The following is a 262,445-nucleotide window of genomic DNA, read 5'->3' on the forward strand; positions in this document are numbered from 1 at the left end:
CATTGTACTACCAGAGGACCCAGCTATACCACTCCTGGGCATATACCCAAATGATGCTCCACATATAACAAGGACACGTGCTCCACTATGTTCATAGCAGCCTTATTTATAATAGCCAGAAAGTGGAAAATACCCAGATGTCCTTCAACAGAGGAATGGATACAGAAAATGTGGTACATCTACACAATGGAGTACTACTCAGCTATCAAAAACAATGACCTCATGAAATTCATAAGCATATGGATGGAACTAGAAAATATCATCCTGAGTGAGGTAACCCAATCACAGAAACACACACATGGTATGTACTCATTAATAAGTGGATATTAGCCCCAAAGCTCAAATCCCCCAAGATACAGTCCTCAGACCACATGAAGCTCAAGAAGGATGACCTAAGTGCTGATGATTCCGTCCTTCTTAGAAGGGGGAACACAAATATTAATGAAGTTTGGAGCAGAGACTGAAGGAATGGCTATTCAGAGCCTACCCCACCTGGGGATCCAGCGGCTAACAAAACTAGACAATATTGATGAAGCCAAGAAGTGCATGCTGACAGGAGCCTGATATAGCTGTCTCCTTAGAGGCTCAGCCAGAGCATGATCAATACAGAGGGAGATGCTCACAGGAACTGAGAATGGGGTCCCCACTGGAGGAGTTTGAGAAAGGATTGAAGGAGCTGAAGGGGTTTGCAACCCCATAAGAACAACAATACCAACCAACCAGAGCTCCCAGAGACTAAACCACTACCCAAAGACTACACATGAACAGACCCATTGCTCCATCTGCATATGTAGCAGAGGATGGCCTTATTGGGAACCGATGGAAGGAGACGCCCTTGGTCCTGCCAAGGCTGGACACCCCCAGCCCCAGTGTAATGGAATGTCAGGGCAGAAAGGCAAGAAGTGGGGGTGGTTGAGGAGTAGGAACACCCTTATAGAAGAAGGGAGAGGGAAATCAGATAGGGGGCTTATAGACGGGAAACCAGGAAAGGAAATAACATTTGAAATGTAAATAAAAAATATCCAAAGAAAATAAAAGAAATTGAATACAATACACCTGTGTTCATAGCATGTAGTTTCTGGAATTTTATGTCTTCTTCATGGGTTGTTCGCGAATTAGCATCCTTAGCTTTCCTCACTGTTAGGTTGTTTCCCAGTCCACTTGCTTGGGATGCTCATTTTCCACTCTTTCCCTTAAGGTGGTGCCTGTCTGCTGCATGTTTCTTGGAGGCAGCAAATACATGATTCCCACATTTGATCTAGTCTGTGTCTTGATTGGGGAATGGAGGCCAGTAATATTCAAAGTTATTGTTGAAAGGTATGTTGATTCCTGTCATTGGCTGATTTTTGCAGTGGTCTTTTCTTGTATAGCTGTTATTCTAGTATCATTTCATAGATGGATATATTTTTCAGTTTGAAGAACCCTTCAAGTATTTTCTGTAGATCTGGTTTGGGGCCATAAACCCCTTTAGTCTCATTTTATCATGGAAACTATATTTCTCCTTCAATTGTAACAAATATCTTTATTAAATGTAGTAATCTGGATTGGCAGACGTTGTCTTTCAGAAAGGTTCAGAGATTCAGTCAGTATCACCAGGGTGGGAGCATGGCAGCACCCAGGCAAACATGGTGCAGAAGGAGCTGAGAATTCTATACCTTCAGCAGAAGGCTGCCAGTGGAAGACTTTCCCAGGCAGCTAGGATGAAGGGCTTATGTGTGACTGAAGTCTTAAGACCATTCTTTCTATTCTGTATTCATAAATGAGCATAGACCATTTGAAAATTAAGCAACACCCAACTTCCTTCGTACCTTGCAACTCCATCCTGATTTTATAGGATGGACACTCTTAAGAATCCTGCATCAGTTATTCATGGAGCTATGAGACTGTATTTTAAGTATATAATTCAAATAATATACTTCCTCCCCTGAACTCACAGTGGGATATATATATATATATATATGTATATATGTATATATGTATATATGTATATATATATATATATATATATATATATATATATATAGCTACCATGCTAGAATGTATATGTGGTCTTGATAGCACTACCCTGTCTGTGGTCAGAGGATAAAATAACTTAGGTAAAGACTATTGTTCTTCCACCTGAGCAAAGCTCACATGCCCTTCCAGGTCTCTCTCTACCCATCTATCTTCCACCAAGCCTCTCACTAGACTCCAAATGCAGCTGGCCCACTTACCTGCTTTCTGAGGCCTATACTACCCACAGGATATGAGCAATTTGGCACCAACTGTAACTGAGTTCCATATTGATGCTATAGGAATTGTGATGTGAAAACTTCTACTTATTCAGTTTATGCTGTGTGCCAGCCCCTCTGGTTTATGTTTCCCACATGTTGCTTCCAAAATTGCCCGTATTTACCTCATAGATGTCAAGTCTTGACTCCCAATTGCTAATTATCATTTAGTTTCAAAGCAAATACTATTTTTTAATTGTAACATCTACTCCTGATAGACTACTTTGTACACTTCTTTTATGCTTGTTCTCTTTCTTAAATTTTATTTCCTTTTCCTTTGACAGTTTCATACATGAACGCACTGAGTTTGGGCCACTTCATATTGTTTCCCTCTCTCATCCTTTCCTTCCACTGAAACGCTTCTCTTTTTTTCAATAAGCACCCTCCTATTTTGATCTCTTTTTTGACCCAGTGAACTTAATTAGGGTTGCTTGCAGGAATGTGATGAGGGGTTATTTACTGGAACATTCAAAATTTATCAGTGGCTATATCATCGAAGAAGGTGTTCTACTCCTCTACCACCCAGTAACTTCCCACAGTCCTACAGTGAGGGGTGTGTCCTCCTGAGCCCCTCGCCCATTCATGGTGAAATGGTGCCAGCCCATCTTGCACAGATCTCACACAGGTAACCACAGCTGCAGTGAGTTCATGGGTGTGAGGGAAGTGTCATGTTCAAGAGACAGTGTTATCATACTTGTCCCCAGCCTCTGGTTCCTACATTTTTCCCATCCCCTCTTTCCATCCCCATGATGTTTCCATCCCCATGACCACCTCATGGGGTGACACAGATGTCCTGCTTAGGATTCAGCATGTCATAGTCATTTAATCTTTACACTTTGGCCAACTTAGTCTCTGCATTAATCTGTACATTGCCGTTAAAAGGTCTCTGATGAAGGCGGAGACCAGCGCTAATCTATGGATATAGATGGAATTATTTAGAAGGCAGTATGATGTCATGTCTATTTAGAAAGGAACAGTAATATGATATCCCAGGCCAAAGAATTTTGAACAGACGCACACTACAAGGCAGAGTTCGGTCCTGTGAAGTAGGCCTTTAATTTGGTAAGAAAACAATTGGTTACCTTCATCGCGGTCATTCCACTACCTCACGGCGGAATAGACCTTGTAAGGTGTGCCATTTTTGTAGTTTGTTGGGTCCACATCTGGGTCCCCCTAATGACTTTCCTCCCAGAAGCTTGCACACCCCCTTCTAACACTATGAAAACTGGGCAGCAGAAAGGAAGCTTCTATCCAAGATCCAGCTTGATTTCTCAATGTCCTACAATCCAAGTGTATCACGACCTCAGCAAAAGGTTCTTAACATCTACTTGTTTTGGACAATCAAGAACATTGGCAATAACTTATATCTGCTTGAAGGCCTCTGGGGCTTCCGTAACCAACAGCTTATAAGGATTATTGGTTAATAATCTTAGGCTTCTGGAGAAGCATTATTTACTCATATGGCTACCCCCACTCAAACTTTAGAAATACTTACTTTTTAAAAAGACACATCAGCTAGGCAATAATAGTGCACACCTATAATCCCAGCACTTGGAGGTAGAGCCTGTCAGATCTCTGAGTTTGAGGCCAGCCTGGTCTATAGAATGAGTTCCAGGTCAGCAAAGACTACACTAAGAAACCCTGACTCAAAAACACAAAGAAGAAGGAGGAGGAGGAGGAAGAGGAGGAGGAGGAGGAGGAGGAGGAGGAGGAGGAGGAGGAGGAGGAGGAGGAGGAGGAGAAGAAGAAGAAGAAGAAGAAGAAGAAGAAGAAGAAGAAGAAGAAGAAGAAGAAGAAGAAGAAGAAGAAAGAAGAAGGAGAAGGAGAAGGAGAAGGAGGAGAAGGAGGAGGAGGAGGAGGAGGAGGAGGAGAAGGAGAAGGAGAAGGAGAAGAAGAAAATACATCAAATTGGGAGGAAAATGATAGAGGAGATAAGAAGGAAAGGAATTAGAGGAGGAGATGGGTGAATTTGGTTAAAAGCATTTATATGTATGAAATTCTGAAATATTTATTTGATTTGGAAGGAACAATCCATGGTTATGTCTTTGGGTAAAATAAAGAACAGAAATGAACTATATTTAATTTATTGTGGTTATGGCATTGTAGGGATGCTCCAAGGGAGAAAATTATCATTTCTTAATAGATTAACAAACTATTAGATTTCCACCTGGTCTTCTCTTTTATTCTTAACTTTTGTTAACCCTTCCCTCCCCTTCTCATTTATTCTATTCCCCAGATACATCACCACTTCTTAATTGAGAGAGAGAGAGAGAGAGAGAGAGAGAGAGAGAGAGAGAGAGAGAGAGTGTGTCCATACATGCATGTCAGTATCCACAGTGGCCAGAAGTGAGTACTGAATCAAAGAATTGGAGTTATAGGAAATTGTTTGCTACCTAACATGGATGCTGAGAATTGGACATCCATCCTTTGCAAGAACATCAAGGGCTCTTGACCACTGCACCATTTGTACAACCCTGAGTCTTTGTTCTATTTCATTGATACATCTGCCTGTTTTTGTGCCAATGACATGGTTTCCTAGTATGGCTCTGTGATACACCTTAAAATCAGGAATGATGCTCACTCCTGATATTCTGTTTACTGAGGACTGATTCAGCTACCATTGTTTTTGTGTGTGCTTCTATACACATTTCAAGATTACTTTTCTGTTTCTGTGAATATAATAGCACTAGAATTTTTACTGCGGTGAACCTGTGGAATTGGTAGAGTATTGATTCTTCCAATCCACGAGAATGGAATGTCTTCCCAGCCTCTACTGTCACCATCAATTTCTTCTTTGGTGTTTTACTGTGCTCACTGTAGAGGTCCTGCACTCCTTCCTTATGTTAGAGTCTACAGTGTTTCTGCTGCTGCTACTGCTGCTGCTGCTATTGACATTGAGGCTGTTGTGAATGGGGTAGTTTCTCAAGTTCCCTTCCTGGTATGTCTGCCATGGATATATTGAAGAAAGCTACTGATCTTTGTATGTTAATTTTGTATCCTGCCACTTTTTGTTGTTGTTGAGCCAGAATCTTACTGTGTTGCCCTGGCTGGCCTAGAACTCATGATATAGACAAGAGTAGCCTCAAACTCATAGAGCCCCACCTACCTTTGTTTCCTGAGTTCTGGGATTAAAGGAGTGCATCACTATGCCAGCTTTCCAGGAGTTTCATTTTATTTTGTTTGTTTGTTTTGGTGAAGTGTTTGATGTAAAGAGCCATGTCATCTGAAATAGAAATCCTTTAATTCTCCCTTTCCAATTTACATCCCTTATATTTTCTTCTCTTTTTTCTTTGGTAAGTCTCCAAACACTACATTATTAAGAGTGGGGAGGCTTCAAGTGTTTGTCATCAGTTATGATGTTGACTGTGTTTGGCACATAGAGCCCTTACTGTGTTGAATTAGGGTTTTTCCATTTTTTGCCTCTCCAGGACTTTTATCGTGAAAGGATGTTAGGTTTTGTCAAGAGCATCTTCTGTATCTACTGAGACAACATGTGGTGTCTGTTCTTGAGTCAGTTATGTGAGGAATTATATTAGTGATTCACATATATTGACGTATCTGTGCATCTCTAGGATGAGGATTATTAATACTGTTACTATTATTACTATTGCAAGCCCCATTATCCACTCTAGTTGACAAGGCAAGGAATTATGTCCAGAAAAAATAAGTCAAATATTCAAGATCCAGTACCCTACTAATGGACCTAAGCATTCTGCCTGAGCCAGACTATAGGGCCACTTCCACTGTTCAAAAATATCATGCACTATAATCTGTTCCTTCCTGAACACCAAATCTTGATACTACTCCTGGCCATCTTACTGGTCTCAGTTATGCATTCTGCTCCTTCATTCATTAAACATTTTAAGAATCTAGTACTTTGTGGCGACCCACCCTGGTTCCACAGTCCTGTAATACAGAGCTCAGCGATTCTTTGGGAATTAGAAAGGGCATCTGAGTATGCCTGGCTGTGTTTGGTCATTGCTGGTTTTTGTTTTGTTTGTGCCATGGTTAAGTTATTGTTTAGGGAATGGGGGCAGGCACAAGAAATGATACAGGCACAGTCTTTAAGGGAATGATTCCCAGCTGTTTATATGAATTAACAAAAGCAATAGTGAATGGGGCGACCTGTCTATGACCATAGATGGACTGATAGACACCAGTGGGGAAGGAGAGATACTCTACACACCTCCCCTCAGAGCCTCCAATCTTTTTGACATAGCAATGTCTTTCATGTAGCTATGCCCCACATCATTTTCCAAAGTAATTAAAGAGACTTTGAGGAGCACGAGTGCATAGAATAACAGTGCTAAAATATAAACAATGAAGTCAACCAAGGCTCGGGAAAATATAAATATAAAAGCCATTTCCACGGAAAAGTCCTCTATAATCCAGAAAGGAAAAACTGTCTAAATCCCTAAAGGCTGAAACACATTTAAAATAGACATTCCACACACGGCAAAACAAGCCTTCTATGCATGTAGTTTAGTCAGTGAGATATTTTAAGGGCTCGGTTACTGCTGTGGGGTTTTCTCCCACATGACAGTTATACACAGAAAATGGTTGAATCAACAGAGCTATAGAATTTATCCTCAGGATGTGGTCAGCACAAAATATTTCCACATTCTTGGTTAATTTTCATATGGGTTTTCCAAGTCTAACATTGCCAGAAAGACCACGTCAAGGCCTCTTATTTCAACAATAAGCCTGAATCATAATCATTCCTTCATTTAACAAGTATTCTGACAATAAGTTTTATGCCAGAAACTATGCAATATACAGAAAATGCAAAGGCAAATGAGGCATTGGCCTTTTCCTATAGGTCTTTCTTCTTTACAAGAGAACACAGGCTTAAAAATGGGTGAGTAGTCTATGTGTAAGAACTGAAGCTAGGGCAGAAGCACAGACAAAGGTTGGCAAATGTACCTTAATTCTTGTCAGCATACATTTGGTGACAGAATCACAGGGATTGCTTGAAGACACCTTTCTTATTCAAATAATACCCAGGGAGTCAGAGAATACTTTATGACTTTCTAAATATGCTCATATTTCTGGTTTGGTTATATAGAGAAATAAGGAAGGGAGAAAGGAGTAACAACAGGTTACATCATTGGTCAGAATAAGCAGGATAGAAAAATGTGGAGAAATTCTATAGTAAATGACTTGCAATACCAAGGTTATATGACTATGGCTTGGGTCAAATTGACATAAAACTATCCAGCACACATATCTATAATGAAATTCAAAAATAAATTAGGTACAGTAAGAGATCAATAATAAATAATAACAATAAACATATAATAAAATAGATGGTTTAAAAAATAAACTGGAGAGATGACTCAGCAGTTAAGAGCACTGACTACTCTTCCAGAGTTCCTGAGTTCAATTCCCAGCAACCACATGGTGGCTTACAACCATCTGTAATGGGATCCGATGCCCTCTTCTGGTGTCTGAAGACAGCTACAGTGTACTTACAGGCATAAAATAAATAAATGAAATCTAAAAAATAAATAAATAAAAAATAAATTGGAGTAACGTTATATGACCATGGTAACTCTCTCAATTGCTAAGGCCAGGTAGCATATACACAGCATATATACACAGATACACCGAGAGAAAGAACGGTGGACAAGAAAGATCAACACCAGATTAGAATTTCTATACATTACTTCTGATGGTTGACCATGAGTATCTGGGACATGGAATATGAAACTGCAAAGAATAGGTTAGTCTTGGGACTACAGGGGAGTGAATGCTGAAGAATTTACAACCTGCTATGTAGAAGGGCAACCAGCAGAGCGCAGGTCATTTGCTGGACTCCCTTTCTGTGTCTGTAGGAACCCCAAAGCTCAGGACTTCACTGACAATGGCAACTTGTCCAGTGTTATGCCAAGGCAAGAGCTGTATTTCTTTTGCAGAAATAAAAGTAAATACAATAATGTTTGAAGAAAATAATCCAGTTTCTTCATTTTGCTGGATCAAGAGCCTTCAAGAGACATATGTATATTTGTGCCCCCAAACTAATGTGCTAGGAACTAAAACGACTACGTTTGTGCCCTAAAGGTCTATGAGAGATGGTATTCATTTGAAAGTACTTGCCACAAGAAAAGGCACATGCCAAGATTTGAAGCCCAGCATTTTCACCATATGCTCTGAGCAGGCTACTTACCTTGTAGAGAGTTTGTCTCACCAGAAAATTGGGGGAATGGTGCTATTTACCTCACTGGGTTGTTAGGATTGTATGTAAAAGTACTCTGCACTGAGTGATGCTCATCCTTGGCCAATGACTGTCCATCAAGCCCTGGCAAATAGGTTGGAGAGAGCATCCTGGCCTTTGAGTCCTTCAGGTGAGCTAAGGGCCTTCCAAGTATCAGCCACAGCCTGGTTCTCTCCTCCTCCAAGGACCCCAGTGGATCTACATCCATTTCTTTCCTACAATTCTGTTTTCTTCGTGACTCTCACATTGATTTCCCTTTTAAAAATTTCTGATGATCAATTAAAAACAAAAACTTCCCATCATCCTCAATCTCTTCCTCTTGTCCTAAATGCCAAAGCATGTTTTGTTTTGTTGATGGCATCTTTATGTGAACTCTTTTATTCCAAAAACATTGGGGATCACACACGATACTGTTTCCTATTTAAATTCCAGTTTCCTTGGATTTGGAAACTATTCTTCAACCACCATCTTTTTCCTTGGTTTCTCTTATTTCCATTGTTTGTTATCCTTAAGGAACTTCCTCCCAAACCATGCTGGAATCTCCAAGAAAGACTAGAACATTTTCCAGGTTAGGAACTATTCCAACAGAGAGACTACTTTAGACATTACAGGGAGTCAATAAAAGTAAGACTTACTGTCTTTTCTCATAGGCAGAAGCAGGGAGGGCATCACTGTACACCTTATCTGTACAATAACAACTTCAAGCCTCTGAAGAAAGAAATTGAAGAAGTCCTCAGAAGATGGAAAGATCTCCCATGCTCATGGATTGGCAGGATTAATATAGTAAAAATGGCCATTTTACCAAAAGCGATCTACAGATTCAATGCAATCCCCATCAAAATACCAATCCAATTCTTCAAAGAGTTAGACAGAACAATTTGCAAATTCATCTGGAATAACAAAAAACCCAGGATAGCTAAAACTATCCTCAACAATAAAAGGACTTCAGGGGGAATCACTATCCCTGAACTCAAGCAGTATTACAGAGCAATAGTGATAAAAACTGCATGGTATTGGTACAGAGACAGACAGATAGACCAATGGAATAAAATTGAAGACCCAGAAATGAACCCACACACCTATGGGCACTTGATTTTTGACAAAGGAGCCAAAACCATCAAATGGAAAAAAGATAGCATTTTCAGCAAATGGTGCTGGTTCAACTGGAGGTCAACATGTAGAAGAATGCAAATCGATCCATGCTTATCACCCTGTAGAAGAAAAAGTGGGGAAACATCTCAAACACATGGGCATTGGAGAAAATTTCCTGAACAAAACACCAATGGCTTATGCTCTAAGATCAAGAATCGACAAATGGGATCTCATAAAACTGCAAAGCTTCTGTAAGGCAAAGGACACTGTGGTTAGGACAAAACGGCAACCAACAGATTGGGAAAAGATCTTTACCAATCCTACAACAGATAGAGGCCTTATATCCAAAATATACAAAGAACTCAAGAAGTTAGACCACAGGAGACAAATAACCCTATTAAAAATGGGGTTCAGAGCTAAACAAAGAATTCACAGCTGAAGAATGCCGAATGGCTGAGAAACACCTAAAGAAATGTTCAGCATCTTTAGTCATAAGGGAAATGCAAATCAAAACAACCCTGAGATTTCACCTCACACCAGTGAGAATGGCTAAGATCAAAAACTCAGGTGACAGCAAATGCTGGCGAGGATGTGGAGAAAGAGGAACACTCCCCCATTGTTGGTGGGATTGCAGACTGGTACAACCATTCTGGAAATCAGTCTGGAGGTTCCTCAGAAAATTGGACATTGAACTACCTGAGGATCCAGCTATACCTCTCTTGGGCATATACCCAAAAGATGCCCCAACATATAACAAAGTCACGTGCTCCACTATGTTCATAGCAGCCTTATTTATAATAGCCAGAAGCTGGAAAGAACCCATATGCCTTTCAACAGAGGAATGGATACAGAAAATGTGGTACATCTACACAATGGAATATTACTCAGCTATTAAAAACAATGACTTTATGAAAATCATAGGCAAATGGAGGGAACTGGAAAATATCATCCTGAGTGAGGTAACCCAATCCCAGAAAAACACACATGGTATGCACTCATTGATAAGTGGCTATTAGCCCAAATGCTTGAATTACCCTAGATGCCTAGAACAAATGAAACTCAAGACGGATGATCAAAATGTGAATGCTTCACTCCTTCTTTAAAAGGTGAACAAAAATACCCTTGGCAGGGAATAGGGAGGCAAAGATTAAAACAGAGGCAGAAGGAACACCCATTCCGAACCTTCCCCACATGTGGCCCATACATATACAGCCACCCAATTAGAAAAGATAGATGAAGCAAAGAAGTGCAGGCCGACAGGAGCCGGATGTAGATCGCTCCTGAGAGACACAGCCAGAATACAGCAAATACAGAGGCGAATGCCAGCAGCAAACCACTGAACTGAGAATAGGACCCCCGTTGAAGGAGTCAGAGAAAGGACTGGAAGAGCTTGAAGGGGCTCGAGACCCCATATGAACAACAATGCCAGGCAACCAGAGCTTCCAGGGACTAAGCCACTACCCAAAGACTATACATGGACTGACCCTGGACTCTAACCTCATAGGTAGCAATGAATATCCTAGTAAGAGCACCAGTGGAAGGGGAAGCCCTTGGTCCTGCTAAGACTGAACCCCCAGTGAACGTGATTGTTGGGGGGAGGGCGGTAATGGGGGGAGGATGGGGAGGGGAAGCCCATATAGAAGGGGAAGGGAAGGGGTTAGGGGGATGTTGGCCCGGAAACCGGGAAAGGGAATAACATTCAAAATGTAAATAAGAAATACTCAAGTTAATAAAGAAAAAATGGAAAAAAAACTAGAACTGATAAACACTTTCAGCAAGATGGCAGACTATAACGTGAATGTAAAAAAGAAGTCAATAGCCTCCCGATATACCAATAGCAAGCATTGTTTCTTCTGAGGAAGAGATCAGAGAAATAATCTCACTGTAAATTTCTTCAGAAAATATGTTGGAATAAACCTAAGCAAGGAAGTGAATGACTTCTACAATGAAAACTTAAAAACACTGAAGAAAGAAATTAAAGAATTTGCTAGAAGTTGGGAAGAGAGTCTATCCTCTTGTACTAGAAGAATCAATACTTTGGGAATGGCCATCTTAGCAAAAATGACCTACAGAGTCAAAGTAGTCTCCATCAAAATATACACTCCATTTTGAAGGACACAGAATAAATGATTTTAAAATTCATTTGGGAGCACAAAAGATTTCAGCTCATGAAAGCAAAAATAGGTACTTGTCCCTTCATGTCTATGATGCTCTGTTCACAACAGCAAGGAATGGAATGACCCTGGACGTCCATCTACAGAGTAGTGGATAATGAAAGCGTGGCACGCCTAGACACAGTGGAATGTTTTATTCTGCCATAAGAAATAAAATTATGCAATTTTCAGGAAAATGAATGGAATTTGGAAATATTATATTAAGTGATGTAACCCAGGCTCAGAAAGACGAAGAGCATGTGTTCTCTCTCATATGAGGATCTGAACTTCTAAACTTTTATGTATGTGTATCTATGTGGGAGTGAGGAAGGGCAGACTTTAGGAAATAGACAGGGACCCATGTGAGGGAAAAGATTACTTCCAACAGAGAATTACTCTGTAATTAAGCCTTATTTGATGTTTTCTATGTATTTATAACCAAAAGGGTGTGCGTGGTGAGGCTAACATCTGACTATATATGAGCTGTTTTAAATTCCCAATTATGTTCTGTCAAGTATTGATGTTCAAAGTTTATTTCCATTTGTATCGTGAGAGAGGTTCCTCCATCTTCTATTCTTGCTGAGGCCATTTCAGATTTAACTAGAATCCTATCTCCTTGATGGAAAATCCCATGGAAAATTACCAAATTCTATTTTAGGAGCCAAGAGGTCAAGATGTCCCAGCTAATTTATGTTAGCCTCTGTTAAACTGTGTGGAACCAACCCCCTCAGCCAACAGCTTATCTTAGCTTCTGTTAAACTGCATGCTTGTGCAGAAACCCCTCCAACTGTTTATCTTACTTTCTGTTAGACTTCTTGCTTCTGTGAAACTCCCTGTAGCTACCAAGAAAGATGCCAGGATGTGGTTTTTGCCTTCAAAACCCCATGCTCTGGACACTTGGGGCCATACTTAAGACCCGAAAAACTGAGTGTAGTCCCTGCTGGCAGGAGTAAAGACTTTCAACTGGCTCTAAACTGTGTCTGATTGGTCATCTTTGGTGGGCACCCTGTATTTCCTCTTCTAATTAGTAATCCTTATCAAAACGTTGTGGAAGCCTTCTTTTTTAGTCTTCTTTTTTTACACATCTGCACATTTAACTGTTCCAATTGAGCTTGACTTTCATTTTGATCTTGATCTTTCGTCTTTCATCAGTTTGTATCATGTACATTTCAATTTTCTAATAAACATTTGGTTAAATAAATTCTTTCTGGGGCTGCTCTATATGTAGTCAGTATAATTTCTGTCAGTGTTTTGTGTTCTGTCTTATGTTTAAATATCTGTACAATGCTGCCTTCTATACAGAGATGACCACAACAGGAGCCAGAATAAACCATCAGCCACCAAATGTCACCATTAGTGCTTGCCTAAAACACTGGGAATAAGGACATACAGGCGACAAAACTGAGAACAACCAGACAGATGGTTACTTTATTTCCAAACTAAGGGTCAGCCTGTATGCTGATCCAATAAGATTTTTCTGTATATTTCTGGGGCTGTAATTCATTAAAAATTTAAACTTGTCTTTATGGAGGTCAAATTGAGATATCCAGAGACTTCAGGCCAACTCATCGGTTTCTGTACTCTGGGATTTTACGCATGCATCTCAAAGCGGGTTTACAATTCGACATTGATTTCAGAATAGATCTCCCAGGGAGTTTTGAAATTTCAGGGCAGATAAGTCTCCTTCTTGGTTAAATCTTAACTGTAAACCTCGAGTTTCGCCCAGCAAGCCTCCAAGTCTGTTGAAATGAGCACTTGGAAATACGAGGGCCAAGTATCCCTGGCTACCAGACAGTTCTGCAGAAGGCTTGGCTTCGACAATTGCAAAAGTCTGTGATTTCCTGGTGAGGAATTATATGTGACGCAGTAGAGTGAACTGCAGACCTCTAGCCAGATGTTAGTACAAAACTGGAAATCATAGCTCCTCACGGTTATCTAACACACGGCCCGCAAAACCCACCGAACGCCACAAGTCGCTGCTTCTGGATCCTCCCTTCCTCCTCTAGTCACGAAGACAAAAATCATTCCAAGACATAATCAACAATTATGACCAGTTTAACCAATCTTAGGGACCCTGGTTAGATAGATACAAAGTGATCCAATTGATTGGGGTAAAACAGTAGGCAAGGCTTTCTGATTCATTCTAAAGTTTGCCCCCACCTTGAGACATGTTTGCCTCTCTTGTCTGTGCAATCTAGTGTCTGACTGGAGAGCAGGCCTTTCTGTGAAGTATCAAAGGGAGTTCAGCACTTCATCAAACCATACCTCGGTTTGCTAGAAACAGCCTGAGCATAGGTGTGCTGGACACTACTGGCTCTGTGGACCAACATGTCTGAAGGCATGTGCACACTGCCTTAGTGCTCTGTGATCGTGAAGAATGTCCCTCAGGTGCTGTTTTCAACCCGACTCCAGGCAAGGCAGTGATATTTTAAATGGCCTTCCTCTCACTTACCAGGAGGATCTGACCTTCTGGTCTGTATATGTTTGATATTAAAATGGTAGCAAAGAAAGGAGAGAGAGAGAGAGAGAGAGAGAGAGAGAGAGAGAGAGAGAGAGAGAGAGAGATTGATTTGTATCCAGCAAAATCTGGGAGAAACACCACCATAGAGGCAGCACCTCTGTCAAGAGCCAAGAAAGGCACTGTTGTAGATGAACATAAATAGTACAGGAGACAGGTCCCGCCCTTAAAAGAGCATCATCCAGCTTGATTCCACTTGCTTACCCCCTTTCTCCTTTCTTCCTCAGGCTCCCAACCATCAAAGCCAACTGCACGGAGCAGTGTAGAGGACCAGGATGGGTCACAGAACAGACAAATGGGAAAAGACCTTGGAGTCCAATCTGTCCAGCTTCCCAGATGATGAATGGAGATACAAACTCCTTAGGTGTCAGCAGCAAGACGCTGATATGGAAGCCAGAATTCCCGGCTCTGTTCCAGATTTTCCCTGAGCACACACAGGATGTGGAGATGTTTTGTTATTTAAGTCTCTACTCCTGTGGTTTCTTTTCTTTCGAAGCATTGATCATATTTGCTTAGAATCAAGCCATCTCAAGAAACATAAAACTAGCAATGCCTGTCCCCCCCCCCTTTCCTCCCCTTCCCTCTCTTCACCTTCTCTCTCTCTCTCCTTTCCTTCCTCGGTATAAATCCTTGAGGGCAGCAAATATAGCACACCCACTCTGGGGTAATGCAATTTGCTCTCACTTATAATAGTTCAAACTCAGCCTCCTGGTGTTTCCAAAATCAAAGTTAGCAACACAAGTTCTAAGTATATTTTTTTAAAGGGAGATTTCCCAAATAATCTGATACATTTATATACAATCACATCTTCACCCAGCACCCTGACTTTCATCTTCAGCTTTAAAATGATCCCCTATAGTTCAGTATCTTAAAGTAGGCTGTGTGTGTTTGGTTTTCCTAAGACCAAAATAAAACTAATAAAATGTTTCTCCCACAATTCTCACGAACTATCTGTTTATAAATGACCTTTTAAAATTTGAACTGAACTTGCCAAATTGACCGTTTCTAGTATTGCACATGAATCCAATTGGTTCATCTAATTCTTGACTCCAGTGCTAAAAAGGACATATATTTTACCCAGGCATATTAAGGACAGGGGTAAGTGGAGGAGAAGATGGGGGGAGGGGGGGAGAGAGAGAGAGAGAGAGAGGGAGAGAGAGAGAGAGAGAGAGAGAGAGAGAGAATATTCAAGCAAGAGAGCTAGCACACTATAGCAAACGTTTCCCAGTGAGCTCCCAATAAGAAAGAAAGAAAACATCAAACACCAATGATGGCAACAGATTTATTGGAAATTTTCAAAGTTTTCAAAATTGTTATAAAACATAAGCACACTGAAGCTGATTTTTAGACATGAAAATCTCACCTTTTTTTCCTAGGTAGATATGTATAGAAAAAGGAAGAGCTACAAGCATTTGCTCTGGGTAAAGGCTTCAGGTATTAGGCTACTGCCTACAGATTATATATTAGGAAAAATTAGGCTTAGAAATCAAAAGGAACTGGGCAGGGGACACTGACCTATTAACACCATCTCAGCACATCATCTATCAAGATGGCACAAGATTAAAAGCTCTTTGTGGAAAGTAGTTTTGGTTGATCAGCAATTGACTGGGAACCAGAGAAAGAAGGCTAGAGTGCTAAAGGCTGATGTTTGGAAACCATGAGTGTTTGTTTGCCGTTTTCGATTTGGTTTGCTTTACCTCCTTGAGGATAAATCTATTCCCCAGGCTACAGTTTTATTCGCTTTCTATCCTTCTTAGCAGCCTCATTTCTTTGACAGCCCCACTCTCGACGGGTGTCCCAGGTCCTGATGTCTCTCCAGTTGCTCTGCGGCTCTGATGATGAGCTAGCTAAACCCTAACTTCTACAGCACTTGTGAGAACTATGTTTCTAATGATTCGAATATTTGTGCTTGATGGTCATCAACCATGTGAGGTAGGTAGTGCATCCTCATTTTGTAGAGGAGGAAACTGAGTCTCGGGAAAGGCACATCACCTCCCCATCACAGAGGTAAGTGGGCGTCAGCAGCGATTTGAACACAGAACCTTATAAAGGAAATATGCTAGTGACTCGCCTATCAATCCCCAAATTGGGCTGCAATGTCTGTTGTAAAAATCAGCTTCATCTATGCATCTATGCATTTAGATGTATGTTTGAGTCATAAACAGGACAGCTAGTTGCTAAAAGGAACTGAGTCTCAATGGTCTACTCCTGAGTGGACTATTTAACAGTAGAGACTGCCCATTGACTCGCTTCCTTTTAATTCTCAAGTTTTAAAATGGAATCTGTCAGCAGCATTTGCCCACGGGCTGCATGGAACACTGTCAATAAAGGGCAGTGTTCTATCCCTCTGACAGTTCTGCGTGCAGCAGATTGCTACTGACATTGTCACACAAGTCATTGAAACATTAGGGACGTTAGAGGAGCCACTCTGGGATTGTGTCCCCATGGGGAACAGTCTGAACACTCTATAAATCAGACCGTGTTTGCAGTCCCTCTCCAGGGACATTCAGTTGCTTTATTTTGCCCCTGTTTGTATAACAGACAGACGTTTTAATGCATTGTTCGGGCATGGAAGGCGTTGTTGTCCTGGAAAGGGGAGCTCAAGTCTAGAGAAAGGCTGACTCTCAATCTGAGAGCACCACACTGCATGCTTTAAATTCTGTAATTGCATTTGGAAAAGTAGCTCTTCACATACATGGCATATCTGTCGACATGCGTTTTTTGGTTGAAACACACCATTGGAACGTACCCTTTTACATACCTAAGGACCATCTAACATAGATGCTAATTTACAAGTCTCTTTTCCATAAATAAGATTCAAAGTTTGTATGGATTGGTGTTTAAGTTAATAAAAATCTGTACTTGTCCCATGAGGCCTTGGTCCACAGAATCACAGATTGGACAGTGCCCATCTGGCAAGGAATCCTGCAGAAAACATCACTATCTGACAGGCGTTGGCAGCTGGAGGCCACGGATTTAAGTTAAGCAATGTGATCTGCCCTGCTCTTGGCCCCCGAGCAGCCTAAGCTCAGCCCCAGATGAGGTGAAAAGACGGCTTGTGGTCAAGTTCCCTCTCGACTCACAGTTTCACTGTCTTATCATGACTAAAGCCGCTCACCACGTCTGTGGTTTTCTTACATAAATTTCCAATCCAGCTTGTGTTACTATAAAGCATCTTTTCCAGCCCTGATGTTGGGGCTGGACTTTTAGCTCGCATATTTTTTCCAGATGTGATGAGCTCTCCGTATCCCTCTTGGTGAGCAAACGCGTATCCGGATCTTCTGGAGCTTGACCTGCGGGTCTGAGGCCTTCGGCTTCGCAGGGGCCTTTCCTTTCTCTGAGCCTTCTGCCACCGGCGGATCTGGGGAGGAAGAGAGCCACAGCACAACCATGAACCCAAACATTAGACCCCAGACACTCAGCCACCGAGTAAAACAAAAGCCATTTGTGTTACTTAATTGAACATCTACAACAAGAAAATCTTTGCCTTTACTCCAAAAGGAAGCTTTAAGCCTAAAGTCCTAAAATTCTCCATCCCAAAGATGACACTAGGCACTAATCAATTTTTCCCTACCAAAAAATTCTCATGTAAACAAGAAATAGTCCAATAAAATTCACTACTGACTCAATTTCATGGGCTGTATGGTGAGTTGGGGGAGGGGGTTGCTTTTCTTCAGTAACAGTGTTGAGAACAGAGCCTGGGGTCTTAAGCATAGTTTTGTATAGAAATGGAATGTCTATAGTCCCAATACTCAGTCTTTCACCTCTCTTTCCCTTTCAGAGGTTTTCTGGATCCTGTGTCATTAATAACTAACTGGATTAGGAGAAAATTTTCAGAAATTAGAGTCAGAATTTTCTTCCTCTTATGGAAGGTCAACTTGTCCTGAGACTTTTGGGGTTTTCATTTATTCTGGTTTGACATGCACACACATGCCCGTGTGTGTGTGTGTGTGTGTGTGTGTGTGATTTACAAATATGAAGGTGTTGCCTTTTAAAGAACATCTACAACACAGCCCCTACCTCAGAGGCTCAGGAAACATTGTCAAAAAGGGGACAGAACAACCCAGAGGGACAGATTCCTGACAATGTCCCTGAGACCTGACAGGGTGAATGCACCCATCAACTCTCATGAATAATTCTCAAAAAAATATTTAAGGCCTAAATATCATTTGGGTGGGTTTCAACGTGCCTTCCATCTCCCTAGGAAAGGGAGTGAAGATGACCAGAGATTTTGCATAAGTGATTAATTCTAATTTTCAGGTCTGAGGGTACTCATTAAGAAAAACATGACAATCATCCTTAACACAAGAAAAATGGGCAACTTCAGATTACCCATGCTTTTATGGGTTGGATTCAGCTCAGAACCAACACAAAAGGACAGACACAAAGGATTCTGTGACTTATTTCATACTCTGCCCCAGAGTGTAAGAAACATCACAGTAAGAGAAGCTCAGACCTCTGGGCCTTACTGGTCTGGCCTCACTCCCTCTAGAAACATGTCATCTTTCTTTGTGGGATGATAAAGTATGTCTTCCTCTCCTCCTCTTCAGTGTCCTGAGCCTCAGCCTAGCCCAGCACTGCTTTAGTTGTATCGTTTCCTATGAGCCATTGAGATCTACTCCAATGTCTGGTCCAGGCTTCTTTCTTCACCATATTCTTTCTGGTGTCTTTCTGGCTCCGTATTCCCAGTCCACCAGAATGCTGCTGTGCGCTTTTAAAACCTGCTTAGCAGGTAACAGGTCTTACTTAGTTCCCAAAGTCAATACTCTATTTCTATCCAAATGGTGAGACCCCTTCACATGACCTGTTCGGGCTTTCCCTGTTGCTTGCCCTTCTCTTAAAATAATACTTCAAAATGATTCCAGTGAGTCAGGGGTAAAAGTACTTCTAACCTATCACTCCATACCCACCGATAGCCCAATATACCCCTCTTCACTGACATTCAGGACTAGTATGTTCAAGAAACATGTGGAGGAGATTATCATCTACTCTGTTATGAAGCCATGGACCTATGAAAATTTCCTTAGTCATTCCTGTGCATCTGTTTGGACAAAGAAGGACATCATTCATGAAGGCCACCAACCATCCTTCAAGTACTCACGGTGTCTCGGACATACCTGATCACTCAAGCTTGGGTATAAATGCATCTTCAGAAATCTGAACACCACAACTGGCATGACTGATGTCACTGCTGTCAAGAGAACCACGAGCCAAACAAATTTCTGGCTCAGGGAGCGCCGTGCATTTCCTGCCATTAAAGAGACATAGACAGCCTGGCTATAAAACACCAAATTGCTATAAAATCTCTATAATTATATAAATTAATTTATAGTTAGTTGTTATGAATTAAACTGACACCTATAAGCATCTAAAGAAAAAACTTTGGCGTTATTATGAAAGCCTGGGGAAGTGCTAGCCTGATGAAGCGTTCTCTCACCCAGGCTCCTTCCAACTTCTATTCCTTCCTTTCGACCTCATGATCTATGACCAGTTTAAAATTTCCAGTTAATGATTTGATGCAGGCCTATTCCCAAACAATGGCCTCACTGACTGTCTGTGTCATAAGGAAACACCACATCTAGCACAAGGGTAGCCTTCAAACTTCTAGGCAACAGCTCAGAAAAGCTGCCTCAAAAGGAACTTGCTATTTCTTTGATGCTCCCTTGATTCTGAGCTGAAGATCTGGGGAGATCCTGGAGGTTCCCGGTTTGATGAGGAGAGTTCCCCTATGCCCACTGAGTCAACTACCCAACATAAGAAATGGCAGGCCAGAGAAACTCACTGCCAAGCCTGGAGACAGCTCCCAGACTTTACCCTCATTTCTCACATAGTTATTGTTTGTCTAATCAAGGCAGCAATGAGGGCAGGCAGATTTTGTGGGACTACACCATCCCTGCCCCTGCTCATTCTCTAGAGAGTCATCATGATACCTCCAACCAGCCAGGTCCTCATCCCAGTGCGCCATGTTAACACCATTCGAATGAGCTTTGGGTATGAGAGTTTGGCAACTGATTGGTATGTCTGTTTTTCCTGGCTTTGGGAAGTAAATCTGTCTACCAAAGAGCAGCCAACTCCAGTTGTTGCAAGCCAAGGGCAGAAACAAACTTGATTCAATCAATTAAATGTCTTTTTGAGCTCCTTGAAGCTCATTACCCACAGACAACGTGGAGAAAAACAAGCTTCACTTTAAAGCCACGCCCCTCCCTTCTGCTGGTTACTAAGGAAAAAAACTTCACTTTTCTTCTTTTTTCCTTTCTTTCTTTCTTTCTTTCTTTTGTTTTGCTTTTAGAAAACCCCAATGTTGATCTAACTTTTGTAAACTTTCATTGGATTCCAGTAATTAATTCATGGAATAGCCTGTGCTTAAGTTAAAAGGATTAGTCCGCACACAAACTACATTCCCCAGGGGAAGCAGTCTCATTTTGCATGTTAGAGTGGTCTTTCGGATTGGAAAGGCACCAAACATTCAAGATTCGGTAACACAGAAATAAGTAAATAAGCAGAAATTTAAAAACAGTTCATGAGCCTTCCTTTCCTGACTGGCATGTTCTGATGACTAACCAACGTGCCTCTACACGGTTGGAATCTTTTGGTAAACAAAGTATTAATGTGGTGTACTGAGCAAGACTGTTAGGATTTGAAGTGGTTACTGTATATTTAAGAATGGGCAAATCTGAAGAACAGTGTCCCCTCACTTACTCACATGACTGGATGGAAACAGAGCCCAAGCCTTGGTGCAGACCACCACTTTCAAACCAAGCCTGTGACCATTCTGACACAGCCTTTTCTAGGCTGAGGTAATCAGAGAATGGACTCAGAGTGCTGTGCTAACTGCTTGAGCTCAAAGGATTGTCACTGAGTGTCATCATCTAACTTGTTGAGATGAAGTCAGAAAATCTCTGTTCCTTACTTATTCACCTGCTATAGAGATTTCCAAACTTTTTGGAAGGTGTATTAATGGTTCCTGTGTAAAAGTCAGTGATCTTGGCAGAATTATTTTGAAGTGTGGACCTTAACATAGGAACACTGGATGTATCCTCTTTATTAAATAATGTAACTTCAAGGCTTGAAGGAATTTTAGGGGTTCCTTGATAGCTCATCAGACATCCAAATTCTCCCATGATGCCCTCAAATATATTCAACTCACAATTTCTTGCATAATAATACTATGGGTGGCTAGTGTTATGTAAACTTGACACAAGCTAGAGTTATTTGGGAAGGAAGACTCTCTATAAGCTTGGCTGTGGGCAAGTTTATAGTCTATTTTCTTAATTAGATTGATATGTGAGGACCCCGCCCATTGTGGGTGGGACCACCGCTAGGTTAGTCATCTGGGGTGCTATAAAAAAGCAGATTGAGCAAGCCATGGAGAGCAAGTCAATAAGTTACGTTCCTTTGTGGCCTCTACAACAGTTCCTGCTTCTAGGTTCCTGACTTTGAGTCTCTGCCCCTGACCTCCCTTCATGATGGACAGAAGTCAGGAAAGGAAAGATGAAATAAACCCTTTCTTCCCTCAGTTGCTTTTTGACATGGGTGTTTTGTCCCGGCAGTAGGAACCCTAACCAAGACAAACACTCAACTATCATCAGAATCACTATTTATTTAACCAGGGTCCATCCTAATGCTTTATGTGTAGTAACTCATTTGTAGTAACTTACTTTCTATATTAAAAATAGGAACCATTAATAGTCCAGTTATAGATAAATATTAAATCATGGAAAGGAAAGAAAATTTGTTCAACATCACACAATTTATTAAGCTGGTCTTCAATCCCTTACACCTATCCAGCCTTCTCTTCTGGCCACTTCTGGAAGGATGTTCAGAAATTTATAGAGGGCTCTAATTTATCAATCACTTCTCTTTCATCTAAAAGCAGATGATGTCTGTGGGAGAACTCTGACAGATATGATGGTGGTAGCCTGATACAAGAAGAGCTGGCTATTTCCCCCTCCTTCCTGTTTTGTAATAAAGAAACTTTTCACAGGCTGTAAATACACATGTTATGCCCCTTGTCTTCTAGGACACAGCCTACTACATCTCGGCCATGGGAACCTATAAGTTCTATCTGGCAAGAAAAAAAAAAAGCAGTCTCTAGGAACCTCTTTCATGTCTGGAAGGCTTCAGGTACACCAGTCAATTCCTAGAAGAAAGAGTACTGGCCATTTCTAGCGCCCACACAACACAAAAACAAGTCATAAAGACAAAGGACTTTAAGTATGCGGCAGGCCTTACAACAGGTAGGATTACTTACCAACAAAGGGGAACTGACGAGGGAAGATTCCAAAGACACCATCACTGTGCATAGCAAGTAAAATGGAGAAATAGGTAGCAACGCTGCCCCAGATGAAGACGTGATTAACCACGGTCCAATAACTCGTGTCCAAAGCTATCTGCAAATAAAGTCAAATGCAAAAAGATAAGCCTTTTAGGCATAAAAATCGTGTACACAGATGTTTGCCTCCAGGGGTATGCTGGAACATGAAGATTACTGGACCTCTGCTTCTATGCACACACAAGAGAGTGGCAAGTGCTAGACAAGTGTCTAGAGCTCAGGTATATGGGCAACTGTATCTGCCAAGGCCAAAATGGCCTCAGGAAGTGAAATGCCAAGAGTTTTATTTTTACTAATTTTATAAAATGGTGTGACATTTTTATATGACGATCCCAACTCATTCCAATGACCCCATTCTTACATTCCTCAAATTACAGAAAAGAAGAATCTCTGACTTTTTGTCATAGACTTTGTGTGGTCTGGGAATGGGTCCCTTCTTCCCTTCCTGTATCTTGTGTGGCAGCAGCAATACTATTTACACAGCAGAAGCCTCAGGAGACATGGAGGTAAAGGACTATAGACTCCTACTCTGTCTGAAGGGACTCTATCCATAGCATAAACACATCCCTCTCTAGACACAGGAAAATGTTCCTCTCCCATTGCACTTTGCTGCCCTCTGAAGCATAGTAGCACTAAAGACACTAGAAGCAGAAGATTATGAACTATAGGATCATTACAACTGAAGAGAGCTCTGCAATCCATCCTGGTCAAGACCTGCTAATTATCTGGTGTATTGGGCTACCATAACAGTAAACCAAAACCTGCAATTTGTTCTTCCACCACTTGTCATTTCATCACCAGCAAATGAAAATAACCTGGTCCATGTTATAAGAAGAATCACTGTATATACATTTCTCTGTACACAGATCCTGCTAGGAGAAAGCCTGTCTCTAGGAGTGCTGACACACAGGCTTGCAGGAGGGTCAGAGACAGCAAGACCAGCTAATGCCAGAGATAATCAGATGCCTAGAGGCAAGGGCAAGAACCTAAGCAACAGAAACCAAGGGCACTTGGCAATATCAGAATCCAGTTCCTCCACCACAGGAAGCCCTGGATACCCCAACAAACTGGAAGAGCAAGAATTTGATTTAAAATCACAACTAATAATGTTAGAGGTCTTTAAGAAAGACATAAATAACTTCCTTAAAGAAATACAGGACAACACGGGTAAACAGGTAGAAGCTCTTAAAGAGAAAACACAAAATTCCCTTAAATAATTACAGGAAAACACAACCAAACAGATGAAGGAATTGAATAAAACCATCCAGGATTTAAAAATGGAAATAGAAACAATAAAGAAATCCTAAAGGGAGACAACCCTGGAGATAGATAACCTAGGAAAGAGATCAGGAGGCCTAGACACAAGCATCACCAACAGAATACAAGAGATAGAAGAGAGAACCTCAAGAGCAGAAGATTCCATAGAAAACATTGACACAACTGTCAAAGAAAATGCAAAGGGCCAAAAGCTCCCTACAGAAAACATCCAGAAAAACTAGGACACAATGAGAAGATCAAACCTAAGGATAATAGGTACAAAAGAGAGCAAAGACTCCCAACTTAAAGAGCCAGTAAATATCTTCAACAAAATTATAGAAGAAAACTTCCTTAACCTAAAGAAAGAGATGCGCATAAACATACAAGAAACCTACAGAATTCCAAATACATTGGACTGGAAAAGAAATTCCTCCTGTCACATAATAATCAAAACACCAAATGCACAAAATAAAGAAAGAATATTAAAAGCAGTAAGGGAAAAAGGTCAAGTGACATATAAAGGTAGACCTATCAGAATCACACCAGACTTCTCACCAGAGACTATGAAAGCCAGAAGATCCTGGACAGATGTCATACACATCCTAAGAGAAAACAAATGCCAGCCCAGGTTACTATCTCCAGAAAAACTCTCAATTAACATAGATGGAAAAACCGAGATATTCCATGACAAAAACAAATTTACACACTATCTTTCCACAAATCCAGCCCAACAAAGGATAATAGATGGAAAACTCCAACAGAAGGAGGGAAACTATGCCATAGAAAAGGGAAAAAGTAATCTAATTTCAACTAACCCAAACATAATTTCAACAAACATAATTCCGCCTCTAACAACAAAAATAACAGGAAGCAACAATCATTGGTCCCTAATATTCTCAACATCTATGGACTCAATTGCCCAATAAAAAGACATAGACTAACAGACTGGATACATAAAAAGGACCCAGCATTTTGGTGGATACAGCAAACACACCTAAGTGAAAAAGACAGACACTACCTCAGAAAAAAGGCTGGAAAAAAATTCCAAGCAAATGGTCTGAAGAAACAAGCTGGAGTAGCCATTCTAATATGGTATAAAATCAACTTTCAACCAAAAGTTATCAAAAAAAAGATAAGGACACTTCATATTCATCAAAGGAAAAATCCTGAATATCTATGCTCCAAATGCAAGGACACCTACATTCATAAAAGAAACCTTACCAACGCTCAAAGAATACACTGAATTCACATAATAATAGTGGGAGACTTCAACACCCCACCCTCAGCAATGCACAGCTCATGGAAACAGAAACTTAACAAAGACACAGAGAATCTAAGAGAAGAACCAAATGGATTTAACAAATATCTATAGAACATTTCATCCTAAAACAAAAGGATATACCTTCTTCTCAGCACCTCATGGTACCTTCTCCAAAATTGATCAGATCACAAAACAGGCCTCAACAGATACAAGAAGATTGAAATGATCCCATGCAGCTGATCAGATCACCACACCGTAAGGCTCGTCTTCAATAACAACAAAAATGACAGAAAACCCACATACATGCGGAAGCTGAACAATGTTCTACTCAATGATAACATGGTCAAGGAAGAAATAAAGAAATAAAGAAAAAATTAAAGACTTTTTAGAATTTAATGAAAATAAAGGTACAACATTCCGAAACTTATGGGACACAATGAAAGCAGTGCTCTGAGTGCCTCCAAAAAGAAACTGGGGAGAGCATACACTAGTAGCTTGACAGCACACCTAAAAGCTCTAGAACAAAAAAAAAAGCAAATATACCCAAGAGGAGTAGATGTCAGGAAATAATCAAACTCAGGGCTGAAATCAACCAAATAGAAAAAAAAAGAACTATATAAAGAATCAACAAAAACAGGAGCTGGTTCTTTGAGAAAATCAACAAGATAGATAAACACTTAGCCAGTCTAATAAGAGGGCACAGAGATATTATCCAAATTAAAATCAGGAATGAAAAGGGAGACATAGCAACAGATTCTGAAGAAATTCAAAAAAAATCATCAGATCCTACTACAAAAGCCTATATTCAATAAAACTGGAAAATCTGAATGAAATGGATAATTTTCTAGACGGATACCAGTACCAAAGTTAAATCAGGATGAGATTAACCATCTAAACAGTCCCATAACTCCTAAAGAAATAGAAGCACTTATTAAAAGCCTCCTAACCAAAAAAGGCCAGGACCAGACGGGTTTAGTAGAGAATTCTATCAGACCTTCACAGAAGACCTATTATCAATACTGTACAAGCTATTCAACAAAATAGAAACAGAAAGAACACTACCCAATTCCTTCTATGAAGCCACATAGAATTATGCTTCTCCTTAAACCATACAAAAACCCAACAAAGAAAGAGAAATTAAGACCAATTTCCCTTATGAATATCGATGCAAAAATACTCAATAAAATTCTTGCAAATCGAATCCAAAAACACATCATCCATCATGATCAAGTAGGCTTCATCCCAAGGATGTAGAGATGGTTCAATATACAGAAATCATCGATGTAATCCACTATATAAACAAACTCAAAGAAAAAAAACCTACATGATCATCTCATTAGATGCTGAGAAAGCATTTGACAAAAATCAACACCCTTTCACGTTAAAAATCTTGGAAAGATCAGAAATTTAAAGCCCATACCTAAACATAGTAAAAGTTATATACAGCAAACCAGTAGCCAACATCAGATTAAATGTAGAGAAACTTGAAGCAATATCACTAAAATCAGGGACTAAAAAGGCTGCCTATTCTCTCCTTACTTATTCAATATAGTACTTGAAGTCCCAGCCAGAGCAATTAGACAACTAAAGATCAAAGGGATACAAATTGGAAAGGAAGAAGTCAAAAAATCACTATTTGCAGATGATATGTATACTTAGTGACCCCAAAAATTCCACCAGAGAACTCCTAAACCTGAAAAACAACTTCAGCAAAGTGGCTGTGTATTAAATTAGCTCAAATCAGTAGCCTTTCTCTACTCAAAGGCTAAACAGGCTGAGAAAAAAATTAGGGAAATGACACCCTCACTATAGACACAAATAATATAAAATACCTCAACAAAGCAAGTGACTCTAACAAAGCAAGTGAAAGATCTGTATGACATGAACTTCAAGTTTCTGAAGAAAGAAATCAAAAAAGATCTCAGAAGATGAAAAGATCTCCCATGCTCATGGATTGGCAGGATTAATATTGTAAAAATGGCCATTTTGCCAAAAGCAATCTATATATTCAATGCTATCCCCATCAGAATTCCAACTCAATTTCTCATAGAGTTAGATAGAGCAATCTGCAAATTCATTTGTAATAACAAATAGCCCACGATAGCAAAATCTATCCTCAACAATCAAAGAACTTCTAGGGGAATCAGCATCCCTGACTTCAAGCAGTATTACAAAGCAATAGTGATAAAAACTGCATGGCGTTGGTACAGAGACAGGCAGGTAGATCAGTGGAATAGAATTGAATTCAAGAAATGAACCCTCAAATGCAAATCAAAACAACCCTGAGATTTCACCTCACACCAGTGAGAATGGCTAAGATCAAAAACTCTGGTGACAGCAGATGCTGGCGAGGATGTGGAGAAAGAGGAACACTCCTCCATTGTTGGTGGGATTGCAGACTGGTAAAACCATTCTGGAAATCAGTCTGGAGGTTCCTCAGAAAATTGGACATTGAACTGCCTGAGGATCCAGCTATACCTCTCTTGGGCATATACCCAAAAGATGCCTCAACATATAAAAGAGACACGTGCTCCACTATGTTCATCGCAGCCTTATTTATAATAGCCAGAAGCTGGAAAGAACCCAGATGCCCTTCAACAGAGGAATGGATACAGAAAATGTGGTACATCTACACAATGGAATATTACTCAGCTATCAAAAACAACGAGTTTATGAAATTTGTAGGCAAATGGTTGGAACTGGAAAATATCATCCTGAGTGAGCTAACCCAATCACAGAAAGACATACATGGTATGCACTCATTGATAAGTGGCTATTAGCCCAAATGCTTGAATTACCCTAGATCCCTAGAACAAACGAAACTCAAGACGGATGATCAAAATGTGAATGCTTCACTCCTTCTTTAAATGAGGAAAAAGAATACCCTTGGCAGGGAAGGGAGAGGCAAAGATTAAAACAGAGACTGAAGGAACACCCATTCAGAGCCTGCCCCACATGTGGCCCATACATATACAGCCACCCAATTAGACAAGATGGATGAAGCAAAGAAGTGCAGACCGACAGGAGCCGGATGTAGATCGCTCCTGAGAGACACAGCCAGAATACAGCAAATACAGAGGCGAATGCCAGCAGCAAACCACTGAACTGAGAATAGGTCCCCTGTTGAAGGAATCAGAGAAAGAACTGGAAGAGCTTGAAGGGGCTCGAGACCCCAAAAGTACAACAATGCCAAGCAACCAGAGCTTCCAGGGACTAAGCCACTACCTAAAGACTATACATGGACTGACCCTGGACTCTGACCCCATAGGTAGCAATGAATATCCTAGTAAGAGCACCAGTGGAAGGGGAAGCCCTGGGTCCTGCTAAGACTGAACCCCCAGTGAACTAGTCTATGGGGGGAGGGCGGCAATGGGGGGAGGGTTGGGAGGGGAACACCCATAAGGAAGGGGAGGGGGGAGGGGGATGTTTGCCCGGAAACCGGGAAAGGGAATAACACTCGAAATGTATATAAGAAATACTCAAGTTAATAAAAAAAAAAGAAAAGAAAAAAAATAAAATGCTAATAAGCAATATAAAAAAAATTACATTATATCTACAGACCTCAATGTTCAGGACAGGTAGAGTAAATAAATAGAACTCTAAAAGAGACCCTGAAAAAAAAAAAAGAAATGAACCCTCACACCTATGGTCACTTGATCTTCGACAAAGGATCTAAACCATCCAGTGGGAAAAAAAACAGCATTTTTAACAAATGGTGTTGTGTCAACTGGAGGTCAGAATGTAGAAGAAATCAAATCCATCCATTCTTATCGCCATGTACAAAGCACAAGTCCAAGTGGATCAAGGACCTCCAACTCAAACTAATAGAAGAAAAAGTGGGGAAGATCCTCGAACACATGGGCACTGGAGAAAATTTCCTGAACTGAATACCAATGGCTTATACTCTAAGATCAAGAATCAACATGTGGGATATCATAAAACTGCAAAGCTTCTGTAAGGCAAAGGACACTGACAAAATGGCAAACAACAGATTGGGAAAAGATCTTTACCAATCCTTCATCCGATAGAGAGCTAATATCTAATGTATACAAAGAACTCAAGAAGTTAGACTACAGAGAATTAAGTAACCCTATTAAAAATGGGGTGCAGAGCTAAAAAAAGAATTCTCAGCTGAGGAATATCTAATGGCTGAGAAGCATCTAGAGAAGTGTTCAACATCCTTACTCATCATGGAAATGTAAACCAAAACAAGTCTGAGATTTCACCTCATACCAGTTAGAATGGCTAAGATCAAAAACTCAGGGGACAACAGGTGCAGGCGAGGATGTGGAGAAAGAGGAACACTCATTGTTGGTGGGATTGCAGACTGGTACAACCACTCTGGAAATCAGTCTGGAGATTCCTCAGAAATTTGGACATAGTACTACCTGAAGACCCAACTATACCAATCCTGGGCATATACCTAAAAGATACTCCAATGTATAAGTAGGACACGTGCTCCACTATGTTCATAGCAGCCTTATTTATAATAGGCAGAAGCTGGAAAGAACCCAGATACCCTTCAACAAGGAATGGATACAGAAAATGTGGTACATCTACACAATGGAGTACTACTCAGCTTTTAAAAACAATGACTTCATGAAATTCACAGGCAAATGGATGGAACTAGAAAGTATCATCCTGTGTGAGGTAACCCAATCACAAAAAACACACATGGTATGCACTCATTGGTAAGTAGATATTAGCCCAAAAGGTCGGATTACCCAAGATACAATTCACAGACCACATGAAGCTCAAGAAGAAGGATGACCAAAGTGCAGATGCTTCAGTCCTTCTTATAAGAGGGAACAAAAATATTAATAGGAGAAAATACAGAGGCAAAGTTTGGAGCAGAGACTGAAGGAAAGGTCATCCAGAGACTGCCCCACCTGGGGATCCAACCCATACACATACAGCCATCAAACCAAGACAATATTGCTGATGCCAAGAAGTGCATGCTGACAGGAACCTGATATAGCTAACTCCTGAGAGAATCAGCCAGATCATGATCAATACAGAGGCGAATGCTTGCAGACACACACTGAACTGAGAACAGGGTCCCCATTTGAGGAGTTAGAGAAAGGACTGAAGGAGTTGAAGGGGTTTGCAACCCCATAAGAACAACATAACCAGTCAACCAGAGCTCCCAGGGACTAAACCACCATTCAAAGGATACACATGGAGGGACCCATGGCTCCATCGTCATATGTAGCAGAGGATTGCCTTGTTGGGCACTAATGGTAGGAACTGCCCTTGGTCCTGCCAAGGCTTGACACTCCAGTCTAAAGGAATGTCAGGGCATAGGCGGGAGAGTGTGGGTGGATGGATGAGGGAACACCCTCATAAAAGGAGGAGGAGGGATGGGATAGGGGGGTTATTTACTGGAAACCAGGAAACAGGATAACATTTGAAATGTAAATTAAAAAATATGCAATAGAAAAAAAAGAGTAAAGACAGAGGAAGGGAAAAATTAAAAGTCTCAAACCATAGCCCAGCCACATACCCTATAACGGTGTCATGCAAGAAGATATGCTAATGCAATGATGACCAAGAGCTTGTGGGGACAACCAACCAATATCTGCTTTGGCTTCATGCCCACTCCACAAGATGGAACCCACACCTGACACTGCTTGAGTGGCCAAGAGCCTGAGACTTGAAAGCACTGGGACCTGGAGTAAAAGCAAAGACCATTATTATAGAAAAACTAAAAGTAGCAGTAACGCAACATTCTGCTACACCCCTGGAGCAGCACCTTGCTCAGCCCGCCTCACAGAAGCTTCTTCCTGCAGTAGATGAAAACAAATACAGAGACCCACAGGCAGACATGCATGTGAAAGACCTTGGAACACGAAGACCTACATGGAATGATTCATCAGATCCTTTCCGTCAGGGTTCAGGGAGCCCTTGGAAAGGGAGGCAGAAAGAGTGTAAGGCTCAGAGGGGCTGGAGGACACCAAGGGAACAGGGTTCTTCTAAATCAGCGTGATTGACACACATGTGAATGCAGTTCTGATCCATTAGTCTTTGTTTTAGCACATGGTATGATGATATGATATGATATTCTCTTAAAAGTCTGTTTTCTAATGACAGCCACAAAGGGGGTGGGTCCAGACGGAAGGAGAGACAGGAGCGACTGGGAGGAGTTGGACAGGGAAACTGTAATTGGGATATGTTTTGTGAGGAAAAAATCTATTTCAATACAAAAAAAAAAGTTAAAAAGCTAGAGGAAAAAAGCTCCAAACTTGTTTCATTCAAGGTGGATGAAGAAAGATCTAGAACAAGATTGGTTATAATTAGAAATACATCCAGATTCCACCTCACCCCATTGAGAATAGCTAAGATCAATAAAGCTGATGTCGACAAATGCTAATGAGGTTCTCAGGAAAGGGGACACCTTATTTAGTGTTAGTAGGAGTGTACACTGCTATAGCTACTATGGAAATCAGTGTGGTAGTTGTGCAAGAAAACGAAAAGTGAAGCTATTTGATCTGTATGTACTACTCCTAGGCACACACCCAAAGACTCTACACTCTACCTCAGGCGGGGACGCTTGTACAACCTTGAACGTTGCTGCTTTATTCCCACAGGCAGGGCGTGTTCACCATCAACCGGTGAACAAATAATGAAAACGTGGTACATATAAACCATGGAATTAAACTAAGTTGTAAAGAAAAGTAGAATTATAAAATCTGTGCAAAGATAGACATATGGGGAAACGTTAGACCAGGTGAGAATCCGGACCCAGAAAGACCGTGGCTGCTCGCGTCTTCAACTGTGAATCCTAGCTTTGCATTTTTAGATTTGTATGCTTTACTCAGGGTGTCTGTGAACATCAAAAGGTCAGAAACTTTTCATGAAAGAGGGAAGAGAATGTATGTGGTAAGAAAGGAGATGGGATGACAGCTTAAAGGGGAGTTTGGCTGGGGGTTCCCTGGATGGGTAGATAGTGTTGTTTCCAAAAGACATGGATTAGGCAGAAATCTCAGCATCATACATGGAACACCACCCTATGAGGTGTTAGCTAAGGTGTCTTCAGAGGTCTCCCCAGACAACCAGACTGTCACCACTGCTCTGGTTGACCACCATCACTAGACGGTAAAGCCCTGTTGTTGAAAACAACACACACGCTTTGATGGCAGGACGTACAGAAGTCAATTTCTAACTGTCTGGGGACCTTCCTCACTGCCAGCTAGCTTCTATAGTGACACTCTATAGACTTCTGGGTGAGAACACGGCCTTACCCAGTGCTTAGACCCTGCAGGCTACAATACAACTTGCCAGGCTGAAAACGGAATCAGCCTAGATGTCCGTCAACTGACAGACAACGAGGATGTGGTATGTACACAGGACACGCCCAGATACAGAGTGCCTGTGCTCTAAGAGGAAGAAACATGAAGGACATAACATCTTATTCTGATTCTCCCTGTAAGTCCGTAGCCTATCTCCTCTCAGGGAAACATCAGACAATGCAAACCACGGTGCATTTACAAACGATCTGACCACTATCCTTCAAAGTGATTAGAGGTGAAGGATGATTACAAAGTCATCAGAGGTCAGAGGCTATGGAGACATGATAGCACAGTACCCTGTGGAATCCCGTGTTGAACATTGGAATAGAGAAATTTATTAACAGATTAGCTACAGAAGTCTGAGCCACACCTATCGTTTAGGGAGTAATTCTGTATCCATGGTAATTTCTTGTAACCATCACAGGTCATGTGTGGTCCCAACAAGTCACGCTGAGCAGATACAGGCACTGTTCCTGCAATGTCAACACTTCTGAAAATCTACAATTATTTCAAAAGATAACATTCTTTTTTAGTTAATCCTGTTTAAATCGTGAATGTGACTTTTTTTAGTGCACATAAATTATTTCCCAGACAACCAAAGGCTGTGGATTTATTGTGAACTAATTCAGAGTAATGATCTGTTATCCACGAAGACCTGCCTAAGAAGGGTATTTTATACCCTTCAGCTAAAAATCATCCATTTGGGAAGATGTTTTGCAATGAGTTAAAAAGAATGTCAAACCTCCATTCATCCTTGGACTCAGAATTCTCCTTGTAAGAATACAGCCTGGCCAGGTATGGTGGCACAGCACACACTTTTAATTCAAGCACTTGAGAGTCAGAGGCAGGTGGATCTCCGTGAGTTGTGAGCCAGTCTGGTCTATATAGTGAATTCCAAGAGAGTGAGACCTTGTCTCAAACAAACCAACCAACAAACGAAACACCAATAAAGAACACACTTTAAGGTAATAAAGAAGCATTGAGAATTAGACCTTATGAAAGTTTGATACTGTGTTGTTTTTCATAGTAGAAAGAAGAGAAGCGATCTAACAGGGACCTGGTTGATGAATTATAGTATGTTCTATGCTAAAGCATTACAGCTGAAATGGGACATTTCAGAGAATAATACAAAAGCAAGATACATAGACAAAGGTAAGTGAGAAACAAAGTTATAGAACTACACAAAATTGACTTCTAAATTATTTTTGCCACATTAACATCAAGATGGGACTGTGGGGGAATATTCATTTTTCTCTATACTTTTCTGCTCTTTCCAAACTTCCTATATGTGCACTTATGACCTGAGTTCTGTGTGAGGCTCCACTATAGAGCCTTGCTTTTGAAGACTTCTAAACTTCAAGAGAGATCACAGCCCACAGCTAAATCAGTTGTTGTCCTAGGCTCAGCATGGGGAACTGCTTCTGGGACTATTTGAAAACTGCTCATGGCTGTGTCTGAAGACTGCAGATATAATCTGAAAAGGCACGTCAGTTTTAATTATTCTTTTCCTAATGGTTGGACACACCCTGACAAACTCTTTTTTATAATAGGATCAGTAGAGAGAAAAATCCCTTTTATCATCTCCCTCATTTACCCAATGCTCAAGAAATGCCAGGGATGACTGTAACTTTCGACAAAGATGCTGTCTGATTCTTAACTGTTTGCTCGACAATCAAAAACAAAATAACACAGAGGTCGGTTGCCCACCACATCAGTCAGGTGCTGCAGGTGTTAATGGACCAGATGTTTGCATGATCCCTAACTCACCGGCATCTAACAGAGCTGCACTAGAAAACAAGTCAAAGCCCAGCCCAGAACACTGAGGACTCCCCGCTCAGAAGTGTCTTCTTAATGTGCCAGTTGAGCCTCTCAAATGATTTTTTTTAAATGTATTGCCAAATAAGTTCTAGTTGTCACTTTAAAACCTGGGACTTATTAAGTCTGAAATTATAGGAAACTTTTGTTATTCTTGGAAATGCTTCTTCAAACACAAGAAGGGAATAGAAGTATGGCTTTTTAAATACACACACACACACACACACACACACACACACACACACACACACACACATTGTGAGACAAGGCCTTACACAGTAGCCCAGCCTTGACCATTCCTCCTGCTTTGATCTCTCAGTGCTGGGATAACAGGTATTTGTCACTTTAATAAATAACATTTATCTTGTTATTTATTAAAGATTGTTGACTTCATTTCAAAATGTGTAGTTAAAAAGAAAATCCTGGGGCTGGAGCAGTGGCCTGGTGGATAAAGTACTTGCTGTGTGTGCAAGAGCATCTGAGTGTAGCTCCCGAGCACTCGTGTAAAAGCCCAGACGTGGTATCACACACCTGTATCCCCAGGGCAGATCACAGGGGCTCAGCAGATAGCTAACACAGTTGAAATGGGGGCTCCAGGTTTGGTGAGATACCCTGTCCCCCAAAATAAGGTAAAGAAATGATTGCAGAACACATCCTGACATCAGCCTCTGGCGTCCTCCTGCATGGACAAAGGCAGACACACACACACACACACACACACACACACACACGGATTTCTCCCTGTCCCATACCTTAAGAAGCAGAATCAGCTGACAGTGAACTTCTACTTATGCAAACCTGACACACCAAAGCAGAAGTGTTAAGGAACAGGGTTACCTGGACGCTGACCACAATGACCAAAGATGTGGCCACAGTAACTGCAAAGGACTGGTAGTCAGCAATGTGTTGCCCATCTTCTGCAGCCACATTGTAAAAGGCGCCGTAGGGAATGAAGAAAAGGATTAATGAGGTGTAAATTCCATGTGCCACACAGATGAAAAATCTTCGCTTGTTAAAAAGGAGATTCAGTTGTCCAGGTTCGTAGAGCTGAGGGCAGTCCATGCTGTTCTGCTCACTTACGTCCTGGAAAGAGAAGGAGCATTGGGGAAAAGTCAGAGAAGCCTTGTAGTCCCTATCCCCAGAAATAGACAAGGTCATTGTATACACACTCTATTGCCTACTAGTCCCTGGGCAGGAACAAGATGTTATCCTGTTTTTATTCCCAGAAGAACCTACCCGATTATAAATGATCCCCAATTTGCTATGCAGAGACTTCCAACCCCAGGAAAGACAAAGAAGAGGTCACACACAGATCTTATATAGCAGAGCTAGGCCTTCACTGAACTTGAATGCACATATTTAAACTCAAATCAAAATCAGTTTTCCACACCCTTCACCGGCTACTGTGGCTGATGCCGTCTCGGAAAGATTTCAAGCTCTACGATTCCAGCACATTTATGTATAGCCATGGGCCAGAAGGAAATTGCTAATGCGGTGTGTGTTAGTGATCCAGAGGTGGATGCAGAGAGCTGAGGAGTTAGGGTTGGCAGTCTGGGAATGAGGTGTTTGAAGTGGGAAGGGGCTGAGACTAAATGCTTGGTATCTGAGTGATTTACCCAGAGAGAATTCAGTAGTAAATGGCAACAGCCCAGGAAAACAGAACCAGACAGAAAAGCATCTCCATATTCAGTAGCCACAAAGATCTAGAAAAAAACCTATTGAGTTGACTAAAGTTTAATGGACGTATGATTCTATGAAGCAGAGTCTGCATTTCTGGCTATCTGCAAAGTGATGTTGATGACCACACTTCGAGCATCAAAACCAAGGGTCACTACCAAAAGGATGACCAGCACAGGAGACTGGACAAAAACAGAGGACCAGCCAGGCACACACCTTTAATTGCAACACTCACAGGCAGAGGCAGTGGATCTCTTTGGGTTCAAGGCCAGCTTGGTTCCAGGACAGCCTAGGCTATGCAAAGAAACTATCTCAAAACACCAAAATGAAACAACACAAAACAAACAAACACAGAGGACCATAGGTGGAGAAGAGGCAGCGTAGATGGGGAATGTGGGGGGAGGTCCATTTCTCCTCCACCCTTGTAGGATGTTCCAGACTGCATAGAATCCTGACACATTCTCTGAGAAGTCTTGCCCAGAGAAGCTGTTGGATATGAGTGTGCCTTCTCCTGCCCTGATGACTGTCGTCGTTATCTGCACAGGCTTTAAAACCACACGGTGCTGAGCTGAAGGTCTGGCAACAGATTTGGCAGTGTAATATTGTTACTCAACCTGAGTCTTGGTTTCTTCATCTGCCAAAATACAAGCAGTAATGCCTCCCTCACAGAGACCACTGTCATGACAGATGGTCAGGAGATGTTTCTGCCACATTCTTTCCCCATATTAAACAGTCAGTAATCTATGCTAACATAAAACATTAATAAAATGATGATAATAAAAAAGAATGATAATAAACTGTAGTGAGCTTGTGGTGGCCTCAGTTCTGCCACAGATTGGTTGGCTGGCTGGCTGTTCTGGAACTAGAACCTCCCAGGGCTTGCTTTCCCACAGACAAAATGAGTGACACCATAGATAGTCCCTGGGGCCCTCTAGCCCGACACTCTGCCATCAGCTTAAAGGCCAACACAGACAAACCAAGAAAAGAGTGGAACAGCCATTCAACTTGATGGCAGTAAGGAGGCTTCCTGTGTTTTATTTTGCTTTGCTTTTTTTTCAAATTGCACAATAACTGGGTTTTTTTTCCCAGAAGTGCTTTATTTTTACTATTTGATTCCACATTGTGGGCAGCTACAAAGCACCAAGAAAAGAAACACTTGTAAACATCAGCACTGGGAATAGCATGTGCTTAATCCTTTACATCTAAGGTCTTTTGAAGTTCAGTGCTTTGTGCCCACGCCCCTCTTTACATATGGGCCAGAGACTCAGAACCAAGGACAAAGTAGAGAGAAAGGCGAAGGGAGTGACCTTGCAGTAGGAGGGTGGGTATTGTGCAACACATTGCTTTGGGCCAAAAGACGAAGCCTAGTAAACAGCTCTAATAACAGATCGGAGAAAATCTGGTCTCAAAAATACTTTAAAAAAAAACAAAAAAACTTTCAAAATGTAGTACACTTTAGTTGTGCCATGGAAACTCTGTTGGCTAGGCCTCTACTTCCCCACAGGCAGCCAGACTTCCCCCTTTGCTGGGAAGTACATTCCAAACCAGAGTGGGCCCAAGCACCATTCTTGTAACTGAACTCTCCCCCTTCTCCTGTCTGATACACATAAACATTAGACTGAGGGTTTGTGTGTGTGCTTGCCTGGCGTAGATGGGCCACTCAGTTTCCTTCTGCTCTGCGCTGGCCCAGGAGGCTCCACTGTATGCACTGCTATTTTCCTTAACCCTGCATAGTTCTCTCCACCTGCCAGAGAATAACATGGCACTTCCCCACTCGGTGCATGAACTCAGGAGTTTTGATGTTTGAAGCTATAGCAACAGCTTCATGAAAGGACCGGACAAGGAGCACCCTTCAGAATAAACTTCACTCAAAGAAAGCCTTGTTATCTACGCAGGAACGGGAAGGACAAAGCTTGAATTGGGAGAGCATTCTCACGCTGCCCCTACCTTCAATTTCTCCAGCCCAAGAGCTTCGCTTCCTTTCCCCCAGCTTCTCATTCCTATACAAACCTGGCATTTCAGCCATGTGCTCTCTTGGTCCATTTGCCTCCCCCGACTTGCTTTCCCTCACCCCCCAACCCCATGGCCCAGTTCAGTCTGGAGTCTTCCGGATGCCTCTGCTGGTCTCTCCCTCATGTCTACAATAAAATCCTTCTCCCCAACCATACCTTGGAGTGGCCATGCTCTTGTTTCTATTCTAGCACAATGTGAAGCTAAAAGAGAAGCCTAAAAGTCTCCCGAACAAAGGGTTTGCTTGTTTGTTTGTTGTTTTGTTTTGTTTCACTGCTATGGACTCTCAAGGGTCTGGCAGGAATTTCCATACTGCATTATTTGGGAAGCAGACATAGTTCGAAGTTGTCCTTGTCCTGGGCAGCAGAAGAGGAGAGCTACCCCCTGCCAAGTGTGTGCTCTAAGAATCACAGAAGTGGCCTGTCAACAGGTCACAGCAGGCTTACTATGACCTCATTAGAGCTGGGAAAAGCTAGAGAATCTATGCTCTAACATTGAATGGGGTGGGCGGGGGGGGGGCCAGTGAAGATATAGTTACATAAGGAAGTGAAAGACCTGTGGATCCTAGCATTGACGCTTCAGATTTGTGTGTTTAGCCTGCAGTAACTGTTGAAGGCTGGAAACTGGAGAGGGGCCCTTGGTCGGGGAAGAAAGACCTTAAGGAGGGAGGATAATGAAATACAAGTAATGTGAAGGGAGAAAGAGGGACGATGGAGAGGAAGGCCTAAGATGGGAAGGGATGCGGGGGTGGACAGAGGAGAGGGTGGGAAGAGGGATGCCTGACGCTAGGACAGTTTTAAAGGCCATATAGAAACCTACTACTTTACAAGCTTTCTGCACACACACACACACACACACACACACACACACACACACACACACCATGGAGGGAGAAGGAGGGAGGTGGGGAGGAGAGGCACACAAATACACACACTTAGAATTACCCTTCTTAGAGAATAATGCTTCTCCCAAAAGCCATTAGTTGGCAAATAAAACTCCAAGTACTAGGTGTGGAATACCTCTCATTGAACTGCTGGTCAGGAGTATCCTGGAGAAGCCCAGAATAGTAATAAAATATTTCCATTGTTCTTGGTTGCCTCTCCTCCAACCTTGTTGGTGAGATTCTATGGCTAAAGACACCATACACTTTGGTCATTGAACATAGAAAAATCAAGCTGGTTCTGACCAGGACAATTCCTTCCTGCATGCTAACACTCACATTTCCAGAGGATTCTATGCAGGCCACCAAAGGAGAAAAGTCGTCAACAGTCTTACCTGGTTACAAAACCCTCAAGCTGCAACAGCAGCCTGACAAGATACATTCATGGGTGCAACAGGGGCACATAAGCAATAAAAGTAACTAAATGCTTCCTGATTGGATAAGGTCTGTTCCACGGGAGGCGACTCATGCTGGAACAGTATGTCTGCTTGATAACCCACGACTGGTACGCTCATCAGTTCTTGGAGTGAACCCACTAACTTTATTTTGATAAATGGACACAGTACCAAACTGATCTCTAAATATGCACTTCTACACCCATGTATTAATACAGTTCCCAGTTCCCAGTCCCCCGTGCCCCCATCCCCCCAAGAGAGGCTTCTTCGTGGAGTGGACAATGTTTAATACGGAAAGTTACAACTGGTCAAAGCACAAAGAATAATGTCTATAGTATGCTCAGTCATAAATGACATCTCAGGGTCACATGCCTCACTTTAAGGTTCAGGGAATAGCCCAAAAAAAGGGGGTGGAAATACCCCCAGAGTTCAGGGCGGGGGGGGGGGTGGAGAAAACAGCTCTTGCATGAGACATGGTCACTGCCCTAGTGAACTCACAGTGACTGCAGTTTTCTGTACAAGATCAAGCCAGCCACCTTTCCAGATTGGATAGGATAGGGGCTCAGTAGCAGCTGATAGCTACTAGGGGAGGGAGAGTCACTGTTTAATAATGCTGTCCATGGTAGGTCAACCCAGCTCCACTGGGTGGTCTCACATCCATATGAACATAGATGGGACAATTTGGATTCTGTGGGTCATTAAAAAACCGAGAGAGGGGATATGGAATTAAGAGGGCTTGTTGGAATAGATCTGGAAAGACTTAGGAGTAGGAGCTGGGAGCAGTAAATGTGAACATAATACATTGTATGTGTTTATGGAATTCTCAAAAAATTAATTTAAGCTATTATACTTTTGAAAAGATACAATCACAGAAATTTGAGAGACACTGGACTCAAATGAAAGGAGAAAACTTCGTGCACGACTTCCCAGGGCCTTCAATCCACACAGCAAGTTGTAAGTCCCTCAGAACAGACGAGGCAAACTTGGATGAAGTACCTTTCTGAAGAAACAGCAGGCAGGGGAAGGACCCAGGGGGCCTTGTGACCCATGTCACACTCCTTTTAAAAACTGCATTCCTAGGGATCTTCCCATGAACCAGCCTTCTATGTAAAAGCTAGCTAGGCACAGCTAGGAGAGTCAGCAGAGACAGACAGCAACAAAGACAGCAAACCCCACATACCTGATCAAAAACTCCCATGGCTAAAACGGGGAGCGATGTGTAAACGATGTTAAAAAGAGTGATGAACCACTGGTCGTAGACAGTCTGAAAAGAAGGGGTAAAGAAATGTCCATGAGAAACACCGTCCACAGAAGTGCAAACATTCATTGTCAGGGCTAAGTAACTCAGAGGTCAATGGCAGAGACATGAACCCTCCCCACATTCTGCCCCTGATCTGGGGCTGTTGGCTTCTCTAACTTCTATCTCCTTATCTCTAGGTATTTTTTTTTTTTTTTGCTTAATTTGTTTTTTACTGTTTTTAGGACAGGTAGCCCAGGCTGGCCTCAAACTTGAAGCCATGTTCCTGACTCTGGCTCTCACGTGCTGAAATTAAAGGCATGCCTCACCATGCTCAACTCTATCCCGTCTCTGCAGGGGCATCATACCCTCCTCACTGTGTGTCAGTCCGGGGGAGATGAGGTAGTGCACGCAGCGTACCAGAGCAACACACAATACCAGACACATGAGAGACACCAGCCTCTTGTAGTGGGTTATCATTGCATTCTCCAGGTTTGTAATGGCTTATCACAATTCCAAACACATGATCTTAGTGATATGCAAAGTATTTCCAGAAAACACAAAATTGAGCCTCTTACCCCTATATCATATTCAAATCTTTCCTACAAGGGACCTATAGCAAAGGGAGCAGAGATCTCAGTGCTTGCTTTCCACTCCAGGAAATCACAGACTGAGGACCACCCGTTCCGGACTCTCTCAGCCTCCCCTGAGCAGTATGGCGACAGCAGGAGGAGCCTGACCAGCTGAGCGGGAGAGACACTCAGACCATTCATGCTCCCTGCAAGCTATGCGAGTGCTCTAGGGCCACAGCTCTCATGGGTGTCGCCGTGTAGCTTTGTGCTGACACACACACAGCCACCTGTATGTCATTTCTGATCCTGTAAGTAATCCCTTACCCACACTCCTATAAGTGACCCCAAGGAAAATTGATTGGTTACCCAGGATGGACACTACTGCGATTGTTTTCATTCGTCCATTGTGGGTTCCATTTCTGGTGTGAGTGAACAAGTATGCTGTATCTACCCAGGAAAGTTCTCACACACAAGGAGGAGGAAAACTTTTCTCAGTGTATCTGTGCTGGTTAGTTTTATATCAACCTGACACAAGCTAGAGTCATTTGAGAAGAAGAACTTGGAGATTCCTCCCTGTCTGCAACAGCCTTCAATCACCAAATCATTCTTCAAATTTATGAAGTCATCCTGTTCAATGGCTTGTCCCTCCCCAGCCAGTACTCACTCCTCCACCCACTTCCTGCAGCCCCTCAGCTGTGGTGCCCTTCCTCTGACTCCAGCCTGCTCAGCCTTGATTGATCCTGAGCTTGGGGTAGGTGGCCAGTCTTTTAGGATGCCTGTCCGAGCTAGCCCACTCTCCTCCCTTGTAGTGAGTTCCACCATTCACCTCAGGACCCTCTTGCACAGCTTGAAGCAGTTTGTAAGAGCATCCACAGGCTGAAACGCCACAACAGCCTTTCTCCCACAGGCACATTCCAGGGTTGGATTCCAGGCCCCTTGTTAGTACCTTGAATCACTACATCTCAGTGCTTCATAACATTGACCTGTAATTACTTACATCCAGGTTCCCGGCCCCATCCTATCAACCCGTCAGCTCCTGGAGTCATTCTCATGCAGGAGCCCAAGAAATGAACTCAGAGTCTAGCAGGTGAACAGTTACAAGTAATGTCATAAAGGGGTTTGTTTGGGGGACATGGCGCTTTCCTAGTATTAACCAGCTACCAGAACTGCTGATTGATAAATAAATAAATAAATAAATAAATAAATAAATAAATAATAGAAGAAAACAAACAACACATAAAATGCCTCTTTGTAAATGTACATCCTCAAGTTTGCTGTGAGTTGCAGAAAAGAAAGGCTATATAGCTTCCTTCATTTCTCAAAAACATTTTTCTGCTAAGGAAAACACATTGGGAGATAAATCTGAGGTGTGCCGCTTTGGCTCTTCAGTTGTTGGTCTGCATAATTAGCAAAGACTCACTAGTAGGAGGGCAGAGGGGCCAAGGCTGAGCATTAGCCAGTCCCTGGGGTTTCCACTGGGCACATCTGGGAGGCAAAGGCAGAGGAACTCTCCTGCCTTGTGGAAACAGGCCTCAGGTATCAAAACCCGTGACGCCATCGGGCCTCAAGATTAGCCTCAGTCTTTCCCATCGCTTTCTAAAGTCTCCATGGATATTTTCTTATATTACTTGACAAACCTCTTCCAGCCTTGACAAGATAATTGCTTCCATATTACTCAGAACGTTTTTAAGATACATATCTCTGTATCTCCCTGACAATGATAAATTGTCATCAGATACTATCATCTCAAGCGCTCCGTGCCAATACTTACACAGTTTCAAATGTGAATTTCCTAAACTGGGCCTCAGCGATTTTTGGAGGGACAACTCATCTTTATTAAAACCCCACAAGGACTGAATGCTTTTAAAATAAGTTACAGCTATTAACAATAACACACATGTACCCCCCCCCCTCTCTCTCTCTCTCACACACACACACACACACACACACACACACACACACACACACACTCTAAACTCAAGGAAAACCATGTAAGTTGCTACCGTGAACAGTGAATCAGGGTAAAGCATGCCCTGCAGGATGAGCCATGATCCAACCTTTACCTAAGCTCTGTTAAATGAGTAGTCCAGATGGAAATCTCACCAAGCCAGGTTACATTTGTCCCTTGGTGGCAGTTAAGTTGTAGTATTTGTTGACAGAAGGTAGACTCAAGCTTCCAGATGATTCTAGAAGGCAGGACTCCTAGGGAAGCTTGTTCAAGCTGAGTAGTCAGGGAGCTAAAAGGGCAAGGGTTGCGCTCCTGACCTTGTCACCACTGACTCCCATTCTTGAGGAACTCGAGGTCTTCCTTTACAAAATAAAGGTGTATACTCCCTACCTCTACACTCTCTAAACTGCTCTCTCTCTCTGACACAGCAAAGGTTCTACCTCAACCTGCACTTTGGGGGCCATCCAGATGGCTCAGTGGGTACAGGTGCTTGCCCCTAAGCCTGCTGACCTGAGTTTGATTCCAGTACCAATACAGAGGAAGGAGAGAACAGACTCCTGAAAGTTGTTCTCTCACCTGCACATGTGTTCCATGGTCCTTGGGCCCCCCTCCCAGACACACACAGATAAATTCTTTAAATATACTACATGTTTTCTCTCATATGTGGAAAACAATATTTAAACCTTTAATGTTTGCTACCATATGAATAAACAGAGAGGTTAGGTACCTAGTGATGGATAGGTGGTGGAGGGTGGGGATTCTTCCAAGGAAGAGGAAATCAAATATGGGCTTAAGGAGAGATAAAGGGAAAAGCAGAATATGAGGCTCAAATAGGGGGAAGGGAGAGAAGGGTCAAAGAGGGAATATAGGAGAAGGACAACTAACACTAAACCTTATAAAAAAACCGTATGGAAACCTATTACTGTAGAAGCTTTGTAGTGGTTTGAATAGGACTGGCTCATCTACTTGAATTCTTGGTCATCGGGGAGTGGCACTACTTGAAAGGAATTAGTAGATGTGGTCTTGTTGAAGGAAATGTATTCTGGGGATGAGAATTAAGGTTTCAAGGTCTATAACCAGGTCCAGTGGCTTTCTCTTCCTGCTGCCTGCAGAGTTGGATGTAGAACTCTCAGCTCCTTTCCAGCACCATGTCTGCCTGCTTGCTGCCTTGCTACCTACCATGCTGATGATAGGCTAAACCTCTGAAACTGTAAGCAAGCCCCAGTTAAATGATTTCCTTTATAAGAGTTGTCTTGGTCATGGTGTTTCTTCCCAACAATAGAATGCTGACTAAGACAAGTTTCCAAAAACATACATATATGAAAAGAATTTAAATGCCATCACCATATAATAGAAAAAAAACATTTTATGCCACTAAGTAAAACCTCTAGTGCCAAGAAGGGGTTACATCCTGCTTAGTCATTGATCAAAAGGATGCCACAGACCACTCCCAACCCCAAACATTATAGGCTGTTGCCAAGGCTATTGGTTGCTCTCCACAACCTGGTGGTAAGGCCCTATTGCTCAAAGCACCACTTACATACAGTCAAACAAAAAGTCAAGCTGGTGCCCAACTAGAAACTTCATCCTACCACCATTCACAGTGCCACAACATACTCTGCATGCCTCTGGAGGAGGAAGGGAATCATCACTATCACCCAACTACAAAATCTGACACCCACACAAACAACCTGTGTGCAAGATAATAGTGATGCAGATATTAGAGGGATAAACAACTTAGTTTAAAATTGGATTTAAGGCCCACTTCATGAGATGGATAGAACCCATACCTGACACAACAAAAGTGGCCAAGAACGTCAGACTAGGATAGGTTAGGACCTATAGGAAAAGCTACTATTATTATTCTGCTGAGGGCATGGAACAATAAGAAGACTCCTAGTGTCACATTTCTATATCCATAGGTCAGTACACCACTCAATTCTCATCAGAGAAGCTGCTTCTTAGACTAGCTGGGAATTAACACAGACACACACCAGACAATGCACAGAGAGTGAGAGACCTGGCAGCATGCGGTCCTAAATGGGATGCTCTCATCTAACTTCTCTCATCAAGGCTCAGGACTTGATGCGGAAGAGGAGGTAGAAAGGCTGTAAGAGTCAAAGCTGGTGGGTGACTGGAAAGAAACAGTGTCTTCCAGACAGAACAGGAGTGATACGCATGTGAACTTCCAGAAACGGTGGCAGTGTGCCCAAGTTTTGTACATATTCAAGCCAGATAACAATATCAAGACAGAAAAGGGGAAGGGGACAGAATGTCCCACACTAAGCAAGAAGCTACTTGCAATTGATACCTACTGGGAGAGGAAGTCAGTTTTCTTCAGTGGAGTATCACTGGGCATATCAACCTTACTCTAGAACAGGCTCCCTGCCCAAGAGTAGTTGGCCAACCCTTCATGTCTGTTTATTGTGGAATTTTTATTTCATTCTGTGTTTTGGGGGGTAGGCATTTTGTCTTACTATGTTTTGGGTTTTTTATTTTATTTTTTGTTTTGGTTCTTTTCTGGGAGGAGTTGTCTAGAGTCTTTTGTTTGTTGTTTATTTGTTTTGAGAAAAAAAAGAACATGAAGTTGAATGGGTAAGGAGTCAAGATCTGAGAGGAATTGGGAGAGGAGAAAGTAAAATAGCAAAATAAAATTTATGAAAAAAATTTAATCAAAAAAAGTTGGTCGAACAAATAAGAGAAATGTGACAGTGGAGTGATTTAACATCCGTTTCACATTTCTACAAATAAAATCATTCCCAGACTGTGAGTTCTCTGTCAGTGGGAATTACCTCCCTCCATGTCACGCAGTGGCCCAGCAGGCCAACAGAGCACCTGCTCTAAACGGCAGCGAAGCCAACTGCAGCGAGCAAACATTCAAAGACGCAGGAGAATGTGTGTAAGTCTCACCCCTGCCAGGACTGAACAGAGAAGGAACCTTGAAGGGTAGGCCACTCAGGAGAAGACCAGTTGGAAATGAAAGCATCTCAGTCATCTCTCTTCAAAAGAGGTGGGTTTTAGGAGCTGAGGAAATCTCCATGATTGGCACATGGAGATGGAGACCAAAGCCACCTAAATGGTTTCAATGGTGGGAAGAATGTTCTCCCTACATAAGTTCTCAACCTGCATAGACTGGTTGGTGTCTCTTCCAAACATGCTGTTTTCCTTCTATTTGCCTCATTATAACATATTGTCCTTAGAAGAACAGGACTCGGAGGGGAAGCCAAAACATGCTAATGCTTGGTGCTAATCAAGCTCTTCAAGTGAAAAACAGGGAGAAGAGACAGCAAGCCTGGCCAATTCCAGCCCTGCCTCCCAGTAACCCTCACAGCCAGTTCTCAGTACCCCTGAAACAGAGGCCACACACAAGGACTCCAGCCTCCATTTTTAGAGTGGTTAAGTGCAAGCTCTAGAATGGGTTTGTTGCTCTATACAGCCTCATTGGGGAGAAAAAAATCCATTTCTGTGTTCTGCCAATTTTAGAAAATATTTCTTCATGCGTTTGTATGAAACGGAATCTAACAAAAATCCTAGTGCATAGGAAGCCTCCACTATAGTTGTGGGCCAGGTAAGTCAAAGAGACTTTCAAAATAACATAAGCAGTTGCCATTACCCTTGGTTGCCTCCCAGAACCTGAAGACCCTACTGCTGGAGACGGCGCACACTTCCGAAACAGGACTTGAAAGAATCAAGCTAGAACTGACCTTGAAGCCTTCCCCCTGAGTATTAGCTCTCACATATCTGAAGGTTTTACAAGCACTGCCAAGGGAGCAGAGCATGCAATCGTCTTCCCCATCGAGTTAATGAGCCACAACAGCCAGCATGGCAAGGTCAAAGGATGCACAATGGTGCTTACGTGATATCAGCACTCTCCATAGATGAAGTTTAGCTGGCATGATGATATCCAGATGGCTCCAGTGCCTGGGCATCAACCACTTCTCCTTGGGGTGAAATCTCATATTGCCCTCTGATCCCTATCTCCATACCCATCAGTTAGTGCAGCTTTCAGAAAACATCAAAGATATTTCTCTGTGCAGTGGGTGACGCTTAATACAGAAACTCACGACTGATCAAAATGTAGAGCGTCTGCAGAGCGCCCAGCCATAAATAGGGCACATCTATCTATATTATACCATTTCCCTAAGGAACCACAGAGGAAGAAGGGGCAGAAAGACCATAGGAGCCAGAGGTCAGGACAAGGAGGAAGACGCCAGTGAGAAACCAGTCTCCTCAGGACACAAGGCCCCGCACTCATGAACACACAGCAGTTATGGCTACCTGCACGACACCTGCAAAGATCAGGCCAGTCACCATTCCGGCCTGGATAGAAGAGGTGCTCATGGCCCATCAACTTGGCTGAGGAGCTTTTAGTAGTTGATAGCTGTGAGTGAAGGGAAACTCAGTTTTCTTTAAGTCTGTCGGCCCCGGTAGGTCGACCATGTGCCAATGAATGGCTCCACACCCATGAGTTTATGGGCAGCACAAATTGGATTTGGCAAGTGATAAGTTTTTAAGACACAAATTTGGGAGGTGGAGTGGAAAGGGATCTGGAAGAAGTTGGGATGAGGTGGGTGTACTATGACCCCGTGAGATTTTTAAAGAATAAAAATATATTTTAAAAACTCCTCAAAAGGCTTACCTGCTATCGTACCAACACATTTCATAAAAAGCTAAAAGATACGCAAAAAGCAGTAATTAGTTATTCTATACATCAGAAAAATTCCAGCTACCCATTTATTTTTATGGGGGTTGAATTCAAAGTTCATTAACACTCAATTGCCAAATGGTTATACTGTCCTGGATCAGGCGTTAAAGTGTCTTTTCTTTATCAGTAAGACAGTGTGAAGAGAGAGTGTCATTCACGGGAGGATATTCAAGGAGAAATACTCACCTGGGCCGAGAAACCACAGTAGAAGGCGAACCAGAAATGCACGAGGGTGAACGCAAAGTTCTTGTAGAAGAAATAGCATAAAAACTTGCACATCCTGTAATAGGACCACCTTCCGTGAACAAGAAGCAGCCGCTGGAGATATCTAAACTGAGCCAACGCATAGTCGCTGGCTAAGACCGCTTGCAGTCCTTCCTGGCCACTGATGCCAATACCAATGTGGGCACCTAGGAGGGAATAGACGACGAAAAAGGGTTTATCCCCAAACAGAATCACAGCATCTTTAAGAAACTATTTCTTTTCTTATATCAGCTATATTTTGTAATTGTATAGCTATAATAATTTTATAGTTTTTCACATATATCATGGACTAGTCACATAGTTAAGCATTGACTCCAGTTTTACCTAAGGGAAAACTGGGCTGGGAAAAGGTTGGAAATTTGTGATCTACACTGGTAACAAAGATGGGACCAACCCAGCGGCTAGGAATGCAGCCCTGACTACTTTCACCTGCCCTGAGTGGATTCTTCCTCTCAAATTGTAGAAGGCAAGCAATGTCATTTTCTAAACTAGGAAATATGCGGGTGGTTTAACTGAAGAAAAAATGTCTTATAGGTACTAATAGGTTTGTAAGTGCTGGTCCCAAAAAGTATAATTTATAAAAGAACCATGGTAAAATTAAATTAATGCACATTTTTATTACATCATATCACATGCTAAAAGCAGGACTCCATGTGTGCAGTGTCCCTCATTGAGAGAATATTCTCTTACTTTTAATCATGCTGACATCGTTGGCCCCATCGCCGATGGCCAATGTCACAGCATTTCTGTGCTTTTTTACCAACTCCACTACTTGAGCTTTCTGGAGTGGAGTGACCCTGCAGCAGACCACCGTCTTACACACGCAGGCGAGCTCCAAAAGATCTTTCTCGACATCGCTTTCTAGGGCATGGGCCTGTGCCGTCAAAACAAACAGAACACATGACGATTGTAAGTTACAAAGCAAATATCACGGTTCGTGACGGACTTCATTTCAGAACCATTTCATTACTTCATCAATTCAGGGTTACAAAAGCAGTAACAAGAGTGAAGACATGAATATTGAGCTGTTGGTCAAGTTTCAAGGGAATTTAACGTAAAAATAAGAGACGTGTCCCCTCTGTGCCACCTTGACATGTTGTGATGCCATCTTGGCAAGGTACTGTTATGATAGATATTGGGAGAGTTCTACTAGGAACTACTAGAATCAGTGGAAGCCACAACTAGAAACTACTGATATCTCAGTAGTTCCAGATGAACTGCCAATGGTGATCTGCTAGTGTCCTTTGCACCGTTTTGTACAGTTAGTGTTCATGAATGCCAATGCACAGGCAAGACGAAAAGGACATGAGCAGAGGCTGTCCCTAGAAAAGCACAGTGGCTGGAATCAGGAGTTTGAACAAGAGAGTGACAGGCAACCTATGTCTCAGTCTGGGTTCCACGACCAATGTCTACCCTTGTTCCACATTCCAAGAGCCTTCCTATACCCTAAGCAATTACTGGAAAGAGAACACAATTCTCTCTGAGTAACTGGACAATTAACTTTCTAGAAACATCTCACATTGCACTCTGTATTAGACACATTCAAAGAACACTAGTGAATCTACTTTTGAGTAATAGGAGTCCTAGAGTGAGTCCTTAGCCACTCACAGACCAGTACGGTTTGGCCTGCCTATCTTCAGGGGCTGTGTTCAGTAGCACCTTTAGGTGCTCTTGTAATCCCCCTCAGGCCTTATCGCTGTTTCCCAGACTGCCTTTCTACCTTTGTATTTGCTATCAGTTTTACTCAATAACATCCATACTGCCAGAAAGTCTCCTCTGTTCATACTTTAAACAGATAATTAAATGTGTCTATTTCTGTGCTCTAGAAGCATTGTATTAATTCGCCTTTTGTGGTACCTGTCATACGACTATCAGAATTATACTGTCCCAAACAAGGACTATGCTCCATTCATATCTGAGTTCTGTGCCACTCTAGCACTGTGACCTGGTCGGTCAGTCTAGACAATGGTGGCAGTATGAGCCAGTAGATGGGTAAATGAGTCCAAAACTGTGACTCTGGTACAGAAAAAAAATTCATACGAAACCTATATGCCTCAGAAAAACTGCACCATCATTCTCAAATATCTCACATGCTCTGGAAGACAAGGCATATAACTGGCTCTTTTGCTCAGAATGGCCCCTTTTTTTTCTCTGTTCATTTTTCTATATTGTCAGCAAGTAGAACGTAGACTTGGGTTTAATGAAGACAGGCCTGATTGCATTGAGAAAAGCTTCAGAATTTGAGAAAACTGGAGCTATGATTTAAAGAGAAAACAAACTAAAACCTCACTGCACTATCAAAAATATGGTCAGTCCTCTATAACTGGAGAGGACATCTCATGGTTTCATGAGCACGGGGCTTTGAGGCAAACAGGACTCCTGAAGAACGTCTAGCTTAGAGCTTTCTTTCAACAGAGAGTAACACAGGGTAGGTGATTATCACCGGAAAGCCCACGCCACCCCCCACACTGGCCTCTTCAAGCCCAAGGGATGGTCAAAGCATAACCCCTAAGGGATCCTATCCTACGCTGCTGAGGCCACTCAACTCCAGACCTCGGCAGGCAGACGTAGCTTTCAGTTGGTGTTCATCTGTGCAAGGGAAAAGTTCATGTCATCTGGACCAACTTTCGACTGAGCTTGGCCTGCAGCTGAGCTCTGTAACTTTCCACGGTGTGGAAGCAGCACTTTGCTGCGTCTGGGATCCAGCTGGACAGTGCTTAGAGCGTTAGGAGCTAACAGGCGGTCGGTCACAAGGGGGAATCTAATAGACTCAGATCCAACTGCTTTTGTCCACTTAAGAAACGGTCTTCAAGAACAAACGTTCATTTTCCAAACTCCACAGTGAAAAGCGAGCATCAAAGCCAACGAGAGATGTGAGATTAAGTTCTTTGTACGAATAAATGATAATTTCACGAGACTGCAGTCAGGGCTTTTGTATTCTAATTAGGGACTCGGGAGGAGCGGTTTGAGTTTTGTTCAGTGCTTGGAACCTGAACTGCGTTAGAAGTCCACTGCAAGTTTATTCTATTATGACAAGAACCAGATTTCCTAATCAAATCAAATTGTTTGGCTTTGCTGCAGAATGTTGCTATTTAGAAAAACCACCAGAGGTATCTTAATGGCAATAATTTGGCGTGGTAATTCTATGAAGGTCAGGTTATGACTTGCAAATCACAAGCATTAGCGAGAGCAGACACTGAGAGAAAGCGGTGCCATCCCCCCCCCCCCCCCCCCGCCCCTTACAAACGCACTTAAAGCATCCTGCTAAGTGACTGTTTAGGCAAAACTCATGGATTCCCTGCGAATTGTTTCCCCAGAGCCTCACATCCAGTGTGATCCTTCAAACAATGATGTCTGAGAGGCACACTGGAAGTCTTTCCTTTTGTAAACAGGAAATCCTGTGCACGCCCTATCTCTTGCAGCCTCGTTTGTTTGAAAAACACAAAGGGGGCTCTCATTACAGCAGCACAAAAGAGATGATTATTGGAGTAAAGAAAAAGGGAAGAATAGCCTCGGGCAAACTCACCAAACTGTGGCCGTTTATGACTAAGGCATATTCTCCTGTCACAGTCTCCCCTGCACCCGAGTCCAACTCCAACCGTTGCTTGTTTTCATAAACCGCATGTCCATTGGAAAAACTCGTGTTTTGTCCAAGCAAATTTTCCTTTGCTTTCCTTAAAGAATAAAAGAATTAAAAAGGCATAACAAAGCACTCAAGAGTTTATCTATAACCAAACCAAGAGGCCAGCCTAGAATAGAGTTCATTCCATCACTATTCAGAGCAAGGCCCAGGAATTAGGTCCATCAAGCAAACCCATGGACAGACAGCAGTACCTGTCAAAGCTCCATGGGGTCAGGGGTGGGGGCGGGGGTGTGTGAAGGAAATAGGCCAGTAAACATAGTGAAAACAGAGTCATCTCAAACATCTTAAGCTACCTAAAAAACTGGTTTTAACTAAGGAATCTTGCTAGCTTTGGTGTATAAAGGCTGAAGAGCTACTCTCTGGGAAAAAAATGGTGTTTTTCAATATGCTAAACAAAATCTAAAGGCAATGAATGAAACCTTCTCATTGCACAGTGCTCCCTTCCTTCCCTCTCTATCTCCTTTTTCCCATTTTCCCTCTCCCTTTCTTCCTAGTGTGTGTGTGTGAGTGTGTGTGTGTGTGTGTGTGTGTGTCTGTGTGTGTGTCTGCATGTGTCCGCGCACGTTCATCAATTTTATATACAATATTATATAACCTGGCTAAAAACGACTGTCTACTTATAAACACATTTTTTAACTTGAAAGAGAGACATGATGTCATTTATTATTATACAATAATAGAATACTTTAAGTTAAAAAAAAAAATCCCCATCCGTTTAAATGATAACAATGATCTTGTAAGAAACTACAAACACCAAACATGGGGTTGTTACAAATTCCCCCGCAATGCCTGAGAACTAATCAGTATCTTATATGACGAAATAACCCCATTAGAAATGGCATTTTACTGTTCTCCTAAAAAATGTGATCATCTTTAAAAGGAAGATAAATTCCCTCCCAGAAGACCTGTGGGTGACCGGGTTATAAACAGCAGGTCTGTCGGCGTGACCAAGTAACCTCCATCACAGGAATATCAGTATATGTCCCCACAGAAGGATGCCCAAGCCAGCCACTGCACATGAGAATACCACTACATGTGTGGATGAATTCCAGAAGAAAACAGAAAGTGAAGAATAGATTAGCAGATGTTTTGACTTGTGGCAAAATGAACTGTCTCCCTGAAGTCCTACCCAGTATGGAAAACACTTTCTACAATGAGTTTATGATGAAGCTCCCCTGAGAGGAGAGAATGGTCATATTAAAACAAATGTTCTGCCTTCAGCTTTTGAATTATTTAAAATAGAGTGATGCATATAGAAATGCATCACCAAAAGTTTATGTACAAACTACAAAAGCAGACCTAGAAGCCCAGGCAGGCCACCTTGTTTCCTGGCTCAACACTGCCGTCTGCTGTCTGGGACCAAAATCGCGCCTGCACTTTTAAAAGCCTTTCACTCACCCTTGGTTCCAAGGATGGTATCAGACAGTTAATAGGCAGTTTGCAGGAACAAACAAAAGGATGTGTAAAGTTAGGAGGCTGTGTGAAGCGCACTGTGAGGAAGGAGACAGAGCAGGCACAAAGAATTACTGTTGCGAGCAGAAGGCTCCGACGTCCTCAGTAGATAAGCAATCCAAGGAACGCTTGTCATGGTCATGGAAACTGGCAGCGCCAAAGATGAATGGGAGAAAGGATACGAGACATGAGTGTGCCGTGCTGCACATCCCAGAAACTGGGCTCGGAGAAGGCACTGAAGCAAAAAACATCTCCCAGGGGTTCCTGTTTGATGAGGCTCCCATTTGCCATGTAAATGACTCAACCTCTATTTCCCCCTTGGAAAACGAAAACATTCCAAAGAAGGGTTAAGTTCATGAACACATTGGCTGAAATCCCACTTATTTAGGAGCTTTTCCCCAGCAACATCTTCCTAACATGTGACACAAGCCCCTTTCCAGGCAGAAGAGGGACAATTTTTATGCTCTGCTAAAATTGCTAATGCTCTCTCCTCGAAGGCCTTCACTCCCCTGCCAGACTGGAATGCTCGCACACTGTAAGACCTGGGTGGGTGTTCATAGCTGTCCTTTCCCTTGCTTCCTGGTACTCAGCTCTCCAAACTCAAGCTGGTTCTTGCAAATGCAATTCACTAGGAGGGAAGACAGCTATGCATAGTACCTTTCACTGAAAACGAACTGTACAATGTGTTAGGGTTTAAATCTCGGCCTGTGCCCGGACAGAACACATCCAGACAACGTGGTTCCACGTGGAGAGGTTTAATGAGAGAAGAGTAGGGGAGAGGAAAGGTAGTCGGCCATGGGCACATGGTGGGAGTGGGAAGGAGGCAAGAACAGAGAAGAACAAAGAGTAAGAAGGGGTAAGAGGGAGAGAAGGAGGCAAGCAGCCCCCTTTGTAGTCAGACACAGCTGGCTGTTGCTAGGCAACTGTAGGGCGGAGCATACCTGGCTGTTTCCAGATAGCTGTGGGGGTGGAGCTTAGACAGAATACCAACACAGTGTGCAGACATCACACATACTATGGGACCTCAGAATACAAACAGATGCTAAAAAGAAAAAAAGGATGCCACCTAGAGGATGCCACCTAGGCTTTGTATGAGGGGCAGTTTAGTACAATGCTGTAATGCGGAACCACACGAAGGGTTGAGTTAATGGTAGCACTTATAGCCCATACTGTGAGAAGCACACTAAAGCAGAGGGAGGCCTGTGCTCGGCCATGCATTCAACCAACAAAGGAGAAAGAAGGTGGGAAGAACAAGTTGTTTTCTCAGTCCTTTCCTGGCACTCTAGATCCAGAATTTAAAATGATCTGTTAGGAAATAGATTTAAATGATGACATTATGTTTAAAGGAAAATAATTTGGACTTTGGTTAAAAAAAAAAAAGGCTAGTACTTTGAGCTTGCTTGCTCCTTGGAAACTTGGGTCTGCCTTTGACAGATTAGCTATCTGACTTTTAGCCACTTGATTAGTCCAGGGTAGACCCAGGACTTCGAATTCCTAGTTCTTGGTTACCAAAACAAATGGCTTTCCATATACAGCCAGCCACAGGCTATCTCTAGGTTGGAGTAAGATACAACAGAGGGCAATAAAGGAGACAGCGCCACCCTCCCGACAGTGAGGAAGGAAGAAAGCGAATGAACTTTTTAGTTCAAGCTTTCAGTTCAGCATCCCTCACTGCTCCCATAGACTGTTAAAGACAGAAATTGGGGACCGGCCTAGATGGAGATCAACCCCCTGAAAACAGGCAACTGCGTGCACCAGTATGCTCATCAGAGTCAAAATGTAGTGCTCTAGAGTGTTGCAATTTATGAGAAGAAACTTGACCTGCTAAAACAGTTTACCCAGAAGAACAGAACTTGGGAATTCAAATCAAGATGTCGCCTGTTTGGTCGGTACTGTCATTAAAGACTCTATGATATCATAGTCAGTATTATGTTTTGCTCCACGAAAGGACTCCTGACTGGCCAATACCTTATAAACAGCCTACATCACACAATTATTTTCAGTACCTACCCCAGGAAATATTTGCATTTGCAAAAGGTCCTCATGATTAAGGATTCTACTGATTAAAGAGGTGGTACGGAATCCTAGTGTCTTCATGGGGGTGCTTGGAGGTAGTGGGGTCACAGTTTAATGAATTTTTCTGAGAAGAAAACATGTGACCGGTGCCTCAGAAATGAAACACTGAATGAGTTTTCTTGTCTGACCGAACCTCATTGTCCATTTTCCTTGGACAGAAGATACATGCCCTGTTAAAATGAGGCAATCCATGAAATAATCTCAGAAACTGACAGGGCTGAACTGTAGACAGTGAGCATGTGGCTAACACAGGGCTTATTTGTAGACCTGTGGACATGAGGCTAACACAGGACTGAACTGTAGACCAGGGACATGTGGCTATCACAGGACTGAACTGTAAACCATGGGCATGTGGCTAACACAGGACTGAACTGTAAACTGTGGGCATGTGGCTAACACAGGACTGAACTCTAGACCATGGGCATGTGCTAACACAGGACTGAACTGTAGACCATGGGCATGTGGCTATCACAGGACTGAACTGTAAACCATAGACATATGGTTGACACAAGACTGAACTGTTTACCATGGGCATGTGGCTAGCACAAGGCTTATTTGTAGACCTGTGGGCATGTGGTTAACACAGGAATGAACTGTAGACCATGGGCATGTGGCTAACAGAGGGCTGAACTGTAGACCGTGGGCATGTGGCTAACAGAGGGCTGAACTGTAGACTTGTGGGCATAATGCTAACACTAAAGAACCAATGGGAACCAACTCAATTGCAGTTCCATGTGTCCAAAACTGGCTAACAACCCTAAGCAAGCCATGTGCATAAAAATCACTCATTCATGTTGACGACATCCAATCGAATTTGACAGATTTAACTGTAAGCATGTGAGTATTGTCCATGCAACGGCTACTCCCTCAGATCCTGCTCTTTCAATACACTTTTTTTTTTGCATGAACTCAAAAACATAGCACAAGAACATGGAGGGCACAAATTTATGATTTTAATCCCCAAGGCTATGGGCTTAGATATAAATCACCAAGGCTTGGAATGTAATGGGAACCCCCCCCCCAACAATAGCTCTCCTTAGGAATTCTCTCCCCTCAATTTTCATAGAAAGCATATTCATTCTGGAAAGGTGTTCATTCTCCCAGCAGAATTTTCTATCACACATTGTTTCCGTGGTAGACGCAAAGCATGCTGGGCCTCCCAGTCAGGGTTAAAATAAGCCAACCAGTCAGCTGAGCTAGGCAGCCCGAGGAATGTGAGATGCTACACTTAGATGTAAATAACTTCCTTCGAATAGTTTTCTTCTCATTAAAATTCTACACAAATATTACTACTCAGTAATGATGCAGCCAAAAAGAAGAAAAGAAACTAGTTCTTAGAAGAACTTAGAAGTTATTACTTAAAAACAACCATGGTTTACACTTTCCAGGGCTTAAAGGGTACTTAGGAGGATACATGTACAGTGCCATGTATGCCTGTGCATGCATGCATGAGTGTGTATTGGCAAAACATTTCATTCTGTGCATATTTTATAATCTTATTTTTAACTAAATATGTCATCCATCTTCTAAAGTTAATAAAAGTCGGTTTTATTGACTATTTTGTATTTCATTGCTTACTAATATGATGGTATTTTAACAAAATTCTTCCTGACTAACACAGGACTGAACTGTAGACCATGGACATGTGGCTATCACAGGACTGAACTGTAGACCAGGGACATGTGGCTATCACAGGACTGAACTGTAAACCATGGGCATGTGGCTATCACAGGACTGAACTGTAGACCAGGGACATGTGGCTATCACAGGACTGAACAGGGTATATGAGCTATTCCAGTGCAGGAATAAATATTTCCTCAACTACATATTCATGCAGTTGCTCATTTATATCCTTAGAAGTAATCCCTAGAACAGGTGTTTGGGTAAAAGCATGTATGTCTATATTTTTAAAATACATTGCTAAGTTCGCCTTATGGAAAATTCTAACATTTAAAGGTACCAACAAGAGTACATAAATAACACACATTCCCCCACATTTCTTCTGTGAAATGACAGCTGTGACATCTGTGTAGCCAACCAGTTGTAGCTGGATGAAATCGTGAAGTATTAGCTCAACTATTCCTTCTCCAGATGTTCCTATGAAGTCAGGGGCCGTCTCTTTACTCAGAGACATCCCTTGCTTGGGAAGGGAACCAGACACAGAACGAAGAAGTTAAACTCTTTGTTTTGAACTCCAAATTAGACTCTTGAAAAGCATAGCATCAATATCACTCTAAATCCTAGCAATTGGGAATTTTACTAATGAGTATTTTAAGAGAAAAAATAAAGTTTCCTCAAGTCTCAAAGGATGAGTTAAAGTTGTCTTAGGGAGCAGAACAGGAACACGGAGCTCCTCTAATGAGTGTCTAAGTGATTATCTTGGCCATGTCTGTGAGGGGGTGTCTCTGCTGATGATTAATGTGGGAAGGCCGTGTTCACTGTAGGGCTGGCCTATGTATGAAAGTTCGCTGAGGTGAGCCATGGAGCAAGCCAGGAAACAGCATTCCTCTCTGGTTTCCTCACAGGTTCCTGCTTTCAGATTTCTCCTTTGAGTTCCTGCCCTGACTTCCCCTTCTGATGGATCCTTTCCTCCTCAAGCTGTTTTTGGAGAGATCCACCTTCAGTGAAATATGACTTCTTCGAAGGCATTGTTTGCTACTTCAAGCATTGCCTAACATAAAATGAGCAGGGTCCTGTGCTTAGCCACAGCTGAAACTGCCTGCTGCCTCTATCCCTGGGCATTCACACTGATGCTGCCTCCATCCCTGGGCGTTCACACAGATGCTGCCTCCATCCCTGGGTGTTCACACTGATGCTGCCTCCATCCCTGGGCGTTCACACTGCTGCTGCCTCTATCCCTGGGCGTTCACACTGATGCTAATGTTTTCTTTGGGAGGTTTTTGTTGCCTGTTTGTAATTTTTAGACTTCCAAAAGTACTGGGGAAACCATCATTAAACACTGCTCTGGGTTTGTTTTTTGTTTTTGTTTCTCTCAGCCTCTGGACAAATTCAATGCATATGTCATAAGATTTATTGTTGTTTTAAAAAGGGATCTCATGATTCATTTTCCCTAAAATAAATACACACATTTAAAACCTGTGTGTCTAACAATGAGGCCTGGGAATGCTACTTTTGAAATCTCTGATTTATTTGTGTAGGCTAGTTGAGGGGAAAAGCTGTTTAAATTTTAATCATTAAAATGCAAATTAACTAATTATACCAGAAAATAAATAGGGGAAAAGACTTTTGATTTATTGGTCTTTTAATCTGTATAGAAATTCCAGAATTCTATATATGCTCATGTATATGTATGAACATAAATGACAATTTCCCTTTAAAAATAATATTTTAATTAAGTATCAAAGTATTGCTATTTCCCCCAAAGGCCCCATGAATTCTATTGTAAAAATGACACAAAATTTATCTGAAAATCATTAACTCCAATAAAAACATGGTCAGTGTGCTGTTAATGAATAAATAATACTTTTCTTAAAATTATACAAATAATTAAAATATATACCAGTAATAATGAATGAAGTTTCCTTTTTTTTTTTTTTTTGACAAAGACATACATGTTCTCCTATCAGAGCATCTCACCAGCACGTGAGAGCTCGTTTCTGCTCAGGATAAGGCAGAAACAACAGCAGAATATATCTACAGATATCAGTTGGTTAAATGCCGACTAAGACTTCCTTCCCTGCGCACCAAGCTTTGATCAGAGAAGCTGTACAGTGAGCAAAGCTGTTACAAGCCAGCCCTTTTCAGATTTAGAGGAAAATACTTGTGTAGATTTTTAATGTTCTTTCAAATTAGGTAACAAAATAAGCATAATAAATGGGTAGATAGTAAGACTATTAGTTCTCCAAATGTGATGTCCAGTGGCGGCAAGCACTCTTGCGTTTTCTGGCAGTACATGGCGGCTGTACAAACAGCAAGCAATCCACTTCTTCAGCAGGCTGGGCTGACCTCCTACGCTATTCCCCACAAGCTGAGTTTTCAAAAGTTATCTTATCACAAACTGCAGGTGCCTATTAAATACTAATTCCAGTACTCCACACCCCAGTGACCTGACTCGGAGATGGAAGGAAGCCAGGAAATGGGTGTTTTTAAAGCGCACATTCTGTGACACCGCCATTCATCGTCACTTCATCTTCCAGGTTTTTGCCTGGAACGTTTTGAAGAACAACATATGTGACTTGAGACTCTTCCCTGAAAACGCCTGGGAAACTTTGGAGGCCCAAAGGCAACGCCACATCGCCAATACCAACCTTTTGTGATGATCGTGAACAAGACCTAAGGAGGCATACAGAGACACTACACAGACAGGAACGGTGGGGACTGCAGCACACTGACTTTCTTTCCCAAATGCCTGATGGCCCCGCCCCCTCCCAGACTTTCTCCCTTTCCTTCAACACACACCTGAGTTCTTCTCGCACTTCCACGGCCGTGTTCCCCGTTATCACAAACACAGCATCCATGGCATCTGTGAGCACATTGCAGGCATAACCAATATTGATGGCAGTTTCTGAGACAAAAAAAAAAAAAAAAAAAAATGGCGTCTGTTACTGTGTTACCTTTTCTATAATACAGTTGACCAGGAAAGAAGCCCGAGACCTGGGACCCATAACCAAATTTGCCGTTCACTGAGCTGCTCTCCAGCTCATCTAGGAATCCATGGTGTCTCATTTGGTTTTCAAAACCACCTTTAGATTCCCAAACCAATGCTCATTTAGATACCCTAAGATCCCATAGTGCAATGAAGAGAAAATATAAAACAAACCTTTTACCAGAAACCTCAATCAACTTCATTCAAGTGTCAAGATGCTAAACTTGACTAATAGGAAATCTAATATGATAGACTAGTAATTGAAGGCAAATGCATGCAACCTTTTATAGTTTTCCCACTTAATGAAAGGTATTGGAGTTTAATAGTCAATTCAAGAACCACCCAGAACCGTTCTGTCAGAGACCATGGGGAATTATACCATACTCAGCAATTCTGCTTTGATTTTATAGTCATTTGGTTCTAACAATATGGAATCATGAAACACTAGTTAGTTCTACAGAACTGCTCATCTTATCCTAAATCAAAACAAATAATGAAATCTCAGTATATCTTTTGTATAAAGCAAAGAAATGGGATAAACAATGGTAAATTCATAGGTACTTGCAGTAATTAAATGCTGAGGTCCCAAGACACGTCAGCTGCAGGAAGTCTCATGTAGTAAGTATCCATTGAGTACCACAGGCTTCAACTTTCTGCCGTTTAATTTTGTAATTAATAATTTAGGTAGAAAAACAGAAGTGGTGGTAGGTAGGCCTGGTGGCCCAGATAGGGGTTCCAAAGTTCAAGACCTGCCTCTGTGGAGGGTTTGAAGCCAGCCTTGGTGATTTAGCAAGACCATGTCTCAAAACAAAAGGTAAGGAAGGATGGGCTATGCAACTGAGTGGAAGATTGCTTGCTTAGCATGTGTGAGACCCTAGGTCTACACATAGAACTACAAAGAGACAGACAGACAACAGGCAGGCAGACAGATAGATAATGGGAATATAGGCATTTATATATAGTTATATAGAAAATTGATTTATCTCATCTGCAAACCTCTAAATGCTTTATAGGGTACCTAACACAAGGAATGTAGTCTTTAAAGTACATGCTGGTTAGCTGAGTATTTTGTTTCCTAACGTCAGAGCATAAAATTCTAAGCTTTCATTATTAGCAACAGATTAAAAACTTAGTAAACTATTTTTTTCTTTCTTAAGGACTCATTTAGTGTCTGGTCATTCCTAAAAGAGGTTCAGCTCTCACAGGCAATCCTGGAATTCAGCCAGGTGCACTGGTACAGCTGTTCAGCCAGGTGCACTGGTACAGCTGTTCAGCCAGGTGCACTGGTACAGCTGCTTGAATACAGTAACATGTCCATAAACAGTCGTGAAGCAGTTGGTGCACTTAGCCTCTTGGAAGTTTACTCAATACCCTGAGATATTCTAGATCTCCACAGCTCCCAGCCATCAAGAAACTGAAGGTGAGAACAAGGCCTCCAGACCCTTGCTTCAACACTGATAGGACAATGCTCACATGAAAACTATATGGAGAATTTTTCTCTCTAGGGGTAGCAACTGTACAGAAACTCTGCTGACCAGAGAATGTACTATGCAAGCTATTTTTGTTACTTTAGTTTTTGCATTTTTATTAAACTATTTTTTATTACTTGTTACTTTTTAAAATTAAATTTTGGTTAGTCTTTAAATAATAAGTTCATATTTTTTAAAAGCTTTCTTTTTACATTTCAACTTTTCCTAAATAGAGGACTAGAAAAATGATGAATTGTTTTAAGTTTTTGGTTAACATTTTTTAAAAGCATTAATTTCCCCTCTTCAAACATCACTGTCACCTATTTCCCAATTACCTTGTTTGTCTCCTGTTAGAATCCAGATCTTAATATTGGCTAGTGATAGACTTGTAATTGTTTCAATAACACCTTCTTGTAATTTATCTTCTACAGCTGTGGCACCTAAAAGCTTCATCAGAGAGTAAAGAATAACTGACGTTAATACACACAAGGAACACAAGCAACATTTGTATTTCAGTCAGTTTAAAGGTCAAGGAACAGGAGAAGACGGAAGCTTACAAAATGTTGATATAGAAAATACCCTATTGTATAAATAAATTAATCATTAATCGGATGCTGGTAGGCATCTGAAAGGAAGTTTCTAAGTCAAACCAACTTAATAACAGAGGCCCAGGGAGGTATCATTTCCATGGAGGAGATGGCATGCTCAGGTGACATGTTTGCGTAAATGAGTAGAAGCTACTCCTCTAAGGATTTAAGAAGTCCCTGGCTGCTTCTCCACTTTCGGCAGCAAAGGAGGGGTCCAAAGGAAAGCCCTCAGCTGGTAGTCAAAAAGCTGAAGGACAAAAGGTGGTGCCGTCCATGCACTAAGAGGCCACCAGGTAGCCAGTCAGTGGTGGCGCATGCCCTTAAACCCAGCACTTGGTAGGCAAAGGCAGGCAAATCTCTATGAGAGAGCCTGGTCTACAGAGTGAGTTCCAGGACAACCAAAGCTGTTACACGGAGGAACCCTTCTCAACAAACAATCAAACAAAAGCCAGCAGGTGCTCTAATAAAAAGTGAAGATTGTTCCATTTTCATCCTAACAATAAGACCTGCTTCCTACTACTCCTAGTTACCAATGTCCTTGGTCACTGAGAAGAATGATTTTTTTCCTTCTTTTATTAGATTTTTTTTTAACATTTCAAATGTTATCCCCTTTCCCGGTTTCTCATCCATAAATCCCCATCCCATCTCCCTTGCCCCTTCTATGAGGGGATACCCCTACCCACACACCCCTTTCTGCCTCCTGTCCCTGACATTTCCCTACACTGGGGCATCGAGCCTTGGAAGGGCCAGGGGCTTCTCCTTCTCTTGGTGCCCAATAAGGCCACCCTCTGCTACATATGTAGCTGGAGCAATAGGTCTGTCCATATGTACTTTTTGGATGGTGGTTTAGTCACTGGGAGCTCTGGTTGGTTGATATTGTTCTTTTTTTTTTTTCATCTTTATTAAATTGGATATTTCTTATACATTTCAAATGTTATTCCCTTTCCCGGTCTCCAGGCCAACATCCCCCAAATCCTTCCCCCTCCCCTTCTATGTGGGTGTCTCCCTCCCCATCCTCCCCCATTACCGCCCTCCACCCAACAATCCCGTTCACTGGGGGTCCAGTATTGGCAGGACCAAGGGCTTTCCCTTCCACTGGTGCCCTTACTAGGCTATTCATTGCTACGTATGAGGTTAGAGCTCTGGGTCAGTCCATGTATAGTCTTTGGGTAGTGGCTTAGTCCCTGAAAGTTCTGGTTGGTTGGCGTTGTTGTTCATATAGAGTCTCAAGCCCCTTCAAGCTCTTTCAGTCCTTTCTCTGATTCGTTCAACGGGGGTCCCGTTCTCAGTTCAGTGGTTTGCTGCTGGCATGCGCCTATGCATTTGCCATATTCTGGCTGCCTCTCAGGAGAGATCTACATGCGGTTCCTGTCAGCCTGAACTTCTTGGCTTCATCCATTTTATCTAGTTTGGTGGCTGTACATGTATGGGCCACATGTGGGGCAGGCTCTGAATGGGTGTTCCTTCTGCCTCTGTTCTAAACTTTGCCTCCCTATCCCCTCCTAAGGGTATTCTTGTTCCCCTTTTAAAGAAGGAGTGAAGCATTCACATTTTGATCATCCATCTTGAGTTTCATGTGTTCTATGCATCTAGGGTAATTCGAGCATTTGGGCTAATATTTACTTATCAATGAGTGTATACCATGTGTGTTTTTCTGTGATTGGGTTACCTCACTCAGGATATTTTCCAGTTCCATCCATTTGCCTATGAATTTCATAAAGTCATTGTTTTTGATAGCTGAGTAGTATTCCATTGTGTAGATGTACCACATTTTCTGTATCCATTCCTCTGTTGAAGGGCATCTGGGTTCTTTCCAGCTTCTGGCTATTATAAATAAGGCTGCTATGAACATAGTGGAGCATGTGTCTTTGTTGTATGTTGGAGCATCTTTTGGGTATATGCCCAAGAGAGGTATAGCTGGGTACTCAGGTAGTTCAATGTCCAATTTTCTAAGGAACCTCCAGGCTGATTTCCAGAATGGTTGTACCAGTCTGCAATCCCAACAACAATGGAGGAGTGTTCCTCTTTCTCCACATCCTTGCCAACATCTGCTGTCGCCAGAGTTTTTGATCTTAGCCATTCTGACTGGTGTGAGGTGAAATCTCAGGGTTGTTTTGATTTGCATTTCCCTTATGACTAAAGATGGTGAAGATTTCTTTAGGTACTTCTCAGCCATTCGATATTCCTCAGCTGTAAATTCTTTGTTTAGCTCTGAACCCCACTTTTAATAGGGTTATTTTGTCTCCCTGCAGTCTAACTTCGTGAGTTCTTTGTATATTTTGGATATAAGCCCTCTACCAGTTGTAGGATTGGTAAAGACCTTTTCCCAATCTGTTGGTTGCCATTTTGTCCAAACGACAGTGTCCTTTGCCTTACAGAAGCTTTATAGCTTTATGAGATCCCATTTGTCAATTCTTGATCTTAAAGCATTAAGCCACTGGTGTTTTGTTCAAGAAATTTTCTACAGTGCCCATGTGTTCGAGATTCTTCCCCACTATTTCTTCTATTAGTTTGAATGTATCTGGTTCAATGTGGAGGTCCTTGATCCACTTGGACTTAAGCTTTGTATAGGCTGATAAGAATGGATCGATCTGGGGTTGGGGATTTAGCTCAGTGGTAGAGTGCTTGCCTAGCAAGCACAAAGCCCTGGGTTCAGTCCCCAGCTCCGAAAAAAAGAAAAAAAAAAAGAATGGATCGATCTGCATTCTTCTACATGCTGACCTCCAGTTGAACCAGCACCATTTGCTGAAAATGCTATCTTTTTTCCATTGCATGGTTTTGGCTCCTTTGTCAAAAATCAAGTGACCATAGGTGTGTGGGTTCATTTCTGGGTCTTCAATTCTATTTTACTGGTCTATCTGTCTGTCTCTGTACCAATACCATGCAGTTTTTATCACTATTGCTCTGTAATACTGCTTGAGTTCAGGGATAGTGATTCCCCCTGAAGTCCTTTTATTGTTGAGGATAGTTTTAGCTATCCTGGGTTTTTTATTATTCCAGATGAATTTGCAAATTTTTCTGCCTAACTCTTTGGAAGAATTGGACTGGAATTTTGATGGGGATTGCGTTGAATCTGTAGATTGCTTTGGGTAAAATGGCCATTTTTACTATATTAATCCTGCCAATCCATGAGCATGGGAGATCTTTCCATCTTCTGAGATCTTCTTCAATTTCTTTCTTCAGAGGCTTGAAGTTCTTATCATACAGATCTTTCACTTGCTTGGTTAAAGTCACACCGAGGTATTTTATATTATTTGGGACTATTATGAAGGGTGTTGTTTCCCTAATTTCTTTCTCAGCTTGTTTCTCTTTTTATAGAGGAAGGCTACTGATTTATTTGAGTTAATTTTATACCAAGCCACTTTGCTGAAGTTGTTTATCAGCTTTAGTAGTTCTCTGGTGGAACTTTTGGGGTCACTTAAATATACTATCATATCATCTGCAAATAGTGATATTCTGACTTCTCCTTTCCAATCTGTATCCCTTTGATCTCTTTTCGCTATCTGATTGCTCTGGCTAGGACTTCAAGAACTATATTGAATAAGTAGGGAGAGAGTGGGCAGCCTTGTCTAGTCCCTGATTTTAGTGGGATTGCTTCAAGATTCTCTCTAGTTTAATGTTAGCTACTGGTTTGCTGTATATGGCTTTTACCATGTTTAGGTATGGGCCTTGAATTCCTGTTCTTTCCAGGACTTTTATCATGAAGCGTTGTTGAATTTCATCAAATGCTTTCTCAGCATCTAATGAAACAATCGTGTGGCTTTTATCTTTCAGTTTGCTTATATAGTAGATTACATTGATAGTTTTCCATATATTAAACCATCCCTACATCACTGGGATGAAGCCTACTTGACCACGATGTATGATTGTTCTGATGTGTTCTCGGATTCAGTTTGTAAGAATTTTATTGAGTATTTGTGCATCGATATTCATAAGGGAAACTAGTCTGAAGTTCTCTTTGTTGGGTCTTCATGTGGTTTAGGTATAAGAATAATTGTGGCTTCATAGAAGGAATTTGGTAGCGCTCCGTCTTTTTCAATTTTGTGGAATAGTTTGGATAGTATTGGTATGAAGGTCTGATAGAATGCTGCACTGAACCCATCTGGACATGGGCTCTTTTAATGACTGCTTCTATTTCTTTAGGAGTTGTGGGGTTGTTTAAATGGTTTATCTGTTCCTGATTTAACTTTGGTACCTGGTATCTGTCTAGAAAATTGTCCATTTCCTGCAGATTTTCAAGTTTTGTTGAATATAGGTTTTTGTAGTAAGATCTGATGATTTCTTGAATTTCTTCTGATTCTGTTGTTATTTCTCCCTTTTCATTTCTGATTTTGTTAATTTGGACACACTCTCTGTGTCCTCTGGTTAGTCTGGCTAAGGGTTTATCTATCTTGTTGATTTTCTCAAAGGACCAGCTTTTGGTTCTATTGATTCTTTTTTTTTTTTTTTTTTTTTTTGGTTCTTTTTTTCGGAGCTGGGGACCGAACCCAGGGCCTTGCACTTCCTAGGTAAGCGCTCTACCACTGAGCTAAATCCCCAGCCCCGGTTCTATTGATTCTTTGTATGGTCCTTTTTGTTTCTACTTGGTTGATTTCACCTCTGAGTTTGATTATTCCCTGCTTTCTACTCCTCCTGGGTGTATTTTAGACCCCACTCTAAGTCGTCATCAGAGACTCCTGATCTAGAATAGTTCAGAGCTCTGCTCTCTATATAAATTGTTTCTGCTCTAAAAATGTGCATGAGAAAGCAGAGGTAGAAACTGAATATGTTGTATCAAAGATCAACTAGGGGTCGGTAAATAGGAAGTCTACAATCCTTTACTTTGGGAAGACTTCCATTGCTTACTTTACTGCTAACAAAGCCAGTTTGCTCGATTTGCTGAGCCACACATAGTAATCTGGAACCCAGCATATAAAGCGTGACCCATCACTGAAAGAGAACCATGTGCTACATGCAAGATACTTAGCCAATGACTTAAGTAAGCACAGAGCATCGCACTTCCGAACTTATACCATCAAATCCCTTTCAATTTCTTCATACAGCCCAGATATCCGTTCATCCCTCTCAGCGATGGCAGAATTTGCATCTTCAAGCATCTTCTGCCACATTTTAAAGTACTTGTCATCAAGCTCTCGATAAGCAATTGCTAAAGTTCGGAGACCTTCCCCTGCAAATTCCTGTGAGAGAAGACACAATCTTAGGGACGGTAGACAACAATAAGCACAGTGAAAGTCCCCACAACATGGTGACTGTTTCATTCACACCCATTTTCCCCCAAGAGCACCACCTCACTGTCCTGGCTCTAACTCTGTACCTCCTCAGACATGGAAGAGAATAGTTGTGATTTATGTTAAGCCTATGAGGTCTGACATACGGGACCCTAGCTTTCCCCCTAAAAACAGCTGAAAATGCCTACTGAAGTGTGTCCTACTTGGGAAGAGAGAGATGGTGTTGGAGCCAATTGTATCTATACATTGAAACCAAGTGTTCTCTACCTGTAGGAGGTGTTCCTGTCCCAGTCATGAAGACATGAGTCACAGCTAGGCAGGCAAAGAAAGAAAGCTCTTTTGTGAACTAGAGCAGGCTCTCTCTCCAAGCCTTTTCACACACACACCCCCAGTAGTTACGCATCCTTGGTGAAAATTCAATGAGTCCGACTTTTTCATATACTTGAAAAGCTCCACAATAAAAGCTAAGAGCAATATCTGGTGAATATGTCAATGCTAAATAGTTGAGAAAGGGAAGTCAGGTCTGCTCCTTGTGGTTATGATAATCACCTTTGAAGGAAAGGGAAGAGAAATGAATAAAAGATACTACAAGTATGAGTTTTCGGGGCTGTCTTTTTTTTTTTATTAACTTGAGTATTTCTTATATACATTTCGAGTGTTATTCCCTTTCCCGGTATCCGGGCAAACATCCCCCTCCCCCCACTTCCTTATGGGTGTTCCCCTCCCAACCCTCCCCCCATTGCCGCCCTCCCCCCACCAGTCTAGTTCACTGGGGGTTCAGTCTTAGCAGGACCCAGGGCTTCTCCTTCCACTGGTGCTCTTACTAGGATATTCATTGCTACCTATGAGGTCAGAGTCCAGGGTCAGTCCATGTATAGTCTTTAGGTAGTGGCTTAGTCCCTGGAAGCTCTGGTTGCTTGACATTGTTGTACATATGGGGTCTCGAGCCCCTTCAAGATCTTCCAGTTCTTTCTCTGATTCCTTCAACGGGGGTCCTATTCTCAGTTCAGTGGTTTGCTGCTGGCATTCGCCTCTGTATTTGCTGTATTCTGGCTGTGTCTCTCAGGAGCGATCTACATCCGGCTCCTGTCGGTCTGCACTTCTTTGCTTCATCCATCTTGTCTAATTGGGTGGCTGTATATGTATGGGCCACATGTGGGGCAGGCTCTGAATGGGTGTTCCTTCAGTCTCTGTTTTAATCTTTGCCTCTCTCTTCCCTGCCAAGGGTATTCTTGTTCCCCTTTTAAAGAAGGAGTGAAGCATTCACATTTTGATCATCCGTCTTGAGTTTCATTTGTTCTAGGCATCTAGGGTAATTCAAGCATTTGGGCTAATAGCCACTTATCAATGAGTGCATACCATGTATGTCCTTCTGTGATTGGGTTAGCTCACTCAGGATGATGTTTTCCAGTTCCAACCATTTGCCTACGAATTTCATAAAGTCGTTGTTTTTGATAGCTGAGTAATATTCCATTGTGTAGATGTACCACATTTTCTGTATCCATTCCTCTGTTGAAGGGCATCTGGGTTCTTTCCAGCTTCTGGCTATTATAAATAAGGCTGCAATGAACATAGTGGAGCACGTGTCTTTTTTATATGTTGGGGCATCTTTTGGGTATATGCCCAAGAGAGGTATAGCTGGATCCTCAGGCAGTTCAATGTCCAATTTTCTGAGGATCCTCCAGACTGATTTCCAGAATGGTTGTACCAGTTTGCAATCCCACCAACAATGGAGGAGTGTTCCTCTTTCTCCACATCCTCGCCAGCATCTGTTGTCCCCTGAGTTTTTGATCTTAGCCATTCTCACTGGTGTGAGGTGAAATCTCAGGGTTGTTTTGATTTGCATTTCCCTTATAACTAAAGATGTTGAACATTTCTTTAGGTGTTTCTCAGCCATTTGGCATTCCTCAGCTGTGAATTCTTTGTTTAGCTCTGAACCCCATTTTTAATAGGGTTATTTGTTTCCCTGCGGTCTAACTTCTTGAGTTCTTTGTATATTTTGGATATAAGGCCTCTATCTGTTGGAGGATTGGTAAAGATCTTTTCCCAATCTGTTGGTTGCCGTTTTGTCCTAACCACAGTGTCCTTTGCCTTACAGAAGCTTTGCAGTTTTATGAGATCCCATTTGTCGATTCTTGATCTTAGAGCGTAAGCCATTGGTGTTTTGTTTAGGAAATTTTTTCCAGTGCCCATGTGTTCCAGATGCTTCCCTAGTTTTTCTTCTATTAGTTTGAGTGTGTCTGGTTTGATGTGGAGGTCCTTGATCCACTTGGACTTAAGCTTTGTACAGGGTGATAAGCATGGATCGATCTGCATTCTTCTACATGTTGACCCCCAGTTGAACCAGCACCATTTGCTGAAAATGCTATCTTTTTTCCATTGGATGGTTTTGGCTCCTTTGTCAAAAATCAAGTGACCATAGGTGTGTGGGTTCATTTCTGGGTCTTCAATTCTATTCCATTGGTCTATCTGTCTGTCTCTGTACCAATACCATGCAGCTTTTATCACTATTGCTCTGTAATACTGCTTGAGTTCAGGGATAGTGATTCCCCCTGAAGTCCTTTTATTGTTGAGGATAGCTTTAGCTATCCTGGGTTTTTTGTTATTCCAGATGAATTTGCAAATTGTTCTGTCTAACTCTCTGAAGAATTGGATTGGTATTTTGATGGGGATTGCATTGAATCTGTAGATTGCTTTTGGTAAAATGGCCATTTTTACTATATTAATCCTGCCAATCCATGAGCATGGGAGATCTTTCCATCTTCTGAGGTCTTCTTCAATTTCCTTCTTCAGTGTCTTGAAGTTCTTATTGTACAGATCTTTTACTTGCTTTTTAAAGTCACACCGAGGTACTTTATATTATTTGGGTCTATTATGAAGGGTGTCGTTTCCCTAATTTCTTTCTCAGCTTGTTTCTCTTTTGTATAGAGGAAGGCAACTGATTTATTTGAGTTAATTTTATACTCAGCCACTTTGCTGAAGTTGTCTATCAGCTTTAGTAGTTCTCTGGTGGAACTTTTGGGATCACTTAAATATACTATCATATCATCTGCAAATAGTGATATTTTCGGGGCTGTCTTTGATCTTTAGACTCTAGACTCTTCTGTGACATGTTTCCCTTTTTTAATTACATTGGTTTTATCTTTAATAATAAAACAATGTTTGAAATCTTGAAGATATCATCATCAAATCAGACCAGCTCAAACATTAATTATTTGTTAGAAATTATAGTATATTATATGGAGCTATTGTAATAAGCAATCAAATATTAGGAAGTCATGTTTTTCCTAAGTTAGTATAAATTGTCAACTTGCACAGTCTAGACTCATCTAAGAGGAAATACTCAACAGAAGAATTGCCTGGATCAAACTGGCCTTTGGATATATCTATAGGAGGTTGTCTTGATTATTAACTAAGGCAGGAGGTCCCTGCCCACTGTGGGCAGGACCATCCCTATGCAGGTAGTTCCAGGCTATGTAAGAAAGCATCAGCCAGGGTGAGCCAGAGAGGAATCCAACAAGCAGGGGTTGAGGTTCTTGCTTTGAATTCCTGCCCTGTCATTTCCAGTGATGGAGTGACCTGGAAATAAAAGCCAAATAAACTAGAACACTTGGTAAGCGGACAATCTCCATGACACTTCTGGTACTTTTATCCTTCTAAGAGGGGTGATGGGCAAGATATTAGTGCTTGCTATGTGTCTCGCACAGCTGCAATAGCTAGAAACACAAGTAGATTGATTTTGGGGGTAATGTTGAAAACCTCACATGTCACTTCTGCCTTCAGAGGTCATTTTATGGGCCTCCAAACTACAAGTAAAACATTTTAATAGCCATTTCTGCTCCTTCAGGCCCTGCTGGTCATTAAGCATGGTTTCTCTATTGTTCTGATGTACAGTGCAGATACAGTTTTATGATCAGACATGTGCTAAATCACAAAGCACCCTGATTAGTAAAAAGAAAAAGGAAGTGCATGGTGCAAAGATGTGCTTTAGCCCACAAAGACCATAAGGAACATTAAGTGAATTCATCACCAGGTAGTTGGTAGCAGTTCAGACATTGCATTCACATTTACAAACCCCCTCTTCCAAGACCACTGCATCCCCTTCTGGTCTGGAAATCTAATTACTGCCTTTAAACCTTTTTTTTGTCTTCTTGAGTCACACAGACACGTCTTTGACTTTAACAGGAAACCCCACTGGGCATTGCCACTGACTCCCATTCTGTTCTGCACAACGGTGAATCCACTCTAAGAGGACACTAGAAAAGGGGACAGATGACTTAAGTCATCTAATTAGTCATGAAACACACACTTAATCCAAAATGGTTATTTGAGCAAGGACTTTTCCTATCATAAAACTATCCAAAATCAATAATTAGGTACAAATGTAAAGGCATAGAACATAGAAGCCAAAGGAATATGAATGCAAAAAAAAAACAGGTCTTGTTGGCCTGCCCTAAAAACAATTCTCCCACGCCTGCCCCAAAAGAAACTACCAAATATCTAGTGCCTTGGTGTTTGAGCAATGATAAAATCATATAGTTATCACTCTAATATATTTTTTTAGTAACCAAAAACCCTAAAAGACCATTTCAATCTCTGGAAGACATTAAAAGAAAAATCAAGAATGCTCTATTAAAAATGAAAAAATAGCTATGTTTATAACAATTATTACTAAACCATCACTTTTAAACTTAAAGTCAGCAGAGCATTTACATTTTCTGTTTTTAGAGGTCTTAAGGGGATGTTTTATAATAAAAACAACATCCAGCAAAAGAACTTGAATCATCAATAATTTTAATGGAGGAATAAAAATGGATAAAATAAAATTTTTGAACCATTCTCTGCAACATCCACAGGGGTCAACCAGAACTTCAAATAAACTGTTAACATGACACTAAGATGCCAGGTTTAAACCCAACATGTCCCTATTACTTCACAGTCCCTTGCTCTTGAGAGAAGAGCAAAGGAACTCCCTTTAGAAAGTTCCTGAAAAATATCAGACAAGTCTTAGAATGTGTGGGTTGAGCATCCATAGCACATAAGGGGCTCACAATTTGTAGCCAAAATGAAAGAAATCTTAAAGGGAAAGCTGGCTCCAGAGACCATTCTTTCGTCTCCATCGAAACACAGCCATAAAATAGGAGCCCTGAGGGACCCTGAGCTCACCCAACCATGTGGCTTTCTCCACTGTAATAACCCACCTATGCTAAAACTCTGATTGTGAGCCTGTTCCTAGACCATCAGGGACTGCCCTCTGTGGGATGGCTCCCCGGTGGACTTGCATTTCAGAAGTCAGCTCCTTTGCTGATATTTGTTAGCAAGTCCTAACCGTCGGGCTGTAAAGGCAGCTCCTGAGCTGAACTGACACGAGGCACTTACACTGAGATGGTCTGATGTCAAGGACAGCAGGTCTTCATTGGAAGGATGGAGTTTTTCAAACAAAATAGTATCTGCTCCTTTGGAATAAAGTTTTATCTGTCCTTCTGGGTTTCGAACTGAAAAGTAACCGTTTGGAAAAGTTGATTATTAGCACTGAAATCTGTGAAAACTAGCCCATCTGGAAATGGACATAAAGTTTTTGCCTAAACCAAAGCATTCACGTTCTTTGGCTAGACAATCACTACCTAAGTCAGTTGGCTTTATTCTTGTTCAATTAATTAAAACATAAATCCTTCTACTAGACATTCTGATTTCCCAAACTCAGAAACAAATAGTTTTAGTCTGATGTACATGGCCTAGAAAGATCCCCTTGCCTACTATTGCAAAATAACTGAAAGGTTTAAATCAAGCCATATGTATTAAGGAGAATTAAGAGCTTTTTTGGAAAGTTCTTGGTGTGTAATTCAAGATCTTCTGTTTAAATATCTATCACAGTTACACCAACCTGTCTCCTCACAGAATTCTATTCACAGTGAAGACTTTTATTAGATGGAAGAACAGAGAGAGAGAGAGAGAGAGAGAGAGAGAGAGAGAGAGAGAGAACATAGCAAAGAGGAACTCCAGAGTACAAAATTCACTCTCTCCTCTCAGGTTTTAAGTATCTTTGAGAGTTCTTCCTCCCCTAACTTAGAGCTGGTCAATCTGAACAAAGACAAGGTAACTGATAGCCCCACGACTTGGTGAACCTGTCTTAATCCATGCTTTGTGGTCCAATAGATGAGGAATCCTATTGGTGACAGAGTGAGGCCTTTGTTTTAAACTACTAGTCTTTTGTCTCAGGAAAGAAGGGTGAGGGAAAAGCTGTCATCTTTAGAACTTAGTCATGGCCCATTTCTCTGTCTGCCTCTCAGGGATTTGCCTACCTCCTAGTTTCTCAGGATGTTGCTCTGGTATTCTCTTACTCCCTTTGTTGCTTGGGAAAGTTCATTCATTTTAGTGATTTGCTCTTGGGTCAATCATAGCTACAAACAAAACTCCTCACAGAGTTGAAAAAAGACCCTTCTGTGCTTCTCCCACTGAAGTCTGTTATTGGTAGGGATGGTTTTGCTTGTTCTTCAGGTTTGGGAATGGCAGCCCTTACCAGACTACCTGCATTACTAATCTCACCTGTATATTCTATCAAATGTTACTTTCAAATACTTAAGAGTTGACCCAACTTTGCAGGCTTGGTTTTACATTTGACACCCCGTAGGCACCTAATAATATGAATGAATGAATGAATGAATGAATGAGTGAATGAATGAATGGTAAGGTTGTGTGTTTCCACACAACTGCCTGAGCTGCAACCTCACTTCATAGTCTGAACTCACACTTTCATAGGCTTCATCAACTAAATCTAAGGTCATTTCACGCCTTCCACTTAAAGTGCTCTCCACAAACAGGATGCCTTAGAACAGGAGAGCACAGTATATACTTTATTATCTATTTAATGGCCATAAGGTGAAGGTGGGAAACAGGCTAGCAAGGGGTATATGTCGATAAGCTTTTTTCCTTCATTAGGCAATTCAAGCCAAGGTATGAGAAGAATTGCACCAGACAATGCAGCTATAAAAGCTGGCCAATGGTCTTGAAACAAAGGACCATGACAAGATCCAGAGCAGAGAGATTCCTAGGGTATTGGGTATCTGCTCAAGCCAAGAAGGGGTTTAGAATAGAATGTGCTGGCTGTGGCTAATTAAGCTCTTTTTTTTGGTAGTTACAGTCTTTTGATTAAAATTTGATGATTTAGGGGAGTGGGGAGATGATAGGGTCTCATTATATAACCCAGGCTACCCTTAGTCCTCCCATGTGCTGGAATTATGATAAGCACCACACCTAGATATTTACAATTGAACATTCTCTGTCTCACAACAGATTTTAAGGGCTGATGCAATTTATGCTTTAGTGGTTATCTGCCATCTGCTTCTACTCAATATTTTGTTGGTGTTTGTTTGTTTATATACAGAATAACTGACCTTTATATGCAAATTAGTAAATAGACTCTTCCATAATGATATAATGACGTTCATATGTTTGCTAATTAGTAGATTCTATAACCTTTGACAAGCCACTATAGAAATCAACTTTTATTTAAACAACACTGACTTAAATAAGGGCTCTGGTCCCCAAATGAAATCTAAGCATGCTAGTATTAAAATCACACATTAATAAGCTGATGACTGAAAGACTCAAAACAAACTATAAGGTAGAAAATGAAGAAGGAAGCAGAAGCAGAGGAAGAAGGAGGAGGAGGAGGAAAAAGAGAAGAAGGAGGAGAAAAGGAGGAAGAGGAGAAGAAGGAAGGAGAGGAGAAAGAGGGAGAGAAAGAGAGGAAGAGGAGGAGGAGGAGGAGGGAAGAAAAGGCAATGGGAGACTGTGCTGGCTGGTTTTGTGTGTCAACTTGACACAAACTGGCATTATCACAGAGAAAGGAGCCTCCATGGAGGAAATGCCTCCATGAGACCCAGCTGTAAGTCATTTTCTCAATTAGTGATCAGGGAGGGAGGACTCAGTCCATTGTGAGTAGTGCCGTCCCTGTGCTGGTGGTCCTGGGCTCTATGAGAAGGCAAGCTGAGTAAGTCAGGGGAAGCAAGCCAGTAAGCAGCACCCCTCCATGGCCTCTGCATCAGCTCCTGCCTCCAGGTTCCTGCCCTGTGTGAGTTCCATTCCTGACCTTTGGTGATGAACAGCAATGTGGAAGTAAGCTGAATAAACCCTTTCCTCCCCAACTTGCTTCTTAGTCATGATCTTTTGTGCAGGAACAGAAACCCTAAGACAGAGACTAAGGAAGAGAGGGCAGCAGTGTCAGACATTTGCAGGAATATTGTCCCCATAGAACAGGCCACATGACAATCAGGAAGCTGGGATTGTTTCCTGCCTAGACTCAAACAGACTTTTCTACCCTAGCAGAGTCCCTCTTGAATTCTCCCCTGATTAAAATGATTAAAACCCAAGCAGCCAAAATAAAGCCTGTGAGCCCCACTCTGCTAAACATTGCCCTTTCTCATATGGGATCCATTAAGGCAGGCATCTGATGTCTGCGGTTAAGCTGAGAATTCCCCACAGCCCGTAATGGTGACTGATGCTGAGCAAAAGCCAAACTTCTCCCCATAGAACAATCTTAGGTTTTTGTCAACACCCTTAGAGCAAAATAAAATCCACTCTGAGCTAGATGAGGACCATTCACGCCTCCCCTGGGGTTGTAAAGAGAGGACAGCTCCTGCTGGTCCAACAGTGAGCCAACACCTGGAGCCACCTGTGTGCTTCTCAGCTGATGGAAGCTGCCTGCAGCTGTTACAGGAAAACTAATTAAAATGAGTAGCCTCAGTACAATCTCTCCATACTACGTTCCGGTAAAGACTCCAAACCCTATCATTATGGATATATATTTTTTTCCACAGTAGGAATTAATTTAATGCAATGACCAAGATGTTCATAAGTTACAGAGTATTAGGTAGAATTTCATGTAATGAATATCTGTAAAGATCATGTGCCTGTCAAGTGCTTGACCCTGGAGAGTCTAAAGATATGGCTCCCTGACCTCAAGTCCCCAGCCTATGAGCTGAGATAACCATGAGTCAGTCCCAGGAGAGGAATCCCACGGCTGTGTTGAACAAAGCATTCTGGGAAATACCATAAGATATAGTATATGTAGGAAAAGAGGAACAAATGGCATTTGAATTGTACATTACCAGATGAGAAGGGATTTTTCAGCCAAAGGGGATTAGGGGAAAGAATTGTTGTAGGTATACATTTAAAAACAACATATACATGGGGATAAAAGAATACAATACATTTCAGGAATAGTGAGTTATGAGGATTCTTGAGCACAAAGTTTAGAAAGTAGAGAAAAGTAGGTTGGTGTCACTTTGCATGTGACCTTTTGAGGTCATATTAGGAGCACTAAGCTTGGAATTCTGGGAAACCAGCATTTTTTAAGTGCTCACACTAGGAACATTCCCCTGTGAATTCTGGGAAGCCAACATTTTTAAATGATCAGGCTATGCCTTAGAAAAAGTAACATGTTGCCAGCATAGAGTATTACTTTAATAGAGGCAATTAGGTAGACACTACAATAATTCAAGTGCATAGTGACAAGACCCCTAACGGAGTCAATGATACTGGTAACTTAGAGGAAAGGACAGTAGAATTGTATTGAGGGGGGGAAATGTGGTTTAGTAGACACTATGTTTGCAGATAATTCTAGGATGCATTTGGAAAGGAAAGATTTAAGAAAGCATTGACGGGATTCTAAAGAAACTCTGAAATTAGAGAATAGCAAAGAATAATGCAGGTTTGAGAAACAACTCAAACACTCCAATGAAGAAATGACTAACAATGGGTAAATGTAGCCCGAGAGTGGTGTTTCTCCATCTGTGGTCTCTACAGTGTACCATCCACATCACTTAGAAGTTATCAGAAATGGAAACCTGGGAACTCTGCCTCCAATGGACTAGTTTACAAACCAGTGCCCAAAGCCAAGTGATCTTCAAATAGTTTTCCCAGCTTATTCTGATGGGGGCTAAAAGCTGGGAACCATTTTCTAGTACATAAAAGCTATGGCAGTGTCAAAAGCAAGAGAGCTACCAAGAAGGTAGGAAGACAGCTTTATGTGAGGAGGAGTTATTTTGATTTCTCACTGCTGGAGGTTGAACCCAGAGCCTTACACATCCTAGAAAAGCCACTGAGCTATCTCTAGAGCCACAGCTAGACTTTAAAGAAGACCGCCCCAGATTTAGTTATTTTCTTTGCATCTGACTAACTGTGTAGAACTTGTGTGCTATTTGATCCTCTCTGACAAATGACTTAAAATCTTTGAGTTTCATTTCTTGGGTCCTACGTGAGGATGATATACGGTTGACAGAACCAGAGATGCTTCCATTTTCAATAGATGGTGGTTGGCATAGAGACCCACAACTGGTCCAGATGTGAAGAATGAGAGATTGAGGGATGTTCAACCCTAAATGGGGCATCTATACCATTCGCCTCATCCCACAGCTCAGGGATTACTATGGAAGAGGGAGCAGAAAGAGTCTAAGAGCCAAAGACAGTGGATGACTACAAGGAAACTATCTTTTGAACACATCAGGGCAGCTACACATATGAACTCGTACCAGTTCAGACAGCATACAGAAAACCTGTGCAAACTCAAGGCAGACCAAATCCCAGCATGGAGTGGGGAGAGAATGGACATGAAGTCCCATAGCCAAGGAACTATTTGAAATTGATAGCTTCTGGGAGAGTACGGGTCTGTTTTTCTTTAAGTAACCCCTGGAAAGTTGACCACACTCCAGTGGAAGGCCACAAATCCAAGAATATATGATCATCACAAATTGGACTTGATAGATTAAAGAAAAAAAAAACAGGATGCAGAGTTGCGTGAGTAGGAAAGAGAAAGTTATCTGAGAGAAGATTGGGGAGGAAGTAAATATGATCTAAACCCATTATATACAATTCTCCAAGTACTAAGAACAAAAAAAAATTTTTAAAGATTAAAAGATAAAAGCCTGCTTAGAGAGGTAAGAGGATTTGGAGAAGGGGGTGTGTGACTCATCTGAGGACACTGAAATGGTGCTGAAGGTTAACACTAAGTTATAAAAGCATGGATGTGATGTGGTAATAAATAAGCTACCATCCCCAGCAATGGGGATAAACAGAAATAATGACTGGCATGAGGATGGTTCATGATGCTGAGCGGAAATAATGAATGATGTGAGAACTATGAGAACGGCCAATGATGCTGAGCAGAAATAATGGATGATCTGAGAACCGCCAATGATGCCCACAACAACCAGCAAAAGCTACACAGTTCAGAAACTCTCCTGAGCCGGAATTAAGTGGCTCTCCAGTCAGACTTCAGGATTTGACTGTCCGCGGTGTCGCCAATTTCAGACTCAGGTAAGTCCCTGCACTTTCTGTAACCCAGTTCGATTGTCTATAAAATGGGCATAAAAATAATAACGTGCACAGCAGTTACCTCAGATAGAGAATTCAGAATAACAAGCTCTTGTTGAATTTCACTCACAGATCACTACACTCTTAAAACTAAGTTGAGGGCCACAGGAGTTCATAACATTACAAAACTGTAGTAGCACATAGGCAAGATTTGAATTATCCATAAAAAGTATCAGCATAACTACAGAAGCATCAGGAGATCAATAATAATTGCAGCTAGCCAACATACCTATGACAGACATCCTTTTCCGGATGTTGTTGAAATCCAAAAAGGCGAGTAACTGGTAAGTAACTGGCGTTCCCAATTCTTCTATTGTAATTGTCTCTGGGGTTCGAGACTTAAAAATGAACCCAAAATTTCTAGCAGCAGTAACTAGAGCTCCTTCATCGGGTGATTGAACTTGGTAAACCAGTTGTCCTAAAAGGGAAGGAGACAAATACATTCTGTGCTGAGGGTAATAATTCATGTTCATACTTCCAATGTTAATCCCAATGCATTCTTTAATAACCAACCCCAGCATCAACTCTAAACATTTTCCTATCGGACTTACTGTCCAACTGTGAGTCTGTCTCTCCACTGTGATAAAAGTTTCTTGTCTTGGAAACCACAGTTCTTCACTTTCAGTGACTAGAGTTTCTAACAAAAAAAAACACGGCAATAGGACCCTCATATGATTCCCATATGATGCTCAGGGTAAGTCTTTAGAAGTAGTGGTTACTTAAATTCTTACTTTCATTTTATATTGATGGGACCTATGGCTGAAAGAGGTGATATGATCATTAGAAAGGTCAAACAACAAGGAGTAGGGAAGCACATAGTCTGACCTTTGCTAAGTCACTAATGACCTTTTCATGAGACTGAACATGTAAGATTCCACCAAAATATAAAGGATCAAATCAAGATGCTTAATAGCTATATGCTGTAGTGGAGCTAAGAGGAGAAAGAATGAAAAATGAAGAAAGACTAAAAAACATGCCTTAAAAATAAAAGTAATCCCTCTTACATAAAATTATATAGTGTTTGAAAAATAATCAGAAGGTGTAGACATTGATGGATCAATATTTACTGTTTATGGTGTTCAAAGATAAAGTGTTATGCAGTTGGTTTTTCTATTAATGGGTAGACTGTGGGTTTACTATGGATTCCTTGTGAAAAGAAAACCTTACTTCCCTGCATATATTCTTGAGTATACATTTATAAGCAAGCAATCAGGTAACAGGCAAAGGCAGGAAGATTTCTGTTAGTTTAAGGTCAGCCTGAACACCACACCACCCAGGGATGTTTAGCAAGACTCTGTTTCAAAAAATGAAAAAAGAAAAGGAGCAATGATAACATAGTTACTTCAGAGTCTCTCATGATTTTACCAGAAATAGGTAAGCTACAAACTTACAGATAGATAGATAGATAGATAGATAGATAGATAGATAGATAGATAGATGATAGATAGAGATAGATAGATAGATGATAGATAGATGATAGATAGAGATAGATAGATAGATAGATAGATAGATAGATAGATAGATAGATAGATAGATATAGATAGATGATAGATTGATTGATAGATTGATAGACAGACAGACAGACATCATTTACAGACAAATGAAAAAAGAAATGTTAAGGAACATAAAGCAGATACACATGAGTGAATCACACAGGCATCGACACAGTTATAAGCATGGCACCTGTGAGGTTTTAAAAGAATGAAAAGCACGGTGAGAATGTTGCATATGCCAGGGCAGCATTGATAACTATTAAAGGATCTTTGTTTTACTCAAAGAAGCCTTAGGCTTTCGTGAGTTTATTATGTTAAAGTCTCAATGTTAACTGTTAAAGTAATAAAGGTTCATTGTTTTCAAAGTAGCAGGAATCGAAAGGACTCAACCTATGAAAAGACAAAAAAGGAAAGAAGAGTCTAAGACAAAAATAGGATGGTTGAAAAGGGCTCCAGAGGTTATCAGCAGCTGAGCTTTAAGTATTTAAAACTAAGTGTAGTGATGACAGAGGAGAATGGAGGGATGTTCTCTGACCTTAGCTTTGTCTTCACTGATTTTTTTTAAATGTTAAAACAAATCATTTACAAGAGACATGGCCAAAATGTAAGCAGAGAGATTAACGAAAGCTAATGAAAACTAAGTGCCAAACACCTAGGAAGTAGGAACAAACAATCATTAAACTCTGAGACGAAAATGGCTACTGGAGAAAGTGAGGTCAAGGGGTACTGATACAAGCTGCGGTCTAATGAAGACAGAAATCTGAATGTTATCAAACATAACCTTCTAAAGCAAGCTTTGGTGGGACTACAACTATCAACTACAAGTGTGCTGTTCTTTAGGGCCACTGGGCATATTTTGATTAGCTGAGAAATCAAGTTGTCGAAATAATCCATTAAAAAAAAAAAACACTTAGAAGGCTAAGGCCCAGAGATAGCCTGGGCTACAGAATAGCAACATGTCACTCAATAAACAAACAGAGAAACAAAAGAACCAGACATTTGAGTAATGTAACTTAAAAAGTGTTGTATGCAATTGTTGAATGTGTATGTTTAGAATACAGGACCCCCAAGTGTACACTCATTTCCAGCATTTACTAAATGTTTATGAAAATTAAACATATACCAAGCTATTATCAAGCTTCAACAAATTTTAAAATTGGTACGATAAGGCAATGAAAGAGTTTTAAGTTTTTAAAACATATTTTATTGCATTTACCAAAAAAGTAAAGAAAAGAGAAAATTTTTCCTCAAGTGTTTGGATTTCCCTCCCTCTTGTTCTGAAACTTTACTCCAGCACAGACCGAAACCACAGTGTCTTCAAGCAACTTCCCCAGGAGCCAACTGCCACAAGGTTGCAGCAACGTCCTCAACCACGAGCTGAATTTTAAGAACTAAAAGCTTTAGTGTTGGATTTGTACTCTCGCCTTCTCTATAAGGGACATTTATGCAGAGGAGTTTAGTTTGGGATGCTCTTTAGCATGTAGGGATTCTCTTGAGCCTGGGCAGCATAGCCCACAACAAAAGCTTTGAAAGGAAAGCAAGTTCACATTTCCTCAAGATGGAACCCAACAGTCGAACTTAGTGTCTTGAGACGAGGGTTAGAAACACTTGAAATCATTCACATATCTAACTCCTTTCTCTCCAGGAATCCTTTACAGTGGCAAGAGGCATCAGCCAGCCAGAGAATGACTAAATGAAAGCGCAGCTGCAGGAAATGCTGGGCTGGAGTTCAGGGGGCTGAACTCTCATTCAAGCACAGCAGGGATAGAAAATGATACCTGAATATTTTTCAAAGCAATTGAATGATTTCTTAGAGGTTTGAACATATCCTTCCTTTTATGATGAGCTGGCGATTTCCACTCTTAAGTGTTTGGTCATCCTCCTCCCAATGTTTTTAAACAAATAATTTTGAAAAGACATAAAAAGCGTTTGTGACAACCAAAAGCTAGAACAACCTAATGTTATTAACAGAGAACTGGGAATGGGTGTGGTGTGTTCATACAGAGGAATGGTATTTAATAAAAAAGAAAAAGAAACTAGCAACAGAGACACCGGCATGATGCCAGAACAAGGCACAGAGTGTATACTGGACAATTCTGCTGCTTCAATGGAGGACAAGAAGAGAAACACACCTTGAGTGATAGAAGCCTATTAGCAGTTGGGTGGGCTAGAGTTTAAAGAAACTGAATAAATATGGTGGGAGTAACCTCTGCACTGATGGAGGAGATTTATGCCTTGATCCAAGCAGTGTTTCTAGAGATATTTGCAACTGTCAAATCTTACCAAGCTACAATGTGTGTGTGTGTGTGTGTGTGTGTGTGTGTGTGTGTGTGTGTGTGTGTGTGATATGCATGCACATACTTTGATTTTGATGCTCTGGATTACAGCACAATGTAAATTCTGAATATGCTACAATTAAAGAATGAATCTACAAATCTGAGAACTATCTGAAAGATAAAATGAGTGTTTGATCAATAAAGAAACAAAGATAGAGGAAAAACATATCGTTTAAAACATCTGCAGAAGAACATGAGGGCAGAGGCAAGGAAAAGCACCAAAGAGTCTTAAAACTCAGTCAACTAATGAGAACAGAATCTTAGGAGGCCTCATTAGTAACTTAATTGAAAAATTCCCCTTTGGCATTCCTGTACCACTAGGCTCCTTCTCCAGGCAGCTTGCTCTGAAGCAATATTTCTTCCCTGAATGCATCCTTAAAAATACTTTTCTTCATGGTGTTCATGCCACCTCAGGAAAGGGTCAAGATCTGAATCTGGGACCAGAGACGACAAGTGAATGAGTGTAATGGTGTTAGACTTCCACAGAATAGGAGGGGAAACGAGTCAGGAAGGTCGTATACGATTCTGTCTCTAATAAGAGCCCTGGCTGGTTGACTCCTAGTGTCAGTCCTGGAAAAGCGAGATGGTAATCTTGGTGACATGACTCTCAGAACGGAGGACCCCACAACCAGAGGACCAGTTACAAGATCTGCCTTACCCATACAATCTTAAGCAACAGACTATGGTAATAGACGGCATTCGCCAAGTCTCTCACACAAAGAGAACAGAAAACCAGTCAACCATAAATCAACAAACATTTGAGAACAACATAAAAGTTAGTGCAGAAGGAGAGGGGAGATGGGGAAGGGAGAGAGGGAGGAAGGGCTGGAGGGAGGGAAAGAGAGAGAGAGAGAGAGAGAGAGAGACAGAGAGAGAGACAGAGACAGAGAGACAGACAGAGACAGAGAGGAGAGAGAAAAAGAGAACACACTCAATAAAATACAGCTTACTGGATGAAACAAAAGCAAATTTCAAATTAAGTATAATTAATATCCTCAAAGAGATCTAAAGAATATCATAACATTAATGGAAAACAGAGAGTGCTATTAAAATGAAATAGGGTTTGGGAAATGAAATAAACTCAAAAGGCAGAAATGAAAGAAACTTCCTTAAGGCAATTCCCAGAAGGGAATATAACGATTCCTTGTGGTGTTAATATTATAAAGATCAATTAAAGCCATAAATATAATTATGTAAACCTTGAAAGCAATTAAAATCTAAAGAATGGGTTAATCCAGCACTTATTACTTCCTTGGGTAGTAATTTTAACTTAATATTTGGTAGCACAAAGAAACAAAATTTACAGGTAAAACTGTTAGACTCTGAAGAAGTTGATTCTCTGGCATCAGCAGTGACCTCTCAGAATCAAAGGTAAAGTGAGTCAGCTGGGTTTGCTGTATTTTATTAACCCTGAGCTCCAAATAACCATGTAGCATGTAAACGGCCTTGATCCGCATGATGACCACTGTGTTTTATGTAGATTTATCCCTACTCTATGGTCAGCTCCATCCATGAGCATGTGCTATGTGAATATCTCCCTATGTGTTCTGGGTACCAGAATTTCACAGCCCAGTGTGGGGCCCAATCATAAGAAGCATTTCATCCCAGCTGAAGAACCCATTTGGAGCCTTAGCTTTCCATTGGTACTGTCTCTTTTTCTTTAATGTATTTATGGGATCTGGAGTGCTGGCTTGGCAACTAAGAATGCTGGCTGCTCTTTCAGAGGACCCAGGTTCAATTCCTAACCCCCACAGAGCAGCTCACAAATGTCTGTAACTCCAGTATCAGGTGATCAGAGACCCTCACCTGTGGGCACTACACACAAATGGTATACAAACATACATGCAGCTAAGATATTCATACACATAAATAAAATGAATAAAAAATTAAAATTTTTCTTGTTTCTGTTAAGCGTTCAGAACAAAACCAAATAAAAAGCTGGAAACAAGAAAGTCTTGCTCAGAATATTCTACAGTTAATTCAAAAATCCTTCAGTTTGCATAGCCATGCTTCTCTTTGTCACATTTGTTAAAGGTTCATTATGCAGCACTTACCTGCGCTGTCCTCCTCTGACATTACAGTATGGCAGAGAGCAAGTAAGCGAAGGAATTCATGGACTTTGGGGTCTCCAAGCTCAATGGATTCCATCAGACTGTGGTCAAAGAAATGGAGTGTTCTTTCTGATTTTGATTTGCCCGAGAAGTCCACAGCCTCCTTTTTCTATAAGAGAACAATACCACCAAAACAAACTTTTTCCAAAATTAATCAAGTGTCTTTTCCAGTTTTTAACCTTTGCACATTTCATGGGTTGCAACTATCTGTCTTAATTTTAAAGAATCTGCAACCACTAATTCGTCCTGGATTGTTTCAAAACTAAAAATCGTCCTAGTAATATTCACATGTTCTTGTATAGCATAGTAAAACCTTTAGGGGCTGGGGATTTAGCTCAGTGGTAGAGCGCTTACCTAGGAAGCGCAAGGCCCTGGGTTCGGTCCCCAGCTCCGAAAAAATGAACCAAAAAAAAAAAAAAAAACTTTCATCCTTGAGTAAAGTTTATTTAGACACAGGATGTTAAAAGTGGAGGTGTGCTGCCCCACATATGGCCCATACATATACAGCCACCCAATTAGACAAGATGGATGAAGCAAAGAAGTGCAGACCGACAGGAGCCGGATGTAGATCGCTCCTGAGAGACACAGCCAGAATACAGCAAATACAGAGGCGAATGCCAGCAGCAAACCACTGAACTGAGAATAGGTCCCCCGTTGAAGGAATCAGAGAAAGAACTGGAAGAGCTTGAAGGGGCTCGAGACCCCAAAAGTACAACAATGTCAAGCAACCAGAGCTTCCAGGGACTAAGCCACTAACTAAAGACTATACATGGACTGACCCTGGACTCTGACCTCATAGGTAGCAATGAATATTCTAGTAAGAGCACCAGTGGAAGGGGAAGCCCTGGGTCCTGCTAAGACTGAACCCCCAGTGAACTAGTCTATGGGGGGAGGGCGGCAATGGGGGGAGGGTTGGGAGGGAAACACCCATAAGGAAGGGGAGGGGGGAGGGGGATGTTTGCCCGGAAACCGGGAAAGGGAATAACACTTGAAATGTATATAAGAAATACTCAAGTTAATAAAAAAAAAAAAAGTGGAGGTGTGGCTGAGGCATTTTATCCTGCTGGGAAGATCCTTAAACTAAGTGAATAAACAACTCAGAATAGCTTCAGGAAGTCCCTGAAGCCAACTAGATTCAACAAACCCCTTCCACCACAGGTATATAAGCAGTTGAGATATTTGTAAGCCCTGAAGGACACACTTAGACCATAAATACCTCCTGGAAGAGGTAGAGGATCAACCAGGCTACCTGGGAAGGCTCAGACTGACTGAGCGAACTACCTACAAAGGACACTTTCCAACCTGCTGAGCTGCGTATAGGATATGCACATTTCCGGATATCATGGGTGGTTACATTAACGTGGGCTTTGGTGCTACTCTGCTCCTGTAAATAAGCGCTCATCCACTTTCCTTTAAGGAACCTCAATAAAACCTATTGGCTCACCAAGGTGGAATTTGATCGTTACTTTGGTCTGTCATTGGTTCCGTCGGACTAAGTAGGTGTCTGCTCTCATATCCTTAGGAATCGTGTCACACAACACATTCACTGTGTACTTCTTCCCATTTGAGAACTCCAACCTGATCTCTACCTTTTGGCCTTCTGTTGATTTCACGTGGTCATGCCCTATCTTTTGGACATTTAAACCTCAAGTTTAGAAACTTTATGACAGTCTTCTAAGTAATGAAATGCTCTTTTCCCTTCACAACACACTATCTCTCAACTTCTCAGTATATAAGGACACTACAACCATTCAATTGCTTTGGTCCTCCACTTTTCCACTCTATTCCCATATCCAAGGCTGATAACATGGACCTTCTGCTTTGTAACTAAGTCTCCCATCCAATGAAATCACATGAGCAGAATTTATTGTTATCCAATCAACAGTCTAGCTTCACGCTGTGGCTGGACTGCCTTTTCTTTTGCTCCAAGTTCTGAATCCATGTGTATCACACAGAGACACTCAAGTACACGCCTGTGCCATGCCCACAATCCCTTTGCAGTCCATCCTCACTCTGGGGTGGGAGGAGATGCTTATTTTCATGTATTCTTGTCTTGACCAAAAGTTTCAATGTGTCCTTCTGCGGGATGAAGAAATGATGCTTTGTACAACATGCCCCTTTCTGTCTTAGCATGCTTTGATTTATTCACTGATCTAGTATTTACAGGAGCTACAGGGCTTAAGCTATGCTCTGCCAAGAGGCAGCTGCCACACTATCATTATATAGCTCGAATCGCCTACAAAGTCATCTAGCAGAGGAACAAAAAAATAACAACAACAACAACAACAACAACAACAATAATAATAATAATAATAATAATAATAATAATGTTTGAGGCTGGAGCTTGAAGCACTGTTGAGTTTACTCACTACCCCGTGGTACCCAGGAACCCAACACTGACAGCAAAGAGCCCCAGAGCTCTTTGGAGTCTTGTAGCAACAACATTTAAGAAGCTTGAGAGGACTAGAATGGTCTGAATGTCAGTGGGACACTCCAAACATTTCTCTCCACCACTATGTCTGTGGGACTCTGGCAGCCTGTCCTCCTATTCTCAATGAGACACCCTGTTGTCATTCCAGGATAGCAGCCAGATCCCTGAGTTTAGTACTATCCCAAGAGGAACAAAGAACAGGCAGGGCTTCTGCACATGAGGGACAGGCAGGTGACTTCCAGCTAGACCCCCAGAGCCCAATCCTTCTGAATTTCCCAGCTGGGACCCTGATGTGGTACAGAGACCAAGCCTCACCAGGATGACAGGTGCTAGGAGAGAAGGCAGAATCAGGAAATGAGCCTTGTTAGTACAATGGCAAGATAGGCTGGTGCTCACCAGTAGACATCTTCCATAGGTAAAATCCTGCTGCTCAGGCAGCAAGGCCGTATTCTACATTATGGGGCTGACTTGCACTTGGCAGGCCCCAGAGCCTAACGCAGGACATGAAGCTCATTCCCACTCCCAGGGCTGGACTCTGGCTGAAGTGTTCAGTAAATGGGAAAAGAGAAGTAGGACAGGGAGGGGCCCTGGTTAGGGACTTGCAATAAAAGCGGGCTGCAGTCAGAGCCAGCAGCCCTCACTGCTGCTCAGCCTTGTAGAGCCGAGAGTGTTTCTGTCAGTCAGGTTTCTTCTGCTGTGTGTTAAGCAGACCAGTGATGGGGGAAACCCACTGAGGCTGCCTCCCAGGGGTGCTTCACCGACCCATTGGGTTCCCTGGGAGAACTATGAGTTTGAGCTTGTGGGCATAAACCAGCCACCTCCTCCATATCATCTCTGTGGGTGCCCTCAAGAATAGCTAGATCCTGCCTGCCTCCAGCACCAGGGGACCTTGTCACAGAGAATCAGCACCAGCTGTTACTCTAATCAACTGTAGGGCCTCCAGGACTGTTTGTCACTCACCTTCCACACATAGAGCCTAGCATCATAGTTAATCCTGTGGTTGGGCAGCACTTGCAGTAGCAAGGATCATACTCTGCATGATGACCCATCAGGCTTTACCTTTCTACCTCCCATCTCTCCCCTAACCCAGGGCTCATGACCAATAGGGTAGACTCCTGGTCCAACCAGCTCAAAGAATCAGCTTGTAATATGCATGTAAGTGACAATGTAGTCTGTGCTGCTTCTTGGGGAGGTGACATACTTCTGACCTGACATGGCACTTATGTGCCTTGGCTTGCTTGGGGGAGTGGGGTACATTGCCAATTGCATTTCCTTGACCCCCAGAGCCAAAGCCTTTAGTGACATCTTTCATGTGAATCAGGGTACATATATCCACATTGCTGCAGTTCAGGAGCACATTAAACAAAACGTAAGTGTCTCAAGAGTTGGGAATCAATGGATAGCAAAGATCATAGCATTGAAAATGTCATCTTCAGTCCTACTTCCCACCAGTGTAGAGACCGTGACTTGAGATTTGCATTCTTCCAGCCATTTGAACAGGAAGATGAATCTATGCATAGTCCCTGGTGTTCTCTCTTAAGGTCACAGAACTCCACTTGTACTCTTTGACACCAACATTGATGGCAAAACCTGACCCGACTAAATTCATTTTGACAGCAATATCTAATCTGAAATAGCATGTGCCTTGTTATGGCCCCTTTTGAATTACTAATAGTTGTGACTTAACATTTACGATTGCAAATATAATAATGTGGTCTATTGGTAGGCACTTCCTTAAAGCTTACTACAAAAAAAAGCAGTAGATTAAAAACTATTATTTTTCCCTCACCCAGAACTTGTGGATTTCTAGCCATTCTGCCCTACCTTTGTTACTGCCATCTGTATCCACAGTTTTGGCATTTGGTTCTGTCACTCTGAATCAGCACTGGCTGTTACTCTAATTAGCTACAGGGCCTCCAGAGCTGTTTGCCATCCACCTTCCACATGTAGAGCCTAGCATCATATTTAATCCTGTGGTTGGAGCAGGTGCTACTCTTTAAAAGAGAGAAGCAGTGCTGAGAGAGATTATCCATTCCAAGATACAGCTTGTCAACACCTGAGGTAACCTTGGAGCCAAATGTAGGCTCACTGTCCCTCCAGTCAGCTCTAATGAATAACACTAAGTACTACTAAAATAAATGAACTGAATAAAAGTAGAAGTTTCTGACAGTGGGCCAGGAAACAGGCTAGCAGCCTCATGATTTGTGGCATGCAGAGCCTAACAAGCATCCAGAACAGACACTGTTTTCCCCATTTTGTGGATGAGATCTGAGCTGTCCAGGCCAGCTGTTCAGGAAGTGGCAAAGTCAGAACTAAGCAACATCTGACACTTTAAACATTTGCCACCACAGCTCTCTTGGTTACTTCCCCAGCCACCCACAGTTTAATAATCACCACCACTCGTTACGTGTTTGCATCATGCCGCCTTCTTTCTTCTTGTAAGCACTTGTTACACGTGGGATGCTGAATGACCTTGAAAAATGCATGAATGAAAGTGTGATGTCCAAGGCTGTCATTAGGTAGTGAAATGGACCTTTAAGAAGAGATAATTCCAGATAGGAATGGCTTTAATCATTGGCTGTGTGTCCTTACAAGAGATTAGGTACATCTCTTTTTCTTAAAATCTGATTCAAAATCTAACTGTTTGCATATAGATAGATAGATAGATAGATAGATAGATAGATAGATAGATAGATCCCTACCATGATATGCCACCATCCCCCACCCTCACTAGGGGCCGAGCCAATGGAGCCAACATATCTCGGACATTATGCCTCCAAAGGTAATCTAAATAAACCTTTTCTCTTTAGCTACCTCTGGTATTTCACTTAGCAATATGAAGTTTTAAAAAGCGCTTTTAATGTTTTTAATTGAAGCAGCACATGCAGGTGTCTATGCTCTCAAACTATTTAAGGGGGGTGCTTTAAGTCTCCTCTGAAGCTCATGTTGGAATTTAACTTCCTGTGTAATTGCATGAAAAGGTAGGAGCTTTGAGAGACGATTAGACAATGACACACATGTGCACACACAGAAGGATATAAGTGGCTACTGTGAATACTCATGGAGCAAACACTATTACTACGGGAAATGGACAAATCCCAGAAACATAGCCACCAAACATTAAGTCACGAAGAAACAGAAAACCTAAACAGGCCAATAGCTGGTGTAGAGACTGAAACAAGAATCCAAAACTTCCCAAAGAAGCTGGTAGGGTGTAGCCTGGCTGGAGTCCCAGCATTCTGGTGCCCAGTAGTTTCAGACAAGCAGAGGCAGTCGTGAAAACCCAACAAGAGAAAAACTGAAGACAAAATGGCTTTGCATATAAGAATATATCAAACATTTGAAGGGGGAATTAATGCCAACTGCATTCGAATTTCTCCAAATATTAAAAGGGAATCACCCCAAACTCATTTCATGAGGTCCAATTGCCCTAACACCAACACTAAAACCACAAAAAAGGATCTCTCTAATGAACACCGACGTAAAAATCCTCACAGACCCATCAGCAAATGGACCCCAACACCACATTCAGAGGATCCTACTCCACAATTAGATGGAGTTTATCCCTGGGTTGCAAAGATGGGATGGAATCGATGTGAAATATCATACAAGCAGAACGAAGACTAAAAACTTCACGACTGTTATCAATTGATTGGGAGAAGGCATTTGACATACTGTGATCTCCTTCTATAACAGACTCTCAGCCAAGACAGATGGAAAGAAAACATCTCAAGATAATAAAAGCCATCTTGGAAACCCCCAGTTAACACAACATTTTAAAAAATACAATATTATTTTTCCTCCAAAATCAAGAGAGGGGTCAGGGTGCCCGTTCTTACCACTTCTATTTGACACAATCCTAGAAGTCCTGTCCAGAGCAATTAAATAAGAGGGAAGTGGCAAACTATACAAATTAGGGGGGAAAGCAAACATTTCTATCTAAAGATGTGCAGGGTAAACTGCCACAAATTGGAGGACAATTTGCAATATTATCAACTTGTAGATGATCACACGTTTTTATGTAGGAATTCCATTTCTTATGTATCTGCATACGTTGTTTGCATGTGTATCTGTACACTGGCAGGCAGGCCTGGTACCTGAAGGCATCAGAGCCCCTGGAACAGTGCTGAGAATTGAAACCGGGTCCTCTGCAAGAGCAGCCAGTGCTCCTAACCACTGAGCCATCTCTCCAGTCCCTAGTAATTCCATTTCTTGAAATGCATTCCACAGGACACTCCTACACTATGAAATAACATACTTAGCGAGTTTTCCTCTAATTTTTCATTGCTATCAAACTATTAGACACATTCAAAGTTCCTATTAGTATTTCATGACCTATACTGTAGAACAAAAGTATAGTAGATTATCATTCAACAATTAAAAATAATAAGCACTTTAAAATTATCTAGAAAAGTTTCTGGGGCTGAGGAGGCTAAATAAGAATGTGTATATTGTCCCACCACATGATTATGAACAGTAAAACCCATGTACTTGTACGTGCAGAAATGACTCTAAAGATTTGGAAACTGTCTGTCCAAGAGACTTTGATTAGAAGAAATTTTAACCATGTAAATAGGTTTCGTGGTTTTTTTAAAAACATGTCTCATGATGGAGAGTATAAATCAAACCTTTACGAGCACATACAGTTTAAACTAAAGCAAAAAAATAGGAATGTATCTCGTCTATACCTTGGTTATTTCTTTCTTCTGGTCCAGGTCATCTAGCACTTCACCTGCTAAAATAAACATTGAAAATAAATAGTAAGTAAAACTGAAACTAGTTTTAGACATGATTTTAGAGGATAAACTTGCTGTTTTGTTTTGCTTGGGTTTCAGTTTTTGTTTTATTATATTCTGGAGAGATTAATATAATTACATCATTTCCCCTTTCCTTTCCCCACTTAAAACCCTCCCATGCGTTCTGTCTTTCTCTGCTTCAAATTAATGGCCTCCTTTCCATTGTTATTGTATGCACATATATGTGAGTATACATCTATGTCTAAATGTGATATATATATATATATATATATATATATATATATATATCACTCTTAGTGTGCTCTTTCCTGAAGCACTATTACAAGACAGGATAAAATTCAAATATTGACATCATATGTATAGCCCTATAAATGACAATTAATATAGAGGGATGCTTATGCTTAAGATAAAGCTAAATAAGTAGACATTAAAAAGAAAAATGCAAAACATGTGGCCCCAGCTTAGACTATCAATCAACGCCCATCAGAGAACCTTTGCTCTGCAGTGGAGGTGATTAACACAGACCCACAACTGATTGAGGAGCGGAGAATAAGAGGCTGTGGGGTGCTCAGCCCTAAACGGAGCATCTGCATCACACCCCACCCCTCCGCAGCTCAGGAGCCATGTCAGATGAGGGGGCAGAAAGACTATAAGAGTCATAAGAAGTGGGTGACTACAAAGAAAATGTTCTATGGATACAGAAAGGCACACACAACAGTTGAGACACCATGTGTAAGATCTGACAGTCTCAGGCCATCTAAAATGCCAATGTGTGGGGGCAGGGGGCAGAGAGGGACACAAAGTCACACTACCAGCTAAGAAGCTATGGAGGAAGAGAGAGTCCATTTTCTTTATGGGCACACCCTCCAGTAGGTGGAGTATCCTCTAGTAAAGGCCACACATCCAAAAAGCATGTGGGCAGCATAAGCTACACGTGACAGGCAAAGAAAGGGGAGGGCACCAAGTGTGTGGGTAGGGAAGCTCACATGAACCTAGGAGGAGTCAGGGGAGAGGGTGAACAGTATCAAAATGCACTGCACAAAAGTCCCAAAGAACTAATAACCAATGAGCAAACAAAATTAAGAAACAGAACACTGGTTGATAGTGTCCCCCATAAGAGTCATAAACTAACAAAAACCTAACCTAACCTAACAGTGCCTACCATGGGAAACCTCCTTTTGATATGGGGGTCAGGGTGAGGCCAAGAGACTTGTGAGACAGTAGATTGTCATGTCCTTGGTTACCTCCTAGAACATGAAGGCAAAACCCTACTGCTGAAGATATTTCAGACACAGGACCTGGAGAAATCAGTCTGTAACTGATCAGGAAAGCTCCTCCTTGAGAACTAGCTTTGCTAATGCATGAAGATGCTATGCATGCTGCCGGAGGGAGAACATGCTTGTTCTATGTTGTTGTGTGTTAGAAGTACATAATTATACTTTAATTTGCAGGGGGTCACAGTTACCTTGAGTCTTTGAAGAGATGTTGGCCTTTTGGAGCACAGTAGGAGTATTGAAGACTATAGGAAATTTCGAGATTGGATGACACACATTTTGGGTCATGAGATGACCATGAGCTTAAGGAGCAAGGGCTGAAGGTCACAGTTTAAGTGTGGCCTGTCACTCACAAGCTCCCATGTTTGAACAGCTGGTTCCCAGCTAGTGGCACGGCCTGGGAAGGGTTTGGAACTCGGGGTATTTTCTATGCTTTCCTTCATATTTGAAGGGTTGGGATTATTGACTAGGATTCTGCTTTACAGGAATGAGGTATCTGCATCCATCTGTACCAGACACTCACACCACCACGATTACTTACAAGCTCGCACCTATAAGACTTTAATTCAAGTTTCATGGATAAGAAAGCTGAAGAACGGAGTCAAATGTGGATGACTGTATTCTAAGAAGTCCACACAATGGGAATATATACCCATGTCTTTTCTTTCACATGTGACTCTGTTACAATACTCGATGTTTATTTGTGGTATTTCTGGAGTGCAGGTCTAAGTTATAAAGGTTTTCCACCTTGAGGTTGCAATTTCCTTGAGATTGTAGTGAACCTAGGCAACCTCCTACAATATAAATCTCGGAGTCACATGGTCATGGTCCTATCGTGACTACATATGCATTCATTCTAATTAAATGATGAAAAGAAGAGAAAGAACTGTGTCTTTGTATTGAAAAGTCCCCCTAAAAAGAGTCTATTACAGGGCTAGAGGTAAAACAGAAGAAGCATTAAAAGTCTAAGAATGTAATAATTCTGAGTACGGAAACAAGATGCAGATAGGTGTGCTGGATAATTTTATGTCAACGTGACACACACTGCAGTCATCAGAGAGGAGGGAACATCAACTGAGAAAGTGCCTCCATAGGACTGGGCTCTAAGCAAGGCTGTGGGGCATTTTTAAAATCAGTAATCAATGTGGGAAGGCCCATCCAATTGTGGGCGGTGCCATCCCTGGGCTGGAGGTCCTGGGTTCTATAAAAGGAGCACCCTGAGAAACCATGAAGAGCAAGCCAGGAAGAAGCATCCTTCATGACCTCTGCATCAGCTCCTGCCTCCAGGTTCTGACTCCCTTTAACAATTAGCAGTGATCTTGAAATGTAAGACAAACAAACGGTTTCCTCCCCCAGTTGCTTTGGTCATCGGGTTTCCTCACAGCAATGGTAAATTAGGTCAGAGTGAAAAGTTAAATTTTCCCAAAGTCCAGATCTATGACTCAAAACAAGTTAAACTGTACCCCATAAAAGCAATTCTGAACAGTATGGGTGTGTGCAAGGAGAAATATGTTTTATGGGTATAAATACATTGTACATCATAATACATATATAAACTGGGACCAAAAGAGGATGCTTAACCCTTTCTGTTCCTTTCTTGTATTCTATGAGGGAAATTATTAGCCTTCATACAGTTCTTAAAATAGGCAATTTTACAAAAATCTTGAAATCTCTGCCTGAAAATATCAAAAAGTTGTCTCTAAAAGTAACCCACAATAAACATGTCAACAAATGGTTATTGGTCCACGTGTCTAATAATTTCAGACTGCTTCTTAGAAATTATATCACTGGGTTAAAATGAATCAAAGGGATCTCTAAATTTCAAAATATCCCCTAATATTCTAATATTCTTACTCACTCCACTATTTAGGTCAAGGAGGTAATTTTAGACTCAAAACCTAATGTCCACAGATATTAAGTAATGGCCTAGCTATTTAGCAGGCATGATGGAGATGTAAGGCATGCAGGAACCTTAGTCTGGAAGTCATCGAGTCCACTCCCAAAAAAGGCAGGATAAGGGACTAGAGATATGGGAGAGCTGACGACAGCATCACTACATGGGTGATAGTGATGGGAGTCCACAAGCGTGAGGTCACAAGACAGGACAGCATAGCATAGCAGACTTTTCAATCCCTTGTTTCTTTCAGAGTCAAACCCTGCTTTAAATTATTTGACAACGTGTGAAGTTCCGTTCCCTTTAGGAGACAAAGGAAAGTTACCTTCTCTTGGAACTCCTTGACAAAATAAGTGACCTCCATGCATTAAGATAGGAGATCCAGAGGAGCATTGGGAAGGTCTCACCAGGCCTCCCTGTTCTCTCTTGAAGCAATTGCCTGGTAGATAGCCAATGCCAGCTTGAGATGGGCCAGCAACAAAAAGGATGCTTGGGTCCCCAAATACAAATTATTTATCCATACAGAAGAAACCAAAGGGAAACTTGGCGGTGAGGGTGCTCGAGGAAATGCGCGTTTCAGGAAACGCTAAACCCTCAGAAACACATACATTAACATTGATCCCACAGGGAACTGAGAGGGAAGCATAAGACGTTGGCTTAACCAGATAAATCATGCTGCCTAGGACTCATCTGGGGGATTGGGCCTCTGCAGCAGTTACAGAGCAAAGCCACAGAACCGTATATCAAAGGGAACCATCTCTACCCACGGGTGGCAACAGATCCTAGGTTTCATCAGACCGTTTCAAATGTGTGCACTAACTAGTTTGTGGATGTCCATTATCTGTCAACTATCACAGCAATGCTTAACTTTCCTGATGGTTTTGTGGATGTCCATTATCTGTCAACTATCACAGCAATGCTTAACTTTCCTGATGGTTTTGTGGATGTCCATTATCTGTCAACTATCACAGCAATGCTTAACTTTCCTGATGGTTTTGTGGATGTCCATTATCTGTCAACTATCACAGCAATGCTTAACTTTCCTGATGGTTTCGTAAGGGGATAGTGCTTTTTAATGATGCTGCTTATTTATTTGTTTGGTATCATTAAGAGAAACTATTCCCTTACCGTAGACTCTTCCATTAATGGAACATTTTTTAAAAGTCATGATGTTTTGGGTGAGAGTTCCTGTTTTGTCAGAGAAAATATATTCAATCTGGCCCAGCTCCTCATTGAGTGTGGTCGTCCGGGCTTCAGCAGGCATTGCTTTCGCAGCATAATACATCTTCCGGTCCCAATTTATAAAATAGCTGTGTCCCAGACGGATTACTTCCACACTGTGGTCCATTAACATGAGGAAGAAAGGGAGAGGGGGGTAGAATCTATCAATACGTGAACATACAAAGCTTTGCCAAAATCCTCAAGAGTTTCAAAAATAAAAATTCAAAAAAGATATAAGTGCTTTGTCCCTAGGTCCCAGTGATCGTCAGAAATGCCTCCACTGAAAATCTGCTCATAAACCTTGGTGCCCAAGCTATTTCCTTACAGCATCATAAAGTGAGATGGCTGGCTCATCAGGAGGCCTCGGGCAAGGGCCTGTGGTTCTCTATATTAAACAGGCCCAGTGGAGTGTTTTGTGTGGCGTGTTCATTTGAAACTCCATCTGCATCTCAGAGTAAACGATTCCTTCCTGAAGGTATTTGGCATATATCTAGCTGGAAGAAATGTGTCCTCAGACATTGATGTGGTTTGACTTTCAAAAGAAGTCAGCAGCAAGTCTCTACTAAGCTGTAAGCAAACAGTGATCAATCTTAGCTAAAAACAGTTTCCCACCGTCCATCCACTAGGAAAAGAGTAGTCTTTGTGCTGTAATGGCCTATAATTCAAACTCCAGAAAGGGGAAGTCTGTAGCCAAGGGTCTTAGTCCAAATGTCTGTCATCTATAATACCAAGTGGGGTGCCCGAAAGATTATTACAATGTGAGGTATCAGTTTTCATAGAAATTTTAGTAAGGGATTTTCTTAGGTTTGTATTATATTGTTAACTGCTTGCAAAAAAACTATATTTCATAAAATTAAGAGCAGCTTCATTGATAAGAATATGGTTTTTTCCTGGAATTCCATCTTGGACAGTACTTATATTATAACACGTTCAACTTTGCTTTATTTCTATATAGCTCCACACCATAGCTGGACAGATTTGTGCCTTGGACACTATGTATTTTTATCAGTAGGATAAGGTTTTAAGTTATTGCTGATCTAAAGGAAAGCTTTAAAGTCTGTGTGTGTGTGTGTGTGTGTGTGTGTGTGTGTCACTCACATTATCAGATATCAAATACTGAGCTGAATTCTGCCGGGCTGTGTATCATCTTGGACACAGGTTTATACTCACTTGGATGCATTCTTTTTCTGAATAGGTTTGTTTTAGTTTGAATTAGTCCTGTCTTTGCTCATTAAATTTCAAGTCATGTCTTTATATATTAACAAGAGCATTTGAAAGAACATAAAACTGTACCAATGATAGCCACGACCTACAGTTTATTTCTGACCTGAGTGGGTTTTCTCATCTTTACAGGCAGAAGGCTAGAGGCTGCGTGTGAGTTCTGAATGACGTGCATCCTGTTCTGAAAGCTGGGCACAAAAACTTTCCTCTCAGAGTAACATGAGGCCAGGTCATCTCTGAGTTTCCCCTAAACTAAAATCACACAATGACTACATAAAAATCATATATGGAAAGATAAACAGCTCTTAATTCTGCGTGTCTTTATATATGTTACTGTGCATTTTATGTTTCTGCCCCTCTCCCTGCATTGCTAACTAGTCACTGTGACTCTGGTTTTTGCAGTATAGCTTAGTGGTGTTTTCTTAATCCTTTAATTGGGAAAGTGTGAGGACCCATGAGAGTCCAGGGTCATCATCTAATCTGGCCTAGACAGGCAGACGGTGTCAAATAAGTAGGTCCTGGCCCTCTCATCTCTAACTTCACTAATTAGGAAACTATGGCTTTCGAGATTAAGGGACTAACCCAAGTCATACACACACAGATTAGCCCTGAGTTATGACCAGAATCCCCACATCTGTTACAGGCAGTGCGAATCTTCACGATGTTATTATGTGATAATCTCCCCTTACTGGAGGTTTAATTCCTATAATTTCAGTTACCCACAATTAACTGTATCCAAAAGTATTTGATGAAAAATTCCAAAATTAAACATTTTTTTTGCTTTAAATTGTGTAATGCTCCAAAAGGATGAAATGTCACCCCATCCTCCTCTGTCTGGATCTGCCACACCTGAGATGTGAAGGACCCTTGGCTGACACATCCCTCGGCATACTCTAAACACTCATCACACAGTAGCAGCCTTAGCTACCAGATCTACTAGTGTGGCATTACAGTATCTGTGTCCCTGTAATATTATCACAATGCCTAAGTCATCCACCACACTTTGTTCTATCCTTCTGACATTATATCATCATATATGTAATCAGGGGTACACGTAGAACAATGTAATACTTTGAAGCAGGAGAGCCATGTTGATATACCTTTTACTGTACTGTGTGATTATAATTTTTACATTTGTTCATTTACTGCTAATCTATTACTGCGCCTGACTTGTAAGTTAAGTTTTATTGTAGATGTGTAGGCATAGAACAGGATAAGTGGAAGTGTACTATTCAGGGTGACCAGCACTCTTGAGCATCCCCTGAGGGTCCTGGAAGACATATCACCCCTGAAAGGAGGGTCACTGCAGAAATCACTCAAAGATTGGAAGTGTCTGCAAATCTGGAAGTTCCTTGCAAATTCAAAGCAGGTTTTGTAGCAATCGTTTGATTCTCCCATGCTGCAGTACAAGTCAATGGAAATCTGCAAAATGCATTTACATTCCCGAGCCTTAAAATAGCCTGTAAAGATGCATCTCCTCTTTGCTTGGGAAGAAAGAGGGTAGGGGAGTGGCGGTACTACATGCAGCGCTCTCTCTCTCTCTCTCTCTCTCTCTCTCTCTCTCTCTCGCACACGCACACACATGCACACACACACATGCACACACACACACACACACACACATAACTTGTGGCTGGGTCTTTCTTAATGCATAAATACACTGACAGCATAGAAATATAAAAATAAATCTCTGCTCACCTGGAATTGTTAACTTTTCAAAGGGAATCATGAACTCTCACCATATGGCATCAGTTAATATATTGTACCTTATTCGAAAGCCTAATGGGGGCTTTTGTGGGAGGCTGTCAGCCCTCACCATAGACACACCTGTTCCTGCTCCTGGTCCTATATCATGGTGTTGGAGGATTTAAGACCAACCCCAGCTTTTTATCCTCACTGCTCCCAAATCCCACACAGTTTAGGGCCAGAGGGGAAACATGGTGCAAAGGTCAGACAATGCAGATTTAGATCTTCATTCTGACCTAATTAGCTGTGTAATCCTAAATGAACCAACCCTTCATTTTAGCAAGAGCTACTTCAGAAGATTTGGGGGATAAATAAATGAGATAAAGTATGTTTAGTGCCTTATGCAAAACATTAAAAGAGGAAACAGAGCTGTCCATGGAATGTGGCAAGGCTTCACATTCATGTCAGGTTATAGAACAGCAGAGAGCAGTTTTGAAATCATAAAAAGCAATGCAGAAGAAACTAGTTTTAAGCCATAAAGCACTGAACCAATATCAAACGTAAGCAATTATATGCACATAGGTAGAAAGGTGGATACTATTGTTTGAATAGAAAGGAATCCAGAAATCAAGCGGTTTTAATGTCCTCGTCTTATTTTATAGAGCAGCACATATTTGACAAGCACAAGCCAAAGAGAAGCCAAGGACTTTCTCAAAGGCCAGGGATATTATTGCCAATTATTATTATTACCAATTCAAAACCTAGGCTTCTAATATTATAAATGTGGTTTTTGTTAACAAGTACACACTAAAATTAAAGAAATGCTAACCTGAGGACCTAGCCATGCTTTGTTTTGTTTTGTTTAAATCTTTCAAATCATTAAATGAGAAAAGTCAGAGCAGTACAAAGAAGATCAGAGTACATGTTCTCCAAAAGAACTTAAACTCTGTGTGTATATATGCAAATGACAAGCCACTGTGTGCACGGGAAGATTGTACATCTATGCCCCATTGGTTACTGGGACATTAAACGGAAAGTAACAAAGTTGATCACAGCTTTTCTGGCATAGAATGACATCTACTACAGGCTCTATAATTGGGATTCAAGCATCAGAGACTCTCAGTGTTGAAGATGAGCCAGTAGAAAACAGATTACACAGAGCCCAGGCTGCCCACAGCTCCAGAACGCCCAGAGCAGTTTGTGGTGTTGTGGCCACATGCCCCTACTTCAAGTCCATTTCCCACAACTTGACATTTCAGTTTCCTTACCACTATACGAAACAAGAGTGAATTTTGTTCATTAACTTTCTTTGTTTTACTGTGGCTTAGTTTTTGGAAAGAGAAAAGAGAAGTTAGTCATAATTAGAGGAGAGTCAGAGCTGGTGGCTTTGTATCTTGTTAGTACCGAAGGCGAGCGTGAAAAACAGCCAAGTCCGTCTTTGCTCCAGGATCTCAGGGACTGACTCAATCTTGGTAGAATTGGGACAGAGAATGTTTCAGGTAGACTTATATAAATCTTGTGGAGCACACACATGCATGTATGGAGAAAGGGGAAGAAGGAGAGAGAGAGAAGAAAAACATGTTTGGAGAAAGAGAACACACAGAAAGAGCAAACATTCACTCACAGAGACGGAAAGAGAACAGGCACCCACACAAAGTTGAAAGCAGATACAGACAATGGCAGACCATTTTAATATCGCTTTGTGGAACTAAATCTGGAAACTGTAGATCAGGACAGTGGGAATTATAAACCATAGTTGCCTAACAATAGCCAGGTACTATCACCTTACTTGGGGTCCTTTCTGAATGTGTTTATAATGCTGCCAATAAAAAGGGAGACCCTCATCAAGCTTTAGACATTCATTGAGTCCTCAGACAATCCTATGAGACAGGACTTATATTTTGCCCACTTTTTAAAGTAAGCAAGCTTGAGAAGAGGATGACAAGGTGATTTTCCCAGTGTTTCAGGGGTAGTGGGTGGTCGGACAGGACCTGCATCCAGGTACCTGAGGCAGACCAATGGCTGGAAGGCCCTATTCTCAAAATATCCCAGGTTTTTTATTCTTGCCTTAAACCAACTCAATCTTACTAATCAGATTCCATGAATTTACAGTGCAGTTCATATGGTCCAGAAAAATACATCCCTACGAAACCATACTAATCAAGGAGAAAATAAAATACATTTGTTGTGATCAGAAATGTACAAGTTAAACAGCATTAAAGAGCTAAGCCACTCATTGCTAACAGATATAGCAGTGTGAGTGATGAAACGACCTCATCACAGTCTAAACATCTCACCTCACATATAACGAAATGGGAACAAGCGTGTTGAGGATGATGACATATGACCAGAACGTCAAGAATCCAGAGAACAAGGAACTCTTCTCGCCTTCTCTCCAGAAGAGGGAAGTTCTGAACTGGTTCCCAACTTCACTCTCCCAGATTGAATTTCCTACTGCAAGAATAATTCCCAAGCATACCAGAAACCCAAAAATCTGAAATAATCAAAGTATAGAAATTTTGTTAAGGTTAACATGAATCCCAAATTAGTCAAATCAACACACTCCAACTACAAGTCAATTTCCCATAAGAAATTGTCACTTGAAAATCAAGTTATACAAACCCTTTCTTGTTTACAACCAGGCATATGAATAAAAATTAGCATTTTATGGCTGAGGTATGACCAGATACCTGACATACACTTCTCACTTAATTCTCCCACTAACTCTCTCTGAAGCAGATGTAATCATTATCCACAGATTAAAAACAAAATAAAAAGATAAGCACAGAAAAGACCGTGCTATAGGTTGACCCTGCCACCCAGTTATCATCACACCAGTACTCTGTGACAGATCATATACTCCAATGCTTGAAGTGAGAAGACTGTGAGACCCCAGTGTCCTAGAAAACCCAGTTTACATCTGTAGTCCAACTACAATGTACTGTAATGGTTCATCCCAGCTGACAGTTTGATGGACTTTAGAATCACCATGGAAACAAGCCTCTGGGCAAGTCTGTAAGGGATTATCTAGACTGGATTAACTGAAGCGGGAAGACCCACCTCCCAGAGTATTTAAAGGAGAAAGGGCCTGAGCAGCATTCATCTCTCGGGATCCTTACTGTGGGTACAATGTGATCAGCTGCCCCCTGCTCCTGCAGCCACACCTTCTCCACCGAGACTGACTACACACCCAGAGCTGTAGGACAAACCAAATTCTTCTTCCTTTAATTGTGTTTGTTGGGTATTTGATAAGATACAGATAAGCCACTAATACAATGACTGATGCTCTCTTTCACCATCTCACGCCTGTCAGAATTCTTAGCTGTAGATCTGTCTGCAAATCCTTACATAAGGACAGGGGGAGGGGGAGGACGAGCCAAAGCACCTTGTGATGTAGATAGTTTGTTTTTCGAAATAAGTGGGAGACAGGGTGAAAATGTATACCAGATTTTAATGTCACCATCACTACCAGAATTAGAAAAGCAAACATTCTGGAAGAAGATCAGAGAGACAATGAAGTCATGAGTGCTGAGTCCAAACCCACAGCCTCGTAGATGAAGGACACAAAGGCGGTGTCTCGAGAACGAAATTTGTGGTGACTTGCTCTGCTTCTGCATCAGGAGCTCGCACTAGCCACTCTGGAGGCAGAAAAGGCTCTACAAAGTAGTAAACTGTCCTTTTTTTTCTCCAAGCAAGACTGTTCCTGATATCTAGAACTATTTTCTTCTTCATTCTCATGAATAAAACAGGAACATAAGAAGACAAAGTTGAAAAAATTTACTGAAGGTTTATTAGAAAAACTAGATATAAGAAAAATCAAACTATGTATTCCCCCATACAATACCAATTTGTGTCTATATCATAATGTCTTCTTCCTTTAATAGTTAGTGCTGCAAATTAATTGAATGGAATTACTTTAAACCATTAAAATTAATGATGTTCGGCATTAAATTCCCTACTTAAAATTCCAGAGAGTATCATCTTATTTGCTACTATAAAATACAAGGTGCTACCAGTGACTTATGCTGTAATTGGCAGATGATAGATGATAGGTGACAGACAGATAACAGATAGATAGGTAGACAGACAGACAGATAGATACATACATATATAGAGACAGACAGACAAGTTAGACAGGTAGACAAATACACTATTCTCACCAAGAGAACTAGAGTACTACTCAACCTGTCAGTGGCTTAGCCATAGCACTAGAATATGCTTCAACCCATCAGGGACTCATCCGTAGTACTAGAGTACTTGTCAACCTCTTAATGACTCATCCCCAGCACAAGAGTACTCATCACCCTGTCAGAAACTTACCCACAGGACTAGGGTGTTCATCAGTCTGTCAATGCTTGTCCTTTTGAACTTTGTCTTACCACTGTTCTGCATTAGTTTAGTGTCTGGACCTGTAAAAGAGTAACATTCCTGAAACAAAATCAATCTAATGGCAGAAATCAATATGTACCTCCAAAAAACAACTCTTAATGTTATAAATCCCCCCCCCATCAAAAGGCACAGACTCAAAAAGCAGGAAAGATTTATTTGGTGCCTTCTATAAATATAACTCAGCACAAAAAGCAGAAACAACTTTAGAGTTAAAGAATGGAAAACGTACTCCAGTCAAAAGGAACCTATGAAACACCTGGCAGAGAGCTCATCCCTGGAGAAGACAGAGTCAGTTAATGTTTTTAGGCAATAAATTGATATCATTATCTTCAGCTCACAGATAATGAAACAGGGCTAAGGAATTTAACTTTCCTGTGTATTCTCATTCTATAAGCACAGAGAGAGAACTTGAATTTCAACATACCTAACTCTATAGTTCTTGTTCCAAATTATTATTCATAAACTACATGAGACAATAAACCAATGCATATGCAATACTGTACCTCATTTAGGATCCTAGCAGGAATCACTGAATAAGGACAATCATAGAAAAAATTATGTAGAAATTCTACAGTGTATGAGGAGGAGCACATTGGAAGCAGAAGACTAATATAGCAAGGCAGGCTCAGCAGCTATCAAACTGTTTCTCCACCTAAGTCACCATGATACAGGGAAGGAAGACTTATTATTGCATCCTAAAGGAAGTAATGATAGGTTTACAGCCTTTACAAGAGTGATCTTATGTTGAAGGACCCAACCGATCTGAAACAACTTCATAGAGATGTTTATTTGGTGAATACTTAGGATTTAATAATTTGTCTCCTTTTGATTTCTTTCATGACTCATCAAGACAAAACTTAAGGAAAGCCATGATATCATGGCTTTATATTCAACCACAGGTACCAACCAGCAAAGCAAAGAGAAGGCTGGAAAATGAGGAGATAAGACCTATGGGGCAAATGAATGACAGAGAACATGGAGGCTTGAATGACTCTGGCCTCTTCCCTCAGAAACAAGCTTTGATCTCATCTTAAACACAAAGGAAAGCCACCAGGGAAGCGTGGCCAGGTGTCCATATGGGTTAAACTTATGAATTTTTTCATAACTTTGTAAAGTAAACCATGCCTCTGTACCTCCTGGTCAACGTGAATAAGTAGCATTTGAAAATAAGAAGAGTGGCTAATAATTAATTTTGGATTCAGTTTTCACAAGATCTAAGAACCAACTAGAACTTTTTTCTTGTTCAAGTGTCTCAAGACTTGTGTACTCATAGTACCCTTCTCTTCAGCATTGACATGGACAAAAACAACCCTGAATTCCTCTGCTTGCCAATATGCTAGTTAAGCTCTCTATTAACTAAAATCAGTGCAGGTATTGTCTGCTTTACAAAGGTTCACCTGACCAATGTCCCCTAAAAGTGAACACCTAAGACCTATCACAAAAGAACAGAGAGCTCCTTTCTCCTCCCCAACGTGCAGAGAATAGTCCACCTTCCCTAGCTCGGCCCATAGAGCAGTCAGTGTGCTCTGAACTTTTGGTAAAAGAATTGAGAAATGGGCATGGGGAAAATACCATCAAGCATCCTCTTCCACACACATCATCAGTGCACCTGAGCAATGTATTCAAGTGTGCTCATGATAACCCTGTGTTACCACACAGGGAAGAGCATAGTCTTACAGCAAGGATTAGAGCCTGGAGCTCCTAAACAACCTGAATCCACATCTGCCTGCTCCCTGTTCTGGGAACTTTGGTTCAACACACTTTCTTCCATTGATATAAGGGGAGTTTCCCCAGAGATAATCTTTGACCCCTCAACAGCCTTCAGAAATGGGCTAGCTGTCCTAGCATATATAATATGACTCAGAGTCTTGAGCTAGTCATTCGTAACAATATTATATAACTGGACTGGGCTTTTGGATGACACCCCATCGCTGGGATGAGGCGTCCTCACGTCAGTGATAACAGGGATCAAACAGGAGACTACTTCCCTAAAGACCTTGCAGATGAGGAGCCTGGTTTGAGATCTTGTGCTCTTTAACAGAAAGTAAAGGCAATGTATGAGTATGCTCAGCTTTTTAACTGCTCTGTAAGAAAGATAAATACGACATAAATAACCATAGACTTATCTACCTCGCCAATGAAAAGAAAGCATCTGGCTCTTACGAATAAAGCTGCTATGAATGTAGTGGAGCAAGTGTCTTTGTGGGATGGTAGAGCATCTTTTGAGGGAGAACTACCTCCTGTTTTCTGAGAAACTGCCGAATTGATTTCCAAAGTGGTTGCACAAGTTTACTTTCCCATTGGCAAGGAAGAAGTGTTCCCCTTGCTCCATCCCCGCCAGCATAGGCTGTCTCTTGAGTTTTTGATCTTAGCCATTCTGATGGGTGTTAGATAGAACCTCAGAGCTGTTTTGATTTGCATTTCTCTAATGACTAAGGACTTTGAACATTTCTTTAAGTGCTTCTTGGCCATTCAAGATTCCCTGTTGAGAATTCTCTGTTTAGTTCTGTGCCCCATTTTCTAATTGGGTTATTTGAATGGGTGTCTAACTTCTTGAGTACTTTGTAAATTTTGGATATTAGCCCTCTGTAGGGTTGGTGACTTTTTTTCCAATCTATAGGCTGCCATTTTGTCCTGTTGACAGTGTCCTTTGCCAGGCCTCCCTGGACATATGTAGGCACTGTACAGCTTGGTATTCATATGGGACCTGAACAACTGGAGCAGGGGCTGCCCCAAAAGTTGTTGCCTGTAAGTGGTATATGTTCTACAGGCTGAGTTGCCTTATTTGGTCACAGTAGGAGAGGATGTGCCTAGCTTCAAAGAGACTTGATGTGCCAGGGTAGGGGGATACCCGGGGGCGCTCCACCAGCTCAGAGGAGAAGGGAAGAAGGAAGGGATGGGGAAGAATTGTAGGAAGGGGTAACCAGAAGTGCTCAGTGAACAGGATGTAAAATGAATAAGTAAAAATAGATAGATAGATAGATAGATAGATAGATAGATAGATAGATAAAATTTTTTTAAAAAGTTAAAAAGCAACTGATGAAAGAATCATGAAACTAGGTTCAACTTCAGACAGAAGTCTGACTCTGCTTCATTTCTAGAGATTTGCTGGATCTTTACAGGTGACAATGCCCTAAGAGCAAAAGCAATGCTCAGACCCACAGCTGTGGGTATTTATCAGCAACTAGGAGGACTTTTTCTAGTTTTGGAACACATTGGGTCTTTAATGAGCATTTTTGTTGATGATGATGTTGTTGTTGTTGCTCTTGTTATTAAGGAAGGTCAGTTAAGGAATATGATTTGATTTCAATTACACATATAATCAATCAACAGACACAAAACACATCTTAATTAGGTATCACAGTAAACATAATTTGTTTTTAATCAAAGGCTAGAAAATGAAGCTGGGAGTAGAATTTAAGTGGCTTTGTCACTTGTGCTATTGTTCCTGAGAAGGAAAATGCTACCCCAGACTCACACAAATAAAGACAAAAATGGTGGGTGGCAAAAAACACCCCAACCTACCACAAGAACACTACTCAACTATGTTCATAGCAGTTTTATTCATAAAACTGGAAACAATTTAGGTGTCCCTCAACCAAGGAATAAAGAAAATATAGTTCATTTATACAATGGAATATTACTCAGATGTTGAAAAAAATGTTATCATGGAATTTGCAGACAAGTGGAAAGAACTAGAAAAAATCCTGAGTGAGGTAACCTACACGATGAAACAAACAGATATGTACTCCCTTATAAGTGGATATTAGCTGTTTAGTAAAAAGAAAGCAGACCCCAGGGAGGCTAAATAACAAGGAGGGCTCTAAGGGAGACAAGTAGATCTTCCTGGGATGTGGAAATAGAATAGATTTTGCTGGTAGAATGAGAGCAGGAAGGGATGGGAGCAGCAGGGATCAGATAGGGAAAGATGACTGAAATTTGGGGAGGGGCACTAGGGGTGTGATGTGGAAGCCTAGTACAGTGGAAACTTCCTAGAACCTATGAGGATGGCCCTAGCGAGGACTCTTCGTAATGGAGGATAGGAGTCTGAACCCACCATTTTCTGTGACCAGGCAAGGTGTGATTGGGACACCAACCCAGCCACAAAACCTTTGACTTACAACCTGTCCTGCTGGCAAGATGTGATGGGGCAACGGTGGCTGAGAGCCCATGGGAGTGGTCAACCAGTCACTGGTCGGACTTGAGGCCCATGTTACGGGAGAAAGCCCATTCCAGAGACTTCCTGGATGGCCAGGAAGCTGGATAGGATCAAACACAACTGGCAATTTTTTTTAAAAAGAGAAATGAAATGATTCCTAATAATATTCTTACTTATAGATCAGTGCCTAAGCCAATAGACATCATAGAGACTTCCTCTGGCAGCTGATCAGAGAAGATGGAGAGACCACAAACACTAGGCAGAGTTTGGGAAAGCCCACAGAGAAGGGGAAGAAGGATTGTCAGAGCCAGAGGGGTCGAGGACACCAGGAGAACACAGCTTACAGAATCAACTAAGCAGGCTCACAGAGACTGAAGCTGTAATCACAGAGCCTGCATGGGCCAACGCTAGGTCCTCTGGATACATGCTATGGTTGTTCAGCTTGAGCTTTGGTGGGACTGCTCATGCTGGTAGCAGGGATATTTCTGACTCTTTGTCTGTTCTGGGATCCTTTTCCTCCGACTGAGATGCCTTGTCCAGCCTTGATGTGAGGAATTATTTCTAGTCTTATTGTATCTTGCTATGCTGTGTTCAGTTGATATCCCTGGGAAACCTTCTCTTTTCTGAAGGGAAACCGGGGATAATGGATCTGAGGGGAGGGACAGTGAGGGGAAACTGGGAGGAGTGGAGTGGAAGCTGTGGTCTGGATGTATTGTATGAGAGAAGAATAAATAAAAAGAAAAAATTGAGGGGAAGAAAGAGTGGGAGAATGTCCCTTCCTTCCTGCCTCTCTCCTACCTCCTTCTCTCCATTTCTCCCTTCCTACATCCTTCCCAGCCCTATTAAGTGCAGCCTTCAGACCCATCTGTCCTGGTGACAAACACAAATGATTGCTCTCCAAGAAGGATTTCTCAAATGAGCCACTTGACCTTTTCAAATGGCAAGCAACCTGAGCTGCAGTGGAGGGAAGGGCTTTCTTTCATATCGATCTTTGATATTAAGGGTACACTGATTATATGGAGTAGCAGATGAGGCTTCCACGGTGGGGCGAAGGAGAAAGAAACTTAACAGAAGGTCTGTAGATACGATCAGATGATGAAGGCTTCAGCATCCTTAAGAACAACGTCAACATATCAATGGTTCCCACACACTGGGACCACATGGATTATACCCACAGTACTATTGTCTCCTCCAGCTACCAGCCACACTCTGGGATCAACTCGGGAGCCAGTACTCAGCACTCAATAAAAACGCTGCACATTCCCATCCATAGAGAACCAGGAACTTTGTGGGAAGGGGCGGCACAGAGATGGCCCCGATCCATACACTGTACCTGCAAAAAGAACCATCCCAAAGCACCAGCTGGTGTTCCTCAGGACGCAGCCTCTCAGGATTATCTTCTGGTTGCTGAGCGTGTGCTTGCTGTCCTTCCAAGAGAGGACCCCAGAGAATCTGTCTAACTTGTTGTTAGGCGCCTCACAAATGACGATCCCTGGAAAACAAGAAGCCTCATCAGACCCACTGCAAGCTTACTTCAGAAGCCCGCCATGCTACTTTACCACCCTGCTGTTGATATGCAAGGCATTGTCCTTCTCTTTCAGAAAGCATAGCTACACATGCACGACTGTGCTGGGAAAAAAAATCAGCTGCGACATACCAAAAAAAATAAAAAATAAAATCCATCAAATATTTTGAAGCAAGATTGTCTATATTGACCAAATAAAAACAAGAACTACAAGATCCATGAGACTTTTTTCCCTTAAAATCTATACAGTCCACAGAACTCAAAAAGGTCAACAAGCTCAAGGGCCCAAATGAGGACACCTCAGTCCCACTTGGGAGGGAGAAGAAAGCAAACACAAGGGGGAAGTGAGGGAGGGATCTGGAAGGGAAAGGGAATGGAGGAAGGGGAAGAGAGGAACATGATCTGGTATTGGATAGGGGACAATCCTGAAGCCCCGAGGTACAGCAGAAAGAATGGAAACAGGCAACCTCAGGAGGAAGGAAGTTGGGATGACCCTCCAGAATGTACCAGAGACCTGAGAGGTAAGAGACCCTCAGGACTCAAATGCAGGGACCCTAGATGAAATGTCCTACAGTGGGAAGAGGGAACATGTAGAGCCCACCTCCAGCAGAAGGACAGAGCATCAAGTGAGGGATGGGGTTTCCATCCCACAGTCAAAACTCTGACCCATAATTCTTCCTGTCTGAAAGAAATGCAGGGATGGAAATGGAGAGGAGCCTGAGGAAAAGGAGGTCCAGTGACAGGCCCAAAAGTGGATCCAGCTCAAGGGGAAGCCCCAAGGCCTGACACTATTACTAAGGCTATGGAGTACTCACAAAAAGGGACCTGTCATGACTGCTCTCTGAAAGACCCAACAAGCAGCTGAAAGAGTCAGATGCAGATATTTGCACCCAACCAACAGACAGAAGCTGCTGCCCCCTGTGGTTGAGTTAGGGAAAAGCTGGAAGAAGCTGAGGAGGAGGGCAACTCTGACAAGGACCAGCCGTCTCAATTAACCTGGACCCCCAAGATCTCTTAGACACTGGACCACCAATCAGGCAGCACCACCAGCTGATATGAGGCCCCCAACACAAAACCAGAGAACTGCTGGGTTTGAGTTCAGTCAGAGAAGATGCACCTAGCCCTTGAGAGACTGGAGGCCCCAGGGAGTAGAGAGGTCTGATGGGGTGGGTGGGGTGGGGACATCCTTGTGGAGACAGGGGAGGCAGGGAGGAGGTATGGGATGTGGAACAGTTGCAGGGTGGATGGGGGGATAAAATCTGGAGTGTAAATATATAAATAAGTGAAATAAAAGAAAAAATCTTTTAAAGTACTTATCTTTACTCTTAGGATATACCAAAATGACATTTTACCAGTATAAAATGGTAGGTGTCCACGTTTTTCTTTTCACTGTTCTGTGAACTGCCGAAAGGGTTAACAAAGATGCCACAGTTTTTTACTTCAAAACAAAGGTTAAACAGTTTTCTAACTTCATAGGAAGGACTTGGGGGTCCTAGCATACCACACCCCAAAGAAATCTGACTTTCATTTGCTCTGTAAGTCAAGACCACTTTTAAGGGCCGCGTGCCTCTTACATTGATTTGATTCAGAATCCTGTGGACTCTCAAAGGCACCACAGAGTTTCCTCAACCCAGACAGAAAATGTTCCTTTTGGGGATTTCGTTGTTGTTGTTGTTGTTGTTGTTGTTGTTGTTGTTGTTGTTGTTGTGTTTGTGTTTGTAATTTCAAGAAAGGGAATGCTCATTCCAAATCAATGAACTGATTCATTCCATCATTTCAAACAAAACATGCACATTGAGCATTGGGGTTGTCTGGCTAGAAAGGGGAAACAGAAATGATTTTCATGGGCCCTTCACAAGATGTAACTACTAGATTCATATACATCTGCAAATAAGTGGGCTACATTTTTAGAAGTAATGGCTACAAAGATATAGAAGAATGGAATTCTGGGAACGTACAGAGGAAAGAAGGAAAAGAGACAGGGAAAGGGGAAAGGGGGAGGACGGGTGGAAACGTCCAGCTCAGGTCAGAATCAGAGGTAAGATTAGCTGGCATCTCGCAAGTTTGCTGTCTCACAAGCCACAAAAGGGCATTTTAAAACCAGAAGCCAAAAAGGTGGTTTGGAAAATAAAAAAGAGGAAGGAGTCAATCTTCAACATTGGTTGAGAAAACCAGAGAAGCCAAGATTCCATCTAGGTCAGCTTTTTGTTGCTGAACTGGAAACCTGACAATAGCAAATGAAGAAATGAGTCGATAGAGATTTGGACTCACAGCTTTGGAGATTGCTGTTCATAATCAATTGGTCCAGATACTTGGAATCTGCGGTGGCACGTTACGGAAAGAGTGTGTGGAAAGCAATTTGCTTCTCCTACAGTACATTTCAAGGACACACACAACGGCTATGACCTCCCGACAGGCCATGCATCCTGAAGCTCCACTCCACACAATAACACTGGTCTGGGTACTGTGCCATCACTGAGACCTAAGAACTAAAGCAAAGCAGATAGGACCTCTCTCCAGGCTACCTTCTGAGACTGAAGAGACTTCCTGTTATGCTGGCCCTTCCTAGAATACCACTCTCCTCCTGGAACTCATAGATGCAGCCTGATCACTCCCGACCAGCCAGGCTGATCCTATTTCAAAAACACAAAAAAGAAACCCTCTCTAACCCCCCCCCTCACCATTTCCTAATTGGCAAAAAGTTGGCCTAAAGTGCCTCTATTTGGTCATTCTCTGAGCCTTCCCAGACAGCAATGAGAGCCTGCTAGCCTGGATTTCAAAGAGACAACCTGTACAAGGTTGCTTCTTAGACCAAGTAGCTGAATTGTGGTTAGCTCTCGTTATAGCTTATTTGTTTATTTAAAAGTAAATTAGAGCTGATTTGAACTGGCTCAAGTCATTTGGAAAACTATGTTGTGGCCCCAGAGGCTTTTTTTTTTTAATTCTCAGATTTCGTGATCATCTTTTCCTTGACCAATTAATTTTATTTCCGAGTTTCACGTAACCTTGAATTGAGGAGGTCTCACCAGCAAAACCTGCACAAGTAACAGGCTGACAGAAGCCCTTGAAGTTTATTCCAGTTTCTTCACCCAAGAGTCAATTTTCCAAACTTCAAACTTGGCCACTGTTCAAAAACAATGTGCTTTGAACAAAAAACAACACGATACACGCCCTTGCCAATAACGATATAAAAAGCGGTCCGTTTGATCATTTTCATTGTCGTAAGCAAAGGCTGACGAGGAGGTAAATTCAACCTTGAACATTTTGGCTAACCATGTCCAGCAAGAAGACATGCTCACATCTGGCTTACACTGAGGGTGCCTTTCTGCACAGGGATTATAGGGCCAAGTTCAACATGAGCTACTGGAAGCCAAATCCCAGCATAACTTTCTAAGAGTGTGGCCCCAAGTTCTAAACACAGGGTCCCATCACAACAAAACATTGGGAGCAAAGCCAAACTATTTTTACCTGACAAAAAAAAAGGAAATGCTGTTCCCCATTTTGTAGTTCTACTGGCATAAAATATGAAAGTTCCCATATTTCTTCCTCTCTTTCTAAAGGAGCGACCAGCTTCCTTCGTGGGAAATACCATGCTCATCTCTATGCATTTCCACAACTTACCGTACTGTCTACGTAATTAAAATCTTAAAATACTTGTTGGAGACATAGTTGAAAAAAAGTGGTTTCAAGAAAGGAGTTGTGGGACTGGACAGAAAAGTCAGTAGCTAAGAGCACTTGCTGCTCTTACAGAGAACCCATGTTCACTGTCCTCCATCCTCAGGACAGCTTTAACTCCGGTGTCAGGGGACCCGATGGCTTCTTCTACACCTAAGAGCACCAGGTACATGCTTGGTATATTCATGCAAATAAAATACTCAAATAATTTTCTTTCAAAGGGAAAGAGGTTGAAAGGTGACATGGTTATTACTGCAAATCAACGATAAATTAAAAGGCAGGTATATTTTTACAGGAATCGTGAAAATGGGATTTGAATACCAAATATCTTAATATTACCTAACTGTAACAGAAGCCAGGTAGGATGATGAAAACAGGTAGTCACCTTAAAGCTCATCAGAAACAAGCAAAAATATTTCCGACCAACAAAGCTTAAGAACCAAGAGAGACTGTCCTGGGACCCTGCTTTCTTCTTTCCAATTCCATCCGAGGAAGAGATGGGAAATGGCCGGAAAGTGTGAGAAAGCCATTTGGGGGAAAATAAGGTCATTTGTCACACAGTCATCTTAGTGGGAAATGATAAAATGGAGGAGGGATGCTGCAATCATGAGGTGTAAACATAATCAAGGTAGTTAAACCTCATTTTCCCCTCTAAAGAGAAAGGACGTGAAAACCCTTCCCAGTTTACCCATTATAATGACTATACTGAGCAAATCTACAAGGTTATATTTTGAAGTTTCCTTGGCATTTTAAATTCCAAATTCATCCTGCTGGATCGTTGCTTAGCTACCAATTTGACAAGTCTCTCCAACTATTTACTTAAAGAGGAAATGTGGAGTTTACTAATAAAAATCGTTAGTATACAATATCCCAAGGTTTTTACAAAACTAATTAGCTTTACTTTTTCTGCATATTATTAGTGATGTTTCTGGATTGTCTACTGCAACACTTCCACAGGACAGGCTACCATTATTAGGGTACCATTATTGCTAGTCAAGACTTTCCCTAGCCAAGAAGTTCTCACTGTTTAGGCAATTACCCAACTACTGCTGGGCTGGTGACTGAAATAACTTTTTCCCTTAAAAAGAGAGTTTCTACCGAGACAGAAGGAACACCCATTCAGAGCCTGCCCCACATGTGGCCCATACATATACAGCCACCCAATTAGACAAGATGGATGAAGCAAAGAAGTGCAGGCCGACAGGAGCCAGATGTAGATCGCTCCTGAGAGACACAGCCAGAATACAGCAAATACAGAGGCAAATGCCAGCAGCAAACCACTGAACTGAGAACAGGACCCCCGTTGAAGGAATCAGAGAAAGAACTGGAAGAGCTTGAAGGGGCTCGAGACCCCATATGAACAACAATGCCAAGCAACTAGAGCTTCCAGGGACTAAGCCACTACCCAAAGGCTATACATGGACTGACCCTGGACTCTGACCTCATAGGTAGCAATGAATATCCTAGTAAGATCACCAGTGGAAGGGGAAGCCCTTGGTCCTGCTAAGACTGAACCCCCAGTGAACGTGATTGTTGGGGGGAGGTTGGGGAGGGGAACACCCATAAGGAAGGGGAGAGGGAGGGGTTAGGGGATGTTGGCCCGTAAACCAACCGGGAAAGGGAATAACATTCGAAATGTAAATAAGAAATACTCAAGTTAATTAAAAAAATAAAATAAAATAAAATAAAATAAAAGAGAGAGAGTTTCTAAAGCCAAAGGATGAGATTTGAGTTCTTGGAGGCCACGCCCATGTAGAAACCATGTCAACACTGGGTGATGAGCCACCCAGCATTAATACCACAATGGCCATATTAGTCCCATCAGCCGAAGAAAATTGGTCTTCGTGTCTTTTAATAAGATCTACGGTCCCATGTATCTGCTGCGTTGTGTCGGACTGGACGTCTGTCCATTTGCCTGGGAGTTTTCAGGTAAGTTTTGTAAAGTCACAAGGTGCTAACCAAGTCCATTTATTTATTTGCTTAGTTAGTGATTTACCTATTTATGTGTTTTAACCAAGAAGAGATGTCATTTTTCTTTGTTTGAATTACACACATGCTATTCTTTACAGAAAAGACCACAAAATACACAAAGATTCCTAACTAGAGAGTCAACCCTTTTCTGGTTCAGAACTGGTACTAACAGTCATACAAAATATGTAAACGTGTCACTAGTTGCAAAACACAGACCACAGTCCAGTCAGGAATAATATACAAAAGATTCTTGAACGCATTCAGCCACATGTATATTAGGGGATTTCCCCAAGGTGTAAAAATGTCTGGTTTACAAAAATGTAATTAACAAGTATTTCCATGTGTTTGTTTATAAATGTTGTTTGGTTCCCACAAAACATCATGAAAGCCTAGCCAAGCTAAATTTTTTGTATATATTATTAGATCAAATTATGTATTTTTCTTACAAAGTTCAACAGAATACATATTATTCAGATATGTAAAGTAGATAAGATATTAATTCGAATGGGAACTCTTCAAATAAACAGATTCACCTACCAAAACTTCCTCCTAGTCTGTGTTTGGACAGTAACTCTAAATTCTTGATCCTGATGAAATTCTAAGTCACTGAGAGCTTTGATACTTTAAAATATAGAGAGATAGCTTGATTTCTCATAATCAGCTTACCTCACATTTAAAGGTTTTTCATTCCCCTCATAATCTAAGCTGTGATACACTGCCCTCCGTTTCTAATGCTGCCTTCCAGCTTGCGGTTTAGAGCCTGTGGTTTTGTGTCCTTTCTTAGAACAGGGTTTTCCATCAGTCCTTGGTTTGCACTCTGACTCCTCTTCTTAACAGTCATATGGCATAGGGAAGACCTGAGTCTCAGGTTCCCTGTGCACAAATTGGTGTTAGTGATAATTTTTCCTTCGGGGACTGGAAAGATGAAGTTGGGGAGATGGCTCAAAGGTTAAAGCATTTGCTGCACAAGAACGTGGGTCTGAGTTAAGATGTTTGACACTAAAAAAAAAAAAAATCAGTCATGAAACCGTGTGACTATGTAATCCCAGTGTTGGGAAGTAGAGACCCACTCTTGTGGTTCGTTGGCCAGCCAGCCTGCTCAACTGATGAGCTTCAGGCTCAGTAAGAGACTCTGCCTCAAAAAAACGAGAGCAATAGAGAAAGACACCCAATGGACACATAAACACATAAGCACACTCACCTGCATGCACACCTACATACACACATGTACACACACATATATCTGTACATATACACATATGCCAGTCTTACAAATGCATAAAAGGTTGTATGTATTTGAAAAGATAACTTACAATGTACAGTGAGTGCTTGTTCCTGGTATCAATATCATGTTTTGGGCCTGAGGGCATTAGCAATCACCCAATTAAAGGCTTCTTTGGAAAGAGCTCTAGTGCGTGTCTATCTTCTCTACCGGCTTCAGGCTCTGTGAATGAGAAACCTGTGTCCTACCAACCACTGTCTCCACACAGACTCTTTTGCCCTGTATGAAATATACATTTGTCACACAAATAAATGTACAAAAGAATGGATGAATGGACATGAAGTCATAAATAGCTCTGGATGCAGAAATAAACGAGTATACAGGAATTGGTCAGAAGCATCCTGTAGCCCAACACACCTCATATTTGATTGCAGTTTGACTAGAAGTCCTGGACTTGCTGCTCCAGTGGGGATTTCTCTAAGAATAGGAGTGAGGATTCAGATTTTCTGATATTTTTCAGGGTAGATGTGCATTTATATTATAGGGACAGAAGATGGTGGCTTGATGCTAACATCGTTTGGGAAATATTAGAAGAAAAAAGACCACAGAGTAACTAGAAATAAAAAAAACTGTGATATCCAGATGTACCCAGAAGTCACAAGCAATGTGTGTGTATGTATGTGTGTATGTATGTATGTATGTATATATATATATATATATATATATATATATATATATATATATATATACATGTGTATGTATGTACTTACAAATGCAGCACAGCATAAGCGAGGACCTGCCTCACACATGGGTAATATCTGTTTCAACTTTCCAAAATTTAGCAGGATACTTCCAAAAATATGTAATGCTGATATCATACTCTTAATGTAAGCTGAAAGATGAAACATTGGGTTTTGATTCCCATGACATATGGAAGTTTTTTCACTAGAAAAAAAACCCTGAAATTTATTGACTTCTCTTTTTATGTTAATGTGTTATTTTAGACCATTTTGGACTTGTATGCAAGGAATCATGATTATACTCACATCTCCAAACCCTCTCTTCTAATACTCCTATTAACCCTTCCATCCTGGTTATCCCTTCTGTTCTCCTTTTCTGTGTGCCTACCGGCCCTGTGCAGGTAGTCTGTTCGTGTTTGAAAGAGGCAGCTCCGTCCCAGTCTCTGACTCTTACAGTCTCTCCACCCTCTGTCCCACAATGCTCCTGGGGTTTGACCGTGGTGATAAAGATGTCCTCTTTAGGGCTGAGCAGTCAATGGTCACTTGCTCTCAGCACCTTGATCTTCTGCATGTCCCCATCTTTGACGCTCTTCCACTGCAAAAGGTGGTTTAAGTGCACGTCCAATTTACCAAAGCTTCAGGAGCAGATTCACTCTACAGCCAATGACCTCCCTAGCTTTTTGCAAAGTTTATACCACCAAGCATGGATTCCTTCCGATGAAGCAGATCTCAAATTCATCCAAAAGTGATTGATCACCCCAGAATACTCTCATACCAGTGGACATGAATTTCGGGCCAGGTAAGTATCGTCACACACATAATCAACAGCTGGGTAAGATAAGATCATTGATTTTTTTTCCCAAAAAACATGCTGCACAGCACCTCCCAACACCTTCTGGTGCCTTCTAATGCTTTGGACATGAGCCAGAAGAAGGAAATCTCCTGCTCAATTTCAGCTTTATCGTTCTATGTTCTATAAACAAATCCATGAGGTGTCGTCAGCACTAGTAGTTTTACTGTCTGGTTCTGATGAGCAACCGAGAGCAACGGCAATTGTCAGACAAGAGTGATGGTGACAGTCAACCAACAGTGATCAACCAAGAGTAATGGTGACAGTCAGTTCAACAGTGATGGCTATAATCAACCTACAGTGATGACGATAGCCAGCCAAGAGCGATGGTGATAGGCTGTGTTCTGCCAACTTCTAGGTGCTAAGCATTCACTTTCTCTGTTTGGATAACCCAATTCCAATGATAGGTTGGGGGCTGTTCCACCTCCATATGATGCCTTAGTGAGGCTGCCACTGCACTCTTTCGCTTGTGGAATTCTTCATTTCCAGCTTAATTTCATTTTGAGTTGTTTTTAGCAATTGTATCTATTCACTGAATTTTATCCTCATATCCTGAATTGACTTTCTGATTTTAGCATATGCTTGTGTGTATGCTTCTGGAATTCATTCAGTGTTTTATCACTGTCTTCTTTAAATCCCTACAGGAATTTGCCCATACCCTTTGTGACATTCCTTGAATGAATGTGTGTGTGTGTGTGTGTGTGTGTGTGTGTGTGTGTGTGTGTGTACACATTCCAATTATTTTTTGAGTTTTGTCTAGATAGCTTTCATTTGGGACCATGTATGTGTGCTGTGCATGAGTATATGTGTGCTTACGTATGTATAGGTGTATGCTTGTGTTCATGAATGTGAACTTGGATACTGAACCCAGAGCTCCCAGAGCTCACCATCTCAGGTAGTCTGGCTGGCCAGCTTGCTCACAGAATTCCTTGTCTCTGCTTCATACATGATGGGATGAAGGTAAGCCACCATTCCCATCTGAATTTTATGTGGGTCATTTTCATGCAGCAAGCACTTTACCCATTGAGTCATTTCTCAGCCTAATCTTGGTTTTTATGTTGGTTTGCACATCTTTCATCAGCTGCAGCCCTTGGTATGGGTCTCTGACGCCACTGTGTTGAGTGGATGTTTAAGTCTCTGCTTGCTATTTTTGGAGCTTGGTTGGTTCTGGATCAGCTGGGTGAGGTTTGAAGTTTAGTGGAGATGATTCAGTCCTGATTTGCATGTGAGGCAGCTGAGGTGATCCCAGCGAGGCTAAGTCATGCTGTGACTTCTGACCCCACTGGCAGGTACTTATTTGAGTTAGCAGAGAAGGTGAGCCAGGGTGGCAGGCATGAGCCTAAAGAGAGTAGGCTTAAGGTACCTGAAGCAACAGAAGCATGGTCTCTGGCCTGAGTAGTTGTCAGGAACTCTGCACAGATCCTCAGAAGCAGGTTAAGATGCCAGTGAAAAGAGGAGGTGTGGCCTCTGACCTGAGGAGGCAGGAGCTCCATGTGGGTTCTTCAACACTGGAGATTGGGGTTCCAAAGGATTTGACATTTTCCCTGTCAAAATCCTAAAATGCCAGGGTTAGATGTTGCAGGCACGGGAGGCCAGGTGGCCATGTCAGGAAACCCTCAACAAACAGCCACATCTGTCGTTTCCTAATAGTCCTTACAGTGACACCAGGGCTCATGAAATACCAAAGGAAAAGATGGGCAAAAGGTACTGTGTCTCCTTCATCCCACCTTCACCCTTAATCCAAGTTCCTTGGCTACAAAATGGGGTCATCTACCCCACCCACATGAGTATTGACATGATCAGGAAATTAATTTTACTGTGTTCACAGCACCGAGAGTGCAGGGTTGCTTATAAAAGCATTGTAGTCTGGGCTACCTGCGCCAATAGCTATATAAAGGAAGGAAACAGTTAAAACACCACTTTATGCTTCCTAGTGGTTAAGAAAACTAAAACCCTTAGACTTGTGCCTCGTTATAGGCTGATGAAGATATAAAGGCACAGCTCTGCCAGGGAAGAAATGAGCAATGGCATCTGATATTTAAATTGCCTTTTTAGGGCTCCAGAAATAGTCAGCACGGTATTTTAAGAAGAATTTTGATTTGTGAATACAATTTACTTTTCTCGGACTTACATAATAGTAACATTTCATTGAAAAAAACTACTTCATTAGAAAATTTGTAGTTTGTTTTATTATAATCAAAATATTTCTTGGGCTATTCAAAGTTTCCTGGATACTCCTCGAAATTAAATCTTAATTTGGAAGAATATTTTTCTATAAACATTTATTACAACAACAATCATTAAAGAGAGATTAAAATATTAACATAATCCAGGCAGAATTTACAAGCAAATGCCAAGCACAGACCATATACATTCTGAAATGTGTGTTGGAAAGGATTCAAATAAACTTCCTGACCTTTAACTCAAGGGGCACTGCCAAGACCCCTTATCTTCATTATTTCTCAGTAAAATCCAAAGAAAACACCTCAGAAGGAGAGTCTTAAGTTCATAAGACTCTAAAAAGTCAAGTCAAGGAAAAATGATATCCAAAACTAAACTTGCTACTTAGTAATGCAAAAGGCTTTTGAGGGATGGCAGGAAAGCCTCAGTCTCCCTTGGTTTTGATGTACATAGCCCTACAATTAGTATTTCTTTCTTTTACTTTTAAGGGAATTTCTTTGTGGTCATGGTACCATAAAATGCAGCTATCTAGAGGAGGTAGTACCTAGAGACCTTCTGTGGATCTTAAAATAATGTTAGCGCAAGATACAGCCAGACACATGTAGAACCAAGGATATGCTGAAGAGGTGGGTCTGGGTTGAATGCAATATGATGATGATGGTGGTGGTGGTGGTGCTGCTGGTGCTGGTGCTGGTGCTGCTGGTGATGGTAGTGGTGATTGTGGTAATGGTAGTGATTGAGGTGATGGTAATGATGATAAAAACATGGTCTAAAATATAGGGCAACTGATGGCTGACTATAACTTGGTGATTTTCATTGACTTCCTATAGGTTTCAAGACATTATGCCACTATGCAAAATATAGGAGCTCTGCCTTTAGGAGTAATTATCTAGGTTCTTGGTTTTGTCATGGAGCCCTTGGATGAAAGGCCAGACCTAAGACTGGAACTAAAATGCCAACTTGTTTACGCTCAGCAAGTCTGTGCCAATCTCCAGGAGGCAAAAGGCTACCAAAGGAAGGGCACTGTGGGCAGGAGGGAATGGGACGCACAAAAGACATGAGGCTGTGCTGGGTGGTGACTTGATAAGTCTTTAGCATGAGCATAAATGGCAGACACCAAAGCCTGAAGAATTTTATGCTCGCCCATTAAGTTAAAAAAAGAAAAGGAAAGAAAAGAGAAGAAAAGAAAAAGGACATAAGTGGGATCTGTCTTAGTTTGGGTTTCGTTGCTGTGAAGAGACACAGGCAATTCATAGAAAGGTAAACATTTAATTGGGGCTGGCTTACAGGTTCAGAGAGTCAGTCCATTATCATGAAGGCAGGAACATGGCAGCATCCAGGCAGGCATGGCATGGGAAGAGCTGAGATCTTGATCTGAAGGCCAGTAGGAAAAAACTGGCTTCCAGGGAGTTAAGAGGGTATCTCAAAGCCCACACCCAAAGGGGCACATTTCCTCTAACAAGGCAACAAGGCCACTGCTATTCCAACAAGGCCACACCTAATAGTGCCACTCCCTGGACCAAGCATATATGAACCACCACAGGATCTCAGATTACTAGCTATTATACTGCCTTCTGGCTTTTAGATGTTTTTTTTCTTTTGTCTGTTTAAAGCACTTACCATCAAACTTTGCAAGGCTACTGATATCCGCTCCAAGTTCTGAGGTGACAGGTAGTGCTTGACGAACTTTCAGGTTTGTTTCCCTGTTAAATGAAAAAGAACATGAATTTTTATATGAAACAATTCAACAGTCTCCTACTAAAGTGATCTTATAGGGGGCAGTACACACAGAATCTAAGTGAAGAGACCCACAACGTGCGCGCGCGCACGCACACACACACACACACACACACACACACACACACACACCCATACCATCTCAGCAAAACAAGTGAGTGCCTCAGGATCTACAGCTGGCATTCTACTTACTCACAATGATGTGTGTAACAACACAGAGATCTGCTTCGAATTTGTGTTCAAACGAACACAGAACATAAGAAATACGGTCTCATTCGAACCTACTCACACACACTAGATGAGCTATAAACACTGGCACTAGGAACACCACTGCCAAATGGAGGCCAGGATCACTCAGACGTCTGCTATCTATGGAGTTTTGTTTGCAAAAAGGACAGCCATGGCTACTTTTACAGTAGCTGAACTTTTAATGGGGAAAACAATGCAGCTTTCTTTCTTCTTAGAGTACCAATTCAAGAAACCCTTGTTGGTTGTTGCCAACAAGCCAGGCAGATCACAGAGAACTGTTCTTATGAACGGGACCACACACCCATTAGATAGCAGACACTGCTGCTAACAGCCATTGGCCGCCGGGGACTGTACGACCATCTCTCCTATACTGTGTTAAAGAGAGTGTCATGCCAGCTCCCTCAGAATTCTTTCCTCACCCCTTCAACAAACTCTAATCTGTTTTCCCGAAATCATGTGACCTTAGGACTAGCTGGTTCTACTTGGCACCATCCTCTGAAGAATCGATCGGCCTAGTCGTTCTATTAATAAGGTGTTCCTTTTGTTACTGAGCAGTACCCCACAGTGCTCCAATATGCTCGACCATTTGCACACAAATTCAGAAAGCTATCTGAATTGTTCCTTTTCTGATGTAAGAGAAGCATGTGCCCTGAGTATTCACTATACAGTTTATGGGAACCTAAGTTTTCATTTCTCTGAATGAAAGCCCAGTTTGCCAGACTGAAATTGCTGAGTTGGGCGGTACTTTTATGTTCCGATTTTAAGGCACCAACAAATTATTTTTCCAGAACGAGCATCGCACTTCATGTTCCCCCTGGTAACAGGAGAGCGGCTCCACCTATCCAAATCTCTGCCAGCTTTGGAAATGTCACTGCTGCTGGTGCTCGTGGTTCTGACAGACCCGTGGTGACAGACCCTTGTGATAGTCATTTGTATGTCACTAATGACGTTGGGTAACTTTTCCTGTGCTTGTTTGCCCACTGCGTGTCCTCTTGGTCAAATGTTTATTGAAGTGTTACAAAATGCCTATTTCCTAATTAGGGTGACTTTTTTTTCTTTTAGTTTGTAAAGCATCTGTTTATAGTCAAGGTAATTCAGGTAGATACTTTGCAAATAGTGTCTACATGTTAGTAAGTCATTACTACTTCCTGTTAGTAGGACTTTCATAGATCAAAAAATAAATTTGATGAAATCCAGTCCCTCCCCCCACTCTCTCTGCCTTGCTTGAGGTTTGCAGATTAACTGATGTGTTCAAAGAACCAACCATGTGCCTGAGTTTTACTTTCCTCTGTCTATATCAGGTTTGTAGAATTTTGCTCTTGCTTACATTGAATTTATTTTGCTATTTTCTAGCTTCTCAAGACAGAGTGGACAATTGACCTGAGGCTAGCTGTCCTTTCAAGTGTATGAATGGCCTCAGCGATATTAAGATTCCCCTTAATGCTGCTTTAGCTGTGCCTAAACCAGGCCTGCCCAAACCTGGGTTATACAGGATGAACTACTCCAATATCTCAACAACTTGAGAAACACTGGCTAAAACTGTATGCTTTGTGTTGTCCAGTTGAGTCCTGCCTTTACTCTTTAGCAGCTTGAGGAAGTTACCTATCTATCTGAGCCTTGGCTTCATGCTTTGTGCAGTGAGTCTCATACAATACACACATCAGGACTGTGTAATAAACCTCCCGAGTTATACATATTCAGATGGACAGTGCCTACACAGTGTGAACTGTGCACATACAGACAGTGCCTACACAATGTGAGCTGTGCCCAGACAGACAGTGCCTACACAGTGTGAGCTGTGCCCAGACAGACAGACAGTGCCTACACAGTGTGACCTGTGCACATACAGACAGTGCCTACACAGTGTGAGCTGTGCACAGACAGACAGTGCCTATACAGTGTAAGCTGTGCACAGACAGACAGACGGTACCTACACAGTGTGAGCTGTGCACAGACAGACAGACGGTGCCTACACAGTGTGAGCTGTGCACAGATAGACAGACGGTGCCTACACAGTGTGAGCTGTGCACAGACAGACAGATGGTTCCTATACAATGTAAGCAGTCAATGGTGTCAACCAGACAATGGAATCTTCTGGAACAGAACAGCTAAGTGGTCAGTAGCTGAACTCCCAAATGGTAGCTGAACTCTCAAAGCCAGTGTCAACATGGCATCATATTCTCCGCTCTTGTCTCGCCGTGTCTTTATTTGCCTTTTAAAACTGTCTTAGTCTTTCTTCTCGGGAGCCTCTCATTTTCCTTAGAAAATGAAGTTTAAACAAATGAAACCCCCAAAAGGAACCTCACTGAAGTATACTGGTGTAAAATTAATCCCGTTCACATAAGCCAAGTGTTTCTGAAAAAAAATATGCTGAAGAGATAAGTCAGAGTTTTCCAAATAAATTCAGGAGGGAAATTGTTTCAGAATTATTGCCAAGTAAACAACAAAGGACTTTACAATTTAGATTTCTAAGTTTTACAAGGAAATGCAGAAGATGTAAGTCTGACCTCTAAGGACGTTTAGGTCACACTGCAGTCCAAGCAGCCACTCCAATTTAGTACTTACCCATCAAGCTCTGCTGTTTCAACGTAACAGAGACCGTGTGGCTCACTGCTTGACAGGAGCAGCAGGTCGGCCTGATTGAGAAACCGAAGCAGAAGGACGGGTAAAAATCAAGGTTGTTGAAACCTCCCCATCCTGCATCACCCTCCATAGCCCTGGCAACACCGAGGAGAGAGGCACACCCTCCCACTCCCTTGCCACCACACTTCTGGACCATCAGGGTATGAGCAGGCCTCCTGGCAACATGCAAACTGCTAGTGATTTGTCTTGCCGGTTTCGAAAGTCGTACATGAACTCTGTTTTCTCTGGATTTAATAATTTCTTATGAAAAACAGAGATCTCTTTCCCTCCTCACCTGCTGGTATCTGAGGAGAGCAAAGTAGGGAAGGAATCAAGGGGGTGAAGAAGCACTGATACAACAGAAGGAAAACCAGAGAAAAGAAGAAATAAGTGTCAACAGGAGCACCGTGGATGCACGGCGAAGGGACGAAGAAGCGATGGAAGAGTAAAACACAAGAAAGGCAGAAGTAGGACCCACGCGGCGATGGAAACGAGAAAAACGAGGGAAAGTGGGGCCCACGCAAAGCGCAGAGAAGGTGCTCTGGAAAATGGCGCTTTAGAAAAGTCATCACCTCAGTTTAGGTTGTGAGCCTAGCCTTTAATGACTGAGCCATCTCCTTGACAGGAAGCCACCAAAAGGAACTCTTGCAAGTGTGATGGAGACAGTGAAGTTAGCTCTCCACCACTGGTGGCTGGCGTGCGTGCGGCAAGGGAAGGGCTCAATCCTATTTAAGGGGCAGGGCACAGAGAGTTTGACCGTGCTCCAGTGAGTACACAAATTGGATTTGGGGGATTTTTTTCTATTTATTTTTATTTTTACTTTTTTAATTTTACATCCCTGGGGGGAGGTCGTAAGGGTCAGGGGCAGATGTGGGAAGGACTCAAAACTGAGTTTGATCAGGGTGCATGATGTGAAATTTCCAGAGAGTCAATAAAAATGTTATATTGGAAAAAAACTAAAAAGAGCAAGAGTGGTGACCAATGTTATAAAACCAAGCTTTGAAGGTAACATGTTCCAAATATACTCCAAGAAAATGCTAAAATAAGATCTGAATACTTCTAAATGTTACTGAATAAAACATCTAAAGATTTCCCAAAAAAGGGAAAGAAAGGGCATCGTAATTCACTTTTAGAATTCTGGCTGTTTTGGAAACGGTTTTGTTTTTTCTCACATTAAAATTTTTATTTTAAAATAAATGTAATTCTGAAGGATTCCTCTCAAAAGAACTGACTGACCTAAGTTTCAGCAACTTCTTATGAAACTTTAGCCTAACAGATCTCTACCTGTGTCTGAAAGTTAACAGAAGTCTCTAAACGCTTTCACTTTGAAAAACATCACAACTGTTTTATCTTCAAGTCTTAGATGTTCAAAATCAATCCACCCACTTAATTGTCTGGATTGTTTACATTATCAACTCAAACACAGGCTGGGGGAGATGATGAGCATGGTTTTGTCTCAACGAAGGCTCCGTGACAGCTCCTAGAGGAACAAATGCGTTGCATCCTGGTGACTCGAGAGAGAGCTCTGAAGGAACCATCCCAGAAACCAATCAAGGCAGAAACTGCTTTGTGAGCCTCTCAGTGTGTTCAGTGCAAACCCACACAGAGATCGTGTCCAACTGTAACCCACTCTTGCACCAAAGCTCACCTAATCCCGACCCAAAAAAGACAGTCTCTTTGCTGTGAGCGTAGATTCGCCTCGATCTCGAATGATGTGTTTGAGTTTCACCATGTCCTGGCAGACAGCATGACAGTGGGAAAGGTAAATGCCCTTTAGTGCTATGGCTGTACATCATAAGGATAGAAAGGTAACTTTAAATGAAAATGAAAATTCCTTCATTGTGATCATACAAAATTAGAACTCTTTAGGATACATAGATAAAGATGTCTGTTGGTATCTGGTGTTGCTTTTCTTCAGAGCTCTGCGTCAATGATAATGCAATGTCCCTGTTCAATATTGAATCTGGCTGTGTTGACGCTTCCTTTGCAGTAAACCAGGACAGATCCACCTCAGGCCTAGCCAAGCGACTAAGATTCCACTGCCACCTAGTGGCTAAGGTCTCTCAACCAGCACTCACCCAACTAACTTCCCAGAGACTGAAACACACCTAGTACTTTAACCCTCCTGCCTAACTGTCCCTACTCTACCTCCCTGGAAACCTGCCTTCCTACCTCTTCCTAAACATTCTAATGTCACCTGTGCCTTTGATATCTCTGACACTTTCTCTCCTCGCTCACTCCCTCTTCTCTTCCCTACTACTAACCCTTAGAGGCTTTTTTAGTTATTAATTGAAGAGGATGTGTAGAAGAACGGGATTGACAGTGTCCATCCAGCAGAGTAAATTGTGGGAGTCATCATCACACAGTTAGACTTTCTAAGGCACTCTGCAATCCCCCTGAAAAGGAACAGGCAAAGAATTGTAGCAATAGCCTTACTAGTCCTTGGTCAAGCTTTTGTCAGAGGTGGTAGGCTGGTAGTGTGAGCAAAATACAGAAAGACCACAGCAGAGACATAGAACAGGGAAAGTGTGTTTGTTCAAATGCCTAGATGGACCAGGCCAAAGCCACCTTCTATTAACCCCTAGTCTTTTATTAGTTATTGATGAAATGACTCAGCAACGACTCCCACAAAGGAAGCAGCATGCAGCATAGTCCAACACAAACGCCTTTCCCCAGCTTTCATGGGCAAGAGAAAAACCCAAGCAGATACCTAGTGGAAGCATAAAAGTATTCCCATCAGAAGAAACTTGGGAATAACCTACTGGATTATCTTTGAGTCCTCAGAGCCAAACACATTGTCTCCAGGGTTTATTGGGTGTAAATGTTTGCTAAATTAAAGAATAAATGAAAGCACCAATGAATGGTATCAATCCACAGCCATCAAATTCTCTAAGAACTTATAAAACACTCTCACAACTGAATCGCTTCATTGCCTATGCAAATCTGTGAGGGGATAAGACTGTTCTCTATGTCTGCACAAGGAGCCTTCGTAAGTCGTGCCTCTCCCAGCAGGGAAGGGAGAAGGGACTCCCCTATATCCAGTGGTGAACTAAATTAAGTCTTGTGCAGTCAGTGGCCATCAGAGGTCATGGTCTCACCATGCCTACTTGAGGGACCTAAGACTAGAGTGCTGACATCACCCTCAACAATGCTCCAGGATTAAGTTATGGGGCTAGAAACAGGTCACAGCCCTGATCACAAGACAAACCTCTGCTCTGGTGGCTGCTTGGTGCTGGGATGACAGCTACGAGAAACAGACATGTCTCACTTTGCTTGGTATGTCTGTTTTGTCTGTTGCTGTTCAGAACATCCTGGTGCGTGAGTGTTGAAATACCAGAGCCATTGCAGAGGAAACGATGCATTTGTGGAACAATTGTGAGCATCACTTCGGGAGCTCCCAGGACCTTCTAAATTGTAGAGCTCTTCATCTTCGATGTCATACACATTATCCTTACTTCCAGTATAAAATACTAATCTAAAAACCCATGTATCATGAGTCATGTTTACGATTAAATCATAAAGTGAACGTGTGTGTGATTACAAGTAACATAATAATTCAAACTTTAAAATTTCAGATCCAGTTAGCATATGTTGTAAATCATTCACCGTGTGCTGGTTATATCATTTTGTTTTGCTTTGCTTTCATGATCAAAATTTTCAATAAAAAAATGATTGAAAATAAGAGAGGAGCCTGAGGAGATAGCCCGGTGCCTAAGAACACTTTCTTTGCAAACATGAGAACCTGAGGTTGGATCTCTAGCAGCCATGAATTCAGGCATGACCAGCTACCCGTGTAGACCCAATGCTACAGACCACTGAGACAGGCACACAATCAGCCTCGATGAAAGACGGCAGGCCCAGGGTCCAGTGGAATACCATGTCTCAATGGAATGAAGAGTAGAAGAAGACACTTGGTGTCTCCTCTGTGTCTCCAACACATCCACCAGTACAGCCAAGCACACCTGCATTCATATGTATATGCACACACATCCACACACATGAAAAAAACTTGTTTATAAAAGAAAATGAGAAAAGGGTGGTTGGTAAGAAGAAGAATGCTAGAGGAATAATAGTGTGCCCTTCTTCACACCCAAGCCCTTTCTCTGGGCAGAGCAGACTCCTTCCTTCTGAACTGGAGACTTAGAAATGGAGCATGGACCACTTACTTCTTTTACTTTCACTTTTGAGGGGAAAATGTGTTTTGTCCCTTTATTCTTTCACAAGAAGCTGGGTTTTATTAAAAATATTTAAGTCGTACAACCAAACCTTTAACTGCAGCAAACACGCAAAGCACATGTTTAGGGGAGGCTTTTCCACATGCGTCCCATGGCCAAATTCTCAGTGTCCAAATAAGCTCAGGATCTGTCACGGATTTGTCCCCACCACTGGTCAAGCAAGACAAGCTGGCACTAGTGCTGAGCGTGGGCCCAGTGTTAAAGAGAGCACAGTGCCGAACTCTAGGTTCAAAGTTTAACACCATCAAGAACTCTAATGTATTTCTCCTAATGCATGTTGACCTCATTGTGACATATGAATTATAAAATTTGGAGGTCTAGAATTCAGCCCCAAACTCTGTGCTTTTGAATTAACAGAAGAGAAGGGGGAGGCAGGGGAGAGGGGAAGGTGGAAGGAAAGGAGAAAGGGTGGGAAAAGGAAGTGTGTTAGTTCTTGTCCACTTGACACAAACTAAGGTCATCTAGGAAGAGAAACCTTAATTGAGGAAAATATGTGCATCACATACTCTAGGCAAGTTTTTTTTTTCCTTTCTTTTTCTTTCTTTTTTTAAGTGATTGATGTGGGAGGCCACAGCCCACTGTGGGAGGTGCTGTTCCTATGCATGAGGTGTGTGAAAGCGCAAGCCAAGCAAGCCATGAAGAGTAAGCCAGTAAGCAGCACTCCTCCATGGCCTCTGTTTCAGCTCCTGCCTCCAGGTCTCTGCCCATCTTGAGTTCCTGCCTTGTCTGCTTTCAGGAGGGACTTTAAGCTATAAACTGAAGTAAATCCTTCCCTCCCTGGTTGCTTTTGGTCGTGGTCTTTATCACAGCACAGAAAGAAACTAAACTAAGTCAGAGAAGAAACATGAAACAAAGGTAACTAATTCTCAGTGTGTCTAAAAAGTTCAGGTGAACTCCTTTTCTTGTCCAGAATTTACTGATAAACAGGTATAAATGGGCTGAAAGTTTAAACTTTGAACAGTAAATATGCACTAAAACTTAGCACTCCATGGATCATTTGGTTTCCAGTAGCCAGATCTGGAGCCCCTAATTCTAGAAACCCGACTAAAAGGAACTGTTCTGGAAAAAAAAAACACACACACAGACTGCAGTGCTTGAGGAGTGGGTGCCAGGGTGAGAGTTTCCTGATTCAACTTTTGGCTCTCCATTAGCAAGCTATTTGAGGAGAGCACACCTTTGTCTTACCACCTACAGGGTGGAAATAATGAAACAATAGAGAAACTGCCCTCACTGGGTCAAGATGAGCAGTAAGCTAGCTAATTCATATAAAGTGATTGTAATATTGGTATGTGACACAGTCTTAGCCACTGTGATCATTATCTTTATGACCAGGCTTCCCAAGGTCTACTCCAGAATAAAAAGCCCTAAATGTGTCTTTTCTAGAGATCTGTGACTGTCACTATAAAGACATAAGCCCCACTGACAGGTCCTGCCTCTGGGCAGCAGGGAGACAGGATACTTCTCTCTGGGGACTACAGTGCTTCATCTGTAAAAGCTTTGCTTACCTTTGAAACTATTTGTAGGTGTGGAATAGCTACACATAGACAACCCTTGTGTGAAGTGACTTGATTAGGGAAATGACACCCTTCACAATAGTCCCAAATAATATAAAATATCTTGGTGTGACTTTAACCAAGCAAGTGAAAGATCTGTATGACAAGAACTTCAAGCCTCTGAAGAAAGAAATTGAATAAGATTTCAGAAGATGGAAAGATCTCCGATGCTCATGGATTAGCAGAATTAATATAGTAAAAATGGCCATTTTGCCAAAAAGCAATCTACAGATTTAATGTAATCCCCATCAAAATTCCTACTTAATTCTTTATAGAGATAGAAAGAGCAATTTGGAAATTCATCTGGAATAACAAAAAACCCATGATATAGAAAACTATCCTCAACAATAAAAGAACTTCTGGAGGAATCACCATCCCTAAATTCAAGCTGTTCTACAGAGCAAAAGTCATAAAAACTGTATGGTATTGGTACAGAGACAGGCAGATACATCAGTGGAACAGAATTGAAGACCCAGAAATGAACCCACACACCTATTGTCACTTGATCTTTGACAAAGGAGCTGAAACCATCCAATGGAAGAAAGATAGCATTTTCAACAAATGGTGCTGGTTCAACTGGAGGTCAGCATGTAGAAAAATGCAGATCGATCCATTCTTATCACCCTGTACAAAGCTTAAGTCCAAGTGGATCAAGGACTTCCACATCAAACCAGATACACTCAAACTAATAGAAGAAAAAGTGGGGAAGCATCTCAAACACATAGGCACTGGGGAAAATTTCCTGAACAAAACACCAATGGCTTATGCTCTAAGATCAAGAATTCACAAATGGGATCTCATAAAACTACAAGGCAAAGGTCAACAAAACGACAACCAACAGATCTTTACCAATCCTACATCTGCTAAAGGACTAGTATCCAAAATATACAAAGAACTCAAGAAGCTAGACTCCAGAGAGCCAAATCACCCTATTAAAAATGGGGTACAGAGCTAAACAAAACATTCTCAGCTGAGGAATATCGAATGGCCGAAAAGCACCTAAAGAAATATTCAACATCTTTAGTCATCAGGGAAATGCAAATCAAAACAACCCTGAGATTCCACCTCACAGCAGTCAGAATGGCTAAGATAAAAAACTGCCAAGGTTGGACCCCCAGTGCAGGGTAATTTCAGGTTGGGGCTGGGGGTCAGGGGGGTGGATGGGGGAAAACACCCGTATGGGGGAGGGGGAAGGGATGGGGGCTTATGGACAGGAAACCAGGAAAGGGTATAACATTTGAAATGTAAATAAATATATCTAATAAAATAAAATTAAATTAAATTTAAAAAAAAAAAAGAGGTATCAAGGTGCCTCCGAGGACTTGGCAGATCCTTTTCTTCTCTTTAAGCAGGAGTCACAGAGAATAATGGAAAGTTTTTTTTTTTTTTTTGGTTCTTTTTTTCGGAGCTGGGGATCGAACCCAGGGCCTTGAGCTTCCTAGGCAAGCGCTCTACCACTGAGCTAAATCCCCAACCCCAAATGGAAAGTTTTTAAGTGTTCTCTTTACTGATAACAGTCAGAGCTGAGCATTGTGATTGTGGACCAAGGAGTCTTGCTTGTACTTTGCCAGAGGAGGAAGGGAGAGAGGAGATGTAAGGTATTAAGAGTGTGACTTTGGTGCCACTCCTCCATCAGGAAAATAATTCAGAGCAATTAAAATTCAAAACGCATTCTTATACTTGCCTCCTGGGACTTATTTCACAGACGGCATTGCAACAGTAAACAGACATTGATTCACAGCCAGTTCTTTTAAGCATCTACCTCCACCCCACCAACAGAGGGTGTTCTTTGGACAGGTGCTACCCCCTACTGTCCTGTTCCCACTCGTTAATGAGTGGGAAAGAAGCCAGATGTGTCATTTAAGTCACATAAAATGAAAGTACAATGACTATAAATGAGAACCCGGCAGACTGTCCCGAGTCTTCGAGAGGCCCAAACCACGGGGCACTATGAGACCTGTTTTGGCTGTCCTGACAACATCTTGCTTAGTTTTGTTTGGGTTTCCAGCTATTTTCCAAAACCTTAGGGTTGCCAGAGAATTAGCCACTTGAAGTGTGATCTCATCTGCAAATGGTTTGGTTACCCGGAAGTTCCTTCATGCATGCTCTTCGCGCATGCTCCTCTGCACTCTGAGCACCCAGATGGCGGGGTGGTAGGAGGGTGATTAGGAGATGGAGTGCCCGCATTCCCGACTGGGCTGTTGTTCTTTTAAAGAGATTTTAGGGCCATATTTTTCCATCATAAAATATCTCAAATTTAATGAAGAATGCAACTTGATTCATACAATTGCGTACAACACAAAATTTTTCCTAAGTGACCTAATACTTCGGATCTGTAACATTTTTAGAACCTTAGGTTTAACTTGAACTGCCGTTCCCTGTTTACATTTCAATGGCTGGATGAATTTTACTTAAGAAATCACAACATTAGTTGTTTACAGATATAAATTATGATGCCCGATGTTCAAAACACTCACTAATTCACATTTTATCAATTTAGAATCATAAGTTAAGCTTTAGCATGCTTTCTTCAAGTGTGGTACAGTTTAAGAACACTAATTGCAATATTAAGAAATAACATTCAAAATGTATGAAAACATTTTTAGGGTACTCAGGAACATTTTTAAACTCTTATTTACATAAACAATTCACATATTGACTTAGATTGTCCTGCATTTCTTGTGTTTTTGAGGGGAGGAGAGAGAAAGAAACCCTCTGCATTATCCAAGTCACGGTGTCTCCAAAAGTCACTCTTTTAAAGTATTTGTAATTGAGAATTTGTACTAATGTCTAAGGGTGAGCCCTCCTTGGTGACTCTAGATACGGTGCCTGTGGATTTAGTAAATCTGCCAACGCTTCAATGTGTGTTATCCTCATTTGAGATCAAGTCATACAATAGTGAATACTCACAGCGACAAATTGGTTGTTTTCTAATTTAATGATGTCTCCAACTTTAACGTTCATCCATTTTTCATTCTGCAGTCTGAGAAGAGAACAGAAATATTCTGTTCACTAATGGAGTAGAATAAAAAGTAGAGTGGAGAGAAATATCATAGGCACATGACAGACTAGACGAGTCAGATGAGACTTTGTGACGACGGGAAATTAAAGGACAACTGCATGACCAATGAACAGTGTGGTGTCAGAGGCATTAAGTGATTCGTCCGTAGATTTCCAGTGAGTTCTGACACACATAGACAGAGGTCAAGACTCTGAACTATTGGCTGAGGGTCCGTGAAATGCCATGATCCCAATTCAATGCTGTTTTTATACAGCCTCTGTTGCCTCACAGAGCCCAGCTAGCTACACCCTCCTCAAGCTCTCAGCTAGTAAGTACAGGAACAGCATTACCACATCTCAGAAGTCAGGTGACTGGGGTAGCATCTAAAAGCTAAGACAGTGGCTCAGAACAGAGATCAACAGCTGCAACCTTTCTTTGAAGGTTGTGCATATAATGGTGTCCCATGCTCACACTGCACCACTTCCAAAAGGGTTGGGATGAATGGTGATAGGGCTCATTGGATCTAGCCCCAGGGTTACAAGGGAGTCAGGGTTTCCCACAGCCAGACAGGCCTTGCAGAAACAGACCACCTGCCGCTGGACATTGGATGTCAGACCCTGTCTTTGGAGACTCCTTGAAATGTAAACCAGCTTTGCTTTCCACACTGTCCTCATCCTGCTTCTTAGCAATCCCGCCTTTGAAGCAAAGACTGCTAGAACAAGATGGGTGTCCCCAGTAAGTCAAGGCAGCCAGGTGAACGCAGATGTGCGACTTTTCAAAACTAGCCCGGTCTACTCGCTTTAAAGGCTAAGAAATAGATTTAAATATTTATACAACTGTGAAATGTGCCTCAAACTGTCAACCTAGCTGGGTCATTTGGCTGAAAAGCTCAAAGAATTGTTCTTTAATGCAGATCCAAGTACATGTTGTTCTGGAAGTTTCTCGGCTGCAGCATTTTCATCTCTAGCCAAAATCTAATCATTTTTTTTCAGTGTCATGCCCTGTGTGCTGAGAAAACAGGAAGCCTTATGACCCTCACTTGTCATTCTCTTTAAGGTACAGGATATTGCTATTTCTCGTGGGGTCTCCTCCCTTGTAGCATCAGTGACATCTCTCAGAGGCAGTTATTGGACATATGATGGAGTGGAGAAGGACTTCTTCTGTGGCTCATGGTCATTACATTACTACCGAAATGTTCTGCAGTCCCTTTTGAAAGTCTCTGTTTTGGGAAGCTAGGACCACCTTAAGTTTTGTTTTGAAATTCTTTCTACACCTCCTACTTCTATGGTCTACCCTCTGGATGGATCCACAGAAAATCGTGAGTGCTACCTCTCCCTGAGAGCACAGCCTCACTCAACTGCCTCTGAAATGACCTACACCATGAACTAGCAGACACTCTGCCAGACAAATGACCTACACCATGAACTAGCAGACACTCTGCCAGACAAACGACCTACACCATGAACTAGCAGACACTCTGCCAGACAAATGACCTACACCATGAACTAGCAGACACTCTGCCAGACAAACGACCTACACCATGAACTAGCAGACACTCTGCCAGACAAACGACCTACACCATGAACTAGCAGACACTCTGCCAGACAAACGACCTACAACATGAACTAGCAGACACTCTGCCAGACAAACGACCTACACCATGAACTAGCAGACACTCTGCCAGACAAATGACCTACACCATGAACTAGCAGACACTCTGCCAGACAAATGACCTACACCATGAACTAGCAGACACTCTGCCAGACAAATGACCTACACCATGAACTAGCAGACACTCTGCCAGACAAACGACCTACACCATGAACTAGCAGACACTCTGCCAGACAAATGACCTACACCATGAACTAGCAGACACTCTGCCAGACAAACGACCTACAACATGAACTAGCAGACACTCTGCCAGACAAATGACCTACGCCATGAACTAGCAGACACTCTGCCAGACAAACGACCTACACCATGAACTAGCAGACACTCTGCCAGACAAATGACCTACGCCATGAACTAGCAGACACTCTGCCAGACAAATGACCTACACCATGAACTAGCAGACACTCTGCCAGACAAATGACCTACACCATGAACTAGCAGACACTCTGCCAGACAAATGACCTACACCATGAACTAGCAGACACTCTGCCAGACAAATGACCTACACCATGAACTAGCAGACACTCTGCCAGACAAACGACCTACACCATGAACTAGCAGACACTCTGCCAGACAAACGACCTACACCATGAACTAGCAGACACTCTGCCAGACAAATGACCTACACCATGAACTAGCAGACACTCTGCCAGACAAACAACCTACAACATGAACTAGCAGACACTCTGCCAGACAAATGACCTACGCCATGAACTAGCAGACACTCTGCCAGACAAATGACCTACGCCATGAACTAGCAGACACTCTGCCAGACAAATGACCTACACCATGAACTAGCAGACACTCTGCCAGACAAATGACCTACACCATGAACTAGCAGACACTCTGCCAGACAAATGACCTACGCCATGAACTAGCAGACACTCTGCCAGACAAATGACCTACACCATGAACTAGCAGACACTCTGCCAGACAAATGACCTACGCCATGAACTAGCAGACACTCTGCCAGACAAATGACCTACACCATGAACTAGCAGACACTCTGCCAGACAAATGACCTACACCATGAACTAGCAGACACTCTGCCAGACAAACGACCTACACCATGAACTAGCAGACACTCTGCCAGACAAATGACCTACACCATGAACTAGCAGACACTCTGCCAGACAAACGACCTACACCATGAACTAGCAGACACTCTGCCAGACAAATGACCTACAACATGAACTAGCAGACACTCTGCCAGACAAATGACCTACACCATGAACTAGCAGACACTCTGCCAGACAAATGACCTACGCCATGAACTAGCAGACACTCTGCCAGACAAATGACCTACGCCATGAACTAGCAGACACTCTGCCAGACAAGCGCCAGAACCCTAACAGGAAGCGCGCATAACCCTCACAGAGTAAGACCAGGATGGAGTCAGAGTCTTCTGAAGGAACACCAAGCAGATTTCTTAAGATGGGGAAAAGCAACTCCACTCTTACTATTAGAGTTTTGTAGGAAAGGTGCCTGGAGTTACTGGAAAACCATGGGCTCTGTGAGACGTCTTCATTAATCCTTTATTTAAGCTGCTATGCAAGAAGCAATGTGTATAATGCCATGTGTATAGGGGTCTGCACATTGTTTTTTGTATTCTATCTTATAAAGTACATAGGACATTACTCAAGAGAAACTTGGACATGTATCCAAGATACACTAAGGGTCATTGCTACAAAGTAGCCAAATTTACCAAATGAGTAAAAATCAATGAATACTCACAAATGATTTAAATTACTGGGTTCAGAACCCAGCTATTTTCTTTGCCCTTCCTGCTGCTACCACTACTGAGAGCAATGCAATGTCCCCTACAGCTTAGGGAAGAGATTTGCTTAAAAGATCATCCTCAAAATATTGATGAAACTGTTTGTGAGATTTCAGCTTATGTGGCGGCTGAAGCAGTGGATACGGGTGCTCCCAGCTGTGGCTGTGCGCATGTGCTGCGGAGGTGCCCAGTGGCGGCCGAAGCAATGGGCACAGGGGCTCCCGACTGTGCCTGTGCGCATGTGCTGCGGAGGTGCCCAGACTCGGTTCAAGGGATCCTGCATCCAGGCTCCGCGGAGGGGACCCGGATGGCCTGTGGGCTGTAAAAACAACACAACCCCAAGAACTTGACATTTTTCAACCTAACTTTTTCCTCCATCTGCAGAGACTCTCCCAAAAGCATAAGGAGTTGTAACCTATTCGTTTTCTGAAGTAAATTCACCTAATTGTTCTGGGATCCTCAGAATTCAAGATTTGAGGAAACCCTAAACTATACAGTTAGATACAATCTAGCTAGGTCTTCCTTGAACCAGATGTATTTAAAAACAGATGGGATAATAATGTATCCTTTACCTTAGTAAATAATCCAATTTAAAAAGAAAAAAAGTCACAATATTTAGATCTAGAAGATCCCATAAAACAGGTGGTATTTAAGAACCACGGGATTTAGAGAAACACTAGGACACCCCACTCTTCAGAACATGGGGAGTAGAGTTTAAGAAAAGGGGGGTTGGGGATTTAGCTCAGTGGTAGAGCACTTGCCTAGCAAGCTCAAGGCCCTGGGTTCGGTCCCCAGCTCTGAAAAAAAGAGAAAAAGAAAAAAAAAGAAGAAGGAGTAAAGAAAAGGGGGTGGCAGCAACTTCTCCACAAAAACTCTTATGACTTGGTCTGTATCTACTTTCTCCAGCAAAGACACAGTATGCTGAGGGCTGGATGCTCGGCTAAAAACCCCTGAGTTTTCAAGCCTAAGGTTGAAATAGCACCCAGCAGAGCTGCACAGCACTCTTGGCTCCACTGACTAAACTCAAAGGTTTCCCATAAGTCAGACCGCGACCCATCACTGAAGCAAAAGGGCAGAAGGTTCGCCTGTAAAATGGACCTTCAGCGATGATGGCATCCTTTCCAAGAGAATACTTCCGGCTTCCCATTAGTGATACTAATTCCAAGGCAGGGGAGGGGATTTCCCATGGAAGTCCTAAGGTACTAGAGAGTGAGAATGTAATTGTTCTCCCCCAATTAGCCAGTCATCCTTCTCACACCAAGCTCGGTTCCTTTAGTATTCAGCACATGCCAGCACTAGGAAATTCAGAAGTATTCCCTGATCAGAGAGACCTTTGTTCAATGCTATATCATCAGAATTTAAGCAAGTATTTCTGACGCCATTCAATACAGATTTCTTGAATAACTTCTAAATAGATTAAGGAATATAAAAATCAATATTCCAAACAATGTATTAAATAATACCATTCGCCTAAATATATAACATTTCTAGCAATCCACAATGTTTAGTGCCTACTTACTGCACCCCTGAGCACAGATCCCTTCACATGGGGAGTCACAGATAAAATATAAATGACACCCCATCACATGTGAGCTTCAGATACAGCATATTGTTTTATGTATACGCACACCTCCTTGTGATACTCGGGATGCTGGGTACTAAACATCATTGCCATGAGTCTGGGATTTGAATGTAAATAGTTTTAAATTTAGATTTGTCGCATATGGTAAGACTATTAATATTTAACTTATCTCCCTTAATCCTCATGACCATTCATGAGTTGGGCCCCGCTTCTACTCAGATCACACAGGGGCTCCAAGATGTCGGAATGTTTACTCTCTTTGAAATATCTATTTAAGATTCAGATACCCATGCACCTTGATACAGGCATCCCACTTAAAGAGCCGATCGTGTGGGATCTTAAACATGAGAGTACAAGGGTTTCACTGCAGCATCATTTACAGAAGTCAGCTAACAGACCACGGATACGACCATAGAATGCTTACATAATCGCAGATTATACGTATTCAGAAGAATTAACTGTCACTACCTGCACAGTCAGAAGAATAATGTAACCAAACAAAGATGACGGTGGGTCTGCATGCACTGCCATGAAACAGGATCCAAGTCCATTGTTAGGTTAAAAGGGAGTGTCCAGACCTGCCCCTGCACAGCAGGATCCATGGGCTGAGACAGGGGTCTTCCTATGCAAGCTTTTTTTTAAATTTTTTCTTTTATTTTTTGAGATTATATCATATCATTTCTCCCTTCCTTTTCTTTCCTCCAAATACTCTCATAGATCCCCTTCCTTGTTCTCTCTCAAATTCATAATCTCTCTTTTCCGTAACTGTTGTTGCATGCACATGTCTATGTATATGATATATATGTATATGTAGTATACATATGTGTGTATGTGTATGTGTACACACAAACATTTTCCTAAATAAAACCTGCTCAGTCTGTGTAACGTTATTCATATGTATGTTTTCGGGACTGACCACTTGGTTTTGGATAATCAGTTGCTGCGCTCTCCCCTGGAGAAGACTGCTTCCCCACTCTCAATATCCCTACAGTTCTCCTTAGTCCCTACAGTTCTCCTTAGTCCCTACAGTTCTCCTTAGTCCCTACAGTTCTCCTTAGTCCCTACAGTTCTCCTTAGTCCCTACAGTTCTCCTTAGTCCCTACAGTTCTCCTTAGTCCCTACAGTTCTCCTTAGTCCCTACAGTTCTCCTTAGTCCCTATAGTTCTCCTTAGTCCCTACAGTTTTCTCCTTAGTCCCTACAGTTCTCCTTAGTCCCTACAGTTCTCCTTAGTCCCTACAGTTCTCCTTGGTCCCTACAGTTCTCCTTAGTCCCTACAGTTCTCCTTAGTCCCTACAGTTCTTTGTGTACATTTGAGGCCATGTGAGCCTCCCTGTCCATGTTAGCACATCTGTCGGCATCATCCTCGTTTAGCTCCTGTTTAAGCAGCCGCATTGGTGAGACTTGTGGGTCGCTTCTGATATTCTTAGGAGACAAAGTCTCACAGGAAACCACCTAATCTTCCGGCTCTTAAAATCTTTCCTCCTCTCTTCCTCAGTGTTCCCTGAGCCTTTGGCTTGAGAGTTGTAGTGTAAACATTTCCATTGTTCTGGACATTTTGACTAATTGTGGTTTTGTCTAACAGTCTCCATCTGTCGCAATGAGAAGTTTCCTTGGTGGGTGGTGAGGACTACACTTATCTGTGGGCATAAGGACAAATATGTAGAGTATAGTTAAGGGTTGTGCTAGTAATAAAGTGGTAGTTGTAGATCTCCTCCAAGATCCATGACGTCACCAGCTGTGGGCGTTGGCTAGGTTTCCAGTACCAGGCATGGCTTTCCTTTTGTTGAGCAGGAACTAGAGAGCCGTTGGTTATTGCCAGCATATGTATGCCACTTCTGCGTGCACATATGTATGGTTATCTGCCATGCTGGTCCTTGCTTACGCACATACTTTACATACTTCTAGTTTGATTCTGTTGCCACGATAAACACCATGACCAAAGACTTGAGGAGAAAAGGATTTGTGTTATCTTACACGTCCAGGTAAAAGTCCTTCACTAAGGGCATGAAGTAAAGCAGAGACCACTGGGAGAATGCTAGTACTGGCTGGACCCCCAGGGCTTGCTCAGCCTGCTTTCTTATATAACCCAGGGCCACCTGTCCAGAGATGGCGCTGCCCACAGTGGGATAGGCCCTTCCACATCAATCATTAGTCAATAAGATTCTCCCAAGGACTCACCCTCAGGCCGGTCGGATGAAAGCAGTTCTTCAGCTGTGATTCCCTCCCTCCAAATGATGCTAGTTTGTATTAATTTAATAAAAAAAAAATAGCCCTCACTCAAGCCTTTAAAACCTCCATGAAGGCATTCCAGAGATGCGTGAGTAGTTGCCAGTGGTGAATGGAAACTCCAGGAACCAGAAAGAAGGCTTTACATCCATCCCAGACTCGGTCGAACAGCTCGGTTTTTTCATCATTACATCAGCTAACATTTATAGGTCAGTTGGTTTAAAAAAATAATGAGTGCTCCTTTAGATTTGTTTATTTCATGTATAGATGCTCCAGCTGCATTTATATCTTTGTACTACATGTATACAGTGCCCAAGGAGACCAGAGAAGGGCACTGGATCCCCTGGACCTGGAGTTACACGTGTTGTGAGCCACCATGGGAACTAAACCCAGGTCCTCTCCAAGAGCAGCCAATGCTCTTATCCCCTGGGCCACCTCTCTAGCCTATGAAAGCTTTCTTTGGGTTACATGTAAGTGGCAAGGCTTCCACTGGAACCCAACTTTGTCTGGTTATAAAATTCATGCCATTAATAATTCTGCATCCATTGTTCTTACTTTTCTTTCTGTGTTAAGTACATCCTACCTGCTCTAAAAGAGAGTGGGCCCTGAGGAGCTGGAAGAGTTTAAGTAAGATGACGGTGCACAGTCCCAGTATTCAACACCAGCTGGTCCAAAGATAGCATGCAGTCATGGTCTCCTGACATAGATGCTCACTAGACAGCAGGGGGCTCTGGTTCTTCTCAACTCCAGCACTGTCAGAATTGAGCTAGAATAAAGCGGATAGTTTGGCCTCATGCCTCTAATTATACTGATGAGCAGGATCTCATTATGCGGAGAATGAACATAACGCTCATAACTTTGGAATCTACTTCTTTTTTGCCACGTATTTGTCATCCATAGTCAGCGAGAAAAACTGATAGAGCTGGGGCATTGTCTAATAAAGGATATATTAACTTTCAGTCCTCAAGATATTCCAAGCTTCCCGCCATGTACAGTGAGCTCATCAGAAAAGTATAAGCCTGGACTTTATTACTGTGATCCCTCCAGACTTGTCTTCTCAGAACCATGACTTCAATCAGGATTTACTTGTGGTCATAAGTAAAATATCTCTCTCCCCGAGGCTTCCACCATTACGTCACTCGCATTTCTCTCAGCGCTGAGATAAATCACTTCGCCCGTGATCGCTAGATAATGCACCCTCCCATTGGACCATCCGCTTTGTCTCCTTAGCACCTCCGTTATGAGGAGAAACAGAGCTCGAGCTCATGCTGCCAATGTATGGACAACAAGCCGTGGAGAATCGCTCAAACAAAAACTAAAAAATTTTACTAAAGGACTCTGTGGAGGGTTACACCACAGGAGCAGCCTTGGTACCCGAAAATAGAACATTCTGTTTAGCGTGGATTAGAACCTGGCATGTGGGGGTTGGGGATTTAGCTCAGTGGTAGAGCGCTTGCCTAGCAAGCGCAAGGCCCTGGGTTCGGTCCCCAGCTCCGAAAAAAAGAAAAAGAAAAAAAAAAAGAAGCTGGCATGTTTTTAAACTCTTAAGCTTTTCAAGGATAAAATACTGGTGTCCTACTTATCACAGAAAGGGTGTAAAACACTAAAAGAGTGAGTTGTCGCAGGGTCACAGAACTCCCACTCGAGCTTTCCCATAATCAACTAATAGCTATGACCGCTTTTATTCTTACAAGGCACGTCATAAGGGCAGCAAGCTGATTTCTAGTTTACGTCTTTGAAGGGGCCACTGGTGCTCTCCGTCTGTGCGTGCTGGCTGCCTGGATGTTGTCCCATCGAGAACATGTCCTCAGTCCAATCACAGACTCTCTAGTGACTTGCGGTTCTGTGGTCAGTCCCCATGTTCTGTCTTATCCATCCCAGTTGACTGCCCTTCTTTGCTCACTGTAGCTGCTTTGAATCCAGAACAATAGATCCCTGTGGCTGTGTTGGACTTACTAGCTATTCCACTGTGGTTTAGAAGCAGCCACCAAAGACCTCCTGTTAAAGGGTTGGCCACAGCCTGTGGTACCACTGAGAGGTGAGGAAACCTAATTCATGGACCTTATAAGAGTAAGTCAGACCACTGAGGGACGATTAGGATCCAGACCCATAGCCCTGGCCCTACTATTGCTGCTCAGTGACAAAGTGAGCAGCCTCATTCTGCACATGCATCAGTCAAATTGTCTGAGCCTCACTCCAGGTCCCAAAACGACGGAGTCAACTGATCGTGGACTGAAACAACCCTCTGCCTTTTAACTTTATTTTCACATGTATTCTGTCATAACAGTCGATGGTAACTAACACAGACACACAGATCCTTAGTCGCCCCTCTCTCTTCCTGTCCTCTTCGAATCATTGACGCCTTCACTATTACCCTGGGTGCTCAGATGCTTTCAACTTCAAATTTGGCTTTGACCCCTAACTTTCAACATTCTCCACCTCTACGGAATTAATTAATTTCTCAACAGACCTCTGGCTTCTCCACCTTGGGAAAAACATAACGAGGCAGCCACTAACATCACCACTGCATGTCTCTTCCCCTCGTTACTCATCTCAGGCCTCAGCAAAGAGCTATGAACTCCTGATCACACACACTGGATGCTCACACACATCCAATGAAGTACTATTCTCTCATTATTACCTTCAAAACATACCTAAAAGTGTGCAGAGTAGATGATTGCAGAAGTACTGTCAATTTTGTAAATATGTAGCATCATGGGTAAATATATTTTTAAAATATCTTAAATAAAAATAAATATATTGGGGCCTGGAGAGATGGCTCAGCAGTTAAGAGCACTGGCTGCTCTTTCAGAGATCCTGAGTTCAATTCCCAGCAACCACATGGTGGCTCACAACCAGTTGTAATGGGATCTGATGATGCCATCTTCTGGTGTGTCTGAAGACAGCTTCATTGTACTCATGGAAATAAAATAAATAAATAAATCTTTAAATAAATAAATAAATATATTTTAAAGGCCTCTAACTACAGTACTGAGGGATCCAATGTTCCTTTCTGGACCCCACATACACATAAACACACACATATGTATATACTCATTCATATACATACATACATACATATACATAATTAAATCATCAAACAACACAAAATGGGATAAACACAAAAATATCAAGAAATTGATGACAGCTATCAGGAGGTAATATATAGGCAAAGATTCATTGTACTGTTCTATTTGTGTGCCTGTGTGTCTGAAAACCCAACGATGACAAATAGTTAGGATGATGATGATGATGGTGGTAGACAGATAGATAATTGAAGAGAGATAGATAATTGTTAGGTATAGTCGATTTATAGGTATAGTTGATTGATAGGTAAATTAAATATACATAAATAAATAGATAATGGATAGATTTATTGATTAGCTTTTGAAACACATAAATAATATAAATAAATAAATAGGTGATTAATAGATATATAGAAAGATAGATGATAGGTAAATAGATGATAGATAGATGTTATATCAATAATAAAGGATAGATAGACAGAGAGACAGACAAGCCTACACAGCTTACAGCCTTCACTGATGTAACCAAAGTCTATGACATTGCCATCTCACCTGGACATGACTTGTCTTCCTCTTGCATCCAGTATCTTTGTAGCATCCAGAGAATTTTCTGTTAACTGGACAATTTTCCCGTGGAAAGCCTCCATGGCCTCTCACGACTTATAACATAAAACTGAAATTGGTATTCTTCACTCTTACCTATAAGAATTGGCTCTTGACTGAGCACAGTGGCTCATGCCTATAACACCACCACTTGGGATACTGAAGCAGGAGGATGACCACAAGTTTGAGTCCAGCCTAGGTTACATAGTGAACTGAAGATCAGCCTGGGCTGTAGAAGGAGACCTTGTCTAAGATATGAAAACGACCACTGTTGGGGATTTGGCTCAGTGGTAGAGCGCTTGCCTAGCAACCGCAAGGCCCTGGGTTCGGTCCCCAGCTCCGAAAAAAAAAAAAAAAAGAAAAGAAAAAAAATGACCACTGATTCTTGTTTGTCCCTCAGAACTCCCATCCTTGATGGAGACCTTATCATCACCCAGCTTATTTCTAATCTAGGGCAAATCCTACTTCTATCAAGAGGCCATTATATATAATATTATATACCTACACGAGTGATCTGCCTCCAACCCCCACCCAGGGCATTCAACCCCAATAACTAACACCTCAATTCCAATTGGTGCTGACCACATGTGCATGGGTATGGAGCCATCTGCTGGGGCGTAGGGAACCTGAAATCACATTGTTTACTTAAACAACAGTCTTTCCCACTGGAAAGGGGGCTAAGGCTGTGTCTAGCCGCTTGTTTCTGCATCCGTAACATGTAGAACACACACCTGGCATCCTGTGAGTTTGGGAGATATTTGCCGAGTAGAGATTTGAGTGAAGTAGCTGTGTGTGTAGTCACTCATACTGTGTATCTATTTTGCTCTGGAGTAAAGGTGAGAGATACTTTCATACAACTATTCTTGCTAACAAGACCCTGAAACATTATAACAGAGATAATAGGAAGAATAGCAAGGAGTGATGGGCAGCGTGGGTGGTTAAAACACAAAACATAGCAGGTTGGACAATAAGAGCATTGTTTTTTAAATAAAGAATGCACTTCGGGGGGTTGGGGATTTAGCTCAGTGGTAGAGCGCTTGCCTAGTAAGCGCAAGGCCCTGGGTTCGGTCCCCAGCTCCGAAAAAAAGAAAAAAGAATGCACTTTGGAGAGTCAAACTGTACCTCCTATGAGATAGCTCATGTCCTTCTTAGGCTCCACTGCCTCTGGGATAATCTGTGTCTTGGGGTGCTAGCTGGAAAAGTAAGTGCATTTTACTGAATTCCACAAACACAGAGCACTCACTATTGTCCAAGCTTGTCCCCAGCGAGGGAGAAACCCAATGTGGTAACAGTCAGTTCTGAAAAGGCTGACAGGAAGGAATACTGAAGAAGACTGACTTCTACAACGATGTGCACGCGAGCCGTGGCAGCATTGGTCATTGCCACAGCAGCACAAAAAGACTCTAGTGAACATTCTACCTGCCTGGCACAGGCACTGGGGAGATGTCCAGGTAGAGTGGTACAAGAGGGAGTCCCTGGAAATGGGAGAGCTGGAAAGAAAGAACATGCTGCAGTTGTGTAAGGCCAGTGTTCCGGTGCAGCCAGAGGTGGTCCAAGAAAGACTATACCAGCCAGAGGCTTTCAGTGGCGTAGAGTAGGTGGGAATGTTTTAAGCTAGGAATGTATTTGAGATGTACTATTTTTCGGGAAGGAAATGGGGAGGAATATGCCTGGGAGCAATAGCTATTGAGGCTTGAGAAGCATCAGCCAAACTTTACACTAAGCCGGCAGAAATCCCAAGGTGTACAACATTGCTTCCCACTAGAGGAATTCTTTTAGAAGACAATATTTAAAATGTATCTCCCAGCAGAATAGAAAGAAATACAGGGCAATATTAGATGATGAGTATAAATGGGTAAGCCACACAAAAAAATTAAAAACAGCTAATAAATATGTTCAAAAACACCACCACTAGAAATCAGGTGGGCAAGGTGGGTCTGCACACTTAACAGCCAGGTTTTTAAGAAGCTAATACTCAAAGTCACGGTGACGCTGTTGGAAAACTACTCTCATCAGTTCAGACATGAGAGTGAGTTCACATAAACTTCCTGGAAATGAATTCAATAATATGTTTTAATAATGCCTCAGCCCTTCCTTAAAAAGGCTTCTCTTTGCAACAGAGACCGTTAAATAAAAATAAAACAGTTGATCAAAATGCTGGAAGTAAGGGACTGTGTTCCACCTGCCCCAACTGATAGCCACGACCTTAGTAAGCCAGCATAGTCCTCAACCATATTCTAAATATCTGTCCTTATGCCCACAATCAGTGTAGCTCTCATCCCCCATCAAGGAAATGACTCTTTGTAACAGATGAAGACCAATACAGAAAGCCATAACCAATCAAAATGCAGAGCTGTAGAGCCCAGTGGATACATCCCTAATTCAACTTCCCCACCTAAGGCTCCCTCCGGAATACCGCTGGGGATGGGCCAGAAAGACTGTAACAACCAGAGAAACAGGAAGTCAGCTGTGAGATTGTGTCTCCTAAAACTGTCATGGAAGCTACACCATGAAGTCTCAACGACACTCAACCTCAACAGGGACGATGCCAACATGCTAACAGGAAGGGGGAAATGTCATGGGCCCCAACCCCGCACAAGGGACTACAGGCAACTAAGAAATGCTGAGAGCAGGACAAAGTCTTTCCCAGGGAAGAGTCTCCCTATTGGTTATCCAACACAAGATAGTCCCAAAATGATATACATAAAAGTAACATCATATACACTGAGCAGGTTGTATTTTTATACTTGGGGAATATATATGTGTGTGTGTGTGTGTGTGTGTGTGTGTGTGTGTGTGTGTGTGTATGATATAAAAATTTAAATGTGATATATACATATATGTATATTATATATATCACATTTAAATTTTTATATTATGAAATTTAATAAAATAAAATGTGTAAATAAAATAAACCTTAATAATAATTAAAGTCAATTAAAGAAAAAGGCCATAACTTTGAGAGTGAGTGGTTGGGTACATGGGAGGGGTTGGAGGGAGGAACAGGAAGGGGGAAATTGTGCAATGGTGCAATTATATTTTAATGTCTAGAAATAAAAAACTAACACAATAAATAGTTTAAAAGAAAAACAAAACCCCTTGAATCTGCAGTTTCAAATCTCCACTGTTCTCAAATGTTCTCTACCACGATTGCTGAATACTATTTTCCTGTCCTTCATTGTCTCCCAACTCCAAGGTGCTTTGGTCCTCGACCTTAAAAGGAGATTCAAGAAGTGACACACTGCAGTCTGGAGAGAAAGGAAGAAGAAAGAGAAGGACGAAGAATCAGCAGTTAGTCTCTAAAACAGAAAGGGTGTCCCTGCCAGGGTGAGAGCAGAAAGAGGGGCAGCCCCTCAGCCACACAAATTAACGCACAAGAAAAAATAAAAGCCTTTTGAAATTTCCTTTTGTAATGAAGGGTTGGGTGTAGAAGAAAAAAGACAACCAAGAAAATGCTCACTGAGCTGTCCCTGGGGCCAGAAGCAGCTCAGAACCTGGGCATCTTGTGGCACAGGAAAGAAGGGTGCATGCCCCTTTTTTCTATTTTTAATTTATCTTTTTCTTATATCGTTAAGCATATATTATACTATTTGTTTCGTTAAACTTTCAGTGGGAAAAAATTATACGGAAGAAAGCAAACCGCCTTCCGAAATCAGGCACAGAGCAGTTTAAGTCTGGGCTCCGTTGATCCCAGACCGTAATTCTACTGTGCAAATGTTTAAAGAGACGACGCCCCTCGACCGCTGATGGAGACAGTAAACAGACTGCGATCAGGGCCAGTTAATTTCCAACAGACACTTAATAACTAAGTCTAGAAAGGGTGAGTAGGGGACAAGTCTTTCCTTCTGGCAGAAAACTTAATATTTTTTATATTCTAAAACTATTTACAGTTCATATGGTTTCCAGACCCCCTCTCCCGAAGCAAGGGCCTCATCCTCCTGCCTGAGTGCCTCAGCGCTCCACATGTGACTCTTTAGGCAGCCAGCCAGGAGAGCATTTGATTTGAAATGAAGCCTTAAATTTAGCAGTGTGACGGGGAGGCCAATCTGAACACACATGCCTGGGAGGGACAAGGACACCAGATGGGGCTGAAACAAACTATCACTGGCCAATTCAGAAAGCCTCGCTAGGACGGCAAGGTCTGGGCAGGCCCCGAGGGCCATCTCTGCCCTCATGGCAGCGTCTAGAGCCAGCCAGATGGGTAAGTTTGCCTGTCTGGTGTGGAGCACCAGTCTTGCTTCGTTCTTTGGAGTCCACTTCGTCCCTCCAGCAATGTTCAGCTCCTGTCTCCTGGGATCTCCTGCACTTCTAATTTTAGTAACTGGTCAATTGCACCTGAGAGAGGGCATCAGGGAGGGCATTTCCAAGCTTCCTTTGTCTTCAGATCTAATTTAGAAGTCGCTAGGCTGCTTTAGATGTTTTTCTAGACTGTGGTAACCAATCACCCCGAATATGTGGCTTAAAGGAGCAGAATGTTATTCTTTCTATTAGCAGGGTGTCTGCAAGAAAGGAATCCCTTTCTTGGGAGAGGGTCTGTCTGCTTTCCCTGCTAGCTTCCAGTGGCCCTTGAGTTTCTCCCTGTGGGGCTAATTAGCTCGAGTGTGTGCCCCCTATCCCTACCCTCCTCCTCTTCCTCCTCCTCCTTCATACTGCCCTCTCTTCTCAATCTCAAGACATTTGTGGTAGAGTCTAGGACATACCCTGATCCAGGGTCATTTTATCTCAACATCTAAATTATACCTGCAAAAATAAACAACTTTATTCCAAATAAGACCACACCCATGAGTTCTGTAGGTCGGGAGTAGACAAAGCTACCAGCACGGTAGAGCATAGACAGTCACAATTGTATCTGAAAAGAACACTTCACAGAGGAATAGAACAGAAAAAGCAAAGACAAGGGAGACAGAAAGAATAGTAGAATGTGTCAAGTTACCATGGATCTGGGAAGCAAGGTCAAGAGTAACTTCTATATCGTATTCATAATCTTAATTTTCTAATGTCTCTATCCATAATGCACTGGTCATATGCTAATTTAAAATTCATGGGCACAATGAGCCCATTTAGTGTATCTCAGGCAGAATGAGGCAATAGTAGAAACTTTCAGTGAAGAAAACTTTATTCAGATGGATAATCAACCAAATACTATCAAAACATTACTTCAGTATAGACAACCTTTGAGCTTGGATTGGAACCAAACTACATTTCTAAAGTTAATATTCTCACTTCCCCAAGATCTCTGGAGCTTGGGTTTTCAAAGGTGATTCTGAAACCTCAACCTATCACTTTTTGTAAGGGAGAAAACAACCCAAATGTTAGGGATTACAGTAGAGCCTGCTGCATGTGTAACTCTCATTGCCATCTATAATAAGAGAACCGGTTACAATAGCAATGGGGTCCAACTGGAGCCAAGAAAGATTCGAGCCATACCAAATGGTAAGGGGAGGCTCACATGATGATCCCCAGATGCTGAGGAAAGACCATGGAGCCAGCCACACTGGGCACCAGACACTGGAGGACAAAGAGTAAAGGCCAGAGAATAATTCTGAGGTGGGGAAGAGTTGGGTTCCCACATTGTTTGTTGAGGGGTATGTGGTGTCAACCTCCTCTACATAACCTAGGGTCAATATTGTGTGAGAGGCTCTTTGAAGGAACTTTAACAGTTCTCTGTGTTATATAAACCTTAAGAGAAAATAGGACTGCTACTAAAAACTCCATTGCAGGGTTTTGAAAGTGTTACAACACCCTATTATATCAAGATGCACCTCATTTGGGGAAATAGTTGCCCTTTCAGAATTCAACCCTGAAAAATTCTATCTATGCAACATCATTGGTTATGATGGAAAATTGTTATATTAACTAAAACGACTTTGCAGCTTGTGTACAGAAGTCAGCCCTTTGGCAAGCAAATCCTTCTGTCTGCAAAGCTGGCAAACACAAACTGCCCGAGAAATGGCTGAGCCAAGACTTTTTTTTAAAAGCGCAATTAATTTTTTGAAAGTGAAACTTTCTGAAATATTTTTATTGTGAATTAGAAACATGAGGTAAAGATGAATTTTATTTTTATACTTCGCTGAATCCAAATAGCACTTCAAACTATTCCTATTGCTTTACTTCTGAACTCATTGTTAAGTCCATGAAAGACTGTCTCATTGAAATTGCTTTTGAAAACCAGAAAGATTCTTCTCCTCAAGTTCTCCTTTAAAATATGCAAAACTTTTTTTACCTGCTATGTGATCACAATGGTGTGTCCTTAAAGTAATCATATGTGATCACAATGGTATGACCATATGTAACCATACGTGATCACAATGGTATGACCATAGTGTATAAGCAATCTAGGAGGCTAGAGATGAAAGTAACTCAGAGTATCTTCTCGGGTAAACCAAAAATCTCCATTCCAGTCAAAGTAAGATGGCATAGGTCAGGGTAGGCAGCATTAATTCTCCCATGTATCCAGAGTCCCACTCTTCCATTTAGAAGACACAGAGATACATACTCAGTGTGTACCAGCAGCCGACACGCTAAGCTCAGTGGTGTTTGTGTTTAGTTGTTGTTGCGGATTCTCAACTAAAAAGTATAAGAACCTGCCAGGAAACATTACAGAGGGGGAGGTCAGAAAGAACATGAGAGTCAGAGGATAGGGAAAATGTGCAATACAAAGATGTCTGCTGGAAGTGACACAGTCATTGCACCCATGAACTCGCTATAGCAGTCTTTATCTGCACAAGACCTGTATAAGACTGGGTATCCGAGAGGCCATCATTCATAGGGGTGGATGGATTTACTGATGAATTCTACAAAATTTTCAAGAAAGATTTAATACTAACACTTCTCAAACATTCCTATAGAATAGTCAAGGAAGACAAAGAAAGAAAACTGCAGACCAATCCCTCTAAGAGACAGATCCCTCAGCAAAATGCTCTTAGACTGAATTCAAGTAATCACAAGCAAGATGACTTCATCCCAAGAATACAAGATGGGATCAACATAGCAAATCCAAAAATGTAATATACCACATTAACAGACTTAAGACAGAAATTATGTGCTCTTCATCATAGTTGCAGTAAAGGCATTTGACAAAGTTCAACAATTTTCCTGATAAAAAGCTCTGATGACTGAAGGACAGTGAGGGTGCACGCCTTTAGTCCCAGCACTAAGGAGGCAGAGGCAGCTGGATCTCTGAGTTCAAGGCCACCCTGGTCTACAGAGTGAGTTCCAGGACAGCCAGGGTTACACAGAGAAACCTTGCCTGGAGGAAAGGAACTGATGAAACCACAAGTAGGCAGAAGACAGCTCAACATACGAAAGGCTACACATGGCAAGCCTCTGGCCAGCATGACACAATTCCTTAGACTCTGGCGCAAGATGCGGGCACCCATTCCCTCCAGGCTTATTCAGCACAGAGTACTGTAGGAAGGCAAGATATGAAACAAAACACAAAGGGAGTAAAAACTCAAAAGGAAGAAATTAAATTATTCTTTCTACAGACAATAAAACTCTATACTTAAGACTCCAATGAACTCCATCAAAGAACTCTTAAAGCTGATAGTTTCAGGAAATTTGCAGGATACAAGGTCAATATGAGTAATCAATAATTTTTATATGCACTAACAACACTTTCTGAAAAAGAATGTCCATTCATGATAACTCAAAAATACATAGGGATAGAGCTAAGCAAGAAGAGAGACTTTAAGACACTGACAAAATTCAAGACAACGGACAATGGGAAGACTTCTGTGTTCCTGGATTTTCAAGATTCATATTGGGAAAATGACCATCCTACCAAAAAGAATCTACTGATCTACCAATGTCCCAGTGACATTCTTCAGCAATCTAGAAAAAAAATCTAAATTCCACATGGAGACACATTTAGCCAAAGCACTTCTAAGCAGAAAGAACACACCCAGAGGCATCCCATTGCTTGACCTCAAACTATACTACAGATCCACAGTGATAAAGACATAAAACAGTGTTAGCAACATAAAAACAGCTGTGTGAATTAACGAGGCCTAATAAAAGACCCATAGATAACCCATGCAGCTACGGTCACTTCACTTTTGACAAAGGAATCAAAAACACTCACTGGGGAAACAGACAGCCTTTCAATAATGTAAACTGGATATCCGCCTGAAGAGGAACGGAAAGAGATCCATATGTTTCACCAGGCACAAAAATGATCATTCCTAGCTAGATCAATGAGCCATGACGAGGTACACATGCACAGTGGAATTTCATTTAGCCCAGAAGAAAAATAGAAAATTACTTTTGCCGGAAAATAGTTAGAACGGAAAGCACTTTCTTGGGGTTTTTTTTTTCAATATTTACTTTATTCTTAAATAACTGAAACCAGTAAAGCAAAGCACAGAGGAAACATTTCAGAATACGGATATAAGCAACACATTTCTGAATGGAATGTCAATCACCCCAAGAACTGACAAGTAGGAATCCGTGAAATTAAAAAGCTCCTGCAAAACAGAACCACCAACAGAACAACCAGAAGGCCTACAGAATGGGGGAAACCTTGTGATCTGTGCCTTAGAAAGGGGGCTGATATCAAGAATATATAAATAATTACACAAATTAAATAGCAAAAATCCTGCTGATCAATAAATGGGACACTTCTCTGAAGAAATGCTTTCTAAAAGAAGAGCGCAAACAGTCAACAAATACTTTTTAAAGTGTATTACATCTCTAGCCATCATAGTGGAGCAAAACTAAACTAACATGAGGTTCCATCTCACTCTAGTCAGAATGGCCATCATGGAGAAAATCAATGACAGTGGATGCGAATGAGGACGTAGGTATTGAGAACTCCCTCGCTGTAGACAGGAGTGTGAACTAGTGGGATCCCTGTGGAAAACATGTTGTGGCTTTGCAAAAGACTGAAAATAGAGCTTCTATAGGGCCCTGCTGTCACACTCAGGCATGAACCCAAGGTCTCTGTGTGCTACCACACAGATATCTGCACAAGCATGTTTAATACTGCTAAATCTACAGTAGCTAAGAAATGAAGTCACACTCTATGTCCATCAACAAATCAATGAACCATGACAGTGGGGTACTGTGGTGCTTTGAGAACACTTGGCCCATGAGAAGTGGCACCATTAGGAGGTGTGGTCTTGTTGGAAGAAGTGTGGTCATGTGGAGGAAGTGTGTCACTGTGTGGGCAGGCTTTGAGGGAGTTCTCAAGCTCCACCCATTATAGGAGAGAGCCTCCTTCTGGCTGCCTTCGGATCAAGATGTGGAACTCTCAGCTCCTCCAGCACCATCTACATGAGCACTGCCAGGCCTCCCACCTTGATGATAATGCACTGAACCCCTGAACCTGTAAGCCAACCCCAATTAAATGTTGACCTTGGAGTTGCCTTGGTCATGGTGTCTCTTCACAGCAAAGGAAACCCTAACTAAGACAGGTACATATACACATGGAATTTCATTTAGCCTAGAAGAAAAATAGAATTATGCAATTTGCAATCAAATGATTGGAAATGGAAACTTACTTTCTTCAAGTTTTTTTTCAATATTCATTTTATTCTGCATGTCAGAGTGTTTTGTTTACATGTATATCTGTACACATATATATGTGCCTGATGCATGCAGAAGGCACTGGATCTCTTGGAATTAACTGGGATTTGAACCTTAGGCTCTTTGCAATAACCACTCTTAACCACTGAGCCATTTCTCCAGCCCTGAAATTATTCTCTTTTAATAATTATTTTATTATTCTTAATCATGTGGGCATATGAATGCAAGTGTCCTTAGAGGTCAGTGGCATTTGATCCCTTTAGAGCTAAAGTTACAGGCAGTTGTGAGTTGCCACTTGTGAGTTCTAGGGACTCATTTGCAAGAACAAATGCTCTTAACCACTGAGCCACCTCGGTCTTTCTCTTTACCCAGTCTCAGTGGCTAAGACAAATCTGTATGTCCTCCCTCATATGTGGACCCTAGCCTCTTACCGTTAGCCATGTGTGTCCAGATGGGAATAGATTCGGGTAGAGCCCAAAAATGAAGAAGGAGCCTATGAGGCTGGGAAAACAGAGAAGCTTTAAAAGAGGATGTTGGGGAAGGCAGTAGAACACTTGGAACAGGAGGATGCTGGAGGTGAGAGAGTACAGTGGGAAGGGGGCAGGAAAAACGGAGAATCGTGCAAATGGAACATGTCTGAAAAATACAGAAAACTATTACTGCATATGATAGTTCAGAAAATTCATTAAAAGTTTAAAAGATATGAAGAGTCTTCCATGCCAAAAAAAAGTAAGATAAAAGGAAACATTGGTCGGGATCTTGAAGGTTTCTTTCCCAATTCTCTAGTGTTTCCCTTTTGTTTGGGAACAACAAACATGCTCATGTCTGAATCACTGCTGACGTCAGTACTGCTTCCATGAATGGTATTTATCGATGCATGAATATAATACGAGAGAAATTCATGCTACTGTGGATAATGTGTTCTAAATTCAACTATGGGAGGCATATAAAGGCCTATCGTTGCTACTTATTTGGTACTACAATGTCAAAGACACGTCTGTGTTCCACAAAAGAAACTCCCAAAGAATTTGCTAAGTGTGAAAAAGACCCATGAAACAATGATCAAACTATACTTCAACTTCCAATGCGTTAAAGGACAGAGATATTCGATTAAAATACAAAGCTACCAATCGTTTAAAAAACCCAAAGTAGGCTGGAGAGATAGCTCAGAGGTTAAGAGCACTAGATGCTCTTACAGAGGTCCTGAGTTCAATTCCCAGTAGCCACATGGTGGCTCACAACAGTCTATAATGAGATCTGATGCCCTCTTCTGGCCTAGAGGCATATATGCAGGCAGAACGCTGTATTTATAATAAATAAATAAATAAATAAATAAATAAATAAATAAATAAATAAATAAATCTTTAAGAGAAGGAAGGAAGGAGGGAGGGAGGGAAGGAGGAAGGAAGGAAGGAAGGAAGGCAGGCCAAGGAACAGATTTCTTACTTGCTATTAATGAGCACCTCAGACTGCCGGTTATTCACTTGATTATCACTCTTGTGACGGAACTGAAAAAATAAAGTTTAAGAAAGACCGTCTTAAGTCACTCTTTGTCAATCCTAACAGCAACACCGGCATATGTTGAGTTCATCTGTTTGGACAATGTTGCTGTCCAAATATGAGCATAGCTTGCACTTACTGTGAGCAGAGTTCCATGCACAGCTAACCAGCGCTCACCCTCCTACATCTCACCCTGGCACACACACATCACCGAATCCTCTGTGTGCACTTATATGCATGCATATGCTGCATGCTAGACCCATAACTCTAACCCTTGTTACATCTCTAGTTGCTTCTAAGAACACAGCCTGACATTTGCCTCCTAGACCAGAGAAGACCTACACTGGTTTTGAGAACTTTCACCAGGAACTGGAGGTTCTATTCCTCACAGGCGCACTCTACTTGCAGCTCAGTCTGCTCTGTGGTTTTCTTAAAAGCTGAGTAATTGCTTTTAACAACCTATATTTTATTCTTCAGAAATCTGAGTTGTTAACAGTGATATTATGCAACACCACCCACTTAAAACAGAAATCAGAATGAAATACTGAATTATACTTGGCCTGATGCTTTATGACCAAGTGATCAGACTTCATATTGTTTGCTCCAGCAAAGTAAGCGTCTTATATCTCTAGGGACAATCCAAATATTAGGAACTTTGCTTTAGGCTCTGAAACTGGAAGCCATTCAGAACCAGATACACAAACACGCATGTACACACATCATACTTGTGTCAGACTTTCTCTTTTCCAACCTCAGATGTCATAGTATCAATGTGTACCTTGAAATTCATTAATCACTTTATTAGGGGACAGACACATACCACGTCAAGCATTATACACTTGTGTGTGGCCAATTTTAGATGGCTCATATCAAATTATGGATTTATTTAAAAAATTATACATACAACTGTGAAGGAGCATCACATAAGTTAATTACAAGCCTTCCTCGCTGCCTCACACTTGACCACTCTTTAGCCCCACTGGCTGGGTCTCTGTTTCCATAAAGGTAGACATTTGGTTAAAACGGGAACACCCGGCCTTCTCAGGCATGAATACTCACAAAGTCGTCGGTGGCATCCTTGACAGCTGTCATCGAGATCACCAGGACCAGGGGCACGATGGTGGTGAACCATGTCAGGGAAGAGATTTCTGGAATGAGCTGAAAAAGCAACATTTTCAGCCATTTAAGATTTTTTAAATTGGAAACGCATTCCAAACTTTGTCAATTAATTGCCTAAGACTTGAAGAAATCAATGAGATTGCGTTCAGCTATTTGTACAAAAGTAAACTAGCTAAGAGGATTCAACTGTGTGCATTCCATTGCAAAACATTTTGAGAAATAGCTTTATGCCAGCTTCCAGACTGGTTAAAATAAGATTAAAACTTAAAAGCGGGCTTTTTGAGCTCTTTCTTGGACACACATCTTCCAGCTGGTTGTTACATTGTCGCTGGTCCCTCAGCTTCTCATCTTAGTCTTCAGGAAGTTACCAGAAGGAAGTTAGCCCCCGTCAAAACACTTGCTAGAGAGCCTTTGATCGCCTGCCTTAGAAAGGGGTAGCCAGGTATTTGCATCTTAAATTGGATGCTCTGAAAATCTGAGTTAGTTTCTGTGCCAGAATGACTGTACAAATTCCTGGCTATGTCTCCACATTCACAATGCTTTCCCTACAGGGCACAGAATGCACTGTGACTGAGTCAGAGCAACCTGCAGCGCTGATACCACGTCCTTACGTTTCCTACCCCAGTTTCACAGCTGAGGCATCTAAGGTATTAAAAATCCCAGCAAGCACACACACAGCTAAAATATGTACCTAGGTCCCTGACTCCCACACTAGTCCCGTGTGTCTCCACCTCGAGTGCTACTACCTAAGACAGACAAGCATGCGACCCTATCAGACAGATGTGGTTTGTTTTGTTTCTTAATCAGATTGGATTCACTTGGAATCTGTTTCGGGGCTGTCAGGCAAGAAATGGTCCAGTAGACACAGTCATGGGGTGGAGATCAAGCCCTACAAATAATTCAAAACTAAATCAGTTTTATATAATAAATTCTGCACAATTTCTTAAACCTCAAAAAAATAATAAAACCCTGAGTGTTAATTAATGACATAAGCCCCAGCATCCTGCAACACACGTGGTGACTGCAGGTCAAATAAGCAACCAGAAGATCCAAGGTCGAGGCTTCCCAACACAGAGGACTGAGCAATGCCCAAGGATATAGAAAGTTAATTACAAGGGGTTGGGGATTTAGCTCAGTGGTAGAGCGCTTGCCTAGCAAGTGCAAGGCCCTGGGTTCGGTCCTCAGCTCCAAAAAAGGAAAAAGAAAAAAAAAAAGTTAATTACCCTGACTTGACCATTACATACTGTGTTATATAATCTGAATTCTCACACTATACCTCATAGATATGTATAGTAGTACATGTTAATTCAAATAAAAATAACTTAAAGAGACACAATAAGAAAACAAAGCAAAGGGTTCCTGGAGACACAACAGAAGCACCTGGTGAGCAGCAGAAGACCCCACTATTGCTCCCCGATCGCTAATCCATTACTTTACATACCATCTCCCCTTCACAGCTCCCAGACATTTGTCAATAAATGATATTAAACACAGCCACCTCAACTGTCCCTTCCAAATATAAAAAACAAAAGCCTGAGACTGTAAGTAAGAATGCTGTGAAAGGCCTCATCAAGAATCCAAAAGCAATTTTATGATACTGGAAGGAGAGACCAAGAGCTGTATTTCCTTTTATGAATAATAGCAATTTTTCATTCATTAGGTTCTTTTGATTGGTTGGTCTCATCTGATTTGATCTGGTTTGGTTTTTTGCACAAGAAATATCCAATTATTCTTAACTATATCATTTTTTTCTCAGAGAGATTTCAAACCCTCTAATCTCAGTTCTTTTATTTTTATTAAACTGACTTCATTCTGGCCAGTGTCTTGACACCTGCTCAAGACAATAACTGCACAGGAGACAACAGAGACTGAGGAAATTAAAAAAGTCATCAGATCCTACTACAAAAGCCTATACTCAACAAAACTGGAAAATCTGGATGAAATGAACAATTTTTCTAGACAGATATCAGAATACCCAAGATACAATCCACAGACCACATGAAGCTCAAGAAGAAGGAAGACAAAAGTGCAGATGCTTCAGTCCTTCATAGAAGGGGGAACAAAAATACACACAGGAGGACAAAGTGTGAGCAGAGACTGAAGGAAAGGCCACCCAGAGACTGCCTCACTGGGGGATCCATCCCATATACAGACACCAAACCCAGACAATATTGAGGATGCCAAGAAGTGCATGCTGACAGGAGCCTGTTACAGCTGTCTCCTGAGAGGCTCTGTCAGAGCGTGACATATACAGAGGCGAATACTCGCAGCCAACCATTGAACTAAGAATGGGGTCCCCAGTGGAGGAGTTAGAGAAAGGACTGAAGGAGCTAAAGGGGTTTGCAACCCCATAAGAAGAACAACAATATCAACCAACCAGACCCTCCCCCACAGAGCTCCCAGGGACTAAACCACCATCCCAAGAGAGCACAAGGATGGACTTATTTCTCCATCCGCATATGTAGCAGATGATGATCTTGTCGGGCATCAATGGGAGAAGCCCTTTGTCCTGTCAAGACTTGATGCCTCTGTGTAGGAGAATGTCAGAGTGGGGAGATAGGAGGAAGTAGGTGGGTGGGTGAGGGAGCACCCTCATAGAAGCAGGGGCAGGGGGGAATAGCAGGTTTCTGGAGGGGAAACAGGGAATGGAAATAACATTTAAAATGCAAATCTAAAATATCCAATAAAAGAACAAAAGATAATAACTGCATGAGACTCTTAAGCAGCAGTGATTGATCTAGGAGATAAATGCAATCAGAGGTGATAGCAACAGAAAAGTAATATACATTCTCTCTCTCTCTCTCTCTCTCTCTCTCTCTCTCTCTCTCTCTCTCTCTCTCTCTCTCTCTCTCTCCCCCACCCCATAGGAGTTGGAAAACTTGGGAAGCTGACTGGACTGCCAGATAGGTAGGACCCTACACGAATGTGGAAGAAAACAGAGAAAGAAAAGCCAAATCCTACTGCAGTGGTTACTGTCTGAGAATTCAGTCACACCACAGAACTCATCTTCTGCTGAAGCTAGTAGGGATCTCTGGCACTTGCAATGAAAATATTAACACATACAGTATTGAACTGAAGATCTTACACAGCACTCCATCTAGATCTCACATGGTAGAGTCGTATTCTTTTTTGGGGGGGTTCTTTTTTTTGGAGCTGGGGACTGAACCCAGGGCCTTGCACTTCCTAGGTAAGCGCTCTACCACTGAGCTAAATCCCCAGCCCCGTAGAGTCGTATTCTTAGCTCTTACACACAGCACACAACCTAACCTGGATCTACCAACTTGTCTAATCACATCATATAAAACAGAAATGGAATAAATCATTGTCTGATAGGAACTATTGAGGTGGGTTTGAATCTTTCTTGATATATGCCCTTTTCTTCCCAAAACACTGATCAAAGTTGAAATTTCATTTAAGCCCAGTTTTAGTTAAATAGGGAAAGGGTATTGACTACTAATAAACCCCTCAAAATGATTTAAAAAAACAGTCACACTACAGTGAAATAATATATCAGATATTTCTTTTATAAGTGCACACAACGTATCATTGTTCTTAGATTGAAGGGAAATTTGACAAAGTCAGTCCCACAACTTCATAGTCTTAGGAGTGAAGCCCCACCCTGTTAACGTAGGAGAATGATGAGGAAAGGAAGAAGGCCATGAGTAGCAATTATTAGACTTCTATGTGATTCAAACAAAATTGAGATTCTTATATGGTTCAGATAAAGGTTCGTATTAAAAAGACCTAGGTGTCAAAGTCAATAAATGCACTGTTTTTGTTTTACCCATTCTTGGCCCTGCTTTGTTTTTAAAACAAAATGTAGTAATACCATTAAAAATATAATAAGAATAGTCTTATATAATCATGAGCGATTTAACAAAATAAATTCATGTATGTTCTAGAATTATAGAAATACTTTCAACAAATGGATAACGAAGAAATACAGCTTAAAGATTACCTGTAGTATCAGAAGAAAAAGGAAATAGGCATTTGCCACCCTTTGGAACTGCTCAAATAAATTAATTGGCAAGAATGTGAGAATGTTGTACTTGGACGTGTGGATACGATTATCCTGAAAAAGAAAAGGCATCATGTTAGTTTGTGTGGAGGCATTGCCTGTTCTAACTCTCACACATACCGAGCTGAGTGCAGTTGTAGACAACACTTAGCTGTCTAGAGGTCTGAAGCTCCACAGCCCAAGACCTCCCCATTTCTTAAGGTAACATTGTCCTAATGCTAGGCAAAAGGACTGAGGGCCACATCAGCCACAGAGTCATGGGTCACATACAGGTTGGCTTCTGAGACTTTTCTCCTCTTGTGTGGTCTTTGGTGGATATTGCAGGAGTGCCCACTGTGTTGCTTAAGGATCCCTGAGTTCATGCTGGATTTGCATTTAGATAATGATCTGTCTGATCTATCTCCCCAAAATATGATCCATTTGGGAAACTGACAAGGGATTTCTATGTCTGGAGATCTTCTGGGATGGGAACCCTACTGATTACAAGGTAGCCTGTCCTTAGTTTGGAAGGGAATTACTGGAAAAAAATCTTTAATCCAAAAAAAAGTAAATTTGTCTCACTGTAATCTCTTGCTCGGTGCCAACCAAGGAATGTCCCTCGGGTCTCCTAGACCAACTCTAAGGCCTTTCCTGGTGATGTATTCCAGTATCTGAAGGCTGTTCACAGAACGTACTACACCTTCTGTCTCTGATCCACAATCCCAAACCCCACAGCTTCTCCATGACTGTTTTATAACAATTCTTTTCTGGCCACCCCCTTCATAATCCACCCCAGCTTCTCTACATCTGTGTTAAGACAAAGTACCTACATCTAAATACTAAATACAGGCATGACTCAAAAATAGGACTTTGCTGTCATGTTTTCTGAACTCTCCTATTAACTCACGCTATCATTTCATTAGCATTTTGGAAATTGCATCTCACTGTGTTTCCATGTTGAGTTTTAATCACCCAAAATGACCATTAGGTCATTTATATAGAAACTACCATTATATTAGTTTTCTTCCCTAAGCATTTACTTTTAATACTAATATAAAAAAAATCATGTGCCCTTAAACTATCATTTAACTTGTGATTCCTTCTTTGTGTCATCAGAAAACTTCAAATACATGCAATTTGTGTGTAATTTCTTATAAAGCTAAAGACAAACACATTAAAAAGGACAAGACCATGGGAAAAGAAAACATTACTCAAACAATAGAACCTGGTAGACAGCCAAGGACCTTTCTATAGATTGATGTAAGCCTTCTATTCTGTTGTTATATGAGATGCAGGGGGCTGAGGAACAGCTTAGTTAGTAAAGTGTTTGCCTTACAACACAAGAGTTTGACTTCCACCCACAGAGCCCATGTACAGAAGTGGAGGTGTGAGAAGGTGTCACTCGTAATCACTGAACAGTCAGCCTAGCCTACTTGTCAAGTTACAGCCTTGAGAGTCCCTGCCTCAAAAACAACTAAGTAAAGAAAGGTAGATAGCACACATGTGTATATGCACGCACGCACACACACACACACACACACACACACACACACACAATATATATATATATATACTAGATATTGAATATATTTTATTCATCTCAGAATGAATCTTTGAAAATATAATGAACATGTTATTTAATCACTTATAAACCCATTTATCTATGTTCCCATGAGAGTTAACTCTTATCTTGTTCACAAAGATAACATAGCAAGATTGAGGTAATAAGGGGCTGGGGATTTAGCTCAGCGGTAGAGCGCTTGCCTAGGAAGTGCAAGGCCCTGGGTTCGGTTCCCAGCTCCGAAAAAAAAAAAAAAGATTGAGGTAATAAGACATCGTGAAATACAGAATCAATATACTAAGGATGGGGGCGTGTTTTATTGACCTCCTTCACACTTCCCAATCAAAGCTCCCTGCTTTTTATTTCCTGCTTCATAGAATCTCTGACCTGCTCTTCCCATCTCTGTGCTCCTCCTCATTCCTCCCATGATTGCTTTTACTTTCCTGTTGTCTGTGGTGACTCTGGGTTATAATCTCCTCTAAATATTTGGAGCCAGAAAACAGATGAGAAAAAATATACACTTATCCTTCTGGATCTGTGTGACCGCATTCAATATAGTATTTTTAAGTCCCATCCATTTACCAGCAAATCTCATGATCTAATTTTTCTTTACAGATAAGTAGCGTTCATTGTGTATGTATATAAATACCACTACGGATGTTTGAAAAAGCTACGACGAATCATTATTTTATATTTACCTAAATTACATATAATACATACATGTGTATACATATGTATATCATTTAAATGATGCTATACCAATTGGAATGATAATGCCTCCCCAAAGAACTATAGACTATCTAGCAAAAGTCCCAGCAACAGGCATAAAAAATCCTCCTTTCAAGTTATCAATTAGAGGAGTCCAAGAGTTTGCCAAAACAATATATAGACTATTGCTGCTGCCTTGGCTACATCCCAGAAATTGAAGATAAGGCCCTATTGCTGAGAACATCATGTGCTTGGACACAAGACCTGGAAGACTTGGATTTGATCTGACCAGAAAACTTCCTCCCTGAGACTAGCTTTCATGGTACTTGGTGATACTGTACAGGCTGCCACGGGAGGAAAGCAGTGAAATGTTCTATGACCATAAGGTACGATGCCTATGAACCACAATACTGATCAGCATGGCGAGAAGGTTCTAAAGTGCATTTGTGGTACTGATATCTCGGCAGTAACCAAGAGCTGTGGAACTGGACTTAAGGCTCACTGAGGCAGAGGGAAATCGTGCCTAGTAGTGCAGCCAGTCATCCTTCCAAGTTCAGGTAAATGACTCTACTTCTCCCTTGGCAGAATGAGTATGAAGGCTGGCAGGTAAGTGGTCCACCATTCGGGAGCCTTCCAATTGGAAGGCAACATTGGGAGGAGAGCAAAGGAAGAGGAAATACTGAGGGGTTTTTGGTAGAGATGTTTAGAAGAGAAGAAAGGAGGACTCACTGGATGGTTTTAAGTTGAGAAGCTACCTGACAAGATTTTAAAAGATCACTGGGTGGGGAAGAAATTGAAGCAGACGCAAAATTACCCGTGAGAAGAGTTCTTTAAGAGCTTCGGGATGATGAGAGAGAGAGGTTTGAGCAAGTTGGTGGTATAGAGAATAACAGTGAATAATGGGGTGATGATGACAGCTAACATTTACCAAGTACTTACCATGTGTTCTATCAACCTGACCTTTTATAATTTTTTCTATCCTTAGAACTTTCTTGTGAAATGACTACTATTTTTTCCATTCCATTACAGAAAAAGCCAAGGTTCAGAGACAGTATTTCCATAACTTCAGAACAGTAACGCCAGATGGGGACTCTGCACATGGAGACCCCTTCCCACTCACTTTCACCTCTGCGCTGCTGCTGCCACTGCTGCAGTCCAGCGCAAGCAGCCATCCCTTGCTCTCCAGAGTAATCAGCCCTCATTTGCCTCACTCCCCATCCCCAGCTTTCTGCTACCTCCTTACAGAAGCAAACAGTACAGCTCCCTCTTTCCTCACAGCGCCTCAGTTACAGTCCTGGTTGCTGTTGGCTTGTTGTACAATTATGACTCCCTCGTATCCCCTTGCTGTGAGAGCAATTCCCGCTCCTGTCGAGTAGCAGTGTGGACAGAGTGGATAACTAGATCCTCTTTCGGCTTTCCAAACAGGGGCTCAGTGGCCAGGAGCCTTTATGTGTTCAGTCCTGACTACTCCAGCAGAGCTATAAAGTGAAAGTAGAGCGCTCTTCAGAGACAGGTCACCAAAGCAAATGCCAGTAAACTAGAAAGCATTCGCTGTGACAGTGAGATTCTCACATGCACATAACTGTATTCCTGAACATAACAGAGCCAAAAAAAAAGCAAGCTCTGCCACATTAACACCAAAGCCTTTGGGGACCTTCCTTGGGGGTTCCCTGGAAACATTTCTCACACATTTAGAGGACTATCATGGAGATGAAGCCTCAAATTACAAGTATTTTGCTAAGTCAACATATTTATGGGATTTCATGAGCAATTCCTGAAATAACCCCAAGGAGAGTCCCAAATACAATGTACTAGACAGGACAAACTCTGACACAGCAAGAAAGACTCTAGTCTATGGCTTCACCCAGCAAGTGGATAGTTCTTGTTCCTGCTACTCTTCTAACCTGACTCTACTCCTGATCATTGCTTGTGATGGACCAGGACTATGGCAAACACTTCCTGTGCAGTACGAAGTGGGAAGGAAAGGCCCTGGATGCCTATGTCCCTACATTAAGGCCTCAGCCCAAATACCATAGCACAACAGAAGGGCCAACTGAACCAGAAGTGAAAACTAATGTGTGACATCTTGGCTCAGCTAATGTGCGTGTGCGTGCGTGTGCATGCGTGCATGCGTGCGTGCGTGCGTGTGTGTGTTATTTATACATATATAGTTATATATTATACTCGTCACACGTATCACATGCATATGCGTGCGCACACACACACACACACACACACACACACACACACACATATGCTTTTAAAACTCCAAATCCTCTCCTGTAGGCAGCAGGGGCATTTGACTATTTTCTCAATCACCTCCAACACATGCTTCATCATGATGAACTCAACTCCCGTCCACAGGCTCAGGGTGAGGCTCAGATTCACTTAAACCAACCACACAACCCATCTTCCCATTTTTGAGATGAAGTAATGACACACGACCTTTATCAAATCTGAAATCTGAAGAGACTTTCTCTTGCCTATTGCATCCCAACCTGGAAGAAAGTAGCCATGTGTCACTCTTTGAATTCTGAGGCTGCTAAGAAAAAAACTGAACACTTAAGATGCAGGCTTAGGGGCTTGGGGATTTGGCTCAGTGGTAGAGCGCTTGCCTAGGAAGCGCAAGGCCCTGGGTTCGGTCCCCAGCTCCGAAAAAAAGAAAAAAAAAAGATGCAGGCTTAGGGTGTGCACAAAAACAAAACAACAACATCAAAAAAAAACTGGGCTTGAGAGTGGAGGCCCATGCCCACATTCTCAGCAGAGTATGGTGGGGACACACCCACATCATCAGCACTCAGGTGGTAGAGGCAAGAAAGTGGAAAGTTCCAGGTCAGTCTGGGATACACAGTGAGTTTGAAGCATTGTACTGAGACCCTGACAGAAAAGAAATAAAATCTAAAAGGAGAGAGAGCACTAGAGAAGGCCTTCCCTGAGGCTCCACTATCTCCTACTTGTCTTACTTGCTTTTTAACTACATTTCGTTCACCTCTGCCATGGTCTAAGTCAGTCTGAGGGTTTTGTTCCTCCAACCAAACACCAGGCACAAGCATTACTAACACACTCAGGGTTCATTCCTGCTCCGTGTAACCCATGGCTTTATGTCTAACACACTGCTTCAGAGAATGTAACCTCCATGAACTCATGGGTTGTCTGGAAACACTGCATTTCTGTGAATGCCACAAGCCAAACCCCAGGAGCTTTTGCAAGAGTCCCATGACTTCAGCACTATCGAGCCCTCTTTCCTTGTCTGATGAGACACTTATATAGTTGTACATCATGACAACTATACAAATGTCTACTCTTTCTTGCTACAGGAAAACTTATGTGTCCTGTTGCTATGAAATAACCCTCTCGTTTAGGAAATGAGAATCTCTAAACCATGGAATTAAAACCAAAGAGAAGCTGTGCCCACAGACTGCTTTTTGGAGAGGAGGAAGTGGCCAGAAGACAACTGTACCACTCAGGAAATATGTGAAACACCCACGTTTATGCAAGGCTTCTCCAAAGAACGCATGTGTGGGGCACATGGCGGCACAGCACCTGCCTCTCTGATACCAAACTTCTCCACAGGAGTCAAATGCTGCCTAGTGCGATTCCTCAGAGCTCAGACTGGGAAGACAGGGAGGTGCTAATACACCAGTGAACACCGCAGAAGAGGCTGTGTGGAGAGGTACTCATAGATGGTGGCTCACGTCACAACATTCTCTCAGCCAGGATCCAGGCTGTGTGTGTTATTTTTTGTAGGAAGAAGTAGCAGAGGGAATGTTACCCTAACAGTCAGTCACTCCTTCAGCTCATGTTTGCACAGGGTCTCCTCTGTGCTGGGCACCATGTTGTTGAGCCAAGACTACAAATATGGACAGATAGAAGTCTATACATAGAGTCCGCATTCTATCTGTGGGGGAGAAAGGCAGGAATAATCAGAAAAGAATCTTGTAAACTGGTGACATCATTTAAGAAAGTGGCCCCTGCTATGCAAACAGTGACAGAATAGCAGCTTCTCCTTAGGAAGCCTTCCTACCTGACTCTCCTAGCTAACATATCCTCGAAATGACCCTAATGGGGAAAAAAAAAAGGATGTGAAATTGGGAGGGTGGGGAGGGCTAGATCTGGGAGGACCTAGATGTGGGAGGGGACTATGGTCAAAATACATTGGAGGAAATTCTCAAAGAATTAATAAAAATCTATTGTTTTGAAAGCTACCCTTATGAGACTGTGGAAACACCTGATGCTAGTGGTGCCCATCCCCTTCCCAGGTCCCAAAAGAACCCCTTGTGTTAACAAAAAAGAAAAAGAAAAAAAAATTGTAGGTGTTTAACTAAAAGCTTAAAGTTGAGATAACTAATGTTTAATGCAGATTTTCTTTACTATAGATGCATGCTTACTAGATTTATGTCTATGGTAAGGATAATATAGACAAGTATTTTTACATGTATACACATACGTGCATATATGTAGGAGTATGTGCTACATACACATGTACACTTATATGCATGTGTGTTCATATACACGTATCTACAGCAAAAAAAAGAAATCCTGTTATATGTGTTTGGGTGTACTCGGAGTTTTAGCTTCTTTTCACAAATGGGGACGGTGTTCACTTTGAAGATGGCTGGCCAATCTCTGTTATGATCAAAGAAAAAGAGCACAGGAAGGATAGAAGAACATGTGGCCAGCTCTCAGGATGACAGTTTCACCACAGATGAGAGGCGTTGCCGCCTTCCATGTGCCAAGCAGAGTCCACAGTCCTCAGAACCTCCAGGGAGCCATGGGTGTCTCCACACCAGTCTACAAATGAGGAAACCGAAACCGAGGCTGAGAGCAGCCTTGAGGGCTGAGGCCAAACGTGACATTTCGTAGAGTCCGAGGTTAAAACGCTGTGTTTGTGCAGGTGAATCAGGAATACAGAATCCCCAGACTGCCTCCTGGGAAAGGATCCTCGATCTTTGCAGTGCAGCGAAAAGTTCACATTAATTCAATCAGCCCGAGCAGTCACTTGCAGTCACCACGCTGCGCTGCGCTCGCTGCTGCTCAGGGAACACATTCCCCACCTAAACTCCGCAGTGGTGCGGTGGTGGCGAGAAGAGCCGGTCAGCCTTGACAACCACCTTCTCTTTTCCACCCTCAGGCATCAGTTTAGTGTTTCAGCATCTGAAAGCCTGTTCTAGAACTAGCAATGCCCTAGGAATAATGATTTATCTACAAAGGACTAATTTGGACAATTACCAGGGGAGCAGATTACATTCTCCTCTGAGGTTAATTTAATCACACTACTTTTTTGTTTGTCTGTCCAGGATGCTTAGACACTCAAAACATTTTAGATAGTTCCAAATGTAATGTTAACTTCTCTTTTGTGATGTTTGAAAAAGAACTTCAAATCCCCACTAAGTTATAAAGGGGCCGGGTTGGAAAGAGAAGACTTCGGGGACTCTTTCTGGGGCTCTGCCCCTGATCTGTTGACTCCTGATTCTGCTTTGCCAGGCTGTGTCTGTGCCTCCTGCTTACACATCCAGCCTCTGCTAGGGACAAGGCCCTTGGCTTTGGCCACAGCCCATCTCAGAGCTCCAGAGCCTTCTGGGAGCAAAGTAGGCATTGCTTTGAGTCGATATTAAAACTCATTTTCCTAATTGCAGAGAGGTTTCAGGGCATGAAGTCATACAAAGTTGTTTTTTTTTTATTAGAACTAAATAGATCACGCACACACCGCTATGCAGTCTGGGAACTGGGCCAAACTTTGGGATCTCAGCGTTTATGACAATAACAAAGGCACAGTGGAGGAGTCTGGTTAAGAAGGGAGGGCACACAAAGTAATAATCCTTCCTAGGACTCTCCTTACATCGGACGTCTACATAAATAATAGAGCCTCAAGTAACACCCTCAAAGGTTGCCCCCGGGGATTAGAAGGAAGCCTCCAGCACTCTGAGGCTCCACCTCCAGGTCTCTCTGCTCCTGTAACAGCCCCCGGCTTTCTGGTCCACGGTCCCGTCACAGCAGGATTAGACAATATCCTAATTCCAGGCAAGTGCATACCTCCTGCCTTTGTATCTTTGTTGGATGTATTTGCCTGGGAAGGAGGTGCTGGGAAGGAGCCAATAAACAGAACTAACTGGGTCAGAAATAAGAACAGAAAAGTATCTAGGTTGGTGAGGGGTGGGAATCAGAGGACTTTAAAGTTTTTTGTATCAATAAAAACAATAATAATAATTTATAAATAAAATGTCATTCTTCAATATTTTCTGTTCACAGCATGCATAGATTTAGTGAATAATAATATAACTGTGGTAAGAATTAGAAAGCAGGGGTTGGGGATTTAGTTCAGTGGTAGAGCGCTTGCCTAGCAAGCGCAAGGCCCTGGGTTCGGTCCCCAGCTCCGAAAAAAAGAAAAGAAAAAAAAAGAAGAATTAGAAAGCAAAGTTCATTCAGACACACACACACTGACATCCCAGACACACACACACACACACACACACACACACACACACACACACGGAAGAATCCATCGAGGTTGCTGCTGTGTTTAGAATTGACGCTGGAGGGGGCTGGAGAGATGGCTCAGCGAGTGGATAAGGACCCTGGCTCTTACAGAGGATCTGGGTTAGAGGATCCAGCACCCACGTGGCAGCTCACCACCTGTTCTAACTACAGCTGCAGTAGCCGTGACACCTTCTGGCCTCCTCAGGTGCCGGCACCCATGATGCACAGATGTAAATGCAGACAAAATGCTCATTACATGTAAAGTTAAATAAACAATAAACCTAGACTTGATGCTGGAGACTCTGTGTGAACACAGTAGCTTGTGCTCTGTGTCACTGCCAGTAAGGATCACCAGTGGGCCTGCAAATTAGTTCATCTTAGGGTGCAAGGAGGTGAAACACGGAGGTCTCTGGGCTCAGCTCTGCCTTTTATTAAAGGTTTTCTCATTCTGGAGTGGTGGCCCATGCAAGCACTCTGCCTCTAAGCTTTATGCCCACTCTCGGCTGTAATCCTGTCTCACCCTCCTGAGTAGCTGGGATTATAAACCTCGGCGTCAGGATGGCCTTGTTGAACATCAGTGAGAGGAGAAGCCCTGGGTCCTGCCAAGGCTCGATGCCCCAGTGTAGGAGAACGTCAGGGCGGGGAGCCGAGAAGGGGTGGGTGGGTGGGAGAACCCCCTCATAGAAGCAGGGGAAGGGGAGATGGGATAGGGGGTTTATGGATAGGAAACCGGGAAAGGGGATAACATTTGAAATGTAAATTGAAAAATATCCAGTAGAAAAAGAATTATTAAAGGAAAATGAATAAATAAATAATAAACCTCTGCATCCAGGTTAACCTTAATAAATGTTTACTTTTCTAAAAACTTTTCTTTGGTATGACAAAAAATACAATAATAGTAAATCTAATTATACAAATGTCAGAACAGTGACAAAGTCAGTAAATTATAGAAATTAAAATTTCTAAGTAAACAAGATGAAATTATTCATGGGCCAAGAACGTTCTGAAAGGAGCCCTCTAGTGCTGAAAAGGGAAATATGGTTAATCCTAATGTAGATCAGGATTCCTATTTATGCATATGTGTGCAGTATGCATGCATTTATGCAGGCCTGTCCATGCGTGTATCAGTCAACATGTGTGAACAAACATGCATGCATATGCGTCCATGATGCAGAGGCCAAAGGTTGACACTGGCGTCTTCCTCCATTGCTCCCCAATTTATGTATTGAGGCAAGGTCTCGCACTTGAGTCCAGAGATCACCAATCTGGCTAGTCTGGCCAGCCGACATGCTCCATGGATACTCCATCTCTAACTCCCAAACCCTGGGATTTCAGGCAAGCCACTGTGTGTGCCTGGCGCCTTTGTGAGTGCTAAGGATCTGAACTCCAGTGCTCTATGTGTGGCAAGCACTTTACACACTAATCCCTCTCCCATCGACCAGTGATCTAACCTGATTGACCATTAGAGTCCTGGCACTTTTTAAAATGCCACAGAGTTGCCAATTCAACTGATCCATTAGTGCAGATAACGATGGAGACTCAGAAGTCATGCTCAGTAAACCTGCACACGGCACAATAGTAAAGGAGACTTAGTGACAGAGTGACAATCCCTGTCACTATCAGTAGAAGAGGGAGGTCACTGTCGTCTCCGAAAGGCTGTCACTCTCTCCCACTCACTAGTAATCCTCTGCAGTAACGCTTACTCTTCCATAGCAAGCTAGTCAAATGGTGTCTAGAACATTGCACTTGACTCTGGAACATTCTACCATAAGCAGTGATAGAAAAGGCACAAGTTCTTTGTAAAGAAATGGAATTCTGGGTGATTATTCTGGGGCTCCGGTTTGAGAATTCATTCATGGGTATCAGAGGATGGTCAAATGAACTGGGAGAAATATTTGTTCTGCTTTGGCCTCCAAACAAAAGGCAAAATGGATGTCTGAAAGTATCAATAAGGGAAGATAATAAAGCAAAGGAATATCAATTTGCCTCGATTCAAAGAGAATAATGAATCTATCCTTCTGGGTGTGGTGGCATACACCTGTAATCAGAGACAGAAAGACTGCTGAAAGTTCAAGACCAGCCTCATCTACATAATGAGTTCTAGACCGACCAAATCTACATAGTGAGTTTGGGAGCAGCCTGGTCTACATAGTGATTTCTAGACCAGCCTAGTCCACATAGTGAGTACTAGGGCAGCCTGGTACACATACTGGATTCTAGACTAGCCTAATCTCAATAGTGAGTTCTAGGTCAGCTAAGAGTCCCTGGTGAGACCTTGTCTCAAAAGAATGCATATCGTCTCCAGGAGAGTAAATGCAACTGGAGATTATCACATTTCGTAAATTAAGGCAGACTCTGACAAACATTGTATGCTGTATTTTCTATCATTTGTGATTCCTACATTTTATATAGGCATACAGAATCGTTTTTATATGTCATGAAAGTAGAAGTAACCCTGTCGGGGAAGGAAGGAGGCTAACAAGAGGAGCCATGAGAGACGGAAAAGCAGGAAACCTGGCAGGAAATACAGCCAACAGGTTATATACTTGTGTAAAAGCACCCTTATAAAGCCCAGTAGCTCATACAGTGACTGCACATCAATTAAACGCAGCATCCAAAGACAGCCTAGTGTTTAGGGGTTTAGTGACTCCCCTTCCTCTAGAAGGTTATAAACACAGCTAGCATTACAAGTAGAATTCTGCAGGGTAGTTAGCTGGGAAAGGTTTAAAAAATAACTCCACACTAAGCTTTGGTGCACATAAGCTAACTTGGCAGCCCTAGAGAAACCTGCCAGGCTTTTCCTGTCACTTACATAAAACAATCTCCTGGGTCTAAGGACATGGCTCAGCCATTCTGATGGTGTTCTGTTCTCGCAGAGGACCTGAGCTCTGTTCCCAGGACCTGGGAGGGCAGCTCACAATCCCTCTAACTCCAGCCAGACTGGTCCAATAACTTTTTCTGGCCTCTGCAAGCACTTGCACTCATGTGAACATTTCCACCCACAAATACACATAACCAGAAACAAAACCACATCTTCAAAACAATCCTCTGCCCCCTGTACTTTCTGATAATTGACACGGAATGATGTCACCTCTCCTACATAGCTCCATGGCACCTGGACAGGTGCAGCTGGACTCATAAGTTCACAACCAGGAAGGGACTATGCGAAACCAGAGCCACTGGAGACACCTGGCCTAGGGCAACAGCAGCTACCGATTCAAACCACCAATCCAGACACTTACTACACTGAGCTTAATTCTTCAAAGAACTTCTCACTTACCAAGCCAGAAAATTTTTGGGGTGCTCCACACTTAACCTTTCAACTACTATGCCATTAACAGCAATGGAACACAAAGGCACACAGACATGCAAACAGCTCCAAACCAGCCCCACTGCGAAGTCTTAGAACAAAACTTCAATTCCTCAATAGCTTATTTTGTCTATGAAAGTAAATTGTGCTGGGGGTGGGAGATTGACTCATAACTGTATGCTCAGTACTAGAAAGCTAAGGTAAGAGGATTGCTGTGAGTTTCACACCAACCTCGTCTGCACAGTGAGTTCCAGGCCAGCCTGAGCTACAGAGTAAGACCTTGTCTCAAGAAAGCAAAAGCAATGACAACTTTTCAAAAGTATAATTTTAGTGGTTCTCCCCACAAAACAGCATGCGTAACAAATAAGGTATATGTTAACTAACTTGATTTAAGCATTCCACGACTTAACCACATTTCAAACTATTTTATCATAAATATTTACAGAGAAACACGGTCACGGGAGCAATACAACGAAATCTGAGCATTGGCTTCCTAACAGTGGACAGGAATTAGATACTGTATTTTTGCATGAATAATTTGATCGTCAATCTACAAAATGTAGGATGACAGTCACTTTAGCAATCGGATCGTAGAACCATATTGTTCAAGGTGATAAAACTGCAAAACATGACAAAAATAAACCCACTTGGTGACAGTTGGAGAGAGTGGTTTTCTGTTAGCTTCGAAATTGTTGCTACGTTGCCCCACTTGGTTCACACGGTGATTGTGGGCCTGCTTCAGAAGGGCAGTGACTACAAAGGAAACTGAATTTGCGGTTCTCTTCACTGGGGCGGTTGTCTCTCTTCCTCTTGCATCGTTTCAGTTGTTAGGTCTTAGCTGAAATCCATGCGGAAGTAGCCAAGCTCTAACAGGGCTCTGAATCTCTACCATCAGGGATCACCTGCCGTAATCCTTCTAATTCCAATTGTATATTGTCTCACAGAAAACATTTAGGATTTCTAAAACGATGAGAGAAAAAAACTTCCTTTTCTTAGGTTGTTTCTTAGGTTGAACCCTTCTACACTGACACTCGTGGCACTTGGACATACAAAGTGAAGTAACTTAAAGTCGAAAACATTACTTTACAAAAGCTTGTGATTCACAACTAACCCAGCCGGAAGTCTGCCAACCCACACAATACCATCCCGCTGCATCATCACTATTCGATACAGTCCCTGGGCACAACTTCCCAATGGCTATCAGTGGGAGGAATTAGACATTCTCTTTATTCAGGACACATGGCAGAGGCTGATGAGATGGTCTTGAGCAAGTAGAACCCAAACGCAGCTGCTAATCACAAGAGTAGCATTCCCTATAGGTGTGACCAAATGCACTGCTCAGATTCTATCAGCAAGTCTTGCTCCAGGTCACAAAGTTCAGTTAGACCAGGAACCCCTATGTCAGTGCTTCTTGACCTGTAGGTGGCAACTCCTGTGGGAGGTCAAACAACCCTTTCACAGGGGTCACCTAAGACCATCTGAAAACAGATATTTACATTATAGTTCGTAATAGTAGCATAACAGTAGCAAAATTAGTTATGAAGAGCAATAAAAATAATTTTGTGGTTGGCCGTCACCATAATATGAGGAACTGTGTTAAAGGGTCGCAGCGTTAGGAAGGTTGAGAACGACTGTTCTGTGTTCTGGTGTGTTCTTGGAGAGATTTGCTAAGTAGCTGGAAGAATGTGACTGCTGCATGTGTGCCTTCGAGATCTTTACCAATACAATCAAGCTTGTGTTTAGTACTGCAACTCCACGCTTGGTGTGTTGCATTGACCGTCAGAATCTCTTGGATCTTAACCATGCTGTGAATCAAACCTGGGATGCTTCCCGTGTACGTACAGTTTGTAAGATTTCATATTCATTGCAATGTTGTCAACATTTGTTAACAGTTTACATGGCGAGTTTACAGTAATCTGAGCACCTGGTCCTGTAAAGTTGCACCTCCATGTTTAATATCTGACCAATTATTCATACAAAGCTTCCTACATTCATAAGATAGGGGAAGTTGCTATACCTAAAGGGCGACAGTCGATGGCTGGGTAATATAGAATGCATCCTAAGGTCGGTGATGAGTTTGAAAGTAAGGCATCATAATTTGGAGGTGATATTTTGCATGCCATGCCCAGACTCATAGATTGCCAAAGGGGAGAAAGATTAAAACCTCTTTCTTAAGGTCGTCCAGCCAGTTGTGATCAGCAGTGCTTGTCCATGGCTCTCAGACCCCTGTGCACCCACCTTTAGAACCAATTAGTCATTCATTTCCTGAGCTGCTCCCGTCTTCCCCACACTTCCGCCTTACTCTCCTCTGTTCTCCTCCACCATTACTCTCCTTCCCTCCTTAGACTCCGTCCTTCCTCCTGTCTCATCAGTCCTGGGGTGTCTGCTCCTCATTGCACAGCCAGCCGTCACCCCCAACAACTTCCCCTTTTCTCTCTAAATCTACAAGTCTTGCCACACCCATGTTCTGCTCAGTACTAAGCTGCAGTTTATTTAATCTGTAGGCCAAATATAACCCTATTTTATTTGGTAGCTTCCCAGTTACTATGAGCCCGTCACTCCATATACAAACTACAGGGCCTGCCTTGTGTCTGCAGCAATGCTGCCTCAGCCCTAGAGGTCTGGGACAACAGCCGTGTACCACGTGCCCGGCAGGACACTCTTCTTCAAGCAGTTTCATCTCCCAAGCCTGGACTGCAATGACTTCACATGGCACACTTGACCCTTGATGGGTGCTGTCCTTCCCAACACTGAGAGTCCAAATAAGCACATGAGACTGAGATCATTTCCCATTTACTCTATCAAAACTTCCTCCAGAATGTTCGCTAACATTGAGTTCTCCTCCCCCCGCCCCGATGGAATAGATCATACAACATAATTAGAATTTAACATCTCCTTTCCTTTTTCACTCTTGGCTTATTCTGGTGCGCTGGTCTTCTCTTTCTGCATAGACTGCAGACACTCCTTGAAGCTGGGAAGCAGACTCTACTCCCGTGCTAGATAATCCCACCGGCCTAGAGCACACTGCTAGCGTAGGCAGACAGGTCCCTCCCACGTGTAAAGTTTTGAGGTCACTTCAAAGCCAGCACCTCTATTGCTTCCCTCACATATTCCTCATCCCTTTGAGCTGTGCATCCAGTTTGGATGCTGTCTCAGATCTTCTTTGAAAAGCAAAGCAGCACACATACATGTTGCTAGGTAGAGGGCAGGCACTCTAGGAATACCGAACCTAGAATTCATTTTTCTTTTTATTAATCATTTTAAATAATATCCCCCTTCCCAGTTACCCCTCCACCAACCCTCCCATCCCATCCCTCTTCTCCCCCATCCCCTTTGCCTCTATAAGGATGCTCCCCATCCACTCACCCCCTCCTGTCTCACACCTCTAGCATCCCCCTACTCTGGGGCATCAAGCCTCCCTCCCCTCCCTTTGATGTTAGACAATGCCATCCCCTGCTACATATGTATCTGGAGTCCCGGCTCCCTCCATGTATACCCTTTGGTTGGTGGTTTAGTCCCTGGGAGCTCTGGGTGGTCCAGTTATTTGATATTGTTCTTCTTATGGGGTTGCAATCCCCTTAAGCTCCTTCGGTCCTTCCCCTAGCTCTTTCATTGGGGTCCCTGGGCTCAGTCAGACGGTTGGGTATAAGTATTTGTGTCTGTATTGGTCAAATACTAGTAGAACCCCTCAGGGAACAGTCATAGGCATGACTCAGCCATTAAGAGCACTGGCTGCTCTTCCAGAGGTCCTGAGTTCAATTCCCAGCAAACACATGGTGGCTTACAACCATCTATAATGAGTTTTGATGCCCTCTTCTGACATGCAGGTATACATGTAGATAGAGCACTGCTACATTAGAATTCACTTTTATCTCTATTTTAAAAGTACAGTGAATCATGTATCTAGTCACAAGACATTTTATTCCTAATCCAATTGGTCTCAGAGAATCATAGGCACATCCTGTGGACTTGAAGAGATCCACTGACTAAAACACACACTGAGAATAACAGTAGACCCATGAAAAGGGATGCAATTCTAAGATGGTAAATATGCTAATTATACTGATTCAATCATTACATAGCATTACATCATATTGCACCCTATTCATATGTATAATGTTCTATATTAATAAGATAGCATTTTTAAAGATACACAAAATACCAAAACACTTTGGGTTTTTTTAGTGTGTGTGTGTGTGTGTGTGTGTGTGTGTGTGCAGGTGCTTCTGATGGCAGATGCTCTAAAGCAGGAGTTACAGGCTCTAGTGATCCATGTGTGGATGCTGGGACCCAAACTTGTAGCCTCTGGAAGAGCAGAAAGTGCTCTCAAACAGGGTCATCTCTCCATCCCCCAATAATCACATTTTATTATCACTACAAGCGTTTTCATTATTTCTACCATGCATTTTAAGTTCTTGGCTTACATAACTAAATATTTTTAACAATAACATACTTTAAATTTCTATTATTTTTTACTTATTTGTATGGAGAGGAGCACACACCACTAAACACATGTGAAAATCAGAAGACAATCAGCAGAAATCAGTTCTAGCCTTCCTGGGCTGAAACTCAGGCTGTCAGTGCCTTTACTGCTGAGCCATCTCAACAGCCCAACCAATTTTAATATAACCGTTCATTAGCACTTCTATTATTACCTAATAATCAATCATTCTGAAGAGATGAATGTCCTCACCGTTGGTACTCTCCCCTCCACTCTCCAACCCTACTTTCTTCTCTATTTCTTGGTGGTCTGAAACTCTCCAAGCTATTTGACATTTCCCACCTTTCTGTTCTCAGTGTTGTTTACCAATCAATTAAAATTAGAACCATTAACATTGTCATTTCATTTATATTCTGAATCCTGTATCTCTCAAAGGTGCTAGCAATTGCCTTCTAGGCCCGGGTTATGTCTTGCTATGTGCTTTGCAGTTTAACAGTTTGTTGACAACCAACCATCCCTGCTGTATTGAAATCCTGCCCTTCAAAAGCTTCAATCAGCTTAGGCAGGCTCAATGCTCACGGCTTTGCATCATTTATCTGAGTTTTAGATGGTTTTTTTTCCTCCCCTAGTCAAATGTACAGATTTAAAGTGAGGCCAAGCCTTGTTTTATAAAATCTATAGCCCTCTACCTTCCTTCATCTTTAGAGTATAAAAATAAGGTCAGTTGGGCTGTGGACATAGCCCAGTAGTAAAGTACTGCCTAGCATAAGTGCGGCCCCATCCTCAATTCCCAGCGCCTTCCAAAAACAAGTTTTTAACTTGCCAAGGTTAACATTATCAGAGCCTGTATCAAAATAAAAATGAAACAGTTAACACTACTTTTTAATAAAATAAAATAAAAACAAATCACCAGTTGCCAGGGGGTCTAGGAAGGGAAAGGAGGAGACAGAGAATGGGTATGTCTGGTCGGGAAGAGGGGCTGATTTTTGTTTTTGTTCTATTACACTTGTTTTTCTGTTTGTTTGTTTTCTAGTACTATTCAAAAGGACATGTTAATCATGCACAAAATCACAGACTGTGGAACCAGCCATCTATATTCTCATCCTTTCCACCATCAAAGTGTTTGATTGCAGTGGGTTACTAGACGCAGTCCCATTTCCTTCATCTGGGTAGATGTTCTGGAAGACTGAAATATATGCCAATCACCTCGCAGCAGGACCAACTTTATCTAACTATGTATATTTGAGAAAGTCACTTCTACGAACTATTCTATAGCTCGATGTCTTCTCACATAAAAGAAGACAATAGAAGTTCTTGGTGTTAGAGATCACATATGCTAATATGATAGTTTAGTAATATGCCTAGGACCATAACCTTTAGTTGATAGGCACCATGAGTGTTAAATAGTCATTGTTACCGTCCTTGCCTTCACTATCAACCGAGTGTCTGCCACGATCCACAGGGAGGCTGAAGGAAAATGTCCTGCCTTTGTTGATGCCTTGCACAGAACAGGAAGCTGGCGAGTACCTCACAGAGTCAGCATCCTTTCAGATTGGCTGGTCTAAGGAGGAAGCTTCGCTCCCACAGCCACTGTGCTCTTGTCACGTGACACCCTCCCTTCTCCGCAACTGCATCACATGCAAGGTTTGTCAGGAGACTTTCGGCATCTCACAGTTTTTCATCATGGAACATGATATCTGCTGGAAGTGTTTCTCAAGCCTAATGAGTTTCTCCGTATCTTCTTACCACCACTGTGATAGCATGCCCTATCACTGCCCTACAGGGACTCCCAAACTCACAGTGGACCTGTTCACAGCTCCATCATGTTTAAGGGAAAAATCCATAATTAAGGCTGGCACACAAGAAGCATCTGATAGACCAGCACTCCTCAACCTGTGGGTCAAGACTCCTTTGGGGATTGAAAGACTCTTTCACAGTGGTCGCCTAAAACCATCAGAAAACACAGATGTTTACATGACAATTCACAACAGAGCAAAATTACAGTTATTAAGTACCAATGAAAATAATTTTATAATTGGGTGTCACCAATACACAAGGAACCAATTTAAAGGGTCACAGCATGAGTAAGGGTAAGAACTACTGTAATAGATGTGATTGTTATTGCTATCAATATTTTGTTAAAAATTATCTAATTTAAGCAACCCTAAGAGAAAGTTCCTCACAATTTGTAGGTGAAATGCATGATCCTCAGGGGAAGAAACCAATCAGATCACAAGCTACTCCCGGGAGAAAAGCTTCAAACTGTAGTTCCCATCTTAGTCCCAAGTGCCCTTTCCACCACACTTGAGAACTCTAATTTCTCCTTCCCTCTTTCCCATGAAAGGACTGGGTTTATTATTGCTTTCTTCTCCGTGTTTTGGTGGGAATATCACTCCAATAAATATTTTTATTTTTCCTGGGGTCCCTCCAGATCCACTTCCATTAACGCTGGGAAAGACTGAGCAAACTCCTAAGAGAGTTGCCTACCTTAAAAGGGCATTGCGTTTAGTAAACAGCCATAGGTTCAAATCCTACATGTACAGAGACTAAGTCATAGTCACTGTGTACTTTCATGCCTTAGTCCTCACAATGGCTCTATGAAGTCATTGCCTTTAATTAGCCCCAATGAGACTGAAAATGCTACAGCTCACGTTCTGCTGGAGAGACCTAGTAGAGGCCAGATGCCTCTGGCCCCTCTGGGCTGTATCACTGCCCACTAGAGATGAATCTCTATGACCCACACCTGCAGCTTTTCACTGTAAGCTTCTGTTGTCCTTAGCTCTACAGGCTTAATGGATTTTGCTTCTTCTTGACGCATGTTCAGTCCAAAATGGGGCAGCCATATGGATTCTGCTCGGGCCCCAGGTTACTGTTTAACACCTTGGAGCTAGTAGGAAACCAACAGAAACATAGCCACACATTTGTAGTTTGTTCATATCATTTCTACATCATTAACGCACTACTAATTTTAAAGGACAGACCTAGAACATGTATGACAAACTGTTAATGCTTACTCTATCTGGGTGTTGGGCTTAAGGGGCTCAGGTTATCTTCCATATATTTATAATTGAAATACCTCATAGGTTACATTTTAAAAAACACCAGATAAAAAGGCTGTATAATCTTACAAAATATGGCTTCTCTTATATTCATGGAGTACAATACTTCTTACACATTGGAATGACTAAATGTAGCTAGATACTTAAATACATAGTAATCACCACATAAAAGCTATATATAACAGATTTTCCCCAAAACCTAAAAATATATACCTATGGACTGTCTGGATAGCTCAGTAGATAAAGGCACCTGCTATAGGGCCTAACAGTCTGGGTTCTACCCAAGACCAGCAAGGTGGAAAGAGAGAGAAGCTCTCACAAGTTGTCCTCTGACTTACACAGACAGACTGAGATCTTATGGTCAAGGCTTTAAGGAGTCATGCTGTACAGATACAGGGTTATCTGAAGCAAGGATGTGAGGGTACAAGGTTAAGTTTGCTGGTGACCATATGTCACTGCACAGAATGGCATTCATCACCTGAGGTAACCCTTCCCTTCCTTTGTAAGAAGCACAGCCATCATCTTGAAAGAGGGATCCTCCCCCCCCCCCACAAGAACAATGTTGCTTTGCTCCCACTTACAAGATTGGTAAATAAAGTTAGAGTCTCATTGCATTCTTTCACAGTGAGAAACCAGTGAGAGAAAGAAGTTGCAGACTCCATATGTGGAAACCTACGCAAAGTCAAATTTAGATTGCAGGTCTATGTGACTATAGCACAGGATAAAAGACCTCTGCTAAGTGTGCCACAGCAACTAATTACAGGGTTGATGCTTTGAAATACTCTGCCAATGACCTGCCAATAGAAACAAAATACTAGTGTTCCTTGACCAAAACTCGCCCTCCTTGGGCAATGCCTGCATGAACATTTGAACTAATGTTTCTTGCTATTTGCTTTATAAACACAGTCATCCTGAATGTGTTTTTCCACATTTCCCAAAAATTGCTGTGAGAAGATCTCCAAATTCAACCCATCAATCATTAGCCACTCCCCTCACTTATCAACCGGTACATGAATAGCCTATTCTCATACTTTCTGGCACATACTACTACTTAAGTGGACATCAAAATGACCTATGCGTGGATAAGGGCACAGGAGCAGGAAATCCGCTGCGTCTGAGACACCGCCTGAACCTGAAGGGACTGACCGGATAAATAGTTCTCTGCACCCAAATCCCCTGGGAGGGAGAGCTAAACCTTCAGAGAGGCAGACACGCCTGGGAAACCAGAAGAGTCTACACTCGGCCCACATCTCTGACTCCAGAGGAAAACACCAAAACACCAAAGGCCATCTGGAACCCTGGTGCACGGAAGCTCCCGGAAAGGGCGGCGCAGATCTTCCTGGTTGCTGCCGCCGCGGAGAGCTCATAAGCAACACCCCACAAGCAAACTTGAGCCTCGGGACCGCAGGTAAGACCAACTTTTCTGCTGCAAGCGACCTGCCTGGTGAACTCAAGACACAGACCCACAGGAACAGCTGAAGACCTGTAGAGAGGAAAAACTACACGCCTGAAAGCACAACACTCTGTTCCCATAACTGGCTGAAAGAAAACAGGAAAACAGGTCTACAGCACTCCTGACACACAGGTTTATAGGACAGTGTAGCCACTGTCAGAAATAGCAGAACAAAGTAACACTAGAGATAATCTGATGGCAAGAGGCAAGCGCAGGAACCCAAGCAACAGAAACCAAGACTACATGGCACCATCGGACCCCAATTCTCCCACCAAAACAAACATGGAATATCCAAACACACCAGAAAAGCAAGATCTAGTTTCAAAATCATATTTGATCAGGATGCTGGAGGACTTCAAGAAAGACGTGAAGAACTCCCTTAGAGAAACACAGGAAAACATAAATAAACAAGTAGAAGCCTACAGAGAGGAATCACAAAAATCCCTGAAAGAATTCCAGGAAAACACAATCAAACAATTGAAGGAATTAAAACTGGAAATAGAAGCAATCAAGAAGGAACACATGGAAACAACCCTGGATATAGAAAACCAAAGGAAAAGACAAGGAGCTGTAGATACAAGCTTCACCAACAGAATACAAGAGATGGAAGAGAGAATCACAGGAGCAGAAGATTCCATAGAAATCATTGACTCAACTGTCAAAGATAATGTAAAGCGGAAAAAGCTACTGGTCCAAAACATACAGGAAATCCAGGACTCAATGAGGAGATCAAACCTAAGAATAATAGGTATAGAAGAGAGTGAAGACTCCCAGCTCAAAGGACCAGTAAATATCTTCAACAAAATCATAGAAGAAAACTTCCCTAACCTAAAAAAAGAGATACCCATAGGCATACAAGAAGCCTACAGAACCCCAAATAGATTGGACCAGAAAAGAAACAACTCCCGTCACATAATAGTCAAAACACCAAATGCACAAAATAAAGAAAGAATATTAAAAGCAGTAAGGGAAAAAGGTCAAGTAACATATAAAGGCAGACCTATCAGAATTACACCAGACTTCTTGCCAGAAACTATGAAGGCCAGAAGATCCTGGACTGATGTCATACAGACCCTAAGAGAACACAAATGCCAGCCCAGGTTAGTGTATCCTGCAAAACTCTCAATTAACATAGATGGAGAAACCAAGATATGCCATGACAAAACCAAATTTACACAATATCTTTCTACAAATCCAGCACTACAAAGGATAATAAATGGTAAAGCCCAACATAAGGAGGCAAGCTACACCCGAGAAAAAGCAAGAAACTAATCATCTTGACAACAAAACAAAGAGAAGAAAAGCACACAAACATAACCTCACATCCGAATATGAATATAACAGGAAGCAATAATCACTAGTCCTTAATATCTGTCAACATCAATGGTCTCAACTCCCCAATAAAAAGACATAGATTAACAAACTGGATACGCAATGAGGACCCTGCATTCTGCTGCCTACAGGAAACACACCTCAGAGACAAAGACAGACACTACCTCAGAGTGAAAGGCTGGAAAACAACTTTCCAAGCAAATGGTCAGAAGAAGCAAGCTGAAGTAGCCATTCTAATATCAAATAAAATCAATCTTCAACTAAAAGTCATCAAAAAAGATAAGGAAGGACACTTCATATTCATCAAAGGAAAAATCCACCAAGATGAACTCTCAATCCTAAATATCTATGCCCCAAATACAAGGGCACCTACATACGTAAAAGAAACCTTACTAAAGCTCAAAACACACATTGCACCTCACACAATAATAGTAGGAGATTTCAACACCCCACTCTCATCAATGGACAGATCATGGAAACAGAAATTAAACAGAGACGTAGACAGACTAAGAGAAGTCATGACCCAAATGCACTTAACAGATATTTATAGAACATTCTATCCTAAATCAAAAGGATATACATTCTTCTAAGCTCCTCATTGTACTTTCTCCAAAATTGACCATATAATTGGTCAAAAAATGGGCCTCAACAGGTAGAGAAAGATAGAAATAATCCCATGCGTGCTATCAGACCACCACGGCCTAAACCTGGTCTTCAATAACAATAAGGGAAGAACGCCCATATATACGTGGAAGTTAAACAATGCTCTACTCAATGATAACCTGGTCAAGGAAGAAATAAAAAATTAAAGACTTCTTAGAATTTAATGAAAATGAAGGTGCAACATACCCAAACTTATGGGACACAATGAAAGCTGTGCTAAGAGGAAAACTTATAGCTCTGAGTGCCTGCAGAAAGAAACAGGAGAGAGCATATGTCAGCAGCTTGACAGCACACCTAAAAGCTCTAGAACAAAAAGAAGCAAATACACCCAGGAGGAGTAGAAGGCAGGAAATAATGAAACTCCAAGCTGAAATCAACCAAGTAGAAACAAAAAGGACCATAGAAAGAATCAACAGAACCAAAAGTTGGTTCTTTGAGAAAATCAACAAGATAGATAAACCCTTAGCCAGACTAACGAGAGGACACAGAGAGTGTGTCCAAATTAACAAAATCAGAAATGAAAAGGGAGACATAACTACAGATTCAGAGGAAATTCAAAAAATCAACAGATCTTACTACAAAAGCCTATATTCAACAAAACTTGAAAATCTGCAGGAAATGGACAATTTCCTAGACAGATACCAGGTACCGAAGTTAAATCAGGAACAGATAAACCAGTTAAACAACCCCGTAACTCCTAAGGAAATAGAAGCAGTCATTAAAGGTCTCCCAACCAAAAAGAGCCCAGGTCCAGACGGGTTTAGTGCAGAATTCTATCAGACCTTCATAGAAGACCTCGTACCAATACTATCCAAACTATTCCACAAAATTGAAACAGATGGAGCCCTACCGAATTCCTTCTATGAAGCCACAATTACTCTTATACCTAAACCACACAAAGACCCAACAAAGAAAGAGAACTTCAGACCAATTTCCCTTATGAATATCGACGCAAAAATACTCAATAAAATTCTGGCAAACCGAATTCAAGAGCACATCAAAACAATCATCCACCATGATCAAGTAGGCTTCATCCCAGGCATGCAGGGATGGTTTAATATACGGAAAACCATCAACGTGATCCATTATATAAACAAACTGAAAGAACAGAACCACATGATCATTTCATTAGATGCTGAGAAAGCATTTGACAAAATTCAACACCCCTTCATGATAAAAGTCCTGGAAAGAATAGGAATTCAAGGCCCATACCTAAACATAGTAAAAGCCATATACAGCAAACCTGTTGCTAACATTAAACTAAATGGAGAGAAACTTGAAGCAATCCCACTAAAATCAGGGACTAGACAAGGCTGCCCACTCTCTCCCTACTTATTCAATATTGTTCTTAAAGTTCTAGCCAGAGCAATCAGACAACAAAAGGAAATCAAGGGGATACAGATTTGTAAAGAAGAAGTCAAAATATCACTATTTGCAGATGATATGATAGTATATTTAAGTGATCCCAAAAGTTCCACCAGAGAACTACTAAAGCTGATAAACAACTTCAGCAAAGTGGCTGGGTATAAAATTAACTCAAATAAATCAGTAGCCTTCCTCTACACAAAAGAGAAACAAGCCGAGAAAGAAATTAGGGAAACGACACCCTTCATAATAGACCCAAACAATATAAAGTACCTCGGTGTGACTTTGACCAAGCAAGTAAAAGATCTGTACAATAAGAACTTCAAGACTCTGAAGAAATTGAAGAAGACCTCAGAAGATGGAAAGATCTCCCATGCTCATGGATTGGCAGGATTAATATAGTAAAAAATAGCCATTTTACCAAAAGCGATCTACAGATTCAATGCAATCCCCATAAAAATACCAATCCAATTCTTCAAAGAGTTAGACAGAACAATTTGCAAATTCATCTGGAATAACAAAAAACCCAGGATAGCTAAAACTATCCTCAACAATAAAAGGACTTCAGGGGGAATCACTATCCCTGAACTCAAGCAATATTACAGAGCAATTGTGATAAAAACTGCATGGTATTGGTACAGAGACAGACAGATAGACCAATGGAACAGAATTGAAGACCCAGAAATGAACCCACACACCTATGGGCACTTGATTTTTGACAAAGAAGCCAAAACCATTCAATGGAAAAAAGATAGCATTTTCAGCAAATAGTGCTGGTTCAACTGGAGGGCAACATGTAGAAGAATGCAGATCGATCCATGCTTATCACCCTGTACAAAGCTTAAGTCCAAGTGGATCAAGGACCGCCACATCAAACCAGATACACTCAAACTAATAGAAGAAAAACTAGGGCAGCATCTGGAACACATGGGCACTGGAAAAAATTTCCTGAACAAAACACCAATGGCTTATGCTCTAAGATCAAGAATCGACAAATGGGATCTCATAAAACTGCAAAGCTTCTGTAAGGCAAAGGACACTGTGGTTAGAACAAAAGGGCAACCAACAGATTGGGAAAAGATCTTTACCAATCCTACAACAGATAGAGGCCTTATATCCAAAATATACAAAGAACTCAAGAAGTTAGACCGCAGGGAGACAAATAACCCTATTAAAAAATGGGGTTCAGAGTTAAACAAAGAATTCACAGCTGAGGAATGCCGAATGGCTGAGAAATACCTAAAGAAATGTTCAACATCTTTAGTCATAAGGGAAATGCAAATCAAAACAACCCTGAGATTTCACCTCATACCAGTGAGAATGGCTAAGATCAAAATCTCAGGTGACAACAAATGCTGGTGAGAATGTGGAGAAAGAAGAACACTCCTCCATTGTTGGTGGGATTGCAGACTGGTAAAACCATTCTGGAAATCAGTCTGGAGGTTCCTCAGAAAATTGGACATTGAACTACCTGAGGATCCAGCTATACCTCTCTTGGGCATATACCCAAAAATGCCCCAACATATAAAAAAGACACGTGCTCCACTATGTTCATAGCAGCCTTATTTATAATAGCCAGAAGCTGGAAAGAACCCAGATGCCCTTCAACAGAGGAATGGATACAGAAAATGTGGTACATCTACACAATGGAATATTACTCAGCTATCAAAAACAATGACTTTATGAAATTCATAGACAAATGGTTGGAACTGGAAAATATCATCCTGAGTGAGGTAACCCAATCACAGAAAAACAGACATGGTATGCACTCATTAATAAGTGGCTATTAGCCCAAATGCTTGAATTACCCTAGATGCATAGAACACATGAAACTCAAGACGGATGATCAAAATGTGAATGCTTCACTCCTTCTTTAAAGGGGGGAACAAGAATACCCTTGGCAGGGAATAGAGAGGCAAAGATTAAAACAGAGGCAGAAGGAACACCCATTCAGAGCTCCACATGTGGCCCATACATATACAGCCACCCAATTAGACAAGATGGATGAAGCAAAGAAGTGCAGGCCGACAGGAGCCAGATATAGATCTCTCCCGAGAGACACAGCCAGAATACAGCAAACACAGAGGCGTATGCCAGCAGCAAACCACTGAATTAAGAATAGGACCCCCATTGGAATCAGAGAAAGAACTGGAAGAGCTTGAAGGGGCTCGAGACCCCAAAAGTACAACAATGCCAAGCAACCAGAGCTTCCAGGGACTAAGCCACTACCTAAAGACTATACATGGACTGACCCTGGACTCTGACCTCATAGGTAGCAATGAATATCCTAGTAAGATCACCAGTGGAACGGGAAGCCCGATCTGCTAAGACTGAACCCCCAATGAACATGATTGTTGGGGGGAGGGCAGCAATGGGGGGAGGGTGGGGAGGGAAAAACCCATAAAGGGGAGGGGGAGGGATTAGGGGGATGTTTGCCCAGAAAGCAGGAAAGGGAATAACATTTGAAATGTAAATAAGAAATACTCAAGTTAATAAAGAAGAAGAAGAAGAAGAAGAAGAAGAAGAAGAAGAAGAAGAAGAAGAAGAAGAAGAAGAAGAAGAAGAAGAAGAAGAAGAAGAAGAAGAAGAAGAAGAAGATAAACCAAAGGGAAGGGAAGGTTTCAGATGTAGACTGGGGTTAAGACCATTCCCCACCTTTCTCTTGTGCTTGGTTCTCCTTGGCTGGAGAGCACACACAGGACTTGCCTGCCACATTTTTCACTCTACCACCATTGTTCAAAATACATGTTGTAGCTCGTTAAAACTAATCCACCTTTTTCTACTTTCAAGAAGGGACAAAATGATTCCTACATCACCAGTAATAACCTGTAGATGTTACAGTGTCAAATTGATTTCTCATCGTTTTCACATTTTCTAGCAACAACTAACGCTGGAATCTTCAACAGAAAGATGTTAGTTGGCATATCCATTAAAACCTCTTTCATGACACATTGGATAATATTAGATTCAGAGGACGGATAGTAAAGCTTTTCCAAAATTGTTATCTATTCTTCAAATATGTCTTGTTGAAAGTTTGCTCTCCCCTAAGGCAAAAGTGTCATTAATGTTTTTCTTGAGATCTAAGAACCGCATTGTATAATAAACCAGGGTAACATGTAATATTTTCTCTTTTATTAAAAATAGATTCTTTAAAAGATGACCTATGCATTAATTCTTGAGAAATAATGTATTTTATCATCTTCCCCTGCCCACTGAGCTGTTAGGGAAGAGAAATACATGTGAAAACACACGGTAGAGCCAGCACTTGTAAGATGTGCCGACGAGGAAAGATTTTCGTTGTCATGAGGGTCTATAAAGGCATGAATCCCACTGCTGGCCCTGAGCAAAGCTGCCCCCAATGTGCTGTGCTGTGTACTCACTCACCGCATACTGGAACTTCTCATTGTAGTCACGGTCGTTGGCTTTCACCACCCGCTCCACTTCTAAAAGAAAGAAAAATAAGGTGTGAATAAGGGTTAAACCCATAGAAACAGGTATGGCTTGTAAAAGTGACATCACTGGAGTCACTGTGATTTCTTTCAAATTGAAGGACATTGAATTCTGTCCAACCTGAATGTTGGAACACCAGTCGGAAAGTTCTAAATGAGTCTGAGGAAATGTTTCACTGGGTAAAAGGACTTTCAAAATCAGGAGGACCCGAGTTTGAATCCCCAAACCCATGTGAAAGCTGGACACACAGCACAGATGTCTACAATCTCAAAACAGAGATGGAGGTGGGAACAAGGGAATCCATGAAAGCTCTCAGCCTGGCTAGCCTGGCATATAGGAAGAAAATCACAGAAAACCTGCCTCAAACAGGGTGAAAAGGAAGACCGCCTGATTATCCTTTGACCTCTAAATGGGTACTGTGGCATTGTGTGCCTGCATTTACACACAATAATGGACACACACACACACATATACACACTTGAAATAGTTAAAACAATATCTCAAAATGAGCAGCTACAATGTTTTGCATTATCTCTTTAATGAAATCCATAAAATAAAACATTATATTTCTCTAGTGTATATCAATTCAGCTATACAAAGACCCTTTGAACTGAAAATTTCTGGTTTATTAAAAGTAGGTTTTAAAATATCAAAGTCTGGGATGGGGAGGAAAAAAAATCAAAATCTACAACCCTTTCTCTTAACTTCATGTCATTTCTAAAAGAGAAAGACTCAGTAAAAGCCAAACATACCTTGAAAATTATTTTCTTCAACACACACACACACCCACAAACTACAATGCAGCCAAATAAAATCATACAGCTGTGGCCAATTAAGTCACTGACCTTATGCTTTATGTCCACAGACCAAAAGGTAGGATTTCTAAAAAGCCTGTCACATGAGTAAGAGCCTTCAGTAGGCATAGTCAATGAGTTAAATCTCTTCTGAAAGACAATGTATATACCATACCAGCACACACAATAAATAAATGGACAATCCTAAATTTTATGACAGTGCAAAATTAAAATTGTCAAAGAGAAGATGGTGCCTGGAACACTGGCTATGTATCCGCTGTAGTAAGGGTATGCTCTGGTCTTGTGTTTACCAGAAAACTGTTGCAGATAATATCAAGAGCTTGAGATCAAATAATAAAAGCTATAGGGAGAGTTTGCAAAGCAGTTGCCAGAGGTCAACAGTGAGCCTGCATGGAAAATGACCCAACATCTGACTTGAGGGTTCCTTGATTTCACAGTTCTCTGGAAATGACCAAGTTGTAAATTTAGTAGGTGTAGAGTATGAGGCATGCTCTTAAGAAAGAGAACAGAAGGGAAGAGTGCTTTCAAGGAAGGCAACACGATGCAAGTGCTGAAGAAGGAAAGAAAGAAGCATATTTAATGGCACCCCATGTCAGACATCACAAACTGTGAAAACTATTTTCCCAGAATTCTCTTTTGGCTTGCCCCACTGTTTGAGAGCCTCGGACAAGAGATTGAGGTACATATCTTACATATGAAAGCAAACCTGACGTCCAGGTTCTCCCAGCATCCCTCAGTCCCTACCCTTCCCCCCAGAGGCTCTTCCTTCTCTCTCTCTCTCTCTCTCTCTCTCTCTCTCTCTCTCTCTCTCTCTCTCTCTCTTCCTTCCTTCCTTCCTTCCTTCCCATGGTGACTTCCCTGGGACAACTTGCCTGCCTGAGAGCAGCTTCCCAATAAACCTGCCTTTAATATAATCTAATCTGGCTTGAATTGGCTTGTTTCACTGGCAGAGAAGTAAGTTATCACCCAATTGTGGTGGTTTAAATAAGAATGACCCTTACAGACTCATATATTTGAATACTTAGTCATCAGCACTACTTAGAAGGATTAGAAGGTGTGGCCTTGTTGGATTGAATGTGGCCTTGTTGGAGGAAGTGTGTCAATGGGGGTAGGCTTTGAGGCAGACCCATGCTATTCCTTCTGCCTGTAACTCTGGATGTAGTACTCTCAGCTATTTGTCCAGCACCATGTCTGCCTGCATGCTTCCCTGCTCCCCACCATGATGATAATGGATTAAGCAAGCCTCAATGAAATGCTTTCTTTCATAAGAGTTGCCGTGGCCATGGTGACTCTTCACAGAATTAACTAATTTCACATTAACTAAGGCAACAAGACACTACTCCTCAGTCTGAAGGTTACTTTGAAAATTGCTCCTAACAAATGACAACTGTTTGGGGGTTATGTTTCCACCCCTACCACTTGTGGGGTGTGCTATTCATCTAACAGTCATCTGCATGGTTCTCTTCTTGCCTGGAAAGTCAAGTCTGTGGTTGTTCCTGCAGTCCAGCCTGATGAGAGTGAGGCTGGACTTACGGGATCAGTTTACAACCCCTGAATATGCCTTCTTGTCATGGATGCCACCAGCCTTCTAAGCAACCAACCACCTGAGAGAAACTTCACTCCTGGCCCTAAAATTCTGATCATTCCATCTTCTTGATTAAACAACAATGGCAACAATAAGGCAAATAGAACTTGGAGTATGTAGTACTACCTTATTACAAAATCTAAAAGGAAGGAGGAAGGAAGGAAGGAAGGAAGGAAGGAAGGAAGGAAGGAAGGAAGGAAGGAAGGAAGGAAGGGGAAAAAAGAAAACGCTTCTGTCAAAAAAAACAAAAGTAGTGGGTATTATTGCAAAGGTGTGAGAAGGGCTCTTTCCAAATGGCAAGAGTTAACATGGGCCATTCACCCACTGAAAGAGACTTAGAGGCTTCAGCTCTAAGTCAAAAATTAGATATAGTCATTTGAAGATTAGTTGGCGCTGACTTGGATTATGCACATCCGAAAGACTGTCATCTTCAGATTCAACACTCGTGTGTCCACGTGCAAGAGCACGACTCTATAGTTGTGCACCAAACTGTACTTACTGCACCACCACAACCTTGACACTACAAATCAAGAAGGAATTATGCACCTAGAATTATTGGTAGCCACATTCTAAAATGTTTTAAATCTGATTAGTATTCTGCATGTGAACGTATGGTATGTATGCGGAGACGGCGGTATTACCACAGCATGAATGTGGAGGTCAGAGGACAGTTCTGTGCACTCTCTCCTCCCACCTTTACATAGGTTCAAACTCAGGTCACCAGGTTTGTGTGGCAAACGCCTTCACTGGCAGAGCCATTTATCTGTCTTACATAGTTGTATTCTAATAGATTCCCACCAGTTCTCCCTAAATAATCAAATATTGCTCTCACACCACAAGACCTGATTAGATCCAGGATGTGCTATTTTTGCTTCTAAGTCCTTGGAATTGAGACTTAATCATTGGGTCTGTAATTTGGTGATTATTGTCTTTATCAACTAACTTTTCATGAACTAATTCTGGCATAAGATTTTGGTATCTTTTAATTAAACTCTAAAACATCCTGGCTTTGATTCTAATTCTTTACAGTTCTCTGCCCTTAGCTAGGCTACACTAGGCCTCAATTATCTTTGTGAAAATTAGCTTTCTTCTGTATGTTGCTATAGTATATGGCAGGACAGTCCTATCCTGGAAGAGAAAGCTAGACACAAATCACCTATAGGAATTCCCACTGGGAGTGTCTTCTCTGACATGCAATGATTTAAACTTGAATAGATCCTGTTTCCTGAGCTCTTTCCAGGTATGGTTTCAATGGTGAAAAGACCTTGTTCACCAGAAGGTTTAGGATTTATAGTAGTACCCCACACATCCATAATAAATCACTGAAGTTCAAAAGGAGTAGGTCAGTATGTGTTAATAAAAGATGTAAAGAATTTAAGATGGCAAACAGATGCCTTCTCCTGACTTGAAAAAGTTATAGAAAATATGTGCAGAAGAGAAAAATATTGTTGGGAGAAGGCTATTATTTTTGAAAGCTTAGATAATAGACTGAAACGCAAAAGGAATCAGTGTGACTAGAAAAAAAACAACTCCAGCTAATCACATTAGAAGAGCATTCCTCCCATGTAGGCCAATGGCAAACTCAGATCCAGACAGAGGTACAAGGGTTGAGAGTGTTACAGAGTGACAGTGCCATTTGGCATGTGTCATGTTTGCAAAGTATTTGTCAAGGTCCTTTTTCATTCTCAAACGTGTATCTGCTTGGGGCTGGGACTGTAACTTAACAGTAGAGAGCTCACCCAGTATGCATAAGGGCCCAGGTATCAACTTCAGCACTAGCAGAAAGGATCTAGGTTTGAATGATAAATTAGATTACCACTTCAAAGGCATGTTCCAAGGGGAAGAGAGGATGCTGGGACAGGTGGACAAATAAGCTGAACTTCTCTTTAATTCTACTTAGTGTCTTAAATATATGCAGGAATCAATGAAACAAAAGCAGGACCATATGAACAATAAAAAGAGAGAGAGAGAAAGAAAAGAAGATAAAGTACCTGGAAAATATCTTGACTCATCTGTGTGTGTGTGTGTGTGTGTGTGTGTGTGAGAGAGAGAGAGAGAGAGACAGAGAGAGAGAGAGAGAGAGAGAGAGTTTATGTGTACCATCCACATGCAGAAGCTTGCAGAAGTCAGAAGAGGGTATCAGGTCCTCTGGAACTGGAGTTAGAGTTGTGAGCCAACATGTGGGTTGTGGAAATCAAATCCAGGTCCTCTACAAGAGTAGCCAGTGCTCTTAAGTGTTAGCCCACCTCTCCAGCCCCATGAAATATACATTGAATGGATGACCTAGAAGGGATTAAACACTTGATTTACTGGAGCTAAGGCTGTCCCACAGCCCTCCATACCCAAATCCTGCCCAGAGAGAGCTGGTCTCCCAAGAGTGGTCCCACTCCTAAGTCCACAGGAGAGACCGCACATTCACTCCAATAACTGTCCAAAGAGAGACCTGCCAGGGGCACACAGGGCACAGGAATCATGGAGCAGCCAGGGACAAGATCCTTTCAGTCTCCATCTGCACCCAATGCTAAGCCTCCCAGGAAAGCTCTCATTCCTAAGATCACAGGTTCACAGGCACACAGGAGGGACAAGCTCCAGTCTGAGACAGCAAGACCAACAAACAACAGAGATAACCAGATGGAGAGACACAAAGCAAGAACCTAAGCAACAGAAACCAAGGCTACTTGGAGTCATCAGAACCCAGTTCTCCCATCACAAGAAATACTGGATAAACCAACACACCAGAAAAGCAAGATTTGGATTTAAAATCACATCTCATGATGATGATACAGGACTTTAAAAAGGACATTAATAACTCTCTTAAAGAAATAAAGGCGAACATAGGGAAACAAGTAGAAACCCTTAAAGAGGAAAATGGCTAAGATCAAAAACTCAGGTGACAGCAAATGCTGGCGAGGATGTGGAGAAAGAGGAACACTCCTCCATTGTTGGTGGGATTGCAGACTGGTACAACCATTCTGGAAATCAGTCTGGAGGTTCCTCAGAAAATTGGACATCGAACTACCTGAGGACCCAGCTATACCCCTCTTGGGCATATACTCAAAAGATGCTCCAACATATAACAAAGACACATGCTCCACTATGTACATAGCAGCCTTATTTACAATAGCCAGAAGCTGGAAAGAACCCAGATGCCCTTCAACAGAGGAATGGATACAGAAAATGTAGTACATCTACACAATGGAATATTACTCAGCTATCAAAAACAATGACTTTATGAAATTCATAGGCAAATGGAGGGAACTGGAAAAAATCATCCTGAGTGAGGTAACCCAATCACAGAAAAACACACATGGTATGCACTCATTGATAAGCGGCTATTAGCCCAAATGCTTGAATTAGATGCACAGAACACATAAAACTCAAGATGGATGATCAAAATGCGAATTTTTCACTCCTTCTTTAAAAGGGGAACAAGAATACCCTTGGCAGGGAATAGGGAGGCAAAGATTAAAACAGAGGTAGAAGGAACACCCATTCAGAGCTTGCCCCACATGTGGCCCATACATATACAGCCACCCAATTAGACAAGATGGATGAAGCAAAGAAGTGCAGGCCGACAGGAACCGGATGTAGATCTCTCCTGAGAGACACAGCCAGAATACAGTAAATACATAGGCGAATGCCAGCAGCAAACCACTGAACTGAGAACGGGACCTCCGTTGAAGGAATCAGAGAAAGGACTGGAAGAGCTTGAAGGGGCTTGAGACCCCATATGAACAACAGTGCCAACCAGCCAGAGCTTCCAGGGACTAAGCCACTACCTAAAGACTATACATGGACTGACCCTGGGCTCCAACCTCATAGGTAGCAATGAATAGCCTAGTAAGAGCACCAGTGGAAAGGGAAGCCCTTGGTCCTGCCAAGACTGAACCCCAGTGAACATGATTGTTGGGGGGAGGGCAGTAATGGGGGAAGGATGGGGAGGGGAACACCCATAAAGAAGGGGAGGGAGAGGGATTAGGGGGAATGTTGGCCCGGAAACCAGAAAGGGAATAACACTCGAAATGTAAATAAGAAATACTCAAGTTAATAAAGAAAAAACGGGGAAGAAAAAGAGGAAACACAAAACTCCCTTTAAAAATTACTGGAAAATGCAACCGAAGAGGTGAAGGAATTGAACAAAACCATACAGGATCTAAAAATGAAAATAGAAACAATAAAGAAATCACAAAGGGAGACAACCTGGAGATAGAAAACCTAGGAAGGATATCAGGAGTTATAGATGCAACCATCACCAACAGAATACAAGAGATTGAAGAGAGAATCTCAGGGGAAAACATTGACACAACAGTTCAAAAAAACACAAAATACAAAAAGCTCCTAACCAAAAACATCCAGAAAATACAGGACATAATGAGAAGACTAAACCTAAGGATAATAGGAATAGAAGAGAGGGAAGATTTGCAACTTACAGGGCCAATAAATATCTTCAACAAAATTATAGAAGAAAATTTCCCTAACCAAAAGAAAGAGATGCCCATAAACATACAAGAAGCCTACAGAACTCCAAATAGATTGGACCAGAAAAGAAATTCCTGTCACACAATAGTCAGAACACCAAATGCAAAAAAACAAAGAAAATATTAAAAGCAGTAATGGAAAAAGGTCAAGTAACATATAAAGGCAGACCCATTAGAATTCTGACACCAGACTTTCCAACAGAGACTATGAAAGCTAGAAGATCCTGGACAGATGGCATACAGACCCTAAGAGAATACAAATGCCAGGTCAGGCTGCAATATCCAGCAAAACTCTCAAATATCATAGAAGGAGAAACCAAGATATCCCATGACAAAACCAAATTTATACAATATCTTTCCACAAATCCAGCCCTCCAAAGGATAATAGATGGAAAACTCCAACACAAGGAGGGAAACTACACCCTACAAAAAGTGAGAAAGTAATCTTCTTTCAACAAACCCAAAAGAAGATAGCCACACAAACATAAATTCACCTCTAACAACAAAAATAACAGGGAGCAATAATCACTTTTTCTTAATATCTCTTAGTATCAATGGAATCAATTCCCCAATAAAAAGACATAGACTAACAAACTGGATACATAAGCAGGACCCAGCATTTGTTGCATACAGGAAATGTACCTCAGTGACAAAGACAAATAATACCTCAGAGTAAAAGGCTAGAAAAAAATTTTCCAAGCAAATGATCACAAGAAACAAGATGGCGTACCCATTGGAATAAAGAATAAAATGGATTTTCAACCGAAAGTTATTTTAAAAAGATAAGGAAGGACACTTCATACTCACCAAAGGAAAAATCCACCAAGGTGAACTGTCAATTCTGAACATCTATGCTCCAAAATCAAGGGCACCCGCATTAATAATAGAAACTTTGCTAAAGCTCAAAGCATGCATTGTACCACACACAATGATGGGAGACTTCAACACCCCACCCTCATCAATGGACAGATCATGGAAACAGAAATTAAACAAAGACACAGTGAAACTAACAGAAGTTATGAACCAAATGGATTTAACAGATATCTATAGAACATTTCATCCTAAAACAAAAGAATATACCTTCTTTTCAGCACCTCATGGTACCTTCTCCAAAACTGACCTTATAATCAGTCACAAAACATGTCTCAAGAGATAGAAAGAATGAAATAATCCAATGAATCCTATTAGATCACCATGAACTAAGACTGGTCTTCAATAATGACAAAAACAACAGAAAGCCCACATACACATGCGAGCTAAACAATGCTCTACTCAATGATAACTTAATCAAGGAAGAAATAAAGAAATTAAAGACTTTTTAGAATTTGATAAAAATGAAGGCAAAACATAGCCAAACTTATGGAACATAATGAAATCAGTGCTAAGAGGAAAACTCATAGCTCTGAGTGCCTCCACAAAGAAAGTGGAGAGAACATACATTAGCAGCTTGACAGCACACCTGAAAGTTCTAGAACAAAAAGAAGCAAATACACCCAAGAGAAGTAGATGACAAGAAATAATCAAACTCAGAGCTGAAATCAATCAAGTAGAAACAAAAAGAACTATACAAAGAATCAACAAAACCAGGAGCTGTTTCTTTGAGAAAATCAACAAGATAGATAAATCCTTAGCCAGACTAATCAGAGGTTACAGAGACAACATCCAAATTAACAAAATCAAAAACGAAAAGTGAGACATAACAAGAGAAACTATGGAAATTCAAAAAATTATCAGATCTTACTACTAAAGATGGAAAACTGGAACTCAACAAAACTGGAAAATCTGGATGAAATGGATAATTTTCTATAGAGATACCAGCTACCAAAGTTAATCAGGATCAAATAAACCATCTAAATAGTTCCATAAGTCCCAAGGAAATAGAAGTAGTCATTAAAAGTCTCCCAACCGAGGGTTGGGGATTTAGCTCAGTGGTAGAGCACTTGCCTAACAAGCACAAGGCCCTGGGTTCGGTCCCCAGCTCCGAAAAAAAAAAAAGCAAAAAAAAAAAGTCTCCCAACCAAAAAAAGCCTAGGACCAGATGCGTTTAGTGTAGAATTCTATCAGACCTTCAAAGAAGACCTAATACCAATACTTTTCAAACTATTCCACAAAATAGAAAGAGAAGGAACACTACCAAATTTGTTCTTTAAAGCCACAATTACACTTATACCTAAACCACACAAAGACCTAACAAAGAAGGAGAACTTCAGACCAATTTCCCTTATGAATTTCAAGGCAAAATTACTCAATAAAATTCTTGAGAACTGAATCCAAGAACACATCAAAACAATCAAGTAGCCTTCATCCCAGAGATGCAGGGATGGTTCAATATATGGATATCTATCGTTGTAATCCACTATATAAACTAACTCAAAGAAAAAAAAACACATAATCATCTCATTAGGTGCTAAGAAAGCATTTGAAAAAATTCAACACTCCTTCATGATAAAACTCTTGGAACGATCAGGAATTCAAGGCCCATACCTAAGCATAGTAAAAGCAACACATCAAACCAGTAGCCAACATCAAACTAAATAAAGAGAAACTTGAAGCAATCCCACTAAAATCAGGGACTAGACAAGATTGCCCACTCCCTCCCTACCCATTCAATATAGTACTTGAAGTCCTTGCAAGACAACAATAAAAGGGGAAAGGGATACAAATTGGAAGGGAAGAAGTCAAAATATTACTATTTGCAGATGATATGATAGTATACTTAAAATTCCACCAGAGAACTCCTACAGCTGATAAACAACTTCAGCAAAGAGGCTGGATATAAAATTAACTCAAACAAATCAGTAGCCTTCCTCTACTCAAAGGATAAACAGGCTGAGAAAGAAATCAGGGAAATGATACCCTTCACAATAGTCACAAATAATACAAAATACCTTGGTGTGACTCTAACTAAGCAAGTGAAAGATCTGTATGACAAGAACTTCAAGTCTCTGAAGAAAGAAATCAAAGAAGATCTCAGAAGATGGAAAGGTCTCCCGTGCTCATAGATTGGCAGGATTAATATAGTAAAAATCTTGCCAAAAGCAATCTACAGATTTAATGTAATCCCCATCAAAATTCCTATTCAATTATTTATAGAGATAGAAAGAGCAATTTGCAAATTCATTTGGAATAACAAAACCCCAGGATAGCAAAAACTATTCTCAACAATAAAGAACTTCTGGGGGACTCACCATCCCTGACTTCAAGCTGTATTACAGAGCAATCATGATAAAAACCGCATATTATTTCTACAGAGACAGTCAGACCAATGAGATAGAATTGAAGACCCAGAAATGAACCCACACAGCTATGGTCACTTGATCTCTGACAAAGGAACTAAAACCATCCAGTGGAAAAAAGACAGCATTTTCAACAAATGCTGCTGGTTCAACTGGAGGTCAGCATGTAAAAGAACAAAAATTGACCCATTCTTGTCTCCTTGTACAAAGCTCAAGTCCAAGTGGATCAAAGACCTCCACATAGAAGCAGATACACTGAAACTAAGAAGAGAAAGTGAGAAAGATCCTCAAACACATAGGCACAGGGGAAATTTTCCTGAGCAAAACACCAATGGTTTATGCTCTAAGATCAAGAATCAATAAATGAGACCTCATAAAATTTCAAAGCCTCTGGAAGGCAAAGGACACTGTCATTAGGACAAAATGGCAATCAACAGATTGGGAAAAGATCTTTACCAATTCTACATCCAATACAAGGCTGATATCTAATATACACAAAGAACTCAAGAAACTAGACTCCAGAGAACCAAATAATCCTAAAATATATTGGGGTACAAAGCTAAACAAAGAATTCTCAACTGAGGAATATCAAATGGCCAAGAAGCATCTAAAGAAATGTTCAACATCTTTAGTCATAAGGGAAATGCAAATCAAAACAACCCTGAGATTCCACCTCACACCAGTCAGATGGCTAAGATCAAAAACTCAGGGGACAGCAGATGCTGGCGAGGATGCAGAGAAAGAGGAACACTCCTCCATTGTTGGTGGGATTGCAGACTGGTACAACCATTCTGGAAATCAGTCTGGAGGTTCCTCAGAAAATTGGCATAGTACTACCTGAGGACCCAGCTATACCTCTCTTGGGCATATACCCAAATGTGCTCCAACATATAACAAAGACACGTGCTCCACTATGTTCATAGCAGCCTTATTTATAATAGCCAGAAGCTGGAAAGAACCCAGATGTCCCTCAACAGAGGAATGGATATAGAAAATGTGGTACAGCTACACATTGGAGTGCTACCCAGCTATCAAAAACAATGACTTCATGAAATTCATAGGCAAATGGATGGAACTTGAAATATCATCCTGAGTGAGCTAACCCAATCACAAAAGAACACACATGATATGCACTCACTGATATGTAGGTATTAGCCCGAAATCTTAGAATACCCAAAATACGCAGACCATATGAAACTCAAGAAGAAGGAAGACCAAAATGTGGATACTTCAGTCCTTCTTAGAAGGGGGAACAAAATACTCACGGGAGGAAATGCAGGGACAAAGGGTGGAGCAGAGACTGAAGGGAAGTAACAATATGCAGCCACAATACCCAGTCACGATTGCTGATGCCAAGAAGTGTTTGCTGACAGGAGCCTGATATGGGTGTCTCCTGAGAGGCTGTGCCAGTCTTATTGATACCGATGAAGATGCTTGCAGCTAACTATAGGACTGAACACACGGACCCCAATGGAGGAATTAAAAGACTGCAAGAGCTGAAGGGGTCTGCAACCCCATAGGAAGAACAACAATATCATCCAACCAGAACCCCTAGAGCTCCCAGGGACTAAACCACCAACCAAAGAGTACACATGGAGGGACCCATGGCTCCAGCCACATATGTAGCAGAGGATGGCCTTGTCTGGCATCAATAGGAGTAAAAGTCCTTGATCCTATGAAGGGGAATTCCCAGTGTAGGGGAATGCCAGGGTATTGAGGTGTGAGTGCATGGGTGGGAGTGGGAACATCATCATAGAAGCAGGGGCGGGGGGGGGAAAGGTGGTAATATTTGAGTGTAAATACATAAAATATCCAATAAAAAAAGAAGCACTGTAGGAAGCAATTTGTTACTGTTTCCTAAAATCTTTGGTTTTTTTTCTAAAAAACAAATTCTTCAAATTCTAAAGTCTTTATTTATAATATAATCAAGTATTGTTACTAAAAACATACTGTTCTATTAAATGTCTCAAATAAGAAAACTAAAAAAAAAAGAAAAACTTGATTTAAATGTATATCAGAATTGTAAGGTGAAGGAAACTATAAAAAAGAAAACCAAGAAGGGAATGTAGAGAGGAAACAAGAGGAAACGATCAAACTCACACAGCTTTTTCTGGCCCAGAGTAAGATGTCAGTCCTCAAAGTGAAAGACCCACCAGATTCAAATCAGAACTCAGGAAAATGGGCTTTCTGGTCTCCATAAAAGATCATCTCCAAGCCAATCACTTAAGAATGTGTAAGAAACAAATAACAGCTTAAAATTTAATAGCAATGTATATAGAAGATACAGAAGCAAAGATGGTGGCCAACCAAAGCCATGACCCACACACCTGCTCAAAGTGAGCCCCCAGTTTAACGGACAAACTGTCTGTTACCTTTTCACTTTTATTATTATTATTATTATCATTATCATTATTATTATTATTACTATTATTGCATAAGTGGTGTATGTGCATGCATCTGTGTACACATGCCACGGTGCATGTGAGAAGGCCACAGGACAACTTTGTAGAGTCGGTTCTCTGTTTCTAGGTTTACATACGTACCAGGAACCAAACTCAGCTCACCAGACCTGTGCTTGCAAGCACATTTACCACTGAGCCATCGCACCAGCCCCATCATTGAGTTTTATTTTACAGTCTGCTGTAGGTGAAGGTGTCGTTTCCCTAATTGGTTCATGACTGTGTCAATAAAGATGGTGGAAGCTAATCACTGTGTAAAGAGGAAAAGGTAGGATTTCTGGGTCCCAGGAGGAAGAGGAGGGGAGGAGATAAAGAGAAGGCTTTCCAACCAGACCTTGGGGAAAGAAGCCATACCATGTAAGGCCTTGGGCCAAGTAGAACAGGTGGCAGCCTCAGCCACCTGAGGAATTCTGATATAGGATAGCTGATGAGTTTAGAGCAATAGATTCTGCGCCCAGCAGTTGTGTTACCTGACTGGTTTTAACGTGTTACAACTGTCTGGTGTTTTCCTTTCCAGTGACTTAGGTGAGCAGGAGTAGAAAGAGTGCTTCACTGGGGACAAAAGTCCTGGTTGTTCCCAGTGTTGGGGAGAAAAGGGGGTGTGGGGGCATTAGAGATGGTGACTTGGTGGAGCTGGGTGAGAACAGGGCTGCTTGACTAACAAAGGCAGCCTTGAGGGCTGAGTAAGACGGCCATTGCTGGCAGCTGATCTCAGAGCATAGCACAGGCCATGGCACCGGGCAAGGAGCAAGCATGAGTTTTGTAAATTATACACAACAGTCTGCCAATAACAACAACCAAAATACACACTTCTTATGAAAAGCAAAATCTTAGTTCATAGCTCAGACATTAATTTCTTTTTTTTTTTTTTTGGTTCTTTTTTTTTTCGGAGCTGGGGACCAAACCCAGGGTCTTGCGCTTCCTAGGTAAGCGCTCTACCACTGAGCTAAATCCCCAGCCCCCAGACATTAATTTCTTATAAAGAACTCATTGTTTGACATAAATAACATGAAGGTGAAGCTTTTAGAGGTGTTTCCTAACAGCTCAAGGATATCACCCCAAACAGCCCAGAAGGAGTTTTGCCCCCCTTTTCTGCTCACCCAACTGAATCAAGGACTTCTTTGGGGTGTTCAGATGAATGTGTCCTTCAGACAAGCACCCCACTTGTTCTTACTCAACTTCAATTGTGCTGAACGCTACATGAACTGAGCTTGGAATTGACCATCCTAGAAAATGGCTATCGAGCTGCTTTGCCATGTTACTGGTTGAATGGAAGACCCACGTGACACACGTCAGGTTGATTATTAGGTGGCCATTGATTTGTGGCAGACACATGTGACTGGACAGAACATCAAGTATCTTAGTGATTCCAGAAGGTACCACAGAAGAGGAAGAATTCTCTTAGACTTGATTCTGAACCCACTTCAGAATATAAAAATAAGGAATGCCTTCAAAGTCCTACTCCATGTAGATGACAGAAATAGCCTTCACTCTGATGCAGGAAAGATAACTCAGTGGGTAATAGCACTTACTGCTCTTGCAGAGTTCTCTGGTTTGGTTCCCAGCAGCAATATGGCTGCTCACAGCCAAGGGTAACTCAAATTCCAAGAGATCTAATGCTCTCTTCTGATCTCCACAGGTATCAAGCACACACAAACATACATGCACACACACGTGCACATGCACACACACACACAAAGATATACATATATAAAGATATAGGTAAAGGTATATATGCATATATACATATATACATATATATACATATATATGTATATCTCCTGTGGCCTTCTCACATGTACTGTGGCATGTGCACAGATGTAAACATAAGATATAGATAGATAGATAGATAGATAGATAGATAGATAGATAGATAGATAGATAATCAAATAAAGAACAAAAATAAAGTAAAATAAAATAATCTTTACTACCCCAAAGTTGCAAACGCCAATAATATGTGATGTTTTCCTCAAACAAATAGATTAGCAATGCAGTGCTGGAAGAACCCTTGTCTCTTCACCCTGTGCTTGTTTCCGATTTCCACAGTGACCAAATAAGGATTGAAAGTGCTGTTAGAAATCATTGAAAATCATGGTACATTCAACCTTGACTAGAGATGGTTAGCTTATAGTCCCCAATCCCACCCTAACCCTAAAAAGTAATTATCTGATGGGGCTAGTAATTTACTAAATTCACTCCAAGTTGGTTTAAAAAAAAAAAAAAAGCTTTGACTGTGTGAGGAAGTGGAAAGACACAATTCAATGCATCCAAAAGCATTGTCAGATCACAAATCCAGAAGGGGAGAGGGACCTCTAGGACACTATTTTCTGGGACTTTTAACTACAGTTAAGGTGCTGTTTCATGTACACAAGATTTTAGGACCCATTAAACAAGAGTCAGATTAGGAAAAACAAAGACAAAGAAAGCCTTCAGGTGGGAAGAGGAGTCGAGACAAAGGCTGGGCCTGCAGCTCCTGCAGGATCACGTTAACTCACAGCCTTTCCTTCACTGTGACTTCTCAGCAAAGCATCGCCTTTGTGTGGTGATCATTAAACTAGGAAATATGTGGGGAACACCTTTTACATAGAAAATTATCCCAAAATTTATATATGTATGAAATTCTCAAACAAATGCATTCAAAAAGTCTTTTTAAACATAACTAAAAACAAAATAGGTAAAGGGGAGTCATCCAAATGCTGATTTTTGCTGTCTTCCAAGAGGGTCTTGAAGTAATTTTCTGAACATTTCCAGTGATCATCAACTCTGCTTCTGGCCCTTGAAGGCCATGCTAATCTGGGCTCTTTTCCATCACAGTGCACAATAAATTACAGAGTCAGTCTCTCTCTCTCTCTCTCTCTCTCTCTCTCTCTCTCTCTCTCTCTCTCTCTCTCTCTCTCTCCCAGCCAGCAAAAGTAAGCAAGACACTTAAACCTCTCTTTTTAATCAGTTTGTCTGTGAGAGGATCTTAACCGCTCATCACTGGACTCTAAGGAGAGCAGGAACTCTGTGTTCAGAGCAATCATAAGATGGAGAAGTGGGAGGTCCTCCTAGGACCCATGAGTGAGCACAGACGTGTGAGACACCACAGTCCTTCAGTTGCCTACACTGCATTCTTCCTTTGGCCAATGTGATTTAGAAGACAACGTTCAGACACTTATGTCTGCTGATGTTATTAAACAATAACATGTATTGGAGAAGTTGGGGACCCTGTGTAAAACCTTGATGTCACAGGCTGAGATTCTGAAGTTAGTTTGGAATGCATCCAAACACCAAAGATTGTCTCTAAACATGTAATATCATTTAAGGGGTGAGATTGTTAGGTTTGGGGAATTTTGAAGGAGAGTATTTTTAGAATATTCCATCAAACTAAATCAATAACCTAAGCCTTTCCCTTCCTTAATCTTTTCTTTCATCAAAATCTTGTTGATTGGAAGCCTAATCCAAAGACAGAGGATAGTGAGTAGGGGAGCTTTAAAGCAATGAGCCCAACCTCCACCCTTTCTGATTTGACTCCAGGGACACATCCTGATAGGACTGATAAATGTTCCTAATGAGATGCAACAGTGACTGGCAGCTTCTGGGATTAATGCACGTTTAAATAGTAAAGAGAATTAAAGCCAGAAAAAGAAATCTTCCCACAGTTGTGGGGGGGGGGGGGCACACTCACAAAAGAGCTTAGAAAGCAAGTTAGGTGATTCAAGCAAATGCTAGAGGGTTTGGGGTTTGTTTTCCTCTTTGATAAGCCAATGTAAATATATTCATCTGGTCCAAAGAGTCAGGAAATTCAATGTATTAGAAGTTTCATTCCCTCACAGTGGATTCATCCTTCTGGTATACCTGGACTGGATTCTACATATTACAAATAAAATCTTTAGATAAGCCCCTGTTGTGTTGCTTTCTATACATGATTCATAACTGAGTCTTAATGTTTGCTATAAAAATAATGGCAAGAGCTGATGTTTATTGAGCACTTGCTAAAATCTCGATACAGCCAGAGTATTTCCCAGACGTTTATTTCAGGAATGATCAAAACGATGCTATTAAGTACATGCCATTCCCAGCCTCGCTTTACAAATGGGGACGCAAAGCCAGAGGGAGACGATGCAGTCAGGGCAGATTGAAACATGGGCCTACCTCACCGATGACGAGTCTGGGAGTGTGGAGACAACGAATGCTGTTTTGCAAAGGTGACTAAGAAACTACAGATGGATCTACCCAGGTACAAGAAGAGAGAGAGAGAGAGAGAGAGAGAGAGAGAGAGAGAGAGAGAGAGAGAGAGAGAGAGAACAGGCCTCTTTCATCAAATGCAGTACTCTACATGTGCTTCAAGTCATACCCCCTCCCAACAAACCACCGGTCTCCCCATCACCCTCTTTCTCCCCCCCAATGTCTCATTTTAATAAAGTATACATTTTTGCCCACTTTTTCCATGTCTACATCCGTGTGTACACAGAAATTGTTTTAAATATTCATAGAATTAGATCTGGATTTTGGACCATGGTCTTAACAAAGACTTGCAACACCAGGTCTTGCTGGAAGCAGCCACATTCAAGCTGTTTGATCTCGTGTTTACACAATAACACTGTAACAGTGACTTGTGTAAAGTTTTTCATGTGACAAGGAAAAAAAATGGGAAGAATTGTAGAGTCTTAGATTTTCGTAGGAAATATCAACAGAGCCCCTTCACATACATACACACACACACACACACACACACACACACACACACACAAACATGCACATGCACACACACACACACACACACACACATACAGAGCATAAATAAAATCTGCAGATAGACATTACATTGGGACAGAATTAAGCTCATTATGATCTCAATGTTGCAATGTGTCCAACAAGGGAATCTATGCATCATGAGGTAATTGTGGATACAAGAGCCAACCGTCTGCTAGAGATGTCACCAGAAGGAGAGATAAGGTAAAGTCAAATTCAACCTTTTACACCTTTAAACACTGTCATCAAAAAAATGAAGAAATCTTAGTAATAAGATGTGGAGTGTCTACTGAAGGGAAAACTACACAGTAGTTGTCCTTGACTGACTAAGATCAAATGAAAAGTCAGTACTCTCTGTGGCGGTTTGCATAAGAATGGACTCCACAGGCTCATATATTTGAATGCTTAGTCACCAGAGAACAGGGTTAGTGGAGAAGGATCAGAAAGTATGGTCTTGTTTGAAAAAGTGTGTCACTGGGGGGGGTGATCTTTGAGGTTTCAAAAGTCCAAAGCAAGCCCAGGGGCTCTCTTCCTGCTGCCTACAGATATGGACATAGAACTCTCACCTTCTCCAGCACCATGTCTGTCTGCATGCCACAATGTTCCCACATGATGATAATGGACTAAGCCTCTAAAGCAAGCCTCAGTTGAATGCTTTCCCTATAAGAACGCCCGTGGACATGGTGTCTCGCCACAGCAACAGACCCCTGACCAGGACACTCTCTGAAACTGAACACCGTTACTACTACAAGCGGAGCACCCCAGCCTAAAATTCTGAGCCACAAAAGGCTATAAAGTCTCAAATTTTTTGAACATTGGCATGATACTTAAAAGTTTAAGATTTCTGGAGAATTTTAGATTTTGCCTTTCCGGGGTAGGAGTATTCAATTAGGAAAGGTCTATGCAAATATTCCAAAATCTGAAAACCAAAAAAAAAAAAAAAAAATACAAAGTCTAAATCCAGAAGTACTTCTGGTCCCAAATACCTCAGATAAAGTATTCTTAACCTATTTTCAGGAGACTGATTACTAAAACAAACGAACAAACAAAAAAGGTGTTTCTGCTACCTCAGCCAATTTTAAATATTTATGTATTCTTGAAACAAAACACTTCTTTAAAGTGAAAATATGAGGAACAACCCACAAATCAACACAACCACACAGGGTGACACAACCACACAAATTGACAGCAAAGTCTTCTCACGAAGCAGAAGAATCATGATGAAAGAGTACATGCTACATTATGCCATTTCTATTCACCTTAAAATCAGCAAAAGCAAATTGAAGGTGACTGGGGATTCCAAGAGAGCAACCACAGCAACACACGCACAGGAACTTAATAAGATGCTAGAAACGTCTCGATGTCGTTTCACGTGCCCTCAGCAGGCATGCCCATATACACAATTGTCGAAGTTTTTTTGGTTTTTTTTTTTGGTTTTTTTTTTTGTTTTTTTATTATTATTATTTTATTAGGTAAATACAATGTCACTCTCTTCAGACACACCAGAACAGGGCATCAGATCCCATTACAGATGGTTGTGAGCCACCATGTGGTTGCTGGAAGAGCAGTCAGTGCTCTTAACCACTGAGCCATCTCTCCAGCCCGAAGTTTTTTTTTTAACTTACAATCAGTGTCTAAGTTTTCTGACTAAATCGAACCTACAGTATAAAATATGATGACACTCCTAGTGTTTTGTGTCATCTGAAGAGTTCAAGCCTTACCAAGGAGCTTCTTCTCATTGCAGAACATCATCACCCCGAGTTCTCACCGCGTCATGAGTGTTGGCCTACATTTAAAAAGAGAGAAACACACATTAGTATTTGAAATATGGTCAATATCTTCATATTAACCCTCTTCAACCCTTTGTGTCTTTCTACACAAATTTAGATAAGTTGCTGACATAATAAAGAACAATACATCTAGATTAAAATGCTTAAATCTAACCAGATAATAATAATTCTTTGCCATTAAAAAATGCATGTTTGCATTACAAATATACTGGGGTTCAGAAAAGCCATACTTTGAAGTGAAGGCCTTGAAGCAATACCTGTCTCTCTCTCGTCTCCTGCTGCTCTCTGAGCTCTCATCTTTCATCCCCTCTTCCTTGCAGCTCAAAGGAGTCTCAGACATGAGAATTCCTCCTCCCTAGGAAGGGTCACAGAACCCAGAGCCCCTCTCCCTCAAATCTAGCCACAAGAGCTAAATTGCTCTCCCTAAGCACCCTCATCCATATTCCTGCATAGAACTGTCCATGAGGAAGTCCTCTGACATATTTTTTGATTATAGATCCTAATACCTTCCCTCCCCCCATTGCTTAAAGGGTACGAGTCCACCAATGAGAGCCGAGAAGAATCTAGACAGAAAGGTCTTCTGGGCATCCTCTACTTCATCGTCTTCTGTTGCCTCAGACCCTTTCTGTCCCCTCAAAAGGCCATATGACCCCCTCTGCTTCACCGAAACAGCCCACGAAAGTGGGTTGTTCACCCTGGATCTATCTTTGGGTCATCCATCATCCTGGTATCCTGAATTATTAGTGACTGATCGCCGAAGGTCATGGCGTTTTCTCCTTCCTGCTAACTTGTCCATTGCCAGTTTTCTCAGCAGACTCAAGTATATCATAGTGGAGTTTTTGAACTTCACACTGCAGGCCTTATGGCAACCCCAGGTAAGCACATATGTGTGCAGTGGATTTGGCAACTTTTCTAGCTCATCCCAAACACTAGCAACTGGAATATCTTAGGGCCGAGCAAATATCTGCCTTTCGCTGGATAGACTAGGTAGCCCCTCCTCACAGCCTGAGCTGACCACTGCTCCTAGATGTGGGAGCCATACAGAACAGGGAATTGTTAACCACACTGCAACTCACCACAACCCAAAATTTTTCTATTCACTTAGCCATATATACACCCTTCTCTTGGTTGCTACCCAACACACTAAAACAATACCATTATTTTATTTCCTGTGTGTGACCTAATTTTTTTATGAGATAAACCCTATCAAAGATCTAAAACGAGCAAATGCACAAACAGATTACATACAACATCCATAGCCCATGCAAAAGAGCACATGAAGCTTTGCAAACAAGTGACAGAGCAGGCAGGAGTATGGAGTGGACAGACGGCATTCTGCTGGTTGGAAAGAGAAATGATGTATCTATCTGCTTCCCGCCCAGAGAAGTTACATACAGAGCATATGCAGTGCACTGAGAGAAGCACTGTGTGGTTGGCCACACAGGCACCAAATAAGAGGAAGAATGGTACATTTGGCTTAGCAGTTACAAGAAAAAGACGTTTAAAGGAAGTTCATCAAGCCCCACGGTTCTAGTACAGATCCGTTGGTGCCCAAAACACCGGAAACTGTCCATTTGTCTCCCGTTACCACCCTGGGGTATGCCTGACAAAAAGAGGCACTGATAGTAGGAATCTAGGCTCTCCTAGTGCCCAGATTAGTAAAACTGATGAATCTAAGCAAAAAGATTGGTTATTGCTGTCCTGTGCTACTAGAAGCAGGAGTAATTATAAACCATTTGGAAACTCCCCTGCTCCTCCCGCTGTCCATGCCATCAGTTTCAAGGCTGCCCAGTCCATCCCTCTAAAGACTCCCCTCTCTACCCACATCCCTGCCTAGGCAGTGGGGGTCGTCTGACTTTTTGGCTAACCATAGATCATTCTTCCTCTGTGCTTATCCTCACAGGCCTGCCTCGGTCCAGACTTGGGAAGTTATTGACCAGGGTCCACATCAAAACTACAGACATCCTCATTAAAGGGAAAAGGCATCATGCCATGACCCTACTAAGAAACCCAGAAGACCTCACATTAGCTTTAGGGAAGAAAAGTTTAACACATCAGCTAAGACGTCGACCGTCTTGTTTCTGCTCATGTGTCTTACCTGGTTTCTCCCTCCTTCCCTCACTGCCCACGCTCCTCTGTTTGCTCCTCACGTCTGCACTTCAGAAATACTCAGCTTAGCCTTTCTCCATCTGGGGACCTTCATGATGCCTCTTCCCTATACTTATAGCCATGTAACCTCAGCCCCACCCTCTTCAACTCATGTACTAACTCATATGGTACTTCCTCCATGAGCCACTTCCGATGTGTTCCACAAAACCTGGTACTGTTCATCTCAGAGTCCATGGCACTCTAGGCTGTATTTGTCTACTACGTTGTCTTCTCGTTACTTCCCAAACTCCAGTGGCACAGGAACCCCCTCACCTGGCCCATGGTTTTGTTCCTGACACATGCCTGGCTCACGATGCTACTCCATGTGTTTACTGACCATGAATGCATGAATGATGCTTTCTGTTTCCCTAAGAAACGGGATGTGGACATACCTCTCTTTTAGCAATTATTCTTTCTAGGCCTCACGCACCAGGGTGGCTTGGATCTGTCATCCCTGTTTGAGGTTCCTGGGGGATTGGGAGTATTTCATCTCTCTTGCTAGCCTCTGTCCTTCTATGTACGACTATCTCCTAAACACCCTTAATGCAGATTAGGACAAAAGAGGATGAATGCGTTTGGTGTCGTAGCAAGTTGAAGAGCATGGGAAAGAAGGGAGGAGTGGCCAGAACTTGGAGCTCTCAGGAGGAGCATTCTTGCTGGTTAGATGTGTTCTTTTGACAATTCTAAACACATATGTAGTGCATTTGATCACCCCAACCTTCCCTTATCACCTTCTCACCCCTGCCATGCTCCCCGCCTCCCCTCAAGTTTCTTTCCCACAGTCACGCCTTTCTTTTTGTTTTGAGACTCTCTGATTTTAAGCAGGAGCATTTGTGTAGCTGTGTGTCTGGGACTACCTGTTTCAGCCTGATGGTCTCACTGACGAGTACACAGCTAAAGGCAATGACTATCTCTACTCCAGAAGCAATCCGTTTCTAATAAAATACAAAGGATTGTTTTAAATGCTGGTCTTTCCTCTGGAAAATATACCATAGGCAAAGCAGTCCTCCCATGGGACTTTTCTCTGGTTTCCTTATTTATTGTTTTTATCTACTTTGATACAGGATCTGAAGGTCTGCCACTTGCTATATATCCCAGACTAGCCTCAAACTCACAACAGTCCTCCTGCCTCAGCTCCCTGGTTGCTGGGATTACAGGTATTTCCACCATGCACAGCCTTTTTATCGTCACTTCTTTGTTTCACAAGATAGTCACCAAAAGGAGCCAGAGCAGACATTAAATGGCGTCAGGAGGGAGAACACACAACACCTGTGAGGATGGCATCTGATGCTGCTGGGGCCCCATCTGGCCAGAAGAGAAAGACTAATCAAGAAGTCTAAGCCACCTTGTTAAGACATGAAAATTGTCCCTGGGGACTAAATCAACATGTTCTGTTTTCACAGGACCAAAATCCCTTATTGGTTTGTCAGATGGCTGAGAGAATGGTGCTAACTGATTACCAGTGTTAAGGGTGCAGCTAAAGTGGACTATAAAGGGAACTATGGGAGAAGAGCCATGTAACTTTCTCTTCTCTTATTCAGATCCTCCACAAGCTCTTCTCTTTTTCAAAACTCCTGTAAGATGAGGAGACTTTCCCTCACAGACTTTCTTTACTCCACAACGGCCTCATGCTTTCACTTTCACTCCTCACTGTCTCCTTCCAACATGTCTTGGAGTCATTTACTTCAAAGCAAGTGAATAAATCCATTTCAACTTTAAACACTTTTACTTTTGTAGAAATATTCTTTACTCCATACCTCAGAGTATGACATCACCCTTGCTGTGCGGATTAAACTACTGAGTGACTTCTGGAAACTTTGTCCTCAGTAGTATCTTACTTGCGAGGGCTTTAAATTCTGAAGTATTAGAGTAAAAACAGAAAGAATTCGCTTTAAAGCCCATCTCCACCAATCCAGTCTTTCTTTGTAACAGTGCCCAAGCAGGCATAGTTTATGGAAGACTGAGGTCGGTGCAGCAGACATCAGTCAAACTTGAAGAAAATAAAACTTCTTTCAGTACTATAAGTCCTATAATCCTCTTCCTATTCCTCACCAAAATGTGCTCATTCTTAGACGCTCTTCCTCATCTGGGTTTAGGGTGTTTAGGAGATAGGAGAATATGGTAGTATATAGAAGGATGGGGCCATCAAGAGAGATGGAACACCCTCATCCTTCTGTGTGTGTGTGTGTGTGTGTGTGTGTGCGTGTTCATGCACATGAGTGTGATAGTGTACCACAGTGCACATGTGGATATCAGAAGGCAGCCTCTGGAGTTGGACCTGGCCTTCCACCTTGAATAACACAGGGTCTCTTATTCACCACTACATAGACCAGGCTAGCTAGCCTGCACACTTCCACTACATAGACCAGGCTAGCTAGCCTGCACACTTCCAGAGGGTCTTCTGCCCTTACTTCCTATCTTCCTGTAGGAACACTGGGATTACCAATGCATGCTGCCACACCAGGCTTCTGCAAGCTCTGAGGGTCCAAACTCATGGCCCTTGCTTACCTAGCAAGTGCTTTACCCTCCAAACCATCTAGCCAGCCCTGGGTGTTTTCATCCTTGCCTGTCCAACAACTCTCCAAAATACTCTGCGTGGTAGCTACTCCACCAAAAAAGGCCTCAGAGTAAAGAGAAAGTCATCTCTTCTCGAACACCGGGTCACTGGAGGTCTGAGGAAATACAGTAAACACATAATCGGGTGACAGAAGTTTGTGAGAAGTAAACTCTAGCCCCAGAAGTAGGAGCTCAGGATTCTGAACCCAGCCACATGTAAGTGCTGAAGTGGATGAGAGTCCCAGGGCTACGTTGCCCTACTTTTTAAAACTACCATAAATCATGTAAAATGGGGTAAAATATCTTTCACTGTAGGATACATCATATCTTACCCTTGGCTTCGACTCACTCAAAGGATCAATAAAATGGTTCCCTCCTGTAGAAGTTCTAGCAGCATAAATATGACTGATAAATAGATGGTAGATAGGTAGAAGATTGATATAAATAAACACCCCAGTAGATAACAGGAGATAAGTAGATGATCTATAAACAGATGGTATGCAGATAATTAATAGACAGACATAGGTAGATAGAAGGCTGATATAGACAGATAATTCAAATAGATAAACAGGAGATAGAGAGATATAGAGAGAAGGCTCACCTCAGTAAGTAAATATGTATTCTGTATGAGTGTGAAAATACAGAAGAAAGTTAACATGCACACAGATATGTGTGTATGTACTAATTTTAAATTAAATGAGTATTTTAAAAACCTCAGTTATACTTCCAAAAAGATTTTCTTCCCTTGACACACATGGTTGGTTGTTTGTTTTACACTAAGCTGTGCCTCTAGTCCTTTCTCTTTTTGTTTTTCTCTTTTTTTTTTTGTTTTCCATTTCTAGTTCAAGTTTTAAATCTTGCTCACAAAAATAACTGTCCTAAAAAAACAAATTTTAAAAAAACAGAAAAATCAAAGGAGGATGCAAACTGATGCGTCCTTATTGAGAAAATAAGGAGTTCATGACTGAAATAATAACTAAATAAGACACCTAGGAACGCAGCCGGGTGGGAAAAGGGCACCTCCTCCACACAGCTATTCGGCAAGGAGGTCTCTCCTCAAGGTGAAAGTGGGCACAGCTAGGGATAAGTGACTCCGTGCTTTAAGCTAAGGAGTAAACTAGAAACTCCCTCTAATGATGGTAGCCCATTCAGCAATTAGGTTATTATAGACAATTCCCCCTGCTCCAGTTCCACACTCACCAAGCAACCTGCTGGTAATAAATTGCTTTCCCACAGAAGCCTTCAGGGAAAGAACACACCAGTCATGCTAAAATGAACATCTGGTCCTCACGATGGTTGTTTTACATGTTTTAAACTAATAAGTTGTCATTCTTGCTGTGTATCATACATGTCCTGAACTAGAGTTTGTCTGCCTCAGAAAGATATTCCTCTTCTATTAAAGTGCTGTCCAAAATCCACAAGACAATAGGTCTTATCTGGTCACAGTCTGCCAAGCTGCTCGGGACCAGGAGGTAGGGGTGGTTAGAAGTGTGCCCTCTGACATCTGGAACTCCTGCTTCCCTCCTGTGTAACTATAGAACCTAAGGTGAATCTCTGTAAGCCTTGGTAGTGACCAGCCTAGGTGAGCTAAAGAAACAGATGTTGCTTTGAGCAGCCTGTATCCCTAAGATTCAATCTCCGGTTCTGTAACATGTAATGGCTTCCTCGTGAGTGCCCCTCCCACTTCCTCCTCTCCAGCCCACTCCCCTCGCCACCCTGTGCCCCTCCTCTCTTCTTACACATCTCTCAATCTCCTCTACTTGTCCCCTAGGTTTTCTTCCATTGTCCCTTTGGTTGATGGCTTCCCAGATGTTGTGTGTGGGTGAACCTTGACACCCCACGTGCCAAAGCAGTAAGATCTGAAGTGGGAAGACTAGGAGGATGGAGTGAAGGAACGGCCTGCTCGTCTCCGATCACTGACCCTTGTTCCCCTCAGGCCCCAGGCTCCCAGAGCTCAGAAGCAAAAATCTCATAGATCCAATTTCCCATGGACATGGAGTCCTGGCCACCAAGCTATAGTCAACCTTGTCTGCCAGCTCAAGGGCAGGCCCTTAGAGCCCCCAGTGCCAGATCTTTGAGGCACAGATAGACTCTGAACAAGGGAGATCCTAATGAATCTTAACCACAGGAAATGAAACCAGAAAGAGAGAAAGGAGAAAGCCAGGCTTCTGCCCTGCATGAATTTAGCTGAGTGTGAGAAAGAGGGCAGAAGGTATGGGTGATGACTTTCGGTTCCAGTGACAGCTATCTACAATCATAGTGCACATAGATTTCACACAGTGTACAAGAATAGAAGTGAGCCTCTCTCTGTCTCTTTCTATCTCTCTGTCTCTCTGTCTCTGTGTCTGTGTGTGTGTGTGTGTGTGGTGTGTGAATGTGTGTGTGTGGTGTGGTGTGGGGGGGAGGTGTCTGTGTGTGTGTGTGTGTGTGTGTGTGTGTGTGTGTGTGTGAAATAATGGCTAATGCAGCCAAACGTGTAAGCAAGTAACTGTCCAATCACCATGCCTCGACAATAAGTTATTCTCTTATATGTTTATCTCAATTTTTCGTCTCCATCATCTCTCTATTCTCTATTCTCTATTTCTGTGTATTCACCTGTTCTTTCCCCTCAGTCTGTGAGCTTCTAAAGGAGTTCATTTTCGTCTCTTTCCTCACCAGCCCATGCTGACAGGCTAAGTTCACAGATGGGGGAAGGAAAACCGAGGTTAGGGGTTAGCAGGATCAAATGTGGGGAGCCGGATTCCAGTTCTAGTGGAGAAATAGGGAACTGATAAGGGGAAGGAAGATGACAGAGGCAGGGAGGTCTGTCTAGAAGAGAGAGGAGGAGCAGGAAGCAGTGTAGAGAAAGGCAGCAGGTCAGGCTAGGAGAGGAAGGGAAGAGAAGAGGAAGCTGGCTGGCCAGGGGAGGACACAGGCAGTGGGTGAACAACAGGAGGAAGAGAGGATTTAATATTTTACGGTTTGGGTGATGGCTGCATGCTTAATATAATACAAAAAGACTGCATAGTAAGCTGATATATATCATACACACGCACGCACACACACACACGCACACACACACACACACACACACACACACACACACACACACACACTGGGTCCAAGGCTAAGCCCTCAGCTTATATTGTCTCATTCAGTCTTTACCAGAACTCTAAAGAAGAAGCCATCATTGTCCCCACTTTATATATGAAATGACACAGTATTACATGTGGTTAGCCCTGCCAGTAACAAAGACAGGGAAGACCTATGAGAACAAAATGATTAAACTGCCCCCACTCGTCACCGTTACTGTTCTCTAAGCCTCCCTGTGCCAGTCTGCTGTATACATTTTCATTCTTTTTTAGTATCATTTTTAATTTTGTGTGTGAGTATTCCCGTGATGTATGCATGGGCACCACGTGCCTGCCTGCTATCTATGGAGACCTAGAAGAGGAAATCAGATGCCCTGGCATTGGAAGTTCAGATGGTTGTGTCCAGTGGGTGCTGGGAACTGAACCTGGGTCCTCTGTAAGAATATCAAGTGTTTTAAAAAGCTGGTGCAGCTGTCCAGCCCATGCCCAAGTGCTTGAAAGATTACTATCACAGCACAGACCACAGAGAAAGAGCCTTGAGGACATTATCAATGACAATGATAAAGCAGAGCTACATGCATAGGTGTCTCTGTGACTAACTCACCACTGTCAATATGTCATCCTTATGTTGGGGTCAGAACCAAGAGGGCCCGGGTGACGACTAGGCCTTAGTATTTGAACACTACAGGGATAGAGATGACATTGACTGTGACGGCAGTGGACAAGGAAGGGGAGGACATGGAACAACAGAATCAGAAATAGAAAAGCACAGTGATAAATCCAAGAGGCTTACATTAGCCTCTAGATCACCTTTAACACCAAACAGAACGGACAAATGTGTGGGTGTGGTATGGAGGGCCTATGAGCCAGAGCTGAAGCCCTGGGAATGAATGGCCTCCCTGAGGAAGAACCAGAAGAAAGATCATCAGCTAGGGAAGGCCAGGGGCTGAGGAGAAGGAGCTAATCAAGGAGCAATGATAGAGCGAAGGGAAATTCACCCTTCAAAGGCTGGTTCAGGAAGGGCCCAGTACAGGAGAGGCCCTCAGCAAAACCGCACTGAAGAGGGTAAAGAAGAGGGAAAGGGAAAGGGCCCACGGTAACGGAGAAACTCCTTTCTGGAAAACAGAGCGCTCAGGCTAATACTTACTCACAAACATATTTACTAGCATGTAAAGTATTTAAGATAACTAAGAAGCTGCTGTTTTCTCTGCTAGCCTTCCAGAAGTCCTTAAACAGAACAGATGTGTTACACAGGGGTGTCTGGAATGTGCATTTGATTTAAAAAACTGAGGCTAGAGGAGAAGGAGGAACAGAGAGAGGGAAGGAGTAAGGGAGGGAAGGAGGGAGGGAAGGAGAGCGGTAGGGAAGGAGGGAAACCTAGATACAGGGCAGGACAGGTGAATTTCTGTGAGTTCTGTGAGTTCAAGGCCAGCTTGGTCCACATAGCAACTTCCAGGCCACCTGAGGCTACACGGTAAGATTCTTTCTCAAAATAAGAAGGGGGTGGGGGGGTGGAGTGGTAAATAAGTAAAAGAAAAAGGAGAGGGAAAGATGTCTTACTTCAAGTATTGTCTACTAATGAAGCTTTCTGTGTGGTTGTACGTGAACAAAACACTCCTGTGCTTAAGCACACACTCATGCACAATCTCCCAAGGGCAGAAAATATCACTTGATCTATTTTGAAGGATTCGTTTATGCTATATCAAGCAGTACATAATACAGTAGTGAATGAGGCTGAACAAAATCCCACCGGGCTGTCCTCTCCAGTGGAGGCTGACACACAGTCACACTAGAGAAGGGGCAGTGTGTAGGCACAGGCATTCATTCGTACCCCACATGAACCCCACTATTCCTTCACCCTTGTCTCAAAACCCTTCAATCCCCAAATAACAATTCTCACCAGTTTCTTCTTCAGACAGCTCATTGCTAACCTGAGACCTGAAACTCTCTTGTATCTATGCACAAAACAGTTGAAGAATGAAATTTTCTCCTCAAACAAACCTTAGCACTGAAAATCTACCCCTCGAGCCTCAGAAACACAGGCCAGTGCAAACCGTACATCGGAAGCATGAATTAACCACAGAATAAATGGGACGGGACCTCGGGCTGTGCAGAAGATACCTGCCACCCAACACTCTCAAACGTCTCAAGATGTTCTCTACGATGCTCCTGTCCAGCACTTCAGACGTGACCCTTGCAGAATAAAAGTCTGAATCTCAAATACAATGAAAAGTAAGTGTCCTATCCCCTGTCCTCAACTAATGTCCCCCGAAACTATTTTTAGGACAAGGCAAACAAGACATATTCACTAAGGCTCAACCAAACAGAGGGAAACAGCAAACCAAAACAGGAATTTGGAAGAAGGAAAATGTCAGTAAGTCTGAGCAAACTCCACTTGACCTCCTTTGCCAGGGAATGGTCTCCCACCAACTCACCTCAACCTGGATCTAACTTTCTCCTGGAGAGAGGGGGTTTCCCAGCAATGCAGATAAATCAAACAAGCATCCACTGGGTGAGCACACCCACGCTGAAGCAGGGCAGGACTGAAAGCGCCTGTAATTACAGAAAAAAAAATGACTCTCTAGGGGGCCATCCTAGAAAAGTTCAACTCCCAGAAAAAAAAAAGCAACACACACACACACACACACACACACACACACACACACACACACACCACACACCCTTGACCACTTACCACAACCGGAAGCTGCTGGGTGGCAACCAGAATCAACAGTCTTCAGAAAAGGATGCTGTCACGTCAAGAAAGCCGCTACCCCTGCAGCGGGGGCGGGGCGGGAACGGGGGGGGGGGGGCACTCCTTGAGCTGAGCCCGAGGAGCATCTCCTCCTCCAGTTACCTGCTACCACAGGCAGGCTGAACAAAAGGGGACTCCCACGAGACTGCTACTGAAGAATGGCTTCTTCTGTGGAAATCAAGGTAGAGGTGATCAACACAGGAAAAGCCAGCTAGCGTCTACTGGCCAACCTTCTAGCTGCCCTGGACTGAGGAGGATAAGCAAGCGCCTTTGGAGTTGCCAGCTGTTTTTCCCAGAGATTAAACAATCAGCAATGGGAGACATCACAGAGGGAGTTGGGCTCTCTCAGGAATGAGAGCTAAGCATGCACAAGCAACATTGAAGGCTCAGTGCAGCAACACTTCTTTCTCAACATCCTTCATTTTAAAGCAGAGGACGCCGGGGTTAACCCTTTGGTTGACTTCATGGGAAGTGAATTTTTTTTAATTTTTCAATTTGGGATCACTTTTGAGGGGTTCTGGTTCACTGAGTGGAATTAAATGAAAACAAAATATTTCAGTTTGCCATGCTTCCCCCATCACCACCACCACTATACAGCCCTAGTTTGCCTGAAACTTGCTGTATAAACCAGGCTGACCTCCAGCTCCCGGAGATCCACCTGCTTCTGCTTCCTAGGTGCAGGGATTGAAAGTGTGTGCCACCGAACCTGGTAGTTTGCGGCTATCTTTTTTTTGCACATATTTCTGAATTGCATCCATAAGTACCGTATTACATCATTTCACCCGGCCCTCCCCCCCTCTTCAGCTCCTCTATGCCCCCTACTCCTTCTCAAGTTCACAATCTCTTCTTCCTTAATTATTATTAATCATTAGTGTGTGAGTGTGTGTGAGTGAGTGTGTGAGTGTGGTGTGTGTGTATGAGAGAGAGAGTGTTTATGTGTGAGTGTGTGGTGTGTGTGCACATGTGTGTGTGAGTGTGTGTGGTGTGTGTGCACGTGTGTGTGCACATGTGTGTGTGAGTGTGTGTGAGTGTGTGTGAGTGTGTGAGTGTGTGTGAGTGTGTGTGTGAGAGAGAGAGAAAAAGAGGGAGTGTGTGTGTGGTGTGTGCACATGTGTGTGTGAGTGTGTGTGTGAGTGTGTGTGTGTGAGAGAGAGAGAGAGAGAGAGAGAGAGAGAGAGAGAGAGAGTGTTTGTGTGTGTAAATACAGCCTGCTGAGTCTACTTCGTGTTGCTCATGTGTTTGTGGTTAGTTAGGAGTGACCACTTGGGACTAGATAAGCTATCAGGGAGCATGTCCCTGGAGCAAGTAGTCTTCATCTCTCATCAGCCATTAATTGTCTGAAGTTCTTTATCCAGGGGAGGAGTACGGTGAGATCTGCCCCCTCCACACTGCCATGTCAGCTGCCGTTGCCGTTGTGTGGGTCTTGTTTAGGCAGCCATACTGTCGAGGTTTCGTGGGTGCAGCTTCCCAGTCGTGTATAAAAGACGCAGTCCCGCAGCGTATGACCTGGTCCTCTGACTCTTCCGGTTTTTCCATCCCCTCTTCTGTGATGGCCCCTGAGTCTCAGGTGTGATGGTTGTCTCTAGAGGTCTCAAGTGAGGTTGGGCACCCCACATTCGGTTCTCTGCGTTTTGACCAGCTGTGGACTTCTGTGATGGTGTCCATCTACTGCTTTTCTCCCTTGGCTGCTTGTGCAGCATCTTTAGATACCGTGAGAGCTGATCCTCAGGGAGTTGGCTTCCCAGTCAGCTCCAGGTTGACTCCTCCAAGTTCTGCGTGTGAAATGTGTGGTGCCTTCAAACCTATCGCTCTGGTTATTTTTAAAGAAGGATGTGGTTGGCTCCTTTCTAACATGCTTTAGGTCATTCGAGAATTTTCCCAGAAGTTGCATCAGAGTTGACGTTAAGCACTGGGACCAAGCATGCTGAATCATGTCTCTACAGCCAGAGCAAGTTAGTCCCTTGTGAGAGCTCACGCTTCAACTCCACCGTCCTGTAATAGCACCATCCTGGACTCCCTGGCTTTTACAGGAAGCCAGGTAGACACAAATCATGATCCCTCCCTCTTACACATTCCATGACTCAGACTCCGAGAAAAAAAGACCCATGGTTGTCCTTTATATGCCACAGAAGACCAGAAGCAACTTAGGGAAAGAAGTAATCTCTTTAAAGGAATTGAAATGAGGAATGCTTTACCATGAAAAGTAGGTGAAGCACTGTCCCTGTACCATATTTAAACCCAATACTGGCCAATACAGTAAGTCCAGTAACTACAGTCACCAGCAGAGACAAGGAAGGCAGCACCAGGCCTTAGCACAACAGGAAGAGAAGAGGCGAGGTGTAAACTATGTGGAATAACTGAGGTGTAAGCTGTGTGGAATAACTGAGGTGGAAGCTGTGTGGAATAACTGAGGTGGAAGCTGTGTGGCCGGCCACACAACTTGACAGTCTTAAGTGTCAGCATCAGTGGTAAAAGCGAGAACCATATAACCTTTTTTTTCTTCCAACTTTGTGTCAACATTAAATTGATGTTAAGTGCACCAAAGAGACCGAAATAAAAGTACTGTGAATTTGAGGCCAGCATGGGTTTCATAGCAAGACCTTAGTGAGAAATCAAAATGAAAGAAATCGAGAACAAGAGGGGAGAAAACTCAAGAGAGAAAAGGGAAGAGGAAAAGGAGAAAGGGAAGAAAGGAATAGAGGGATGGAGGAGGAAAGGTGGACTTAACAAGAAAAAACAGAAGTATTGTTTTCTTCCTGCACTCCAGAAAACTGCTATTCACAGACCCCCATTACCTCCTCTCTACCCACCGACCCCATCCCATCTCCTCTCCTACACAACTCATTTTCCTATCCTACCCTAGCAGTTTCTCTTGAACTGAAACCCACTCACCATCCCATTCAGAAACAAAGACATCAGATCTTTGAAGTCACACATAACCACAGCTATTTTAATATCAAAAAAATCTAAAATTTTTAAGCTCTAAAATCTAACCTTTTTTCAGTTTTGTGTGTGATCTGGTATGATGGCCTGGACTAGAATTTAGTGTCTTAGTTTTTTATTGCTGTGAAGAGACACCATGACGAAAGCAACTTATAGGAAAGAAAGTTTATTGGGGTACAGTTTCAGAGGGTGAGTCCATGGCCATCATGGTGGGGAGCATGAAAGTGGGTGGGCAAGCATGATGCTAGAGCTCACATCTGATCCACAGTCATAAAGCAGAGAGAGCACACTGGGAATGGCATGGCTTTTTACAGCCTCAAAGCCTGCTCCCAGCGACTACCTCCTCCAACAAGGCCATGCCTCCTAATCTTTCCCAAACACTTCCAGCAACTGGCAACCTTATCCAAACACATCAGCCTACGGGGTCCATTCTCATTCAAACCACCACACCGGGCAGGGGAAAAGGTAACACTTAACACCCAGTTCCCTTAACAATCAGTTCCTACTGGTGGGCTAATCTTTTGTGAAAGGCAATAAATCTCCTTAAATTGGCCAATATAAACTGACCAATTACAGCAGCATGATTTCTTGCGTGGGATTTTCTGCCCTCTGTGAAAGGATGCACAGCTGAACTTTATTACTCAATTCAGAAAAAAAGAATGAGAGAACGTAAGGATGGGGCATCTCTCACACAGCTAAGTCTCCGGTAAGGATCTAGACTTAGGAACATAAAAGTGTTTCCTATTCTATTAAAATTGCAGAAATTGGTTGGGGATTTAGCTCAGTGGTAGAGCACTTGCCTAGCAAGCGCAAGGCCCTGGGTTCGGTCCCCAGCTCCGAAAAAAAAAAATTGCAGAAATTAAGGTGAAACCAAGAATAATATCAATCTGTCATTACACGCAGATTGATATGGTATGAATATATATATATATATATTCGACATTTCTGCATCCCTAAAATCAAAAATCACTCACTGGGGAACACAAAACAATCGGTCCTTTTTTTTTTTTTCCAGAGCTGGGGACCGAACCCAGGGCCTTGCACTTGCTAGGCAAGCGCTCTACCACTGAGCTAAATCCCCAACCCCTAATATGGTCCTTTCTCTGGGGCTTTGATCTCTTCATCATATGAGCAGCAAAGAGATGGTGAAGCTAAGGCTTCCTGCTACAGAACCCACTCACTAGAGCTAGGAGACTTGCATTTAAGTTGCCCCTTTATGTGCATTCCGTGTTCCAGAACCAGAGGCCATAGCTTTAAATGAGACAGCCTAACCCCAAGCCAGACAACTGGTAACGTCATCCACTCTAGCCAAAACTGGATCCTGAAATAAGACCGTTGGCACCAGAAAGAGAGGCACTTCCCAGGGTAGTGTATCTGCCTGCCAGGGTAAACAGTGTCTTCTTTGAATATATGTGTACATGAGAGGATCTGAGCCTACGTTTTTATGAATTGACATTATATAAATTCCTTCCAGAGGGAGATCATAAGGAACACACCCAAGCACCCATCCTGACCACAGGGTGGGGCGGCCCAAAGAAGAAGACCCCCAAACACCTGACCTAGCCACACAGACCCACTGTGGCCAGAAGAGAGATACCCAAGCACCTGCCACTGTCACAATGGCAGATATGAGGAAGCCATGCCAAGAGCTATGTCTGGGTCCACGGCCCTAAGGCAGCTGTGTTGATGTCACAGTCCCTGCAGATGTCTCTGGTCTAGACTGTCTCCTGAGGCACTATGCTGAGCCTGGGTAGCACTATTGAGCTGACCCGATGGCTGAAGAAAGGGTGAGCTGGCCCCTCTCCTAGTCTGTCATGGGAAGTCTTGGGAGAGGGAGATATGCCCTCTCTCTCCATTCCTGGCCACCTGCAGCAGGCAGGAGAGCTGGCCTGAGGTCATGAGAATGGGAGAATGGGCCCTGCACCTTACCTGGGCAGTAGTAGACCTGGTCCTGGTGGGGAAGTCGAGGCTGAGCTGGCCCCAAGGACATGAGAGCAGGAGAGACTCTGCCCCTTGCTGTGACATTGGGTGAGCTAGCTGGGCCAGTGTGGGAGAGCTCATCCTGATGATGGAAGCTCAGGATTGCCGGCAGGCTGACCAATTCAGCTACCTCCCAGGCCAGAAGCAGGGATTTGAGTTGGGCCACCTTAACATCTACGTCATCTATAAACTGTCAGAGCTCATGAAAGGGTTGGTCTTCCTGCAGATCCAAAGCTGCAGGATCTCCATGACACAGGGCAACAACAGGATATCTGAGAGGAGTCCCAGTGAGGATCCAGTATTGATAGAGTAGCAGAAGCCAGAGGCCTTAAAACAGACCAATGACTCAGTGCAGTGAACATTTGCAAGTAAAGAAGTGTGGACAGAAGGGAGTACCATGGGACACACTGTTGCACACTGCAACTTCCACAACAAGATTTTTTTTTATTCTTATATTTTGCAGGGGAGGTTACAAAGGCAGAGGGTAGATACAAAGGGTCAAAAGGACAGGGAGATGAGTGGGGTTGAGATGCATGATGTGAAATTCACAAAGAATCAATAAAAGGTTTACTAAAATAAAATAAAATAAAGAATTCCTTCCAGTCCTGCAGCATTTTTCAGAAAATAAGATGGACAAAATGAAGCCGAGAAGGATCAGTTTGTGGATCAGAGTCCTTGCCATCTCAGACAGGGGGAGTCAGACACCCTATTAACACACACGCACACACGCACACACGCACACACACACACACACAAGCACACACAGGCACACACACACAGGCGCACACACAGGCACACACACAAGCACACACAGGCACACACACAGGCACACACAAGCACACACAGGCACACACACACACAGGCACACACACAAGCACACACAGGCACACATAGGCTCACATAGGCATACACATGCACTAATGCACACACAGAGACAGAGAGAAGGACAGGGAGAGGGAGAGAGAAAGACACACACACACGCACACACACACAGCCACAGGCACACACACACAGAGGCACACAGAAAGAGAGGCACACACACACACACAAACACACACAGGCACACACACAGAGGCACACAGAAAGAGAGGCACACACACACACACACATACACACACACACTAGTTTCTCTTTAGCAGGCTATGATCCCAGAAAGGGGACCAGAGTCAAACAGTTTTGACAAAGTTCCTCTCCCTCATGGGCCCTTTTGGCCTGCCATGCAGGACAATTATGTGTGAAGAATCCCTACGCTCTCACATGTCACTGGGAAAGAACGAGGTTAATTTCAGGTTCAAAACAGCTGCTAACCAGAGCATAAGTCCCAGACTCTATACACTCTCCACCATTTCCCAAGCCAAGTTCTACATATGGTGTAGAAGAATTCAAAGCAATAGAATGGAGGCTATGAAGGATTTATTAATCAATTCTTAGGACTCGGTAAGCCACACAAAGTAAACTTTAGCTAAGGGTGCTGCCTTCAAAGTACGTGAAAGATAAGTACTGTGATGACCGTGCCTGCTAGAGCATGCCAGGATGCTAAACAGAATGGTAAGTCCTCAGTTACCAGGATTCACTGACCATTAGGCTTCATTCCCACAACAAAGGAGACAAAACAGCAGGGGTGAGCTGTGATGTAAAGTGAATAAATTAATTAATTAATGAAGAAGACAAAAACAAGAAAAGACCACCGGATTAACAGGTAGCTCCAGGGGGCAGTCGAAAGGCTACAGCAATGTCAAGTCGGGACTTGCATAGAGCGCGTGGCTCTTCTTGAGAACAGCATAATTCTGCCAGGTGCACAAGAAAACTCCAGGTCATAACTACTTGAAAAAGAACAACTGGTGCAGTAAAAATAATTCTGGGGGTTGGGGATTTAGCTCAGTGGTAGAGCGCTTGCCTAGGAAGCGCAAGGCCCTGGGTTCAGTCCCCAGCTCCGAAAAAAAAGAACAAAAAAAAAAAAAAAAAAATTCTGACAACACAATATATCTTTGCTGTGTAAATCTCCCATCCACCTAAGTGGCCAGATTTGCAGTGTCACCTCCCTCTGCTTACATTGTTCAAAGTGTAACCTGGGGCCGGGACCTGAAGGAGATCTGAGGATGGCAGTGTTCATGAAATGCGTGAGCTGAAGGTGTACATGAGTTAGCACTGTGTCTGGGCCTATGGGAAAGCAGATATCCTGTTAGTTGGACCACAGGCTAGAATAGGCTGTTTACCTCACAGTGTCCAGGAAGCAGAGAGGCAGAGGAAAGGGTCTAAAATGTGAGCACCCAGTGGTGTGCTCGGCCAGCTGCTTTCTCCAACTTACCCCTGCCTCTGGACGCTTCTATCACGCTCCACAATGTCATCATGGCATAATGTCATGACTCTCTCTGTGAATTAATGTGTTAGTAAACGTAGAGGCCCCATGATCCAATCGCCTCTCAGAGATTGGATCCACCAGCTGCAGACTGCACCCTCAGTGTATGATGAGCCTTTGGGGTGGACTTTACATTCCAATGTGGCGAGGAGGATCCTTAGTTTCAGAAGGTAATGGTCCAAGGAAAACTCAATCACGGTTAGTTCGTATTTCCTCCTCACTGCTACACCTCATGCACCTCTCTCGGCTTCCTATGTGTGAATGGCCTCACGGCTTCCTGCTCCGGCACTACCCATGCTGCACAATGTTATGATTCAAGGCCAGGGTGGACAGACGCTTAACCGTCTGAGGTAGGGCTTTCGACCACGCCCGACAGTCTGGGCATACTCCCCAGAACCTCCAAGGTGGAAGGAAAAAAGTGACCTCCATATGTGCACCACAGCATTCTAGCCTTTACACACACACACACACACACACACACACACACACACACACAAACGTAAGTGGACACACACACACACATTATAAAATTAAAATACCAATCGGGTCTTTGTAAGACTTTGTACATATCAAGCATGCAGCTAAGCTTTACTTTTTCATTGATTTACTTTGACAATTTCATATCTGTATATAATATTCTAGTCACCATCATCCCCTGCCCTCTCCAATCCTCCTCTCACAGCCAGCAGCTCATCCATACTCCTACTGAGTTTCCAGGCCACTCTCTAGTTTTAACTTTAGGTTTCACACTGTGACAAAAATCAAACACTGGGCTTAGCCAGGATTACTTACGTGAGCATGGGTGTGAAGCTAACCACTAGAGCTTAAGTAACTCACCAGCGGTCACATAACTGAAGATAATGGCTTCCTCTCCTCCAGCCGTGCTCAACTGACATTCGTTTCCTTGGCTGCAGCCCTGTGACCTCTTTCAACATCTATGACTGAATGTTGGCTGCCTCGGTCTTTTGCAGGCCTCTTGAAAGCCACAGTAGCTGTTGAGAGTCCATGGGTGTCTCGGCCACATATCATGGTTCTCGCCTCCCGATTGTTTGACTCTTGCACTCTGTCCATCCTCTCTTCCGGCAGCTCTGCAGGGGAGGAGATGAAAACCCTGCTGAATGCTGAGTACTTGACAGCCATCTACTCTCAGCACTTGAGCAGCCATGAGTCCAGCCAAGCGTTACTTTGTACAGAAATAAACCTTGACCGGTATGTGTGAGAAATGTCTCCCAGAGACCCCGGCAAGTAAGAATCCGGTCCCCAACTGATGGTGGAGTTTGGAGTGTTTAGGAGGTGTGACCTTGTTGGAAGTGTGTCACTGGGCATGGGGTGAGACAGTTTAAAATCTGCCATTTCTGGTTCTCTGTTTTCTGCTTTCTGTCCAAGACGTGAGCCCTCAGGTTCCTGTTCCCACTGCTATGTCTTCAATCTACCATTATGGACTCTAGCCCTCTGGACCTGCAAACTCAAATAAACCCTTCTATGAGTCACCTTGGTCGTGGTGTTTTATCACAGCAAAAGAAAAGTATATCATACAATATGCAAGTTTGCCTTCATATTTATTAAATGCATTATGAATTTAAATTAAGCATCTTTACAATCTGTTATCAGTATAGCCATTTTGTATACCGGCATGCCTGGAGCTGTATAAAATTTCTCAGATGAATGGGATTTGAGTGGGGAAGGCTTGGGAAGTCCTGCTTCAACTGACTTGTCACAAGCTCAATAGGCATACTGCAGACCATCTTTAAAGTTCAAAGGAACATGGGGGTAAACTGGAAATCAGATTCTCACAGGGACTTTACCTGGCAAAAAAATGAATATATGTTTTCCACTAGGCAAGGAGTCTGTAGCCTTTTAGACATATTTTCTTAGGTTTTCTTTTTCTTTAAAGATTTATTTATTATATGTAAATACACTGTAGCTGTCTTCAGACACACCAGAAGAGGGCATCAGATCATATTACAGATGATTGTGAGCCACCATGTGGTTGCTGGGAATTGAACTCAGGACCTCTGTAAGAGCAGTCAGTGCTCTTAACCACTGAGTCATCTCTCCAGCCCCCTTTCTTAGGTTTTCGTAATTGAAACCTGACATACATAAAACTGTTATGAATCTCAGTGCCATTGGGGCAGAGCCCGGGAAGGAAAGGAACCCTCCTATCCAATCAGGAAGTGTTCTGCCCAGGTGAAGGACTGCAGATGTAACTTTAAAGGGCCTTGTTGGGGGTAGGGGGAATGGGGAGGAGGGGAACACCCAGAAGGGGAGGGGGAGGAGTTAGGGGACTGATGGACAGAAAACCGGGAAAGGGAATAACATTTGAAATGAAAATAAGAAATACCCAATCTAATAAAAATGGAAGAAAAGATAAAATGTTTAAATAAGACTTTATGACAAAAAATAATAATAATAAAGGGTCTCTAAGCAAGTGCTAAATTCTCACTAATAAAGCCTAACTATTGGTGCAAGTGCAATGTTTCCGTGTACACAAGGAGCAGCTGCTAGACACCCTGACCCTGTTGAGTGCTTTGTCAATGCCTGCTCCATCCCGGAGCTCGGGTAAACAGGACTACCTCTCTCTGTACCTGCCTCAGGATTTACAGTAGCCATTCTGGCGTTTCAGTGATGCTCACTTGCTCTAGACAGTGACTGCTTGTTGTGGTGGTTTGAATGAGAACGGTTCCCATAGGTTCCTATGTTTGAATGCTTGGCTCCCAATTAGTGGAACTGTTTGGAAAGATCGGGAGGTTTTGCTGGAATAGGTATGTCAGTGGGAGTGAGTGGGCTTTGAGGTTTTAAAAGCCATGCCAGTCTGGCCCCCTCACTGTGGGTCTTCCTACTCCCATGAGGGCAGTGGGAACAGAGTCAATGAGCAGGGGCTGGGGTGGAAGCCCTGTGAGTGCATACAGTGAATGACCAGACTGGGACTATCAGGAGGCAAATTAACTTTATTTTTGGGTGATTTGAGCCTCATAAACTTTTGGGGGACTGAGGATAGGCAAAGGTCATTGGCTGAGGGCTTAGGATAGCAAAATGCCTCATTAACATAGGGAAGCCTTGCGGGAATCTCGGGGTGCTGGCTGAATAGGGTCTTATCATGAGAAAGGAAATTGATCCTGTAATCTAATTGTGGCTACATGACATCCTCAGGCATATATGTGGGGGGTTTTAATTCCCCAAAGATCAGAGAAAGAAAAGCTCTACTAATAAAGGGAGCCCCCCATTACATGCCGAGCCCCACAAGGTTATTGAGTCAATGGTATACTTCACCCTTAACTAGCAAAGTTTTCCCACATCTCTCTCTACCTGTAACTTTCTGATCAGAAATGAGCTCTCAGCTCCTTCTCCAGCACCTGCCTGCCTGCTTGCCGCCGTGCTCCTTGCCATGATGATACTGAACTAATCCTCTGAAAGTGTAAGGAAGAGAGTTTCTTTGGTCATATTGTCTCTTCATGGCAATAGACCAGCAATTAAGACATACACACAAGATTACCACGTAATTTTCTGGTCTTTCATAGCTTTCATGGCTCTCCATAGATTTGCTATCACGGTGAGAAGTATAGGGAGGAGTGATGTGTTGAAACCTCAGATTTTGAGCACTGGCCACATGTTTTCTAAGTACCTTTAAAACACAGAGATACCAAGAAGGATGAAAAGGAGAGTCATTCCTGCCATTTATAGTCTTCTTTCGAGAAGTTTCTGTTTAGTTCCATTGCCCATTTTTAATTGGTTTCTTTTCCTGGTGATTTGTTTACTATTGTTGTTATGGTTCTTTCTATATTCTAGATACTGGTCCTCTAACAGATGTGCCACTGTCAAAGATCCACTGTATTGACAGCTTCTTTTGCTGTGCTGGTTTTGAATTTTGTGAGATCCTATCTGTTGATTGTATAGCCTATAGTAGTGATTTAACATCAATCTATTGCATATTGCTTTTTTTATTCGTGTGTGTGTGTGTGTGTGTGTGTGTGTGTGTGTGGTGTATTTGACTCCATTTTCATTGTTTATATGTACATGGTTTCAAGGTTGGCCACTCTACCTTGGGCAATCAATAAGGGAGCTCACCCTTGGGAAAGGCAAACTCTGCTTTTCCCAGCTGTTGATGATCAGCTGTGTTCTTTACCTAGGGATAAGGCCCCGTGAAATTTTGCCCCTTCCATGCTGTATGCCCATTGATATTACAGTTGTTCTGGTCTTCTTTGTGCAGCCATTTCTAGGGAAGACTGTGTCACAGCAGACTTCCTCTTATTCTGGCCATTACAAGCTTTCTGCTCCCCCACTTCCTCAATGGTCCCTGAGCCACAGATGCACAATCTGTGGTACAGATGTATCTGTCTGGTGTATCAGAATGACTCTATGAGGTCCTGAATCATGTAGGCAGCAGATGTATCCAGTTTCAGTATTTATTCACACAACTTCTTTCACATCTGCATTTGAATCCTCTTTGACTCAATTAAAAAGGATTTAAACTCTCTCTGTTCACGCAAACTCAATTCCTCAGGCTTCTCCCTAGCATTGTCACAGAACTCCAGCCACAACCTCCCCACCCCACACTCCCTGTGGATCCCACAGACCACCTCCTCCTGGCCTCTCTCCCCCCTACTCATTGTTGGATCCCAGGCCCCACCTACTGCTCAACCATAGGCCACGCCTGCCAGAAGATCAGGTAGGCTGTCTGCAGACCCTCTCAGCTCCCTGTGTCCCCCCAGAACCATTCTCTCGAGCTCCTCCCTGGTAATGAACAGATCATCAGCTGAGACTTCCCTTTCCTCCTGCCCAGGTCTCCTGTGGATCCCACCAACCATTCCTCCTAGCTGTCCCATTTGTTTCTGCATCCCAGACTCCAACACCAGTAGACATTCCCTTGTGAACACATCAGCCAAATAGGTCATTAAGTCAGGCAATACTTGACCCTCAGACTCTCTGAAAATCCAAAACGGAAACAGAAACCAAGGAACAAAATACCCACCCAGCAAAGAACAACTCAGAAATCAGCAGCACCTAGACCTATAATCATCCCAAACCCAGAGGCTTAGATGTCATCATCAGAACACAATCAGTAACAGCCAGGACAATATGTCTCCACTACAAACCAGCTATCCTACCGCAGAAGGCCCTGAATATTCCACCATAGCAGAAGGACAAAGACCTTAAAACCAATTAGATGAAGATGACCGGGGTCCTTAAAGAAGAAATAAGGAAAGCCAAAGAACTGGATACTTGGTTTGTTGATGTCTAGTTTCTTGAGTTTTTTAAATATTTTGACTCTTAACCTTCTATTAGATGTAGAGTTAGTGAAGATCTTTTCCCATTCTGTAGGCTGTCATTTTGTCCTATTGACAGTGGCCATTGTCTTACAAAAGCTTTTCAGTTTCATGAGACCCCATTTATTAAGAGTCAATCTTAATGCCTGTGCTCTCAGTGTTCTGCTCAAGTGTCCTAGTTTCTAGTTCCACCCATTTACCTGAGAATATCATGATGTCATTTTTTAACAGCTAAGTAATATTTCATTATGTAAAAGTACCACATTTCCTTTATCTATTCTTCTGTTGAAAGATGTAGGTTTTTTCTAGTTTCTGGCTATTATCAGTAAAGTGCAATGAACATAATTGAGCAAGTGTCCTTTAGTAGGATGGATGTCCCGCAACGGAAGAACGGGTGAAGAAAATGCATATTTACACAATGAAGTACTACTCGCCTGTTTTTAAAAATGATATGTGAAGGGGCTGGGGATTTAGCTCAGTGGTAGAGCGCTTACCTAGGAAGCGCAAGGCCCTGGGTTCGGTCCCCAGCTCCGAAAAAAAAAAGAACCAAAAAAAAAAAAAAAGAGACTGAATCCCAGCATAACAGTTTGTACACACAAACATGCCACGGGATACTTGTGAGCAGAGAAAAATGATATGTGAAACCTGAGAGCAAATGGAGGAAATTAAAAATAGTCATCCTGAAGACAAAAGAAAATAAATATCTGTAGGATCTGAAAGGGGGAAAGGGGATTTAAACTCAGACATCTTGGAAGATGGAGAAGCAATAGGTGGCTGTATGCTGTGTGGCATTAAAAAGGCAATAAAAGAACAAAAAGAAATAAGTGATGGGATAATGGTGCTTTTCCATGGTTACAGATACATGAGGTACGGGTTTACTGGACACATAGTGTGTTTATAAAAATGACTCCTGATGACACCAGCCAGCTTCAGAGAGGCTTCTTCCTGCAGCAGATGGGAACACGTACAGAGACCACAGTCAGACATTATGCAGAGAGTGAGAGAGAGACCTTGGAACACTCAGCCCTAAATGGGATGACTCCATCAAATCCCTCCCTCAGGGCTCAGGGAACTCTGTGGAAGAGGAGGCAGAAAGAGTGTAAGGGCCAGAGTGGATAGAGGACACCAAGGGAACGAGGACCTCTAAATGAGCATGGTCAACGCTCACATGAACTCACAGAGACCGAGGCAGCAAGCACGGGGCCGTCATGGATCCCACCAGGTTCTTAGCTATTTACTGTGGCTTCCAGTTTAGTGTTCCTAAGGGATTCCAGAGAGGGTGAATCAGTGGCCTCTGGTTCTTGTGCCTTCTTGAGTTCTTTTCCTTCTGCTTGTTTGTTTGTTTGTTCCAATTCCAATATGTTAAGTTTTATCTTATTATATTTTGTATTGTTATCCCTTGGAAGTCTGCTTGTTTTCTAATGAGAGACAGAAAGGAAGTAAATGGATGGGAGGCGATGTGGGGAGGAACTGGGAGGAGTAGACAGTGGGAAAACCGTGATCTTGTTATATTATGTCAGAAAAAAATATTTTTTTCAATAAAAGGAAAATAATAACTATTATAATGAACTCATGCATAAAAGCATCACACAGCTCCATCAATGTAGTCACGCAAACCAAACATTTGCCCAGCTGCATACTCGATACCGTCTTAATGAGACCACATTTCCTTCATTGAAAATGTCCTACCTTTGGGGTTGAAATTGGGTTTTTCACATTCAGCAAAGCTGGGTTGATTTTTAAGAAAATGATACACACATTCATCTTTGCCATTTGACTATAATTGTAGTACTGGCCCTCAGATGGGTGATATTGCCCTAAAGGATGCCCAAAAGTAACTGACCAACACTGCAGTGCAGGCGGTTAATTCCAAGGGATGTTTAGACCAGCCCTTTGCCAAATACTGGACATGCTTATTTTCCATATCATTCCCAGAATGGCGGGATTAAGTTCCAAGGCACACATGCACACATGTGAGGTGTTTGGTGGACTGTCAGGCTGCCTTCTGTGTTCTGTCTTTGTTTGATAAGGGAGACAATTTCGGTGTGACTGTAGAGGGATAAACTAGAACTGAATGTCACTGCCAGGGGCCAGTATGATTCTGAAATGGTCATTGGCGTTGACAGCCTTTGGTTAAAAAAAAAAAAAAAAGTAGGTGAGTCTTCCAGGTAATATGGTGGCTTAGAAGACATGTGTGAGCAAATATGGGGGAACAGAAATATTGCATTAATAAGCCACCCGCTTCTCTCATGTCTAGAACTCGTGCACTGTGTTGTTTTATTATATACTTAATTGAGGAAAAACGTTCAGATAAGACAGAAAGTAACCATCGTACTATTATACAATAAGAGCTATAAAGTTATTTATAAGATGGAATTTTTGATGCAAAAAATGTTATAAAGAAAACAAAACGCTTTTGAATAATATTTTATATGGTAAAATAAGAGTTCCTCCCATAATAAAAATCTTGTTCCACAATAGAGACTGACAAATGAAGAAAGGACTAGAAAATTAAAGATGGTGTTGTTAAAGTAACATTGCAAGAGGGGTGTGAGAGCTGAGACATGGAGGACGACGGCACGGCGTGAATGTGATTAAATTGACCATAACTGAGGACTGCCGAAATCCCTAAGGCCAAGATTCAATGCCCTCCCATGGGAGAACCCTGCTGTTAAGGGGAACCCTGCTATCATAGTCCCCCACGGCCAGATGGGTTTCCGAGCCCATTGGAAAATGGAAGATTCCCTTTCTAGCCTGACCCTATCTGGAGAGTGTCCCTGAAGACAGGTGGCTAGCTTTGTCTGAGAAGTAGCCTTGGACAGAGCTTGCTGCCAGCCTTGCAGAACTCCGCATACAAGTCCTGCTCTGGCTTCCCGCCCAAATAATAATTAGATGCTGTGTTATGGCCGATCAGCTCTTCCCACCCATACCCCTAAAAGCCCTCGCACACCCCAGCCCTGGAGCAGTAGATCTGCCTCAGCACAGCGGTCTTCAGACATTCTTCCATCATTCTCACAGTCGTCAGAACCCTGCTCGAAGCTTCCGCTCCCGTTGGCCCCGAGGGCATTGTCATGTGATGAAAATGCCCATTTCCCTCATTTGCTGCTGGTATTTTAACATCCCACACTGTTCTTGGCCAACTTAACTCCAGGCGTCGCATCCCTATTACATCATATGTAAATGCTATGTCAAATGCACGAGACACAAACAAACTCAGACCTGGATCATGGTGGCAAATAAATTTGACATGACCCAGGAGTTTCTTCCTCAACGGTTTTACCAACCATTTCTTTCTTCTGAGCACTGTGTATTTCCTACCTAAACTTCATCTCTACCTAAGAATAGCCTTCCTAATGCCAGAGGCCATGAGACAAAAGCAGATACACACTCAAAATGCAATGCTTGGCCAACAGGGAGCATTGTAATTAAAGATCTCCGATGAAGGGGGAGCCAGTTCTGTATTAAATATTCGAGATTGATTAAACACACGTCCGCAGTTATGGAGAGTTGAAATGTTAACCGGTCTTAACCAAATTATCTGCGGTTTCACAGCCAAGCTGTCTTGGGCACACTGTATTGGCTATCTCTGTATGTGACAGTACAGACCTTATGATATAGATCCCATGAGCTGGAAGAATCTGGTAGCTTCCCTCAGACAGACATGCTCTTAGGACCCAGTAAAAATCAGAAATTCCTTTTTAGGAGATTCTACAGTGAAAACAGAAAATTGACAACGGACCAGAACACTCTGAGAAACCCCCTATTCTGCGTCCTGTTTCTTCTAGACGTGCTCTTTCTTGTGCTGGACCTGTGTTGAGAACTTGCCTGTTTCCATGGTGTGGCACTTTAGCTGAGCCTGGTACAGTCACAGCAGTAACGAGTACCTTTGTAGAGCCAGGTTTACTCAGCACAAAAGCAAGATTGTGCTAGATGCTCCGTGTCAAATACTCAAGATTTCCACTACGCTTGTAGTGGAGATTGTAACCGAGATGATATCCTCCTTTGAAAGATGGGAACTATGAAGGTTAAATAGCTCACTGGGCGTAACAGGCCTTGAACAGAGTGTGTACAGTGATGTAAGCCAGTATCTGAGATCAAAGTCTATGCTTTGATGCCAGAGCATCGCCCTGACAGGAAGGCAGACCAAGTATTTTCTCCCAAAGTGGGTAAAATGCCCAGGAGGGACACGGCATTCAAGTGTCGACTTTGTTTCTCTACTTGGAAAGAGGAAATTGCTTGGGAAGTCAGAAGGCAAGAGTTTGGTGCCTAAAAACACCAATTTCAGAATGCCCGACGGTGCCAGAAGACAATTTGTAGGAATATATTTCCTCCCATCACAAGCTCCCAAAGATCAAATTCAGACTCCTGAATCCTGAGTCTCCCTGACCACTAGTCCAGCTGAAAGCAGCATCCAGAATTACAGAAACGTCTCAAGATGTCCTCCCCCAGCCCAGCGGAGTGCAAGGTGCTGGCCTCCAGACTCAGCCTGAAGGAAAAGTAAACTGAGTCTTGGTGCCTCGTGTTCAGGCACAAGCAGGAGCAGAACCTTGCCTGGGTAGTCCACAGCCCTATTGAGCCTAGCTCAGCCTTGCACCCTACCAGTCGCAGAAATTCTACAACCACAGCCAGAGGCAAAGCTGGAGAGCCAGGCACCTCTCCATCAAGCCCTGAGGTCCTCACCAGTCAGAGGACAGAGTCAGTCAGATGACAGAGCTACTTTTACAGCTGCCTGAGCCCGGGCTAGGGGCGGGGGTCCCGACGGGGTCGGCCCCCGAGAGTCTCTGCCCTCCTGGCTCCCACAGTTCCATCACTGTCGCACAGACTGTAGGTCTCTACCTGTACATCTGAGTACCCAGCCAGAGATGACATAGCAGATAATGACCTAATACCGGAAGGTCTCTGAATACATACAGGGGGCCCCCTGTGAACCCCACAGGTCTGACCCCATAATCTGCGTGCAGGATGCGTGAGTTGCAGTTTTCTTTGTCTGTTTTTGTGAGGTCTCCTGGAGCCCAGACTAGCCGTCAACTCCTAATTCTCTGCCTCCACCCCTGGGACAATGAGATTACATAGATGCACCACTACACCCCTTGGGGGAGGTGCTTAGTTTTGTGGGAGTTCTTTGTTTTGCTTCTGGCCTGAAATTCCTAGCAAGCCCCGTTTCCTCCCCACTTTCCAACACTGTTGTGAAATTGTTGCCTCCCTTCCCCCACCCCATGAAGTTTGTGTGTGTGTGTGTGTGTGTGTGTGTGTGTGTGTGTGTGTGTTTCTTTTAACATTAGCCTTATTTTGTGTCCTTCGGTTGTATCACTGTTGTTGTTGTGTTGTTGTCTTGTGTTTTGTTGTTACTGTTGTGTTGTTGTGTTTGGTTTCCTTTGATTCTCTTTCTGTACCACCCAGCCCTGGTGTCACTGGCTTTTGCTGTCTATTAGTGCATTCCAAATTGCTTATTAGGGACCTGTTGAGTTTCATTTCTATCAGCAACAGATTAATAATAAAATTATAAATAAAAATGTTTTAATTGAGGGGCCTATGTGGTCTTTGACTTGGACAGTGAGTAGTCAGAAAGAATTCTTCACTGAGAACTGTGGTAAATCAAGTGAGGACAGCAGAGAGTGAGCACCAACCAGGCCCTTTTGCAAAGGATGACAGAGAATGGGAGGCTAACGGGGGCATGGAAGAGTGCCGGTGAGCACTGACAGGGAATGTGGAAGGAAGCGAGTGGGGAGAAAGAAAAGAATGAAGAGCCTCAGATTCAGAGTGTCTACGCCATTGTTCTGAAGGAGGTTGTGTGCCTAAACTGGAATTATTTGGGTGGTGCAAAGAAGACAGGAAATGCACTGTGTCAGTAAGAGGAAAACCAGGCCCTGAATGCATCTCCCTCTAAAGCAAGCAGGAAGGAGGTAGACGCAGGAAGAGCGGAAGTTCAAAGCTACCCTCAGCTACACAGGAAGTTCAAGGCAAACCTGGACTACATGAGAACCTTTCTAAGGAAGAAAGGAGAGAGGAAGGGAGCAAGGGAGGAGAGAGAGAGAGAGAGAGAGAGAGAGAGAGAGAGAGAGAGAGAGAGAGAACACTAAGAGAGAAAATTGGTAATAGAGGCAATTGTTACAGAACATTTAGTAAAAAGTCTCAAGGCTCAGCAGTTAAGAGCACTAACTCCTCTCCCAGAGACCTTGGTTCAACTCCCAGCACCCACGACAGCTCCCAACCATCTGTAATTCCAGCCTCAAGGAGTCCAATACCCTCTTATGGCCTCTGGAGACATCAAGAAGCACGTGGGACACAGACAGACATGCAGATAACACACACACACACACAGCCTCAAAGGAAAATAAGACAAACAAGTAGCTGGCTAAGAAAATTGAAGTCAGGCTTTTTCCTCTTATGTCATGGGGACCTTGACTGCAGTGCAATGAGAGCCAGTGAGCAAGAGAGACCAGCAGGAGAGTGGGAACTGAGCAGATCCAGCCGGGAACCAGAGCAACAGCAAGGCCAACTAGCAGGTTTCCACTCAGCAAAAACTCACTCCTTGAGATAGGACCCATGTGTGCTCGATAAAAATTGGAACCATGCGGAGAAGATTAGCATGGCCCCTGCACAAAGATAGGACCCGTACCTGACAGACACTAGATAGGTCATGGACCTAGGGGGAAACCTCCTGCGATTGTCCTGCTAAAGGAAGGTAGGAATAATGACTCCTAACAGCATGTTGCTGTGCCTGTAGATCCATGCCTTGTTCTGGCCTCATCAGAGAATCTTCTTCTTGCAGCCAATGGAAATCGACACAGAGACACACCACTGGACGATGTGCAAGGGGCCGGGGGAGATCTGGAAATGCTCAACCCTAAACGAGAGGATTCACTCTCTGAGCGCTCATCCACATGGTTGGCAAAGTGATGTCGGCTATAGAATGGGAACCTCAGCTTCTCTCCACGTGAGCCTCCCTATCAGGCTGCTTTAGAGACCAGCCCCTCCCGAAGTGTGTGATCCAGAGACTCAGATGCAGGGTTTCACAACCTGGCTTCTGGCGAGGCACTTCCTCACTTTCACAACACCTGTCCACATCTGTTCCGGTGCTGGTGTCAGCTCAGGGTGAGGATTTCACAAGATTTCGGTTCCAGACGTCGTGAACTCCTGAGGTCATCTTTGAAGACAGCTATCACCAAGGTAAAAGGACAGACTAGGCACACCCCAGGGGTCCAGAGGGCATCCTGCCCTCCTGATCTTTGGAGCAGCAGGTTTAACCGTGGTGCTATAGAGGTCTCTGTCTGTTTTGCCTAAGTGAATTGATTATGAGTAGAGGAGGAAAGACCAGAAAACGCAGATACGCACTCTAGACCACCTTGCATATCTGAAAAGGGAGCCCAAAATTTGCTTAGATATAAATGGGTATCATACTTTCTCAGCAGCAGATGGGCATGTAAAAGTCGTAAGATATCACAATGGAAGGCCTTCCCAAGATCAACCTTCCCTCAGGACACGCAGTGCTCCTGGAAAGGGACCCTTTGCAGGGTGAGTCAGTGAAGGAAGCATCTGCGGTCAGCACTGTCCCAGAAATGATGAATAGCCCGGAGTAACAATGTAACACTTGAACTCATCTCAAGGAACAGAGATCCTACAGGCTGATACAGAGGAGGACTGATGCAAACAGTTTCAAAGAACTCAGATGAGAGAGTCAGGCTTTTGCATTTGTAACCAAGCCTTGTACTTTTTAGTTTATGGGGAGGAGTGGCTTGCTTGTAAATGGTATGACTCGCAGCTACGAGCTGTTTCACGGCTTTCTTCCTATCCACGGTGTCTGCCTTTTCCAACCACCACCTCTTCTGCTACACTTTCAAAGCCCACTGGTTCCTGGTGGCCTTCTTGGTCTGCCCTCACGGTATCAGATTGCTTCCCCTCTACACCTAAGGAAACAAGGTTCCATGTCATATATGCTAATCAGTAGTATGCCTTACCTTAAATCATTCCTGGAACTGTGTTAGCATTCCCTCAGGCCGGGGTTCTAAACGTTCCATCCCACCCCAGGGAAGCCAAGCTCAGCCCTTCAGAACAGGTGGTACAAGGCACAGCACCGAAGAGCAGGGTGAAGAACAGGGGACCTAGGGTGTCATGCAATCAAGAGGGTGTCTGCAGGCCGTAAGTGACTCCCTGGACCCTCAGAAAGTCTGTTTATGAGGCAAGATGAATTCTGGGTCCTGCCTGCTGCTGACATGAGCTTGCAGCCCTTGGAGCCTGTGTCTAGCAGGGCCAAGGACGGGCAGAGTCAGCAGAAGGGTGATGTTTCTTCCACCATTCCTGAAGAGATTGTGCAATTGTAATCTCAGAATGAATCTTAATACTTTGTTTAATTTGGGGTTCTGTTTTTTTTTCACTAGCTTTTAATATCAGAAGTAAAAATGAGTGTCTAAGATATTTTAACTGAGATCTTAATTAAGTATAAAAAGATGGGGAATCTTTTTTTTTTCTTTTTTTCGGAGCTGGGGACCAAACCCAGGGCCTTGCCCTTGCTAGGCAAGCACTCTACCACTGAGCTAAATCCCCAACCCCTTTTTTCCTTTTTTTTATTGGTTATTTTGTTTATTTACATTTCAAATGTTATCCCCCCCCCCGTCCCAGTCTCCCCCCAAACTCCCCACTCCACTCCCATTCCCCCACCTCCACAAGGGTGCTCCCCCACCCACCCACCCCCACTCCCACCCCACCACCCTATCATTCCCCTACGCTGGGGCATCAAGCCTCCTCAGGACCCAGGGCTTCCCCTCCCATTGATGCCAGACAAGGCCATCCTCCACCACATATACAGCTGGAGCCGTGGGTCCCTCCGTGTGTACTCTCTGGTTGTGGTTTAGTTTTGGTGAATCTTATTCTGTAACTTCTGCTGTTATTAGCATCTTACCTGATATGAGAATCTATCAATCACAAATCAATAATAAGCTTATTCACAGGCAATCTTTTTAACTATAATAGGTTACTGAGAGATGAAAATAATTTACCACTTGAAGGGTACGTGTTTTTAGACGATTTCTGCCGGGAGGAATACTGTCCCAAGCATGCTGTATCTTTCCAAACAGATCATCCATCAGGCACGGGTTTTTTGTTTTGTTTTGGTTTTGGTTTTTTCCAGACCCATAGGAAAAAACGGTGTTATTCTCGGTGTGTCCCTGCCATCTAGTGGACAGTAGGAATAAATACAGCCTAAGGTGAACTTTTTCTCCTTTGTTGTTATATTTTCCCTCCTTTTTGTTGTAGTACATGCAAAACAAAAAAAAATGGAAAATACTTCATCAGTCATTGAAGGCTTCTTTGAAATTTTGATCTCTGTTTCCTCATCAAAAAACCAAAAAGCGTTATTTCTAAGCAACCAAAACTGGTTGTTAGAAACACAAATAAAAGGAATTCAGAATGAAAATTTTTTTTCACAACGAAATAAGAATGAGAAAAAGTAATAAAAATGTGCTTACGTGATTAGTTTTTGCAAAGAGGAAATGTAAGAAGTTTACGCAGGAACGAATGGGTCTGGTGATTTCCGGGAGAAGGGGGCACAGTGTGCAGTGCCAGGCAAAGGGTAGAATTATTTTAATATATTAACTTTAATCCATTTTAATCAGAGGTAATTGCATCAGTCCCTGCTTTCCCTTACATCCCTCCAGCCCCTCCCAAGTCCCCTGTCTCCGTGCCTTTCACGGTCCCCACCCTCGCTCTCAAACGGAGAGCCTTTTTTCTTTGGTTATTATTTGATATATGCGCATATGTGAGTACAATCTGCTGAGTCTGTGTGCTGTTTGCGAGGGTGTGATCTCAGGGCTGCTATCTTAGGGGGATCATCCCAGGGAGAAGCTCTCTTTCCCTCTCTTAGCCATTATTGTCTGTAGTTCTTTGCCTCGGGATTGAACCACATGAAATTAACCCCTTCCATGTTAGCATTTCACCTTGTATTGCCCTGCCCGTTGGTCTTGTTTGTGCAGCCATTCCGATGAGAGACAGTCTCACGGCAGACTTCCCAGTATTCTGACTCCTACAATCTCTCCACCACCTCTTCCTCTGTGCTCCCTGAACCATAGATGCAGGAGCAGTAGTGCTGATCGATCCACCGGCACTCAGGTTCCCAGGAACCCAAGTCTCTCTCTCTCTCTCTCTCTCTCTCTCTCTCTCTCTCTCTCTCTCTCTCTCTCTCTCTCTCTCTCTCTCTCTCCAACTGTGGTGTTCTGTGATGGCCTCCATTTGGTGTGGAGAGAAGCTTCTTCGATGATCAGTGGAAGCTGCACTTCTCCTGTGAGCATAAAAATAACATTTAAAACAGAGTTAGGAATTGTGCTGGCCTAGTAACCTGGTGGTACTAGGTTCTGTGACCTCACTAGCCCAGGAAACTGGCCAGGTTTCCAGTAACGAGCATGATTTCCTTCCTGTTGAGTGGGCATAAAGCCCTATGAGGCAGCTGTTGGTTGCCACCAATGTGTGAGAGCCACTTGTTGCGCCCATATACACTTCCTGCCATGCTGGTTATTGTCATGGTTCATACACATCATCGCGGCTGGGTGGGAGGACTCTTCCCTTCCCTTGGCAGCTCACATAGAACTCTCTGGTACCATGGAAGTCAGGCTATAGGGAGGAGGCTTTCAGTTAGATCCAGCTCAAAGCATGCTAATCCTACGTCCTACGGATGTAACCTCTTCCGCATCAGAGACCCACCCTCAGCCCCTGGAGGCCTCACTGATAATCTGTATTGTTCTGAGAGTCTCATGGGCTACCCTGGCCATCTCTTAAAAGAGAGTACGGGGTGGAGGATTGTTAGTCTATGGTTCCAGTGATGAGCACTGTCAACCCAAGTAGCATAACTTTGTTTAATATATATGATTTAGGTATGTATAAAGAAATATGAGTCCTCGGGGCTTTATCAAACAACTTTGGTGTAAACATGTCTCCCTTCCCTCCTTCTGTAGAACCCCTCAATAGCACCCCCGTCCTGACTTTCCGTTTTCTCCTTTATACCCCTCATAGTCGGCTATTCCCTTCACTCCCACACACCCCCTTCATACTTCCCTGGTTCCTGTGATTACTCCATGCTGCATCCAGGCCTGAGGACTGGGAGCATGGGTGAGAGGGTGATGTGTCCCTATGGTCTTTTCCAAGTCCATCCATTTCCCTGAAGTTTTCATGATTTCTTTTTTTCATAGAGAGGAATGGTTTTCCGTTGTGTATGTTAGCACATTTTCACTACCCATCCATCTGATGGCAGATGTGTACATTGTTCCCATTCCCTAGCTACTGTGCATAGGGCAGCATCCCTTGGTAGTGCCTAGCATAGTATGGAGGCCTCTGGTCTTCCCTCCCAACCACTTTGGCAGGTCTATTGTTGTCATCCTTGTTCAGTTTGTGATTGGACAGTCATGTTGGTGACACTTCCCGAGTGTAGTTTCTAACCTTCCTAGAAAACTGTCAGAGCAAATGCCCTGAACTCCTGGCTCACACAGTCTTTCTGATCTTCCCTTTCCCGAGCCATAGCTGCATTTTGATTGGTTGTGGTTTTCTGTGATGATCTTTGTTGAAAGAGAAGATTCCTTGATGAGGAGTGAGGGCTACCCTTACCTGTGGATGGAAGGACAAATATTTAAAGTGTAGTTAGGAATTGTGTTGGTTTGGTAAAGTGTAGTTGTAGGCTCTCCTCCAAGATCCATGACATCACTAGCCCTAGGCAGCTGGCGAGGTTTCTGGTGCCAGGCATGATCTCCCTCTTGTTGAGCAGGCCTTAAGTCCAACTAGAGAGCTGTGGCTTACTGCCAAGGCATTCATGCCATGGTCACACCCTTGGGGGTACCATGCTATGCTCATAGCTGATGTAGTTCATAGGCATCGTGTCTCTAGTAAGACCGTTGGCTGCTTTTCTTCTTTGGAAGCTTGCACGGTGCCTTCATGAAAGCTAATCCCTGAGGAGACAGTGTTCAGATCTGTTCAACCTCGGGGGCTCTGGGCCCTGTGTCTGAAGTTCACCGTGTCTTCAACAAAAGGGACTTACCTTCCACTTATGGGAGACAGCAGGGGCAAGAGCACCAGCATGTAATGTTTTGGGAGTCTCTTGGACATTCCTGACCAACAACTTAAAGAATGGCTCCTCATGCCTGGCGTTGGGGTTTTACTGAGGTAGTCTTTGGCTCTTGGAGAGATCACGGTCAGCCCAGATGAAATAATCTAATTTAAACTATACCGGTCTATTTATACACAGACTTGTGTGGATTACAGACTTCTTTCCTTTTAGGTAGATGGTAAATAGTATGATTCCTTACATCATTACTGTTCCTTTACCCTCCTCCTTCCTTCCCAACCCTAATTAGAGCCCCAGCCACCCCGCTTTTCCCATTACACTGGATCAGATCACGTGTGCCCTGTTGTTCCCCTTCTACCACCCCTCTACCCAGCATGGGTGCCTTTGTACGTTCCTGGTTTCTGCAGTTACTCCAGGGTGTGTACTCACATCCAAAGACTCAGAGCTAGGAGCCTCTGTTAGGGAACGTATGACATCCATCTGTCTTTCTGAGTCTGGGTTACTACCTCATCAGGATGATCTTTTCTAGTTCCACCCACTTACCTGCAACCTTCACTGTCTCACATTTCTTTACAGCTGGATAGCAGTATTCTATAATGTGCATATTGCCACCTTTTCATTACCATCAGTGGAAGGACATTTAGATTGCTACTGTGACTAGAGCAGCAGTGAACACGCTCAGTGAAACCACCAAAGTAACCAACTTCTTTCTTAAGGCCTCTTCTATGAGCTGGAACCCATTTTAAGATCCTGTGGTGGGCCCTGGGTGAGAAACTATTACTATTATTCTACTAAAAGGACAGAGTTAAAATGATTCCTGATGACTTATTTCTATATCCACGGATCAGAAAAATCTCTCAGCCCTCACCTCATCAGAGAAGCTTTTTTTCTTGCAGTAGATGGAGATTAGTCAACAAACCCTCAACTAGTCAATGTGCAGAGAGTAAGATTCTGTGGAATGCTCAGCTGCAAATGGGATGTTCATACCACACCTCTTCCCTCAAGGAAAGGGGGAAGGAGAGGTGACAAGCTCCAGAGGTGACTGGTAAGTTCAAGGACAGAGTGTTTTTCCGACACGGCAGGGCAGCTGAATGTATAAACTCATATGGCATGGCATGCTAATGACTGGCACCAGCTCCATCGGGACAAAATCTGAGCATAGAGGAGACGTAGGGGTGAAAAGCCACCATCAACTAAGGAGCCACTGCCATCTGATAGCTCCTGGGAAGGGAAGAACAGGTCTTCTTCAGCAGTGTGACTCTGGTACGTTGACCACACTCCAAGGCAGGCCCCACTCACACAAAGAAGAAACCTCAAAGTTGGATGGATCGGGAGGCGAGAGTAGACATGAGAGGAACTGGGGAAGGGCTGAGTGCCATCAAAATACATCGTGTGATTTTTCTCATATCATTAGTGAAAAATGACGTCCAAAAAGAAAACCCACAAAAGTTAGAGGGTCTAAACGCATGCCACACCACTCACATAAGTAATGTAGTTTCTCAGAACAAGTGAGACAATTAATGGAAGTGACATTTGAGTGTGACACTTTGAACTGTCTACTCTGGAGTGTATCCTAAGAATAATATTGTAAAGAAACCTTGAACTTCAGCTGCTAAGGTGAGGGTGCTGCCATGGATGAAGAAAGCCTGAAAACCACCTTGTGAACTCTCAGATGCCTAATAGACAAACACAAGCATACTCCAGGTTCCCCACAAAGGACAGCTGTTTTGGTTTTTAAGGTACAGAATAGAGGACAAAGCAACACCCATGGTTTGGGGCTAGGTGATGGGAGATTGTACTTCCTAGCTTTGTCCATTGAAAGAAGTGAACACCGTCACCTTCCTCTACTAAAAGCTGCCTCACAGTCTAGCATGTCTGATGCTGTGTCTAAACACAGAGTCTAATAGACATGCACAGGGTCCCTTCAGCAAAGTAATTGTTTGCAGGGCTAAGAGGAAGAAGTATAAGGTGTCCTAGGACATATTTAGTTTCAGGAAATAAGAATGTGGGCAAGCTCTGAGAACTTGCCAAAGAACATTGATGCCAGACAAGCTGGAGACACAGTCCCAGAGTAAAGCATTTGCCTAGCATGTGTAAGGCCCTTGGGTGGATCCCTGGCACCTCAAAAAAACATTATACCAGTCTAAGTTTTTAAAAATTCATAAATCAATACCTGTTTTTAGCGAAGAGGAAAGGAAGCTAGAGAGATGGCTCTAAATTAAAAGCTCGCACAGAGGACCTAAGTCCGGTTGCTGACGCCCACACTGGATGGCTCACATCGAACTGCGACTCCAGTTCCAGAGGATCTAGTGCCCCTCTCCGGCCTCCACAGGCTCGAGCACTTCATGTACACAGACATATATCCATACTCATAATTAAGAAATAGATGTTTACAAAGAAAAAGGATTCAATGACCGCGTGCAGAAGGAGTGGTAGAAATACAGTTAATTATGGGCTGGGGAGGTAACTCACTAGGCTAGAATACTGGCTGTACAAGCTTAAAGGCCTGAGTTCAAGTCCTACATAAAAGTCCAGCATAGCCGTACACTCCTGCAACCCCAGTTCTGGGAGTAGGGTGGCATCCAGCCCAGCTCCAGGTTTGGTAGGAGCCCCTGTTTCCAGGGAAGAAGGCAGGGAGTGATAGAACAAGATAACCATGTCTTCCTGTCTGCCACTCAAGCTTTGCTCACCCACCTATATAGCCCTGGTGATCACAACCAGTCACAACCGGTGGTTCCTGGGTGGGGAAGCAAGCTGGGCTAAGAGACCTCAGGTGACCGTGAGCACAGTGAGGAGGCAGCTTCAGTGAGAGCTAAATGTAATGGGGGAACAAAGGCTACTTAAGCCTTTGGAGCCAGGGCGCTGGGGATGCCTCACTTGTGTAAGAAGGAATTCCAGGTGCTTCTGGACATGACCTTATAAGGGAAGATGTTTAACCTAGATACCATGTCCTCCTGCTAGAGATACAAAGCTCTGTACACAGGGGCACATAGTCAGGGGGCAGGGGTGCAACCCTATTCCTGCCAATCTCGGGATGAGACTTTCAGAGTTTAGACATGCCTTGATCCCACTCCTGCTCTGGGCCTGCTCTCCATCCCCTCCTTCCCTCCCCCATCCCCCAACACATACCACAGGTATACCACACATACAGAGAGAGAGAGAGAGAGAGAGAGAGAGAGAGAGAGAGAGAGAGAGAGAGACGTTAAGCAAACAGTAATTTTCTTAGAATTTCTTGCAAGGAGCTAAAATCACTTGGGAAAGTTGGTCTATGAAAGAATCTTTGTGAAACTGAGGACATGGCTCAGTGAGTAAATATGCTTTTCTCACACAAGGAGGACCTGAGTTCAAATCTTCAGAAGGCACACAATCCAAGTGCACTAGGTGAAAACAGGAGACTCTCCAAACCACACGGGCCAGCTATCCTGGCAACCACAGCAACACACAGTGAAAGGTGGAGAGTGACACCCGAGGTTGTCCTCTGACCTCCACCTGTGTCCCATGGCACCAGCACTCACGCATATCACATGCGCTCACACGTGTGCACACACAGCCATCTTTAGATGAATATGTATACAATCCAAAATACCATTGCACAGAGAACAGTGGACTTTCCCAGTGAATCTGAGCCAACCTGAGTACCAGTCAATATGGGAGCAACTCACAACGTAGGACCCAGAAAGTGCTCCTCTGTGGTGTTTCTGCCTAAACTCCAAAACTCAGTCTAATCGCAAAGGAGTATTAAACAAAACTTAAAGAAGACTCCACTAAAAACTGGTCTAGGCTCCAAAAATATCAATGTCGTGAGAGTCAATAAATAAATAAAGATCTCTTGATTAAGGAGACAAAGGACATGGGTGTGTTGGTTAAATTTCACATATACTCTGATTGGTTTTATTATAGTTTTTATTGAATTGTGTCCTCTCTCCAGAGTTTATTTATTTATAAAATGATAAGCACAGCATCTGTCATTCCTCCCTAGAGGACCCAGGTCTTCCCAAACTGCGGCAACCTTGTCTTAGACCTCCAAGCTTCAGGAGCTATGATTAAAAAATAAGGCTTAGTTCTTTATAAATTATGCAATCTCAAGTATTCTTCTGTGGCAGTCACAAAGACAAACATCACTGGCTTAAGGAGGAATGTGAATAATGACATTTACTAAATTCAGTATCAAAAGTAAATCAATTCAGATCCTCAAGTGCTATAACTACAATTCAAGAATGTTCTTATATTTGAGTGATATGTACTGAAATTGCATGGGACAAAAATATCATAGTTACAATTATCTCTCAGGTGGCTCAATATCACTTCATCCATAAATACTTTACTATGGGACTCAGAAAGAGAACCTCTCCTCTCAGGCACTGAAGGGGAGGATGACCCCATAGGAAGACCAGCAGTCGCAACTAACCTGGACCCCTGGGAGCTCACAGAAGCTGAGTCACCAACCAGGCAGCATACACGGGCTGCTCCAGGTCCCCAGCACATACATAGCAGAGACTTCCTGGTCTGGCCTCAATGGGAGAAGATGTGCCTAATCCCTGAGGTCCCAGGGAAGGGAAAAGCCCGGAGGCAGGAAGGGAGAGCACCCTCTCAGAGGCAAGGGGGAGGAGGAAATGGGGTGAGGAACTGGGGAGGGGAGGGCAAGGAGGCAATGGCTGGAACGTAAATAAATAAAATTAATTTTAAAAAATATCATAGGGGCCAATGTAGTTCCATAATGGAGTTCTTGCCTTCTGTGTGGAAGGCCCTGGTTTTGAGTGCATCGCAGCCAAGACAAACGAATAGCAAACACTGTTTTCAAAGTTTCACCAGTCAGTACAGTGTAGTTGATAGGCAGAGTCACTATTACAGGCTAGGTTTGATGCTGTGCGAAGAGCTGTAATTATAATTCTGACACGTGCTTGGAGGATGTCGTGGTCGATTGGTTAGGTCTGTCCTGGTATCCATTTAGTCCTATTACTGTCTGGTTCATTTATCAAAACAGTGGCAGTGGCTTCCCGAGTAGTCTATGACCCTCTCCAGCCATGCGCTCTGACAGGATTTAAAGTACCAAAGCAAGCCTCAATGCAATCAGAAAGTGGTTGGTTACTTCCTAACAGACTTGCCGCTATGGCTCCAATGGGCTCATCATCCCTGGTTAGTCAGTACTGTTGCACGCAAGATCCACGGCTGAGTGAGTCTGTAGATGACAATTCTCCTTCAGCAGCCTACATAGCATCTTCTGGCACTTGGAGAGGCTTTCAGACTTGCTGCAATTGGCTTTCTCCGTGACTGACAGCCACGGCATAAGGGTGTCTTCAGCAATAGGACCTCATTCTCTAGTTCTGGTGGGCGACCTACAGCATCACTCATTGCCTGTCTTGTTTTGACAGCCTCAGACAACCTCCCTGACCAACAGCTCTTAGAGAGGTAGCCCACATCTGGCACTGGAATTTTCATTTCATAGCCTTTGGCTTTGGGGAACAGTTTAATCCCTATGCACAGGGTACCACCCTTTGTTCTTTTTTTTTCTTTTTTGTTTTTTTTTTTCTTTTTTTTTTCCAGAGCTAGGCAAGCACTCTACCACTGAGCTAAATCCCCAACCCCAGGGTACCACCCTTGAAACTGTTGTTAATCAGCTGGTCAGGTATCGGGTTTCTTTATGGCTTTTTCACATTGTTATGGCTGGTGTTTCCCCATCACCACCTCTCTTCCATTTCCACCCCCAGTATTTCTTCACCAACTTGTGCAACCCATCACTTACGTTCTGCAACCTCTCTGGAGTTGATTTTTGTGCAGGGTGAGAGATAGGAATCTAGTTTCATTCTTTTACTCAAAGTTATCCATTTGACCAGCATCATTTGTTAAAAACCCTATCTTTTTTCCCAGTGTGGTGACTTTGGTTTTGCTTGTCAAACATCATGTGGATACAGACCATGGCCTTGAATCTGAGTCCTGTCTTCTGTTCCATTGATCTACATGTCTGGTTTTTGTTCCAGGACCATGTCGTTATTACTACTGTATGGGGCTTTACTAGTTTAAATTGAAAACAAGTATGCTGGTAGCTCAAGATTGGTTTGGAAACTCTTGTGTTTCCATATTAATGTTTTATACATTTAATTAAAGTATAATTATATCACTTTCCCTCTTCCCTTTGCTCCCTCCAGCCTACCCAAGTCCCCTCCCTCCAACTCCTTCAATGCCCCTCTCATTCTCAAATGAGAATTTATCGTCATCATCATCATCATCATCATCATCATCATCATCATCATTACATGTATACATGTGCATAAATGTAAAATACAACCTTTGAGTCCATTTTTGGGTTTTGTGTGTATGTTTTCTTTAGTTAACTGTAGTTCTTTGTCTAGAGATGAGAACCTATGTGATTTCCCCCTTCTGTGTTAGTGAGTCTATAAATATTGTCATGGTTTAGGTCTTGTTTATGCAGTCATACTAGAAAAGACAGTCTTTCAGAAGACTCCTCGATGTTCCAGCTCTTTCAATCTTTCAGACTTCTTCTGCTATGACCCCTGACCCAAAGATGCAGGTGCTGTGCTGAAGATCCATCCATTCGGCCCCCACCAACCACTGTCCTCTGCCTTCTGCCCAGCCGTGGCGTTCTGTGATGTTTTCCATTCACTGTAAAGAGAAGCTTCTTTGACAAGAAGTGGTAGCTACATTTATCTGTGAGTGTAAGGATAAGATTGAAAATACAGTAAGGAATTAATCTGGCCTAGCCAAGTGGAGGTAGTAGATTATTTTTAAGACCTATGACCTAATATCCCTGGGAACTTGGCTAGATGTCTAGTAAGAGGACTGATTTCCCTCCCTGCAAGGGACCTTACAGCCAATTAGACAGCTGTTGGCGACCACCTGTAAGGAGCTGAGGAAGTCTTAGGCGAATGCATAGGAATGTATGGAGGCCTACGTAAATGTGTATTATTGAAAGGACCAATGCCTCACACTCAAGGGAACTAACTGGCAAAGCCTTCTCCCAGGCCACATGCAAATGTTGAGAATAGCATGGATTACAACTTCCTCCTCCCACACGTTTACAGCCTGAGATTGTGCGCCTGCCTGTAGAAGCCTCCTCCAGAGGCTGGCTGCCCCCTTCCCCTGAGCTGTACATAGTAAATGCACTCAGGTTTGTAGTTGGCACCATCCGAGTGGTCACAGCCCACCTGACTCCAGCTTTCCTGTACATGTGCCTGTCCTTTCTTTGGTCTCCGGTCACCCCAGTCAAGCTTCCAGTACCAAGATGTGAAGAACTCAGCAACCACCAACATGTGAACGCCATTTATTGCTTCTTTGCGGGGATCTTATTATGCTGGGCTGGACATTGTTGTGGTTCATAGGTGTCCCCAATGTTGAGCTTTCCTTCCTTGAGAATGTTATTCTCTGCTGCCATGGAAGCTAGACTGTTGGAAGGATTCTCCCAGCTAAATCCAGCTTCTGCGTCCTACGTCCTAAGTGTGAGGTGTCTTCAGCAACAGACGCTCACCTCCGACCTCGGAGAGGCAGCGGAGGGCAGCAGCCATGGTCTGCACTGCTTGGAGAGCCCTTTGGGATACTGTGACCAACCATGTGGGGGAGATTCCTCATGCCTGGTCCTGGGATTTCTGTTAGTCTGTGGTTCTTGTGGGGAGGATTAACAGCCCAAGTAGCATGCATGGCTTCCTTTAAGAGATAGATAAATAGACAAAGACAGACAGACAGACACACTATATCTATATAATACATGTATGCATAGACATATACTTGTATGTATTGTGAAGATCAGTATGGTGAATCCTCAAAAAACTAAAACTAAATCTACCATGTGAGCCAGCTGAGGAATGCTCACACCCCAGCATCTTACCCTACAGATACTCAGTCAGCCATGTTTACTGCTGCTCTATTCACGATAGCTCAGAATGGCGATAGCCTAAATGTCCATCAACAAATGAATGGACATGCACACAACGGAATGGTATTAAACACTAAGGAAAAATAAAATTTGCAGGTAAATGGATGAACTTAGATAATGTTATATTGAAGACCAGCATTTCGTGTACTCCCTTGTCAGCAGCCGCTCGCTGCAGACCCTCAGAGGTGACTACACCATATGCAGAACCACAGGAAAGTGTAAAGGGACTGCAGCGAGCGGTGACAGGAATAGCAAAGGTGATGTGAAGGGTAAGTGGGAAAACAGGGAGGGAGATTCAACTAGGGAATGGGGACAGAGGTCACCAAAGAAGAAGGGCAAAAGACACTAAGGTTGATAAAGCCTCAAAGAGCCTTACTGAATTATGTTTACCTAAAATTTATATAACATCAATTTTAAGATGACTTACTCAAAAAAGATTATTTATTCAATAATGTCACTGGTCTTTTGATAGGGGTTACATGGAATTTGAAGATTGCTTTGGTAGGCTGGCTAAAATACTAATTCTTTCAATCCAGCAGCATAGGAGATCTTTCTGCCATCCAACGTCGCTGTAATTCTTTCTTCCTTGTCTTGAAGTTCTTGTAAAAAACCTTTCGTGCCCCCTCGGTTGGGGTTATTTAAGGGTGGTTTGGTTTGGCTTTTGTTTCTTTGTTTTGCTTTGGATTTTTATTATTTTTGTTTTATTGTGACTTTGCTTTGTAGACCCTTGTGAATTATTTTTTTTCTTTTTACTCTTTATTAACTTGAGTATTTCTTATTTACATTTCGAGTGTTATTCCCTTTCCCGGTTTCCGGGCAAACATCCCCCTAATCCCTCCCCCTCCCCTTCTTTATCGGTGTTCCCCTCCCCACCCTCCCCCCATTGCCGCCCTCCCCCCAACAGTCTAGTTCACTGGGGGTTCAGTCTTAGCAGGACCCAGGGCTTCCCCTTCCACTGGTGCTCTTACTAGGATATTCATTGCTACCTATGAGGTCAGAGTCCAAGGTCAGTCCATGTATAGTCTTTAGGTAGTGGCTTAGTCCCTGGAAGCTCTGGTTGCTTGGCATTGTTGTACATATGGGGTCTCAAGCCCCTTCAAGCTCTTCCAGTTCTTTCTCTGATTCCTTCAACGGGGGTCCTATTCTCAGTTCAGTGGTTTGCTGCTGGCATTTGCCTCTGTATTTGCTGTATTCTGGCTGTGTTTCTCAGGAGCGATCTACATCTGGCTCCTGTCGGTCTGCACTTCTTTGCTTCATCCATCTTGTCTAATTGGGTGGCTGTATATGTATGGGCCACATGTGGGGCAGGCTCTGAATGGGTGTTCCTTCAGTCTCTGTTCTAAACTTTGCCTCCCCATTCCCTGCCAAGGGTATTCTTGTTCCCCTTTTATTTTTTTTTTTATTAACTTGAGTATTTCTTATATACATTTCAAGTGTTATTCCCTTTCCCGGTTTCCGGACAAACATCACCCTCCCCCCTCCCCTTCCTTATGGGTGTTCCCCTCCCAAACCTCCCCCCATTGCCACCCTCCCCGCATAGTCTAGTTCACTGGGGGTTCAGTCTTAGCAGGACCCAGGGCTTCCCCTTCCACTGGTGCTCTTACTAGGATATTCATTGCTACCTATGGGGACAGAGTCCAGGGTCAGTCCATGTATAGTCTTTAGGTAGTGGCTTAGTCCCTGGAAGCTCTGGTTGCTTGACATTGTTGTACTTTTGGGGTCTCGAGCACCTTCAAGCTCTTCCAGTTCTTTCTCTGATTCCTTCAACGGGGGTCCTATTCTCAGTTCAGTGGTTTGCTGCTGGCATTCGCCTCTGTATTTGCTGTATTCTGGCTGTGTCTCTCAGGAGCGATCTACATCCGGCTCCTGTCAGTCTGCACTTCTTTGCTTCATCCATCTTGTCTAATTGGGTGGCTGTATATGTACGGGCCACCTGTGGGGCAGGCTCTGAATGGGTGTTCCTTCAGTCTCTGTTTTAATCTTTGCCTCTCCCTTCCCTGCCAAGGGTATTCTTTTTCCTCATTTAAAGAAGGAGTGAAGCATTCACATTTTGATCATCCGTCTTGAGTTTCCTTTGTTCTAGGGATCTAGGGTAATTCAAGCATTTGGGCTAATAGCCACTTATCAATGAGTGCATACCATGTATGTCTTTCTGTGAGTGGGTTAGCTCACTCAGGATGATATTTTCCAGTTCCAACCATTTGCCTACGAATTTCATGAACTCGTTGTTTTTGATAGCTGAGTAATATTCCATTGTGTAGATGTACCACATTTTCTGTATCCATTCCTCTGTTGAAGGGCATCTGGGTTCTTTCCAGTTTCTGGCTATTATAAATAAGGCTGCGATGAACATAGTGGAGCACGTGTCTCTTTTATATGTTGAGGCATCTTTTGGGTATATGCCCAAGAGAGGTATGGCTGGATCCTCAGGCAGTTCAATGTCCAATTTTCTGAGGAACCTCCAGACTGATTTCCAGAATGGTTTTACCAGTCTGCAATCCCACCAACAATGGAGGAGTGTTCCTCTTTCTCCACATCCTCGCCAGCATCTGCTGTCACCTGAGTTTTTGATCTTAGCCATTCTCACTGGTGTGAGGTGAAATCTCAGGGTTGTTTTGATTTGCATTTCCCTTATGACTAAAGATGTTGAACATTTCTTTAGGTGTTTCTCAGCCATTCGGCATTCCTCAGCTGTGAATTCTTTGTTTAGCTCTGAACCCCATTTTTTAATAGGGTTATTTGTTTCCCTGCGGTCTAACTTCTTGAGTTCTTTGTATATTTTGGATATAAGGCCTCTATCTGTTATAGGATTGGTAAAGATCTTTTCCCAATCTGTTGGTTGCCATTTTGTCCTAACCACAGTGTTCTTTGCCTTACAGAAGCTTTGCAGTTTTATGAGATCCCATTTGTCGATTCTTGATCTTAGAGCATAAGCCATTGGTGTTTTGTTCAGGAAATTTTTTCCAGTGCCCATGTGTTCCAGATGCTTCCCTAGTTTTTCTTCTATTAGTTTGAGTGTGTCTGGTTTGATGTGGAGGTCCTTGATCCACTTGGACTTAAGCTTTGTACAGGGTGATAAGCATGGATCGATCTGCATTCTTCTACATGTTGCCCTCCAGTTGAACCAGCACCATTTGCTGAAAATGCTATCTTTTTTCCATTGGATGGTTTTGGCTCCTTTGTCAAAAATCAAGTGACCATAGGTGTGTGGGTTCATTTCTGGGTCTTCAATTCTATTCCATTGGTCTATCTGTCTGTCTCTGTACCAATACCATGCAGTTTTTATCACTATTGCTCTGTAATACTGCTTGAGTTCAGGGATAGTGATTCCCCCTGAAGTCCTCTTATTGTTGAGGATAGCTTTAGCTATCCTGGGTTTTTTGTTATTCCAGATGAATTTGCAAATTGTTCTGTCTAACTCTTTGAAGAATTGGATTGGTATTTTGATGGGGATTGCATTGAATCTGTAGATTGCTTTTGGTAAAATGGCCATTTTTACTATATTAATCCTGCCAATCCATGAGCATGGGAGATCTTTCCATCTTCTGAGGTCTTCTTCAATTTCTTTCCTCAGTGTCTTGAAGTTCTTATTGTACAGATCTTTTACTTGCTTGGTTAAAGTCACACCGAGGTACTTTATATTATTTGGGTCTATTATGAAGGGTGTCGTTTCCCTAATTTCTTTCTCGGCTTGTTTCTCTTTTGTATAGAGGAAGGCAACTGATTTATTTGAGTTAATTTTATACCCAGCCACTTTGCTGAAGTTGTTTATCAGCTTTAGTAGTTCTCTGGTGGAACTTTTGGGATCACTTAAATATACTATCATGTCGTCTGCAAATAGTGATATTTTGACCTCTTCTTTTCCGATCTGTATCCCCTTGATCTCCTTTTGTTGTCTGATTGCTCTGGCTAGAACTTCAAGAACTATATTGAATAAGTAGGGAGAGAGTGGGCAGCCTTGTCTAGTCCCTGATTTTAGTGGGATTGCTTCAAGTTTCTCTCCATTTAGTTTAATGTTAGCAACTGGTTTGCTGTATATGGCTTTTACTATGTTTAGGGATGGGCCTTGAATACCTATTCTTTCCAGGACTTTTATCATGAAGGGGTGTTGAATTTTGTCAAATGCTTTCTCAGCATCTAATGAAATGATCATGTGGTTCTGTTCTTTCAGTTTGTTTATATGATGGATCACGTTGATGGTTTTCCTTATATTAAACCATCCCTGCATGCCTGGGATGAAGCCTACTTGATCATGGTGGATGATTGTTTTGATGTGCTCTTGAATTCGGTTTGCCAGAATTTTATTGAGTATTTTTGCGTCGATATTCATAAGGGAAATTGGTCTGAAGTTCTCTTTCTTTGTTGGGTCTTTGTGTGGTTTAGGTATAAGAGTAATTGTGGCTTCATAGAAGGAATTCGGTAGGGCTCCATCTGTTTCAATTTTGTGGAATAGTTTGGATAATATTGGTATAAGGTCTTCTATGAAGGTTTGATAGAATTCTGCACTAAACCCGTCTGGACCTGGGCTCTTTTTGGTTGGGAGACCTTTAATGACTGCTTCTATTTCCTTAGGAGTTATGGGGTTGTTTAACTGGTTTATCTGTTCCTGATTTAACTTCGATACCTGGTATCTGTCTAGGAAATTGTCCATTTCCTGAAGATTTTCAAGTTTTGTTGAATATAGGTTTTTATAGTAAGATCTGATGATTTTTTGAATTTCCTCTGAATCTGTAGTTATGTCTCCCTTTTCATTTCTGATTTTGTTAATTTGGACGCACTCTCTGTGTCCTCTCGTTAGTCTGGCTAAGGGTTTATCTATCTTGTTGATTTTCTCAAAGAACCAACTTTTGGTTCTGTTGATTCTTTCTATGGTCCTTTTTGTTTCTACTTGGTTGATTTCAGCTCTGAGTTTGATTATTTCCTGCCTTCTACTCCTCCTGGGTGTATTTGCTTCTTTTTGTTCTAGAGCTTTTAGGTGTGCTGTCAAGCTGCTGACATATGCTCTTTCCTGTTTCTTTCTGCAGGCACTCAGCGCTATGAGCTTTCCTCTTAGCACAGCTTTCATTGTGTCCCATAAGTTTGGGTATGTTGTACCTTCATTTTCATTAAATTCTAAAAAGTTTTTAATTTCTTTCTTTATTTCTTCCTTGACCAGGTTATCATTGAGTAGAGCATTGTTCAATTTCCACGTATATGTGGGCATTCTTCCCTTATTGTTATTGAAGACCAGTTTTAGGCCGTGGTGGTCCGATAGCACGCATGGGATTATTTCTATCTTTCTGTACCTGTTGAGGCCCGTTTTTTGACCAATTATATGGTCAATTTTGGAGAAAGTACCATGAGGAGCTGAGAAGAAGGTATATCCTTTTGCTTTAGGATAGAATGTTCTATAAATATCCGTTAAGTCCATTTGGCTCATGACTTCTCTTAGTCTGTCTACATCTCTGTTTAATTTCTGTTTCCATGATCTGTCCATTGATGAGAGTGGGGTGTTGAAATCTCCCACTATTATTGTGTGAGGTGCAATGTGTGTTTTGAGCTTTAGTAAGGTTTCTTTTACATATGTAGGTGCCCTTGTATTTGGGGCATAGATATTTAGGATTGAGACTTCATCTTGGTGGATTTTTCCTTTGATGAATATGAAGTGTCCTTCCTTATCTTTTTTGATGACTTTTAGTTGAAAATTGATTTTATTTGATATTAGAATGGCTACTCCAGCTTTCTTCTTCTGACCATTTGCTTGGAAAATTGTTTTCCAGCCTTTCACTCTGAGGTAATGTCTGTCTTTGTCTCTGAGGTGTGTTTCCTGTAGGCAGCAGAATGCAGGGTCCTCGTTGCGTATCCAGTTTGTTAATCTATGTCTTTTTATTGGGGAGTTGAGGCCAGTGATATTGAGAGATATTAAGGAATAGTGATTATTGCTTCCCGTTATATTCATATTTGGAAGTGAGGTTATGATTGTGTGCTTTCATTCTCTTTGTTTTGTTGCCAAGATGATTAGTTTCTTGCTTCTAGGGTATAGCTTGCCTCCTTATGTTGGGCTTTACCCTTTATTATCCTTTGTAGTGCTGGATTTGTAGAAAGATATTGTGTAAATTTGCTTTTGTCATGGAATATCTTGGTTTCTCCATCTATGTTAATTGAGAGTTTTGCAGGATACAGTAACCTGGGCTGGCATTTGTGTTCTCTTAGGGTCTGTATGACATCTGTCCAGGATCTTCTGGCCTTCATAGTTTCTGGCGAAAAGTCTGGTGTGATTCTGATAGGTCTCCCTTTATATGTTATTTGACCTTTTTCCCTTACTGCTTTTAATATTCTTTCTTTATTTTGTGCGTTTGGTGTTTTGACAATTATGTGACGGGAGGTGTTTCTTTTCTGGTCCAATCTATTTGGAGTTCTGTAGGCTCCTTGTATGCCTATGGGTATCTCTTTTTTTAGGTTAGGGAAGTTTTCTTCTATGATTTTGTTGAAGATATTTACTGGTCCTTTGAGCTGGGAGTCTTCGCTCTCTTCTATTATCCTTAGGTTTGATCTTCTCATTGAGTCCTGGATTTCCTGTATGTTTTGGACCAGTAGCTTTTTCCGCTTTACATTATCTTTGACAGTTGAGTCAATGATTTCTATGGAATCTTCTGCTCCCGAGATTCTCTCTTCCATCTCTTGAATTCTGTTGGTGAAGCTTGTATCTACAGCTCCTTGTCTTTTCTTTTGATTTTCTATGTCCAGGGTTGTTTCCATGTGTTCTTTCTTGATTGCTTCTATTTCCATTTTTAATTCCTTCAACTGTTTGATTGTGTTTTCCTGGAATTCTTTCAGGGATTTTTGCGATTCCTCTCTGTAGGCTTCTACTTGTTCTCTAAGGGAGTTCTTTATGTCTTTCTTGAAGTCCTCCAGCATCATGATCAAATATGATTTTGAAACTAGGTCTTGCTTTTCTGGTGTGTTTGGATATTCCGTGTTTGCTTTGGTGGGAGAATTGGGCTCCGATGATGCCATGTAGTCTTGGTTTCTGTTGCTTGGGTTCCTGTGCTTGCCTCTCGCCATCAGATTATCTCTAGTGTTACTTTGTTCTGCTATTTCTGACTGTGGCTAGACTGTCCTATAACCTGTGTGTCAGGAGTGCTGTAGACCTGTTTTCCTGTTTTCTTTCAGCCAGTTATGGGGACAGAGTGTTCTGCTTTCGGGCGTGTAGTTTTTCCTCTCTACAGGTCTTCAGCTGTTCCTGTGGGCCTGTGTCTTGAGTTCACCAGGCAGGTTTCTTGCAGGGGAAAAATTGGTCCTACCTGTGGTTCCAAGGCTCAAGTTTGCTCGTGGGGTACTGCCTAAGTCCTCTCTGCTGTGGCAGCAACCGGGAAAATCTGTGCCGCTCCTTCCGGGAGCCTCCGTGCACCAGGGTTTCAGATGACGTTTGGTGTTTTCCTCTGGCGCCTGGATGTGCACAGAGTGCAGTCTCTTCTGGTTTCCCAGGCGTGTCCGCCTCTCTGAAGGTTCAGCTCTCCCTCCCACGGGATTTGGGTGCAGAGAACTGTTTATCCGGTCTGTTTCCTTCAGGTTCCGGCAGTGTCTCAGGCGCAGGGGTCCTGCCGCTCCCGGGCCCTCCCCTACGGGAACCCAGAGGCCTTATACAGTTGCCTCTTGGGCCAGGGATGTGGGCAGGGGTGGGCAGTGTTGGTGGTCTCCTCCGCTCTGCAGCCTCAGGAGTGCCCACCTGATCAGGCGGTGGGGTCTCTCTCCCACGGGGTTTGGGAGCAGAGAGCTCGTGAATTATTTTTTTATAATTTCTTTCTCAGTATGTTTATCGCTGGTATATAAAATGTGTGCTGATCCTTGTAAGTTAATTGTGTGCCCTGCCTCTTTCTGAAAATTGGATTTTGTCAGAAAACTTTTCCTGCATCTATTGAGATGATCATATGATTCTGTTTTTGAGACCATTTACATAATTGATAGCATTTGCTGACTTATGCCCATCAAATCATCCCTCCATCTCTGAAATAAAACCAATTTGATCATAGTAAAAAAAATCTTCTTAATGTATTCTTGAATTTATTTGGCAAGTATTTTGTTGAGAATGTTTACATCTATGCTTATGGTCTGTAGGGATATTGGTCTGTAGTTCTCTTTTTTCGGAACCATTGTCTGGCTTTGGTATCAGACAGAGGACTAGTTCTGCAAAATTTTTGGTGATAGTCTTTCCTTTCCTGTATCAAGTTATAGACTCCTTTTTCTTGTTTTTATTAGTTCTTTGAGAATTTTGTACAATGTATTTTTATCACATTCACCCCTCCAGCTTTGTACTATTTTTTATTTCTAAACCCATTAACTCTAATATGTGTGTGCTGTTCATACACACACTTGGATGTGTGGCCTTTCACTGGAGTGTGGTCAATCCACAAAGGACCACATCCCTGAAGGAACCTGACTCACCCTCTCCATCTACTAGTTAATATAGCTCCTTAGCTAGGAGTGGGGCTTCGTTGGGGGTGGGGCTTCATTGGGGGTGGGGCTTCATTAGGGGTGGGGCTTCATTAGGGGGTGGGGCTTCATTGGGGTGGGGCTTCATTGGGGGTGGGGCTTCATTAGGGGGTGGGGCTTCATTGGGGTGGGGCTTCATTGGGGTGGGGCTTCATTAGGGTTGGGGCTTCGTGCCCACCTTTCCTTCTCAATGCTGAAATTTTTGTGTGGCTTGAGCTTGTACAGTTCTTGTGCCTGATGTCTCCACTACTATGAATTCATGCATACAACTACCCTGATTTGTCCAGAAAACACTGTTTACTTACAGTTCTCCACCACCTTTTCCTCTTACAATCTTCCTTCTCCCTCCTTGGAATGATCCCTGAGCCTTGGGCACCCCAAAGGTTCCTGTTCCCTCTCCTTTGGCCATTTTTAGGGCCCTGTGTTAATCAGTGTTTGCTGAAGATGGAGGTTTCTCTGATGCAAGAAGCAAGACTCATTTACCAGAATAGCAGCAAGTCACCGGAAGCCAGCATACTGTGTCCATTTAGCAAAGCAATGGTAGTAAGTTCTCCTCCTGAATCCATGACATATCTAGTCACAGGTTCCAATAAACACTGATGAGCCTGTGTTTCTGTAAGACCGTGAGTGCATGGTCTGTTGGTTATTAGGCATAGCTAGATCACATGGTAGATTGATCTTTAGCCTTTTTGGTTCTGTTCCGTTTGGTTTTGTCTGAGAGATTTGGTTTTTGTTCTGTCTTTGTTGTTAGTTTTAGTTGGCGGGTTGGTTGGCTTTTGAGTGGGTTTGTCTGTGTGGTCATGGCTGACCTAGAACTCTATCTGTAGACTGGGCTGGCCTTGAACCCACAGAGCTCTGCCTGCCTCTGCTTCCCAAATGCTAGAATTGGAGGCGTGCGCCACCCCTGCTGAGCTTATTTTAGCTTCTTAAAGAACAGTCACACTGGTTTCCACAGTGACTGTACCCATTTGCACTCCCACCAGAATGAGCAGGTGTCCCCTTTCCCCATATGCACCCCAGCATGTTTTATTATTTTTTTTTTGTTTTGATGTTAGCCATCCTGACTGGAGTGAAATAAAATTTCAAAGTAGTCTTTTTTTCTTTCCTGGAGCTGAGGACGGAACCCAAGGATTGTTTATTTATTTATTATATACAGTACACTGTAGCTATCTTCAGACACACCAGAAGAGGGCATTACAGATGGTTGTGAGCCACCATGTGGTTGCTGGGATTTGAACTCAGGACCTCTGGAAGAGCAGCCAGTGCTCTTAACCACTGAGCCATCTCTCCAGCCCCAAAGTAATCTTAGCTGTCAAGGTGATAAATGCTAAGGATGTTGAACATTCTTATTATAATATTTTCTCAACCACTTGTATTTCATCTTTTGAGAACTGTTTAGTTTTGAGAACTTCCTAAAAACTGGGTTGTTTGTCTTCTTGATGCTCAGGTTTTTTAGTTCCTTGTATATGTAAATACTAACCCTCTGTTAAGTGTATAGTTGACTTTTTCTCCCATTCTTTTGGCTACATCTTCATTTGAATGATGGTGTCTTTTTCTACACAGAAGATTTTAGTTTCATGCGATCTCACTTATAAATCATTGGTCTTAGTGCCCACACTACTGGGATCCTTTTGTGGGTCTGCAAGTTGAAGCAAATTCCATGTGCAGCCTGATTCAGGATGCATGTCTTACCTTGAAGACCATTTTGGAGTTGAGTTTTATGTGGAAGAGAAAATGACGTAGTTGGATTCTTCTAGATGCAGCTACCCAGTTCCATGCTGTCTTTTCTGCAACGTGTGCTGTTGGCCTCTGCCAGAAATCAAGAGGCTGAATAGGTGAGGCGTATACATGGGTCTCAGTTCTCTTCCACTGATCATTGTGTCTATTTTTATGCCAGTGGCATGCTGTTTTTATTGCTCTGTAATATAACTTAAAATCAGGTAGAGTGTTAGCTCGGACAGTGAGAATTTTTGTTTGTTTGTTTGTTTGGTTGGTTGGTTGTTTGTTTGTTTGTTTGTTTGGTTAGTTGGTTGGTTGGTTGTTTGGTTGGTTGGTTGGTTGTTTGGTTGGGGTTGGTTGGTTGGTTGTTTGGTTGATTGGTTGGTTGGTTGGTTGGTTGGTTGTTTGGTTGGTTGGTTGTTTGGTTGGTTGTTTGGTTGGTTGGTTGGTTGGTTGGTTGGTTGGTTGGTTGGTTGGTTGTTTGGTTGGTTGGTTGGTTGGTTGGTTGGTTGGTTGGTTGTTTGGTTGGTTGGTTGGTTGGTTGGTTGGTTGGTTGGTTGGTTGTTTGGTTGGTTGGTTGGTTGGTTGGTTGTTTGGTTGGTTGTTTGGTTGGTTGGTTGGTTGGTTGGTTGGTTGGTTGTTTGGTTGGTTGGTTGGTTGGTGGGTTTGTTGTTGTTGTTGTTGTTGTTGTTGTTGTTGTAGTTGTTGTTGTTTAGGAATCTTTTGACTATTCTGGGTCTTTTGTATTTCCACATCAAGTTGAAGATTTTTTTTTCAGTTTCTGTGAAAATTGCATTCAAATTCTGCTGGGGTCTACAATCACGATGATAAAAGTGAGGAGCCCTGACAGAACCGGATGTAGATCTCTCCTGAGAGACACAGCCAGAATACAGCAAATACAGAGGCGAATGCCAGCAGAAAACCACTGAACTGAGAATAGGACCCCCGTTGAAGGAATCAGAGAAAGAACTCGAAGAGCTTGAAGGGGCTCGAGACCCCATATGTACAACAATGCCAAGCAACCAGAGCTTCCAGGGACTAAGCCACTACCTAAAGACTATACATGGACTGACCCTGGACTCTGACGTCATAGGTAGCAATGAATATCCTAGTAAGAGCACCAGTGGAAGGGGAAGCCCTGGGTCCTGCTAAGACTGAACCCCCAGTGAACTAGACTGTTGGGGGGAGGGCGGCAATGGGGGGAGGATGGGGAGGGGAACACCCATAGAGAAGGGAAGGGGAGGGGCCAGGGGGATGTTGGCTCGGAAACTGGGAAGGGGAATAACAATCGAAATATAAATAAGAAATACTCAAGTTAATAAAGATGAAAAAAAAGAAAGACTGGATGAGGTGGAACATAACTCCCATCTTCCTAAAAGCTCACTGAAGAGGTGACACTGGAGAATCTCTGTGACAGGACAGTCTTGAGTTAAGGAAAGCCCAAAATTAGGCTCTGTATTACATTTCAGTATTAAATTTATACTTCAGAATGGACAGCATTATACAGAAAAACATCTTTCTAAAAATTTCTGTATGTATGCTAAGACAAAACCTTATCTTTTTCTACCTTCAAAATTATTTTAATTTTTCCCATTTGCACCTGAAATAGCAGCTCGCTGTTACCCAGCAGGCTTTGAGCTCCCAGTTGTGCCTCAGCCTTCTGAACAGTTAGAGGGAGAGTGCACATACACACCACTGTGCTTGTCTTCTATCTTTACATGTTGGTGTGATGCATAACCAATTTCAATGCTTATTGTGGTAAATACACATAACATAAAATAACCATTTTTAAGTGTACAGAACAGGCATATTTTCTCTTAGGTCTGAAATGTACTTTACTAAATAATAATTAAAATATGCTGTTTGGGATGGGAGTGGGAGGCTTAAACAAACAAAATTAAAGCTGACTGTCCTATTCCTGAGACCCAGGATTTATTTAAATGCTCCTGGGCTGAGAAATTCAGAAATCTAAGCACCGAGTATGGCAAGTTGAGATGTAGAGGGGTAGAATCCAGAGGAACAGAGGTAAGGAACATACATGGAGTTGTGATGGGACGTAAATTGGACTTGTTAAAGAAGTATTTCTGAAAGAAGCCACCGGAATTAAGTCTAAGTTCACTGCTAAATGTCCACTGCTGCCTATATTTTATTTATAGGGCAGTCTCAATAAATATATGTTAATGAAGTTAACAAAAGTCCAAGTCATAGTCAGAAGAGTAAGACCAAACTCGAACTTCGAGTTCTAGATTATATCCCATAACAGTGCCATGAGTAGACCTTCACTGTACTGAGGCACTGATAACATTCTGAGAGAGTCGAGGAGCCAGTGCTCAGCTCCTACAAGGGATAGTCTAGAATAATGGGCAAATACAATAGTCAATAAAGATA

At 42.4% G+C, this 262,445-nt stretch overlaps 1 protein-coding gene and 1 pseudogene across 13 annotated transcripts; one reads left to right on the top strand and one right to left on the bottom strand.

Annotated features, from left to right (window-relative positions):
• Positions 1-15,515: 15,515 nt before the first annotated feature.
• Positions 15,516-219,543, bottom strand: Atp8b4 (ATPase phospholipid transporting 8B4 (putative)). Of its 13 annotated transcripts, XM_039106842.2 has the most exons (29): positions 217,330-219,543; positions 217,070-217,187; positions 206,791-206,855; positions 187,697-187,755; positions 159,905-160,018; positions 155,887-155,985; positions 154,774-154,835; positions 132,826-132,898; positions 124,071-124,141; positions 121,140-121,222; positions 108,689-108,847; positions 103,128-103,216; positions 101,105-101,301; positions 95,808-96,016; positions 91,443-91,489; positions 84,267-84,432; positions 78,613-78,801; positions 72,390-72,505; positions 66,795-66,959; positions 61,531-61,642; positions 59,540-59,645; positions 51,476-51,623; positions 48,640-48,823; positions 47,872-48,095; positions 40,404-40,487; positions 35,039-35,284; positions 22,499-22,637; positions 19,365-19,495; positions 15,516-17,608 (listed from the first exon to the last, which is right to left on the bottom strand). In XM_039106842.2, exons 3-29 carry the CDS (start codon positions 206,819-206,821, stop codon positions 17,327-17,329), a joined length of 3,585 nt encoding a protein of 1,194 aa, XP_038962770.1. In that variant the 5' UTR covers positions 206,822-206,855; positions 217,070-217,187; positions 217,330-219,543; the 3' UTR covers positions 15,516-17,326. The 13 variants fall into 13 exon arrangements, with proteins under 13 accessions (XP_038962770.1, XP_038962772.1, XP_038962769.1 ...); XM_039106844.2 differs by lacking the exon at positions 217,070-217,187 and having other exon boundaries at positions 217,330-217,367; XM_039106841.2 differs by lacking the exon at positions 217,330-219,543 and having other exon boundaries at positions 217,070-217,261.
• Positions 219,544-236,461: 16,918 nt separating this feature from the next.
• On the top strand, positions 236,462-236,576 carry LOC120101972 (U6 spliceosomal RNA; annotated as a pseudogene).
• Positions 236,577-262,445: the final 25,869 nt, after the last annotated feature.

This window comes from Rattus norvegicus, chromosome 3 (genome assembly GCF_036323735.1).
Source record: "Rattus norvegicus strain BN/NHsdMcwi chromosome 3, GRCr8, whole genome shotgun sequence".
NCBI classification, from domain to species: Eukaryota; Metazoa; Chordata; class Mammalia; order Rodentia; family Muridae; genus Rattus; species Rattus norvegicus.

Excerpts from the sequence above, each read along its gene's own strand:
- Atp8b4 (XM_039106842.2), bottom strand. The coding sequence starts at position 206,821 with ATGATGTTCTGCAATGAGAAGAAGCTCCTTG. Across the intron at positions 78,802-84,266 it reads GTCAGAGGAGGACAGCGCAG|GACAACTGGTTTACCAAGTT; the intron begins GTAAGTGCTGCA and ends CTTCCCTTTTAG. Across the intron at positions 59,646-61,530 it reads TCTAACAGGAGACAAACAAG|AAACTGCCATCAATATTGGT; the intron begins GTAATTGGGAAA and ends TTTTTGTCTCAG.